This window comes from Cnephaeus nilssonii (genome assembly GCF_951640355.1).
Source record: "Cnephaeus nilssonii genome assembly, chromosome: 6".
In the NCBI taxonomy this organism is placed as follows: domain Eukaryota; kingdom Metazoa; phylum Chordata; class Mammalia; order Chiroptera; family Vespertilionidae; genus Cnephaeus; species Cnephaeus nilssonii.
In genome coordinates this window covers 103038582-103278619 of record NC_137077.1, presented here as the reverse complement: position 1 = coordinate 103278619, position 240038 = coordinate 103038582, and the positions used below count along the sequence as shown (strand labels likewise).

The window sequence follows — 240038 nt, the reverse complement described above, 5'->3', positions numbered from 1 at the left end:
GTGTTGGAACGTTCAAGCAGAGAAACTTTGAAATATAATATTTTATTGGCCAGATTAAAAGGAATTAATTCTACCAAATCTTTAATGTTACAACTGGTTTAAATTTTAATAATCTTTAGATTAAATATATTTAACAGCTTTTCCAAATGTAATATTTCAAGAATTTAACTGAAAGGCAGTTTTGTGGGATCTCAAGGGCCCTGAGGTAACACAAAAATCAGTCTCTCTCTCTCAAAAAGAAATATTTTTGAACTAAATTAGACAGATACAATATACTTGAAATTACATAAGGAAAAATATAACAGTTTTTACTAGACACGTTTTAATTTACCTGCTCTTAGTTTTATCACAGAAGGTCCAGTTATATTTTCTTGAAAAAGTACACTTTAAATGTGTTCATAAATGTTAATCTAAGAAATTCTGGCTGTTTACTTTTTGGTAACATTAAAGGATTGAGGTTTCTAAGAATGAGGAATTACTGAGTAAAAGGTCTGAGGCATGGTTATGCTTTTTTAAAAAATATATATATTTTATTGATTTTTTACAGAGAGGAAGGGAGAGAGATAGTCAGAAACATCGATGAGAGAGAAACATCGATGAGAGAGAAACATCCATCAGCTGCCTCCTGCACACCCCCCACTGGGGATGTGCCCGCAACCAAGGTACATGCCCTTGACCGGAATCGAACCTGGGACTTTTCAGTCCGCAGGGCGACACTCTATCCACTGAGCCAAACCGGCCCCGGCTTGTTATGCATTTTTTAAAGGACATAGAAAAGAAGGTTTGAAGACTAATTTAAAAGTGTGAAATTTATAAAGGTTATGTATGTAATAAAAAGGACAGAATAATGTTTCAGTATCAGGCAGGAAAAAAACAGTCAGTACAGGAGCAGGCATAGCTCAGGAAAAACTGAACTCCCAGAAGCCAGGTAGTGGAGAGGTAGAGCTGGAGCCCACAGCCACTCTGGTGATTTAGAGCTGGTTACTAGACAGATTAAAGACTCAGCTCCCCGAGAGCCAGGTGAAGGAAAGGGTTTGGGGGCTGGATGCCCTAGACTCCTGCAGCCACTGGAAGAAACAGCAGCAGCAGCAGCGAGAAAAGTGTGGAATCCCAGACAGTAACCTGACACCTGAGCTGCTGCCCAATGAATTATAAGTATTTTACAATGCACATTTGGCTTACTAGTTAATAAGTTAAAACTGCAAAAAAATTAATAAAAATAAAAAATTATAGGAACTCAGAACAACTCAGAGCAGCTGTGCCCTTGCTGCTCTGACACTTGGCTTTGCTGGCAGGACCTAGAAGATGTGCGGGTCCCAGCAGGAGCCAGCGCTCCCAACACTAGGTGTCCGGACAGGGCTTTAGGGGTAAGTGCCCAGCGGGGAGATGGTGTTGACTCCTCACCCCTTGAGGACTTGGAACCAGATCCCCAAAGAGCAGCCGGGAGCAGGAGGCTTGGGAGAGACCTTCTCCAGAGAAGCAAGAGCAGGCAAAAGAAGGTAGAGGGGCCAAATATCTAAGCTGCAGCCAGGCAATCCAGAGATCCCTCAGCCCAGCAGAAACTTTTGCCTAGAGTGAGAGCGGGTAGATAAGGGGGGGTGAGGAGAGCAAGTGGGAGGGGAGGTCAGATACCCAGAGCCAAGCAGCAGCAACAGTGACAAGGGAGGAACAGCAGACATTTACCTGACACTGGAGCTGCCCAGCTGCCATCCAGTGAGTAATGAGTGTTTTACAACAAGCAATACAAGACTGAGGCCTTTGGCTTGTTGGCTGCAGCAGTTAAACCAGAAGCCAGTGACTGCTTCTAGCCTCCCGGCAGCCCCAGGAATAGAGCAGCAGGCCCGGGATCTGTGAAAGCAGCAGACAGAGCTAGTGAAAGCTCCCTGTTTGCAAATGTGCTGAAAGGGTTCTGGACTACAAGAACAACTGCCAGTACCTGCCGCTGCTGGGAGCGGAGGGGCTGAGAACCCCTTCCAGTGCGTGGGGGAAGGTAAGGGCCTGATGCCCAGGTTGCAATATGCAGAGTTGTTTCTAGTTGCAGCCCTGGCTGTTTTGGGCTGGCAGCTTAGAGCCAAAGGACAGCAAGAGACAGTTGGCAGCCTGTGCACGGCCTTGCAGGCCTGTGTGACCATGCCCATATCAGGGGTAGCAAAAACCTCAACTTTAGAAAAGCAAGGAAGGCCTGTTAGAACAGAGGAAAGTGCTGAGTACCAGTCCTCAAAAGCAATCCTGTAACATATAAGGCCCCGTAAAGGAATAAAAACTCACGTAGAGGAGCTGCTCCCTTAGTCCGTTCTGAGAGGGCGTGTCACCCCCACCCCCCCATCAGAGACCACATATGGTTTAAGGACAAGTCAAATAGAGGGAACCCCACTACAGGGACAGCTGTAACTGTCTATCTGAATATAGACACATTTTAAATTTCTTCTTGTCATTTAAAAATAGTTTCCGTTTTAATACATTTGAAAAAATATTACTCTAAAGAGTCCATAAAAAGGACTGGCAAGGAAAATTTTAAAAAAAATCTTAAAGCAGGTCAGTATATTTTTCTCCTCATATAATTCCTCTGAAATTTGGCAATACTTAATAACAAATCATGGCAATACATTTATTTGCATAAATTCAATAAGACTGGTTTCCAATAGTGGTTTTATTGACCAAAAACTTTGACTGGAGTGTCATGTTTTAAAAGCCTTGCCTGAACTCTAAGAGTGCCACGAAGAAAGCCTGTTATCCTGCTTGGGAGCCCTAAAAATAGCTGGCGCTGGAGCGTCAGGCCCATACCCTACCATTGCTGGTGGTTGGTCAGAGTAGAAGGGTAGCAATAAGGGAACCTCTGCATCCCTGTGGGACCCCCACACCCTCTAGGCTGCAAGGAGTAGGAGGGGCCTTGAAGCCTAGGGCATGGGCCCGGGTGAAGTCACTATAGGAAAGAAATTCACCTAACTCAGTGATACTACAGGCAGGCCTGACAGCAGCTGGATGGCTTGGCTTCCCGGCCCTACGGGGCACATTAAAATTCAATCATGAAATTCTGGCAAAGGTAGTCAGCTACCATTCTTGTTGTGTTTATGCAAACAATCAGGCCAAATTGAATACAATAGATAAATGAGTTTTTATTTGGCTCTTTTAATAAGCATAAGGGTAATTTTAAGGAGAAAAATTCTATTTCAATAAAGGTTATTAAAACTGAAATGTTTTCTTTCCCTTCCACCGGACCATTTGTTATAACTCTTGCTATTCTAATTGCTCAATAATACTAAATTTTATAATATAGTTTGTCTCCACCAGGTCACAAGCCCACCTCCTTCTGTGCCCAGGCCTCATAGTCCCTCTGACAGACAGCAATGATCTCCTGGCTCTGAAAGAAAATTCCATCCCCCTTCAGCATGGAAGTAGTCAGAGGAGCCCACCAATGTCCATTTTCCCTGAAAAAAATTCAGAGCCAGGATCCTTGAGGTAATATATTAGGCAATTAGACAGACATGAGCAGAGTAAGGACAATGGGCCAACTGGCACTACCAGATATAACTAAATCTTTCCACCGCTACGTATATGATAAAAGGGGCTTAGACCGAACCATCTGGTCTCAGACACTCACTGCAGGATGTCAGCACAAAAGGCCAAATTAATTGCCCTTATTTAGGCTCTCCAGTAGAAAAAAGACAAATCAGTAACAATTTATACTGATAGCAGGTACGCTTTTGCAACAGCTCATGTACACAGTGCTATTTACAAGGAACAGGGACTTTGACTTCAGCCGGGAAGGACATTAAAAATAAAGAAAAGATTTTGGCTCTACTAGAAGCCATCTGGCTACCCAAAATAGTGGCATTGGTCCACTATAAAGGACACCAGAAAGGGGGCTCCCCAGAAGCAAGAGGGAACCAAACCACAGACAAAGCAGCTTGGGAGGCTGCCCTAAAAACCAGTGGGGCCTCTACAGATTCTAGTGACTCTTCCAGACCCTGACCTACCCACCTCACCAGCTTACACGGAACCATGCTAAGCTTACAGAGCTTCTAAAACATAAGTACTATATATCCAATCTGGAAAAGCTGAAACCCATAACCAATCTTTACTCAAGTCCTTACAGGCTTTACAGTCTACCCAAAGAGCAGTCCAGAAGCACATCTGAGATGCTCTGCCTGTACCAACTTCTGATCCAGTTCATCACTTTCACCCTGGTAACTCTGTTTGGGTAAAGAAATTTACCACCCAAAGATTGACTCCTACCTAAAAGGGACCACACACCATCATCTTGACCACCCACACGGCAGTCAAGGTCAACGGGATCCCAACGTGGCTTCATCACACCTGGCTTAAGGCAGCACCAGCAGAATAGAGAATCCAGGACTTTTCATCAGACCCACTAAAGCTGAGACTCTCTCACATGTACTCCTGATCCTCATTCTGGGCCCCTGCCTTATAAACTGGTTTATTAACTTTATTCAACAGATAATTTATTCCATCAAACTTATGGTCCTCAGGAGCTGGTATGACCTCCTACCCAACAGTGACCCACAAGAGTCAATGATTTGACTCATTTACATAAAACCAGTGGGGAATGAAGCATGGTGGTCCCTCCTTTGGAAAACTGCTGTTTGAAACTGCTGTTTGAACTACTCTGTTATTCTTAGACAGTCTCTTATTCTGTAAGTCAACTATGTTATTTTTAGACAGTCTCTTATTCTGTAAAATATAACTGTTTTTTTAGCTTGAATAATAGAAAAGATAAACTTAATTGTCTGACCTTGCAAGCTAGCCATCTAACATAAGGGGCTGATATGCTGATACTAATGCCAGGTGTCTGTATAGATATGATATGAACTCAAGGTTACAGGTGTCTGTATAGATATGATGTGTACTCAAGGTTACAAGTTGTCTGTATAGACATGACAGGTGTTTGTTAGATATGATATATACTCAAGGTTACAAATTGTCTGTAAAAATAACCTACAGAAGGACCTGAAAAGATATAAAAAGAAAATGCTTCCTCCTTTGGGTGTTCAGAATTTGACAGAGGTAATCTGCTCTGAACCTGCACGCAATAAAGATGACTTTTTAAAAAAATATATATTTTATTGATTTTTTACAGAGAGGAAGGGAGAGGGATAGAGAGCTAGAAACATCGATGAGAGAGAAACATCGACCAGCTGCCTCCTGCACACCCCCTACTGGGGATGTGCCTGCAACCAATGTACATGCCCTTGACCGGAATTGAACCTGGTACCCTTCAGTCCGCAGACCGACGCTCTATCCACTGAGCCAAACCAGTTTTGGCATAAAGATGACTTCTAACTAATTGGCTCATTAAGGCGTCTTGTCCAGCTCACTGATTTGTGATACAAGAATGCAAATTAAGAAAATTAGGGAACAAGTAGACAAAGGCTGCACGGGACAGATGATGCATTAAGTTATATTTGATGGAAATTTCATGTCTGCAAAAGCTGGTATGCAGCCGAAACCGGTTTGGCTCAGTGGATAGAGTGTCGGTCTGTGGACTGAAAGGTCCCAGGTTCGATTCCGGTCAGGGCATGTACATTGGTTGCGGGCACATCCCCGGTAGGGGGTGTGCAAGAGGCAGCTGGTCGATGTTTCTCTCTCATCGATGTTTCTAGCTCTCTGTCCCTCTCCTTCCCTCTCTGTAAAAAATCAATAAAATATATGCAAATTGACACCAATGCCACCCCCAATGCCATAGAGAAAATGACACAAAAAGACAAGATGCAAGGAGAAAAATTAAAAGAATCCTGCAAATCATTGGTGATAGTGAAGCGGAATTTTGGGACTGGAACAAATGGTGTTCCCCTGGGCAGAATGGTTCCTGGGCTCTTTGTCCGTTGGAGTCGAAGAATGAATCCATGGATGGAAGGTGGTATAGCAAAGGTGGAAATTTTATTGAAGAACAAGTGTAGACTCCCACGTGGGGAAGGGGAAAGAATTTCACAGCACAGACTCCCACGTGGGGAGGGGGAAAGAGTCCCACCAACTTCCTGTTTCCACAGTTTATAAAGGCTGCAGAGGCTTCAGTTCCTGTGTCCTGATATCCCCTCTGATTGGTCAATAGTCCCTTTTGAATTGGTTACTATAGTAATTCCAGAGGCCCTTCTCCCTCATTGTCCTCTTATCTCTTCTGGGCTTTCTTCTTCCTTCTTTATTTTGTAAATATAGACCTTTTGGCTACTCCCAGTTCCCTTGTCTTATGTAAATATAACTGTTGCCATGCCTTTATGTTATGGAAATGTACCTTCTCCCAGTCTGTAGCCCTGTGTTTTTTCCATGGACCCCAATTCTAAAAATTCCCTAAACCTGCCCATATTCCCCTAAAATTCCTATTTTAATAGCACAACAGTTCATTTAAGATAAAAGCATGTGGCTGTGGGAGACCCAGGGAGGGCCTCCTGGGACCCTCCTCCTTCCTGCTGCTGCTGTTCCTGCTGGTGACACACAGCCCCCCCAATACCTGCCTCTCCACCGGCATCCTCCGCCTCCTCTGCGCCTCTTCAGCTTGGAGCCTCTGCGGGCGCAGGGCCCTGCGTGTGCCCAGGATTGCGGACCGCATTTCCGCCACCATCCACTGCATGAGGTCCCCAAGAACACGCTGGCGGCAGGCAGATAAGAATGGAGCAACAGACATGGAGCTGGACATGGAGTTTACCTCTGATGGGATTCCATCTTAAAGCATGATAACACAGTAGATAGGACGACAGATGGCACTGGTATAACATGTGATTTGACATTTGAACAAATTAGGAAGCTTAATCCTGCAGCAAATCACAAATTAAGGAATGATTTCCCCAATGAAAAAATCCCTACCTTGAGAGAAGGAGTTGTAGAATCCCTAAACCAAAACTTCACAATCTTCTTTGATGTCAAGGGCCATGCAAATAAGTCTATTGATGCTATATATATATATATATATATATATATATATATATATATATTATATATATGAAGTTTCCTCAATTATATAATACTAGTATGGTCTGCTCTTTCTTGCCAGAAGTTATCTATAAGATGAGACAAACAGATCAGAATGTAGTAACAGCTTTAACTCACAGACCTTTGAACCTTAGCCATACGGGAGATGGGAAACCACACTATGATAACATCTGAAAACAGTCCACATTTGTGGTCTTAGACATTTTCCTCAACTGGAGCATGCATAATATCTTGTGGTACCTGTGTGGAATTTCAGCTTTCCTCATACAAAAGGATTTTATATCCCCAAACTACTTAAAGAAGTGGTCAGCTAAAGGTATTAAGGTCATTGGTTGGGCTGTTAATACTTCTGATGAAAAAAGTTACTATGAATCCTATCTTGGTTCCAGCTATATCACCAACAGCATGTTGGAAGACTGCCCACCTCACTACTAGACGTTTCCCCCACGAGGAAACTATGGGTACAGAGATTGACTGCTGGCCTCATGCAGGGATACTGAGAAACCCTTTGTGCTAGCCCAAGCCACAGGTGGATCAGGTGGCTCACAGAAGCAATAGTCGATAATTGCATTTTTACCTCGGACCAAAGCAAAACCTGGTGTTACCACCATGCTCCATGGAATGCCTGAGTTCAACACCATTGCTCTTGAAAATCGGGGTCTGCAAAAAAAGGCACAATAGCTCCTGCCCAGACCTAGATGAAGCATACATTGATCCAGTGAGGGTAAGCACAGATTGAGCTGTGCAATGTGGGGGTACAAATGCAAATACATGGGATATGCATGATCACTAAAACTTGACATTTTAAAATTTGACACACTTGCAATTTACTTATTTAAAATATTTGTATTTGGCTACATTATCAGTGTACTGTAAGTCGTCAAACTTGTGACCATACTAATAATAAAATCATTAAAAGGAAAAAAGAACTAAATGCTGCACCAATACTCCACAAGATGGCGGTCTTCCTTTTTCTAAGACCTTTCATCTTCCTTGAGCACCACCCATGATCTTCAACAGAAAAAAAAAAAAAAAAAAGCAAATATACAGAAAATTGCAAAACATTTCAAAAATGACTTCCTTGTTGAGGTGGGAGACTGGCCTGACATCCTGAACTACTCATCAGGTCTTAGGAAAGTGAACACAGAGAGTTAGCACATTTACTACTAACGTGTGCAGCTTGTGGTTGGCTACATGCAGTGAGAAAGGAAGTGAGTTTTTGCACTCTCCAGGCAGCACGTTGTAATTGGGGTGGTTATACTTCAAGCAGCCTCACTATCAAACTATCAAAACACTAGAGGCCCTGTGCATGAAATACATGCACTTGGAGGGGGGGGTCCCTCAGCCCAGCCTGCGTCCTCTTCCAGTCCAGGAGCCCTCAGGGGATGTCCGACTGACAGCCAAGGGGATTGGTCCTAAACTGTCAGTCAGACATTCTTAGCACTGCCGCGGAGGTGGGACAGGCTCCCACCACCACCTCTGCGCTCACCAGCTGTGAGCCCGGCTTCTGGCTGAGAGGCCCTCCCCATGTGGGAGCGCACTGACCACCAGGGGGGCAACTCCTGCATTGAGCGTCTGCCCCCTGGTAATCAATGTGCATCATAGCAACCCATCGTTCCACCATTCGGCCAATTTGCATATTAGCCTTTTATTATATAGGATTATATAGGACTAGAGGCCCAATGCATGAAAATCCGTGCAAGAGTAGACCTTTCTTCCCCCGGCTGCCGGCACTGGCTTCCTTCTGGCACCTGGGACACAGGCTTCCCTCCTCCAGCCACTGGCAGGCACCCAGGACCTGGGCTGGCTTCCCTCCGGCCCTGGCTTTGTCAGGAAGAATATCCGGGATGACATCTGGAAGACGTCCAGTCAAATTAGCATATTACCCATTTATTATTATAGACTAGAGGCCTTGGGCATGGAATTCATGTATGGGGGCGGGGGAGGTCCCTCAGCCCGGCCTGCACCCTCTCCAATCCAGGACTCCTCGGGAGATGTTCAACTGCAGTTGGACATCCCTCTTGCAATCTGGGACTGCTGGCTCCTAACCGCTCACCTGCCTGCCTGCCAGATGCCCCTAACTGTTCCCCTGCCTGCCTAATCACCCCTAACTGCCGTCCCCAGCCGGCCTGGTTGCCCCTAACCACCTCTGCCTGCCTGCCTGATTGCCCCTAACCTCTTTGTCTGCCTGCCTGATAGCCCCTAACCACCTCTACCTGCCAGCCTGATTGCCCCTAACTGCTCCCCTGCCAGCCTGATCACCTCTAACCACCTCTGCCTGCCGGCCTAGTCACCCCTAACTGCCCTCCCCTGCCAGCCTGGTCACTGCTAGCCGCCTCTGCTTCGGCCCCCACCACTGTGGCTTTGTCCAGAATAACGTCAGGATGGATGTCTGGTCTAATTAGCATATTACCTTTTTATTAGTATAGATGTCTTATTCTGTGCACTCTGCTAGGTGCTTGTCTTCCTTCTCTGATAGTCTTCCTTCCAAGAGGATAAAACAGGAGGAAAGCCCTGGCCGGTTTGGCTCAGTGGATAGAGTATCCACTGAAGGATCTCAGGTTCAATTCTAATTCAGGGCATGTACCTCAGTTGCAAGCTGTAGGCTTAATCCCCGGCCCTGGTCAGGGGCACATGGGGGAAGGAACCAATCCATGTGTCTCTCTAATGTTTCTCTCTCTCTGTCTCTCCCCCTCCCTTCCACTCTCTCTAAAAATCAATGGAAAAATATCTTCGGGTAAGAATCAACAACAACAAAAACAAAAGGCGGAAATATCCTATATAATAAAAACCTAATATGCAAATCGATCCACCAGCAGAACAACCAGCTGCTATGATGCACTGACTACCAGGGGGCAGATGCTCAACACAGGAGCTGCCCCCAGCCCGTAGGCCCTAGCCCGGCCAAGGCGGGTGCCAGCGGGGGTCCCCTGATCCCCCCACCGGTTGACCTGCAGAGGGAGGTGACTGCTGATAGCAGCGGGGGGGTGGGAGGGGGTGTCCGGTGAGTGGGCGGTGCCAGGCCGGCCAAGGTGGGTGCCAGCAGGAACCCCTCCAATCACCCTGTCGGTCACCCCACAGATTGTCCCTGATCGCTGACCAGTCCCGTGCATGAATTTCATGCACCGGGCCTCTAGTTTTACTATAAAATGTGTAACACTGGATTTTACATAATATTTAGACATTCAATATTGGGGGGGAAAGTATGAATTAATAACTCCTTTATGGTATGCAGAATGTTATATAAGCTCTCCCCACCTACAAAATTCTACAGTACAAAGAGACTTAAAGGAATGTCCATTGCAGCATCATTTCAAATAATAAAAATTTAGAACTAACTTGAATGTCCCGTGGAAATGGATAAGTATATTGTGCTATGGTTGTACAATGACATGCTAGGCAGCTGTTAAAATGATGAATAAAGCAAATCAAATTCCATGATGTTGCTGGTTGCCAAGCTATTATCTCTCAGTCCCACTCCCTTCCATACATATCTGCTTTATGATACCAGGACATGACCCACCCATCTTCCCTTTGCTGCCAGGCTCTGCCAGGGAGGAGGAGCAGAGGTCATGTGTCCTATGTCCCCAGAGCCTCCCTCCCAGCGGTTGGTACCAATCTCCCCTTTCATTGTTGTTAATGTTTTGGCACTGCCAGAACCAACTCACTGTATCCTCCTACAAGACCAGCGCCAGCCAGCAGGCGCCCCCCCTCCATGAGCAGGACAGGGCCTTTCCTCCGAGCTTCTGGATTCTGATACCCACAGCCTCTCCTTGTCCACTGGCAGCAGGGGCGCCTCTTCCAGCAGGGACTTTATCTGCACTTCCTCGTGTCCCCCTTGCTCTTTTAGCTCTCTAATACCTATTTAACCAATTTCTTACATTAAACTTTTTTGGTGAAATACTTAATGTAGACCCTGACTGATATAATGACCATATGCCAGGATCTATAGATACACAATATAGATGGAGAGATGATAGATAGACAATAGACATATAAATAGATAGGTAGGTAGATAGATAGATACACATTTCAAGATTAAACACATACACATGTATATATGGGTGCATATCTTACCTTATAATAGACAAATATGCAAATTGACCGCACCTTGGCTACGCCCAAACCACGCCCACAAACCAAGCCACGCCTATCAACCACGCCCACCAGGAAACCGTTGCAGGGACGTTGGGGTGTGGCGGAGCCCAAGGCCGGGAAAGCCTCGGGTGGAGGCTTTCCCGGCCTTGGGCACCAGCGGGGAGCCTGCACGGATCGCAGGAAACCACTGGGGTCGGCTCCTGCAATCCTTAGCAGGGATGTTGGGTGCAGCCGAGCCCAAGGCCACCACCCGGGGCCAAGCCCCGACCCTGAAAGAAGGCAGAAGGCAGTGGCCACAGCCAAGGCCTGGGTCCCTGGTGCCAGCAGAAAACTGGTGCAGGCAGCCAAATGAATGAAGGTCTATTGCACGAATCTTCGTGCAAACGGGCTACTAGTATACATATAAGTACATATATGCACATTTATATATATACTAGAGGCCCAATGCACGAAATTCATGCAAGAGTAGGGCTTCCTTCCCCCAGCTGCCGGAACCAGCTTCCCTCTGGCACCCAGGACCCAGGTTTCCCTCATAGCCCTGGCTTCGTCCAGAAGGATGTCTGGTCTAATTAGCATATTATGCTTTTATTATTATAGATACTAGTGGCCCGGTGCATAAAATTTGTGCACAGGGGGGGTGGGTGTCCCTCAGCCTGGCCTGCACCCTCTCCAATCTGGGACCCCTCAGGGGAGGTCTGACTGCCAGTTTAGGCCCAATAAACCAGCAGTCAGACATCCCCCTCACAATCCGGGACTGCTGGCTCCTAACCACTCACCTACCTGCCTGCCTGATCACCCCTAACCACATCTTCGATGCCTGCCAGCTTGCGCGCCCCCAACTGCCGCCCCTGCCAGCCTTCTAGCCCCCAACTGCCCCCCCCCCCGCTGGCCTGCTCGCCCCCAACTGCTCTCCCCTCCTGGCCTGATCTCCCCTAACCGCCTCTGCCTCAGCTCCCACCACCATGGCTTTGTCTGGAAGAACATCCAAAAGGTCTCCTGGCCTAATTAGCATATTACCCTTTTATTAGTATAGATAGAGGCCTGGTGAATGGGTGGGGGCCTGCTGGTCTGCCCTGAAGGGGGTCCCAGATCAGGGTGAGGGTCCCCACTGGGGACAGTGCCGGCCTGGGCAAGGGGCTGAGAGCCGTTTTCAGGCTGGCCACACACCCTTCAGGGTGGGGGTTCCCGCTGGGGGTCATGGCCGGCCTGGGTGAGGTGCTGATGGCCGTTTGCAGGCTGGCCATGCCCCCATCGGGGTGGGGGAGTCCCTGCTGGGAGGCGTGGTCGGCCTGGGCGAGGGCTGATGGCCATTTGGGGGAGGTTTGCAGGCCGGCCAAGCCCCCAGCTTTGTCCGAAAGAACATCTGAAAGGTCTCCAGGTCTAATTAGCATATTACTCTTCTATTAGTATAGATATACCTATATATACAAACCTTGCATATAAAATTTCAGCTAATTCTCACAACAAATGCTATGTTATACAGAAGAAGACGCTGAGTGTCTGGGAGTTTAGACAATAAATTCCACAATAGTACAGTGATGAAGCTGAGATTTGACTTCAAATATCACTGGACAACACAATGTACATTTTTTTCAACTATGCCCAGTCAATTTATCCCTAATAGGGTTCTACATCACAGTTCAATCCCTAGGCTAGCCTACAACTGTTTTTTACTTCATAATATAAGTAAACTGTAACACTATTCTAACTCTACTAGAAAATATAACCACCTGATACAATACTGCTTCTGTGAAGTTATGGGGAGTTTGAGAAAACTGTAGAGAAGTATTATTGGTGGAAGTGGTGTATCCCTTCCCCCTCAGGTGTGAATTACAAGCAAGTATGTTTCCTAGGTCACCCAGACTTTACTGGGCATGTGTCTCTTCTCCCTCTGTCCAGTTCCTTTACTCCTTTCCAGTTATTTATAACTAGGTTCATTACAATTGTATCAAAAGCATGGGACATTCCTAATTCCAGGTTACTTGTCACTCGACTATTCAATTAATATGATTTAGTGCCTTTTATGTGCCTGCCAATGTGCTAGGCTCACAATGTTCAGCAAAGCTATAGTCGAGGGGAAGAGACTATCTTTAATTAAATAATCATGTGGAGGAGAGGTACCTGAGTGTTTTATGCAGGGATTTTATTTTATTTTTAAAAAAATATATTTTATTGTTTTTTACAGAGAGGAGGGAAAGGAATAGAGAGTTAGAAACATCGATGAGAGAGAAACATCGATCAGCTGCCTCCTGCACACCCCCCACTGGGTATGTGCCCGCAACCAAGGTACATGCCCTTGACCGGAATCGAACCCGGGACCCTTCAGTCCGCAGGCCGATGCTCCATCCACTGAGCCAAACCAGCTAGGGCTATGCAGGGATTTTAGACAGGCTGCATGACTACAGGCAGTTTCAAACACTGAAGCCCCCACCCCCAAAACACATACACTAACTCAAGTTTAATATCTGCCCCTCTCCTGTTTGGAATGGCATGTCCACTCTGCTTTTGTTGGCCAGAAACTTGTTAGTTCTCAGTCCAAAGTGATCAGAGGGAGACATTACAGCAACAGAGCAATTGTGTGATATTTCCTAAAAACCTGCTCTCCTCCAGAAACAAACAAATAAATAAAAACCTATTCTCTGGTCAGGAGTCAATCAGTGTTTCCATGGCAGCAGCCACGCCCAGACTTTGCCGGTAGCCTAAATGCAATCAGTAACACATGTCTGCACTGACCCATGGACAAGTGGGCAGGAAGCTTTCTGAGAGACAGACTTCCAGATGTGCAAACACAAACCTAACTAAACCAGAAACTCTGCTATAATCAGGGTCAGGAATCTGTCACCCTGCCACAACAGCTAAATATCTAAACTCCCATTTTAGCTTCATTGTATTAGTCAAGAAATAGTTCATTGGTCAACTATGCCGCAAAGGAAAGGAGAAAGGCCTTGCAGCAGCCACTGCCATTGATGGGCATTGAAATTAGTGGGAGAAACTTTATAGAGACAGGATATTTGCATAGCCGCAGAGTACCTACCCCCAAACACTAATTACTGTAGTGGTTCAAACAGATGTCCACAGTTCCTTGGCAACCCTCCCTCCAATTTAATTGAACTCTTCTCCCTATGTGTGTGGCTGGATTTGACGAGTGTTTTTCTTTCTTTCTTTTTTTTTTAATCCTCACATAGGATAATTTTATCATTGCTTTTTTTTTTTTAAGAGAGATTGAGTGGAAGGGAGGGAAGAGGAGAGAGAGAGAAAGAAACATCAATTTTAGAGACACAAATCAATTGGGTGCCTCCCACATGTGCCTCAACCAGGGCAGGGATCGAAACTGCAACCCAGGTACATGCCCTTGACCGGGAATTGAACCCTCAACCCTTTAGTATGCGGGCCAATGCTCTAACCCCTGACCCACGCTGGCCAGGGCTTGCCGACTGTTTTTCTAATGACTAATGTAGGGAAAGAGGGAAATGTGACTTCACAGTGGTGACAACCCTTTAACCAACTGATCAAGGCCAATACATCACCAGTAAGAAGGCATGTTGCATCATGTCTACCCTGGCAGGACGTGAGGAGGGGGGTCATCTCTGTGGTTTTCTTCTCCCAAATCTGTACCCCAGTCTACGTATAGGAAAACATTAGATAAATGCAAATTGAGGGACATTCCACAAAATACTTGGCCAGTGCTTTTATAAAGTATTTTCCCATGCAAAGCAAGGAAAGACTGAAAAACAGCCAGAGATTAGAGACGACTAAGAACATGTAACAAGTAAATGCCATGTGATATCCTGGGACAGAAAAGGACATTACTGGTAAATATCAATTTGCAGTTCAGTTAAAAGTATTGTGATGTTGCCGAAACCGGTTTGGCTCAGTGGATAGAGCGTCGGCCTGCAGACTCAAGGGTCCCAGGTTCGATTCCGGTCAAGGGCATGTACCTTGGTTGCGGGCACATCCCCAGTAGGGGGTGTGCAAGAGGCAGCTGATTGATGTTTCTCTCTCATCGATGTTTCTAACTCTCTATCCCTCTCTCTTCCTCTCTGTAAAAAATCAATAAAATATATTTTTTAAAAAAAGTATTGTGATGTTACAGAAGAAATGATGCTTACAGAAGACCAGAGAAAAACCAAGCAACACCCAGAGAAATGGAATTACACTGTTTATTACGCCAGCGGGCCCAGAGGGAGATGTCTCCCAAATTTCTGAGCAAAAACATGGAGGAAACTTTCCCTATTTATATCTTTCCACCCCCTTTGTCTCCTAAATAAGGGTTTTTCCGGGCCTTACGTCAATGACTAGCCCACAAGGTCAGACAGCCAAGTTTATCTTCCCTATTATTCAAGCAGCTAGAAAGCAAAGTTAATTTACAGAGTAAGGGGCCATCTAAAAATAACAGAGTTGACTCACAGAATAAGGGACCATCTAATAGCAGAGAATTTCAAACAGTAGTTTTACAAAAATAAGGGTTAGCCTTCTCAGTACCAATGTTAATTTCTTAGTTTGGATCAACATACCATAGTTACGTAAGATGTTGACATTAGGGGAAGTTGGGTGAAAGGACATAGGAAATCTCTGCACTATCTTAATAACCCTTCTGCAAATTTAAAATTATTTCAAAATAAAAAGATTTTAAAAGAAAAGGGAAAAAAGCCACCATAAACTGGAATCCATCTCTACTCATGCATATAGCATTTGTGCTGTTAAGTGATAGGGAATGTTACTTTTACAAGTAACATGTGGAGGAGAGGTCAGACATGTAAGATTTGGGTCTAATTCCTTTGCAGCCAGAACACACAGGGTTCAGAGAAGGCTCCCCTGAGGCAGAGATGACCCAGGTCTGAAGGAGAGGTGGAAAATACCAGGGGGAGGGGACACTGTGGACAAAGCAGCATTGCTAGGACCTGAGGAAGCCTGGGATGAGGTTCAAGAAGGGAAGCCATTGGGAGGGAGGTGTGAGTGAGGGGGGGCAAGCCTAGAGCACGTCTGAGGAGATGGGGTGAGGGGTTAGGCAGGCAACAAGGCTGCAGGGCCTTTGAAGCCTGTGGGCTACATTCAATCATTCAAGTGTGTCAAGCAGGTTTGATTTTCCAAAATCTCACTCTGACCTTGGTGTGGAATTGAACAGAACACCAAAAAGAACAAAAGTGACATCTGAATCAAGATTTTGTCTCTGTTGCCTCTGTTTCGAACAGAGCCTGGCACAAAGCAGGTAATCGGTAACTGTTTGCTGGAGGAGTAACTGAGGAAGAAAGGGATTTCTAGGACTGGGGGGAGGAACACTGTCAGTGTGGGGAGAGCAGGCAGGAGGCCTGTGAGGGAAGGAGGCACAGGACTCAGGACAGGTTAATGAAGTGAGGGACATAGGCCTCTAGCTTCTCCAAGCAGCTCCCCACTCAGCCTCTTTTCTTCACCATGCCCCAAATCTGCTCCCACTCCTCTTTCCTCTGAGCCCTTCATTAAAGAATGGATGGGCGTTAAAATTTGCAACTTTCCCTGGCTCATTTGTTCCTAAAGCAAGACAAAACCCTCTGAAGTTCTTGAAGATTATTTTTATTGTCAGTAGAAATGAAAAGCAGGATTTTATGTGTGTGTGGTGGGGGTGGGATGGGTTGTGCTTCAGCCTACCCCTGCCCACACTCTGGCATATTCAAAAGGCTGTGGTAAGATTCCTCCCCGCTGCAACAGAAAGCTTGTCTCTGCACTTAAAGAAAAAGTTTTTATTGATTTATTTTAATTTTTTTAGAGAGAGAGAGGAAGGGAGAGGTAGAGAGATAGAAACATCAATCTGCTGCTTCCTGCATGCCACCTACTGGGACAGGTGCCCTGACCAGGAATCGAACCAGCAACCTCTTGGTGCATGGGTCGATGCTCAACCACTGAGCCACAACGACAGGACATGTCTCTGCACTTTTAATAATGATATTTGTTTTTAATAATTCTTTATTGTGGAAAGTATTACATATGTCTTCTTTTCTCCCCCATTGTTAATTATGATATTAATTAACACCTGTTACTGTTTGCCAGACATTGTCCTCTTCTTAAAAATGATTATAAAAGTATCACCCTTTTGCAGAACTATGGAAAATACAACAGCAACCTCTGCTGTTAACATGTTGCTTCCAATTTCCCCCATGCACTTTATATGAAATTAAACATAACATTCTTCTGTTTATATGTATTTACTGTAATTACTGATCTAGCTAGTTGTTAACATTCTCATCTCTTGTGTGTTTCCAATCCTATTTTGTTGCTTTTTCCCTTTCATTTCCTATCGTCAATTGGACTGAAGAAGTTTGTTTGTTTTTTTTTAATATATTTTATTGATTTTTTACAGAGAGGAAGAGAGAGGGATAGAGAGTTAGAAACATCGATGAGAGAGAAACATCGATCAGCTGCCTCTTGCACACCCCCTACTGGGGATGTGCCCGCAACCAAGGTACATGCCCTTGACCGGAATCGAGCCTGGGACCCTTGAGTCTGCAGGCCGACGCTCTATCCACTGAGCCAAACCGGTTTCGGCAAGAAGTTTTATTTTCTTGACTGCTACATGGTTTCCATAAAACTTGTTTAATGATTTCATGGATGCCTCTAGTTGCTCTTATTTTTACCTCAGCTCTCAGTTCAGAACTATAACTTAAAATGGCATTTTAAAGTTTCTGGCTGGTGGTAACAGTGGGGACACCATAGATCTAGTCACTAGGCCAGAAGGCAGCTTAGTTCCAGGTCAGGGAACTTCTGTGTGTCTGCTAGTTTCTGTTAATTGCGACAATTCTGAGAGTTGATCAATACAATTTTTTAAAAATATGTTTTTATTGATTTGAGAGAGAGAGGAAGGGGGAGGGATAGAGAGAAACATCAATGATGAGAATCAATGATTGGCTGCCTGCTGCACACCCCTTCCTGGGGATCAAGCCTATAACCCAGGCATGTGCCCTGTCATAGAATCGACCTCTTAGTTCACAGGTTGAAGCTCAACCACTGAGCAACACCAGCTGGGTGGTCAATGCAATTTTTTTCTGTTTCATTTGTTGGGGGCTGGGTACGATGGAGGTTTGAGCCTGAATTTGTCTGTTGGTTTTCTATTTTTTTTATTTACAGTTACTACTGCTGTATTTTTGGAGCAGAGTGGGTGCATCAAAGTTGACTTGAAGTCCTATAGCTTCCTTATCACCTTATTCACTGCTAATTCCAGTTCGGGCCACCATCACAATAAAGTTCTGTTGTGTTAAGCCATAGTTTGTGGCACTTTGTTATGGGAGTCCTATGCTGGAAGCTATCCATTGTCAACACTATCATGAAAGTGCAACAAGAAACTCAGAAGGCTGATGAACCTTGAGCTTTGGCAGGGCCAAAGCTATATACCAATTGTTCTGTCGAGATAATGGTGGCTCAAGCAATTTCCAGACCTATTAGTCTCAAAGTAAATCTTTACTAATATTTACTGACCTTTAAGATAGTCTGTCTGCTACCAGATTGCCTGCCTAACTGAGGGCAAGATGTGTATTCTAAAATTGAATAAAAGCTAACAGGGCCAGGGCTTCAGGAAGCCTCTCCACTAGAGAAAGGTTTCTGCCTGGCCCCCATGCCTTCTAAATTCATATTTCTTGTCTAGTGTCTTCATTTGTGTGTGGCCCCTTTTCCAGATCCTGAATCCTCATTGCAAAAGGTTGCAGCATTCTGCCGTCCAATGTAGGGCAATTGGAGAAGATTCGCCTGAGTGAAAAACGAAGAAAAAAGGAAATTCACCAGAAAGGTTGGAGGTTCACCGAAAAGGTGGGGAAATTCACCACACACAAAGCTCTTGCCAGCTTCAGAGTCATGAACTGTAAGTGGGCGGGGACATCTTTTATTTCAGCCAGGCTATAATGGGGAAGAATTTGAGTAAAAGGCAAAAACATCATTGTAAATTTTTAGCTTGCATGCTCAAGGATAAAGGAATTAAGGTGTCAAAAGGTACTCTCTTAAATCAGGCTCAAGGAAAACGAGTGCCCTTGTCACCTTTAACTAGGTGGGCTCCTGTTCAAACTGCATTATGCCCAATTCGTATTGGGGATCAAAAGACTGTAATACATAAGGCCCTGGATCCTCCACCTCTAGTGTGGAAAGGCTCAACAGCTAGAGAAAATGGGGCTATCAGTCCTTTTACAAAAGGACTCCTTAATGACTTGTCTGAAAATTACCATATAACACCTTGGGACAGGCTGATTTTAGCTAAAGGAACTTTAGACACCAGTCAATGCTATGGAAAGCAGAATATAATAAAATCTGTGAACAACGGGCTGAGATCCAGGCTGCATTCTGGCTGTAAGTCCCAGGCAATATAAAACATCTAAAAAGCCCATGGAAAGAACTCTCATTTATTAAGTCTTGTCTATGTGTTATGGGTGCTTGTCTATTGATTGTTGTTTTATCTCTTTGTTGTTTGGTTTAATTTGCTTATTGTTAGTCTATTAAGCATGCCTTTAATTTAATTTGATAGAAAAGAAACAGTAGATGGCCAGGCCATTACTAAATTTCCCCAGAGCAAAACAGAATGTGAAAATGGGGAGAGAGACAATATGAGTGGTACACGTGGCTGATCACACAGGTTCTAAGAAATTCCCTAGACAAAGGGAGGTAACTAAAAAAGGCCCCAGCCCATTAATTACTAGGTCTTTTGGTGATCCTGTAAAATTGACACCCACTCCTGAGAGTGTTATTAAAAGTCTCATTTTCACCATGTTTTTATTTCCCAGTCCGTCATTTGAAATTTACACAGATGAGACATTTCTCACAATTTAGGGATGCATCTGGGATTTCTGTACCCGTGAAGAGAAACAGGCTAGCTTAAGAGAAGGTGCACCCCACCCAATTTTGGGTGGCCTCTTGGACTGAGCCCCATCTCTTCACAATGCTATGGAATAAACCCAAGACCATTTTTCTTTAAAAGATGGTGAAAATGACACAAGGAAAATATACAGGCTGTGTTTGGGCGATAGAATTAATGTTTCCATAATAATGGGTAATTCTTGAATAATAATGGACCGCATTCCAAAGTTGCCTCACAGGTCCCGGGGCATTCCTGTTTTAATAAAATAAAGATAAAAATAAAATAATACTTTAACATGAAAGTCACTGAAAGTTAGTAAGTTATCTCTGTTACAGAATTTGCCAAAGAAAATGCCTTGGATAATAAAAATTGGCTTTAAAATCTCAAAATTGATCAAAACATAAATAAATGTAACTAAAATGAAGAATTTGTAATAAAGCTTTTCAGTAGTAACTATATGCCCAGTGCACAAATTTGTGCATGAGGGGGCAGGTAGGGGGCCCCCCCCTCAGTCCAGCCAGGACTCCTCAGAGAATGTCTGATTGCCAGTTTGTGCCCACACTTTTAACAGATGACAGCTCCATTGTTGTTTCTTTCTTTTCATGCTTAAACCCATTGGAATTAATAGGTATTCAAAGTGTGTATACATTTTGGGGGAAACACCCTGTATATCTCTAGTCAGAGGTGAAAGGAACCAACATCGATTTGGAACCCCCAGACAGGGAACCTTGCTCACTCCCCACATGTCTCCCCACCTTTGCGGGCAGCGGGAGAATCAATGTTTTCTCTCATTAACTCGGAAAAGCACGTCCTGTCATCTGCTGCCTGGCAGGAGTTCTCTAGGCCCCAAGCGAGTGAGGCTCAGTCAGGGCAGCCTTCGCTCATGGGTGCCGGCACCCAATGTGCACATTCCTCCTCTGCAGTCGCCCCGACTATCCCACCGTTTCACTGAGAGGATGGAACTCCTCACCTCCTCTGGGTTCCCGATCTTGAACGCTGACCGAAGACACCTCAGTGAGGGCCACCCGCACCCACCAGGTGTGTCTGTCCGCACCTGCTCCCGCCTCAGCACCTGCATTAGCCCCACGGAGGTGATCTCGTCGCTGCATTGGCCTCCGCGGGAACAGGGCATCACCACTCTGCCCTCTCACTGTCATCTCACAGGCGCCCACCCTCAGCACCCAGAACACCCAGTCACTCTCCAAAGGATGTGACCGTGCCGGAGGGGACGTGCACACATCCTATGGGGGATGTAGGCATGCTGGGGTTGATGGAAGTGCGGCGGAGGGGCGGGGGAGAACTTGCGTGCACCATGGTCTGGGACTGTTGCAGGTGCGCGTGGGTGACAGCTCACTGGGGGATGTTCGCACGCCATGAGGGGAGGAGAGGATGCGCGCATCTGAAGACGTCAATCTGGCCCGCCACTGTAGCTGTCCCTGGAATCACGCACCTTCTGATCCAGGAGGCGGGACTTGCGCAGCCACTCCTTGGTGCTGGTGGTCCGCAGGCGCTACTTCAGTTCAGCCCGCAGGCTCCACTTGGCACACTCACGGCTGCCATCGCCGCCATGTGGGGAGTACAGGCCGCCCTCGCCCGGCCCGCCTCCCCCGCACAGAGGCTCTCCGCGGGCTGCCCACAGGCCTAGAATGGCCTGGGCGGGGAGGGACGCCTGTGTGCGCTGCCCACCGACCCAAAGTGCACTGCCCACCGGCTGCTCTGCACCTGCACACACTTCCCACCCACATTAGCCCACCTGCCTGGAGCGCACTGCCCAGGCGACGAAGGCAGGCATCCCTCCCCGCCCCCCACCAGCCTCTCCGTGCCTGCACACGCTGCCCACCGGCCCAGAGTGGGGTGCCTGGCTTTGTTACCTTGGGCAGTGCGCTCTGGGCGGGTGGGCAGGTGTCCCTCCCACCGTCTTCCCCGCACCTGTGTGTGCTGCCCACCGGCCCAGAGCAGGGTGCCTGGCTTCCTTGCCTTGGGCAGCGCACACCAGGCAGGTGGGCAGCATAGTCCAGGCGGGTGGGCAGGCATCCTGCCCCGCCCATGGGCTGCTCCGCACCTCCGCGCGCTGCCCACTGGCCCGGAGCAGCCCGTGGGCAGGACGGGATACCTGGCTTCATCGCCTTGGGGCAGTGCGCTCCGGGCAGGTGGGCAGGCATCCCACCCTGCCCTTGGCTGCTCGGCACCTGCATGCGTGCGCACTGCCCACAGGCCCGCCATCTTTGTCAGGTTAATTTGCATACTCACTCCTGATTGGCTGTGGACGTTGTGGAGGTACGGTCAATTTACATGTTTCTCTATTATTAGCATAGATTATAAATATATTAATAATGAAAGTCCAGTCATTCAAGAGGAGACTGACTACTCTCTCTGTTAGAGAAAAGAGCCAGTCAAGTTTCTCGCAGCAGTAACCTTGGATGTTATCTCTAAGGAAGAATTTGGCAGTCAAGAGGCTAGGCCAGGCCTACTCTCTCCTCCCCCTGCCTTTTTGCCAGCCTCATATATAGTTTTCCAAAGTCTTTGGTAACTTAAAACTTTAGAACATTACTGAATTAAATAAAAATTATTAAATATCTAGGTATTTTTAAATGACAAAATACTGAAATATTAATCTGTTTAACTCATATGAAAAATCTAGAGGATATATTTGAATCTATTAATTGAATATGTCTTGTATTTTATTTAAAATATAAATATATTACTAATCTGAAAAATACTAAGTATTTAACTTGCCACATAAAATTTGAGGCTTCTAAGAGTTTAAAGTTCAAATTAAGTTGGAAGAAATTATATGGTTGTAATAACAAAATGCATAAAGTCTAGAAATTCATTTTTGAGAAAAATAATTCTTGTATTTTCTCTGGAGAAATCAGTAGTTCAAAATATATTGTAGTCCTTATGTGTATTACATGTGGTAAAATTTCAACCTAGGATATAATATTTTATTAGCCTAATTAAAAAAGAATTAATTCTATGATCTGAACCAAATTTTAAATATTAAAACCAGTTTAAATTTAATTAATATCTTTTAGAATAATTACAAAAAGTGTATAATATAATCTTTGGGTTATGTATATTTGATCGTCCTTCCATGCTAAATTTCAGGACTTTAAACCGAGAGATATCTTTGGGACATTTCAAAGGCCCTGGAATGATTCAAGGATTTATTCTCTCTTCTTAAAAGAAATATTTTTGAACTAAATTAGGCTGATCTAATATACTTGAAATCACATGGAAAGCTTTATCAAATAAAAATTAATAACTGTGTTCTAGTTATATACTTACTAGAGGCCTGGTGCATGAAATTCATGCACTGGGGAGGGGTGTCCCTCAGCCCAGCATGCACCCTCTCCAATCTGGGACCCCATCCCTCTCACAATCTGGGACTGCTGGCTCCCAACCGCTCACCTGACTGTCTGCCTGATCACCCCTAACCTCTCCCCTGCCAGCCTGATCAATGCCTAACTGCTCCCCTGCTGGCCCAATCGCCCCAACTGCCCTCCCCTGCCAGCCCGATCGCCCCAACTGCCCTCCCTTGCTGGCCTGGTTCCCCCCAACTGCCCTCCCTTGCAGACCTGGTCCCCCCCAACTGCCCTCCCCTGAAGACCTGGTCACCCCCAACTGCCCTCCCCTGATAGCCTGGTCATCCCCACTGCCTTCCCCTGCTGGCCTGATCGCCCACAACTACACTCCTCTGCCGGTCATCTTGTGGTGGCCATCTTGTGACGACATAGGCATGGCCATCTTGTGACCACATGGGGCGGCCATCTTGTGACCACATGGGCGTGACCATCTTGTGACCACATGGGCATGGGCATCTTGTGACCATATGGGCACGGCCATCTTGTGACCACATGGAGGCAGCCATCTTGTGACCACATGAGGGTGGCCATCTTGTGTGAGGGCATGATGGTCAATTTGCATATTACCTCTCTATTATATAGGATATTTTAAATGTTATAAAGTTTCAATCTCTAAGCTTGGCAGGAAAAGGTTGCTGAATACTTCATTAGCTTTTCACAATATAGTCAAGGTTTCATATAAACTCATTTATATGAGAAGCCAATATTTTATGACCAATTGATTCTAGTAAAGTCCAAAGTAAAAATTGCATATATATGCATATGAGCACTAGCCAAAAAGAATGCTGTTTAAAAGTAAATTTTAAGCTTAATAAAAATGAGAAATTTTAAGATCTTTCGCTACTATTTACAAAGCAAACTAAAAGTTATTAATCAAGCATTAAATCTCACCATTAATGAGACACCATAAGTAAAAAGAGAGTTAATTTTACTTGAAATGTATGCATTGCAGTATTGGCCAGCATAACTCTCTCCTACTGGGTTTTTCTGGAAAGCAACCAAGTTTGTTGCTCTGTTTAAAAGAAAGAAAAAGTTTTTAAAGGAAACTCCCTAAATGTGGTTTAAAAATTACTCTGGGAGGAAATACAGAGGGAAACGCCTTTCAAATATTTAGGAACTATAATTAAAAGGCCTTAAAATGGTATTAGGCCTTAAAAAGTGGAAATACAGAAAGGATTGCCTTAGGACCTTAAGTGACTTTTTAGAAATTATTAAAAGACATTAATTAGTTAAGACCTTATCTAAAAATCTCTATGGAAGAAATCGAGACAGGCAATTATAGAACACCAACATCAGCAGGTAAAATCCCAACTTGAAAAACGAAAAGGGGGAATAGTGGAGAAATCTCCTGTAAGTAAACTACATCAAGCCTTAATTACTTTAATTTTTTTTCACTTGTAATGCTGATGGCAAGACACCCATGGAATTACACTGATGTCAGAATAAGCCAAAGGAAAATGGTCTGGTTAAATGGAAAGATACTGAGTCTGGTTTATGGAAAGGCCTCGACCCCTTATTAACCCTTTGCTCTCGCTTGCTTTTTTCTCGATTCCTTTATTCTACTCGGGATTTAATTTTTTAAATACCCCAGATTTTACAAAGCACGGCAGTAGAATAAAAAACTGGAGTTTCTTTTCATACAAACTTATTTATTTGGATTTTTTTATATTTCAAATTATTGATACATTCAAAGAGTATAAAAAGAGCTGCTACCGATGCTAACCGTGTCGAGTCACACTCGACATCTGAGTGCAAAAGGTTAACATTTGGTAGAGGATATGCTTTTGTATTTCCAGAAAACTTCTCCAAGCCCATGTAGATTACTGCAAGAAATATTAAACTTCAACATGGATCTGAGGGAGAAACTGACTAGATTAATGACCTTGCACCTGGAACCACACCCTGTACCTGCAGCTGCAGACAATCGACTACCCCAGCCACAGATAGCGGCAGCTCCAAGCAACACGTTGAAGATAAGGAATGGGAGGAGAATGAGATGGACAACAAACAGTCCGGAAATGACCTGGGGGATGGTGAAGAAAGCTGAGCAAATTTGTGAGGAGACCAAAACCCCAAGAATGCCTGAGAATGTTTTTCTTGCCATGCTAGCAATCATCTGTTGTGCAGTAATACTACCAGGGGCAAATGGGGAAGTATATTGGACTTATGTTCCTGACCCTTTATGGGTAAGAACCCTTACTTGAGCTGATCCCCCGCCTAGTGTAGTCACCAATAATACCAAGCACCTTGGTCATCCAGGAGGACTACAGGTGGGACAAAGAAGTATATGGGCAAAGTATAATTACACGGGTGGCACAATGCAGCTTTCCTTTTGTATGACACAGAATCCAACTACTGCTCCATTGTGTGTGGAATTAAAGAGAGGTTTCTGGCTAGCATGGACACCAAAGGAGGGGGAAGCAAAAGCCCAAATACATCTACTATCACCACTTGCTACTGGGACAGGTACAGAAAATGTAACAGTACTAAGACATCGCCCACTAAGCCATTATGTAAAAAGTTTTATGAATGGCACCCCACCGAGGAAGAAATTAATTGGCAAGACTGTTATAGTGACCACCCCACCAGCAGAAAACTTAATAACAGTTTTTCCTTTGTGGATTGGAGCCCCTACGAGACTGCGTATAGTAACAATCACACCCCAAAATGGAAGGGGACAACATCCTATCTATATGTTCAAGCTAATCACGCTATCTTATGGTATGGAGGAGGATTTGTTGGATCTCAATTACAACATGATAATTGGCCCCTACAAAATACGCAATGGAAATTAGCTGCTGCACTTACACCTATAAAATGGTATAGTTTTAATATATATTTATTGATTTTAGAGAGGAAGGGAGAGGGATAGAGAGATGGAAACATCAGTGATGAGAAAGAATCATTGACCGGCTGCCTCCTGCACGCCCTGCACTGGGGATCAAGCGCACAACCTAGGCATGTGCCCCTTAGCTGGAATCGAATCTGGGACCCTTCAGTCCGCAGGGCAACTCTCTTATCCACTGAGACAAACCAGCTAGGGCAAAATGGTATAGTTTTAACTATAGCTTAGATAATTCCATTCGTACCTTATGGGGAACTCCCAATAAGACAGTATTTGCCACCACTTGTGTATTTGGTCTTTTTGTACTCCTCAGGCCTCATCCAGATGCACCTTAATGCAACAAGCCATCTGTATGAAGTGTCATGCACAGGCTGCACATTATCCCATTATATTAATTCTATATTCCAAAAAGATCCCCTTATGATTTTTATATAGTATTTTTTATTATTATTTAAAGTATTACAAATAGTAGTACATATGTCTCCTTTTTGCCCCCATTGACCTTCCCCCAGCTTCCCCTAACCCCCAGCACTTGCCCACACCCCCTGCCCCCAGTGTCTTGTGTCCATTGGTTATGCTTATATGCATGCATACAAGTCCTTTGGTTGATCTCTTTCCCCCCACCTCCAAGACTCCCCAGCCTTCCCGCTGTAATTTGATACTCTGTTCAATGCTTCTCTGCCTCTGTATCTATCTTTTTGTTCATCAGGTTATAATGTTCTTTATTATCCATAAATGAGTGAGATCGTGTGGTATTTTTCTTTCACTGACTGGCTTATTTCACTTAACATAATGCTCTCCAGTTCCATCCATGCTGCTGCAAATGGTAAGAATTCCTTCTTTTTTATAGCAGCATAGTATTCCATTGTGTAGATGTACCATAGTTTTCTAATCCACTCATCTGCTCATGTGCATTTAGGCTGTTTCCAAATCTAAGCTATTGTAAATTGTGCTGCTATGAACATGGGGTGCATATATCCTTTCTAATTGGTGTTTGTGTTTTCTTGGGATATATTCCTAGAAGTGGTATTACTGGGTCAAATGGCAGTTCCATTTTAAAATTTTTGATGAAATGCCATTCTGTTTTTCACAATGGCTGCACCAGTCTGCATTCCCACCAGCAGTGAAGAAGGGTTCCTTTTTCTCTGCATCCTCTCCAGCACTTGTCATTTGTTGATTTGTTGATGATAGCCATTCTGACAGGTGTGAGGTGGTACCTCATTGTTGTTTTGATTTGCATCTCTCAGATAATTAGTGACTTTGAGCATGATTTCATGTGTCTCTTGGCTTTCTAAATGTCCTCTTTCAAAAAGTATCTATTTAGATCCTTTGCCCATTTTTTGATTGAGTTGTTTACCTTACTTTTGTTAAGTTGTATGAGTTCCCTGTAAATTTTGGAGATTAAACCTTTATCGGAGATAACATGGCAAATATGTTCTCCCATGCAGTGGGCTTTCTTGTTGTTTTCTTGGTTTCTTTTGCTGTGCATAAGCTGTTTATTTATTTATTTATTTATTTATTTATTTATTTATTTTATTGATTTTTTACAGAGAGGAAGAGAGAGGGATAGAGAGCTAGAAACATCGATGAGAGAGAAACATCGATCAGCTGCCTCTTGCACAACCCCTACTGGGGATGTGCCCGCAACCAAGGTACATGCCCCTGACCGGAATCGAACCTGGGACCCTTGAGTTCGAAGGCCAACGCTCTATCCACTGAGCCAAACCGGTTTCGGCATAAGCTGTTTATTTTGATGTAATCCCATTTGTTCATTTTCTCCTTAGTCTCTCTTGCCCTAGGATCTGTGTCTGTAAAGATAGTACTACAACATATGTCTGCAATTTTCCTGCCTATGAAGTCTTGTAGGATTTTTATGGTTTCCCATCTTACATTCAAGTCCTTTAACCATTTTGAGTTTGTTTTTGTGTATGGTGTAAGTTGGTGATCTAGTTTCATTTTTTTGCATATATCTCACCAAATTTCCAGCACCATTTATTAAAGAGACTGTTTTGACTCCATTGTATGCTCTTGTCTCCGTTGTCAAATATTAATTGAGCCTAATGGCTTGGGTCAATTTTTGGGTCCTCTATTCTGTTCCCTTAGTCTATATGTCTATTCTTATGCCAGTACCAGGCAGTTTTGAGAACCGTGGCTTGGTAATACAGTTTGATGTCTGGTATTGTGATCCCTTCCAGTTTGTTCTTCTTTTTCGGGATAGCTGTGGCTATTTGGGGTCTTTTTTAATTCCAGATGAATTTTTGGAGAGTTTGTTCTATATCTTTGAAATATGCCATTGGTATTTTAATAGGTATTGCATTGAATCTATAGATTGCTTTAGGTAGTATGGACATTTTAATGATGTTGATTCTACCAATCCATGAACATAGTATGTTCTTCCATTTGTTTATTTCTTCCTCTATCTCTTTTATCAATGTCCTGTAGTTTTCTGAGTACAGGTCTTTTACGTCCTTAGTTAAGTTTATTCTTAGGTATGTTAATTTTTTTTGGTGCAATAGTAAATTGGATTTTTTTTTCCATTTCTCTTTCTGGAAGTTCATTATTGGTGTATAAAAAGGCCATAGATTTCTGGGTGTTAATTTTGTATCCTGCTACATTGCCAAATTCATTTATTAGGTCTAGTAGTTTTTTGATGTAGTCTTTGGGGTTTTCTATGTATAGTATCATGTCATTTACAAATGAGGACAGTTTTACTTCTTCTTTTCCAATTTGGATGCCTTTTATTTCTACTTCTTATCTAATCACTATGGCTAGTAGTTCTAGTACTATGTCAAACAGGAGTGGTGAAAGTGGGCATCCCTGTCTTGTTCCTGTTTTTAGGGGAAATAGGTTTAGTTTTTTTCCCATTGAGTATGATGTTGGCTGTAGGTTTGTCATATGGGGCTTTTATTATGTTGAGGTATGATCCTTCTATTCCCACTTTGCTGAGTTTTTATCAAGAAAGGGTGTTGGATATTGTCAAATGCTTTTTCTGCATCGATTGATATGATTATGTGATTTTTGTCTCTCAGTTTGTTTATGTGATGTATCACATTTATTGATTTTTGGATATTGTACCAATCTTGCATCTCCGGTATAAATCCCACTTCGTCATGGTGTATGATCTTTTTAATGTATTGCTGAATCCAATTTATTAGAATTTTGTTGATGATTTTAGCATCTATGTTCATCAAGGATATTGTCCTGTAGTTCTCTTTTTTTGTGGTGTCTTTATCTTGTTTTGGGATTAGGGCAATGCTGGCTTCATAGAAAGAGCTTAGAAGTGTGCCTTCCTCTTGAATTTTTTGGAATAGTCTGAGGAAGATAGGTTTTAGTTCTTCTTTGAATGATTGATAGATCTCCCATGTATAGCCGTCCGGACCAGGGCTTTTGTTTGCGGTAAGATTTTTGATCGCTGTTTCAATTTCTTTAGTAGTTATCAGCCTATTCAGGTTTTTTTATTCTTCTTGGTTGAGTTTTGAGAACTTGTATTTTTCTAGGAATATGTCCATTCCATCTAGGTTGTCCATTTTGTTGTAATAGAGTTGTTCATAGTATTTTTTCATAATCATTTGTGTTTCTGAGGGATCGGTTGTTACTTCACCTCTTTCATTTCTGATTTTGTTTATTTGGGTCCTCTCTCTTTGCTTCTTGGTGAGCCTGGCTAGAGGTTCATCAATCTTGTTTATGCTTTCAAAGAACCAACTCTTGGTTTGGTTGATCTTATGTATTATTTTTTGGTCTCTATTTCATTTATCTCCACTCTGATCTTCATTGTTTCCTTCCATCTGCTTACGCTGGGCTTTTCTTTTTGCTCTCTTTCTAACTCTTTGAGTTGTAGGGTTAGGTCAGTGTTCGGCAAACTCATTAGTCAACAGAGCCAAATATCAATAGTACAACGAATGAAATTTCTTTTGAGAGCCAAAAACCGACCTCTGCGCATGGGCCAAGAAGTTTCAATAGCACTGTACGTGTGCGCCCGCACGTGGTATATTGTGGAAGAGCCACACTCAAGGGGCCAAACAGCTGCATGTGGCTCACAAGCCGCAGTTTGCCGACCACTGGGTTAGGTAATTTATTACCATTGTTTCTTCTTTTTTGCTGTACGCTTGTAGAGCTGTGAACTTCCCTCTCAAGACTGCTTTCACTGTATCCCAAGATTTTGGATTGTTGTGTTTTCATTGTCGTTTGTTACTATGATGCTTTTTATTTCTTCTTTGATCTATCGGGTAACCCATTAATTGTTTAATAGCATGCTATTTAGTCTCTAGGTGTTTGATTTTTTTATTGTTTTTATTGTAGTTGATTTCTAGTTTTATGCCATTGTGATCTGAGAAGATGCTTGATATGATTTCTATATTGAATAGAATAGACTTTGCCTGTGACCCAATATATGGTCTATCTTTGAAATTGACCCACGTGCACTTGAGAAGAATGTATATTCTTTGGCTTTGAGGTGAAATGTTCTGAAGCTCTCAATTAATTCCATCTGATCTAGTGAGTCATTTAGGATTGATGTTTCTTGCTGATTTTTTGTTTAGAGTATTTGTCCAATGGTGATAGTGGGGTATTAAAGTCCGCTACTATGACTGTATTGCTGTCAATCTCTCCCTTGATATCCTCCAGACGTTTTTTTGTTTGTTTGTTTTTTTTAATGTATTTGGGTCCTCCTGTATTGGATGCGTATATGTTTACCACACTTACATCTCGCGTTGGATTGTTCCCTTTAGTATTATGAAGTGGCCTTCCTTATCTCGTTATTTCCTTTACTTTGAGGTCTAATTTGTCAGATATAAGTATTGCTACCCCAGCTTTTTTTTTTTTTTTTCATTTCCATTTGCCTGAAAAACCTTTACCATCCCTTCACCATCAGTCTGTGTGAGTCCTTTTTTCTGAGGTGGGTTTCCTGTAGACAGCAGATATATGGGTCATGTTTTCTTATCCACTCAGCTACCTTATGTCTTTTAATTGGGGCATTTAATACATTTATATTTAAAGTTATTATTACTAGGTACTTGTTTGTCACAATTTTTTTTTATCTCTGTGTTCCTTCTTCCCTTCTTATTTCTTCTTTTTACAGCAGACCCTTTAGCATTTCTTGCATTGCTGGTTTGGTGGTCATAAACTCCCTTAGTCCCTTTTTGTCTGTGATGCTCCTGATTTCCCACTCAATTTTGATTGATAGCCTTGCTGGGTACAGTATTCTTAGATTCAGACCCTTCCTTTGCATGACTTTGTATATTTCATTCCATTCCCTTCTGGCCTGTTGTGTTTCTGTTGACTAATCAGTCGCTAGTCTGATGGGGGATCCTTTGTAGGTAACTTTATGTCTCTCTCTGGCTGCTTTTAATATTCTTACTTTGTCATTAGTGTTTGCCAATTTAATTGTAATGTGCCTTGGCATCGGTCTTTTGGGATTCATTTTGCTTGGGACTCTGTGAGCTTCTTGGACTTGTGTGGGTTTTTTCTTCCCTATATCAGGGAAATTTTCTGTCATTATTTCTTCAAACAGGTTTTCTATTCCTTGCTCAGTTTCCTCTCCTTCTGGCACACCCCTATTATGCAGATGTTGTTTCCTTTCCTGTTGTCCCAAAGTTCCCTTAGGCTCTCCTCCTGTTTTTTTACTAGAAGCTGCTCTGCTTGGGTATTTTTTTCTACCTTGTCTTCTAGCTCACTGATGCGGTCCTCTGCTTCTTCTAGTCTACGATTGATGCTTTCTATTGAGTTCTTTATAGAAGCGATGTCATTTTTTCATTTCTTCTTGGTTCTTCATTTCCTCTTGGTTCTTACACATATTGTTGAATTTGTCTTCTATTCTTTTAAGCGACTTTATGACCATTTCTCTGAATTCTTTCTCTGACAGGTTGCTTGTCTCCATTTCGTTTACTTCCTTTTCTGGTGATGCCTCGTTTTCTTTCATATGCCAGCTGGTTCTTTATTTCCCCATGATCTCTCTTCTCCGGTTATCTGGTTTTGTAGTTCTCTCTCTCCTGTGTTGATTTAAAGGATCCACATACAAGGCACTGAACACCAATGTATTCACGATACTAATAACCCCAAATAAAGGTGGACACCAGAGAAAAGAGAATTAGGGCATATGAATAAAAAAAAGGAGTGAAAAAGTGATATTGAGAAAATGAAAAGAAAAAAAAGAGAGAAAAGACAGAGAATAAAAAAGAGGAGGCGGGGACTACTTATATGGGGAGAAAACTCCAATAGAACAACCACGAATCCCAAATAATGCAAACAACAAACACCCAGAGATGAATGCAAACTACAAACAACAACTAATAACAAGTGAGGAGAGGAAAAACAGAAACAAAAAACAAACAAAAACAAAAATAAGACTAACAATCTCAACAATAAGGACAATAATAATCAATCTAATCAACAATCAAGCAAACAACAACAATAGGACAGAGAGGCAGCAAGACAAAACAAAATAAAACAAAAAAAACTAGAACAAAAAACCAAAATAAAACAAAAAACAATAATAACAACAAATAAACAAACAAACCAAGGGCAGAGAGGAAAAAAATTTGGTTTATGAATGAAGAGAAGAGATAGGTGTGTATGGACTTAGAGTAGGGTATTGGGAATTAGATATATAAATAGGGTGAATTTTTAACAGGGCGTAAAAAGAAGGAATAGGGAAAATCTAAAGCAGGAATAGGGTAAGAGAAACAGGACAACAAAAGGGGAAAAGTAAGGAAGAGAGTGTTGCCATAAAGGTAAAGTTGAGATAGAGTAAAATGATGCTAAAGAAAAAATTAAAATAAAATGTAGAACACTAATCCCAAAATAAATTAAAATAAAGATAAAATGACACCTTTTTTTTTAAAAAAAAAAAGGTAAAATAGTAGTAGTAATAATACTGATTACAAATAAAAATATAATAATTAAAAAGGTAAAATCAAGTGAGGAAAAAAAATTTTAGTTTCTTATGTAAAAGATGAAAAAATAAAAATGTGCAGTAATGAAGGTCATTCACTTCCTCTACTATTCTGTTTGGTATGCCTGTTTACTGTGAGGTAGTCAGGACAGTATTGAAGTTCCCTGCATTCCACTGCTCCTCTGTGTTGTAAACCACAGTCCTGATTTTCCAGCAGGCAATATTTCTTTGTTTCTTAGACTCCTTTATTTGTGTTTACACAAGAGTCAATTTGTGATTCAACCCCTAGGTGGCAGTGTTTCTGGATTGACCTCCGATGTTATATGTTCTCTCTAGCCAGTATTTCTATTTTGTTTTCCCTGTCACACTTAATACCGGTTTGGGAGTATGGACTGCCCCAGAGCTGGTTCTCTGATCATTACTCCCCACTCTGATCCCCAGGTTCCACAAAAACAACTTTCCCCTGCAGTCTCTGAGAGTTTCCCCAATTGGGTGATCTATGTACTGGGCTTAGTAATCAAAAGCAAGGTTTTAAAGAGAAAAAAAGAACCAGAGTAAGTGCGCAAACTTGTGACTTTTACCCTCTGGCACTGCGCAACTCTTTGAATGGCGCGCAACTCTTTGAATGTTTCTGTGTGCGTGTCTTTTTTTTTTCCCCTGGCACTAAGAAGCTGGCACACTGTTAAAATTTTAGGCTGCCTTTTTGCGCCCATTCCAGCTTTGGGTTGGTTTTCAGAGTTCCCCTCTGTTAGCAGTCCTGTGGATCCCCTTCCACATTTGCAGATCCCGCTAGCCCCAAGGGCTGCGGATTTTGTGGGGCACAGACTTCCCCAGAACCTCTAGCTCCTGTTGTGCGCGTTTCTCTCTCTTGCCTGGATCGCAGACCTCACCTTTTCCCAGGCGAAATCTGACCTTTCTGTGAGAAAGTGCAGAGCTCCTCCAAGTCCATGTATTCACGCTGCTTGAGGTCCAGTGTTCCTGGGTTCGAGGCTGTTCCCTGGGTGGTGTTGTTGTAGATTCCCAGGATTTTTAGGCTTCCGATAACAGCCACTCTCCCCTTCAATATGGCGCGGTCTTCACGTCAGATCCGGTTGCTGTGGGAGAGATTTCAGCAGCAGTGAAAGCTGCCGGTCAGGAGAACCTGGTCCGGCAATCCCCAACAGTCTCTTCCCTCATGATTTTAAAACACCCTGCTTTCGCTTGGGTTCCTACTAACCCAACCAAGCTTTGGGAATCTCATCAAACCTACCTGCTGAAAATCTTAAAACGACAAAAAAGATTTCTTGGAATGTTAACTGCAGGACTCTTTGCTCTCGTAATGTTACTTACTTCTGTGGGAATTGCTGCTTCATCCATGGTACAAACTGTTCAAACTTCTCAGTTTGTACAAGTTAAGGAAAATGTAGCTAAGACCTTGTCTATACAAAAAAAGAATTGACAGCCAGTTTAAGATAGAATTATTGGCACTAAAGTCTACAGTTTCGTGGATGAGTGATAAAATCCACAGCTTAGAACAAAGAATATCCTTACAGTGTCATTATAAATTTTCCCAGATTTTTGTTACCCCATTCCCTATAATAGTACCTTATACCCTTGGGAACCAATAAAAATAAATCACCTTCTTGGTGCTTGGGTAAAGTACACAACCCTTGATATTTTAGAATTACAACAGCTATTGTACAATTATCCCAGGCAAACTTACAAACTAATTCCTTAGATGCCTGGCAGCAATTTAAAAAGGACATGAAAGAATTTAATCCCTTTCCCTGCATCTCCTTACATTTGCCTCTTAGCATAACCACTATTGCCTGTCTCATTCTTGTTCTTATATGTTTAATTCTAGTCTGCAGATGTGGAATGAAGAGTCTTAGAAGGATTCAAGCTTTACAGACGACATACACTTTTCAAGATTTATTAAGAAAACTAAAAGGGGGAGATGCTGGAAGTTATCCATTGTCAACAAGGATGAAAGTACAACAAGGAACTAGGAAGGCTGATGAACCTTGGCAGAGCCAAAGCTATGCACCAATTGTTCTGTTGAGATAATGGTGGCTCAAGCAATTTCCTGACCTAATAGTCTCAAAGTAAATCTTTACTAATATTTACTGACCTTTAAGATAGTCCGTCTGCTACCAAATTGCCTGCCTAACTGAGGGCAAGATGTGTATTCTAAAATTGAATAAAAGCTAACAGGACTAGGGCTTCGGGAAGCCTCTCCACTAGAGAAAGGTTTCTGCCTGGCCCCCATGCCTTCTAAATTCATATTTCTTGTCTAGTGTCTTCATTTGTGCATGGCCCCTTTTCCAGATCCTGAATCCTCACTCCAAAAGTTTGTGGCAGCCCTAGGAAATAATAGATGTGCTGCAAGCAAAATGGCATAACAGAAAGAAATCATTGCCAGCTGATGTGATCAAGTAAGACTTCTAGCCTGGCCAGTGATGCTCAGTGGTTGAGTGTCAACCCATGAACCGGGAAGTCGAGGTTTAATTCCCATACAGGACATATGCCTGGTTTGTGGGCTTGATCCCCAGTAAGAGGTGTGCAGAAAGCAGGCAATCAATCAATGATTCTCTCTCATTGCTGATGTTTCTATCCCTCTCTCCCTCTCCACTCCTCTCTCTGAAATTAATAAAATCTTTTTTTTAAAAGACCTCTAGAGGACATGGAATTTGTGCTGAGCTGTAGAGATGGCAGGAGGGGGAAAGCCTTTAAGTTATGGTCTTCTGTGTCAACAATCCAAATTTCATTTAAAATCCTAACCCTCTTAAGCAGGATCTCTTGAAAATAAGCTGAATTTGATTCACTTTAATGCCTTAAAGCTTCAGTCAACTTTGACAACAACATGACTTTCAAGGTATAAAATCTGGGAGAAAATATTTTACACACCCATTAGTATTTATAGCACTAGAAATATTATTTGCTTTTATAAATTTATATCACATGATAAAAAGGGAGAAGTATGCTTCATGAAAACCTTGTAACCCACCCTTGTATTCTTTTAATATTGTTTCTGTTAAAGGTGTTTTTCTTTTTTTAAGTGTTTTTATAAAAGATGAATTGTTAAAAAGAAAAATAAAAAAAAAGAAATAAAAGATGAATTGTTAACTAACATATAACCGATGGATAAGCTGCACATTTGTGGAAGAGTTCCAGGAACTAGCAGTTGGGGAAGGAGGCTGATCCCAGCAACCAGATATTCTGGCTCCAGCAGAATTGCTGATTCTCAAGTGCGGGGGCCTGAATGCGGCAGGGGCCAGACATGGCGGGGATCTCCCTTTTCCGCATCCAGCACGGAAAGAGAGATGAACGAACCGGTTCTAAGTGGAGGCGGCCAGGGATTGAGAAATAATAGAAAGAAAGAGAGCAAGACGCAGAAATAGATTTATAAAGCTGGAAGCTGGGTGGAACGCCATTCTCTCTGGTGGAGAGGCAGGATGACGACGACTCACGCAGCAGGTTTATTTTTATAGGGTCAAAGGAGCTTATTTGCATTCTTAAGTAGGCCCTAGCATTCCTAGATTTACATATCTAGTCCCGCCCTTGCCGACACCTGGGCTTGATATGAAGGCCAAGCTGATTACACTTTCCGCCATCTTGGGGAAATGTGTATCCTAGACACGGCTCTGCCAGTCGTCTCCGACTCAGCTGGCAACAATGAAAAGAAATGCCCATGTGCCTTCCCAGGCGGCCCTCTACACTCAAGCATAAAAACCCGACCTTTGCTGCCCTGACTGGGTGGCTCAGTTGATTGGAGTGTAGTCCCATGCACTGAGAGGGTGCCAATTGGATTTCTGATCAGGGCACATACCTAGGTTTTGGGATCGATCCTTCAGTCGGGGTGCATATGGGAGGTGGCCCATTGATGTTTCTCTCATATTGATGTTTCTCCTCCTCTCTCTCCTTTCCTCCCTCTCTAAAAGCAATTTTAAAACAATATCTTCAGGTGAGGATTAAAAAAGAAAGTTGAGCCCTAACTGGTATGGATAAGTTGGTCTTATAGTTTGATTCCCAGTCAGGGCACATGCCAGGTTGCAGTTTCATCCCCTGTCAGGGTGCATTCATGAGGCAACTGATGGATGTTTCTTTCTCTCCCTCTCCCTTCCTCTCTCTCTAAAATAAATAAAAACATTTTTTTAAAGTTTAAAAAAAATAAACCAGACCTATGCTTGACCAATTTCAAGATAATCATTGGCATGGACTATGCTGTCTTACACCTAGAGAACTTTCAAACACCCTCCTCCCCCGTTTCTTTGTTCTGCTTTCCCTCTCCTTCCTCCTAATAAAAACCCCTGCCTTCGTGAGATGTTAAGATGGGCTTTGGGATGCGAATCCTCCACTTTCTCAGTTTGCTGGCATTTGAATAAACCACTTTCTTTCTTACCAGCACCTGTCTCATGAGTTTGGCTTTCCTTGTGGAGGGCAGCTGAAACCTGTGCTCAGTGAGTTTTACTGAGCAGCAGCTAACTAAAATCTTAGTCTAACCCAGTTGACTTGATAGTAGAGGAAATGCAGTTTGGAATCACTTGTATTCTGTCTTCACAGTGCTGCATTACTCCAGTTGTAAAAAAGTCTCAAAATGTCCGTAGTTCCTTGGGGGTCAGGAAGAGAGGCTGTTGCTCCCTATCTCACAACTCAGTCTTCAGTTTGTGTTTCAAATCAAACTGACAGATGCTCTAGGGCTCCCATCCTAAATCACAGGAATCTACCAAGTCCATCTTCCAAAAAGGGAGGGTTAGACCTGAAACGCGGAGCAGTTATTTTCAAAGTTCACGGTTCTTAATCAGAGCTCCTCCAGGGAGGAGCCTTACAGCAACCTACGTCCTCCCGCACCTGGTGGGCACGGTCTGGTTCTACCTGAAAATGGGCTCCAGGAGAGCAGTTTGCACACAAAGAACATCCGGCAGCTCAGCTCGCCGGCCGGGACGTGCTTTCGAGTCAGCACTTCCCCAGGCAGTTTCCTCCCTCCTTCCCTTCCAGAGCCTCCTCCGCCCGCCCGCCAGCCAGCCCCGCCCCGCCCCCAGGGCGGAGTCACGTCGAGGCCCCGCCCCCTCCCCAGGGCGGCGTCACGCCGAGGCCCCGCCCCCTGGGCGGGCCCTTCTGTGGGCCCCAATAGACCCGCCCAGGGTGAGGCGACGCCGGCCTTAGGGGCGGGGCCGCGCGCCTCCCGGCCGCCGTGCTGCCGCCGCCCCGAAAATGGCGCCGGGCCGCTTCTGGCGCTGCTGCCTCCGCGGCGCAGGCTGGGTGCCAGTGCTGTTCATCACTTTCGTGGTGGCGTGGTCCTACTACGCGTATGTGGTGGAGCTGTGCCTGTGTGAGTCCCGGGCGGGCGGGCGGGCGGGCGGGGCGCGGCCCTCGGCGGCGCCGTGGGGCGGCCGCCCGCTCCGAAGGGTTCCCGCAGGAGCCGTGCGGAAGTGTGTGGCCCTCGGCGTCTGTGACGCTCGCCGTGAGGAGCCGGGCCGGGGCGGGGGCCGCGGGGGCCGCGGGGCGGCGGCCGGCGGGCGGGGCCGCGGGGTCGCTCCGCCGAGGACAGCTGCCGCGGACGGGACGGGCGGCCGCCTCAGCCCCGCGCTGCCCGCCGCAGGGAAGTTCGTTTCCGGTCAGCCAGTGCTCGCACCCGAGCCCGCCCTTAGACAAAGCGGGAGGGACGGCGATCTTTTCCGCTGCCGGTCCTAACGGAGTTCCTGGGTGCTCATCCTCAGATGTTGGGACCTCCTCCTCTGGTCCTTCCCCGTTTCCCTCGTTAGTGCTCACCGGTTCCCGGGGAAAGGGAGGGAGCGTCCCAGCCCACCTCAAAGGTTAGGAGGCTGGTTTGGTCAGGGTGCTCCTGAGATGGAAGGAATTGGCTGTCAGTCACAGCATCGCTCTGGGAGCCGGTTTGATCGGTCCGTCCTGACGGAGTAGGCTGGGGGCGCCTGCTTCCGATGGCCCTGGCCTGTCTGCCTGCCTGTCTGCCTGCCTGCCTGTCTGTCTGTCTGCCTGTCTGTCTGTCTGTCTGCCTGCCTGTCTGTCTGTCTGCCTGTCTGTCTGTCTGTCTGCCTGCCTGTCTGCCTGTCTGCCTGCCTGTCTGCCTGTCTGCCTGCCTGTCTGCCCGCTGCCGTTCTCCGTTCTCCGTGAAAACGCAGCCGCGCCCCGTGTGGAGTCTGTCAGGGCCGCCCCTGCTGCCCTGGTCTCGGCGCCCACGCGGAGCCCGCTGTCCCAGGGCCGCCGGTTTATGCTTAGAGAGGGAGGGACCTTCGGTGCGAACGGAGAGCTGTCCGCCCGCCGCCCCGGAGGCTGGCCCGGGGCTTCCCCGGCTGCGGCTGCGGGTTTGCACAGCTCACCCAGGTCTGCACGTGGAAGAGTGCTTTGCCTCGGGATGCTTGAACATAGGTTTTTAAATGAAAATACCCACCTTTAAGAAAATTATTTTGTACTCTGGAATATTTATTTCCGAGGAAAATAGAACCAGAATAACTTAGTTGTGGAATACATTTCCAAATAATAATCTGCTGGATATTATTCAGTCTCGTCTTTTTGGATACCAGAATGTTTGCCAACAGTGATTTTTGAATCAATTGAGATTGGCTAGAGTTAGGCATTTTTTGAGGCTACTTCCAGTAGGTGATAGTGGTTATAGGGTTCTCATCAGCTCATGACGATACTTTATCTTATTTACTCTGAAGTGGGCATTTATTACAAAAGTTGTGCCTGCCTTATTTAATTCTGTCAGAAGATTGTCCCCGCCCTATTTTAATCCCATAGTGGTGTTGAAGTAAAGCCTGTGACAGAACACTAAAAATGTGCATTTATGTTGAAATTGCACATTTAATTATCAAAAGATGACATCAAACATAAAGAAAGGAAAATGAACATGAATTAAGAAGTGCTGTGTGCACTAATGGGGACAGAGGGGGGCATTTCATCATTCTTCCCTCAATGTGCCACAGATGTAAGAAAGGAGACTGAGCAAATAGGCTCGTTGGTTAGGTCACACAATTGTTGAGTGGGTATTAGAATGTGCCACATCTTTCTATTATACATGTAAGTTTTGGTGAGCCATGAGCGTATTTTAAAATACTGATGGTGAGAGGTCTTACATAGTGCCTGTATTTAATACTTTAAGTTTTCTGAGTCAGAGGAGGGAGAATTTGGGAGGTCTGCTGGACTTGAGCATAAAAACTCATTCAGTCTCATATTCAAACTCTTCTTTAAATTATTCATGTATATTTGTTTTCATAAGCACAGACCTTCCCACTGAAATACATTAATATATAACTTATTTTTCTCATTAATATATAACTTTAAATTGAGAGAAGTGTCTTAATGTGCTGTTTTCATAATTTTTATAAAATTTTCTTAGCTTCTGGTATTCTTTATCAAACTATATGGGAAAGGATGGTAATAATTATCTTTACATGTGTTAATTTATTTAATGCTCATAATAATCTCCATAAAGTAGGCCCTGGCCGGGTAGCTCAGTTGGTTGGAGCATCCCTGATGCACCAAAGTTATGGGTTCAGTCTCCAGTCAGGGTACATACAAAAGTCAGCTAGTGAATGCATAAATGAGTGGAACAACAAATCTGTGTCCCCCGCCCCCCTCTTTCTCTCTCTCTCTTTCTCTCTCCCTCTCTCCCCCTTCCTCTCTCTCTAAAATCAATAAAAATAAACTAACTACTATGCAAGACTTGTTTATCCAGACCTGGACACTCAAGGCACATTTCAGTATTATTTATGATCCATTTGTATAAGGCAGTGATTTTCAACCAGTGTGGCAAGGCACACTGGTGTGCTGCAAGAATTTTTAAAACATACAGTACCTGGCCCTAGCTGGTTTGGCTCCGTGGATAGAGCATTGGCCTGGGGACTGAAGGGTCCCAGGTTCGATTCCTGTCAAGGGCACATGCCCGGGTTGCGGGCTTGGTCCCCCCTAGGGGTTGTGCAGAAGGCAGCCCACCAATGATTCTCATCATTGATGTTACTCTCTCTCTGTCTCTCTCTCCCCTCACCCCCCTCTTCCTCTCTGAAACCAATAAAAATAATACAGTACCTATTTAGTCAGGAGCACTGACCTCTTTTCTCTTAGATTGTCAAATTAAAAAAAAATGACAACAGCCAACACAATAATAGCCATCTGATGCCCTGGCCTGTGTCGTTCAGTGGCTAGAGTGTCAGTCCTTGGACTGAAGGGTTGAGGGTTCAGTTCCCAGTTAAGGGCACATACCTGGGTGTGGGTTTGTTCCCCAGCCCTGCTCGGGCACATGCAGGAGGCAACCTGTCTCTCCTACTCCTTTCCATTCTCTCTAAAAATCAGTGGAAAAATATCCTTGGGTAAGGATTAACAAAATTATAAATATATTTAGTATTGTTGTGTCCTCTTGATGAATTGACCTTTTATCATGGTGAAATCACCTTCTTACTCCTGGTGATATTGTTTACTTTGAAATATACTTTGGCAAATATTAACATGTCCACTAATTTTTCTTTGAATTAGTGTTAGCATGGTATGTCTTTCTCCTTCCTTTTACTTTAACCTGTTTATATTTATATACTTAAAATGTATTTTTTTGCCAGGCCGGTGTTGCTCAGTGGTTGAGCATCGACAGACTTATGAACCAGGAGGTCACAGTTCGATTCTCCATCAGGGCATATGCCTGGGTTGCAGGCTCACCCCAGGGGGGCGTGCAGGAGGCAGCCGATCAATGATTCTCTCTCATCATTGATGTTTCTATCTTTCTCTCTGAAATCTATAAAATATATACTTTAAAAAATGCATTTTTTGTAAACAGCATATAGTAGGTCTTGTCTTTTTTGTTGTTGTTTGTTTTTGTTAATCCTCACTCGAGAATATCTTTTACATTGATATCTAGAGAGACTGGAAAGGGGAGAGACAGAGAGAGAGAGAAAAAAAATTGATGTGAGAGAGACACATTGATTGGTTGCCTCCCACACATGCCTTGACCGGAATCAAACCCTCGACCCTTCAGTCCATGGGCCAATGCTCTAACCAGTGATCCAAACCAGCTAGGGCAGGTCTGTGGTTTTTTTTTAATCCAATCTGAAAATCTCTGCCTTTTAAAAAAACTGACATGTAGCATTATATTTGTTTCAGGTCTACATATGTATCTATATTGAAAAATGATCACCACAATAAATGTAGTTAACATTCATCACCAGAAAGTTACAATTTTTTTTCCTTGTGATGAGAACTTTTAAGATTTATATTCTTAGCAAGTTTCAAATATGCAATACAGTATCATTAACTACTAGAGGCCCGGTGCACGAAATTTGTGCATGAGGGGCTCCGGGGGCGGGGTGTCCTCAGCCCGTTCTGTGCCCTCTCCAATACGGGACCCCTTGGGGGATGTCCGACTGCCTCTAGCAATCTGGGACAGCTGGCTCCTAACCGCTCGCCTGCCTCCCTGCCTGCCTGCCTGATCGCTCCTAACTACCTCTGCCTGCCTGATCGCCCCTAACTGCTCCCCTACCGGCCTGATCACCCCTAACTGCTCCCCTACTGGTCTGATTGCCCCTAACTGCTCCCCTGCTGGCCTGATCGCCCCTAACTGCCTCTGCCTCGCCCCACACCCGGGACTCAGGATTCCCTCCTCCAGCCGGTTGCAGGCACCCAGGATCTGAGGTTCCCTCCCTCTGGCGGGCCACAGGCACCCAGGACCCGGGCCGGCTTCACCCGGGCTGGCTGTAGCCACCAGGGACTGTGGGCAGGTGGCTTTGCCCGGGCCGTGGCCACAGCTGCAGGTGCCCAGAACTATGGGGCAGGCAGCTTGTCCCTCTCCTGGGCTGCAGCCGCAGGCTCTAGCATCTGGGACTGCAGGGCGGGTGGCTTGTCCCTCTCCCGGGCTGCAGCCTGGCTGGTCCCCATTCCTGGCTCATGAGCTCATTTGTGCCTGGCTGTTCCCCATTCCTCTCTCCCCAGTGTTGAGTGTCTGAGCATTTCTGGCACGAGGGCGTGAGGGCATGATGACCATTTGTATATTAGCTTTTTATTATATAGGACTAGAGGCCCGGTGCATGAAATTTGTGCAAGGGGGGTTGTCCCTCAGTCCAGCCTGCAACTTTTCTGATCTGGGACCCCTCGAGGGATGTCCAACTGCCTGTTTAGGCCCGATCCCTCTCACAATCCAGGACTCCTGGCTCCCAACCACTCGCCTGCCTGCCTGCCTGATTGCCCACTAACTAATTCTGCCTGCCAGCCTGATTACCCCCTAACCACACCCCTGCCAGCCTGATCGATGCCTAACTGCTCCCCTGCAGGCCTGGTCGCCCCTAACTCTCATCCTCTGCAGGCCTGGTCACCCCCAACTGCCCTCCCCTGCTGGCCTGGTCATCCCTAAATTGCCTCCCTTGCCAGCCTGGTCGCCCCAAACTGCCCTCCCCTGCAGGCCTGGCCCCCCCAACCCCCTGACTGCCCTCCCCTGCAGGCCTGGTTCCCCCACCCCCCAACTGCCCTCCCCTGAAGGCCTGGTCCCCACCAACTTCTCTCCCCTGAGGCTTGGTCACCCCCAACTGCCCTCCCCTGTTGGCCTGGTTGCCCCCAACTGCTCTCCCTTGCTGGCCTGGTTGCCCCCATCTGCCCTTCCCTGCCGGCCTGGTCCCCCTCAACTGCCCTCCCCTGCTGGCCTGGTCTTCCCCAACTGCCCTCCCCAGCCAGCCTGGTTGCCCCCAACTGCCCTCCCCTGCAGGCCTGATCTCCCCAACTACATTCTCCTGCAGGTCTGGTCTCCCCTCCCAACTGCCCTCCCCTGCAGATCTGGTCCCCCCCCCCCCCAACTGCCCTCCCCTGCAGACCTCGTCCCCCCCAACTGCCCTCCCTTGCAGGCCAGGTCACCCCCAACTGCCCTCCTCTGCTGGCCCGTTCACCCCTAACTGCCCTCCCTTGCAGGCCTGGTCCCTCCCAACTGCCCTCCCCTGCTGGCCTGATTGCCCACAACTGTCCTCCCCTGCCGGCCATCTTGTGGTGGCCATCTTTGACCACATGGGGGTGGCCATCTTGTGTGTTGGAGTGACAGTCAATTTGCATATTACCCGTTTATTAGATAGGCTAGTCACCATGCTGTACAATCTCTGCTTTTTTAACTGAGGTGTTTTGACTATTTACATTTAATGTGATTATTGATATGGTTAAGTTTAAGTCTTCTCATTTGTTATTTTTTAATCGGTCCTATCTGTTCTTCCTTCTGCCTTGTTTTGAATTAATTAATCAACTTTTAAATGATTTAAAATTTCTGAATTATTCTTATGATTTTCTCTTCTTTGTTGGCTTATTAGCTGTAACTCTGTTATTTTAGTGATTGCTTTAAATTAAGATTTATAGCTTACATCTTTTAACTTAGCATATCTTCAAGTGATATACAACTTCACATACTTTTACCTTATAAAAGCATTCCTTCATTTCTTCCCTCCAAACCTTTATGCTATTGTTGTCGGACATTTTATGTTGCAAAACTCACACTATAGCCCTAGCCGGTTTGGCTCAGTGGATAGAGTGTCAGCCTGCAGACTGAAAGGTCCCAGGTTCGATTCCAGTCAAGGGCACATGCCCAGGTTGCGGGCTCCATCCCCAGTGGGGGTCGTGTGGGAGGTAGTCAATCAATGATTTTCTCTCATCATTGATGTTTCTATATCTCTCTCCCCCTCTCCCTTCCTCTCTGAAATCAATAAAAATATATTTAAAAAGAAAAACAAACTCACACTATATTGCTATTATTTTGTTTAAACAGCTTATCCTATGTAATAAAAGAGTAATATGCAAATTAACCATCACTCCACTACACTACAGGCCACACCCACCAGTCACGCCCACCAGCCAATCAGAGCGAGTATGCAAATTAACCCCAACCAAGGTGGCTGCGGCTACAGAGAGCAAGAGGGAGGCTTGGGTTTCCCTGGCAATGGAGGAAGCCAAGCTTTCCACACAGCCTGGCGGGCCCAGGCCTCCATTCAAGGGTACAAAGTTTCAATTATAGAAGGTAAATAAATTCCAACAGAAATGGCGGCAGCCACTGAGCTGGAAGAGCAGGAGGCTAGGGTTGCCTCGGGCGATGGAGGAAGCCAAGCTTCTGCAGCCCTGGCCAGCCCAGACCTCCGCTTAAGGCTACAAAGTTTCAATTATAGAAGATACATAAATTCTGACAGAAATGGCTGCCGCCACGGAGTGAGCAAGATGCATGGCTCTGCTCCAGACTACAAAGTTTCGATTGTAGAAGATAAATAAATTCCAGATACCAGGGCCTCCGCTTGGGTCGCTGGGGGGCGTGGCTGGCCTGCAAACCACCACAGGCCCCTAGCTCAGGCCACCCCACGCCCCAAGGGAACCCCCAGCCTGATCCGGGACACCCTTCAGGGCAAACCAGCTGGCCCCCACCCATGCACCAGGCCTCTATCCTATCTAATAAAAGAGTAATATGCAGATTGACCACCATTCCAACACACAAGATGGCTGCCCCCATGTGGTCAAAGATCCTGCCCCCAGGTGGACACAGATGGCCACCACAAGATGGCCAGCAGTTGAGAGGGACCAGGCCTGCAAGGGAGGGCAGTTGGGGGCGATCAACCCTTCAGGGGAGGGCAGTTAGGGTTGACCAGGCTGGCAGAGGAGGGAAGTTGGGGCAAACAGGCTGGCAGGGGAGCAGTTAGACATCAATCAGGCTGGCAGGCAGAAGCAAAGGCAGGCAGGTGAGCTGTTGGGAGCCAGCAGTCCTGGATTGTGAGAGATGTCCAACTGCCCGTTTAGACCCACCGGGATCGGGTCTAAACGGGCAGTCGGACATCCCTCGAGGGGTCCCAGATTGGAGAGGGTGCAGGCTGGGCTGAGGGACACCCCCCCCCCCGCCCCCGTGCATGAATTTCGTGCACAGGGCCTCTAGTTATTTTTTTAAAGATTTAAATAAGAAGAAAACAAATGTTATATATTTACCCATGTAGTTACCATTTTTAGTGCTCTTCCTTATTTATTTATTTATTTATTTATTTAGTATAAATTAGAGAGAGAAGAAACATCAGTTTGTTATTCCAGTTATTTATGTATTCATTGGTTGATTCTTGTATGTGCCCTGACTGGAAATTGAACCCGCAGCCTTGGCATATTGGAACGACACTCTAACAAACTAAGCTACCCAGCCAGGGCTCTTCTTTCTTTCTCATTTTCTCTGTCTCTCTGTCTCTGTCTGCCTCTCTCTCTCTCTTTTTAAAATCCTCACCTGAGGATATTTTTCCCCATTGGGTTTTAGAGAGAGAAGAAGGGAGGGAGGGAGGAGGAAAGGGAGAGAGAAACATTAATGTGAGAGAAACACATCGATAGATTGCCTCCTACACTTGCCCCAACCAGGGCAGGGCTTGAACCCGCAACCTAAGTACGTGCCCTTGACTGGGATTCAAACCCAAGACCCTTCAGTGGGCAGGCCAGTTGTACACACCAGCCAGGGCCAGCCTAGGACCTTTCTGATGGTGACATTGCTAAAGCACTGGTAGCAGTATAAAAATGGTAAACCCCTAAAACAGGGATTTTGGGGATAAGGGAACAGATTTACTTTTGGTCCAGTAATCCCACTATTAGGAATCTACACTGAAAATAAACTTCCATAAATGACACATGCATAAAATTATTTATTGCCACATCATTTGTAGCAGCAGAAGATTGGAGACAACCCACATGTCTATCAATAGAGGTCTGATCATATTACTGGAACTCCCATACAATGGAGTACTATGCAGTGCTTTACAAACAAGCCATGATTGTGTCCATGTACTCATGTATAGTGATGAAAAAAAAAAGTGTGGAAAGGTTTATAAGTGGAGAAATTGGAAATATAGGGTGGATAAAAGTAGGTTTACAGTTGTGAGTATAGGAAACAAAGAGCTTATACTTGTATTATTATTTATTAATGTATTATTTTCCATATAAACAACTGTATAAACTTCTTTTTACTCCACCCTGTATGTACTTACTTGCTTATTTTGCTAAAAGAAATATTAGAAGGATAAAACAGACATTAATAAAAATGATTACTTGGGATGAGGAATAAAAAACAGGCCTTTCTGAGTACCTCTTTATAGAGTTTTGACTTTTAAACCATTGATACTTTATTCAAATTGAAAAAAATAAAATTAAAGAGGGGAATAAAAGCAAACAGTTAATTTGAAATCATGAAATAAATCAACTTAATTTTTAAATTATTTTTCTTTTGTTTTTTCTTTTTTTAAATGAACTTAATTTTATGTAAAGTTGATACTATAACTACCCACAGAAAATAATTATTTTCAAATAACTTTTGAGCATAGTACTCTTTAGTGGGATATAGTTTAAAGCCAACCCAAATAAATTTAAAAGTTGTAAAGAAATCTTAAACTAGTATGCAGTTTTTAAACTATTTTATGTATATTTTAGGAAAAAACAAGTAAATTAATTAGGAACTAAGATTTTCATTGTAAAAGCAAAGAGCTATAAATATGATACCAAATAAATTATTTTTAAAACTCTATAGAGATACATCACAGACTAAATAACTCTGAGTGCCATAGAAGAGAGTCCTATTCATTCTATAGGTAGCATTAAGGAAAGAGCTAAAGATACTTCACAACTATAAACATGGATACACTTAAAATGAACAAAGGTCTGGAAAAAATGTGTAATGTGATTTCAGTGTTAATGATAAATAATTTGAATTTTATTTTATTTTTTTAATATATTTTATTGATTTTTTACAGAGAGGAAGAGAGAGGGATAGAGAGTTAGAAACATCGATGAGAGAGAAACATCGATCAGCTGCCTCTTGCGCACCCCCTACTGGGGATGTGTCCGCAACCAAGGTACATGCCCTTGACCGGAATCGAACCTGGGACCCTTGAGTCTGCAGGCCAACGCTCTATCCACTGAGCCAAACCGGTTTCGGCAATAATTTGAATTTTACCATGTTAGTGTTTTTAGGACTTTTTGAGTGTTCAGTTCTAAAGTTGCATTAGTTTATAACTAAACTTTATTTTTATGAAAATGATATTAAGATGAATAGTCAACTGGTGATAAAATTTATGTACAAAATGTTGTAAAGTATATTTATTCACTGTTTTTTCTTTTATTCTAGTTACTCTTTCTGGAAATGGAGAAAATGGTAAGACACTTTTAGTCTCAGTTTAAGTAGACTACTTATGGTATCATAATTGCAACCTACCTACTTTTTATTTAGTGATGACTATTTGTGCTTTTATTTTCAGAAATACAATATATATATTTTGTCTTTCTGAAAATAAAAGGGGTATGAGAGCTATATAAATTAACTAAAGTCAAACAAAGTTAAGTCAGGGGCCTGACAGCACGTAGACAGCACCCCTACTGAGCTCCAGCATGCTTTTCCAAAGAAAAAAAAACAAGTAAAGGAATTATATTGACTCCACTGGGTAGAACATGGGGTTCAACCTAGAGGGAACAGAAATGATACAAAGTAACTAAAATGAGATGTAATACTGGGTTTATTTCTATATATTTAATATATTCTTCTTTGCACTATTTGTAAGTTGTTATTTTGTAAGGCACCTAGTACCCAAACTTCTTTGATATACATATACATATATATATATATATATGTGTGTGTATATATATATATATATATATATATGTGTGTGTGTGTATATATATATATATATATATATATATATACACACACACACATCCTACATAATAAAATGGTAATATGTAAATTACCATCACTCCGCTACGCCCACGATTGGGCCAGCAGGAGGCGCAGGGGACGGGACTCAGGGTGGCCGGGGTAGCTGATTGGGCCAGCAGGACGCTGAGCTCGCGGCGCCACTGGCGCCGCGAGCTCAGCGTCTGTGTCATGGCTGCGCCGGAGGCTTTCGGAAGGCCTGGGGCACCAGCGGACAGACAGCCAGCTGGTGCACCAGGTGCATGATTAAATCATGCACTGGGCCTCTAGTATATATATATATACACACACACATATATATATATATTTCTGCCTTGTATAGTCTTCAGAATTCTGTAGTAATAGTTTAGATATTTAATATCAATTTTAGCTAGGGTGGAGGAAGGGATTTTATTTTCTTTTGTTTATGCATTTGTTAAAAATAGCACTGACAATTAGTTAAATAGGCAGACTGTAAAAATGAAGATTGCTAGTTCATTTTGAAAGGGAGTTAAAGTTTTTATAATGACGAGTCAATGACAATATTTTGAGAAAAATATTTGCTCAAAATTAACGAGATAAAATAAAATTTTCTACCTAATGAGATCAAATTTCAAAAATAAAATTTGATTTGAGATATGGAAATCCAGAGGATATCTAGAACAGTTGCATAGCTAGAAATTAATATTTATCCTTATTACTAGAAATAATTAGGCATTCGTTATGTAAATCTCAAGTTGCCTTTGCATCTGGTTTCTCAGTAACAGAACAAACTCAATTTTAGTAGGCATGCTTTTCTTCCTTTAAATCAGTACTGCTTTCCATATGTTGAATATGCACATACAGAAAGCAGAGAATTTCTGAGATTCTTACAACAGAATTTTTAACTTGTATCATTATTTCTCATTATTTCTCGGGGCTATTTTCCCCATGTCTTCCAAAGAGTGTTTTGATGAAGTTGTTTTTTTTTTTTGTTTGCTTATTGGTCTTTAATTCAGTTATAGGTGATATTTGAATCAGATATTTTGATTTATAGGTTCAGTTTTTCTTTCAGCTTTGATTTAATTTGCTTAGTTAACTTTTACTGTATATATTTCTTCCAGCATATATATGACCAGAAGTTTGTTATTAGCAATCAAATTGATTCAAACTTATTTAAAAGCAATATTTTCTATTCTTTACATCATATTTTTAAAAATATATTTTTATTGATTTCAGAGAGGAAGGGAGAGGGAGAGAGAGAAACATCAGTGATGAGAGAGAATCATCTATCGGCTGCCTCCTAAACTCCCCCTACTGGGGATCGAGCCCACACCCAGTTATGTGCCCTGACTGGGAATCGAATAATGACCTCCTGGATCATAGGTTAATGCTCAACCACTGAGCTACACTAGCCAGGCTACATCATAATTTTGATGCTGGAGGGGCAAGTCCCTAGTGGCAACTCAAACCCTGAGCCAAGAGGGATTTGGGCTTGGAGCAGAAAAGAATTCAAGATTAGCCCTAGCCAGCTTGGCTCAGTGGATAGAGTGTCAGCCTATTTTTTTTTTTTTATTGATTTTTTTTTAAAGAGAGGAAGGGAGAGGGATAGAGAGTTAGAAACATCGATGAGAGAGAAACATCGATCAGCCGCCTCCTGCACACCCCCTACTGGGGATGTGCCCGCAACCAAGGTACATGCCCTTGACCGGAATCGAACCTGGGACCCTTCAGTCCTCAGGCCGATGCTCTATCCACTGAGCCAAACCGGTTTCGGCGAGTGTCAGCCTATTGACTGAAGGGTCCCAGGTTTGATTCTGGCCAAGGGTACATGCCTGGGTTGTGGGCTTGATCCCCAGTGGGGGCCGTGCAGGAGGCAGCCTATCAATGATTCTCTCTCATCATTGATGTTTCTATCTCTCTCTCCTCACTTCCTCTCTGAAATCAATAAATATATTATAAAAAAAAAGAAAAGAATAAAGAAAAAGAATTCAAGATTAGAGCCAGAGAAGAGGTTAAAGTGGAAAAGCATGTTTTATTGAGCAGAGGGGACAAGTAAGAAAAGCCACTCCACTGGACTCTCCTCACCAAAAAGGAAGATAGACCTCCAACCATCTTTAGAGGTTGACTTATATCTCTTTGTAGTTTCTATGGAAAATTGCTGGTATGGGGAAATAGAGAGTGGGAAAAGGTTGAGATTAACTCTAACCTTTACAAGGTATATTTTTGTGGCATTGTGTTTTCCCTTTATGGTATGAGTAAATGATAAGGTATGGGTGAGTAGCTGTTAATCAATCTTCGCAGGAATTTTCTTTGTCCAGAGGCTCTTCATGATCTGCTTGCATCTCCAGTCAGCTGTTTCATGTCAGACAGCATGTAGCAGGCCCCTGACTTAACTTTGTTTGACTTTAGTTAATTTATATAGCTCTCATACCCCTTTCCTATATCAACTTGATAGTAATAATCTGTTAAGTACTTACTATATTCCGGGCATCATGTTGAGAGATTTATTTTACCTGTTTTGTAACTGAGGGTTACAATTTTTAAAAGCAAAAGCCATTTTCATTTTCTTATGGAGAGCTGAAATATTCTAAAATGTGTTAAATGTTTTTTAACATATTTCTGGAGTATATTGTTTTATATTCTGGCCTTAGTGTAAATAACTAAATGACCAAGTTTAAAGTAATTCTAGGTTACCATTTATTTCAAAGCTATATGATATTATGTAGATGAGGATTAACAGACTTGATTGAATATCAGGCCAGGCAAAAGTAAGTGAAGTGAGCTAAGAAGTTGACAGTTGGTATAACAGTAGGAGACTGAGCTCCAGCATGCTTTTCCAAAGAAAAAAAAAACAAGTAAAGGAATTATATTGACTCCACTGGGTAGAACATGGGGTTCAACCTAGTGGGAACAGAGATGATACAAAGTACCGATTTTGAGAATACAGGATTTTCAATAAGGATGACAATCAGTTTTAATGGAAGTGAAAATAAGGCAAATTTGAACATAGAAGGAGGTTGTAGTTAGGATTTTATCTTGGCATCAAATATTGGCTTGAAGCAGGCTGTGACCACCGTATGTTGCTAGAGGTAGACTGGTCTAGGAATAGATTCTTGCTAAGTTGCAGGAAATGAGTTTCGGTGCCTCGTGTGTAGGATATTTGAGCAATAATGACAAGATTTAGTGAAGGGTGGGCTGGGCATAGATGCTCCCGAAGGGCTGCAGCACTACTTCATCCTCCGCCAGATGGCTCAGCCCCGTCTTGCTGTGGAAGAATCCAGCCTTTGAGGCTGCTTGTTCCCACCAAGCCGAGGAGGAGGGCCAGGACCCAGAGCTGCCCTGCCATTAGCCCAGCATCCAGACTCCAGTACCGTCTCTGTTCCCCTCAGGCCTGCAGTTGCGTTTTGGACCACCTGGCTGCTGAAGAGAGAGAGCATGAGGCAGATTTGGACCTTTGTTAATCTTTGATACATTTCCTTGGGTTTGGGAAGGAGTAAGCTTTCTTCCAAGTTACCTAATCTCTTTCCTAGGTCTTCCTGGCTCTATGCTAGTGCCCCTCCCCTTTTGTAGGTTTTTTCCCTCCCCTTTATGGTTGCCAGTTTTGCTCCTACTGCACAGGCACTCATAGTAAAAGGACCTCCCCCTGCACCATCGTGGCTTTCACTGCTTGGGTCTCAACAGAGGATTTCCCCCTTACTGTTTAACACCCCCTCCCCGCAGCCCAATCCATGCAAAAAACTGACAGGGGACCCCAGGAGACTGGAAAACTGGTCTTTCCCGCCTGCTCCAGAATTAGTAGTAACATTCCTTTGGAAGAGGATGTGGCTGTCCCCTGGAGTTTCTGTGAAGCTGTAGCTTCCTGACTTAATCAGGTTTAGCCAGTTTTGCTCCCTTCCTTTTTTTGTTAATACCCTAACTAGCTACCTACCCTAACACTTAGATAATGGTTCAAGAAGTGGAAGAAAGTATAACTTTAGGTATGACGTAGTGAAAAGAACCTTGGATTTTTATCAAGAAGATATGGGTGTGAATTCTGGGTTTCTCATTTAGTAGTTAAGTGAAATTGGGCATGATATTAAATTCCCTGAGCCTCAATTTTTACATTTGTAAACTGAAAGAATACCTTACCAGACTGTTGTGAGGATTAGAAATAATAGATACCTTATCTTAATCTTTCAGTGGACAGAAGTGGTGATTTGAATAACTATAGTCAGATATGGTTCTGTTAATGTAAGGAACAGTCAAATCTGTAAAGAACTTTTGAGTCCTACAAACTGTGGACAATTTCTAGGAATCAGAATCTCAACAGATTGAGCTAATGCTTGGGAGAATGGCAGTTTTACACCTTGTTTTATACATTACAATCAAAGGAGGAGACATAAGTGGGTTACATGAAATCCATTGGTGATAGATTAGGGAGGTGGGAGAAAGCAAGGGGAGGGGAGAAGCTCTGGGATTGGGTAAAAAGTAAAATGATAGACCCGTGCTTCTTTTACATAGGTGAGTACAGGATAGTTAACAGTCAACAATTAACACAATAACAATGACGGAATTTGTGGTCTTTGTGAAGGGTTTGGAAAAAGGGAAGTTAAAAATTACCCTGAAATTCCAAGGGTATGTTATCATAGATGCAAAAAGACAATAGGCTCAGTTAAGATCAAAGTTGATCTTTATCAGGGAAGATACTGACTTAGGGCAAGACCACCCCACTATAAACTGCTTTTTTTTTTTTAAAAAAAAATTGATTTCAGAGAGGAATGGGAGAGGAAGAGAGAGATAGAAACATCAATGATAAGAGAGAATCATTGATTGGCTGCCTCCTGCACGCCCCACACAGGGGATCGAGCCTGCAACCTGGGCATGTGCCTTGACTGGGAATCAACCACTGAGCCACGCCGGTTGGGCTAAACTGCTTTTTAATTTTAAAAGTTTTAATTTCATACCACCCTTTTGTGGTTACTTTAGGGTCTGAGTTTGCAAGGCTGCCATGTAGGCCTTCCCTGAGTTAGGTTAGCATGTGGCCCCTTTTCGTCCACAGTTCCATACTAGGAAATCCGAGTGTTAGAATGCATTTATTAGTCATGTAGATGGAGTTACTTCCCAGGAATTTCACTACCAAGGAATGGTGGTGGGAGACTGAGCAACATATTACATTGCCCACTGAGATGGGTTGGAAGCAAGAGAAACTGGAATAGTTAGACCAATTGGCATTTGCATTAATCCAAGTGAAATAAGCAACAATTTATGAACTGTAGCACGAAGTGAAAATAATGAGAAATTTACTTTGAAAGAGATTTTAGGAGCTGGAACTTGAAGTACTCTTACTGATTAGCTGTATGATTGAGTAGTCATTAAGCCCTGGCTTCATGTGTACTTCCTTCCTTTCCCTTGGACCAGGCATGGACCAGGATAATTGCAAAAGAAAATGCAATTTTTTATTGTTATTTTATTTTAAAAGAAACTTTGTTAAAACCAAAAACATAAGGAAAAATAACCTCAGACCAAAGGAAGAACAGGATTTATTATGTGCCAGGCATTGTCATGTTTTGCATTTATTATATTAGCTCATCAATATTAAGCAACTAACTTTAATGAATCAAGTGGTTTATTGCAGTCTGAGCAAATTATTTGGGGGTAGAGTATGAGGGGGTAATGAATTCGTAAGGTAATAGAGAAGGTTTTTGTGGAAGAAGTAATATTTGATCTAAAATTTAAAATGAGTAGAACTTCAAACTTTAAAAAACATATTTCTATTGATTTTAGAGAGAGAGGAAGGGAGAGGGACAGAGAGATAAAAACATCCATGAGAGAGAAACACTGATTGGCTGCCTCCTGCACATCCTCTACTGGGGATTGAACCCAAAACCCAGGCATGTGCCCTGACCAGGAATCGAACCAGTGACCACTTGGTTCATGGGTCCACGTTCCACCAGTGAGTCACACAGGTTGGGCATGCTTATGTTTTTTAGTGGGTTTGTGATGTTGAATTCTAAACTTAGAATTTAAGTACCTGGTAGATAGTTCTTGCTTCTTGTGGAAATCATTCTCACTTCTTCCAAATAGAAAAACTACAGAACCCAATAAAAAGCTTTAAGTTATATCAGTGAGTTAATATTTGGAGATAAAGATGTTGTAGTCTGACACTAATTTACTTGGGAAAGAGTTATGACAGAAATCCAAAGTGGCTGAAATTTTTGGTTACCCTGCATTGAAAGGAGAGTGAAATTTAGGATATCTTTCTGAACAATCCAAGAATTGAATTTTTCTAATGTACTGATTATTTGCTGTGATATGAACGTCCTTTATTTTCAGTTCAAATTTAATGTTCATAGTAATGGAACATTTATTTAATATTCATAGTAATGGATTTAATGTTCATAGTAATGGAATCTGGTTTAAGTCATTGAAAATCTAACTTTTAGGAAGAGCTTGTTGAAATGCAACCAGTGAAAAGAGGTGTTTCAACTTATATCTTCAGCAATTCAATAAAATCAAATGTAATCTCAGACTAATATTACAGAAACTATAAACCATGCTGTTAACCCTTAAATACAGAATGCTCCTTCATATCTGTAATATTACATCATGCAGATAAAGGACTTTGTATATTTTATATCTTTAGTGTGTTTTTATTATTTTTTATTAGGTTAAACCTCCTGACCCTAAATATTGTGTTTTAATGTAATGTTTTTTCCTGTTTTCACCAGGATTCAATGAAATATTATTTGTTTTTATTTACCAGGAAAGGCCGTTGTTTACCTTGTGGCTTTTCATCTGTTCTTTGTTATGTTTGTATGGTCCTATTGGATGACAATTTTCACCTCTCCCGCTTCCCCCTCCAAAGAGGTAAATTTAATGTTGGTAAATTGCCAAATGCTGTAACTATGGAATTATTTCCCTTGTGTTACCTTTGTTAAAGCTTTAGTATATCATGCATTTGTTCTTTTTCCATTCATGGAACCTGCTTGGTAATTCTGCATTGTGGATGAGTCATCAGCCTATTCTCAGATACAACTCTACTGACATAGCATAGTTAAAGATTAAAGATGTGTTAAAGTTTAGCTGTACTAATATTCTTCTGCCATGTTATATTTTCTTAAAGACATATTATGTTACTGGAGTAAAAAAATCTTAAGGGACAGAATGAAGTTAGAAAAGTAGGTTTTATTTTTAGAAATATTTTAACATTTATATTTCTCAGATCCGAATGAGTATGCTACAACTGAAGAGTGATTTGATTGTGGGAACAAATTGTCTAGGTCAGTGGTCGGCAAACTCATTAGTCAACAGAGCCAAATATCAACAGTACAACGATTGAAATTTCTTTTGAGAGCCAAATTTTTTAAACTTAAACTTCTTCTAATGCCACTTCTTCAAAATAGACTCACCCAGGCCGTGGTATTTTGTGGAAGAGCCACACTCAAGAGGTCAAAGAGCCGCATGTGGCTCGCGAGCCACAGTTTGCCGACCACGGGTCTAGGGTATTGCTGTTACACCTTAATTTGGCTAGTGTTTCTTCTAGTTGAAGGTCCTACCTGGAAAATAATGTGAGTGAACGTTTACATAGAGTAAGTTTCAAGACCAGTGTGTCTCTCTTGCCTTGACATCGCCTGAATTCACCTTTACCTGTAATTTAATATAGCTAGATGTTTAATAATATATTCCCTAGTGTTAGGATCATCTGAGTTTAGTTTTTCTGCTGTAATATATTACTTAATGAATCTTAGCCTTAGTTTCTCATTGGAAAATGACGTTAATAATAGTGCCTGTCTCTGTAGGATATTTTTGTGAGATTCACTCATGTAAAGCTTTTTTTTTTTTCATGTAAAGCTTTTGATATAGTACCTGCCACATGATTAGCACTCAGATATTAGCTGATGATGATAATGGAATTATTTCTCTTCATAATTCATTAAATTTATAGACCAGATGTTTAAAATTATCAACTTCTGTTTAACTTTTTATAAAATAACATACACTAGTATGCAGAAAAATATACATACCATAAGTGCACACTTAACGAATTTTCACAAACTGAACACACTTGTGTGACCACCACCCAGGTAAGAAGCAGAACATTACCAGCTTCCCGTAGCTTCATGCTCCCTTCCACTGACCCACTTCATGGGAAGCCACTTTAGTAGCACTGATTAGTTTTGCCTAGTATTTCACATAGATGGGGTCATATAGGACATATACTTGTGTGTGTGGATTCTTCCATTAACATCCTATTTGTGAGATTTGTTTGTACTGTTGTGTACAATTGTGGGAAATTCATTCTCATTAGTCAGTATTTAGTTGTGGTCTATAACACAATTTATATACTTAGTCTGCTGTTGATGGGCACAGACATTTGGGTAGCTTCCAGTTTAAGGTTGTTACAAATAGTGCTGCTGTGAACATTCTAGTGCATGGACAAATGCATATATATACACACATACATATGTGCATACATATATAGTTCTTTTGGGTAGATGCGTAGGAGTAGAATTGCTGGATCATAAGTTGTCAGGGCCAGCCTGACGGTTGAACCAGGCTGAGGTACGGAGGTGGGAATTGAGAAAAAGAAAGACAGGAAAGCGGGATCGGGAGGTCTGCGAGCCATCAACGGACTGCAGCAGCAGCTGTACTATTAACTGCGTAATGCCTTTTATACACAAATACTTGAATAGGAGGTCTGTCAAGAGGAATGTACTCTTTGTTCCTCTTAATCTTTTGCACTCGGATGTCGAGTGTGACTCGACATGGTTAGCATCGGTAGCAGTTCGTATGTCGAATGTTTCAAAAAATATCACAACATGAAAAATTATAGAGATTAAAATTACTCTTTGAATGTATCAATAATTTGTTTTTTTTGAATGTATCAATAATTTGAAATATAAAAAAATTCAAATAAATAAGTTTGTATGAAAAGAAACTCCAGTTTTTTATTCTACTGTCGTGCTTTGTAAAATCTGGAGTATTTAAAAAATTAAATCCCGAGTAGAATAAAGGAATCGAGAAAAAAGCAAGCTAGTGCAAAGGGTTAATCTCTAAGGGAGAGATAGAGTAGAAAGGCAAATTCTCGGTACAGCAAATCTCAGTAAATCGTTACAGACTTCTTGGTAAGCCATGAAAGGTTGCTCTCATTCTACAATAGTTGCTCTCATTCTACTGATAATCGCCATCCAAACAAGTCTGGGAAAACTGTGTGGGTAGGGGACTGAGCCTTGCCAGTCCCTTCGGGTGCAAGGACCGTGTCAGCTTACACCCGGTCTCCAACAATAAGTTATATATACTTCATAATCTATACTAATAAAAGGGTATATGCTAATTAGACAAGGTTGAACGGATATCTTCCGGACGTCCGACTTCCTTCTGGACAAAGCCACGGTGGCGGGGGTCGAGGCAGAGGCGGTTAGGAGCGATCAGGCCAGCAGGGGAGCAAGCAGTTAGGGGTGATCAGGCTGGCAGGGGAGGGCATTTGGGGCCATCAGGCCGGAAGGGGAGGGCATTTGGGGGCGATCAGGCCAGCAGAGGAGGGCAGTTGTGGGCAATCAGGCTGGTAGGGGATTGGTTAGGTGGTGATCAGGCCAGCAGGGGAGCGGTTAGGGGGCGATCAGGCAGGCAGGCAGGCGAGCGGTTAGGAGCCAGCAGCCCCGGATTGTGAGAGGGTTGTCCGACTGCTGGTTTAAACCGGATTGGAGAGGGTACAGGCCATGCTGAGGGACACCCCCGTTCCTGCCCCCCCTTCACAAATTTCGTGCACCGGGCCTCTAGTTAGTAGATAATGCCAATTTTTTTTTTGCCCATTTTCTTATTGTGTGCTCTTATTTTAAGGGGTATTATAAAACATTAGTAAAACAGTATTTCTTCAAGTACATTCTTCAGACATTTGATAATAGTCGACCCTTAAATTTATGCCATCCATATCTAAATCTCTAAGTTGAAAAGAACCTGATTTTATTTAATCAATCACTTGTTGTGATGGCTGTTGAAACATAGCATGCATGAGAGTTTAGTTCTCATTATGGGAAATAAAAAATAGAATAAGAAAATGCAATTGGTAATACTTTTAAGAAGTAGTATATATGGAGGTTAAGAACTCAGACTAGCTCAGACTGCCCAGGTTCAACTCTTATCTCTGCCACTGAGCAGTTGTGTGATGGCAGAGACTTTGCTTAGCTGTCTGTAGCTCAGACCTCTCCCCTGTAAAATGAGGATGACAGTACTACATACCTATGGGATTGCTTTAAGGGTTGAATCAAGTAATATATGTGATTAATAAATGTATAGTAATATATAATTAATACTATAAAGTGCTTCCAAGAATGCCTAGGACACAATAAGTGTCATCTAAATGCCATTATCTTCTTTTCTAGTGGTTGTTTTTGGCACCCATTTAGCCTTCTGGCCAGGGCTTAAGTTTTCATATCCACTGCTTCTCTATTTCTACAAGTTTAGCTGCCTGTCCAATTATGTGTCCAGTGGCCCTGCTTCGCACATCCTACCTTCCTTGTCATGACTCTATTACCTAGTATCATAATTGCGTGTTTTATTTGTTTGTATTACCTTATGGGTGCAATGTGCCAAAAACAAACAAACAAAACAAAACAACAGAAAAGAAGATAATGGCATTTAGATGGCACTTATTGTGTCCTAAGCATTCTTTGAAGCACTTTATAGTATTAATTATATATTACTATACATTTATTAATCACATATATTAACTTTTAGCTTTTTGAGGACGGGGTCATTTCCCCACTTTTTACCACATAGTGTGTGTTAATTAATTACTGAATGATTAAATTACTAAATCATTAAGGGCCAGCTAAGCTAAGCTGCCTTGACAACCAGAGACAGGAACTTAAGATTCTCTTTCTAAATAAGAGTAGTATGCTGACAGATGCTCTTTATAAGTAATTACCAAGCTGTGAGATAGGGCTAATGTAACTGTGTTCAAAGTGTTCTTTAAGCTCAGAGGTTAGAGCAACAATTGGAGATCAAAATCTAGAGAAATTGATTGGGTCTAAAAAAGCAAAAATACATTTTTAGGAAAGCTAAGTTAGAAGTATGGGTATTTTAGTCAGCAAGTACTTACTGAGTATTTACTGTTTGTAAGACTGGTAGGCAATGGGAATAAAAAAAGACAGATAGGGGCTTTACAGTTAAAGGGAATGACAGATGATAAGTGAACAAATAATTATAAATTGTGATAAATTTTTAAAAAGGAATATGATGAGGTAGAGCATAACAGTAAAAGCTATTAGAAAAAAAGCTATTTTAGATAGTATGGTCAAAGAAGTCTTTTCTGAAGAAGTGCCATTTAAGTAGAGACCTTTATGAGTATCTCTTTCACTAAAGTGTAAGGTTCTTGAAGGAAGAATCTTTGTTTTTTAAAAAATATTTTTTATTGACTTCAGAGAGGAAGGGAGAGGGAAGGAGAGAGAGAAACATCAATGATGAGAGAGAATCATTGATCGGCTACGTCCTGCATGCCCCACACTGGGGATTGAGCCTGCAACCCGGGCATGTGCCCTGACCAGGAATCCAATCATGACCTCCTGGTTCATAGGTTGATGATCAACTGCTGAGCCACTTCAGCCAAGCAAGAATCTTTGTTGTTTATTGCGTTGCAGGTTCAATCCCTGGCCCTGGTCAGAGTGCTTGCGGGAAGCAACCAATCAGTGTCTCTCCCACATTGATGTTTCTCTCTCCCTCCCTCCTTCCTTCCCTCCCTCCCTTTCCCTCTAAAAATCAATGGAAAAAATATCCTCAGGTGAGGATTAACAACAACAAAAAGAGCTGGTAGGCATCTTCTATCTCTAAGTGTCATCATTCTAAAAAGAAAATATCTTTCCATCACTTCTCTGGCATCACTTCCGAGTCTGTCATTCAGCTACAGAATGAAGTTCCTGCTTATTTGCATGGTATACAATATGCTTCATAAACTAAAATCTTACCAACTTCATCTCCATTACTTCTTCCTGGAACTCTGTACTCAAGTAATATATTACCCTGAACACACTGTTGTCACATCTTTGTGCTTCTATACCTTGTTCTTTTTGCCAGGATTCTCTTTCTCTGTCTTCCTGAAAGATTCCTGTTAATCTTTCAAAACCCAGGTTAGACCAGGTTAGATACCACTTCTTCCAGGAAACTTTGACAGCTCCCATCCCCAAAGGAGCTTTTAGCTTACCTTGTAAAGTTAATGTATTTGTTATGCTGATTTGTAATTTGCAGTTATCTGTTTACATGGCTAACATTCTTTCTTTTTTTTTAACATTTAATCATTTAAATTTATTTTTTGTTTGTTTTTGTTAATCCTCACCCAAGGATATTTTCCCATTAATTTTTTAGAGAGAATGGAAGAGAGAGGGAAAGACAGAAACATTGATGTGAGAGAAACACATCAATTGGTTGCCTACTGCAGGAGCCCTGATCAGGGGAGGAGCCTGCAACCATGGTACATGCCCTTGACGGGAATCAAACCCAGGACCCTTTGATCCACAGGCTGATGCTCTATCCACTGAGCCAAACCCGCTAGGGCTACATGGCTAACATTTCTACTAGACTTGCCCTAGTGGGTTTGGCTCAGTGGATAGAGTGTTGGCCTGTGGACTGAAGGGTCCCAGATTCGATTCTGGTCAAGGGAACATGCCCCGGTTGTGGGCTCGATTCCCAGTAGGGGGCATGCAGGAGGCAGCCAATCAATGATTCTCATCATTGATGTTTCTATCTCTCCCTCTCCCTCTCTGAAATCAATAAAAATATATTTTAAAAAAACAAACATTTTTACTAGACTTTATGAGTGTACTTTTGAAGGCAAGGTGTGTAATTTTAGACTTTGGACCCTTAATAACTGGACAGTGCCAAGCTCTTTCTTGGTATTTAATGTATATTTAAATTAAAACTGAACACTGAACCTTAAATTATATTTCATAGTTTGAATTATGTTCAGTAGTTTTTAATGGAAAATAGACTTCTAGTAATAATTTCAACACACTAATTCATTTTAAATTTTGTTTTATTCAATTCCTCATCTAAAATTTGGGCATCTCTTGAGATTTTCATTTGGTGTTAGGTTTTCATAATTTATAACCTTAGTTCTTAAGGAAAAATAATAATGTTAAGGCCTGGAATACTACGATAGGCTACAAATAGGACAGCCCAGGGAAATTGGTTCAGATTTCACAAGGAAACTAAAATTTGGTTAAAACATCTCCTATCCAGATATATATTGAAGGTCATGTTACCAGCATTGGAGTTTTTGGGTTCCCCAAGATAGAAATCAAGAACTCCAGAGAAACTTCCAGACAGGTTTTTTAAAAATAGCTTTTTATTTTTAGGTTATAATTGATGTACAATAGCGTATTAGTTTAAGGCAAGCATTTCTCGCAGCCTGTATGCCTCATTTATTTGGCCGTGTTAGCCTTTGAGTTTGACATGCTTGGTTTAAGGTGTACAGCCCAGTGATTAGACATTTATATAACTTATAAAGTGGTCACCCTAATAAATCTAGTTACTCACCTGGCACCATACATAGTTATTACAGTTTTATTTACTATACTAGAGGCCTGGTGCACAAAAACGTGCATGGGTAGGGTCCCTAGGCCTGGCCGGTGATCAGGGCCAATCTGTGGGGCAACTGGCAGGACGATTGGGCCCCCCACTCACACCCACCTTAGCCTGGTGCCGCCCACTCACTGGCCCCGCCCCCCCCACTGCATCCGGTCACCATCTGTGGGGCAACTGGTGGGGCAATCAGGGCCCCCGCTTGCAGCTGCCTTGGCCTGGCACTACCTGCTCGCCGGCCCTGCCCCCTGCCGCCACCGCTGGTCGCTGTCTGGGGCGACCGGTGGGGTGATCGGGGGTCCCTGCTCACACCGCCTTGGCCTGGCGCTACCTGCTTGCCTGCTCCACCATCCCTCCATGGTCCCGCTCTCATCAGGGCCCATCAGGGCCAGCAGCGCCTCCATTGCCACCTGCTGCCAGTGCTGCTTTGCTGATGCCCATCATGTTCTGCGCCTCGTCCTGGTGGTCAGAGCACATCTAACTCCCGGTCGGTTGAACTCCCGCCCATGGGGACAATTTGCATAGTAGGCTTTTATTATATAGGATTCCCTATGCTGTACTTTACATCCCTGTGACTATTCTATAACTATCATTTTGTACTTCTTAATCCTTTACCTTTTTTACCAATTCCCTCAATCCTCCTCCCAACTGGCAGCCATCAAAATATTCTCTGTATGTGTGACTTCGTTTCTGTTCTTCTTGTTTATTTAACTTGTTTTTTAGATTCCACATGTAAGAGAAATCATGGCATTTGTCTTTCTCTGTCTGACTTATTTCACTCAGCACAGTTTCCTTTAGGGCCATCCATGTTGTTGTAGATGACTGGATTTCATTCTTTATTATGGCTGAGTCATATTCCATTGTATATATGCATCACTTTTTATTCATTTATCTATTTTTTATGTTTTTATTGATTTAAGAGAGAGGAAGGAAGAGGGAGAGATAGAAATAATAATGAGAATCATTAGTTGGTTACAACATACATGCCCCCTACTGAGGATTGAGCCCCCAACTCAGGAATAGAATCATGTGCCCTGACCAGGAATAGAACCACGACTTCTTGATTCATGGGTCAACCCTCAACCACTGAGTCACACCAGCAGGGCTCCATTCATCTATTGATGGACACTTAGGTTGCTTCCATACCTTGGATATTGTAAATAATGTTGCAATGAACATATGGATGGATAGGGAGGGAGGGAGGGAGGGAGGGAGGGAGAGAGAGAGAGAGAGAGAGAGAGAGAGAGAGAGAGAGAGAGAGAAACACCTATCAGTTGCCTCCAATATGCACCCCAGCTGGGGATTGAACCCGAAACCTGGGCATGTGCCCCGACCTGCAAAGGAATCGGTAACCTTTCAATGCACAAGATGACGCTCAACCAACTGAGCCACATCGGCCAGGGCTCTGTTGCTTCCTGTATGTGCCCTGATTGGAGATCGAACCCACAACCAGTGGCATAAGGGACGATGCTCTAGCCAACTGAGCCGCCGGTCCAGGGCCAAATTGATTGATTTTGTACGTTTCATGGAAAGGACTCATCCAGATTCACCTCATTTGAAACACACATACTACGGGGCACCCCCCCCGGCCCCCCCCCCCAAAAAAAAGAAAACAAAACATATGGATGTACAATATATGTTCTTGTTTTTTAATCCTCACCTGAGGACATGCTTAAAGAGAGAAAGGGGAAGGGAGAAAGAGAGAGAGAAGAGGGTGGGGGTGTGAGAGAAACATCTATCAGTTGTGTTACGCACATACCCCACCCAGTGATTGAACTCACTACCCAGGTATGTGCCCTGACTGGGAATCAACCATCAACCTCTCCGTTCACAGGACAGCACTCAACCAACTGAGTCACTCTGGCCGGGCTATATATGTATTTTTTATTTAGTTTTTGGATAAATACCTAGAAGTGGAATTTCTGGGTCCTTTCTTTTTTTAATTTAATTTAATTTTTTTAAATTTATTTTTTTATTGTTTAAAGTATTACATATAGTAGTACATATATCTCCTTTTTTTTTCCCCATTGACCTTCCCCCAGCCTCCCCTACCCCCTCTCACATGTCCTCATCCCACCCACCGACCCCCCAGTGTCTTGTGTCCATTGGTTGTGCTTATATGCATGCATATAAGTCCTTTGGTTGATCTCTTTCTCCCCATTCCCAACATGCCACAGTCTTCCCGCTGTAATTTGACCGTCTGTTTGATGCTTTACTGCCTCTGAATCTATGTTTTTGTTCATCAGGTTACAATGTTCTTTATTTTCCATAAATGATGAGATCATGTAGTATTTTTCTTTCACTGCCTGGCTTATTTCACTTAACATAATGCTCTCCAGATCCATCCATGCTGCTGCAAATGGTAAGAATTGCTTCTTTTTTATAGTAGCGTAGTATTCCATTGTGTAGATGTACCATAGTTTTCTAATCCACTCATCTGCAGATGGGCATTTAGGCTGTTTCCAAATCTTAGCTATGGTGAATTGTGCTGCTATGAACATAGGAGTGCATATATCGTTTCTGATTGGTGTTTGTGTTTTCTTGGGATATATTCCTAGAAGTGGGATTACTGGGTCAAATGGGAGTTCCATTTTTTGGTCTTTTGAGGAAACTCCATAGTGTTCTCCACAGTGGCTGCACCAGTCAGCATTCCCACCAGCAGTGCACAAGGGTTCCTTTTTCTCCCCATCCTCAACAGCACTTGTTGCATCCTTGCCAGCACTTGTCGTTTGTCAATTTGTTGATAGCCATTCTGACAGGTGTGAGATGGTACCGTTTTAATTTGCATCTCTTGGATAATTAGTGACTTTGAGCATGTTTTCATATGTCTCTTGGCCTTCCTTCTGTCTTTCAAAAAGTTTCTATTTAGGTCCGTTGCCCATTTTTTTATTGGATCATTTATCTTCCTTTTGTTAAGTTGTATGAGTTCCCTGTAAATGTTGGAGATTAAACCTTTATCAGTGATAACATTTGCAAATATGTTCTCCCATACAGTGGGCTTCCTTGTTGTTTTGTTGATGGTTTCTTTTGTTGTACAAAAGCTTTTTATTTTAATGTATTCCCATTTGTTTATTTTTTCCCTAGTTTCCATTTTCCTAGGAGCGGTATCGGTGAAGAAATTGCTTCGGCATATGTCTGAGATTTTGCTGCCTGTGGATTCCTCTAGTATTTTTATGGTTTCCCGTCTTATGTTTAAGTCCTTTATCCACTTTGAGTTTATTTTTGTGTGTAGTGTAACTTGGTGGTCTAGTTTCATTTTTTGGCGTGTATCTGTCCAATTTTCCCAACACCCTTTATTGAAGAGACTGTCTTGACTCCATTGTATGTTCATGACTCCTTTGTCAAATATTAATTGAGCATAGTGGTTTGCGTCGATATCTGGGTTCTCTATTCTATTCCATTTGTCTATATGTCTGTTCTTGTGCCAGTACCAGGCTGTTTTGAGAACAGTGGCTTTGTAATACAGCTTGAAATCTGATATTGAGATCCCACCTACTTTGTACTTCTTTCTCAGATGGCTGTGGCTATTCGGGGCCTTTTTTTATTCCAGATGAATTTTTGGAGAGTTCTTTCTAGGTCTGTGAAATATACTGTTGGTATTTTAATGGGGAGTGCATTGAATCTATAGATTGCTTTGGGTAGTATGGACATTTTAGTGATGTCGATTCTATCAATCCATGAATATGGTATGTTCTTCCATCTGTTTATGTCTTCCTCTATCTCTTTTTTCAGTGTCCTGTAGTTTTCCAAATATAGGTCTTTTACCTCCTTAGTTAAGTTTATTCCTAGACTACAACAAGACTGTGCAGCCCATAAAGGGGTGCACCAAGAGTGTCCACCTGAGGTAACTGGGAAGGCTGAGCCACTGGGCCCAAAGGACACCTCACACACAAAGCCACTCCATCAACTCAGGGAAGCAGCTGAAATGGGGAGACAAAGAGGTAGATCACAAATGAAAGAAATGGAGGAAAGCAGAAGACTGGACATAGAGTTCAAAACCACATTTATAAGGTTAATCAAGAATCTGATAAAAACCTCTGAGGAACTTAGTGAGACCTTTAAAGATCTTAATGAGAATTCCAAAAAAATGGAAAAGGACCAGTCAGAAATTAAGCATACACTGTCTGAAATAAAGAATATACAGAAATTCAACAGTAGATCAAAGGACCTCAAGAATCAAACCAAAGATTTGAAACATGAGGAAACAAAAAACACCCAACCAGAAAAACAAAAAGAAAAAAGAATCCAAAAATATGAAGATAGTGTAAGGAGCCTATGGGACAACTTTAAGCATACCAATATCCAAATTATTGGGGTGCCAAAAGAAGAGAGAGAGCAAAATATTGAAAACTGATTAGAAGAAATAATGACAGAAGACTTTCCCTACCTGGTGAAAGAAATAGACTTACAAGTCCAGGAAGGGCACAGAACCCCAAACAAAAGGAATCCAAAGAGGACCACACCAAGACACATCATAATTAAAATGCCAAGGGCAAAAGACAAAGAGAGAATCTTGAAAGCTGCAAGAGAAAAACAGTTAGTTACCTACAAGGGAGTACCCATATGACTGTCAGCTGATTTCTCAACAGAAACTATGCAGGCCAGAAGGGAGTGGCAAGAAATATTCAAAGTGATGAACAGCAAGAACCTACAACCAAGATTACTCTACCCAGCAAAGCTATCATTCAGAATTGAAGGTCAGATAAAGAGCTTCACAGACAAGAAGAAGCTAAAGGAGTTCATCACCACCAAACCAGTATTACATGAAATGCTGAAGGGTATTCTTTAAGAAGAGGAAGAAGAAAAAGGTAAAGATAAAAATTATGAACAACAAATACATGTCTATGAACAAGTGAATCTAAAAAATCAAGTGAATAAAAAATCTGATGAATAGAATAAACTGGTGCATATAATAGAATCAGGGGCATAGAAGGGGAGTGGACTGACAATTCTCAGGGGAAAGGGGGTGTAAGGGGTGCGGGAAGAGATTGGCCAAAAATCTTACACCTATGGATGAAGACAGTGGTGGGTGGTAAGAGCATGTGGTGGGGTGGGGAATCATGTGGAGGGGAGCTATGGGGGGGAAAAGAGGAACATATGTAATAATCTGAACAATAAAGATTTTTTTAAAAAAGTTTATTCCTAGGTATCTTAATTTTTTTGGTGTGATGGTAAATGGGATTGCTTTTTTAGTCTCTCTTTCTGTAAATTCACTATTGGTGTATAGAAATGCCATAGATTTCTTGGCGTTAATTTTGTATCCTGCTACATTGCCAAATTCATTTATTCATCAATTGATATGACTGATTTTTATCTCTCAATTTGTTTATGTGATATATCACGTTTATTGATTTGCGGATATTGTACCATCCTTGCATCCCTGGGATAAATCCTACTTAGTCATGGTGTATGACCTTTCTGATACACTGCTGGATCCAATTTGCTAGAATTTTGTTGAGGATTTTGGCATCTATGTTCATGATGGATATTGGCCTGTAATTCTCTTTCATTGTGTTGTCTTTCTCTGGTTTTGGTATTAGGGTGATGCTGGCTTCATAGAATGAGCTTGGAAGTATTCTTTCCTCTTGAATTTTTTGGAATAGTCTGAGTAGAATAGGTTTTAGTTCTTCCTTGAATGTTTGGTAAAACTCCCCTGTGAAGCCGTCTGGCCCTCGGCTTTTATTTGCTGGAAGCGTTTTGATGACTTCTTGAATTTCTTCCATAGTTATTGGCCTATTGAGATATTTAGATTCTTCCTGATTGAGTTTTGGAAGGTTGTATTTTTCTAGGAATATGTCCATTTCCTCCAGGTTGTCCAATTTGTTGGAATAGAGTTGTTCATAGTATTTTTTAACAATCCTTTGTATTTCAGTGGGGCCTGTTGTTATTTCTCCTCTTTCATTTCTGATTGTGTTTATTTGGGTCCTCTCTCTTTGCTTCTTGGTGAGCCTGGGTAGAGGTTCATCAATCTTGTTTATCCTTTCAGAGAACCAGCTCTTGGTTTTGTTGATCTTTTGTATTGTTTTTTGGGTCTCTATGTCGTTTATCTCTGCTCTGATCTTTTTTGTTTGTTTGTTTGCTGCAAAAAGCTTTATTGTTTCATTTGGTCCAATGCATGGGAGAGGGCTCCAGGGTGGTTAAATGAATGGCTAGTAGTTTCGGGAAGAGGCTTAGGTAAAAGCCAGAGACACCAGGGGGATGCAGGGGGGGTGGCCTCTGAAAGGTTTCTGGGCTCCAAAGGCTCCTAGTCGTGCTTGAGGGTGAGCCTTTGGAAGAGATACTCGCCCAGCCCAGACTGGGGGCCGGCCAGCCTGCGGATGTTCGTCAGGTGGTCGCCCATCTTCTTGATCAGTTTCACCTCCTCATCCAGGAAGTGGTTCTCCAGGAAGTCGCAGACATGAGGGTCTGCACAGGCAGAAGCCAGGGCATACAGCTCCAAAAGGGCCTGGTTCAGGCTCTTCTCCAAGGCCAGGGAGGGTTCCATGGCGTTCTGCGTTTTGGCCCAGTCATCCTGGGAAGGTTTCTACATATCCTGGAAGAGAATGCAGCTGCCTCGCTTATTTTGCAACTTTAAGAAATGCTCTGCGCCCTCGTGCCTCTTCTCCACCAACTCACGGAAGAAGTGTCCCACACCCTCCAGAGCCATATCGTCATGGTTGAAATAGTAGCCCAGAGCGAGGTAGGTGTAGGAGGCCCACAGATGCAGGTTGGCCAGGCGATTGACTTCAGCTTCCACCTTGGTGGAATAATTCTGACGAATTTGGGAGGTCATGGTTGTTCAGCAATGAGGAGTTATGGTAGAAAAAAAAACAAACGGTGTGTTGGCTGGTCCCGGAGGTGGTTCTGAAGGTGGCGACTGGATGAGACACAGGAGAGTGGCCAGAGGCTGGAAGAACGGGCGTCCCTGGGTCTGTTCCGTCCAAACACTGTTGAAGCAAGAGACAGATCCGGGACCTCCGAGTGCGCTCTCCGCTCTGATCTTTATTATTTTCTTCCTTCTGCTTACACTGGGCTTTTCTTGTTGCTCTCTTTCTAACTCTTTGAGTTGTTGGGTTAGGTAATTTATTACCATTATTTCTTTTTTTTTTTTTTTTTTGCTGTATGCTTGTAGAGCTATGAACTTCCCTCTTGATACTGCTTTTGCTGTGTCCCATAGATTTTGGATTGTTGCATTTTCATTGTCATTTGTTGCCATGATGTTTTTTATTTCTTCTTTGATCTCTCTGGTAACCCAGTCATAATTTAATAGCATGCTATTTAGTCTCCATGTGTTTGAATTTTTTGGATTGTTTCTATTGTAGTTGATTTCCGGTTTTATGCCATTGTGATCTGAGAAGATGCTTGATATGATTTCTATCTTCTTGAATTTGAAGAGACTTTGCCTGTGACCCAATATATGGTCTATCTTTGAAAATGACCCACGTGCACTTGAGAAGAATGTATATTCTGAAGCTTCAGGATGAAATGTTCTGAAGATCTCAATGAATTCTATCTGCTCTAGTGAGTCATTTAGGATTGATGTTTCTTTGCTGATTTTTTGTTTAGAGGATTTGTCCAATGGTGTTAGTGGGCTATTAAAATCTTCTCCTATGATTGTATTGATGTCAATCTCTCCCTTGATATCCTCCAGGAGTTTTTTTTTTATGTATTTGTTGCTCCTGTATTGGGTGTGTATATGTTTACCAGAGTTATTTCTTCTTGTTGGATTGCTCCCTTTAGTATTATGAAGTGGCCTTCCTTATATCTTTTTATGTCCTTCACTTTGAGATCTAATTTGTCAGATATAAGTATTGCTACCCCCGCTTTATTTTCATTTCCATTCGCCTGAAATACCTTTTTCCATCCCTTCACCCTCAGTCTGTGTGCATCTTTTTTCTGAGGTGGGTTTCCTGTAGACAGTAGATATATGGGTCATGTTTTCTTATCAAATCAGTTACCCTATGTCTTTTGATTGGGGCATTTAATCCATTTGCATTTAAAGTTATTATTGGTAGGTACTTGTTTGTTGCCATTTTTATTCTTTACCCCTGTGTTCCTTCTTTGCTTCCTATTTCTTCTTTTTACAGCAGACCCTTTAGCATTTCTTGCATTGCTGATTTGGTGGTAATAAACTCCCTTAGTCCTTTTTTGTCTGTGAAGCTCCTGATTTCCCCCTCAATTTTGATTGATAGCCTTGCTGGGTACAGTATTCTTGGACTCAGACCCTTCCTTTGCATGACTTTGTATATTTCATTCCATTCCCTTCTGGCCTGATGTGTTTCTGTTGACTAATCAGTCGCTAGTCTGATGGGGGATCCTTTGTAGGTAACTTTTTGTCTCTCTCTGGCTGCTTTTAAGATTCTTAGTTGTCGTTGGTGTTTGCCAATTTAATTATAATGCGCTTTGGCGTCAGTCTTTTGGGGTTCATTTTGTTTGGGACTCTGTGAACTTCTTGGATTTTTGTGAGTTTTTTTCTTCCCTATGTCAGGGAAGTTTTCTGTCATTATTTCTTCAAACAGGTTTTCTATTCCTTGCTCAGTTTCCTCTCCTTCTGGCACCCCTATTATGCGGATGTTGTTTCCTTTCATGTTGTCCCAAAGTTCCCTTAGGCTCTCCTCCTGCTTTTTAATTTTTTTTTCTAGAAGCTGCTCTACTTGGGTATTTTTTCCTACCTTGTCTTCTAGCTCACTGATGCGGTCCTCTTCTTCTTCTAGTCTACTGTTGATGCTTTGTATTAATTCTTTATAGCAGCAATGTCATTTTTCATTTCTTCTTGGTTCTTCTTCATTTCCTCTTGGTTCTTACACATATTTTCGAATTTGTCTTCCATTCTTTTCATCCACCTTATGACCATTTCTCTGAATTCTTTCTCTGACAGATTACTTGCCTCCATTTCGTTTACTTCCTTTTCTGGTGATACCAGGTTTTCTTTCATATGTGGGCTGTTTCTTTGTCTCCCCATTATCTCTCTTCTCTGGGTGTCTGGTTTCGTAGTTCTTTTTTTCCTGCATTGATTTAAAGGCACAAAATACAACACAACAAGGCACAGCGCACAAGGCACTGAACACAAATGTATTCACGATATTAATAACCCCAAAGAAAGGTGATCACCAGAGAAAGGCATATTAGAGGATAAGAAAGACAGAAGAGGAAAAAAAATGAGTGCAAAAAATAAAATTGGGAAAAGGAAAAAGAAAAGAAAGAGAATAAGAAAGAAGATTGGAAAAAACTATTTATATGGGAAGAAAACTCCAATAGAACAGCCACTAATCCCAACAAATACCAGCAACAAATACCTAGAGATCAATGCAAACTACAAACAACAACTAATAACAAGCGAGGCGAGGGAAAACAGAAGCAAAAAACCAACAAAAACAAAAGAAAAAGCTAAACAATCTCACAAACAAGAACAAAAAACATATAATCAACAATCAAGCAAACTACAACAAAAGGACAGAGAGAAAAATTTTTTTTGGATAGAGAAGAGAAAGGTGTGTATGGACTTGGAGCAGTGGATTGGAAATTAGATATATAAGTAGGGTGAAGTTTTAACAGGGTGTAAAAAGAAGGAATAGACGAAATCTATAGCAGTAATAGGATAAGAGAAACAGGACAGGAGGGGAAAAGTGAGGAAGAGGGTGTTTCCATAAAGGTAAAGTTGAGACAGAGTAAAATGATGCTAAAGGAAAGATGAAAATAGAACGTAGAACACTAATCCCAAAGTAAAATAAAGAGAAAATAATATGACATTTTTTTAAAAAAAGGTAAAATAGTAGTAGTAATAATATTAATTGAAAATAAAAATGTAATAATTAAAAAGGTAAAATCAAGTGAGGAAAAAAAAAATTTAGTTTCTTAAGTAAAAGATGAAAAAAATGTGCAGTAGTGAAGGTCATTCACTTCCTCTACTGTTCTGTTTGGCACGCCTGTTTCCTAGTCAGGACAGTATTGAAGTTCCCTGCGTTCCACTGCTCCTCAGTATTGTAGGCCACAGTCCTGATTTTCAAGCAGGCAGTATGTCTTTATTTCTTATACACCTTTATTTGTGTTTACACAAGAGTCAATTTGTGATTCAACCTCTGGGTGGCAGATTTTCTGGATTGACCTCCGGGTTTATAGGTCATCTCTAGCTAGTGTTTAGATTTTGTTTTCCCCGTGGTACTTAATACCAGTTTGGGGGAAAGGGTCGCCTCAGAGCTGGTTCTCTGATCGCCACTCCCCACTCTGATCCCCAGGTTCCACAAAAACAACTTTCCCCTGCAGTCTCTTAGAGTGTCCCCAATTGGGTGATCCTACGTATTGGGCTTAGTAATCAAAAGCAAGGATTCAAACTGGAAGAGAGAGAGAGAGAGAGAGAGAGAGAGAGAGAGAGAGAGAGAGAGAGAGAGAGAAAAGAGCCAAAGCAAGCACGCACACCCCGGCGCTGCGCGCAAGTCTGCGCAGTCTCTTTTCCCCTTGGGTCCAAGCAGCCGGCACCCCGCCAAAATTTCTAGGCTGTCCTTCTGCGCCCAGTTCAGCTATGGGTTGCTATTTAGAGTTCCCTTCCATTAGCAGCTCTGTGGACCCCCTTCCACATTCGCGGATCACGCCAGCCCCAACAGCCGCGGATTTTTCTGGTCGCAGACTTCCCCAGGGCCTCCAGCTCCCGCAGTGAGTGTTTCTCTCTCCTGCCCGGACCACAGACCTCACCTTATTCCAGGCGAAATCTGACCTTTCGTGAGGGGGTGAGAGCTCCTCTGAATCCGTGTGCTTGCGCCACTTGGGAACCAGTGTTCTCGGGTTCGCAGCTGTTTGCTGGGTGCCGTAGTTGTAGATTTTCAGGCTTCCGATAACATCCACTTTCCCCTTCAAGATGGCGAGGTCTCAGCCGAAACCGGTTTGGCTCAGTGGATAGAGCATCGGCCTTCGGACTGAAAGGTCCCAGGTTCGATTCCGGTCAAGGGCATGTACCTTGGTTGCGGGCACATCCCCAGTAGGGGTTGTGCAAGAGGCAGCTGATCGATGTTTCTCTATCATCGATGTTTCTAACTCTCTATCCCTCTCTCTTCCTCTCTGTGAAAAATCAATAAAATATATTTTTAAAAAAAAAAAGATGGCGAGGTCTCCGTGTCAGAGCTTGTCGCTCCGGGAGGGAACCCAGCAGCAGTGGGGGCTGCCCGGTCAGGGGAACCCCATCCGGCCGTCCCCCACAGTCTCTTGGAGTATAGCTGTCCCTCAACTCACCAACAAACACTCCCCATGCGACCACACACTCTCCCTTTGTTTTCTGACTCACACACTATCTTGCAGTCTGCCTCCCAGTCGGCAGCCATCTTCTTCCTCCGCTGGGTCCTTTCTTGCCTCTAGTTATAGCCTTTGTTTTAATGTCTGTTTTGTTGCCATGGATGAGTGGATCAGTTAGGTGGAGCATCTTTCCATGCACCAAAAGGTTGCAGGTTAGCGGCAGTCGGACATCCCCTGTGGGGTCCCAGATTGGAGAAGGTGCAGGCCGGGCTGAGGGACACCCCTCCCATGCATGAATTTCATGCATTGGGCCTCTAGTCTATATATATAAAAGCCTAAGTGACTGTTACAACTGGTCAGCCTGTCACTATGATGCACACTGACCACCAGGGGGCAGACGCTCAATGCAGGAGCTGCCCCTTGGTGGTCAGTGCATTCCCACAGCCAACCTCCCGTGGCCGGCCAACCTCCCGCGGTTCCCCCCTTACTCCTGCTTCCCACCAGCAGGCCCTGATCGGCCCAGCCCCGATCGGGACTGGGCGAGATGGCTCCAATTGGCCCTGATCACTGGCCAGATCTAGGGACCCCAACCGTGCATAAATTCGTGCACCAGGCCTCTAGTGTAAATATAAAAGGTTAAAATTCCAGTCATGATTCCTTAGGCCTTTCAAGCAAAACCATGTACATAAGTAAAAATTGAGTAAGAGTATTGTTAAAATATAAAACATGTTTAAGAGCAAGTCTCAAGTCATTTTAAGTTTTAAAAGACTTCTGTGAAATAAAGACTGATAGAAATGTAAAGTTCCTCGTTACATGGAATAGAAGCATAAAACTGGGGTTCTTTGCAATCATGCTAAGTGAAATAAGACTTCTGGGATGACATTAGAAGAGCAACTGAAGTCCTTTTTTAGGGAAAATGCTATTTAAGAGATGAACTACAGGCTGATTACACCATGGGAACAAAAATTAAGGAAATGAAAACTAGAAACCACTACATAAAGGAGTCCTTGCTTGAGAAAAAGAGACTATGCTTATTTTAGTCTTCATTTTTCCAAAAATTAAAAATCTATTGATACTAACTTTTAAACACCAAAATTTTTACTGCTACCTATTTCATTACCCTTTTGCTGGAGGAATTAAATTTTCTCTGTAAAGAAACAAAGATGCAAAAATATTTAGTTGGATCTTCTTTGCCATCATTAAGTAGAGCAAATATTTTTTAATATACCAAAAGTATATAGTTTTACCATGGACTATGCAACTCTTACTCTTTGAGATAGTATGGAGGGACCTGGAGAATATTATGCTAAGGGAAATAAAAATAAGCCAGTCAGAGAAAGACAAGTATCACATGATCTCTCTCATGTGGAATCTAATGAACAAAATAAACTGTTGAACAAAATAGATCCAGAGGCATAGAAGCATGGAACAGACTGTCGAATCTCAGAGGGAAGGTGGGGGTGGGTGGGTGGGTGGGTGGGTGGGAGGGTGGGAAGAGATCAACCAAAGAGCTTTATGAATATATGCATAACCCATGGATATAGACAATAGGGTGGTGGAGGCTCGGGGCAAGGGGCAGGGACAGGCTATAAAGGGTCAGTAGTGGAAAAATAAGGGGTCAGTAGTAGAAAAAGGGGACATATGTAATACTTTCAACAATAAAGACTAAAAAAACACCAAAGGGACAAGGAAAAAAAGCATGTAGTTTTGTTAAAATATAATTGATTTAGCTTCTTAAATTTGGAGACAAATTTTGCCTTCATAGAAGAAAATTTTTTTGTGTTTTTTGTTGTTGTAGTTCTGAATAAAACTTTGTGTGTTTTTTTTCTGAGCACGATAGTTAATATTTTGGGGATTAACAAGAAGTAATAGTTTTTTCTACTTTTATAGTTCTACTTGTCCAATTCTGAAAGGGAACATTATGAAAAAGAATTCAGCCAAGAACGACAACAAGAAATTTTGAGAAGAACAGCGAAGGACTTACCTATCTACACCACGTCAGGCTCAAGGAGTAAGTAAAACAAATTTTAAGCTTTTCTACTCAAAGAATTTTTAAAAATATGGTCATACCTGCCAAGATTTATTTGCATGATTTGACTATTAAATGGATATTGCAATTCCTCAAATAACATAGGCAGAAATAAGATTTTTCTAATGTTCTGTGTCTTCTGTGATATTTTAGATATAGATATGTACATATATTGATACAGATTTTTTTAAGAGGTTCCCTTTAATATGAATCTCTTTTTCTCTACATCTTTTTTTTCCAACTTCACCTTTATGGCTAAAAGTTTCAATTACGATTCTTAGTAAACTATCATTTGGAAATTCTGGTTTGAATTTGAATATTATGTGCCATCTCTGAGTAATTAAAAAAAAATCAAGAACATGCTAAATTAGAGTAGAAAGAAGTAAAAGCTAATATTCAGAGAGCCAGAATATGAACTCAGGTTTGTGTGATCCCAAAGCTGTTGGTATTTCCACTGTCCCAATGCCTCCATTGAGAGATATCTGACTGCAGTAGCAACTTCCTTTTCTCAGAGACAGAACCTTATGATGGGGTGAAACTATGAGTGGCCAAACTGATTATTTAAATATAGTAAATTGTTTTAAATTATGTATCATGTAACTCATGAATTCATTAAATACTAGATAATAGTAATAGCTAACAATTATTCTGTTCTAAGTGCTTTGCACTATAAACTCATTTAAACTTCACAACAATCCTGTGAAGGTGATACTGTTGTCTCTACAGATTAGGAAACTGAGACACAATGAGCTTAAATATCTTTTTCAAGGTCAGACAGATATATGTAAAAAAAATGGGTTTAAATTAAAGTGCTCTGGCTTCAGAACTCACCATGCTTCTCCACTTCAGTGGGAAACAAAAGGCTTTTCCTGTGGATAGTTATGTACACATTGAGAGTTCAGAAAGTATAAAGTTTGCACAAGATTTTTGGAGGGGATGTTTGACCAAGTTTTTCGTTTTTTGATGCATTTAACCCTTTGCACTTGCTTGCTTTTTTCTTGAGCTGCTACCGATGCTAACCGTGTCGAGTCACACTCGACATCCGAGTGCAAAAGATTAATGCTATCCTTCTTACATAATCCTAACATATAAAAACCCTGAGTCCATCACATCCACAACGACTGGAGGCTCGACCTAAAGCCTGGACTGCGCGTGCAGCAGGCTCTGGTGGGTGGGGACTTGTGGCAGTGGAGATGGGGACGGGGAAGGTGGGGCCGGCATTCACACTCACTCACAACCGCACACATGCACAGACACACACAGTGCCCACCAGCTCACAGCCTTTTCTCCCTTTCTTTCCCTCCCTCCCAGCTCGCTCTCGCTCTCGGAGACTCTCAGAATGAGGAAACAAAACAGATTGGGCCTGAAGAGGCCTGGATGGAAGGGAGGGCCAACAGAGGGTGGGGTGGCCCCCACTGGCCCTGCCCTCTCCCAGCCTGGAAAGAGGAAGAGGGACACAGGGAGGCAGGGAGGCCTGGAGGACTCCTGAAAAAAACAAAGAGAGACAGGACCGGGCAAGATCAGGCCAGCAAAGGGAGGGCAGTTGGGAGCAACCAGGCTGGCAGGGGAGGGCAGTTGGGGACAAGATCAGGCTGGCAGAGGAGGGCAGTTGGAGGTGAGATCAGGCTGGCAGGGGAGGGCAGTTAGGGGTGATCAGGCAGGCAGAGACAGTTGGGGGCGAGATCAGGCTGGCAGGGAAGAGCAGTTGGGGGCGAGATTAGGCCGGCAGGGGAGGGCAGTTAGGGGCGATCAGGCAGGCAGGCAGGTGAGCATTTAGGAGCCAGCAGTCCCAGATTGCGAGAGGGATGACTGACTGCCGGTTTAGGCCCGATCCCAGGGATCAGGCCTAAACCGCAGTCGGACATCCCCCAAGGAGTCCCCGATTGGAGAGGATGCAGGCTGGGCTCAGGGGACCCACCCCCCATGCACGAATTTCATGCACCAGGCCACTAGTTTAGTATATTACCATATGGAATGAAAACATGGATTTCAGATCAAACCTCAACTTTTCTATTACTAGTACAATGAAAATTAGTTAAACTTTCTAAGCCCTAGTTTCCTCATTTTAAAATGAGGATAATATCTACATCTCTGGGTTAGTGGAAGTATTAAATGAGATACATAGATGAGATACACACTTAGTATAGATCTTTGTACATAATGAATTTTCAATATATGATAGCTAATTTAAAATAATCCTTTGTTAAAAAATATTTTTATTGATTTTTAGAGAGAGAGAAAGGAAAAGAGAGAGAGAGAAACATCGATCAACTGACTCCCACACATCCCCTACCAGGGATCGAGCCCTAAACCCAGGCATGTGTGCTTACCAGGGATAGAACCTTATGGTGCACGGACATTGCCCAATAAACTGAGCCACATCAGCCAGGGCAATCCTTTCTCATATTTAATTATGAAAGGTCTGATTAACAATAATTCTTAGTAGTTAATAATTCTCTACAGATTAGATGTATTTAACCTAAAGTCCAAGATTTCAGAGAATTTAGGAATCCCTGAGGTTTTATACAAAATTTCAAGTAGCCTATTCATAACAAGATCATCTGATTTTCAGAGCAAAAGAGTTAAGAGCCATGATGTAAAGAGTTAAGAGCCATGATGTAAAATCTTGACTCTTTTTAAGAAAATATATTTTTATTGGTTTTTAGAGTGGAAGGGAGAGGGAGAAGGAGAGAGAGAGAGAGAGAAACATCGGTTTGAGAATGGAACATTGTCCCTGCTGAGGATTAAGCCCACAGCTCGTGCATACGCACTGAGCAGCAATGGAACTGGCAGCCTTTTGGTGCACTGAACAGTGCCCAGCCACCTGAGCCCCACCAGCCAGGGCTAAAATCTTTACGCTTAAAAAAGCTTTACTGCTTTTCATTATATAAAATGGCTGTCCTCTAATCTGAACAGTAGCCTTCATCTATTAAATACTACATCAGGATCAGGTCAAGAACTTTATTAGTGATTGTTTAATCCTCAGAACAGTTCTGAGATGGGTGCTGCACTTGTCCCCATTTTAGAGATGTGAGGCACAGTGAGAGATACCCAGCGTCCTAAGTGGCCAGGCCTGGGACATGTGCCTTATCTTCTGACTGTTGGCAGGTCCTGCTCTGGGGAACCATTTTATACTGCATTTCTACTGCTTAGAATCCCAAATATTGGGGCTTTTTCTTTTTCTTGCTATAGAAGCAATGCCTATTCATCTTTAAAGAACAGAGTTACAGAATACATGTTACAGAAAGTCATCCTTCCATAGACCAGAGATCATTTAAAGTATGGAGCTGCCTTCACAGAGGGGAGTTAGGGTGCTGGGCACCAGAGTGGGGTCTTCTCACTGAATTCCTTGGTGCTTTTTCAAGCTGTGTGGATATATTATTATCTATTCAGGAAACAAAACCTGTCTTTCTAAACCTTCTCACCTCCAGTCTCAATCCACCCAGCAGTTATCTCTAGCTTTGTTCCACACTGTTTCCCTGTGTGAACTCTGCTAACACAGAGGTAGGGTTGTCCTTCCCCACCTTTTTTTTTTCTTTTGGTTGTTACCTCTGCCTGGAATGATTGTTTTTCTCCCTTTAAGTCCAGTTTAAAGTTTTAATTCACTGTCCACCTCTCTGCAACTTTTTTCACTTTAACAAGAAGTGATTTATTGAGTCTTCTCAGAACATCTCAAATTTTTACCTTGTAGACTATAAGTCAAAGGCTTTAGTCATTGATGTCCCTCTTACCTTTCTGACGTTAAGCCTCTGGCAGCCAATAGTTCTCCCGTGGTCTCTAACACAGTGTCTCAATAAACAGGCATCAGGAGATGTCTGTATAGTGACTCTATTTCTGGGTGTTCTCTTTCATGGCTATTTGTACTTTATTTATTTATTCATTTATGTATTTATTTTTGTGCACTTTTTAATCTCCCTGGTTTTCTCTCCACTAATTTTTCTCATCATAGAATTTTACTTTATATTTTATTTAAAATAATATTTTTATTATAGTGATAACTGCTTTATTGAGAATTTGCTATGTTCTAGAAGGTTTCATTTTAATCTGTAAACTAGTTCATTATACTTGATATTATTTACATTTACAGAAGAGGCTCTTAGAATGTAAGTTACTGGCCCAAGGTCACCAGCTAGTCAGTGGGCAAACTAGTATCAAAACTGATGACAGTTATTAGTTGTCCATTTCCCCAGAGTTATTTATTTAAGAAATGAAAGCAAATTTTATAGTCAAATTAACTAAACTTGTATATCCTTCAACACCTTTTAATTCTTAAATGTAGCCATCAGATATTGTGAAAGATGTCAGTTGATTAAACCTGACCGGGCGCATCACTGTTCAGCATGTGACATGTAAGTGTTACCCCTCATTTGCTTTCCTTTAACCCCAACATTGGAAATTGGTGACAGGAGAACAGAAGGGAAAGGAACATTTTATATGCTTTATACTTAGCAAAAACACTTCATCGTCTCCCATTATTTGCTACATATGTGGGCTAACATTAATATTTCCATAAGCTAGAATATACTTTGGCGTAATCTTTAATAGTTCCTGTACTGGTTGATGGAATTTTCTTTCTTTTTTTTTAATCCTCACCCGAGGATATATGTTATTAGAGAGAGGAAGGGAAAGAGAGGGAGAAACATGGATTGGTTGCCTCCCGTACGAGCCCCAACTGGGGATTAAACCCACACAACCTAGGTATGTGTCCTGACCGGGAATCGAACCCATAAACTTTTGGTGTGTGGGACGACTTTTCAACCAACTGAGCCACCCAGCTAGGGCTGATGGAGTTTTCTTTAAATATATTTTTTATGTTTATGCTTAAGATAATATTGATGAACAAGTAAGTAATAACCCCCTTAAGAATAACTATTTCCTGGCCCTAGCTGGTTTGGCTCAATGGATAGAGCGTCAGCCTGTGGACTGAAGGGAACCAGGTTCAATTCGGCCAAGGCCCATGCCTGGGTTGCAGGCTCGATTCCCCAGGAAGGGGCATGCAGGAGGCAGCCGATCAATGATTCTCTCTCATCATTGATGTTTCTATCTCTCTCTCCCTCTCCCTTCCTCTCTAAAATCAATAAAATATATTTAAAAAAAAAATAAAATTAAAAAGGAAAAGAAAAACCCACTACCATCAGAGGGCAGTATTTGTTTTTTTTTTTAAAAAAAAAGAATAACTATTTCCTGGATTAAAATGTCAATTTTTTTTGTTTTTTATTATAAATATTGATATTAAAACCTAACAAGCCACACACAAAAAAATACTTCTTTAATTTTCATCTGTAACATTGTTCCCAGAAAAAACTTAAAAGATTTTATTCCTGTGAACTTGTGAGAAGGTAATGTGTTGGAAGGAAAGATCCCCAGTTTGGGAATCCCAGTTAATTCTTGAACTTGAGTTAGACAAGCTATTTAACCTTCTGGGTTTTACTTTATCATTTATTATGTTAATGGAGATGATCTGTGGTCTGATTTTATAAATATACAAGAGGCCCGGTGCATGGATTTGTGCACCAGTGGGGTCCCTTGGCCTGGCCTGCGGACATCCCCTGAGGGGTCCCAGATTGCAACCCCACTGGTGCACAATCGGGGCCGGGGAGGGCTACGGGAGGGCTCCAGGGCATGTCCGGCCCATCTCGCCCAGTCCTGATTGCTTGGACCCCAGCAGCAAGCTAACCTACCGGTTGGAGTGTCTGCCCCCTGGTGATCAGTGTGCATCATAGCTGTCGGTGAAACGGTCAAATGGTCACTTAGGCTTTTATATATATAGATAGATTACACATAATGGCGAGGAGGCAAACTTTGGGATTTTTTTTTTCTGATTATAAAAATACTAGAGGCCTGGTGCACAAGTTCATGCACGGGTGGGGTCCCTCGGCCTGGTTGGCGATCAGGACTCAGGGCCACAGGAGGTTGGCTGGGGGGAGGGGCTGTAGGAGGTTCTGATCGAGGCCATCAGGGGCCAGCTGGCTGTGGGGAGGGACTGCAGGAGGTTGGCCAGCTGCGGGAGGTTGGCTGTAAGAGCACACTGACCACCAGGGGGCAGCTCCTGTGTTGAGTGTCTGCCCCCTGGTGGTCAGTGCATGTCATAGCGACTGGTCAACCGGTCGTTTGGTCGCTTAGGCTTTTAGATAGATAGATAGATAGATAGATAGATAGATAGATAGATAGTAATGCTTATCTATGGATAGAATTTTATAAAATACTAGATGCCCTGTGCACGAAATTCGTGCATGGGTAGGGTCCCTAGGCCTGGCTGGCGATCAGGGCCAATCTGTGGGGCAACTGGTGGGGCAAGGGGGGCCCCTGCTGACACCCGCCTTGGCTGGCCTGGGGCTGCCTGCTCGCCGGCCCTGGCCCCCGCTGCTGCCAGTCAGTGCCTGCAGGCTGGGGGCAGCTCCTGTGTTGAGTGTCTGCCCCCCGGTGGTCAGTGCACATCATAGTGGCCAGTCATTCGACCGTTCAGTCGATTTGCATATTAGGCTTTTCTTATATAAAATGTGGAAAAAATAACCACATATAAGACCATCAGTGTTAATATTTTAACATAGTTGCTTCTAAAGTTTTCTTTTTATGACTTGTACATGTTTAAAGTAGGGATTGTCTGTATTTCATTTCATTTCCCTTAGCTGATTTATGAGCTGGACTAGCTTATGTACCAAGTGCTCCATATCTGTGTGTTAAAATGTCTCTTAATGTGGTCCAAGGCAAAAATCTATTACCTTTTACCTATGAAGGTATTGGTGGAAATATCAGAAAATTTCTCTAATCTAATGCTTACTTGGTTGGTTTTTCTAAGATGTATTTATAAAGAGAAAAATTTAAGGGAAAAAATTACCAACAATGAGAATTATGTTTATTTGTTTTTTAGATGTATTCTAAAGATGGATCATCACTGTCCTTGGTATGTATAAACATAGAGGAAGTAACATATAAGGGTGGAGAGGGGGGAAGGAGAGAAAATTTTCAGGATCAACTTAATTACTTATATACAATAAGATTGATCTACTTATATACATGTTTATATTAAAAGTTTTCCTTTAGAAATATATTCTGGTATTATTAATCCAAATAATTATATATTAAGAATTAATATTAAATTTCCAAGTTCCTTATAGAATTTATTAAAAACACACATTCACAATTAAGACATTGCTCCCTATTTTCCAAATGACCCATTTCCTAATAATAATGATTAAGTTTTTTTGAAATGTCTTATTTATTATTATGGTTAAAAAACAACAACATAGCCCTAACTAGTTTGGCTCAGCTGATAGAGCGTCAGCCTGTGGACTGAAGGGTCCTAGGTTTGATTCCGGTCAAGGGCATATATCTTGGTTGCAGGCACATCCACAGTATGGGGTGTGCAGGAGGCAGCTGATCAATGTTTCTTTCTCATCAATGTTTCTAACTCTCTATCCCTCTCCCTTCCTCTCTGTAAAAAATCAATAAAATATATTAAAAACAATAACAACAACATACAGTTTATCATCTTAACCATTTCTAAGTTCATTTTAGTAGTGTAAAGTATGTTCACATTGTCCAACCCGTCTTCAGAACTTTTTCATCTTGCAAAACTGAAACTCTGTACCCATTAATCAGCTTCTCATTTCCCCTCCCTCAGCCCCTGGCAAACATTCTAGTTTTTGTTTCTGTGAGTTTATAATTTGTCTTATTTTTACAGTGTGACCTTCTTTATTCTTCTAGGGTGAATAACTGTGTGGGATTTTCTAATTACAAATTCTTCCTGCTGTTTTTATTGTATTCCCTATTATATTGCCTGTTTGTGGCTACAACAGTTTTGCAGTACTTTATAAAATTTTGGACGGTAAGTCTTTTTCTATCCTAAAACATGTTTAAGACTTTTTAAAATGCTCTATTCATAAATAATTTATTCTTTATTACAAGTAGATATACTTTATTTTAATTTTACTAGTTAAAATTTATAATGGATCAGAGGGCAAGCAGAGTAATATTTTCCTACATATATACATATTTATTTTAAGTAAATGAATATTAAACAGGATGTAGTGAGCTTCTTTTTAGTGATCCAAACTGTTTTCAGCCACACTCTTAATAGTGGACATAACAATTTTAGGGAAATAATTGCTTTTATTTGAGTTGATGAGACTTACTGCAATTTTATAGTAATAAAACTGATATTCTCAAGCCTAGATAATCACTAATCTCTTTCTTATCTGTATAGACATTAATCCTTTTTCTATCATGAGTTTTGAATGTTTTTTCCACATTTTCATTTTATATCTTACTAGAGGCCCGGTGCACGGATTTGTGCACATTGAAAGGAAGTTAATTAGAAGAAATATTTTAGAGGTCGGGGAGGGAGAATGGGAGGGCTCCAGGGCATGTCCAGCCCATCTTGCCCAGTCCTGATCAGCCAGACCCCAGCAGCAAGCTAACCTACCTATCAAAGTGTCAGCCCCCTGGTGGTCAGTGCATGTCAAGCAACTAGTGTAACAGTCAAATGGTCGGACACTTAGAATATTAGGCTTTTATGTATATAGATAACCCTGTTTTATTTTTATCAAATCAAAGTTTTACATTTTAAAGCAGTACTTTTTTAATGACTTCTGATTTTAAGGGTTTTTCTTTGTGTGTTTTTTTTTTAATTTAAAAGCAGTACTTTGTATTTATGATTCCTGGCTTTAGTTTGTTTGCTATAAATTTCTTCTGGAATTTTTATTGTTTGTGTTTTCACATTTAGTCCTTTGATTTTGAAAGGGGGGGTGTTGTGGTTAAAAAGTACTTTTGGCCCTGGCCTGTGTTACTCAGTGGTTAGAATGTTGGCCCACGCATCAAAGGGTATGGGTTTGATTCCCGGTCAAGGGTATGTATCTGAGTTGCAGGTTCAATCCCCAACCCCTGTCGGGGTGCTTACAGGAGCCAACCAGTCAGTGTATCTTACATTGATGTTTCTCTCTCCCCCTCTCTTTCCCCTCCCTCCCTTCCACTCTCTGCAAAACAATGGAAAAAATATCCTCAAGTGAGGATTTTAAAAAAAAGTACCGTATTTTCCGGCGTATAAGACTACTTTTTAACCCAGGAAAATCTTCTATACGCCCAGTCATCTTATATGCCGGAAAATACGGTACTTTTGGAATTTATTCTTTCTAAAAACCCTCTGAAGGTGTTTTAAAATATAGGTTTTGTTATTATTCAGGTATGTTGAAGCCAACAGATAAGGAAGTAATTACCATTGAAAGGATAGTTTGTCGCTTACAGTTCCCAAGGGACAAGGCATGCCATACCATGCTACTCCACACAGAGCCACACAGGAAGCACTGGGGTCGTGCAGTAAGCAGAAGGGGCAAGCCCAGAGCCTTTATTGTGGTTTCTGCAGGAAAGGTAGGGCATTGGAGGGGACAGGGATTTATAATTGGCCAGTTTGAATAATTCAGTACTCTCTGGGCATACAGGCTGTTCCTGGTTATCTGATATTTAACTCTTACACTCTAGGAAGGGAATATTGCCTCCTAGCGTGTAAGAGTCAGGCAGAGGGGGTGCTTTGGAATTTGGGCTCTGAATTGGTTAGTTTGTACATGAGAGATACATTTCTTGCTATCTCTTAAGAATTGATAGCCCTGGGAGTGGCAGTCTCTTCCCAGTCAGCAAAGCCCCAGATATTAGAGCATCAAGAACATAGAAAATAAGAAAGTATACTTAATGCAGAGGAGCTATTATTATTATTCCAGTTTTCAGAGTGGGAAAGGAGGCTAGAGAAGTTAGATAACTACCCAAGGTCACATATTTAATAGTATTGGAAGCCAGAATTTTAACTGACATTTGTCTATTTCAACATACAGATACTTACCACTATGACTTGCTATTCATAATCATAGTTGGGAAGAACATAATTAAAGCCTCACGTCATAAAATGTGCCACGCCAGCACAGCCAAGGGTTCGGCAAGCCTGAGGGAGGGCGGCGACGGATGTAGAAAAGACATGCAAAGAGAATAAGCTGGGTCTAGGTGGGTCTTCCTGGGCCTGGCTGAGGCCACAGAACAGATCCAGACGCAAGTTGATGCTTTATTTTATAGTCAGAGGTAAACAAGGTAGTGGTCACCACAGTTACAATGTTCTTATGAGTTTCACTTGTTTTGGCAGCACTTGCTGCACCTCCCACAGCCCATTAGCTACCCAGGAAAGATCTAGGGAGTGTCACAAGGTCAAGCTTAACCTTTTGCACTCGGATGTCGAGTGTGACTCAACATGGTTAGCATCGGTAGCAGGAATCGAGAAAAAAGCAAGTGAGTGCAAAGGGTTAATTATGCTAAGAGGGCTGTGCCCTCTAAGCTGGGACTGGTTTGTGGTTTTGCCAACAGGTCAGTTGGAGGGTTAACCCTATAACCGCTCCCTACAATAAAAGTTATTTTTTTCATGAAATACTTAATATATTTTGGAAGGATTTTGTTTAAAACACCATTAGATGTTTAAAATTTGGGTATTTAAAACCAGGGGATGCTGACATTGCCTTTGAGCATGTTAGAAAAAAGCACCCCATATCTATGTGGTCTTAGCTTAATGAATTTGGGCCCCTATTGTTTCCCTACCTTGGTATCTTTGTTCAGTTTACAACCTACTTAATCATACTCAATGGCCCTTTTACAGGAAAAGGATTCACTGCCAGATGAATGAATTCCAAATTATAGAAATTCACATTTCTTTATCAGAAACTTCAGCACTGGCATGTAATGGTTTATTAATTAAGGAATATTAACTTTTTTTAGATTAATCATGTTAAGAAAGTCTAGTAAACTTAAATCTACCGTTTTCTTCATTTGTTCAACAAATATTTACTTACCACCTATACTAGTATTGTGCCAGGCAGTATTCTAGGCACTTGGGATATATCAGTGAACAAAACAAAGAGTAATGTCTTTGGAAGAAAGAATCAAATAATAAACATAATAAATAAGTAAATTGTATATTAGAAAGTAAATGCTGTTAAGAAAATAAAACTAGGGTAAGGGATTTGGCAAGTGTATGAGAGTGGGTAGGGTAGGTGTAGTTCGAAGCATTAAAGAGAGTGATCAGGTAAACCTCAGTAAGAAGTTTTGAGGAAAGACTTTAAGTTAGTGGATATCTGAGAGAAGAACATTTATGCACACAACACAGAAGCACCTATATAAAGCAAATATTATATTAACGGATTTAAAAGGAGATATAGCCTGGCTGGTGTTGTGCGGTGGTTGAGTGTTGACCTATGAACCAGAAGGTCACAATGCCATTCCCGGTCAGGGCACTTGCCCGTGTTGCAGGCTCAATCCCCAGTAGGGGGCTTGCAGGAGGCAGCCAATTGATGATTTTCTCTCATCATTGATATTTCTATCTTGTCTCTCCCTCTCCTTTCCTCTCTCTGAAATAAATAAAAAAGTATTTTTTAAAAAATTAGATATAGACAGCAATACAACGATAGTAGGGGACTTTAATACCACACTTTAATCAGTGGATAGATCATCCAAACAAAAAATTAATAAAGAAACATCTACCTCACCTTAGCTGGTTTGGCTCAGTGGATACAGCATCAGCCTCCGGACTGAAGGGTCCTGGGTTTGATTCCAATCAAGGGTTGCAGGCTCGATCCCCAGTAGGGGGCATGCAGAAGGCAGCCGATCAAAGATTCTCATCATTGATGTTTCCCTCTCTCCCTCTCCCAAATCATTAAAAATATATTAAAAATAAACAAGTAAAAAAAAAAGTTAAAAAAACACACACATCTACCTCAAATGACACATTAGTCCATGTGTACTCAACAAACATGTAGTGAACACTCCATAAAAAAAACCGCAGAATATACATTCTTCTTAAGCACACATGGAACATTCTCATCGCAGGATAGGTCTTTTTTAGTAAAAAAAAAAAAACAAAACAAGTCTTAAGAAATTTAAGAAGATTGAAATCATACAAAGCATCTTTTCCAACCACAATAGTATAAAACTAGAAGTCATTTACAAGAAGACAACTGGGAAATTAACAAGTAAGTGTACATTAAATGGTACTGAACAACCAGTGGATCAAAGAACATATCAAAAAATATCTTGGGACAAATGAAAATGGAAGTAAAACACACCAAAACTTATAGAATGCAGCAAAAGCAGTTCAAAGAGGGAAGTTCATAGTGATAAGCACCTATGTTAAGAATTAAGAAAGATCTCAATGCAACTTCAAACCTCAAGAACTAGGAAACGAAGAACAAATGAAGTCCAAAGTCAGCAGGAAGAAGAAAATAACAAAAATCAGATTGGGGTTCATTCAGAATTCAGCTACCAGGAAATTAAAAATGGTGGTGGAGTAAGCTGATGCTACACAGACAGGTTCACAGGACCAATGAGGTATTACCTCACACCTGTCAGAACAGCTACCATTCACAAATGACAAGCACTGATGAGGATGTAGAGAAAAGGGAACCCTAGTACACTGCTGGTGGGAATGCAGACTGGTGCAGCCATTATGGAAAACAGTATAGAGTTTTCTCAAAAAATTAAATATGGAACTGCCATTTGACCCAGTGATCCCACTTCTAGGAATATATCCTAAGAAACCAGAAACCAATCAGAAAGAATGTATGCACCCCTATGTTCATAGCAGCACAATTTACAATAGCTAAGATCTGGAAATAACCCCAGTGCCCATTAGTAGATGAGTGGGAAAAGAAGCTGTGGTACATTTACACCATGGAATACTACGCAGCAGTAAAAATAGAAGGATGTCTTACCCTTTGAGACAGCATGGAGGGACCTTGAGAGTGTTATGCTAAGTGAAGTGAGCCAGTCAGAGAAAGATAAGTATCACATGATCTCACTCATGTGGAATCTAATTAACAAACTCATGAATGGAGTGGTTCTAGAGATATGGAACAGAGTGGGGAATCTCAGAGGGAAGGCAGATGAGGGTGAGTGGATGGGTGGGAGGTGATCAACAAAAGAACTTGTATGCATATGTGCATAACATTGTCATAGACAGGGTAGCGAAGGCAGGGGGTGGGGGCGGGTTGGAAGGGGTCAATGGGAGTAAAAAGGGGTAATACTTTAAACAATAAACATTAAAAAATTCAACTAACATCTACAGATTTAAAAAAATAGATCAGAAATCAGTGAAATAGACTTAAAAAGAAAATAGAAAAGATTAGTGAAAATCAGAGCTGGTTTTTGTAAAGAGAAACAAAAATAAACCGTTACTTAAACTCACCAAGAATAAGAGAACTCAAATAAAATAAAAAATGAAAGAGGAGACATTACAACTGAATCCACAGAAATACAGAGGAATATAAGAAACTATTATGAACAATTATATGCTAAGTATTAGACAACCTAGAAGAAATGGATAAATTCTTAGAACCATACAACCTTCCAACATTGAATTATGATGAAATAGAAAATCTGCACAGACTGATTACTAGTAAGGAGATTGAATCGGTCATCAAAAGCACCCCTCTCCCCCCCTCCCCCCAAGAAAAGTTCAGGACTAGATGGCTTCACTGATAAATTTCACCAAATATTTAAAGAACTAACTCCTGCCTTAAACTTTTCCAATAAATGGAAGAAGAGGGAATAGTTCCAAACTCACTTTCTGAGGCCAGCGCTACCCTGACAGAAACCAGACAAGGTCACTACAAGAAAAAATTACATGCTAAAATCCTTGGTGAACATAGATACAAAAATCCTTCAACAGAATTCAGTAATGCTTTAAAAGAATTGAAGCAGCAGCCCTGTAGGTTGCTTGGTGGAAAAAAAAAAATCATACACCATGATCAAGTGGGATTTATTGCAGGGATGCTTCACCATCTACAAATTTTTAATGAAGGATAAAAATCATGTTCATCTCAATAGATGCAGAAAAAGGAATTTGTTAAAATTCAACTCTGTATATAAAACTCAACAAAGTGGGTATAGAGGGAACATATCACACCACAATAAAGGTGATATATATATATATCAAGTGCACAGCTAATATCAACTGTGAAGAGATGAGAGCTGTTCCTCTTAAGATAATGAACAAGACAAGTATGCTCACTCATTTATTCAACATAATATTGGAAGTCCTAGCCAGAGCTATTGGGCAAGATAAAGAAATAAAGACATTGCCTGGCCAGTGTGGCTCGGTGGTTCAGCATTGACCTATGAACTGGGAGGTCATGGTTCCATTCTCCATCAGGGCTCATGCCCGGGTTGCGGGCTCGATCCCCAGTGAGGTTTGAGTGGGAGGCAGCCACTCACTGATATTTCTACTCTCTCCCTCTCCTTTCCTCTCTGAAATAAAAAAATATACTTTTTTAAAAGTTACAAAACTACTTTAAAAAAAAAGAAATCAAGACATTGATATTGGAAAGGAAGAAGTAAAACTGTATTTGTAAATGACATGATATTATTTATATAAAACCCTAAAGATTCCATCAAAAAACTTAGAATTAATAAATTCAGTAAAGTTTTATGATATAAAAATCAATACAGAAAAATCAGTTGCATTTTGCTACACTAATAATCAGAAAGAGAAAACAACCCCATTTACAATCAAACCACAAAGAATAAAATACCGAGGAATAAATTTAAGGAGGTGAAAGACCTGTTACACTGAAGACAGACATTGATGATAGCATTTAAAGAAGACACAAATAAATGGAAAAATAGTCTATGTCCACAGATAGGAAGAATTAATATTGTTAAAAGGTTCAGACTACCTAGAAGTGGTCATTGCGGGAAAAAGGGGACATATGTAATACTTTCAACAATAGAGATTTTTAAATGTTTAGACTACCAAAAATAGTTTATAAATTCAATTTCTATCAAAATTTCAATGGCATTTTCCACAGAAATAAACAGTCCTAAAATTTGATTGGCAGATAAAGGGGGTAGGGGAGGTAGAAGAGGGTAAAGGGGAGATAATGGTGATGGAAGGAAATTTGACTTAGGGTGGTAAACACACAATACAATATACAGATGATATGTTGTAGAATTGCGCACTTGAAAGCTATATAATTTTATTAAGCAATGTGACCTCAATGAGTTCAATAAAAAAAGAAAACTACCATATGATCGAACAATTCCGCTTCTGGAAATATAGTCAAAAGAAACAAAAATAATTATCTCAGAGATATCTGTAAGTCCATGTTCATAGCAGCATTATTTACAGTAGAGAAGACATGGAAACAACCTAAGTGTCCATCAACAGATGAATGGATAAAGAAGATGTATCTATATACAGTGGGATATTATTCAGCCATAAAAAAGAAGGACATTCTGCCACTTGAGACAACATGGATAGAACTTGAAGGCATTTTTATAAATGTAATTAGTCAAAGATAAATAATGTATGATCTCACCTATATGTAAACATAAAAAACACACCAGCTCATAGATGTAGAGATTGGTGGTTGACAGAAGTGAGGGGTGGGGAATGGGTGAAGTGAGTGGACATAGTAAAAATAAAATAGACCCTGGAGATGTAACGTTCACTATAGTGACTACAGTTAATAAGGATATTTGGAAGTTGCTAACAGTAGATCTTAAAAGTTCTCATCACAAGAAAAAAAATTGTAACCATGGGAGGTGATGGATGTTAACTAGACTTATTGTAGTGATATTTCACAGTACATACAAATATCAAATCATTATGTTGTGCACCTGACACTAATAAAATGTTATGTCGGTTATATCTCAACTAAGGAAAAGAAAAGTGATCAGGATAGACCTAAGTAAGACATAATATTTGAGCAAAGACTTAAAGACAGTTTGGGGATATCTGCGAGTACAGCATTTCAAACAGAGGAAAATATCTGAAATTAGGAGTGTCCCAGCCATGTTTGAGCAGGAGAAAGGAATCTAGTGTGGCCGAGGGGGTGAACAAGAGTGAGATTAGTGGGAAGTCCCTGATATGGGCCCAAAAAATAAAGAGCTTTGGGAAGTGTTGTAAGGACCATGGCTTCTACTCAGTGAAATGGGAATAGCCGTGATGTGAAGGATCACTGATTGCTGTGCTGACACTAAAACAGAGAGGGGCAAGCGACAGCCGCTTAAAAGGCTATTGCAGTAACAATGAAGGGGATAAGAAATTGTCCCATCTGGATCTAGAAACTGCTAATTATAAGTGTTTTTTTAAAAAAGCTACTTGCTAAATTTTTTAATATGTTTTTATTGATTTCAGAGAGAGGAAGGGAGAGGGAAAGAGAGATAGAAAGATTAATGATGAGAGAACCATTGATCAGCTGCCTCTGCAATGCTCCACACTGGGGATTGAGCCCAAAACCTCAAACTGTGACCTCCTGTTTCATAGGTCGACACTCAACCGCTGAGTCACACCGGCTGGCCTATTTGTTAAAATTTTTTAATTTTATTATATCTCAGATACAAATCTGTTTTAAACACAATGGAAAAGTGTGTATTTAAAATGTACCTGAAATGTGCTTGAAGGGCTAAATGTTCTTGTCTGTTTTGTGTTTTTTGAGAAAATGTTGTCAATGATTTTTTAGAGAGCAACATCTTAGTGTTCCTTCAAAACAAAAATATAACAGTAGTATTCAGGAAAATGTTGTTTAAAAATTGGTTTCTTAATACATTGTCTCTATTTGTACAAGCTTTGCCACAGGAAATCTACACAGAGTTGTCCAAAGGTAAAACACGTTACTGCCATGACATTTTTGTCATCTCCTTTATGATGTTTGTAATGAATATATACATAAATAAATAATATTTATTTGCTTCACAAGAAGGGAAATAGGAGAATCACTTGATTTTTTAAAAATTTTTTATTGATTGATTTTAAAGAGTGGAAGGGGAGAGAGACATCAATTTGTTGTTCCACTTATTTAGGTATTCATTGGTTGCTTCTTGTATGTGCCTGACCAGGGATCAAACCTGCAACCTTGGCATATCGAGATGGATGCTCTAACCAACTGAGCTACCCAGCCAGGGCCACTAGATGTTTTAAAGGTATTGTGATTGCCCTAGCCGGTGTGGCTCAGTTGGTTGGATTGTCGCCCGTACACCAAAAAGTGGCAGGTTCGATTCTCCGTCAGGGCACATACCCAGATTGCAGGTTCTATCTCTGGTTGGAGCATGTGTAAGAGGCAATTGATCAATGTTTCATTCTCTTTCTCTCACTTCCTCTCTCTAAAATTAATAAAAATACAAGGTATTGTGGTTACTGTTGAAGAGAAGATGAACAATAGAGTTATGTAATGCTGAAGACCTTTCGTTTAGCCTGTAAACAGTGTTTAAGTCAAGTAACACCACCTTGTGTTGTAGTAGCTTTCATGATTACACAGTTTTAAAAGATTCCTCCTCATCCTATCAATAGATACTAATTTCTTCTAAGTTAAGACTTTGCTTCTGTTAAAATGAACATAGCTGCCCTAACTGGTTTGGCTCAGTGGCTAGAGCATCGGCCTGTGGCAAGGGTCACAGGCTCGATTCCGGTCAAGGGTATGTACCTTGGTTGCGGGCACATACCCAGTAGGGAGTGTGTAGGAGGCAGCTGATCGATGTTTCTCTCTCATCGATGTTTCTAACTCTCTATCCCTCTCCCTTCCTCTCTGTAAAAAATCAATAAAATATATTAAAAAAACAACTCTTAGCTTTAAAAAATTTTAAAAAATAAAAAACAAATAAAATGAGCATAGCCATAAGAATGGGTAACCAACAAACTGTTTTCTTTCGCTCATAATTTGTGTTAAATTTAAATTCATTTACCAAAATTGCTAACTACCAAAAAAGGCTCTGTAGGAATGGAGCAAGGATTAAAAAGATAGCAATGGAAACAGCTGAGAGGATGGGCACATTTGTAGTGGTGTTCCAAGAATAGAGATTAGAAAAGTACAAAAATAAATATATCATAATTAATTTCTGGGAAGCATTATATATGATTAAAATTAGCAGATAATTTAGCATTGATGTGAAAACTGTCCGACATCCTGGATGTTGGGGGAAAGGTTTTCCCTTATGCAGAAAGCACAAAATAAAAGCATTGGGTAAAGAATCCATCTTTTTATTTATTACTGAAAGTATTGCTATTTTATTTAATGTTTAAAAGCAATTTTGTAAATAGCTCTGATTTTATGTAAGCAAGCTTCTTTGATAATACCAATTTTCTGCTTTCAAAAACATTTTTGGACATATCTAATTTATTTTGTTACTCTTCATATCTGGCAAATCTTTATTGTAAAACCACATAATAAGAGTACATCCTAGAAGTTGACTATCTTCAAAATTAATACTTCTTTTCTCTTTTCTCAGAATGAACTCACAGATACACGTGCCAAATTCCATGTACTTTTTCTTTTCTTTGTGTCTACAATGTTCTTCATCAGCGTCTTATCACTTTTCAGCTATCACTGCTGGCTAGTAGGAAAAAATAGAACAACAATAGGTAAGTAGGTCAAAATAAATCATAATGATTTAGGGAAATGACCATAAGTGAATATGAAATCTAGAGAAGGACAATAGATGATAAAGAAGTGTAAAATAATTATACATGAAAACTCACCGTGACTGGACAGGAACCATGGGTATATGTAAATGTAAAGTTTCATTCTTTTAAAGAAGGTTGAAGAAGTTAGATTGACTTTTATATATTTTTTCAGTAGCTCATCCTAATATATAAAAACCCTGGGTCCGTCACAACCGGAGGCTCGACCAACCGGAGGTCAGTCCTGCAGTCAGCACTGGGTTGCCGTGGCGACCCAGCACTGACTACTACAGCTGCAGGCACGGTGACCCAGCACGGACTGCTTGAGAGGGCTGCGAATCAGGCCCAGAGAGAGGCCTGAAGAGAGAAGCAGGGTCTGATCCATAGCCTCTGTGGCAGCTGTTGATCAGCGCTTGCTTCTCTCTTTCTCCAGGCCTGGCCAGCCGCTGGGACTCCATTTCTCTCCAGGCCTCTACTGGGGCCCTGATCAGCCCCGCCTTTCTGATCAGGCCCGCCTTTCTGATTAGGCCCTGTTGATAGGCCCAGAGACGCTCACTGGCATAGAAACCGACCAGTCAGAACCAAATCTGGGTGTATTGTGAGGAGCCAATGGCTGCCTAGGGGGCGGAGCTTTTGATGCTGACTGGCATAGAAACTGAACAATCAGAACCAAATCTGGGTCAACTATGAGGAGCCAATGGCTGCCTAGGAGGTGGAGCTTTTGATGTTGACTGGCATAGAAACAGACCAATCAGAAGCAAATTTGCTGGGGGAGGAGGGCAGTTGGGGGCGAGATCAGACCGGCAGAGGAGGGCGGTTAGGAGTGATCAGGCAGGCAGAGGCAGTTGGGGACGAGATCAGACCGGCAGGGGAGGGCAATTGGGGGGGACTAGGCCTGCAGGGGAGGGCAGTTGGGAGGGACCAGGCTTGCAGGGGAGGACAGTTGGGGGCCATCAGGCCAGCAGGGGAGGGCAGTTGGGGGCAATCAGGCCAGCAGGGGAGCAATCAGGTGTTAAACAGGCCAACAGGGGAGAGGTTAGGGGGTGATCAGGCTGGCAGGCAGAAGCAGTTAGGGGCAATCAGGCAGGCAGGCAGGCGAGCGGTTAGTAGCCAGCAGTCCCAGATTGGAGAGGGTGCAGGCTGGGCTGAGGGACACTCCCCCACCACCACCACCCCCATTGCACGAATTTCATGCACCGGGCCTCTAGTTGTATGTAAAAGTAGAGAACAAGCCATATTTTATAAATGTTAATACAAGCTACTTCCTGGGAGATTAACCCTTTGCACTCGCTTGCTTTTTTCTCGAGCTGCTACCGATGCTAACCGTGTCGAGTCACACTCGACATCCGAGTGCAAAAGGTTAAAAATGGTGGTGGAGTAAGTGGATACTACACTAACATGTTCCCAGGACCAAACTGGAATTACAACTAAAATACAAAGAAAAAAAAATTCTGAATAATCAACTAAAGACTTGCTTGAGAGAACCCTGATAACCAAGGATGAAAACTGGGAGACCACATAGAGACTGGTAGGAAGTACAGAGGTGCAAAAAGGCTGGCTGGGCTCCCACAGATAGCAGCTGAAGTTCTGGAGAGATATCTCAGCTATGGGTGGTTGCCACTGAGAAATCTGGGGTCTAAACCCCAAGCTGGGTCCCACAGCAGAGAGCAACAGAACTGAGAAAAGTGCCCACATAACATCTGGCTGTGAAAAACAGATGTGCTTGTCTGCCAGGGAAAGACAGCTGGAAATGCAAGCACCCTCTCAAAAGACCAACGCACAAAATTTCGTGTGCAGCCACTCACCTTGGGCTCCAACACAGGGAGGGCAGAGTGGACTGGAGCTGTGTGACCAGAAGCCAGGGTTGGTGGTTCTGGACTTAGAGCTCAGAAGGCAGATACCCCGGTTTCCTGTTCTGAGTCATTTCCTCACCCTGTGGAGGTCATCTTTGTCAGGCAGACTTTGGCTATCCAGGCAATTTTTGTCTAGGAGAGAAGACAGTTGACCCACCCTAGTGAAAAGCCCCTTGCCCACCGTGTGGAGTTTCTGCGGCCCATTAAGAGACAGAATAACAATTAGCCTCCAGGTAGAAGCAATTGTCTACCTGTTGGCAAACCTTGCGCTGCACCTGTGTATGATTGATTATCTGAGGGCTACTCAAGAGTAAATCCAGTCAGTCTGCAGAGAGTGGCAGAGTGCCACTCTCTGGAGGCCTTGAGTCTTTGCCCGATCTAATTAATCAGAAACAGCATTTGACACTGCCCTGCAGTTGAGATTGGGCAGCGTAGCAGACCTACCTAGTACATAGTCACAAACCCAAACAGGCAGCCAAAATGAGAAACACCCCCCAAATGAAAGAACAAGAGATTTCTCCAAAGAAGAGCTAAATAAATTGGAGATAAGAAATTTATCTGATATAGAGTTCAGATGCTCAACAGCATGAGAAAAGATATATTAACTACAAAGAATGACAGAATTAATAAAGAACATTGGAAGGAATACACAACAGAATAGGGGAAGCAGAACACTGGATCAGTGAATTAATAGATAGGGTAGAAAAAAATCACATAATCAGAGAACCAAAAAGAAAAAACAATTACAAAACTGGAGGACAACTTAAGGGAGCTGTGGGACAACATGAAATTTAATATTAGCATAATAGGTGTGCCAGAAGAAGAGAGTGAGCAAGGCATAGAAAATGTGCTTGAAGAAATAAGGGCAGAAAACTTCCCTAACCTGGTGAAGGAAAAAGTTACTCAAGTTCAGGAGGCACGGAGAGTTCCAAAGAAGAACTCAAACAGGCCCACATCCAGATACATCATAATTAAAATTCAAAAAAAAAAAAAAGAGAGAGAGACAATCTTAGAGGCAACAAGAGAAAAGAAATTTGTTGCCTACAAAGGAGCTCCCATAAGGCTGTCAGATAATTTTTCAGAAATTCTACAGGCTAGAATGGAGAGGCATGAAGTATTCAAGGTAATAATAAGCAAGGATCTGAAACAATTAAGATTGCTATATTCAGCAAGGCTATCATTCAAAATAGTTAGTGAAATAAAGAGATTCCATGACAAAAAAAAAAAAAAAAGGCTAAAGGAGTTTATCACTACCAACCCAGCATTGCAAGAAATGCTAAAGGGACTGTTATAATGAGCAGAAATAGATGGGAAAGAGAAACCTAGGTATACATAATTAAAATGGCAATAAATAAGTACCTGTCAATAATATCCTTAAATGTAAATGAATTAAATGCTCCAATCAAAAGACATAAGGGTACTGAATGGATAAAAAACATGACCCAATTATATGCTACCTAGAAGAGACCCACCTCAGAACAAAAGATACAAACTGAGAGTAAAGGGATAAAAAAAATTTTTAATGCAAATGGAAACAAAAATAATACCTGGGGTAAAAATACTCATACCTGACAAAATAGACTTCAAATTGAAGGCCATCACAAGAGACAATAAAGGTCACTACATAATATTAAAGATAATGATCCAACAACAGGATATAACCCTGGTAAACATATATACACCCAATATAGGAGCACCTAAACATATCCTATCTAATAAAAGAGTAATATGCAAATTAACCATCACTCTGCTACACCACAAGCCACGCCCACAACCAAGATGGCTACGGCCACAGAGAACAGGAGGGAAGCTTGGGTTTCCCTGGCAATGGAGGAAGCCAAGCTTTCTGCTTGCCCTTGCCAGCCTAGGCCTCCACTCAAGGCTACAAAGTTTCAATGATAGAAGATACATAAATCCAAACAGAAATGGCGGCAGCCACGGAGCTGGAAAGAGCAGGAGGCTAGGGTTGCCCCCGGCAATGGAGGAAGCCAAGCTTTCCACACACCTTGGCCGGCCCAGGCCTCCGCTTAAGTCTACAAAGTTTCAATTATAGAAGATACATAAATCCCAACAGAAATGGCTACCGCCACAGAGTGAGCAGAATGCTTGACTCCGCTCCAGGCTACAAAGTTTCAATTGTAGAAGATAAATAAACCCCAGATACCAGGGCCTCCAGCTTGAGTTGTCAGGGGGCGTGACCAGCCTGCAAACCACCACAGGCTCCTCGCCCAGGCCGCCCCACATCCCAAGGGAACCCCCACCCTGATCCGGGACACCCTTCAGGGCAAACCAGCCGGCCCCCACCTGTGCACCAGGCCTCTATCCTATCTAATAAAAGAGTAATATGCAGATTGACCATCACTCCAACACACAAGATGGCTGCCCCATGTGGTCAAAGATGGCTGCCCCGATGTGGACACAAGATGGCCACCACAAGATGGCCAGCAGGGGAGGGCAGTTAGGAGGGACCAGGCCTGCAAGGGAGGGCAGTTGTGGGCAATCAGGCCAGCAGGGGAGGGCAGTTGGGAGGGACCAGGCCTGCAAGGGAGGGCAGTTGGGGGTGATCAAGCCTGCAGGGGAGGGCAGTTAGGGGTGACCAAGCCGGTAGAGTAGGGAAGTTGGGGGCGACCAGGCCTGCAGGGAAGGGCAGTTGGGAGGGACCCAGGCCTGCAGGGGAGAGCAGTTGGGGGGGACCAGGCCTGCAGGGGAGAGCAGTTGGGGGGGACCAGGCCTGCAGGGGAGGATAGTTAGGGGTGACCTGGCCTGCAGGGGATGGCAGTTAGGGGCAAACAGGCTGGCAGGGGAGCAGTTAGACATCAATCAGGCTGGCAGGGGTGTGGTTAGGGGGTGATCAGGCTGGCAGGCAGGAGCGGTTAGGGGCAATCAGGAAGGCAGGCAGATGAGCAGTTAGGAGCCAGCAGTCCTGGATTGTGAGAGGGACTAAACGGGCAGTCGGACATCCCTCAAGGGGTCCCAGATTGGAGAGGGTGCAGGCTGGGCTGAGGGACACCCCCCCCCATGCACGAATTTCGTGCACCGGGCCTCTAGTATATATATAAAAGACTTCTAGAGGACTTTCATGGAGAGGTCAATCAACAGCAATACATTCATAGTAGGGGACTTTAACACTCCGCTTACTTCACTGGACAGCTCTTCCAGATAATAAAATTTACAATGAAACAGGGACTAAATGACACACTCAATCAGATGGATTTAATTGATATTTATAGAACATTTCATCCTAAAGCTACAGAATATACATTCTTCTCAAGTGCACATGGGTTATTCACAAAGATAGACCACATGTTAGGACACAAAACAAGTTTATACAAGTTCAGGAAGAATGAAATCATATCAAGCATATTCTCAGATCACAATGGGTTGAAATTAGAAATCAACTATAGTAACAACACTCAAACACCTAGAGGCTGAATAGCATGTTATTAAATAATGAATGGATTACCAATGAGATCAAGAATAAAATTAAAAACTTACTGGAAACCAATGAAAATGAACACACTACAGCCCACAATCTATGGGACACATTAAAAGCAGTCTTTAGAAGGAAGTTCATAGCACTACAGGCCTACCTCAAAAAACAAGAAAAATTAATAATAAATTATTTAACCCTAAAACTTAAAGAATTAGAAAGATTATAACAAGAAAAGCCCAGAGTAAGTAGAAGGAAGGAAATAATAAAGATCAGAGCAGAAATAAAGGACATAAGAAACTAAAATAAAAGCAATATAAAAAGTCATTGAGCCCCAGCCGACTTGGCTCAGTGGATAGAGCCTCAGCCTCGGACTGAAGGGTTCCCAGTTCTCATCTTGATGTTTTGATCTCTCTCTCCTTCTCCTTTCCTCTCTGAAATCAATAAAGAAATATATATATATTTTTTAAAAGTCAGTGAAAGCAAGAGCTGGTTCTTTGAAAGTATAAAAAAGATCGATGAACCATTAACCAGATTTATCAAGAAACAAAGAGAGAGGAACCAAATAAATGAAATCAAAAGGAAAGTGGAGAAGTAACCACTGACAGCACAGAAATACAAAGATGGTAAGAATATACTATGAACAACTAAATGCCAACAAGCTGGAAAACGTGGATGAAATGGACAAATTCCTAGAGAAATACAGTCTCCCAAAACTGAATCAGAAAACCTGAATAGGCCAATAACAACTGAGAAATAGAAGCAATAATAATAATAATAATAACTCCCAGCAAACAAGAGCCCTGGTCCAGATGACTTCACAGGGGAATTTTACTAAACATTCAAAGAAGAACTAACACCTATACACAAACTATTCCCAAAGTCCAAGTGGAAGGTACACTTCCAAGCTTTTTTATTGAGGCCAGCATTATCCTATTCCAAAACCAGATAAAGACACTACAGAGAAAAAGGATTACAGGCCAGTACCTCTGACAAACACAGATGCTAAAATCCTCAACAAAATATTAGCAAATCAGATCCAGCAATATATTAAAGAGGTCATGCACCATGACTACTTGGGATTTATGCCAGGACATATATAGAACTGGTACAATATTTGCAAATCAATAAACATGATAAATCACATAAACAAACGGAAAATCAAGAATTACATTATTATATCCATAGATGTAGAAATGGCATTTGACAAAATCCAAAAACTATTTTTGATAAAATCATATCGCAACATATTAAATGCCATATATGACAAATCTACAGCCATCAACATACTCAATGGGCAAAAACTGAAACCATTTCCCCTAAGAACAGGAACAAGACAGGAATGTCCACTTTCACCATTTTTATTCAACATAGTACTGTTAAGTCCTAGATACAGTGATTAGACAAGAAGAAATGAAAGGCATCCCAATTGGAAATGAGGAATTAAAACTCTCATTATTTTCTGATGACATGATTTGTACATGGAAAACCCTAAAGACCACCAAAAAACTACTAGATTTAATAAATGAATTTGGCAATGGAGCAGGATACAAAATCAATACCCAAAAATGGATGTCTTTTTTATATACCAATAATGAATTCTCAGAAACAGAAACTAAATAAACAATCCCATTTACCATTGCAACAAAAATATTAAGGTACTTAGGAATAAACTTAACGAAGGAAGTAAAAGACTTGTACTCGGAAAACTACAGGACATTGAAAGAAGAGATAGAGGAAGGTAAAAACAAGTGAAAGAATAAACCATGTTCATGGATTGGTAAAATTAACATCATTAAAATATCCATACTACCCAAAGCAATCTACACATTCAGTACAAACCCTATTAAAATACTAATAGCAGCCCTAGCCGATTTGGCTCAGCGGATAGAGTGTCGTCCTGTGAACTGAAAGGTCCCAGGTTCGATTCCAGTCAAGGGCACATGCCCAGGTTGTGGGCTCGATCACTAGTGTGGTCTTGCAAGAGGCATCCAATCCATGATTCTCTCTTATCATGGATGTTTCTTTCTCTCTCTTCCTCTTCCTTCCTCTGTGAAATCAATAAAATTATATTTAATAAATAAATAAATAAAAATAAAATACTAACAGCATATTTCACAGATCTAAAACAAATACTCCATAAGTTTATATGGAACCAAAAAAGACCCCTAATAGCCATAGCAATCTTGAGAAAGAAAAACAGAGTTGGATTAATCACAATACCAGATATCATGTTATACTACAAAGCCACTGTAGTCAAAACAGACTGATACTGGCACAAGAACAGGCATATAGATCAATGGAACAGAACAGAGACCCCAGAAATCGATCCAAGCCATTACACTCAATTAATATTTGACAAAGGAGGCACGATTATACAGTGGAGTCAAGATAGTCTCTTTAATAAATGGTGTTGGGGAATTTGAACAGATACATGGCATGAAAATGAAAATAGACCACCATACACAAGAATAAACTCAAAATGGATAAAAGACTTAAATGTTAGCCAGGAAACCATAAAAATCCTAGAAGACACCATACGCAGCAAAATCTCAGACATATCTCATAGCCTTATGTTTACAGATACATCTCCTAGGGCCAAGGAAACTAAAGAGAAAATAAACAAATGGGATGGCACCAAAATAAATAACTTCTGCATAGCAAAATAAGTTATCAACAAAACCAAAAGGGAACCCACTGTATGAGAGAACATATTTGGCAATGATACATCTGATGTAGGGTTAATATCCAAAATATATAAGGAACTCATACAACTTAACAGAAGGAAGACAAATAATCCAATTTAAAAAAATGGGCAAAGGACCTAAATAGACACTTCTCCAAGCGGACATACAGATGGGCATGAGACATATGAAAAAATGCTCAAATTCATTGATCATCAGAGAGGCAAATTAAAATGTCAATAAGGTATCACCTCACACCTGTCAGAATGGCTACCATCAACAAATGAGAAGTGCTGGTGAGGATGTGGGGAAAAGGGAACCCTAGTACACTGCTGGTGGGAATGCAGATTGGTGCAGCCACTGTGGAAAACAGTATGGAGTTTCCTCAAAAAATTAAATAAGGAACTGCCATTTGAGCCAATGATCCCACTTCTAGGAATAGATCCTAAGAAACCCTAAACACCAATTAGAAAGAATGTATGCACCCCTATGTCCATAGCAGCACAATTTAAAATAGCTAAGATCTGCAAACAGCCTAAGTGCCCATCAGTACTATATGAGTGGATAAAAAAGCAGTGGTATATTTATACCATGGAATACTATGCAGCATTAAAAAAGAAGGATCTGTTACCCTTTGAGACAGCATAGAGGGACCTGGAGAGTATTATGCTAAGAGAAATAAGCCAATCAGAGAACAACAAGTATTACATGATCTTAGTTATATGTGGAATCTAGTGAACAAAATAAACTGATAAAGTAGATTCAGAGATATAGAAGCATAGAACAAAATTTGGAATCTCAGAGGGAAGGCGGGGGAGGGTGAGGGGGTGGGTAGTGATCAACCAAAGAATTTGTATGCATGTATGCATAACCCATGGACACTGACAACAGGGTGATGAAGGCCTGGGGCAGGGGGTGGAGGTAGGCTAGAAGGGGTTAATGGAGGAAAAAGGGGGACATATATAATACTTGGAACAATAAAGATTTTTTTGAAGAAGCTGTTTCCTGCATTTACTCAGTGTCTTCAAAAATTAATCTATGAAAGGTGAGTAATAGATTGATATGTTAATGCGGTGGTTCATTCTGAGATTGGTAAAAAAAAAAATCCTTAATTACAGTTTATCGTTTAGCTAAAGCATAAGTTCTTTGCTTTTTCCTCACCATGTTTCATGATTGAGGCTAAAGAATAGTGTTTTTGACATAATAAATTATTTCCATCTTTGTGTTAGTTGACAGTGAAACTTAATGTATTGTATCTCTAATATCAGCATTACTCATTTTTTAAACTGGAAATATAAGGGAAGAATTCAGTAAGGTATTCAAATAATTGGACAAACATTTTGAAAACAAGGTGGCGTGGCATTGCTCAAACTGAGCTATTGGCATGTAAGCAGCACCACTGTGCTATAATTGAAATATTTAATTATCAGCTAATGTACCAAGATACAAAATAATGATTTGTTGCAACATTTCATTAGCAAGTTAAAGCCTTCGCCTAGCCAGTTGCTCAGTGGTTGAGCATCAACCTATGAACCAGGAGGTCAGGGTTCAATTTCCAGTCAGGACACATGTCTGGGTTCAGGCTTGATCCCCAGTAGTGGGCGTGCAGGAGGCCACTGATTAATGATTCTCATCTTTGATGTTTCTCTCTCTCACTCTCTCTCTCTCTCTCTTTCCCTCCCCCTTCCCTGCTATCATGCCATGTGTCTGCTAAGTAAATTAGAAGGGGATAGATTTTAATAGAAAAAGATGAAGACATTTTAGGAAGCCTTTTAGATACTTTGATTTTTGGATCGTTTCAAACTTGTGTACAACTATGTCATGTAAGCCTTACATTGTAAGGAATGACGTGCTTCCAGAGTAAAGGATTTCTGTGCCATTCCTACCTCAACTCACTCTTCACTGTTGAGCACTTCAGTTCTGTCGTGCCTTCATCCATGTAAGTAAACTTCCTTTTATCCATTAATTAATTTTTTACCCTCTTCATAGAATTTCCTGCCATTTTCTTACCTTTAATGAGAAATGACAAAGTGCATCCTACATGCAGAGGCTAGCCACAACAACTAAGACCTTCCACAACTGCTAAAAACCTAGAGATTTTACATAGGAAAATAGATTTCTTCTTTCGAAACTGATAAATCTGATATTGTGGGCCTTTTTTCCCCATCCGGCATCATTTATTCACAGCTAAATAGTAGCTTTAAATGGGTTGCAAATAGTAATTTGCCACAGTTCCCATCCAGCCCAGGTCATTAATTTCCCACCAAACCAATGTGGATATTTGAGAGGCCAGTGATTTCTGGGAAACTTATTGTTCCCTTCAGTCTTTTTCAAACTTTTTGGCCAGTGACTACAGTAAGAAATGCATCATCTACACTAATAAAAGAGAAACATGCAAATTGACCATTACTCTGCTACACCCACCAGCCAATCAGGAGCAAATTAACCCAACAAAGCTGGCAGTGGCCATGGAGCTGGAGCAAGTAGGAGGCTTGGGTTGCCCCCGGTGATGGCCGGCCCTGGCCTCCATCAGCCCCTCCACTCAAGGCTACAAAGTTTCAATTATAGAAGATAAATAAATCCCAGATACCTGCTTCCAGCTGGCCCTGGCCTCCGCTCAAGGAGGCGCTAAAAAAAAAAGAAAGAAATGAGGGGCTGGGAGCTTGGGTCGCTGGGGGGTGTGGCCAGCCTGCAAATAGCCATCAGCCCCTCACCCAGGCTGGCCAGGCACCCCAGCGGGACCCCCCACCCTGAAGGGGCTGTGGTCAGCCTGCAAACAGCCATCAGCCCCTCACCCACACTGGCCAGGCACCCCAGAGGGGACCCCCACCCTGAAGGGGGTGTGGCTAGCCTGAAAACAGCCCTCAGCCCCTAACCCAGGCTGGCCACACCCCCATGGCCTGATCCCTGTAAACGGGCAGTCGAACATCCCTTGAGGGGTCCCAGATTGGAGAGGGTGCAGGCTGGGCTGAGGGACACACCCCCCATGCACAAATTTCGTGCACCTGGCATCTAGTTTTCTATAACCTAGTGTATGCACACATATGTATAAATTTATGTAAATAAGCAAAAATTTCACAAAATATTATTTAACTTTACTATGTGCAGTGATGCCAATATTTTCTGTTCTAGTTCCTTAAATAATTCTGTGGTTACAAACCAGTGAATTAATTTCACAGACTATTAAGGTATTTTAACTTGCACTTTGTAAAAAATTACCCTAGCACAGCATTCCCTTATAGCCTCACCCTCCACAACCCTGCCCCTAGATCTTAGCTGGTTCTCCACTGCTTCTTCCGAATTGTTGTCTTTCTGTCCTTTGAAGGTATCTTATTCTGTCCTTTGGAGTATCACCTCTACCCTTCTTCATAACTGTCATCTACATATCTTGAGATAATTCCCCCACATTAAGAGTTTCTGTAGTCAAAGTATAATCATCCCAAACAGGCAGGCTAGTCCCTTTGAATTTGATGGCCAGTAATTTCATAACTATACAGTGAACCTTTTCATTGCTTAGAACTGAAGAGCCCCTGAAATTTTCAACTTAAATTTCCATTCTCTAACCACAGTCTTTGTTCTTTTAGCTCTTTCTTTTATATACTTTTAATTCCTTTTGTAGATTACTGAGTCCTCTGTTTTCCAGCACTTTTCTTTCAAGTGCTTCTCTCCCTTCTGGTTTCATTTTCCAGTCTTTTCCATTCTAGATCCTATAGTAAATGATTTTAATAATTCTTGACTGCACATTCACTTTATACCTGCCCTTAGGCTTTCTCCCATAATGCATTTGCTAATCTGTGACCTGGGTTACTCCAGCTGGCCATTTTATCTACATGTGAATCAGGGTTGTAGAAAGCCGGTGAAGGCAATCTCACTTGCATAGAGATTGTTACAACTACAGATTTAAAGTCTCAACCCTCACTTAGGCCCTCACCTCTATTTGGGGGTAATGTAGTGTTTCTGATCAGGTTGATCACCTTATATTACCTACAACAGTTATTCCAGATTTTCACCATTCTCCCTAATTTTCTTACTCATCTTGTGAGCTCTTCATAGAAGAATTAGAAGTTGTCACAAGTAAATTCTTATCTTCTTATCTTTATAACCTCACACAAACATTTCTACTTTCAAACCCATCACAGTTACCCTTCTTCTAACTTCTGAGGATAAGATATGTCTTTTCTAGTATCTAAGGCTAATTTTTAGAACTCTTCTAGAACCAATCCCATTTCTTCTAAAATAGTCTTCCATCTATTTTTACATTACTTTTCTATATTACCAACCTTTCCCAATCAAACTCTCCCTGGCTTATCCTTAGCTTATAAAACATGCTGAAATGCAGTCTATTTTTAAATTTTAAAAAATACATTTATTTGGTGAAAATTAAGTATCTCTAACCCTCACTCTATATCACTTTACAACCAAGCTTAAAAGAATGGTCTTGAGCCCTGGCTGGTTTGGCTCAGTTGATTGAACATTATCCCATGCACCAAGAAGTCGCAGGTTTGATTCCCTGTCAGAGCATATGCCTGGGTTAGGCAGCTGATCAGTGCTTCTCTCTCCCTCTCCCTTCCTCTCTCTCTAAAATCAATAAAAACATATATTTAAAAAAAATAGAATAGTCTTTAATAACCATCTGCTTCCTTATCTGTTATTCCTTGTTTAAGATCATTCTCAAGTATCACCTCCTCCATATTTAATCCTCCTCTACCACACCCTCAATACACACATATTTCTATCACATTGTAATTTTGTTAAACTTTGGGTTCTTAGATAAAAATTGTATCTAATTTATCTTTGAATCCCAAACACCTGGTAATGTACTATCAAGCATATAGTAGGAAATGTATAAATAATGAATGAGCGAAGTTGCAAGAGTAGGCATATTAAAAAAGAGAGAGCATTTTGAGATGTTGCTTCTTGGCATGTCACCAATTTGGTTTAAATAAACTCAAATAAATAAATATATTTTAAAAAGAAAAGTAAGATATATTAAACACATTTTAGCAGATTTTCAATAATAGATAATTATTTTGACATTTTTATAAGGGTGATGAAGTATTCAGAGGTGATATTTTCTTCTGAAATGCATTTTAGAAATTTATCTTTTTATTATAAATACATTATTTTAAATTCTATTTATAGCTGTTTATTAAGATTTTCTTTCTTAAATTTTATTGATTTTTAGAGAAAGGAAGGTTGAGAAAGAGAGAGAGAAACATTGATGTGAGAGAGAAACATTGATTGTTTGCCTCCTGCATATGCCTCTACCAGGGATTGAACCCACCATCTTTTGGTGCACAGGTCAATGCTCCAACTGGCTTAGCCACAACAGCCAAGGCTATGTTTATAGTTCTTGATATCAAAGATATAAAACAAGAAAATTGGTACTTTCATTCCTACTATAATTTTAAATAGATTAACTCATTTTTTTATGTATGTCTATAACAGAATCATTTAGTGCACCCACATTTTCATATGGACCTGATGGAAATGGTTTCTCTCTTGGATACAGTAAAAATTGGAGACAAGTCTTTGGCGATGAGAAGAAATACTGGCTACTTCCAATATTTTCAAGGTAATTTATAAAATGCAGGTCTCAGAAGTTATGAAAATTATAGTTAAATGTCTTAAGGTTCAGAGACTACAATATATAATTCTTAGCCTTAAGAATGAAAACCCAGAATAACTTGATTCTATAAAATATTTTCTTTTTCTTTTTTTTATTAGGGTAAAAGAGAGTTTGGGCATATATTTGAATGGAAAGTTGAAAAAGATGATTCATAAAAAATAAGAATTATTACCCTTTTTCCTTCAAAATGAAAATAAGTTGAAATTATATAAATAATGAATGAGAGAAGTTGCAAGAGTAAGAATATTAAAAAAGAGGGAGTATTTTGAGATCTTGCTTCCTCACATGTCCCCAGTTTGATTTCGCACCGCCCCAGCAGCTCCAGGCCTCTGGGCAGCATGGGAGGCTTCGGCCTGAGCAAAGGCGGTGCCAGCAGCCAGGGGAAGGAAGGCCCATTCTTGCACGAATCTTCGTGCATCGGGCCTCTAGTATTAAATAAATAAATAAGTAAACAAATAATTTTTAAAAAGAAAAGTAAGATATATTAAACATATTTTAGTAGATTTTCAGTAATATTAAATAATTACTTTGACATTTTTATAAGGGTGATGAAATATTCAGAGGTGATAATTTTAGCCATATCTTCAAAAATTCTATCACAGGTTATATATTCTGTTTTATCTTAAATCATAGAAGACCCAATACATAATGTAATTTTTACTCGAATGTAAATGAGAATATGTTTGAGATGTTATATAGTTTCCTTTTCTTCCAAATTCATAGCCATCCTAGGCTACCTATATATAAAAGTCATTATAGAAGAGGAAAAAATATTTGATATTCAAGTGATATATTTGTGAGTGTTGTGTTTTTATTTTCCTTAACTGTATTGCCTATTTTTGTGTGAAAATGACTTACTTTGTCTTCATTTTTTTAAAAAAAAAAATTGATTTTTTTTACAGAGAGGGAGAGGAATAGAGAGTTAGAAACATCAATGAGAGAGAAACATCGATCAGCTGCCTCTTGCACACCCCCTACTGGGGATGTTCCCGCAACCAAGGTACATGCCCTTGACCGGAAGTGAACCTGGGACCCTTGAGTCCACAGGCCGACACTCTATCCACTGAGCCAAACCAGTTAGGGCTTGTCTTCATTTTTGAAAGACATTTTTGCTTGGCATAGAATTCTACATGTTGCTTCATTGTCTTCTAGCTTGTGGTTTTTCTGATGAGAAATTTGCAGTCACTATTCTTTTTTTTTAATGAGTATGTAATGTGTCTTTTTTTTCTCCAGCTGCTTTTAAGATTTTCTATTTGTAAATAGTTTCATAAAATTGGATTTTGTTGTCCCTTGGTATAATTTTCTTTGTGTTCTTGGGCTTAGGATTGATTGAACTTCCCAGGTCTATGATTTTATAACTTTTATCAGATTTGGAAATATTTCAACTATTTTTTCTTCAACTATTTCTTCTGACATCCCCCTCTCCTCATTACTGCAGGGACTCCAATTACATTTATCCGCTCGAAGAAGTTCTTACCACAGCTTATTGATGCACTGTACATTTTTTGTGTGTAGTCTTTTTTCTGTGTATCATTGAGTAGATCTGATTGCTATATTTTCAAGAGCCAATCTCTTCTGTATACTTTATATTTTGTCTTCTGTATTGCAAGGTTTTTCCACTGTAGTTGGAACACAGACTTTTTTTTTAAGGTAATTTTTTCTAAACAGAAATTTCAATATTAAGGGTTTTGGTTTGTTTTCTTTTCTTTAAAAATGTGGCTCGATGGCCCTGGTTAGTTCATTGTCCCGATAAACCAATTTTGTGGGTTTGATCCCCAGTCAGGGCACATACAAGAGTCAACCAATGGCCCTAGCCAGTTTGGCTCAGTGGATAGAGCATTGGCCATGAACTAAAGGGTCCTGGGTTCAATTCCGGTCAAGGACACATACTTCGGATGCAGGCTTGATTCCCGGCCCTGGTTGGTCGGGTGTGGGAGGCAAACAATCGATGTGTCTCTCACATCGATGTTTCTCTCTTGGTGTCTCTCCCCCTCCTTTCCACTCTCTCTAAAAAAATCAATGGAAAAAATATTCTCAGGTAGAGGATCAACCAAAAAAAGAAGAAAAAAAAAGAGTCAACCAATGAATACATAAATAAGTGAAACAACAGATCAATGTTTCTCTATGTCTCAAAAAAAATTTTTTTTAATGTTCCATTATCTTCTGGCTTGGGAACAAAAAATGAGCCCCACTCTTATCTTTATTGCACTGTTTGTAAATTTCCCTCTGGCTACTTTGAAAATTTTATCTTTATCACTGGTTTTAGGCGGTGGGATGGTTTTCTTTGTGTTTATCCTCTCTGGAATTCATTAGGCCTTTTAAAAATATATTTTATTGATTTTTTTACTGAGAGGAAGGGAGAGGGATAGAGAGTTAGAAACATCAATGAGAGAGAAACATCGATCAGCTGCCTCCTGCACACCTCCTACTGGGGATGTGCCCACAACCAAGGATGATATCCTTGACCGGAATCAAACCTGGGACCTTTCAATCCGCAGGCTGACACTCTATCCACTGAGTCAAACCAGTTAGGGCCATTAGGCCTTTTAAATCTGACTTTACAGTATTCATCAAATTTGAATAATTTTCATCATATGTCTTCAGTTGATTTTGCCGCTTGCTCTACCTCTTCCCATGCCCTCTCCCACTACCTTTTCAGATACTGGTACTTGATAAATATACCTGCGTTAAATTGTTTGATTGTGACTCACGCCATTGCTCTTCTGCCCCTCTTTCCCTCCCCCCTCTTTTTTCTTTGCTTTAGTTTGAGTAGTTCCTATTCCTGTTTGTCAGTTCATGATCTTTTCTTCTGTAATGTTTACTCAACTGTTAAGTTAATCCAGTGAATTTTTCTTTCAGATATTATATTTTTCAGCTCTAGAAGTTCAATTTGGTTCTTTTTATTTCTTACATTTTCATTTCTCACTTTTCCTGTAGTTTGAAGTCTTTGTTTCGACTTCTTTTTTATTGACTGTTTTTTTTTTCTTGTGCATGCATTTTCTTGCTACTTTTCACGTTAGTAATTTTTTATTGGATGAGTGACATTTTGAATTCTGAGTGTTTAAATTTTGTCTCCATTTAAAGAATGTTGAGTTTTGTTGGCAGACAGCTTTTCCCCTGTTTTTTTCTTTTTGTAGGGAGTTATCATCAGTACAGTTTCTTGTGCTCCAGCTTCTGCATCTCTCCCTCTTCCTCAGCTCTGGTAGATTCCAGCTGCCCTAACTTTACAAATTCCTATCTGTCACTCAGGTCAGTGAGACCGCCTTGCTCTGTGTCCCCTCCTGGCCTGGCCAAGGCTGGAACTCACTCGGTCAGTTCTCTTCCTTCACAAAGCACAGTTCTATGATGTTTTGAAAGCGGTATTGTATATACTATTCAGTTTTCTGGTTGTTTAAGACTGAAAGATCAGATTTTGTAGTTAATCCATCTTGGCTGGAAGTGAAAGTTCTTGTGATACACAATTTTGATGTTTTCAGAATGTGAAAGTAAGCATAGCTGCATTTTTTAGATTATAAACGTTTTGAGGGCAGAGATTTCCTTCTCTCTCATTAACTGCCAGATCCTTAGCACTTAAAATAGTACCTGGAATATCATAGGCATTCAGTAAATATTTGTTTAATGAATGTTGTCAAATGACTATGTCTGAAATTTATATCTTGAATTTTAATTTGAGCTTTTATGATGTCTTAAATGATTTTGAAAATCAGGTCAGTTATCTAAATATTTGAATACTTGTGTTTGAAGTATCCTAATCTTCACAGGTATCATAATTTTAATAGTCATGGAAGATAATTTTTTTATTAAAGTATAGTTGGCATACAATATTATGGAATATACTCTTTTTAAATCCATGTAAGTTATAAAATAAAAAGGTTGCGTTTTTTTCTATGGAGGTTAATCACCCTCTTAATTAGAAATATTAGGAAATTTTCTTTGAAATGACAAGTTATTATTTCTTTATACTATGTCTCTGAAAAATGGGAGTTAAACTTGACAACATTGATTTAACTTAATATGATTTAAAATATTACTGATATTTTTTATTATGCAGTTTGGGTGATGGTTGCAGTTTTCCAACTCGCCTTGTGGGAATGGATCCAGAACAAGCTTCTGTTACAAACCAAAATGAATATGCCAGAAGGTGTGCTTCTTGTCTTTATGTTTTTCAGTATTCATTATAAAACAAAATAGATATATGTGTGATACAAACATATCTTATAGATAAATACAGTAGTAATTTAGTAAGCCAGCATACATAGCAAAAGAGAACATCTATTTAAATAATTTTTAATATATTTTAATTATTATTTTTTTAATCCTGAACTTATTATTGATTTTAGAGAAGAAGAAAGGAAAGTGAGAGAGAGATAAAAACTGTGTGAAAGAGAAACATCTATTGGTTGCCTGCTGTACATACCCCAACAGGGGATTGAACCCGAAACCTGAGTATGGGCTCTGACTGGGAATCAAACCCACAACCTTTCGATGTACAGGATGACACCACAACCAACTGAGCCACACAGACCAGGGCTAAATTTTAACTTTGGGTTAATAATATGTATTTCCTCATATATTATACTAGGGGCCCGGTGCACGAAATTCGTGCACTGGGGGTCAGGTGTCCCTCAGCCCAACCTGTCCCCTCTCACATACTGGGAGCCCTCAGGGGATGTCCTACTGACGGCTTAGGCCTGCGCCCCACGGGGAGCGAGCGTAAACCACAGTCTGGCCTCCCTTCGTGGGAGGCAACCGGGCTGGTCAGGGGAAGGCACCAGTCCCATCACCCCGCTGCTGCAACCACTGCCAGCCACCGCAGCTACCAAAGAGTTTTCATCAACACGGACTCCAGTCCCTTCACCAAGAAAAAATGACAACTTTCTTTAGGCATTTTCAAGATGTGTCTTTCATAGGATATGCATTTCTTTATTTATTTTTTATCCTCACCTGAGGATATGTTTCCATTGACTTTTAGAGAATGTGAAAGAGACAGAGAGAAACATCAAAGTGAGAGGAACATTTTGATTGGTTGCCTCCTGCATGAGCCCTGATCTGGGCCCTGGCCAGGGAGGAGCCTGCAACCTAGGTACATGCCCTTGATCAGAATCGAACCCAGACCCTGCTGTCTGCAGGCCAAGGCATTATCCACTGAGTCAAACCTGCTAGGACAGGATATGACATTTCTTAGCTCTCCAGCAGCGGACCTTCATTTTTGTCTCCAGAAGTGTGGTGGAAAAACCCTAGATCACCTTTTTGGATTCTTATTACCCAAGTTACTAAGAATATTACCAGTGGCATACAGGGAGCTTAGCCAATGAGCTGTCAGAAAAGGTGTTTCCTCTATAGTTCACACCAATTGAGGGCTGGGCCCTGCCCAGGCCTAAAGCCTCTGGCTGAAGTTTTAGGCTTGGACAGGCCCCTCCAGGTCCCTCTGATCACCGGCTTAGCCCCTGCCCAGGCCTGCCCAGACCGAAAGCCTCTTGGGCAGGAGCGGACCCCCAGCTCCCTGCAATCAATCGCAGGGGGTCTACTCCTGCCCAGGCCGAAAGCAGACCCCCAACTCCCTGCCCAAGCAATCGATCGCAGCGGGTCCGCTCTTGCACCAGGCCGAAGCAACCCCCAGCTCCCTGCGATCGATTGCAGGGGGTCTGCTCTGGCACCCAGCTCCCTGCAATCGATTGCAGGGGGTCCGCTTGTGCACCAGGCCAATCGATCGCAGGGGGTCCGCTCGTGCACCAGGCCAATCAATCGCAGGGGGTCCACTCCTGCACCAGGCCGAAGCAACCCCCAGCTCCCTGCGATCGATTGCAGGGGGTCTGCTCCGGCACCAGGCCAAAAGCCTCTGCCGGAGGCTTTCGGCCTTGGGCCAGAGCGGACCCCAGCTCCCTGCGATCCGTCGCAGGGGGTGCAGGGGGTCCGCTCAGGGCCTATGTATGCAAAATAACTGCCATCTTGGTTGGGTTAATTTGCATACTTGCCCTGATTGGCTGGTGGGTGTGGCTTGGGCGTCGCGAAGGTGCGGTCAATTTTATTAGATTGTTATATAATATATATGCTTAGATAATAAGCATATATACTTAATATGTTCAGGATAACAATACTTTTTATCATCCAAACCAGAATACTTTTCAAAGTAAGAAAGGGAATGCTTGCTCTTACTAGTTGAACCAGAATAATCACATAAAACTAGAAATGTCTGGGCAAACTAGGAAGCAAGCCTGCCCTAAATATGCTGCATTTTCCTAGAAACTAAGAGATTCTTTTGAGATTGGATTAAATTGGTGTATGTAAGTTTTTTTCTTCAAAGAAATTAGTCATTGCTCTAGTCACCATTTTATTATTATAAACAGATTTTAACTGTAGTGTGAAAATGAGATTGAGAATTCAAAAAATACAAATATAAAATTTCATTCATTTACTTATAGGATATTTTCTCAGTATTTGCATGGCAAGCAAACTGATCCATACATTCAGAGTAATTAATTTAAAATGAAATTTTAAAGAAGATAAAGATACTTCTGGCCCTGACCAGGTAGCTCAATTGTTTAGAGCATCATCATGATAGCCAAGGTTGTGGGTTTGATCTCTGGTCTGGGCACATACAAGAAGCAACCAATAAATGTATAAATAAGTGGAACAACAAATAGATATTTCTCTTTCCAAAATCCATTTTAAAAAGAGAGAGAGGGATATTCTGTCAAAGTGAAATAGTTGGAACTTACTACAGAAATTAATGGTGGAGGAGAAGAGATTATTGATTACAAGTTTGCATATTAATATCAAAAGCATGTAGGCCTTAGAACTTTAGGCCTTAGTTAAGACATTAGACCTCCAACATTTATTATGGGTCTAAAATCATTTAAACTGTCTGAGCCTCAGTTTCCAGCTCTATAGCTACCTCCAGTTTTTGCAAAGGTTGAAATAATGTATATACAGCACCTAGCACAGGTATCTGGCCCATAGTAGGTATATAACATATTAGTTCCCTTTTCCTTCTTCTTTTGTTTCTCCATTCCCTCTCTTCCTAATCTGTTAGCTAGAAAAATAAGTCTATGTTAAATCACTTAATCATTTTTTCCCCTTAGATCTAAACTGCAGAGATAGAAAGCAGAAAACTTGAGAGATGACAGGTAATTTTTTTGTCCTGGCCACATACCTGTCCTAATGCTACCTTATGGCTCTTGATTAACATATGTTAAAAATGTTTCAGGCTGGCCTCTGAAGCTTTTTTCTTTTGCCTAATTGTTTTCATTGGCAGTTGGAGTACAGATTCTTGGGTCTAGAGAACCATTTAATGAGGGGGTGGGCATATTTTTCTTTTGAAGATAGAGTTGTTGTTTTTTTCAGAGTGCTGAGATCTTATGATTTGGCCTCATATGTTTAGGAGAAGGAATACTAATTTGCTGCTAATTAATTATTATTATTTTTAAATTTTTTATTAATTTCAGAGAGGAAGGAAGAGGGAGAGATAGAAATGTCAATGATGAGAAAGAATCATTGATCAGCTGCCTCTTGTACGCCCCCTCCCCCCGCCCCCCACCGGAGACCGAGTCCTCAACCTGGGCACATGCTCTGACCAGGAATTGAACTGTGACCTCCTGGTTCATAGGTCGATGCACAGCCAGCCACTCAGTCACACTAGCCAGGCTAATTTAGTATTCTTAATTGAGCATTAAACTATTTACTAAATTGTTTGCTCTTCTTTTCAGTATTGGCTCAAATCAACCTTTTCCTATCAAACCACTTAGTGAATCAAAAAATCGATTGCTGGACAGTGAATCTCAATGGATAGAGAATGGATCTGAAGAAGGTACTGTTGGATCAGGTAATACTTGTCATCTGAAAAAATCACTTCATCTAGTTAAAATAAATTCACCAGATTGAATTAATGTATAAAAATCTTAAAATACTAAAATATATGAAACTTTTAAATAACACATCTCACACACACACAGACACACACGGGGTGTTAGTGTTTATTGGTAGATTTTATGGAGAAGGGGGTTCAGTGAGGAAGTGTAGTGGCTGCTGCTGTGTCTTGTTCTGTTCACAGATAGGTTGTTGTTGGGTTTTTGTTTCCCAGCCATGTATTTCTTTAACTCAGGCATAGAAAGTTCATTTGGCATAATTCTGAATAAATCTTAAACAAGGTGAGTTTTGGTCAAGATGGCAGCATAGGTAAATGCGGTACTCAGAATCTCCCACAACCACATCAAAATTACAATTAAAATACAAAACAATCATCATTCAGAGCGCCTGAAATCTAGCTGAACAGAAGTCCTACAACTAGGGATATATTAGAAGAAGCCACATCCAGACTGGTAGGAAAGGTGGGGTTGTGGAATGGGCTGGTCGGCTGGTCCCATACTCACGGATGGCGGTTAAAAGTTGGAAGAGGTATCTCAGCTGCAGAGGTCCCCCCTAAGGAGTGATGGTCCCAGCCCCACATCAAAACCCCCAGCCCAGGGTTCCAGTGCCAAGAGGAGCAGTCCCCATAACTTTCCTATCTGTGAAAGCCAGCAGGAATTGTGGCTTAGTGAGGCTGAGGGCTCCTGGTATCCAGATGTTCCTCTGAAAGGATTTAGTCAGACTCACTTTCTCTGAGCCCCAGTGTTGGAGCAGCAACTCAAAAGATGCCATATGGGGACATACAGGGAGGAACTGAATCGTCTGACTGCAGGGTAAGTTTTAGCGGCGCAACTTTCTCCCAGACAGAAGTGCCAGCAGAGGTCATTGTTCGTTTTCTAAGCCCTCCTCCCACAAAACCCCCAGGTGGACACCGTATCTGAGTCCCATCAACACTAGCTAACACTGTTGGCCTCACCCTGGTGATTTGCTAAGACCCCCAATTTCACCTTCCCATTTGCAGGCCCACCCAAGCCCTTTCCAGTGGCTTTTCCATATTCTGGCTTATGCTTTGGACATTTCTAAAATCTCTCAAATAAGCAGCAGCTGGCCTCTGTTTACCTCATACTTCTTGTTAAGTAGCTCCAGGCCTGGTACTAGTGATAGCTAGCCTTGGTTTGCAGTTTGGCCTCTCCTCTAGACACCTCCAAATAAGCACAAGTAGCAGTCAACTACAGATTGTTCTGTAGCTCATGCTGGGTGGCCCTTGGCAAGGCACAGGCGGTGGCTGACCTTGCACCTCTTGGGAGGCCCCAGAGCTAGTGCACTCAGTGGACAGCACCAGACCACCCCAAATTTCATCCCAACCACCTCTACAAGCGACACACTCAAGGGCTAGAGGTAGCAGGCACCAAAGCCCCACTGAAGCAAGTCCTGCTCTACGGGATTGGCCCCTGCACAACAACTTCTCCACTGTAGTCAAAACATGTCCTCTCAGCTGGTCTTTGCAGCTGATCGGCCTAAGGGTCAATCCCTACCAGTGATTTGCCAAAAACAATCAAAACTCAATTACAACAGGACAGTGCACAGAGCCCACAGAGTGCATTTGGAGTGCCCAGCTCAAGTGACTGGAGAGGCTGCTCCGCTGGGCCCTATAGGACACCTACTACACGAGGCCACTCTACAAAGTCCAGAGACATAGCAGCTCTACAAAAAACATAGAAACAAACACAGGGGAGCAGCCAAAATGAGGAGACAAAGAAACATGTCCCAAATGAAAGAACAGGAAAAATCTCCAGAAAAAAAACTAAATGAAATGAAAGCAGTCTACCAGATAAGAGTTCAAAACAATGATTTTAAGTGTGCTCAAGGAACTTAGCAAGAACTTCAGTAGCATGAAAAGGGACATGGAAATTATAAAAAAGGAAACAGTCAGAAATGAAGAATACAATAACTGAAATGAAGAAAAAATTACAGGGAATCAACAGTAGAGTAGATGAAGCAGAGGATCAGATCATCAATTTGGAAGATAAGGAAGCAGAAAATATGCATTTAGAACTGCAAAAGGGAAGAAGAACCCAAAAATAAGGTAGTGTAAGGACCCTCTGGGTCAACTTCAAGCGTACCAACAGTTCATCATGGTGGTGCCAGAAGAAGAGAGAGAGCAAGGAATTAAAAATTTGTTTGAAAAAGTAATGATGGAAAACTTTTCTAACCTGGTGAAGGAAATAGACTTACAAGTCCAGGAAGCACAGAAAGTCCCAAACAAGATAAACCCAAAGGGGCCCACACAAAGACATTATAATTAAAATGCCAAAGATTAAAGACAAAGAGAATTCTAAAAGCAGCAGGAGACAAGCTGTTAGTTATCTACAAGGGAACTCCCTTATTACTGTCATCTGATTTCTCAACAGAAACTTTGCAGGCCAGAAGAGATTGGCACAAAATATTCAAAGTGATGAAAAGCAAGGATCTACAACTAAGATTACTCGACCCAGCAAAGCTATCATTTAGAATAGAACAGATAAAGAGCTTCCCAGACAAGAACAATCTAAAGGAGTTCATTACCACCAAAGCAGTATTACAAGAAACATTAAAGAGTCTTCTTTAAGAAGAAGAAAGAAGAAAAGAAAAACATCAAAAATATAAAAAATAAAATGGCAGTAAATACATATCTGTCAACAATTACTTTAAAATGCAAATGGGCCCTAGCCAGTTTGGCTCAGTGGCTAGAGCTTTGGCCTGTGGGCTCAAGGGTCCTGGGTTCGATTCTGGTCAAGGGCACATGCCCAGGTTGCAGGCTTTATCCCCAGGAGGGGAAGTGCAGGAGGTAGCCAATCAATGATTCTCATCACTGATGTTTCTATCTCTCTCTCCCTCTCCCTTTCTGAAATCATTAAAAATATTTTTTAAAAAAATGCAAGTGGAATAGCCCAGCCCGAGTAGCTCAGTGGTTGAACATTGGCCTATGAACCAGAAGGTCATGGTTCAATTCTCAGTCAAGGCACATGCCCAGGCTCAATATAGGCTCAATACCCAGTAGGGGGTGTACAGGAGGCAGCAGATCAATGATTCTCTCTCTGATCATTGATGTTTCTATTTCTCTCACTTCCTCTCTGATATCAATAAAAAATATATTTTAAAAATGCAATGGATTAAATGCTCCAATCAAAAGATATACAGTGACTGAATGGATAATAAAATAAGACCCTTACTTATGCTGTCTGCAAGAGACTCACTTCAGATCATAAGGCACACACAGTCTGAAAGTAAAGGTATGAAAAAATATATTTCATGACAATGGAAACAAAACAAAATAAAGAAGCTATGGGCCCTAGCCGGTTTGGCTCAGTGGATAGAGCATTGGCCTGTGGACTGAAAGTTCCCAGGTTCGATTCCGGTCAAGGTCACCTGCCCAGGTAACAGGCTCGATCCCCAGTAGGGGGCGTGTAGGAGGCAGCTGATCAGTGATTCTCTCTGATTATTGATGTTTCTCTTTCTCCCTCTCCCTTCCTCTCTGAAGTCAATAAAAACATATTTAAAAATAAATAATTAAAAAGCATAAAACTAGACTTTCAGCTCTTAGCACTGCTTCTGGGTTATACAAGAAGACAAATGGTTGGCACTATATACCTATTTAGTGCTTATATAAGAGTTGCTTTTACTTTAATCATCAATTTTGTTATTTAGCCAGCAACTCAACTCATTTTTTTATCAGGTCATATATAATTATGTGCTTACAGGGATAAATAACCTTGTTACAGTGGCAATAGACAAAAAAGGTGACTTGCCCACTATTGAAGAAATTGGATCCAGAGAAGAGTGACTAACACTAAACGCTGAAAAAATGTTATTTACTTTGTAAAAAAGCAGTTTACTCTGTAGGCAAGTACATGGATGAGCTATTCTTGACTGTGTGTCCAGAAACAGGAGCCACAGAAGACAGCCCAGGTGGATCAGCAGTCTGAGCAGTGAGGGTAATTGCTAACCTAAAGTTGAACTGCAGGGATGTAGTGAAGTCTCTCCTGACACTAAAGTTAAGGATACAGCTGCTTCAGTCATTCAGGAGCTGAGCTCAGTGCTTAGTAGCATCTTGTGAAGGTGTTCAATTTTTAACAAACTTAAAGTGTTTTAGTTACCTACTGCTCCATAATGAATGCCCACAAATCTAGCAGCTTCAGACAACACACATTCATTACCATAGTTCCTATTGTCATGAGCTCATTTTTTTAAAAGCGTCATCTGCAGTCTTAAGGAAGCCTTTGCTTCCTTGCAGGCATTTGTCATGAGCAATGAGCATTCAGTTCAGTACCAAGGACCTAGAGCCTGAGACCCAGACAGAATCAGAACACAGGCACTCTGGCCAGGCTCCTGGAAGGTGGAGCAGGCTGCACTCGGAAGATGAGCAGCAGGAGCACTTGTCGGTGCCACCGAGAACTGGGGCACAGCAGCTGGGCCTCAGTCCTGGCTTTACTTCTTCTTACTGTAGGCAGACTAGTAGCTGCTGTCTGTGATGATTGAGAATCCCCAGCTGAAGTTCCTAGAACTATTGCTGTGAGTCTTCCCTACATCCTTTCAACAGTCTTAGAAAGGTGTGGATAAGATGACTCTTCAGATTATGTCCAAGTTAACAGTAAGGGAGAACCCTGAGAGTCTGCCTGTTTTAAAATGCTTTCTTGATGCTTCAGAGGAAGAAAGTCAGTGATATCCTTTATTTACTGCTTACAAAAATCATTATTACAGTATAGCAGTATTAAAATATTTATTTCCTATCTTGTTATATTAGTAGTAGCTTTATATCTTAGCCCACAGAACCGTTTAATAAATCTTGTTTTCAGAAATATAAAATCAAGTTTTAACCAATAACTCAATTATTTCTGCTTTTATAGGTTTATAAAAACATGGACTGATATTTTCAGTAAATATTTGCAAGAAAATTATCAATGGGATGAAATAATTGAAGTATAACAGAAGATATATTTTTTCAAAAAAGGAAGCCTTTGTACAGATCCCTGGATCCACAGAAGCACTACTGCAGAGCAGGAAGATGCCTTAATCTTAAGTCCAGCATTGACTTACAGCTGCCAAAGTGACTTGATTTTACTTTGCAAATAACTCTTATTGTTATGAAATGCTATAATATGTCAGACCATATGTTAACATGGCATATGTATCTTTTTTTGATACCTGAGTTACATTATCAGAGTTATTTCTTGGTGTCTATGTGAATTTTCACTCCAGAAACGGAGGCTAAAAAATTCTCTTAAGTGAAGTACATCTAGGGCAGCATGGTGGCTGAAACTGAATAATAATATCCAAATTACTGTTGCTTGTACTATGTAGGGAAAAGGAAATAACTGCTTTTTAAAGATTGGGTGTTTGATCATTTATAAATACTGTTTTATACTTTTCAACATTTTTAATAAAGATTTTTTATTGTTGGCTATACAATAACACACAGAAGGATTAAAATATCTAAATATAATGATTTACAACATGAAGCACATTTGTATAATTTATTGAAGGCTTAGTTCTAAGCATTAATACAACAATGTTGTATAGTGTTGTGCCCAAGGCTTAAAGGAAACTTGGTAGTATAAAAAATATTTTTGTTTCTCTCTGATTTACAATTACTTTTTAAAAAATTTTTATTAGTATACATGCAGAAAAACACAAAGGAACTCAGAAATATTGGACAAAGGCAGGCCCACAACCCTGGCCCTGACCAGGAATCAAACCGTGACCTCCTGGTTCGTAGGTTGACACTCAACCACTGATCCACACCAGTCAGGCAACCTGAGTAGTCATTTAAAACTTCCATTCTCTGAAAGGTGGATTCCACTCTTAAATCCAAAATACCAAATCTGACTGAACAGCAACATCTTTCTACCTAGACACATACCCTCTTTTCCTTTTGAAATCCAGTCTAAGGGGCAAGAAATGTTGCATCTATACATATAAAACCCTAAGCGACTAGTTGACTGTTTGACCGGTTGCTATGACACCCACTGACCACCAGGGGGGCAGATGCTCAATGCAGGAGCTGCCCACTAGTGGTCAGTGCGCTCCCACAGTGGGAGTGCCGCTCAGCTGACGGAGCCAGACTCATGGCAGGTGCAGTGGGGCCCCGATGAGCAGGAGCAGCACAGACCCTGGCCCAGGTCGGGCTCCTCCCTGGCCGCCTGCTGTTTTGCGCACTACTACATCCCTCGGGATGTCAGACTGCGGGTTCAGCACAAAACCAGCAGTCTGGCATCCCCCAAGGGGTCCTGGATTGCGAGCGGGCGCAGGCCAGGCTGAGGGACCCCTCCGCCTCTAGTTAAAGAAAAATTCAATATCTTACAAAGGAGAAACAATGTAAAAATGTCAGTCCTTATTTATATTGTTCAGTCAAATACTATACACACACAAACCAAAATAATTGGATAGAGATAAATTTTTAAAATATATTTTTATTGATTTTAGAGAGGGAGAAAGAGATAGAAACATCAGTGATGAGAGAGAATCATTGATTGGCTGCCTCCTGAACCCCACACTTGGGATGGAGCCCACAACCGAGGCATGTGCCCTGACCAAGAATCAAACTGTGACCTAGTTCATAGGTTGACGCTCAACCACTGAGCCACGCCAGCAGAGCTAAATGTTAACCAGCATCTATAGTTATCTAGGTTTATAGTTTTCTGTAACATAGGATTGAGAAGAGGGGGTGTTACCAATGACTTGGACTGGATGACCTCTAACATTCTTTGATTTCTGATTTTGCAAATCACCTTACTTTTCATTCATCCAACAAATACTTCTGGAGTACCTTCTATACGTCAAACAATATACTAGGGATAGCTCTATACTTTCCTAATGTCATATACATTTTTTTTCCATATAAGCTTTATAGTAAACTATTCCAGGTTTATAATTTCTAGGATTTGCCTAATTCCATTGACTAATAGTAATATTAGATTTTAAAAGGAAGTTTCCACTTTGAACTGAAGGAATATGGTAGCTTTAAAAATATAATACGGATTCTTCCACTTTTATTTCAATTCTGTAGTCTTGATAATCTTGATGTTTCTCTCTCATCGATGTTTCTAGCTCTCTATTTCTCTTCCTTCCTCTCTGTAAAAAATCAATAAAATATATTTAAAATAAAAATAAAATAAAAAACTCTTAAGTATGAGAGTTAAATGAGTGATACCAGTTACCAACCAAAATCATCATTTTGGCAATTTGCATATAGTAAAGAAATAGTCAATGTTTTAAACATAATACTTTCAGAAATGATCTGGCACTGTTTATGAGTATTTCTACATCTAGATCAGGATTGCATGCACCTGATTAACAAGTGAGGAAACAATTTACCCCCTTAGTGTATTCAGGCACTTTTGTGGTGGTGTAATCTTTCTTTTAAGTTCTGTTATTCAATATCATCTTTAATAGTGTAGTAAACACCTTTTCAGAAATTTTCAGTTAAAGCCTTTTAATTACCTTTGGTTTAATTCATGGCCAACATTTTACCACATTCTGAATAATATTTGGCTGAGTTTATTCATACACATTCACTACTCTTCAGCAAGGGCCTGCTGGTGTAGTGTGGGAATCAGGGACCAGCTGCCTCTCTGGTTTTTCAGCTGGTGCTGGTTAGTGCTGTCACTCTTTGGGGAGAAAGGTCAAAATGAAGCCCTGTGAAAATTTATTAGTACTGTCTCTGGTCCTTCAAACACTTGAACAAATGTGATGACGTTTAAGGATATTAAGTTGAATTTCAGGTATTGCCATTGCCATTAAAAAAAAAAAAGTAGACAAGAGACTTGATTTTACCTGGTACAAACTTACATTCAGTCCCTGAGGTATCTGACCAGTATCACTTTGCCAAACCAAAGAGCAGCTGCAGTAAAGTAGTTATTAAACAGGGACACGTTTACAGAGTTTAGTTTCATCTTTACATATGGGTGATTTTTAAAAAATATATTTTATTGATTTTTTTTTACAGAGAGGAAGGGAGAGGGATAGAGAGTTAGAAACATCGATGAGAGAGAAACATCGATCAGCTGCCCCCTGCACACTCCCCGCTGGGCATGCACCCGCAACCAAGGCGCATGCCCCTGACCGGAACTGAACACGGGACCTCTGAGTCCACAGGCCAACGCTCCATCCACTGAACCAAACTGGCCAGGGCCATATGGGTGATTTTTAAAATCTTTTTACATATTTAATGGTTCTGATTCAATGTGTCATAAGTTAATTTGACTAAGATTAGTTTAAATCAAATATGCAATGTTTATTTGAATTTTATTTCTATTAGAATACAGATTTTTACTTTGTTTACAGAGTATTTAATTTCAAGATTATCAGACATGTCAGATTTCCATTCAGTAAACTTTAAAGCAAAAAAATGTATATTAAGGGCTTGGTGTTAGGATTTGCATATTTGGGGCACAAATAGTGACAAATATGTTTAGCTTATGTTTTGTTCTAGGAATAGCACTGTTACCAATGGAAAATACTTTTAATCTGTTATTAAGAAATTAATTATATTTTTGCATTTCAGCCAACATAAAGACCAGATGTAATAATATGTAAGATACAGGTAATAATAAGTCAATAGGGGTTTCATATAATTATTACTATATTTTATAATTTAAATTTAAAGTGCAATATAGATTCAGAAAGGTCCATATTTTCCTAACAAGTTCACTTTGTATTATTTTGTTGGTTTGCATAAGGAAGCAAGGATTTGTATTTATATTAAAAGCTTGAGAAAGCTATTAGTCAAGTTTATTATATTTGTACATGATTGCAGATGAGTCTATGCCCATTTAAAAGAAAAGATGGACACTATTTTAAAGTGATCTTTCATGTTTTCATTTAAACAGATTTGAAATACAGTTCCCTTTGGTTGTCTTTACCTACTGAGTCCCATAAGTCTTGTATTTGTTTTTCATAAATATAACCCTGGACCATGACTTAATGTTAATTTCTTGCTTTGTCTTTTGGATAGCCTAACTACATTAACATGAAGGCTGAACGTTTTAAACTTTTTTCAAAAATCATAACTTACTTTATTAAATAAAGTTCTGTATTTGAACAGTTTGTTGTTATTATAAAGTGGTGTTTGCCAAATGAAAGAATAACTATTATTTTGGTCATAAATCTGGTAAAATAATGTTTAGTTAGAGAAAGAAATTTGGCTAATAATTTGGAGTAACTATATCTAAGACATTTAATATTTGAATGTAACAATATTGTAGTTTACCTAGGTCAGAGGTATAGATTGCTTTATTCAAAAAGTTTTTAACTTCGTTTTTACTGAACATAATTTTCAATTCAGAAGTAACTTTTGGATCATAAGTACTTGTGAAACACTTAGAAGTTTTTGAATTGTGGTTTTCAAAATGCTGAATAATAAATTTTATTTTATGTAGAATTCTTTTGTGGCATATGTGTTCCAATTTTCCTCCAAAAGGACAGGTTAATAGTTGAGGCTGCTGAAGGAAGCAAGAAGAATCTGAGACAGGAGTAAAACCTCTGTATCAGATGGGTTTTATTCCCAGTCAAGGGCATATACCTGGATTGCAGGTTCCATCCCAGCCCGGGTTGGGGTCTGTGCAGGAGACAACAAATCAATGTGTCTGTCTCATGTCGATGTTTTTCTTTCTCCCCTCCATCCATCCCTTCCACTCTCTTTAAAAATCAATGGAAGCCCTGGCTGGTTTGGCTCAGTGAATAGAGCAATGGCCTGTGGACTGAAGGGTCCTGGGTTCGATTCCAGTCAAGGGCACATGCCTGGGTTAAATACTTGATCCCTAGGAGGAGGCGTGCAGGAGGCAGCCGATCAATGATTCTCTCTCATCATTGATGTTTCTATCTCTCTTTCCTTCTCCCTTTCTGAAATCAATAAAAATATATTTAAAAAATAAAAAAATAAAAAGCAATGGAAAAAGTATCCTCGGGTGAGGATTAATGAAAATTTAAAAATAGGATTGATTGGTTACAGCATGGATAAAGATGCTCAGCTTCATTATTTTGCCTAAGATAGGCAATCACCAGTGTTGCTGAGGATATGAGCAAAGAAGTACTTTTGGTGGGGGGTATAAAATGGCTTAACTGTAAAAAAAAAAAAAAAAAAAGTAATGTGACAATATGTGTCCAAGTTTCACCACATAATCTACTGACAACCCCACTTTTAAAAATTCATATAGAGATGTGTATAATGTGTGAGATAATAGAAAATATATGGCCGAAACCGGTTTGGCTCGGTGGATAGAGCGTCGGTCTGCGGACTGAAAGGTCCCAGGTTCGATTCCGGTCAAGGGCATGTACATTGGTTGCGGGCACATCCCCGGTAGGGGGTGTGCAGGAGGCAGCTGGTCGATGTTTCTCTCTCATCGATGTTTCTAGCTCTCTATCCCTCTCCCTTCCTCTCTCTAAGAAAAATCAATAAAATATATTTAAATAAATAAATAAAAGAAAATATATGTATTGGTCCCTGCCCCCAGTTCCTGGCACAGCTCCTAAAACCCTTGTAATTTTCTAAGAGCACTAGAAGCTTCTTTTGTTCCAATGAGGTGACTGAGTGGACTCCTGGATGGGGACTGGTCATCAGAAAGACTAGAAAAAGCTTGGAATTTTCAGACCTATTCCTCATCCTCCAGAGAGGGAAGTGGGGCTGGAAATGGAGTCACTTGCCCATGCGAGGAAGCTTCCGTAAAATCCCAATCATAGAAGGTTTGGAGAACTTCCAGGCTGGCACCCTAACTCCATGGGGATTAAATCTGTGCTTGGGACCCTCCCAGACCTCACCCTATGCATCTCTTCATCTGGCAGTTCATCTGTGTCCTTTATCATATCCTTTAATAAACTGCTGAAGTGTTTCCCCGAGTTCTGTGAGCTGCTGGAGCAAATCGATCCAAACTGGGGAGGGTGTTATGGAAACTTTTTATTGTATCAAGATGAACAGCAGTTGTGGGTAATTTGGGGACTTAATATTTGCAAGGGGCAACTAAAGCAGGGTGGGGAACAGTTTTGTGGGACTGAGTCTATGTCCAGGTAGATAGTGTCAGAATTCTTTGCAGCTGATGTTGCAAAGAATTGCTTGGTCGTGGGGGGGAGAGGGGGGGAACCTCCATATTTGGTGATCTTAAGTGTTTCGTGTGTAGTAAAGGAGAAACACTGGAGAGAAACACAGAATTAGGTTCTTCCCTACGTAGAAAGAAAAAAATCTTTCCTACACATGAGGCTAGTATTTGAGAGGTTTTTTTAAAAGCAGTAAATATTGATGGACATTGGCACCTTGGCCAGTGTGGCTCAATGGTTGGAGCTTCAGCCCACATACAAAAGGATTTCGGGTTTGATTCCTGGTCAAGAGTACATACCTCGGTTGGGAGTTCACTCCCCACCCCCAGTAGGAACATGTGTGGGAGGCAACCAATTGATGTCTCTCATATCAGTTTTGCTCTCTCTCCCCCTCCCTCCCTCTTCCACTCTGAAAAGCAATGTAAAAAAATATCCTTGGGGAGGATTAACAACAAAGGAAATTGGCTAAATTGTTACTGTGTTGATACAATGAAGCCACTTACAGATTCTATATTTTTATATTCATAAAATTGAAGTAACTCCCTGGAAAGATCTTAGACATTAAGTGAGCCCTAGCCGGTTTGGCTCAGTGGTTATAGTGTTGGTCCCTCAGACTGAAGGGTTGAGGGTTCAATTCTTATCAAGGGCATGTCCTTGGTTGCAGGCTCCCTGGCCCCCATCAATGGATGTCTCTCTCACATTGATGTTTCTGTCTCTCCCCTTCCCTTCCTCTCTCTAAAAATCAATGGAAAAAATATTATTGGATGAGGATTAACAATAAAAAAAAAAAAAAAAACAGGTGAAAAAAATGGCAGAAATCTATATACATAGTATGATCCCACTGAGTTTTAAAAGTTCATGGTCCATGTTGTGTACCTGTGTGGACTCATGTTTAGTTTGTTTCCAGAGTTGGGGGCGGGGAGGGGGGGGCAGAAGGCAGTGAAATATTTCTCTTCTGTGCATTTTGGAAAATTTCCTATTAAACACACAAGGATTTCTGGATTATACAGCAATCCAAATCCAAGTCACTGTCATTACTGGGAGGGTAATTTTGGAGTTCCTTAAATGTGTCCTCACAGGTAAAACTGTCCCAAATGATAGTGTTGGGGGACTCCTTCCATGCTGTCCTGCACCTGTCACGTGTCAGACAACCTCCAGATTCTTGACTCATGCAGGAAAATTTCAAGACAGAATCCAGGTAAGTTTATTAAAGCTTGAGCCAGAGAGGCAAAGGAAAGGCCCCCTGGAGGCAGGACCAGGGGTGTCTGCAACAGCTGCTGCTGCCCATTGCCCCCCGGGTCTCATCCAGAACCTTAGGACAGAAGATGCAAAGCATATGCCTGAAGAAAGGGGGCACCGGCATGCTCAGAGCACACACCAGTTCTTTGTCCTGAGGGTTTTATCTGTTTCTGTGGGTGGGAATTTCAGGGGAGGCTCCAAGGCAGTATCTCAACAATATTCACCAGACTTCTGAATGTGTCCTTTGGTAACTGATATGTTAAATAAGAGTATAAGGAAGTTTGGGGTCATTTTCTGGTTAGTTTCACTAATATCTTGGATTAGTCTGGCTCTAATTGTGTTTTTTTGTTATCTCCCTAAGTTGATTTAAGCCACCTGCTCTGTGTTGTGGCAGAATGCACGGGAGAAGGATCGGCCAGCGCTCTGAGGGAGGAAAGTTTAACCTTTATTTCACAGATGTGCTAGTCCAGGGGAATTCCGGATCCAAGAGGGGAGGCTCTGACCTATCTATCTCCTCCTGTGGTGGGCCCCTCAGAGTCCCCGCAGCTCCGCCCAAGTCAGTCAGCGTGGGTAAGGAAGACTACAGTTTTAACCAGACACTGAACTAGGTTCAAAGCCCCCCATTTTCCTTTTCATTATCTTTGGTTAGGGAAAATAGAATCTCTGATCAGCAGTTCCAAGTCTGTTCAGCCATTTGTCTGTTTCTCCATTCCACTTACCTGGGAATTTGCCTAGTTTCTTACTAACCTGCCTCAGTAGGATTACTGTATCTGGTGACACGTGTAAAGTGCTTGACTATTTTTATCCAGAAAAAGGTTATTTGAAAGAAAAGATCCACAACCGATTAACTGTACAATGTTAATTTTATCCCGATAAAGTGTTGTTTTTTTCCGATAAAGTTTTTAAAAACACACTTTCATGCAACAGTTCTGATAAAAACCGTTTTACTTCATTTAAATGTCTGCTGTTGGTAGAAGAAAAAAAAAAAAGACATTTCTAGGAATATATTTGACTGACAAAGCTTGTTTTCATTTACGTTTAGGCAACCCATTGGGTGTCACAGACTTCAAACGATTAGCTTGCAGTTCCATCGCAGTTCATCCAAAATGCATCCCCGTCACTGGAACCCTGGTGCCGGAACAGAAACATGGCAGGGAAAAGCTGGGGCTCGGAGGCCTGCTGTTCTGAACGCTCTGCTCGCGACTCTGGTCCAAAGGCCGTTTTTTCAAATTGAACTTATTGGGTGACGTTGGTTAATAAAATTACACAGGTTTCAGGTGTACAGTGTATTGTGTTGACCGCGCCAAGTTTTCCCGGCTCCCGTGAGGCGGCGGCGGCGGTTAGGCCCACTTCTTGGTGACATCGAGGTGGCTGAGCTGGTCCACGAGCCGCCGGTGCGGCGGGAACTTGGCCTCCTTGGCCGCCTTGAGGGCCTGGAAGGCGGCCGCCCGGCGGGCCGCGGCGTGCCCGAACTCCTGCGCGGCGCTAAGGTAGGGAGAGCTCAGCCAGTAGTGGTTCTCCGCCTCCGTCTCCAGGCGGCGGACAGTGTTCTGCTTCGCCTGCAACGACACGGCGCGCGGCCGCCGATGCTTCCCGATCCACTGCCGGCCGGGGATGCGATTGCGGCGCAGGAGCGCGGTCAGGAACATGGCGCCTGTGGCGAACACAGACGGGAACGGACTGGCCACGCGCCCGGCGCCAGGGGAGCCAGCTCTCCGGGGACGGGATCGCCCACCCAGGGTCCCGGTGGCCACGAAAGCCAGGCACTCACCAGTCCAACGCCTCGGGAGCCCGCGCCCCTCCGCACGCCGACGGACGCTCCGCCGGAAGTGCGAGAGCTCCGCCCGGGGTGGGCTTCCTCCGCGGGAGCTGGCTCCCGCGAGACTTCGGCTCCCGCGAGAGAGGACTAGTGGGCGAGCGGCGGGACCAACGAAACTTCCGGCGCCGGGAATTCAAACGAGTGGCGGGCCTGCGGCGCTGTGTGGTCCCCATGGACCCGATCCGGAGCTTCTGTGCAAAGCTGCGGTCTCTGGCGGTCACCTTGGACGGCGAGACGGCGCGGCTGCAGCGGGCGCTGGAGAGGGAAGACGGCGGTGAGTGGGCGGGTGGGCGGCGTCGAAACGGGCACTTCCGGGTGGGCCGTTAGTCCGCCGTGGGAGGGCCGCTGGGTACGACTGCGGGCGGCGCCGTGAGTGCCTCCGGAGAGGTCCCCGGGGCCGCCTCCCTGATTGTCCCTTCGCCCCGGGGATGGGTGACCCCAGCGCCCTCCGGGAAAGCGAAGCCGCGCCGAGGCTGAGTAGCCGGGAGAAGGCGTAGTGCGAGTACACCTAAAAGGCCACCTTGGGCTCGGCCCGCGTCCTGACTTGGGTTGGAACGCTTGCTAGTCGTTGGGAACCTGTGCTCGCCGACACCGGATGGGAGCGCAGGCAGCGCCCTGTGCCGCCAGCTGTCCCGCTCCGCCCCCGTGTACTGGTGTAGTGACTTGTATAGCGACGGTCCACTGGGCGGCTGCTTCTCCCAACAAACCATGTTGCCAACACAAACACCAGGACTCAGAACTGCTCTTTTTTTTTGGTAAGTAAAGCAAAATTCTTCACCACGGACCTTTGTATTAGAAAATTTTTTAAAGTTGAAAGAGTAGTTCAGATTTAATAAATGTCATAATTTTAACGTGACTTAAAATATTGCATCCTGTTAGAGTCCTTTTACTTCAGTGATTCTGTTAACGGTTATCCAGCCACTTAAAAATGTTTATTCTTGTGACTGTAAAAACTATCTGTGTGTGTGCATCGCAAAATTTTGAGATTTGGAAAAATAGAAGAAATAAATATATGGTCCTGTAACTGCACCATCAGAGGACACCACTCAATGTTTTAGTAGCTTTTCTATGGTTCTTATTTTTAGAATCCCTTTATTTTTCTTGGATTTTGTTTCCATAGTTGAGATAAGGCTATAAGACAGGAAATTATACTAGCATTTTGAAATTATTTTTTTAAATGTTTTATTGATTTTTTACAGAGAGGAAGGGAGAGGGATAGAGAGCTAGAAACATCGATGAGAGAGAAACATCGATCAGCTGCCTCCTGCACACCCCCCACTGGGGATGTGCCCGCAAGCAAGGTACATGCCCTTGACCGGAATCGAACCTGGGACCTTTCAGTCCGCAGGCCGACGCTCTGTCCACTGAGCCAAACCGGTTTCAGCTTGAAATTATTTTTTAAGTTATTATTTTAAAAAGTTATTGATTGATTTTAGAGAGAGGAAGGGAGAGAGAGAAACATGATTTGTTGTTCCACTGATTTATGCATTCATTGGTTGATTCTTGTATATGCCCTGACTGGATTGCACCACAATCTTGGCATATTGGGAGGACGCCCTAACCGACCAATTTACCCGGCCAGGGCCGCGTTTTAAATTTCTTGATATGCAGGGCAGGTGTGGTTCAGTGGTTGAGCTTCGACCTATGAACCAAGAGATCACTGGTTCGATTCCTGGTCAGGGCACATGCCCAGATTGCATGCTGGATTCCCCAGTGGGGGGCATGTGGAAGGTAGCTGATCAATGATTCTCTCACATCATTGATGTTTCTATCTCTCCTCCCTTCCTCTCTGAAATCAATAAAAATATTTTTAAAAGTTATTTAAAAGTACATACATATATTTTAAAAGTTCTTGATATGCAGCTGAATTGCTTTCCACAAACCTTTTGCAAATTTACCTTCTTACCAACATATTACCATTCTGCCTTTTCTTTTGGTTTTACAAGAAAAAGTTGGAATAATTTTTTTAATCCAGGCCCATATATATTACGGAAAATATAGAATAGTGAATATTAGGAAAATGGTCACAAAAAATTTTTACCTTTTATTATCACTGTGATATCATTAAATTGGTTGACTTTTAAACATTTTTATTGAGATGTAATTAAAATACCACAAAATTGGGCATTAAAGGATACAATTCAATGGCCTTTTAGTATATTCACAGAGTTGTAAAGTTTAGGTTTTCATCACCCCCTAAAGGAACCCATGTGATTGTTAGCAGCTCACAATCCCACCTCCATCTACCATACTAGCCTTATGCAAACACTATCTTCTTTTTTTATAGATATGCCTATTCTGGACATTTTATATAAATGGAATCATACATATGTGTGGCTGACTTATTTCACATAGCATCCATGACAGTGTGTATCAGCAATTTGTTTTATATTCATGTGCAAGTTTTCATTTGAATATAATGTTTTCAGTTCTCTTGGGTATATACTTGGAAGAGAATTGTTTCCCAAAGTAGATGTACCATTTGTATAGTTCCACCAGCAATGAATGGGGATTGCAATTTATTCACATCCTCATCAACATTTGTTATTACCTGTCTTTTTTATTGTAGACATCCTAGTGTGTATAAAGTAGAAAATCATTGTGGTGTAGATTTGCATTTCCCTAATGAAAATTGGTTGACTTTTTTTTTTTTATTGACTTTTTACAGAGAGGAAGGGAGAGGGGGAGAGAGTTAGAAACATTGATGAGAGAGAAACATCAATCAGCTGCCTCCTGCACACCCCCTACTGGGGATGTGCCCACAACCAAGGTACATGCCCTTGACCGGAATCGAACCTGGGACCCTTTGAGTCTGCAGGCCGACGCTCTATCCACTAAGCCAAACCGGTTAGGGTGACTTTTTTTAAAATGTGTTTTTATTGATTTTAGAGAGAAAAAAGGAGAGGGGTAGAGATAGAAATATGATCGGCTGCCTCCTGCACGCCCCCTACTGGGGATCTAGCCAGAAATTGGGGCATGTGCCCTGACCGGGAATTGGGAATCCAACCAGTGGCCTCTTGGTTCATGGGTCAGTGATCAACCACTAAGCCACATGGGTCTGGCAGAAAACGGGTTGACTTTTAACAGGTAGAAGGAGATCTTCAAAGGAGACATGTTTTAGGAAAGAGAAATACAATTCTTTTGTTGTTGTTGTTGTTGTTAAGCCTCACCTGAAGATATTTTTCCATTGATTTTTAGAGAGAGTGGAAGGGAGTGGGAGAGACACACAGAGAGAAACATCTATGTGAGAGAGACACATTGATTGGTGTTCCCTGCTCACACTCCAACCAGGGCCAGGGATCGAGCCTTCAACCCAGGTTCGTGCCCTTGACCCAAATCGATCCCTGGACCCATCAGTCCATGAACTGACACTGTACACTGAGCCAAACCAGCTAAGGCAAGAAACATAATTCTTTAAAAAACTACCTTTATTTTATATATATGACCATCTGATTAATAAGAAAGGTGACAGTAGAGTGGGTAAAGGATTTTTTTTTTTTCAGTAAATGGTGCCAGGTCAATTGTATACTCAGGGGAAAAAAAAATGGATCTTCATCCTTACCTCATTCCATGCAGAAAAATCAATTCCAGATGGATTTTATCTCTGAATACAAAGGAAAGCAATAAAGCTTTTAGAAGAAAATATAAGTGTTATTAGTAAAGAAGATTTTTAAAATACGAATCAAAAATTGCTTGCCATATAGAAAAAAATTGCTCAGTAGGACCATGTTCTCACATCTTATCCCTCCCTCCCTTCCTGAACTGAGTGTTGATTATGTGGGTCTTTATTTTGAAAATTCATCAAGCTATATACTTAGGATTTTTGTACTTTTCTGTGTGTATGTTATCCTATATAATAAAAGCCTAATATGCAAATTGACTGAATGGCAGAACGACCGGTAGCTATGATGTGCACTGACCACCAGGGGGCAGACGCTCAACGCTGGAGCTGCCCCCAGCCCGCAGGCCCTAGGCCAGCCAAGGTGGGTGCTAGCGGGGGGGCCTCTCATTCGCCCCGTAAGAGGGATGTGACTGGTGGCAACAGGGCGATCAGGGGTGGGGCCAGCCAGCGGAGCAGGCCAACGGCATTCCTCAGTCACCCCATCGGTCGCCCCACAGATCGGCCCTGATTGCTGGCCAGGCCTAGGGACCCTACCAGTGCATGAATTTTTTACACCGGGACTCTAGTAGTTTAATACTAATTTTAAAGAAAGGCTTTAACACTTTTCTTTGTGATTAGCAGGATATAAATTATAAATCAATATCTACAAGAATTTTGCAATTCAAAAAATAAACTGAATTATATTTTCTGTTTTCCCTCCTTTTTCCTTTCAATACTCATATTGAAGACTTTGAAGGTTATGCAGTAAGAATTTTACATGACCTTAATTCAGAAGTTTGGACTCTAAAGGTATCACTCATACAATATTTATCATTTAAAAAATATAAATAAATTTAGTCAAAAGTTAGAGAAACTATAATGTACTTTCTTTCCTCCTAAAAGGGTAATGTCAATATTCTTCTTGATAAAGCAAGTTTGGAAAGTCAAGAAAGCATTGGTTTCATAAAGGCAGCAAAAGTACTGATGAAAAAAACCTCAGCAGATATTATAAAAATAAGAGAGTTTTTCCAGAAATATGGATATAATCCACGGGCCAAGAAAAATTCAGGTATGAATAACTTGTATTTTATAGGGTTTGTTTAGTATCCAAGAGAAAGTGCAGCCCTAGCCGGTTTGGCTCGGTGGATAGAGCATTAGCCTGTGGACTGAAGGGTCCCAGGTTGGATTCCGGTCAAGGGCACATGCCTGGGTTGTGGGCTCAATCCCCAGTGGGGGGCGTGCAGGAGGCAGCCAATCAATGATTCTCTCTCATCATTGATGTTTCTGTCTCTCCCTCTTCCTTCCTCTATGAAATCAGTCTACACTGATAAAAGAGAAATATGCAAATAGACCATACCTTTGCGACGCTGACCGGCCAATCAGGAGTGAGTATGTAAATTAACCCAACAAAGATGGTAGGTTAATTTGCATACACAGGCCCTGAGCGGCCAGGGGCCGCCATGGCGATGACGCAGGTGTTCCGCACCACCCCAGCCTCTCTGGGCCTCTGGGCAGTGTGGGAAGGTGGAAAGATGACTCCAGGTGGAGCGAAGGCGGAAAGGCGGCCCGGCCTGAGCGAAGGCGGTGCCGGCAGCCAGGGGAAGGAAGGCCCATTCTTGCACGAATCTTGGTGTTTCGGGCCTCTAGTAAAAATATATTTTTTTTAAAAAGAGAAAGGGCAGCATGATTTAGTAATACTATTTTGGTTTTGCCGTGGTTTCTAGTTCTTGCTCTGCCATTATATGACCATCATTTTGTCATTTATTCAATAACCACTGTGTGTTGTCCTTTCTAAATGCTAGACAAGAACTAACACAGTGTTAGATGAAAGAACAGATATGTTGATGTTACTTCAGCATAGTTGGTTTCTAGTCAGCTCTGCTAATAAATGAGACTGACTTTTGGGCATATCCATTTCCCCCCCCCTTTTTTTTTTTTAAATCTCAAGTTCCTCTACTGTAGAATGAGAGATTTTTGCCTATGTAAAATGACAAAGTCCTTTTCAGTTTTAAAATTCTAATAAAGAGTAGTATAACATAGTGGTTTTAAATTCAGAGCCAAACTATCTGAGTTCAAATCTCTGATTCCACCACTTACCAGATGCATTGTCTTTGACCAGTTCCTCAACCTCTTACCTCAGTTTCTCATTTGTAAAATGGAGATGTTTAATAGTCTCTACCTCTCAGGTTGTATTAGGATTAAACAAGATAAAGTTTACTTAGAACAGTATCTGGCGTGTTAATTGCCAGGTGTTAACTGTTGTTATTGTTGTGCCCATACGTTTATTTGACCAATTTGAGCTTCAGTGTCCTCATTTCCATATGAGAGTGATCTTTGTACATAAATTAATTAAGTTCAATAAATATGTACTGAAGATTTTTATGAAAGGTATATTAAACAGTCCACAAGGTGTAAAAGAAACAATTCAGTTGACTTTGGTGTGTACAAGCCATGGATTCAAATACTAACTCCACCATCTACGCACACTACTATATCTGTGACTGGACAATTTTTTCAAATTGCTTTTCCCTCACTTGTGAAATGGGGATGATCATGGTAATGATTTTATTTTATTAATCTCATCACTGACTGCCTTACGATAAGTGCAACAAGAGGTTTTTGGTAGTCATAACATTTCTCAGAATTAATAGGAAAGCACAATGTCAAAACAGAACTCAGTGAATCAGCAGCTAGCTCTTCCACGGCCAAAAGCCATGAAATCAAAGTTTATCATAACTATTTTTAGATGGTGCACCCTGCAGATTTAATGTGTCCTGGTTTATGTACAGAAATAGTACCCTATCCTGGTTTATTTCCAGTTGCTGATCAAAACAATGAATATTATATCTTCAAAAACAAGTGTGCACCTCTACTCCCTCTTCTGTTGATCTCTTGGCTGATCAAGTAAATGTATAGCCTAAATTTATCCCTTTCCTCTTCCTTTGGACCCAGGCGATTCTGACAAGGATCTCCACCAGTATCTGATAGATCCTATTTGAACTATAGACCTTCCTTTAAAAGATGGAGTAAACAGCCCGGCAGGGTTGGCTCAGTGGTTGAGCGTTGACCTATGAGCCAATCAGACCATGGTTTGATTCCCGGTTGGGGCAAATGCCCAGGTTGCAGGCTCGATTCCCGGTATGGGGCGTGCAGGAGGCAGCCAGTCGATGATTCTCTTTCATCATTGATTCTCATTCATCTCCCTCTTCCTTCCTCTCTGAAATCAATAAAAATATATTAAAAAAAAAAAGATGGAGTGAACAAAAACTAAAAAAGGACTTGGGCCCTAGCCAGTTTGGCTCAGTGGATAAGAGTGTCAGTCTGTGGACTGAAGGGTCCCAGGTTCCATTCTGGCCAACGCAGGTACCTCAGTTGCAGGCTTGATCATTTGGGAAGCAACCAAGGATGTGTCTCTTTCACATCGATGTTTCTCTCTCTCTGTCTCTCCCCCTCCCTTCCACTCTTTCTCTAAAAATTAATGGAAAAATATCCTCAGGTGAGGATTAGCAACAAAGAAGGACTTGGCACTGAAGGTGCCGTCCTGTATCTTTTAACTCCAACTTAGTTCCACATGAAATTCATTCACCAGTAGTGTACCCAGGAAATAACAAAGGACTATAGGGGAAAGTATAGTTGTTAGTCAATTATTTAACCTGACATGCACAGTGTAGTGGTTAAATGTTAAGGTGTAGAGCTAGACATAACCCTATTAAAGGTTGAGGAACTGCCTATCTTTCTAATGCTGTCCTGTTATTTCTCTCACTAGGCTTTTTAAAAATAAATTTTTTTTTTATTGCTTTCAGAGAGGGGGAGAGAGATAGAAACACCAATGATGAGAGAGAATCAATGATCGACTGCCTCCTGCATGCGCCCCACTGGGGATAGAGCCCGCAACCCGGGCATGTGCCCTGACCGGTAATGGAACCATGACCTCCTGGTTCATAGGTTGATGCTCAACCATTGAGCCACCTCGGCTGAGCTCTCACTAGGCTTTTGATACTTGTGTTTCAGACTGACAGGATAAAAGTTTATTTTTGTATAACAGTCTTTCCTTTTTATGCATCTGTAAGTTAAATATTTAAATTAATATTTTTATATTTTTTTGTTGAATCTAGATTGTAGTTAATTCTACACTGTAATTACTGTCATTAAATGATAAAATAGTTTCAGAATATATTAACTGATAATATACATTAACTGGGGATGTGAGGAAATTGGACTTATATTTGTGGTTATTGATTTTTCATCTTTTAACACTTTAGTTTACTTCCTTTCTCTAATATGTCATCAAAATGGGATGGGATATGGGTGGACAAGAGGTGCATATCAGAAATTTACTAAAGGTACAACTAGAATAAAACCTTAGAGACTGAGGACAGAATCAGGACTTTTACTGATGAGGGACATTTCAAATGAAACTGTTTTATGTGGTTTTAGTACTTGAGATTTCCTGATTTGATGTTTGAATACAATATGACCTTTTCTCCCAGTGGATGAGCAAGAAGCCATTGACTCTAAACCAGAGTCCACTAGAGATGAAAACCTTCAAAAGGATGATATGTCTAATCCTGTTGTTCCAAGCATCTCTGTTTCTGAGAAGATTCCATGTAGTCCACAACTTTCAGATTTTGGACTTGAGCGGTACCTGATTTCGCAAATTCCACCAAACCCTCCACAGGCAGTAAACAATCATAAGAAAGAGCCAGACACGTTAACTCCATCTTCCAAACAGTCACCAGTTAAAGTACTAAAAACTCCAAAATGTGCACTAAATATGGATGATTTTGAATGTGTGACTCCTAAATTAGAGCACTTCGGTATCTCTGAATATACTGTGTGTTTGAATGAAGATTACACAATGGGACTTAAAAATGTGAAGAGTAAAAGGTAAGCAACTTTCTGTTTTTCTTTTTTTAATATATTTTTATTGATTTTTTTTACAGAGAGTAAGGGAGAGGGATATAGTGTTAGAAACATCGATGAGAGAGAAACATTGATCAGCTACCTCCTGCATACCCCCTACTGGGGATGTGCCCACAACCAAGGTACATGCCCTTGACCGGAATCGATTCCGGGACCTTTGAGTCCACAGGCCGACGCTCTATCCACTGAGCCACGCCGGTTAGGGCAAGCACTTTGTTAAAAGGTACAGCTTATCTAACTTCCTATATCTTTTGTATTTATTGATTTTTTTTTTCCTAGAAGAAGTATGATGTTTCAGACACTTCTTTTTTTTTTTTTTTAATATATTTTATTGATTTTTTACAGAGAGGGAGAGAGAGGGATAGACAGTTAGAAACATCGATGAGAGAGAAACATCGATCAGCTGCCTCTTGCACACCCCCTATTGGGGATGTGCCCGCAACCAAGGTACATGCCCTTTGACCGGAATCGAACCTGGGACCCTTGAGTCCGCAGGCCGACACTCTATCCACTGAGCCACGCCGGTTAGGGCAAGCACTTTGTTAAAAGGTACAGCTTATCTAACTTCCTATATCTTTTGTATTTATTGATTTTTTTTTTCCTAGAAGTATGATGTTTCAGACACTTCTTATTTCAAACTTCCCTGACTCATCAGCTCTGCAGTAAAGTGTGAGCTGTTGATTTTTTCAGGTTAGATGCTGTAAAAGGAGTGACACTGGCCTGAAAAAAACAAGTGTTTGGTAAGATAAAGAATAAAATTAAAGGATTGCCCTGGCTGGTGTGTTCAGTGGTTAGACCCAAAGGATCTCGGGTTCAATTACCTGGGTTGCAGGTTCCATCCCTGGCTGGGTTGGGGCGTGTATGGGAGGCAACCAATCAGTGTCTTTCACATCGATGTTTGCCCTTCCTCCCTCCCGCTCTAAAAATCACTGGAAAAAATACCCTTGAGCGAGGATTAACAAAAAGTGTGTGTGTGTAAGTAAAGCTACAGTAAGTAAAACAGTATAAAACTGTCACAGAATGGACCTATAACTGGAACAAAATTGCCCAGAAACAGATTAATTTATAAAATGAGTTGAACTTATGGCTTTCCTGTAAGTCAGAGATTCTTAATCTACTTCTAAGTCAAAACTGTCAGTACAGAATGGTTCTTAAGCTTTTTGGGCCATGTTTCCACTTGTTTCCTTCTTCTTGATTTCAGAGAGAGGAAGGGAAAGGGAGGGACAGCAACATCATTGATGAGAGAGAGTCAGTGATCAGCTGTCTCCTACACCCCCCCCTCCCCCCAACTGGGGATTGAGCCATAAGCCTGGCCTGTGTTCTGGGAATCAAATCTCAACCTCCTGGTTCATGGGTTGACGCTCACCACTGGGCTATACTTTTTTTTTAATGTATTTTTATTTATTTTAGAGAGGAAGGGAGAGGAATAGAGAAACATCAATGATGAGAAAAAAATCATGGATCAACTGCCTCCTGCACGCCCCCTACTGGGGATCAAGCCCACAACCCTGGCATGTGCCCTGAGAATCAAATCATTACCTCCTGGTTCATAGGTCGATGCTCAACCACAGCCATACCGGCCGTGGTTAGAAGATTAAATTTTCCCAGAGGTTTAATACTAACTTTTTTTTTTTACCTTATAATTTCCCTATTAATCATAGCAGTGAGGAAGCTGTAGAAACACAACTAGTGTCCAGTGATAGCACCACTGCTGGCCTCGTGAACCAGCAATTGGGAAAAAATGGTAAGTGTGAAATCAAGTTACTTCCCAGCTGTGCTCTTTCCAGATAGAGGATCTTTGTACAAAAATGATGCACCACATACATATTCCAATAGCCTTCTGCATCTTCTCAGTTAGTGACATGAGTTCTGTTAAGTACCACCATTCATTCCATTCACGTTCAGCATGATTTCATATGAGAGAAAGATAAAATTTTCTTTCTTTTTATACTCTTCCTGGTTATATTCAGTACTTGTCAGTTTGTTTGTTTTTAACATTTTAACTTAAAGCATATAAATATACATTCACCAATTTTTTATATAGAGCCAATAGCACCCTTTTTAAATTTAGCCTCAGCCTGTTGATTAGAGTTCTACATTATCTTTCTTATATAAACCACACCCAGAGTACATCAGTTACCATTCAAATTTTTTTTAAAGAGTACAAGAACTTATAGAAAATTTTCATGTAATTTTCTCATATTTGTCCCAGCAAACACTGGTTTTCATGAAAATATAAAATAAAAAAATTCTAGAGTTTTATGATTTCTTTGAATAATTATTTATAGTTGTCTGATCTATATCAAATTTATTGGCAAATCTTTTAAAGTAACTTGTCTTTAGTAAATCTTTACAAAGTTTTAGACATTATTTTCAGAAATATTCTGTTTAGTAATTTCACTGACTTGTTAGTAGCAAGTACCTCTGGCATAAACAGGTGTAACAAAATGCAACTCATTCATAGTAAGCTTAGAGCTCAACTTATAAGAAAAAAAACATGACTATATTAAAGAGTAGCCTATTTTTTAAAAAAGGAGAGAAATTGGACCACTACTTTCAATCATACTCAAAAATCACTTCCCAGTGGATCTTAATAAGGGAGACTATCTTTTATGACTTCCTGACTGAATCCTTCAGTGGGCCATCAGCAGTATCTTTTATGGAAGGAATCAAAAGCTTCTGTTTACCCATTAGTAATTTGGTTAAGTGAAGGCTTATTAAGAGAGTTTATGTTGTATTTTTGTTTGACCCTATTTCTATGCCACAAAAGCTATTAAAATTTTTATAGTCTGTACTTATTAAAATTTAGTAATTTCTTTACCATTTTTTTGTGTTTGCCATTGCTTCTTATAGTTCACTCATTCCTTCTGGGTTTAGTTCTCTGGGTAAAGTACTGCCTTTAGCAGTTCTTTCAGAGATGGTCTACTGTGTGAAGTATCCTCTAGTTTTATATGTCTGAAAACATTTTTTTCACTCATTTTTAAAAAAATATTTTATTGAATTTTTACAGAGAGGAAGGGAGAGGGATAGAGAGTTAGAAACATCGATCAGCTGCCTCCTGCACACCCCCTACTGGGGATGTGCCAGCAACCAAGGTACATGCCCTTGACCGGAATCGAACCTGGGACCCTTCAGTCCGCAGGCCGACGCTCTAGCCACTGAACCAAACCGGTCAGGGCTTCACTCATTTTTTAAAATATGTTTTTATTGATTTGAGAGAGAGAGGAAGGAAGAGGGAGATAAAAACATCAATGAGAGAGAAACATCAATATCAACCAACGGTCTTCTGGATGACCCCCATGGGGATAGAGCCTGAGACCAGGACATGTGCCCTGACCGGGAATTGAACGAGTGACCTCTTGGTGCATGGGTCGACACTAAGCCACTAAGCCACACTAGCTGGGCTTTCACTCATTCTTTTTTTTTTTTTTAATATATTTTATTGATTTTTTACAGAGAGGAAGGGAGAGGGATAGAGAGCTAGAAACATCGATGAGAGAGAAACATCGACCAGCTGCCTCCTGCACACCCCCTACCGGGGATGTGCCTGCAACCAATGTACATGCCCTTGACCGGAATCGAACCTGGGACCCCTCAGTCCGCAGACCGACGCTCTATCTACTGAGCCAAACTGGTTTCAGCACTCATTCTTGAATGTTAATTTAACTCGATATAGGTGACTAGATTGACAGGTGTCTTTCTTCAGTATTTTAAAGAAATTATTCCTTTGTGACCTGGTATCTATTGCTGATGAGCAGAGGGCTATTGGTCTGGTTAGCTTTACTTTATAGGAAAATCTCTTCTTTTTGGTAGTCTATAAGATTTTTATCTTTATCTTTGATATTCTTCATTTCTCTATAATATGTTTGTTTTCATGTATTATGTTTAGAATTTGGGATGATTTTTTAAACTAAGGACTCATCTAAGTCTGGAAAATACTCTGTCTGACATTATCTTTAATACTACTACTTTCCCCTAATTCCTCAATTTTTCTCTCCTGAAATTCCTGTAAGATATATATTGAAACTTACCCTTTAGCCTCCCAGTTTAACTTCCATTTGATAGCTTTCTCCCCTTTCTCTTTGTTACTTTGGGCTTTAGACATCCTTCCAATTGCTGTTTCTCTCTTACACTGAGTCTAATTTGTTATGTTAATCCATCACTTGAATTTTTACTCCAATTACTACATTTTGTTTTATAAGTTTTTTCTATTTTTCCTTCTGTATTGCTCTCTTGCCTTATGATCTCTATGCCTCCGTTTACCTCTTTTAACATTTTAAACACATGTATCTGAAAGGCTCTTTAAGGTATTCATTCTCTTGTTTTTCACTTTGATTGTCTTTCTTGGGGCTTGTTCCCTCGCATTTCTTTAATTTTTAACTCATCTTTAAATGGAGGTTTCCAGTGGTAGTTCTCTGTGCCCTGTGGAGCTGTTTAATGCTTACCCCAGCCAGGGCTCCATGGGTTGCCCATTGCAAACAGATTTGTTGTTGTTGTTGTTATTGTTTTAAATATATTTTTGTTGGTTTCAGAGAGGAAGGGAGAGGGAGAGATAGAAACATCAATGATGAGAGAGAATCATTGACTGGCTGCCTCCTGCACGACCCCTACTGGGGATCAAGCTCGCAACCCCAGGCATGTGCCCTTGACCAGAATCGAATCTGGACCTTTCACTCCGCAGGCCGATGCTCTATCAACTGAGCCAAACTGGCTAGGGCTGCAGACAGGTTTTAGGTTAGCTGCCTTATCTTAAAACCCCAGGTGTATAGGTGTATACTGAAAATATCAAATTAAATAAATGTTAGTATCTTGCTATATTTGCTTCAAATTTTTTTAAATTAAAGTTATATACCTAAAGTGCCCTGGCCAGTTTGGCTCAGTTGGTTGAGCCATCCTATGCATCAAAAGGTTGCCGGTTAGATTTTCAATCAGGCCACATGCCTGGGTTGCAGATTCGATCCCCAGTAGTGCAGGAGGCAGCTAATCGATGTTTTGTTTTCACATCCATTTCTCTACCCCTCTCCCTTCCTCTCTAAAAATCAATTTTAAAAATCTTTTTTTAAAAAAAGTTATACCTAAAACTAAATCCCTAGCCCCACTCAATTATTCTCCTTCCTTTCCTCCCCAAAAATAATGATCAATAAAGCATAATTGTGTTTTAAAATTTCACATAAGTTACAACATATAATTTGTATTCTTTTGCCATTTGCTTTTTTCACTTCACAGTATGTTTTTAGTAGTATATTAATCTATGTAAATCCAGTTCATCCATTTTAAAAAATATATTTTTATTGATTTCTGAGAGGAAAGAGGGAGAGAGAGATAGAAACATCGATGAGATAGAATCATTGCTCGGCTGCCTCCTGCCCGCAACCCAGGTATGTGCCCTTGACCAGAATCGAACCCGGGACACTTCAGTCTGCAGGTCAATGCTCTATCCACTGAGCCAAACCGACTAGGGCAGTTCATCCATTTTAATTGTTCAGTAGTGTTCCACTGTATGAATAAGCTATTTTATTGACAGTTGAGTTGTTTTTATTTTTTATTATTACAGGCAGTACTATAATGAAAATTATGCCTATGCACATGTGTTTCTCACTCTAGTAGTAGAATTTCTAGGTGAAGGGATGCACACCTTCACTTACTCTAAGATGCTAAATTGTCCCAAAGGTGGCTTTTAGGTCCCCGAGCAGTGTTTGGGTTAATGTTTCTCCTTCTTTTCCAGCACTTAAAGATATTTAGACCTTATCAGATTTTGCCAGTCTGATGATCACTTTTCTAACATGTTCACAGTTTCTCTTTGGTATTTTTTAAAGATTGCTTTCATGATACTATGTATTATAGATATCAAATATATGTATATGCATAGTTCTGTTCCTAATATCTTGGACAGCAAGCGACTTCCTGGCCTTCTTCCTCCTTTTTATTTTTCAGAAATTTTATTTTCTCCATAAAGATCTTAAACAGTTGTTAATAGGTTTATATATAGGTATCTTGCTCTAATCTTGTTGCTATAGTGAAAAATATCTTTCTTCAAATTATATTTTTGTTTCTTGCTTTTATGCTAGAATTACCGTACTTTCCGGCGTATAAGACGACTGGGCGTATAAGATTTTCCTGGGTTAAAAAGTCATTTTATACGCCGGAAAATATGGTATGTTGGACTATATTGATGGGATTAGATATAATGGATTAGATATATTGGACTACCGTATTTTCCGGCGTATAAGATGACTTTTTAACCCAGGAAAATCTTATACGCCCAGTCATCTTATACGCCAGAAAATATGGTATTCATTTTTGCATATAGCATTTGTGCCTTGCTGAACTTCTATTAGTAATAGTGATAACTAGATATGTGATATGAGTTTTGATTTTTTCCTGTCCAACTAAGCAGATGTTAGTTATAATTTATTAAAAATAATAATCACAAATTATATTGAAAGGATTATAACTTAAAAGTTGAAATCTGTATTTCAACTTTACTTTCAAGTACTTATTTTCACGTGATTGTATGTGTCTTCTAGATGATGAATATACAAAGTCTCCCTTGGCACCTACATTCTGTACTCCTGGTTTGAAAATTCCTTCTACAAAGAACAGAACAGCTTTGGTAAATTTTCATAAAATTGAAAGCTCTAATTTTGTTCTTAATGACTCAGATACACAACTATTTCTAGACTCAAACAGTCTGTTTAAAAGGTTAGATAGAATAATGCAGACTTTAGTTGTATACTTATCATATACTTCTGGAGGGTAATTTAGCAGCATATATTAAGAGCTTTAAATTTTTTTATACCTTTTAAACATGTCAGAATTTATTATATGGCTCAGTGGGACAGATTTGTTATAGCAAATTATTATTAGAGCAAAGCATGGAAACAATTTAATGTCAAATGGTAGAAGAGAAGCAAGATACATTAAGGTATGTCAGTAAGGTCCAGTGTTAACATAACTATCATGTTTTTTAAAAACATATAAGAACATATAAAAACAATGTGTGCAAGTATTTAATGATATGGAAAGTGACATGTATGTATATGTACATATACACATGCATACAGTTATCCTCTCTTACCCGTGGTTTTGCTTTCTGTGATTTCAGTTACTTGTGGTTAACTGCAATCTGAAAATATTAAATGGAAATTTCCCGAAATAAACAAGTCATGAGTTTTCAATTATGCTCCTTTGAGTAGAGTTATAAAATCTCTCACCCTCCTGCTCCATATGAGATATAAATCATCCCTTTGTCTGGCATGTCCACACTGTAGATACTACCCTCCTGTTAGTTACTTAGTGCCCATCTCAGTTATCAGATCAACTATCAAGGTATCACAATGCTTGTGTTCAAGTCACATAACTTTTATTACAGTATATTGTTATAATTGCTCTTTTTTATTATTAGTTATTGATCTCTTACTGTACCTGTTTTATAAATTAAACTTTATTATAGGTATGTATGTATAGGAATAAACATAGTACATGTACGGTTCAGTACTATCTAGGGTTTTAGACATCCACTGGGGGTGTTGGAACGTATCTCCTGTGGATAAGGTTGGGACTACTACATTTTAAGGAAAAAGAATGAATATAAACACACCAAAATGTGGTTATTTAATGACAACCCATATGGGAGAGCAGCCTGTCCAATAAAACGTTCTACAGCGATGGAAATGGACTGTATTCTGTGCCGTTCGGTATGGTAGCTGCTAGTCACGGCCAGCTACTGAGCACATAAAATGTGGCAATGCATCTGTGGAACGAATTTTCAGTTTTTAAATTTTTGCTAATTAAGTTTCAACAACCCCAGATGGTTGTGGCTTCTGTGTTGGACACTGTAGCTGTAGAGAAACAAAATGCTGGGTTTCCCTCAAATATTGCTTCCTTTTGGGGGTGAGGGCCTGTGGTAATTTGCCCATTCCTCGTGCTGTGACTCTCATCTAGCCCAGTTAGTTGCCTGAGACTGGGGAGGGGTGAATCATCTAAATCTGGGATTCAGTCCATTTTTCATATTAAGCTGTAGCTCATCCTTTATTGATAATGAAGGTGGTACTTTGTCCGCCATATGCTATTTCTTTGTTTTCTTGATTTTATTTAATACTTGATTGGGAAGCCTATTTAAGGACCCCATCAGAACTAACAATTGACTGACAATTTTTATTTTCCATTTTATACCACCATAATTTAATGATTTATTTTTATTCATTAGGTATCCACAGATTATCCATTATCAAAAACAAATAGTTCATCAAATGATTTGGAAATGAAATGCTGTACATCGTTAGTTTTAAATTCGGACAAGTGCTTTGAGAACTGTGCCGCTCCCTCTTCCCCTGTGATTTCTTCTTATGAGAATCTGCTCAGAACTCCTACACCTCCGAAAGTAACTACAATTCCAGAAGACATTCTCCAGGTTATTTTCCAGGCTGTTTTTTTTTCTTTCTTTTTTTCTGATACATTTTTTTCAAAGTTAGATATTTATGTAATCTCTGATGTAAACTATTTATCATTGGGCTATGTGCTGGTTTGGGTATTGAGAACATCTAAATTCTGGGCTGCTATATCTTTCCTGACACTACTTGGTTAAGGTTCTTCTGGGATGAGCAGAAGCTAGTGACATCATCATACTTTTATGCCCTCGGGGCATTTTCTCTTTAACCTCAAGTTCAGAAATGTATTCTTGTAATGTATTCTGATGGTTCACCTGTGATGGTCATGGTGACCACTGTTCCCATGGGAGGTGTTGCTGCCCACGTAAGGAATGTCATTTATCCTACAGTTCTTGAGAGACAGGTATCATGAATAACTTGAGACTGATTTAGAATCTCTAATTCTTTACTACAACATCATTTACTACTAGTCAGCTACTGATTGATAGCAACTGCCAAATCTAAATAACCACCAGTCTGGTTCTTCCAGTACCCCTCACCCCCCCCCCCCACCCCACCCCGCCAAAGGAGTTGTGGTGTTTGGCAATGGTTAGTCGGAACCTTCCTAGCTTATGGAGAGCTATGAGAAAGATAAAACTACTTGGGAAAATACCTAAATGCCATTGGAACAGACACCCTAAGATAAAAGTAAAGGGTTCATTAACCACCTTTCTCTGGCTTTTGTTTTTTTCTTCTGGGCATCATCATAAATTGAATGAGAAGGAGCAGTTTCTGTCTATAAGCATTATATAGAGTCCACTTCCCTTTTTATTTCTATGTTAAAAGAGGGAAACCTTGTATTTAATGTGTCACTTCTTTATGAAAACAATCATAGTTGATATTTCAATTTCTTTTTATAACCTATATAACTAATGATTTTTTGAGCATTTATTTTGCCTCTTTCCTATATTTTTTTTTTCCTAGCATCTTTGCAAAGGCTTAATTTGTTCACAGGGACACATTGCTGCTTGTTTCCATTATCCTTAGTGTACATTTTAGAAGGCTTTAGAAATCAAGCCTCCACACCCAAGTTAAATTTCTAATATTACCATCATTTCTGTGATGTTAAAACATCCGTATGTGCTGCTAAAAAATTCTTACTGTTTCAAACAACCCATACCCTCTAATTTTCCTTGGGTTTTCTTGAATGTTTTATAACACCTTCCAAATTTATGTTGTTCATATGACTTAATAAAAAGGAATTTGCTTGTTTTTAGGTTTTATCAAAATACAACCCAAACCTAGCTACTACTCCAGTAGCAGTTAAGGCATGCCACCCAGCAAAGCATTCTTTACTAGATGTGAAGGACGGAACATCTGAGATGTTGGCAACAAGAAAACTGGTGAAAGTGAGTATGTTACCATTCCAAAAAAAGTACATGTGTCAGTTGAGGAGAACATTTGAAAATTAACACTTAAATGGTAGGAACAAAATTTTAATTGACATTTGGCAGCTTGAGTTTACAGCTTATGTCTTTCTCAATATAGAATTTGTCATCCCTATATCTGACTCCCAACAATAGCAAGTTTGATAATATCATTGGGAATGTATTCCCAACTATTTTATATATAAAGTGTAAAAATATATAACCACAATGTTGTGTCATTTGTTTTGTTGATTGCTATTAATTATACCTAGATGATATTTATTTGTAATTTGTAATTTGATGATATCTTTTTGCAGAAATCCTAGTGGATCCATCCATCAATTAATAGAAACTGAACAGGATGAGATGAAATCAGAGCAGGACTTACTTTGTTTTCACATTCCCATTTCTTCCTCCCTTTCTAAAAATCAATCCATATCAAAGATGAGTTTGGATACTGGTATCATAATTTGCTTTTTAAGTTTTGATTTACTTTTTTTTAACATATTGATTTTTTACAGAGAGGAAGGGAGAGGGATAGAGTGTTAGAAACATTGGTGAGAGAGAAACATCGATCAGCTGCCTCCTGCGCACTCCCTACTGGGGATGTACCCACAACCAAGGCACATGCCCTTAGACCGGAATCGAACCTGGGACCCCTCAGTCTGCAGGCTGACGCTCTATCCACTGAGCCAAACCGGTTACAGCAGTTTTGATTTACTTTAACCTCAATCTGTTGACATGCAACTCACTTATTGTTTTTAAATATCATTACTATTTCACTGATCTCAAATTTACCCTATGTAATCTAACCATGGATTAAGTAATTACTAGGAAGCAGGATCAATAACTTTTAAAATTTAAGTCTTCCTATTTGCTATTCCAATAAGGCCATGTCCAGCCCTAGCCGGTTTGGATCAGTGGATAGAGCATCAGCCCACAGACTGAAGGGTCAGGGGTTCAATTCTGGTCAAGGGCACATACCTCAGTTACATGCTCCATCTCCAGCCCTGGTCAGGGCATGTGCGGGAGGCAACCAATCAATGTTTCTCTCACATCCATGTTTCTCTGTCTCTGTTTCTCCCTTCTCTAAAAAGAAAAAAAGACCATCTCCAGTCTTCTCTGATCTGGGTAGTTCTTGCTGTCTGCAAGAGTGGGCTTCTGAACTCTAACTCTGCCCTTCTCCTGTCTCCTCCCGAGTCTCATACCTTTTATTTCAACATTGCTCTTTTAAAACACAGCTTACAAATGACAGCTCAATTTAGGAAAAGGAGAATTTACACACCAGGACATCTGCACTGTAGTAGGTCTCAGATGGAATCACCTGTTGTCATTTGGAGTTTTTTTTCCTTCCAACTTTTTGCTTAGTGTCCATTTCATCCTCTCATCCAACACATGGCTGTGGACCTCTCCAAGTTTCTCTTCAGTGGCTACCCACCAACCCTGAGGCCTTTCTGGAAGATTCTGATGACTCTTCCTGGGCCAGGTGTGCTTCTCTGGAATGTCAGCTGTGACCACAGTAACAAGGAGACTGAATGTGTCGTGAGCTGATAGCTTCCCACTGCCCTGTCCATAAGGCCCAAGATCCTTCCCATTTAAGTATAACTGAACAATAATCTAATTAAGTCCATAAAACACTTTGGCAAACACTTCACATGGCCAATGGGAAAACAAGGACCTAGTGTATTAAGAATTTGGGAATGAATATCTGACAAGTATAACAAGGTGCTTCAGTGTCTTAGCATGGGGAACTGGACGTGGCAGAGTGCCCTCTTCTGTGACTGCCTCGAAAGTCAAATGTAAAGACTTGCTTTCTTAATTTTGTCAGAAAATAGTCATTAAAACAAAACTTGATTTATTCTGTGTTCTAGGAATTACTGTGTAGTTGTAATTTTTGTTAAATATGTAAAATTATTTTCAAGATACTTAGTTCAAGGTAAAGCTCTAGTCACCTTACATATGATGATGACTTCCCAAATTTCTACTAACCTTTCATTAACTATTTACCACATCTGCATGGACAGAAATGCACAGCATGAGTGGATTGCTAAGGGAGGGAGGTATCCAGAGTACTAAGACTGAATCTTGGACTTTTACATAGAAGAGGTATCCAGAGTACTATGACTGAATCTTGGACTTTTACATAGAAGAGGTATCCAGAGTACTAAGACTGAATCTTGGACTTTTACATAGAAGAGGTATCCAGAGTACTATGACTGAATCTTGGACTTTTAGAGGGTGAGAAGAGGTAGATCAATCTAGGGAAGAAGATTGAGAAGAATGCATTAAGTAGGAAGGATTTCAGGGAGAGTGAGTGATCCTGTCAGTATTGCTGAGAGTCCTATATAATAAAAGGGTAATATGCTAATTGACCATAAGGGCGGAATGATCAGAACGACTGCTCAACCAGTCAGAGGTGCACTGACTATCTCTTGGTCCCTTTCCCAGCTGGCAGGCTCAGATTGCCCAGTGGCGAATGGGGATCTGGGGGTGGGTCGCGGGGGATGTGGGTGGTGCCAGGCCAAGTCCCCTGCCCCACCAGTAACCCCACACACACGGGGCAACCGACAGCGGGAACGGGGCCAGCGAGTGGGTATAACGGCCAACCTCTCAGTTCCTCCCCCCGGCCAGCAGGCTCTGATCACCTGATGGCGAATGGGGAACGGGGCGGGTGGTAGCGAGGGGGCAGGGCCGGCTGTGGGCAGCCCAGGAAGATGGCCCTGATCACAGGTCAGGCCTAGGGACTGTACCCATACATGAATTTCGTGCACCAGGCCTCTAGTCTACACTAATAAAAGAAAAACATGCAAATTGACCATCACTCCGCTATACCCACCAGCCAATCAGAGCGAGTATGCAAATTAACCCAACAGATGGCGGCCAACACAGAGCTGGAGCAAACAGGAGGCTTAGGTTGCCCCTGGTGATGGAGGATGCCAAGCTTCCTGGCCGGCCCTGGCCTCTGCTCAAGGCTACAAAGTTTCAATTGTACAAGATAAATAAATCCCAGATACCTGCTTCCAGCCAGCCCTGGCCTATGCTGGGGTTACCTGGGGGTGTGGCTGGCCTGCAAATCACCACAGGCCCCTCGCCCAGGCTGCCCCAAGCCCCAAGGTAACCCCACCCTGATCCGGGACACCCTTCAGGGCAAACCAGCTGGCCCCCACCCATGCACCAGGCCTCTATCCTGATAAGAGTAATATGCAAATTGACTGTCATGCCAACACAAGATGGCCAGCAGGGGAGGGCAGTTGGGGGGTACCAGGCCTGCAAGGGAGGGCAGTTTTGGGCAACCGGGCCTGCAGGGAAGGACAGTTGGGGGGGGACCAGGCCTGCAGGGGAGGGCAGTTGTGGGCAATCGGGCTGGCAGGGGAGCAGTTAGGCATCAATCAGGCTGGCAGGCAGAAGCAGTTAGGGGCAATCAGGAAGGCAGGCAGGTTAGCAGTTGGGAGCCAGCAGTCCTGGATTGTGAGAGAAATGTCTGACTGCTCTCTTAGGCCCGATCCCAGTCGGGCCTGAGTGGGCAGTCGTGCATCCCTGGAGGGGTCCCAGATTGGAGAGGGTGCAGGCTGGGCTGAGGGACACACACCCCTGTGCACGAATTTTGTGCACCGGGCCTCTAGTATAAGTATAAAAGAGACAAAATTTGACTGTTGGACTTGGTAGTAAAATGGATGACATTGTCAGAACTGATTAATTTTTGATGGCGTGCTGGGACTGATAACTGTAAACACACTAGGCATGGTCCTAAATATTTATTAACCTATTTAATTCTTAGATTAATTCTTTGAAATAGGTATTTTCCAGATGAGGAAATGGTGGCTTTTCCATGTCCCATTCATTGTCCACCCCAAATCTTATTGATGGCCTCCAACATCTCTGGGAGGTGTCCCCTCTTTATCCTGAATTTGGCCAAAATTAGTACACAAGTGTCCCATGAGTGGTACAAGCGCTGTTGTTCCCCACTTGTACGCCTTTGTTCATGTTACACCCTGTAACAGGAGTATAAACCCAACCCTTTAGGAGTTAGACAAGTTCAAGTGCCATCTTCAGTAGCAACTTCTCATAAACTTTTTACCATGTGTTTACACCTTTCATTATGAGACTGAGACTATGAGGAAGGATCTGTATCTTGTCATATTTATGTTTCTCCAAGCCCACAGAACCTGGTACATAATAGACACTCAGTTTATATATAATTCCCTGGCAAAGTACTGGGAAGTGTAAGAGATACCACAAATTCTGATAGTTTCCAATAATTACATATTTTTAAAATGCCTTAGGTTTACTTCGTTCATAATTTAAATTGCTTTAATTTCATCATATCTTATTTGAAATTTTCTTAAGAAATGGTTATGACTGGGCTGGCCAGCTTGGGTAGGGTAGGAAATTCTGAAGGCACATCGAGAGGCCTACAAATGCCTTTTCTTCTTTTTAAATAGATATTGAACATTCACTATCTACCAGGCACTCCTAAGCACCATTTCATTGGCTCCTCCCAACGTGAGGTGGGTAATACACCTTTACACAATAAATGTTCGTAACACTCCCAGACTTACGGTTTTTGCTTATTAAAAAAATTTTAAGGCCAAATGTTGGTCTTAAAATTCCCTTTTACGTTTTAGCTTATTCCTCTGAGATTATGGGCAGGGGAGAATCCATGACACTCTTCATAGAATAGCTGCCCAGCCCTTACTGGTTCGGCTCAGTGGATAGAGCTTCGACCTGTGGACTGAAGGGTCCCAGGTTCGATTCCGATCAAGGGCACATGCCTGGGTTGCAGGCTCAATCCCAAGCCCTGGTTGGGGCACATGTGGGCGCCAAGCAATCAGTGTGTCACACATTGAAGTTTCTCCCCTCTCCCGTTCTAAAAATCAATAGAAAAATATCCTCAGGTGAGGATTAAAAAAACACAAAACATACAAAAATATCTGCCTGCCTGGCAGGTGTGGCTCAGTGGTTGAGTGTTGACCTATGAACCAGGAGATCACAGTTTGATTCCCAGCCAGGGCACATGCCGGGGTTGTGGGCTCAATCCCGTGTGGGATGGGCAGAAGGCAGCCGATCAATGATTCTCATCAATGTTTCTCTCCATTCCTCTCTGAAATCAGTAAAATAAAGTAAAAAAGAATAGCTGCCTAGTCATGATTAATCCTAACAGAATCAACATTCTTCCTTCGAGCTTGTTCATGCAGACTCCAAGAAATTACTTATTTCTAAGCAATAAATACGGTAACACAGACCTCATACGGCTCCTCAAACTGTGAGCCATGACCATATTTAACCTTTTGCACTCGGATGTCGAGTGTGACTCGACACGGTTAGCATTAGAATAAAGGAATCGAGAAAAAAGCGAGTGCAAAGGGTCGAGAGAGGTGTTCTGGTTTGTATAAAAACTGAAACAACTCTAGGTCCCTTGACCGAAATTTAGAATGCAAAGGATCACTTCCCTACAGGAGCAGTACCACTGTAGTGTGAGTGGATGTAAGACTGCAGTGAGTTGAGAATCAAAGAAACTATGAAAGAACACTATTTTTTGGAAACGTAGTTTCAACTAATGTATTATTGGTTACATAGGTTTATATGCCTCCCTTGTGACCTGTTAAAGCAGGTCTTAATTTCATCTAGAGGTGGAAACTAGTCATTGTAGCTCAATGAAGGTAAATGAGACAATGCACAGTAAGTTCCTTAGCACAGAATCTGGCACAGCTAAGCACTGTGATAAGCTTAGTTTTAGGGTGTTGCCTTCAGTTTCACAAAGACAGTTTTTTTAAATTTGGGTTTAAGTACAGAGATAGTCTGGGTTCATTGAATTTACTCTGGGTATAAAAGTCCCAGTTACATTTTGCAAAATTTGAATAAATACTTAATGTCTAGACTCCCTAAGGAGGATCTGGTTAATAACTGAAAATACCAAATTCATGTACCCACTGAGAAAACTGAGCTGGTATTATAGACAACTAGAGGAATAGGGTCCCTAGGTCTGGCCAGCAATCAAGGCCTATCTGTGGGGCGGTTGGGGACCTTGCTTGCACTTGCCTTGGCTGGTCACCACCTGCTCACCTGCTCCACCATCCCATCAGGGCCAGCAGCATCTCGTCACCAACGGCTGCCATATTCTGCACCACCCCCTGGTGGTCAGCACATGTTTAACTTCCACCCATGGGGGCAATTTCCATATTAGCCTTTCATTATATACGATGGTTGTTAATCTCACACTCTTCCTAGTTTACAAGTTAAACTTTATCACAGGTATGAATGTATAGGAAGACAGTATACACAGGGTTCAGTACTATCTGGTATTTTAGGTATCCACTGGGAGTCTTAGAAGGTGTCCCTGACAGAGAAGGGGAGGTGACTGTCAGTTGTAAGCATTTAGCAGGGTGTGTGAATATCCCAACTTGACCTCATCCCCTGGCACTTCTCACTTGGCCTGGATTCCTCTTCCACTTTGGGATTTTCTCCAGGATAAGGGTGGAAGGTTTACCTTAAGTTCTAACCCTGCTTCCTGTCCTCTCCAGCTTTAAAACAAAAAGCCCTCACGGTGGCACCCATTCTCTTCTCTAGCTTTTTGAAGTTTTATTTTGATTGTACCATGACTCAGGCAGGTCGATTTCTTCAATCACAAGGTTCTTCAAGTTGCATCAGCTCAAGCTTCCAAAATGCCTCTACTGCCATGCTCAGGCACAGAGATGCTTTTTCTAACTCCACACCCTGTCTAGGCCACAAACTCATGCTATCTATAATAAAAGTATAATGTGCTAATTAGACCAGACGTCCTTCCAGACGAAACGGGGGCTGCGAGGGAAGTCCAGGTCCCGAGTGCTTGCCAGAAGCCAGAGGGAGGCTTGGGTCCAGGGTGCCAGAGGGAAGCCACTGCAGGCAGCTGGGGGAAGGCCTACTCTTACATGAATTTCATGTATCAGGCCTCTAGTTTAATTAATATAATCCTATGGTTTTCTTGTTCTGCCCCACTTGGCATTAAGCTCACTATCCTCCACTACTCAACACAAACCCCAAATACTCAAACACAGTTCCCATGCCTCCAGTAATTTTCACACTCAGGTTGATTGCACATGTGTATTTAACAACAGTTTTACATAGAATGCTAAGAGCACTTCATATTTTACAGAAGTATTTGAAACATGGACTTTCTATTACTATTCATACCATAGCACAGCCAAACCTAACTCGTAAATAAATGCATTACAATTTGTTTAGACTTTAAAGGCTTAATGGCAATAAAAAGAGGAAAAAGTATAAACTTGTTTTACATAACTGAATGAAAAATAAACTCAAGAAATAGTCAATAAAATTTAATATGGCCTCATGCGCCCTGAAGGAGGTGGTGCCCGATTTGGAGGGGTGATCGCTATGTCCAGATAATCTCCTATCTGAAACTTCTGGGACTGCAGGGTCATGGAATCATCAGTCCCCTTCCTCCCGGACATGGTGCTGCCAATCTCCTTCACCCTGCAGGAAGGAAACCAACTGTTAATGTTGCACAAATCGTGCAGCTCCATACATACTACACAGTGAACATGGAACTGGATCTGCCCCATTATCTTACAGCACAATAGACCAGATATTAAGATAATACAAACCTAGAAGAAACTAAGATGGCGGCATAGGTAAACACCTACACTGCTGCCTCGCACAACAATTTCAAAACTACAACTAAAAGACAAAACGGACATCATGCAGAACCACAGGAAGGCTGGCTGAGTGGAAATTCTACAACTAGAAGGAAGGAGAAAAGCACACTGAGACTCAGAGGAGCTGCAGAAGGCCGAGGTACAGAGGCGCGCGTGCGGAGAGGGCTGGCAACTGAGTACGCGGCTGGCTTTCTCAAGTGGGAGGGAGACAAAAGCTCCCAACTGCTCTGAACTCCAGTTCCGGGCAAGACTCTGGGGACCCAGACTTATTCGGGGAGAAACTGGACTGTCTGGCAGCAGGCGAAACTCAAAGGCGGCTTTCTCTCAAAGGTGCTTGCAGCGATTACCGTGGGACACTAAGACCCAGGGGCCTCATAGGGCAGGGCTGACAGGAAGCCACTGCTGTCTGCTCCGCCCTGAGACTCTGCCCCATCCAAGCTGAGCACAGAGGCTTTTGCAAGTCTTGTCTCATAATGGTGTCTCCAGCACAGAAGTTCTTCCAGCGTAGACACAGCTGATCCTCACAGCCAATTGGCCTGGAGGTCAATTCCTCCCAGTGATACCAACAACAATCAAGGCTTAACTACAACAACACTGTGCACACAGCCCACAAAGGGGTGCACCAAGAGTGTCCACCTCAGGTAACTGGGGAGGCTGAGCCACTGGGCCCTATAGGACACCTAGCACACAAAGCCACTCTATCAACTCAGGGAAGCAGCAAAAATGCGGAGACAAAGAAACAGGTCACAAATGAAAGAAATGGAGGAAAGCAAACGACTGGATATAGAGTTCAAAACCATGGTTATAAAGTTTTTCAAGGATTTTCTAGAAAAGGCCGATAAATTTAGTGAGACCCTCAAGGATATGAAAAAGGACCAACTAGAAATTAAGCATGCACTGACTGAAATTAAAAATAATATACAGAGATCCAACAGCAGACTAGAGGATCGCAAGAATCAAGTCAAAGATTTGAAATATGAAGAAGTAAAAAACACCCAACCGGAAAAGCAAAAAAAAAAAAAAATCCAAAAATATGAAGATAGTGGAAGAAGCCTCTGGGACTACTTGAAGCGTACCAACATCCGAATTATGGGGGTGCCAGAAGAAGAGAGAGAGCAAGATACTAAAAACCTATTTGAAGAAATAATGACAGAAAACTTCCCCCACCTGGTGAAAGAAATAGACTTACAAGTCCAGGAAGCGCACAGAACCCCAAACAAAAGGAATCCAAAGAGGATCACACCAAGACACATCATAATTAAAATGCCAAGAGCAAAAGACAAGGAGAGAATATTAAAAGCAGCAAGAGAAAAACAGTTAGTTACCTACAAGGGAGCACCCATATGATTGTCAGCTGATTTCTCAACAGAAACTATGCAGGCCAGCTGGGAGTGGCAAGAAATATTCAAAGTGATGAATAACAAGAACCTACAACCAAGATTACCCAGCAAAACTATCATTCAGAATTGAAGGTCAGATAAAGAGCTTCACAGATGATAAAAAGCTAAAGGAGTTCATCAACACCAAACCAGTATTATATGAAATGCTGAAAGGTATTCTTTAAGAAGAGGAAGAAGAAGAAAAAGGAAAAGATAAAAATTATGAACAACAAATACATATCTATCAACAAGTGAATCTAAAAATCAAGTGAATAAAAATCTGAAGAACAGAATAAACTGGTGAATATAAAAGAATCAGGGGCATAGAAAGGGAGTGGACCGACAATTCTCGGGGGGGGGGGGGAAAGGGGTGTGGGGGGTGCGGGAAGAGACTGGACAAAAATCGTTCACCTATGGATGAGGACAGTGGGGGGGAGGTAAGGGCAGAGGGTGGGGTGGGAACGGGTGGAGGGGAGCTATGGGGGGGAAAAAAAGAGGAACAACTGTAATATGAACAATAAAGATTTATTTAAAAAAATAAATTTACATCCCAGCTTCAAAAAAAATAATAATAATACAAATCTATATTCCTCCCACTAATGAGGTTCACTAAAGAGGTTACCCCCATCAGTTAAAACATATCAAAACGAAAAAGACATTATAGGAGCTAAAAATAAAGTTACCTACCGATAACCAGGTCTTTTAATATCGGTAAAAACAATTGCAAAGTTGAAGTGTGTGCCCTTCTTTCTAGCTTCTGGGTAGACTTCTTTTACTAAACTAGTCAGTTCTTTCAAGGTTGCATCCATCCTGAATTTTTTTAAAAAGACATTATATTTCATTAATCAGCAATAATATAACAAGGATATAGACATACAAAGATTTAATTTTGTCTGAATTGCGATTTATGTCAGAAACTGTCATGGTTTTATACTTCAGTTAATTTTAAAACATATAATACTATCTGTCCCCCAAATATTCCCCTTACCGGCCTAAATACTTGAAATTTTGATGAATTAAAGTCAGACTGTTATTGCTAAGAGAGACTTCAAAATTATATATGCTATCTTTTGTTCCTACGTAAGATCTTTTTGGCCTAGTGATTTACCCCTTTAACGGTAATTAGTCCAAATTAATACAAACACTTAAAATAATTGTTTCATTCTTCCCAGGACACATACTTTCCCACATTTAGCATCTCTGGAATTAGAATGCACATTGGATTGAATGTGACAGGAAAGCATTTTCATGAAGATGTGCAGTGTTTTTCCTAGAAAGAATCTTATGGTGAGTTTTACAATAGATAGAGCCCAGAAATAGATGGAACAGGAAAATTCTGACAAAGCACAGGCTCCTTTCACAATGTATATTCTTGTCCTGCACATATTTATCTGAAACGCAGAACTTATTGTCTTTTGAGTTAATGTGGCATAATCTGGAAATCTTTTAAAAGATAAGCAACGATAAGATAAACAGTAATAAATCAATATAAATTTTTATATTGTTTTCTTTCATGACAACTGGGAAAATGAAATGGATGACCTGGAACTTGGAACTGATAAAGAATAAGAAATCTAGCCCTAGCTGGTCTGGCTCATTGACAGAGCATTGATCGGCCTGAGGAATGAAAGGTCCCGGGTTTGATTCCAGTCAAGGGCACATGCTTGGGGTGCAGGCTCGATCCCCAGTAGGGGGCGTGCAGGAGGCACATACACTAAAAGACAAGCAAGATTCTCATCATTGATGTTACTTTCTCTCCCTCTCCCTTCCTCTCTGAGATCAATAAAATATATATTTTTAAAAAAGAAATCTAAAATACAACATCAAGCAGGGAGTCAAATGCTCAACAGGTCAGTTAGTTTTAACTTTGCACCTATTTACAAATCTCCACACTACATCATACTCAAATAAAACCATGGCTTTAACCACACAGATAGTGAAAACATCCAGGATGACTACATCATCGCCCACTCACTACTGTGGCTGAATCTTTCGTTTGCCCAGAACAGAACAAAACACAATTCCCCACAAAACATGTCCTTCCTCTCATATTACCATCAAAACTACCATCACCCACTTAGTTGCCCAGGTCATAAACCTAAGCACTAATTCTTCAAATCTCTATTCTACTGTTTACCTCCTAAATACAGGTCAAATCTATTTTTCTCGCCATTTCCACCATTACTGTTTTTATTTCAACCTTTCCTTATTTAACTCTATATGTTGACTTCTATTCATCTCTGTCTCCATTGTTTTTTTTTTTTAAGTTTTTCTTTTTGTATAAATATATGTCAAGCAAGCAACACCTGTTTCCAACTTTGGGGAGGAGTCCCATTTTGTAGAGGGCAGCAAAGAGTATATCAACATCCACCACCAGAAGCAGCAACCCAGGATATCACCCCACTTCATGGTTTGCAGGTTGCCAAGAAAAACATGAACAACACTTTATGTCCACTAAAACAGCAGTCGCCAACCGGTGGTCCATGGACCACTGGTAGTACGTGAGGTTCGAAAGGTTGGCAACCGCTACACTAAAAGACAAGCGAGATCCGCTTCAATAAGTGATGTATGCAGGTCCCCCACTACCAGCAGGTCTCACTCTGCAGTCAATGCAGGGAGGTGGTCTGTATGCATGCCTCTTGTGTTGCAGGTGGAAGATCCTGGATACAGCAGTGGGGTTGGGTAGGTGCCATATGATGCTTAAGCAGAACAAAGAACACACATCAAATCCAGAATAGGAAGAGACTCCCAAAGACATATGCCCAACACGGGCTTGTGAGGGTTCTTTTAACTCTTTGCAAGGAAATGCTGAGCCCAAAGCCACTTTTCTGCAGCCTCAGCACAGGGTGAAAAGCTGGGCAAGACTGCCTTTCCCAACTTGAAACATGTTATTTAAAGGGGGAAGGACGCTTGGGTGGCATGGCTCAACCTATGAACCAGGAGTTCAACAGTTCCATTCCCAGTCAGGACACATGCCCGGCTTGTGGACTCCACCCCCAGTGTGGCGTGTGCAGGAGGTAGCTGATCAATGATTCTCTCTCATCATTGACGTTTATCTCTCTCCCTTCCTCTCTGAAATCAATAAAAAACAAACAAATAAATGGGAAAAGAAAAGCCAAATGCAAGAATGCAATAAGTTATATGCCAAATCTCACCAACCTGAAATAGCCAGATTAACATCACTCTAAGCATTTTTTTATACATACACACAATGCTATATTATAATACTTGGTAATATTAAGTATTAATACTTGACTAATACAGGGCTCGTCAGATATTATACATATTTTTTAACAAATTAGGTATACTTTAACTTGAAATTAATAGAAGAAAAACTGAAGTCAAATTGAAGGAATTGTAAAACATCAGAGAAAGATTCTGTCTACTCTTCCTCTCATCTTGTACTTCTGCAGCTTATTTTTACTTTGTCAGAGTTCAAATTCTATTCTCCAACCCTAATTATTTTAACTTTGTCCCCAGTCATCTCCAATATTGGCATGAAGTCTGAAGCCAGAGTGTTTTTTTTAAAATGTCTTGGAGGTAACCCAATATTCTGATGCTGTTTATTGTAATCAATTACTCCCTGGTACATAATATACAGTGAGTGGCCAGATTATTATGATCTCTGAATGCATAACAATCTGGCCACTCAGTGTATATACTACCTAATAAAAGAGTAATATGCAAATTAACCATCACTCTGCTACACCCACCAGCCAATCAGGAGCGAGTATGCAAATTAACCCAACCAAGATGGCTGCAGCCAGAGAGAGAGCAGGAGGGAGGCTTTGGTTTCCCTGGCGATGGAGGAAGCCATGCTTTCCGCACAACCTGGCCGGCCCAGGCCTCCACTTCAGGCTACAAAGTTTCAATTATAGAACAAAAATAAATCCCAACAGAAATGGCTACCACCATGGAGCGAGCAGAAAGCTTGGCTCCGCTCCAGGCTACAAAGTTTCAATTGTATAAGATAAATAAATCCCAGATACCAGGGCCTCTGCTTGGGTTGCCGGGGGGCGTGGCCGGCCTGCAAACCACCACAGGGCCCTCGCCCCAAGGGAACCCCCACCCTGATCTGGGACACCCTTCAAGGCAAACCAGCTGGCCCCTACCCATGCACCAGGCCTCTATCCTATCTAATAAAAGAGTAATATGCAGATTGACCATCACTCCAACACACAAGATGGCTGCCCCTATGTGGTCAAAGATCCTGCCCCCATGTGGACACAAGATGGCCAGCAGGGGAGGGCAGTTTGGAGGGACCAGGCCTGCAAGGGAGGGCAGTTGTGGGTGACCAGGCCAGCAGGGGAGGGCAATTGGGAGGGACCAGGCCTGCAAGGGAGGGCAGTTAGGGGCGATCAAGCCTTCAGGGGAAGGCAGTTAGGGGTGACCAGGCCTGCAGAGGGAAATTGGGGGCAAACAGGCTGGCAGGGGAGCAGTTAGACATCAATCAGGCTGACAGGGGAGTGGTTAGGGGGTGATCAGGCTGGCAGGCAGAAGCGGTTAGGGGCAATCAGGAAGGCAGGCAGGCGAGCAGTTGGGAGCCAGCAGTCCTGGATTGTGAGAGGGATGTCCGACTGTCCACTGGGATCGGGCCTAAATGGGCAGTCGGACATCCCTCGAGGGGTCCCAGATTGGAGAGGGTGCAGGCTGGGCTGAGGGACACCCCCCCCCCCCGTGTGCACAAATTTCATGCACCGGGCCTCTAGTCCTATATAATAAAAGGCTAATATGTAAATTGTCCCCTCGACCAGGAGTTCAACTAGCAGGCAGGCCGGCCAACTGCCCATTTACCCTCCCGCTGGCCAGGTTGGCTGGACCCCACCCATGCACGAACTCATGCACCGGGCCTCTAAAATATACATACATATATATATATATATGTGTATATGTATATATATGTGTGTATACACACACACACACACACACACACACACACACACACACACGCACACAGAGTGGCCAGATTATTATATGTTCAGAGATCATAGTAATCTAGCCACTCGGTGTATATTTAAGTGTACCAGAAAGGATTCTGTCTTCTTTTCTAAAAACATCTTCCATATTGTCATCTTGCTCATAATGAACCTGGGGAATTCCGCTCACATCTTTTTTAAGTTCTGACAGTGTGAGTCCTACACAAGCTTCCTACCTGCTGAGGACTATCTTCCCAGACCAATAGGTGGAGGAGTGCCAAGTGCTGCTTTCTAACCACTAGTCTAAAGCTTGAGTACAAAACAAAACAACACAAAAAAGCAAGCATAGAAAAGGAGAAAAAAGACAGACACAAAAAATAATAGCCCTGACAGGTGGCTCAATCGTTAGTGTCAGTCTGCCCACCAAAGGGTCTCAAGTTCAATTCCCTGTCAAGGGCACATACCTGGTTTCCTAATTCAATCCCAGCACTGGTCAGGGCAAGTGCAGGAGGCACCAACTGCTGTGTCTCTCTCACATGGATGTTTCTCTCTCTCTCACATCGATGTTTCTGTCTCTCTCTCTCTCTCTTTCCCTTTTCCCTTCCTCCCTCTCCCTCTCTCTCTAAAATTCCTTGGGTGAGGATTAACAAATAGTAATTTTAAAACAACAAAATAAAGCTGAGTATAGGGGTGAAGAATGCAAGAGCCTCCTCAGGGCTGAAGTCTTTGCTGGTTATGTGTGAGGGTCACAGTCAATCTAGCGAACTGTAGCTCCCAGTTATTCAATCAAACACTAATTCAGCCAATGGATACAGACACTAGAGGGATGAGGTCATGTGCTGGGGGGTGAGAGTGGCTGGGGAGAGGTCAATGGGGGGAAAATAATCTTGTAATAGCTATGTACGGGTGGGGGGGGGGAGTACTTGAAATATCAGGGGGACCACTCTGTAAAGTATATGATTGTCTAACCACTATGTTGTACACCTGAAACTAATACAAAATAATATGGAATGTGAAAAAATAAAAACACCCCCCAAAATAAAAATAAAATCAATAAATAAAAATTACAAAAAAACCCAAACAAACCACTAATTCAGGTGTTGTGTAAGGTACAGACAGTCCCAAGGATACGGGATGTGATCACAAGGTTAAACAACCAATACTTTATAGTGTAGCTGTATTAAATGCATTTTCGATTTATATTTCCAACTATGATGGGAATGGATTTATTGGGACATTACAATAACCTCATGGTAGGTCAAGCAGCATCTGTATTTTGTATATGGGATTAAAGTCTATCCTCAGTTAGACTTTAAAGAGATTATTCCAGACAATAAGAGCACGCCTGATTCAATCAGTTAGGAGGGTCTTATGAGGCTTCAAACACAGCTTTCACTCATGTTTGAGAGTTCCAGCTTCCAGATAGCCTGCCCCACAGATTAGGACAGTGATGGGCCACCTTTTGAGCTTGGTGTGTCAAACTTCGCCAAAAAACTGAGCATAACTCAGGTAGTGTGTCACTTTGAGGAAAAAACATTATTTCGCGAATGTTTCATCCTCAGGAGCAGCAAATGTTTCATCCTCGGCATGCGGCCATCTCAGTGGCCGTGTGTCCTCAGAAATGGCTACATGTGTCAGTGCTGACACGCGTGTCATAGGTTCGCCATAAGCCGAGCATGTCAAGCTCAAAGGCTAACACAGGCCAAATAAACAAGGTTTAAGTTTATGTGGGCCACAAAAGATTCAATTTTCATAGAAATGTACGTTAATTTTGACTGAGACATGCTGAATACAAAGAGCTGAAATAAATGAGTAATCCTCTCTAATAAAAGAGTGATATGCAAATTAACCATCACTCCGCTACGTAAGCCACGCCCACCAGCCAATCAGGGTGAGCATGCAAATTAACCACAACCAAGATGGCTACCAGAGGGAGGCTTGGGTTTCCCTGGCAACAGAGGAAGCCAAGCTTTCCACATACTCTGGCGGGCAAATCCAAACAGAAATGGCGACAGCCACAGATCCAGCAGGAGGCTTGGCTCAGCTCCAGGCTACAAAGTTTCAATTGTAGAAGGTAAATAAATTCCAGATACCAGGGCCTCTGCTAGGGTCGCCAGGGGCGTGGCTGGCCTGCAAACCACCACAGGCCTCTCCACGCCCCAAGGGAACCCCACCCTGATCCAGGACACCCTTCAGGGCAAACCAGCTGGTCCCCCACCCTTGCACCAGGCCTCTATCCTATCTAATAAAAGAGTAATATGCAGATTGACCATCACTCCAACACACAAGATCAAGATAGCTGCCCCTATGTGGTCAAAGATCCTGCCCCCATGTGGACACAAGATGGCCACCACAAGATGGCCAGCAGGGGAGGGCAGTTGGGAGGGACCAGGCCTGCAAGGGAGAGCAGTTGGGGGCAATCAGGCCAGCAGGGGAGGGCAGTTAGGGGTGATGGGGCTAGCAGAGGAGAGCAGTTGGGGGTGACCATGCCTGCAGGGGAGGACAGTTGGGGGTGACCAGGCCGGCAGAGGATGGAAGTTGGGGGCAAACAGGCTGGCAGGGGAGCAGTTAGATATCAATAAGGCTGGCAGGCAGAAGCAGTTAGGGGCAATCAGGAAGGCAGGGAGGCGAGCAGTTGGGAGCCAGCAGTCCTGGATTGTCAGAGGGATTTCTGGTGGGATTGGGCCTAAACGGACAGTCAGACATCCCTTGAGGGGTCCCAGATTGGAGAGGGTGCAAGCTGGACTGAGGGACACCCCCATCCCCCGCCCCGTGCACGAATTTCAACATAAAATCATAGAACATTTTAATAAAAGTTAATTTTTTTCTTGAACATTAACTTACCAGACACTGAATAACTGCACAAATTAATAAGCATAATGCAAATAAACCCATTTTTCTTATTCTCCAAAAGTGAAATATTTCCTGTTGCACACACCAAACAAGTCAGTACAAGATTAATGATGTGGCAATCGGCTGCTAAAATATTCACTGCTACTATTAGTGTAGATAAATGGTGCGCCAGGGCTTAAGCTGTGTAAGGGAATTGAATGCAACACGATTATAGTAATCAGACATTATCGAATGTTATAACAGGATATTGTAAAAATTAAGTTATGCCCTAGCCCAGTGGTCAGCAAACTCATTAGTCAACAGAGCCAAATATCAACAGTACAACAATTGAAATTTCTTTTGAGAGCCAAATTTTTAAACTTAAACTTCTTCTAACGCCACTTCTTCAAAATAGACTCGCCCAGGCTGTGGTATTTTGTGGAAGAGCCACACTCAAGGGGCCAAAGAGCCACATGTGGCTCACGAGCCGCAGTGCCGCAGTTTGCCGACCATGGCCCTAGCAGATTTGGCTCAGTGGAAAAAGCCGTCAACCTGCAGACTGAAGGATCCCGGGTTCAATTCTGGACAAGGGCACATGCCCGGGTTATGGGCTCGATCCCCAGTAGGGGGCGTGCAGGAGGCAGCTGATCAATGATTCTCTCATCATTGATGTTTCTACCTCTCCCTCTCCCTTCCTCTCTGAAATCAATAAAAATATAAAATAAATTTTAAAAAATTAAGTTACAAATTTTTATTGAAATGTTTCTTACAAACCATTATATTGGCTGGGCCACAAAAATATTCATTGTGGGCCCCATGTGGCCCACAGGCCACGAGTTTGACATGCTTGGTTTGCAATAAATCTCTTAATATATAGCTTCTACTGGTTCTGTTTTTCTTGCTGAACCTGAAACAGTGACCTATGTAACTCACTTCCAATAACCTGTGGGATGACCTCCCAAGTACAAGAGATAGCACCTCTGTGGTGTCTGGCTTGTTCCCCCAACTCCACAGAGTGCCTTAGGTTCCTCTTGATCTCCACTCCCTTTTCCCTGATTTGTCTCAGGGCTGGCTGCCTGTATTACAGCTCTTTAGTCCTCTTCTACAAACCGGGAGTTCCCAAGCTTTGTTAACTAATCTCTCTCATTACTGCTTCTGGGTAGAGCTCTTTCAGAATGTCTTTAGGCACCATTTTGAGGCATAGGAGAAGTTGTCTTTCCTTGTTTGGTTACATTTTATGGACAGTTTAGGACAGAATTTTTTGTAAGCCTTTTTCTGGATTAGGAGTAGAGGGTCATTTTCACCCTTACATCTTATTTAATGGCAGCAGCTTTTCTATTCGGCATCAGATCAGCAATCCCTCGGGTTGTGCTGATTATTTTTGGACGCTCCGGTAGCTAAGATCCAACCTCAGGTGAAAGTGCTCTGTGAGGATACAGGCCCCCCGGCACGGCACTGCTCCCAGGGCCTGTTACCTCAGCATCAGTTACTCCGCCAGGAGCCCCTCACGGCCGCCTACCGCGTCTCCACAGCCTACAAACTATTTTCTGCCGAACAGCCACAACTCTGCCCAACGCAAAGCGCTCCGAGGCGGGGAACCCTCCCTCAGCGGCCAGACTCCTCACCGTGAGCGGCGCCCGCAGGCCCGGGTGGGGCGGCTTCCCCGCCGCGGAGTCCCCGCCCGCCCGCCGCCCGCGCCGGCTCACCAGGTGTAGATCTGCAGCTCGCTGGACGGCACGTTCCCGCGGGAAAACTCGTCCATGCGGTGGTGGCGCCCGTTGTTGGTGGTGAAGACGCGCAGCAGCAGCGGGCACGTCTGCGGGTGAGAGGAAAGGCCAGGGTGGAAGCACGCCGGCCAGCGCGGGCCCCTCTCTGCGTCCCGCCAGCCCTCCGCCACCTCATCCCGACCCCTCACCTTCTCCCGGTCGATCGGCTTCTCCGGCTCCTTCTTAATTTCCTCCTGGGTGACGCGCGACTCCACCGCCATCTTCCTCCAGTGGTCCCCGGGAAGCTCGCTCTGACCTCCGACCCCGGCAGCGAGCGTGCGCAGGAAGCGTCTCGCGAGAAGCTTGAGGCTTTATGGCGAACTGGGTGGGGAGGGGCGGGGCGTTCCTGGGCGCCGGCGCGCGGCGTGCGCACGCGCAAACCCGGCGGCCGCGCCTGCGCGTGGCGGAGTCCTTGACAAAGCTGACCTGGGCGTCCTCCCAGGGAGGACTGCGCAGTGAGCAAACTACTGGCTGCAGGAAACTACCGCTGTGGCAACAACAGGACTGCCACAAGCATAGTGGTGGTGTAGCAAGCCGAAGACAAAATAATATATACTATTTGAATCTATTTTTATAACATTCAAACGCAGGCACTACTATATTGCTCAGAATGTATTCCCAGGTGATAAAACGGAAAAAAGAAAAAAAAAGCAATGAAGTAATTACCACCGAAGTCAGAATGGTAATTACGTCTGAGAAAAAAAAAGCAGGGGGGGGGGGGGGACTGTGATCACAGGGGCAAAGGAGGTGCTTCTGTAGTGTTGGCAACATTCTCTTTCTTTCTTTCTTTCTTTCTTTCTTTCTTTCTTTCTTTCTTTCTTTCTTTCTTTCTTTCTTTCTTTCTTTCTTTCTTTCTTTCTTTCTTTCTTTTTTTTGTAATCCTCCCCTGAGGATATTTTTCCATTGATTTTAGAGAGAGTGGAAAAGGGAAGGAAAGACGGAAACGTGGATGTGAGAGAAACACACCCATTGGTTGCCTCCTGCATGAGCCCCACCTGGGAGGAGCCTGCAACCAAGGTACATGCCCTGGACTGCAATCGATTGGCCCACACATCGATGTTCTATCCACTGAGCCAAACCGGCTAGGGCTCTTTTATTAATCTTCGAGAGAGGGGGAAGGAGTAAGATATATATATAGAGAGAGAGAGAGAGAAAAACAAAAACATCAATGTATGAGAGAAACATTGACCGGTTGCCTACTGTCTGTGACCATAGGTACGATTTTTGGCTAATCTCTTCCAGCTCCCTTCCTTCTTCCCTCTGAGATTCGTCAGTCTATTCCATGCTTCCTTGCCTTTGATTCTATTTTATTCACCAGTTTATTTTGTTCATTAGATTTCTGATATTAGAAGATAAGACTTTTAAACAAAAACGGCAGAAACCAACTCACGAGGGGTAGGAAGGGTAGGGTAGTGAGAGGGGCTGGCCCTGCCCCAATGGGCTGCAGGCCAAGGGTGCAGAGGGATATTTTGGCTACTGGGGAAATGGGGGTTCTCACAAAAGGAGTGAGGCCTGGACCCCAGGCTGGGCTCCCCAGCCCAGAGCACCAGAGTGAGGAGGAACAGGCACTCACATAACATCCAGTAGTGAAAGGTGGTAGGACTCTGCCCACCAGGGAGACAAAGCCTGCCAGAGACAGACACTTTTTTGAAAAAAGGGCCAGACCAGCCCTAGCCAGTTTCGCTCAGTGGATAAAGCGTTGGCCTACAGACTAAAGGTTCCCTGGGTTCAATTCTGGTTAAGGGCATGTACTTTAGTAGTAGGCTCCTCCCCAGACCCAGCCCTGGTTGGGGTGAGTATAGGAGGCAACCAATTGATGTGTTTCTCTCACATAGATGTTTCTCTCTGTCTTTCCCTCTCTCTTGCATTCTCCCTAAAAATCAATGGGAAAATATCCTCAGGTGAGGATTAACAAAAAAATAAAAATAATAATAATGGCCACTTCCTCTAAAAGAAAAAAAAAAAAGGCCACATCAGAGCCCAGCCAGTGTGGCTCAGTGATTGAGTGTTGACCCATGAATGACTCACTGGTTCAATTCCGAGTCAGGACACATGCCTGGGTGGTGGGCTCAATCTCCAGTAGGAGTCTGTCTTGGCAGAGTTTAGGGGCCATTGGGATCTACCTTTGAATCCTATACTGTTGTTGTCTTTGGCTGATTGTTTTGTATGCCAGTTCCTGACTTCCGGATGCTCACCTTTGACTCTCCGCAACTGTTAGAAGCTTCAAGTGACCCACAGCTTGTGGCTACCTCTGCATGTGAGGAGCCAAACTGTGCTCCAGGACTGGCTTTTTAGCAGCATGGGGCCCAGTGATGGGTCAGTAAATATCCCAAGGCACCTTGAGATCCACCTCTATCCAACTCTGATTGCAAGCCAGGTACTAGTTAATAATGTACCAGTTAATAATGCAGATTTTTTCAATAGATGGAGTAACACATATGTTGATATATATGCGATTTGATATGTATGCTATTTTGTTGTATTGACAGCAAGCTTCAAAACTTCATATGTCAAATTTGCTGAAGGTATTAACATCATAGATATTTTTACGCTTAAAAATGTCGAAATTCGTGCCAAAAAAAGAGTATTTGCGGGAAGTTTTAATTCATTGCTTTATTTTGAAGAAAAAGTTATTGTATACATTAGGAAGCTTATGGGGAACATGCTCCATTTCAAGATATGTGTGAATGCTGGTTTAAACACTTTAAAAGTTATGATTTTTTCCTTTTTTTTATTGTTTAAAGTATTACATATAGTAGTACATATATCTCTTTTTTTTCCCATTGACCTTCCCCCAGCCTCCCCTACCCCTGTCACATGCCCTCATCCCCCCACCCCCGTCCCCAGTGTCTTGTGTCCATTGGTTGTGCTTATATGCATGCATACAAGGCCTTTGGTTGATCTCTTTCCCCCCCTTCCCAACACTCCCCAGCCTTCCTGCTGTAATTTGACAGATTATTCGATGCTTTACTGCCTCTGTATCTATCTTTTTGTTCATCAGGTTATAATGTTCTTTATTTTCCATAAATGAGTGAGATCATGTGGTATTTTTCTTTCATTGCCTGCCTTATTTCACTTAACATAATGCTCTCCAGGTCCATCCATGCAGATGCAAATGGTAAGAATTCCTTCTTTTTTATAGCAGCATAGTATTCCATTGTATAGATGTACCATAGTTTTCTAATCCACTCATCTGCTGATGGACATTTAGGCTGTTTCCAAATCTTAGCTATTGTAAATTGTGCTGCTATGAACATAGGGGTGCATATATCCTTTCTGATTGGTGTTTCTAGTTTCCTGGGACATATTCCTACAAGTGGGATTACTGGGTCAAATGGGAATTCCATTTTCAGTTTTTAAAGGAAACTCCATACTGTTCTCCACAGTGGCTGCACCAGTCTGCATTCCCACCAGCAGTGCACGAGGGTTCCTTTTTCTCCACATCTTTGCCAGCACTTGTCGTTTGTTGATTTGTTGATGATAGCCATTCTGACAGGTGTGAGATGGTACCGCATTGTCGTTTTGATTTGCATCTCTCGGATAATTAGTGACTTTGAACATGTTTTCATATGTCTCTTGACCTTCCTTCTATCTTCTTTCAAAAATATTCTATTTAGGTCTGTTGCCCATTTTTTAATTGGATCATTTATCTTCCTTTTATTACGTTGTATAAGTTCCCTATAGATATTGGAGATTAAACCTTTATCAGTGATAACATTGGCAAATATGTTCTCCCATACAGTGGGCTTTCTTGTTGTTTTGTTGATGGTTTCTTTTGCTGTGCAGAAGCTTTTTATTTTGATGTATTCCCATTTGTTTATTTTCTCCCTAGTTTCCATTGCCCTAGGAGCGGTATCGGTGAAGAAATTGCTTCAGCATATGTCTGAGATTTCTCTGCCTGTGGATTCCTCTAGTATTTTTATGGTTTCCTGTCTTATGTTTAAGTCCTTTATCTATTTTGAGTTTATTTTTGTGTATGGTGTAAGTGGGTGGACTAGTTTAATTTTTTTGCATGTATCTGTCCAATTTTCCCAACACCATTTATTGAAGAGACTGTCTTGACTCCATTGTATGTTCATGCCTCCTTTGTCAAATATTAATTGAACATAGTGGTTTGGGTCGATATTTGGGTTCTCTATTCTATTCCATTGGTCTATATGTCTGTTCTTGTGCCAGTACCAGGCTGTTTTGAGAACAGTGGCTTTGTAATACAGCTTGAAATCTGGTATTGAGATCCCACCTACTTTGTTCTTCTTTCTCAGGATTGCTGTGGCTATTTGGGGTCTTTTTTTATTCCAGATGAATTTTTGGAGAGTTCTTTCTAGGTCTGTGAAATATGTCGTTGGTATTTTAATGGGGAGTGCATTGAATCTATAGATTGCTTTGGGTAGTATGGACATTTTAATGATGTCGATTCTACCAATCCATAAACATGGTATGTACTTCCATCTGTTTATGTCTTCCTCTCTTTTTTCAGTGTCCTGTAGTTTTCTGCGTATAGGTCTTTTACCTACTAAGTTAAGTTTATTCCTAGGTATCTTAATTTTTTGGTGCGATGGTAAATGGGATTGCTTTTTAAGTCTCTCTTTCTGTAAGTTCACTATTGGTGTATAGAAATAGATTTCTTGGCGTTAATTTTGTATCCTGCTACTTTGCTGAATTCATTTATTAAGTCTAATAGTTTTTTGATGGAGTTTTTCAGGTTTTTTATGTACAATATCATGTCATCTGCAAATAAGGACAGCTTTACTTCTTCTTTTCCAATTTGGATGCCTTTTATTTCTTCTTCTTGTCTAATTGCAATGGCTAATACTTCCAGTACTATGTTGAACAGGAGTGGTGAGAGTGGGCATCCCTGTCTTGTTCCTGTTCTTACAGAACAGGAACATATATGGCTTTTATTATGTTGAGGTATGATCCTTCTATTCCCACCTTGCTGAGAGTTTTTATCAAGAAAGGGTGTTGGATTTTGTCAAATGCTTTTTCTGCATCAATTGATAAGGCTATGTGATTTTTATCTATCAATTTGTTTATGTGATGTATCACGTTTTTTGATTTGCGGATATTGTACCATCCTTGCATCCCTGAGATAAATCCTACTTAATTATGGTGTATGATCTTTCTGATGTACTGCTGGATACAATTTGCTAGAATTTTGTTGAGGATTTTGGCATCTATGTTCATGATGGATATTGGCCTGTAATTCTCTTTCATTGTGTTGTCTTTATCTGGTTTTGGTATTAGGGTGATGCTGGCTTCATAGAATGAGCTTGGAAGTGTTCCTTCCTCTTGAATTTTTTGGAATAGTCTGAGGAGGATAGGTTTTAGTTCTTCCTTGAATGTTTGGTAATACTCCCCTGTGAAGCCATCTGGCCCCGGGCTTTTGTTTGCTGGAAGCTTTTTGATGACTGCTTCAATTTCTTCCATAGTTATTGGCCTATTGAGATGTTTAGATTCTTCCTGATAGAGTTTTGGAAGGTTGTATTTTTCTAGGAATCTGTCCATTTCCTCCAGGTTGTCCAGTGTGTTGGAATAGAGTTGTTCATAGTATTTTTAAACAATCCTTTGTATTTCTGTGGGGTCTGTTGTTATTTCTCCTCTTTCATTTCTGATTTTGTTTATTTGGGTCCTCTCTCTTTGCATCTTGGTGAGCCTGGGTAGAGGTTCATCAATCTTGTTTATCCTTTCAAAGAACCAACTCTTGGTTTTGTTGATCTTTTGTTTTTTTTTTTTTTTTTGGTCTCTATGGTGTTTATCTCCGCTCTGATCTTTATTATTTCCTTCCTTCTGCTTACACTGGGCTTTTCTTGTTGCTCTCTTTCTAACTCTCTGAATTATAGGGTTAGGTAATTTCTTACTATTGTTTCTTGTTTTTTGCAATAGGCTTGTAGAGCTATGAACTTCCCTCTCAAGACTGCTTTCGCTGTGTCCCATAGATTTTGGATTGTTATGTTTTCATTGTCGTTTGTTGCCATGATGCTTTTATTTCTTCTTTGATCTCTCTGGTAACCCAGTCATTGTTTAATAGCATGCTATTTAGTCTCCAGGTGTTTGATTTTTTTGGATTGTTTTTACTGTAGTTGATTTCCAGTTTTATGCCACTGTGATCTGAGAAGATGCTTGATATGATTTCTATCTTCTTGAATTTGAAGAGACTTTGCCTGTGACCCAATATATGGTCTATCTTTGAAAATGACCCATGTGCACTTGAGAAGAATGTATATTCTGTGGCTTTGGCGTGAAATGTTCTGAAGATGTCACTTAATTGCATCTGGTCTAGTGAGTCATTTCGGATTGATGTTTCTTTGCTGATTTTTTGTTTAGAAGATTTGTCCAATGGTGATAGTGGGGTATTAAAGTCTCCTACTATGATTGTATTGCTGTCAGTCTCTTCCTTGATATCTTCCAGGAGTTTTTTTTTTATGTATTTAGGTGCTCCTGTATTGGGTGTGTATATGTTTACCAGAGTTATATCTTCTTGTTGGATTGCTCCCTTTAGTATTATGAAGTGGCCTTCCTTATCTCTTTCTATGTCCTTCACTTTCAGATCTAATTTGTCGGATATAAGTATTGCTACCCCCACTTTTTTTTCATTTCCATTCGCCTGAAAAACCTTTTCCCATCCCTTCACCCTCAGTCTGTGTGCGTCTTTTTTTCTGACGTGGGTTTCTTGTAGACAGCAGATATATGGGTTTTGTTTTCTTATCCAATCCGTTACCCTATGTCTTTTGATTGGGGCATTTAATCCATTTACATTTAAAGTTATTATTGATAGGTACTTGTTTGTCGCCATTTATCTTTTTTACCCCTGTGTTCCTTCTTCGCTTCCTATTTCTTTTTTTTACAGCAGACCCTTTAGCATTTCTTGCATTGCTGATTTGGTGGTAATAAACTCCCTTAGTCCTTTTTTGTCTGTGAAGCTCCTGATTTCCCCCTCAATTTTGATTGATAGCCTTGCTGGGTACAGTATTCTTGGATTCAGACCCTACCTTTGCATGACTTTGTATATTTCATTCCATTCCCTTCTGGCCTGATGTGTTTCTGTTGAGAAATCAGTTGCTAGGCTGATGAGGGATCCTTTGTAGGTAACTTTCTGTCACTCCCTGGCCACTTTTAAGATTCTTACTTTGTTGTTGGTGTTTGCCAATTTAATTATAATGTGCCTTGGCGTCGGTCTTTTGGGGTTCATTTTGTTTGGGACTCTGTGAGCTTCTTGGATTTGTGTGGGTTTTTTCTTCCCTATATCAGGGAAGTTTTCTGTCATTATTTCTTCAAACAGGTTTTCTATTCCTTGCTCAGTTTCCTCTCCTTCTGGCCCACCCCTATTATGCGGATGTTGTTTTGTTTTGTGTTGTCCCAAAGTTCCCTTAGGCTCTCCTCCTGCTTTTAAAAATTTTTTTTTCTAGAAGCTGCTCTACTTGGATATTTTTTTCCATCTTGTCTTCTAGCTCACTGATGCGGTCCTCTGCTTCTTCTAGTCTACTGTTGATGCTTTCTATTGAGTTCTTTACAGCAGCGATGTCATTTTTTATTTCCTCTTGATTCTTACACATATGTCGAATTTGTCTTCCATTCTTTTCATCCACCTTATGACCATTTCTCTGAATTCTTTCTCTGACAGGTTGTTTGCTTCCATTTCGTTTACTTCCTTTTCTGGTGATGCCTGCTTTTCTTTCATATGGGGCTGTTTCTTTTTCTCCCCATGATCTCTCTTCTCCGGGTGTCTGGTTATGTAGTTCTTTCTCTCCTGTGTTGATTTAAAGGCACAAAATACAACACAACAAGGTACAACGCACAAGGCACTGAACACAAATGTATTCACGATATTAATAACCCCAAATAAAGATGACCACCAGAGAAAGGTGAATTAGAGGATAGGAGAGAAAGAAGAAGGAGAAGAAGAAAAAAGGAGTGCAAAAATGAAATTGGGAAAGGAAAAAAAAGTAAGAAAGAAGCCCTAACCGGTTTGGCTCAGTGGATAGAGTGTCGGCCTGCGGACTGAAGGGTCCCAGGTTCGATTCCGGTCAAGGGCATGTACTTTGGTTGTGGGCACATCCCCAGTGGGAGGTGTGCAGGAGGCAGCTGATCGATGTTTCTCTCTCATCGATGTTTCTAACTCTCTATCCCTCTCTCTTCCTGTCTGTAAAAAAATCAATAAAATATATTTAAAAATAAAAAGTAAGAGAGAAAAGAAAGAGAATAAGGAAGAAGAGGGGGACAAACTATATATATGGGGAGAAAACTCCAATAGAACAGCCACTAATCCCAACAAATGTCAGCAACAATTACCTGGAGATGAATGCAAACTACAAACAACAACTAATATCAAGTGAGGTGAGGGAAAACAGAAGCAAAAAACAAACAATAGAAAAAGAAAAACATTCTCACAAACAAGCATAAAAAATCGATATAATCAACAATCAAGCAAACAACAACAAAAGGACAGAGAGAAAAAAATTTGGATAGTGAAGAAAGAGAAGAGAGAGGTGTGTATGGACTTGGAGCAGGGGATTGGAAATTAGATATATAAGTAGGGTGAAATTTTAACAGCGGGTAAAAAGAAGGAATAGGGAAAATCTAAAGCAGGAATAGGGTCAGAGAAACAGGACAACAAAAGGGGAAAAGTGAGGAAGAGAGTGTTGGCATAAAGGTAAAGTTGAGATAGAGTAAAATGATGCTAAAGGAAAGATGAAAATAGAATGTAGAACACTAATCCCAAAGTAAAATAAAGAGAAAATAAAATGACACTTTTTTTAAAAAAAAAAAGGTAAAATCGTAGTATTAATAATACTGATTGAAAATAAAAATGTAATCATTAAAAAGGTAAAATCAAGTGAGGAAAAAATAAAAAAATTTAGTTTCTTAAGTAAAAGATGAAAAAATAAAAATGTGCAGAAGTGAAGGTCATTCACTTCTCTCCTGTTCTGTTTGGCACGCCTGTTTCCTAGTCAGGACCGCATTGAAATTCTCTGCGTTCCACTGCTCCTCAGCGTTGTAAGCCAGTCCTGATTTTTAAGCAGGCAGTACGTCTTTTTTATATTCCTTTTTTTGTGTTTACACAAGAGTGAATTTGTGATTTAACCCCTGGGTGGCAGTGTTTCTGGATTGACCTCCGGATCTATAGGTCCTCTCTAGCTAGTGTATAGATTTTGTTTTCCCTGTGGCACTTAATACCGGTTTGGGGGGATGGGTTGCCCCAGAGCTGGTTCTCTGATGGTTATTCCCCGCTCTGATCCCCAGGTTCCACAAAAACAACTTTCCCCTGCAGTCTCTTAGAGTGTCCCCAATTGGATGATCCTATGTATTGGGCTTAGTAATCAGAAGCAAGGATTTAAGGAGGGGGGAAAAAAAATAGGAAAAGGCCGGAGTAAGTGTGCGAACTCCCCGGCTGTGCGCAAGTCTGTGCAGTCTTTTTTCCCCTTGGGTCTAAGCAGCCGGCACACTTTTAAAATTTTCAGGCTGTCCTTTTGCGCCCAGATCAAAATGGGTTGTTTTTTAGAGTTCCCTTCTGTTAGCAGCTCTGCGGACCCCCTTCCACATTCACGGATCACACCAGCCCAACGGCCACGGATTTTTCTAGGCGCCGACTTCCCCAGGGCCTCCAGCTTCCGCAGTGAGTGTTTCTCTCTCCTGCCGGGACCACAGACCTCACCTTCTCCCAGGCGAAATCTGACCTTTCGTGAGGGGGTGCAGAGCTCCTCTGAATCCGCGTGGTCGCGCCACTTGGGACCCGTGTTCTCCGGTTCGCAGCTGTTCGTGGGTGCCATAGATTCCCCGGGTTTTTCATATTTCCGAAAACATCCACTTTCCCCTTCAAGATGGCACGGTCTCCGCGTCCAAGCCGGTTGCTCCGGGAGGGAACCCAGCAGCAGTGGGGGCTGCCCGGTCAGGGGATCCCCGTCCGGCCGTCCCCCACAGTCTCTTGGAGTATAGCTGTCCCTCAACTCACCAACAAACACTCCCCGTGCGACCACACACTCTCCCTTTGTTCTCTCACTCACACACTATCTTGCAGTCTGCCTTCCCATCGGCAGCCGTCTTCCCTCCTCCAATGGTAAGTCGAAAAGTGATGATTTTGATGTGAAAGGCAAAGAACATCCAGGTCAACTGAAAAGGTTTGAAGACCAACAATTACAAGCATTATTGGATGACGACGTGTGTCAAACTCAAAAACAACTTGCAGAAAGATTAAACGTTGTTCAGCAAACAATTTCCAATTGTTCACAAGCAATGGGAAAGATTTTAAAGGAAGGAAAATGGGTGCCACATCAACTGAACCAAAGACAAATGGAACACCGAAAAGTTATCAGTAAAATGTTGCTTCAACGGCAGGAAAGAATTGTGACTGGAGATGAAAAGTGGATTTATTTTGGGAATCCCAAACGCACAAAATCATGGGTTGATCCAGGTCAACCATCAACATCGACTGCAAGGCCAAATCGCTTCGGAAAGAAGACAATGCTCTGCAATCAGAGAGGTGTGGTGTGTTATGAGCTAAAAGCAGGTGAGATCTGGGGCCAGGTGGGTCCGGTGGGTGGGTGGGTGTCTCCACAGTCAGGGCGTGCATCTCCCCTTCCTCTACCCCATCCCTCTCCCCTTCTCCCCTAACCTCCTACCCACCCAGACCGCCCCTCAGGGGGCCGCTCCCTCTGTCCTCCCTTCCCTCACCGTCCTCACCCGCCCTTGCTTCTCCTTCCCCTGCCCCGGCCGCCGCCCTGATCCTGCTGGAGGCGAACAACCGCATCCTCAGGGGACGCTCCCGCTCAAGTTGGAGAAGGCGGCCGCCGGAAACAAACCAGAAGCAGCAGAAGTAACATTTGCAGATTTTGATGGGGTCCTCTCTCATCTTTCAAATCCTAATGGAGACAAAACAACAGTTATGGTCAGTATTTCTTTGAAATTCTACAAGGACATTCAGGCACATGGTGCTGATGAGTTACTAAAGAGGGTGTGTGGGAGCTTCTGGGTAAATCCAGAGTCAGGATGCGATGTCTCTCTGCTATCCGACCCTGAACTCTGCCTGCACCCAAGGATTCTGTTGTGCATCAGGCTGGCATGTTGAAACGAAGTTGTTTTGCCTCCGTCTGTGAGAAATACTTCGGGTTCCGAGAAGAGGGCAAGGCAGGCGGGACAGGGCAGTTACCCGTTAGAGGGATGGTGAGACCAGGTGTGTTGCGTCTGAAAAGCACAGAGTCACGGGAGTCTTCAGCACAGTTTACGGATGACGACGGTGTGGTCATTGGAAAGGTGTTCGTGCAGGAGTCCGGAGAAGGACGCAGAGCCGGCCCCACGGCCCCACGGCCCCTTAGCCCCAGGGAACCTCCTCGGGGCTGAGAACCACCGAAGCTGCTGTGGGGACAGCATCGGCTGCCCACCTCCGTGCCGGTCCCTCGCCACACCAATGCAGCGCTCCAGACAGGCCACCAGCCTGACCCACATCACGTGCTCTACGGCCTGTATTCACACACGTATGCGGGCAAAAACACCCGCCTTCCTCGGGGTGCTGCACCGTGCACGCCCAGATGCCGAGAGGAAAGAAATGAAAACAATCACGGGGAAGGCGTTTTCATCCCGCTAACTCTTGGGAACAGGAAGAGGAAGCTGCTGGCAACTGGAGGCTGGAACACTTGCTGCTGGATAATCGTAGCTTTTAATGTTGCACCTCTTCAGGTTCTCAAGGCATTCTCCATTTAGGTTCCATTTTGTACACGTTGGGAAATAATCTGCAGAAACGAGCTGTGCTTGCAAGGACTTGATAGTTCCCAAGAATTAAAAAAAAAAAAAAATCCACTTGATCAACTTAATTCCTTTTCTTTATCTTCCCGCCCTCACTCCCCTTCCCTTCCACCCTCCTTCCAAGCTCTTTTGCTTTGCAATATATTACTGGTAATGAGTTGCAGGATAATGTAATCTTAACTTGTTTTTTCCTGAGTATTTGAGTTCAAAACTCCTGTATCTAAAGAAATACAGTTGGGGTCATATAATAATCTTTCTATCTTAAAAAAAATTAAAAATGAATAAAATAAATAAAACCAGGTGAAACCGTTAATACTGATCACTACCAACAACAAATAATCAATTTGAACCACGCTTTGATCATAAAATGACCAGAATGTGCCAGAAGACACGGAAAAGTAATTTTGCTTCATGATGACGCACCATCACACACTTCAAAACCAGTTAAAGACACGTTAAAAGATCTTGCCTGGGAAGTATGAACCCACCCGCTGTATTCACCAGACCTTGCTCCTTCAGATCACCACTTGTTCTGATCGATGGCACACTCACTTTGTGAGCAGCACTTCAAAACATACGAAGAAGTGGAGCCGAAACCGGTTTGGCTCAGGCGATAGAGCGTCAGCCTGCGGACTGAAAGGTCCCAGGTTCGATTCCGGTGAAGGGCATGTACCTTGGTTGCAGGCACATCCCGGGGAGGGGGGTGGGGCGTGCAGGAGGCGGCTGATTGATGTTTCTAACTCTCTATCTCTCTCCCTTCCTCTCTGTAAAAAATCAATAAAATATATTAAAAAAAGAAAAGAAGTGGAAAATTGGGCTCTGAATGGTTTGCCTCAAAACAAGAAAAGTTCTATTGGGATGGTAGCCAAAAATTACCTGAAAGATGGGGAAAATGTATAGCTAGTGATGGACATTACTTTGAATAAAGCACTTTCTATGTTTCTCTTGAAATTATTGTGTTTTCTTTGATTACAAAATCTCCCATTAATAACCGGTACACCTGGTATAAGACTTAGTGAAAAGGCTGTTTCTCAAAGGGCTTTGGTGGAATCAGGATGGTAGGACTTCTAGATTTTCCATGAGGGGCAGGTGCCATTCAGATTTCAGGGAAGATGGTGGGTGTATTCTCCGATTCCAGAGTCATACATATGAGTCTTTTCCAAAATAATTCTCTGACCTCAACAGGGTGGAGCCTAATGTCAGCAGGCTGGTGGGACCTGTTGGAATCTGGGAATTTCTATCAACTCTCTTGGGAAGGGGATGTGCTATCAGGTTCCCAGGAAGGTTGGGGAAATGGCTCGACTCCAAAGCCAGTCACTGATACCCCCTGAGACTGCCTACATCTGTAAGCTTGGCCTCTGCTGCTGCCTTCCCAACAGGGGTCGAGATGCATGGTGGAGACAGCCAGATTCCAAGGGGTAGGGAGACCTCTTGACACACCCTTTGGTTGAGAGCCTGAAGCTAATCAAGCCTGAATACAATCAGACTGCTGGCAGAGGCAGGTCTCTGGTGGCTTTGAGTCTATGCCTGATCCCCTCTGGGCCCAGGGCTAGGAAAAGCAGACCCTGGTGTGCATTCTGGTCCTTTCCAAAGAAAACCAGCCCAGGCAGAGGGAGCCACAAGCTGTGGATTTCTGATAGCTCCAAACAGGTACTTTGGGCCAGGCAGAAACAGCATCTGACATTGTCCTGCACTAGAGATTGGGAGTTGTGGCAGATCTACCTAATACATAGACATAAGCCCAAATAGGCAGCCAAAATGGGGAGACAAAAAACAACCCCAAAATGAAAGAACAAGAGAATTATCCAGAATAAGGGCTAAATTAAATGGAGATAAGAAATTTATCACATATACAGTTCAGAATAATGATGGTAAAGATGCTCAACAGCATGACAAAAGATATAGTAACTATGAAAAAAGACCAGTTGGAAATAAAGAATGACATAATACTAATAACACATTGGAAGGAATATACAGCAGATTAGGTTAAGCCAAGGATCAGATCAGTGAATTAGAAGATGGGATAGAAAAAAATCAGAGAACCAAAAAGAAAAAAAAACACAATTAAAAACCAGAAGGACAGCTAAAGGGAGCTGTGGAACAACTTGAAACGTAACAATCCTACCTAATAAAACAGTAATATGCAAATTGACCGCATCTTCACTACGCCCAAGCCACGCCCACCAGCCAATCAGAGCGAGTATGCAAATAAACCCGACCAAGATGGCGGTTAATTTGCATATATAGGCGCCCTGAGCTGACCCCCTGCGTTAGATTGCAAGGAGCTGGGGTCCGCTCTGGCACCAGACCGAAAGCCTCCGGCAGAGGCTTTTGGCCTGGAGCAGGAGCGGACACCCAGCTCCCCGCTTTAGATGGATGGTGGGCATGGCAGACACCCAGCTCCTCGCTCTGATTGGATGGTGGGCGTGGCAAACGGACCCCTTGCCATCGAAAGCGGGGAGCTGGGTGTCTGCTCCAGCTCCAGGCCAAAAATCTCCACCGGAGGCTTTTGGCCTGGTGCACGAGTGGACACCCAGGTCCCCTGCCATCGAAAGCGGGGAGCTGGGGGTCCACTCCTGCCCAAGAGGCTTTCGGTCTGGGCAGGCCTGGGCAGGGGCTAAGCCGGTGATCAGAGGGACCTGGAGGGGCCTGCCCAGGCCTAAAGCTCCAGCCAGAGGCTTTAGGCCTGGGCAGGGCCCAGCCCTCCATTGGTGTGAACTATAGAGGAAACACCTTTTCTGACTGCACATTGGCTAAGCTTCCTGTATGCCACTGGTAATATTCTTAGTAACTTGGGTAATAAGAATCCAAAAAGGTGATCTAGGGTTTTTCCACCACACTTCTGGAGAAAAAAATGAAGGTCCGCTGCTGGAAGGCTAAGAAATGTCATATCCTGCCCTAGCCGGTTTGGCTCAGTGGATAATGCCTCAGCCTGCAGACAGCAGGGTCTGGGTTTGATACTGATCAAAGGCATGTACCTAGGTTGCAGGCTCCTCCCTGGCTGAGGCCCAGATCAGGGCTCATGCAGGAGGCAACCAATCAAAGTGTTTCTCTCTGTCTTTCCCTTTCTCTTCCACATTCTCTAAAAGTCAACGGAAACATACCCTCAGGTGAGGATAAAAAATAAAGAAATCCATATCCTATGAAAGACACATGTTGAAAATACCTAAAGAAAGTTTTTATCATTTTTTCTTGGAGAAGGGACTGGAGTCCGTGTTGATGAAAACACCTTGGTGGCTGTGGTGACTGACAGTGGCTACAGCAGTGGGGTGATGGGGCTGGTGCCTTCCCCTGACCAGCCCGGTTGCCTCCCACAAAGGGAGGCCAGACTGTGGCTTAGGTACGCTCCCTGTGGGGTGCAGGCCTAAGCCATCAGTAGGACATCCCCTGAGGGCTCCCAGTATGTGAGAGGGGGCAGGTTGGGCTGAGGGACCCCCAACCCCCAGTGCACGAATTTCGTGCACCAGGTCCCTAGTATTCATATAATAGGTTTGCCACAAGGAGAAGAAAGTGAGCAAGAGATAGAGTATGTGTTTGAAGAATTAAGGGCAAAAACCTTCCCTAACCTGGTGAAGAAAAAAGTCACACTAGTCCAGGAAGCACAGAGAGAACCAAGCAAGAAGAACCCAAACAGGCCCATGCCCAGACACAGCATAATTAAAATGCCAAAAATTAAAGACAAAGAGAGTCTTAAAGGCAGCAAAAGAAAAACAATTTATTATCTCCAAGGAGTTCCCATAAGGCTGTCAGCTGATTTCTCATAAAAAACAAAAAAACAAAAAAAACTTTACAGGCAAGAAGGGAATAGCATGAAAAGCAAGGATTTGAAACCAAGATTACTAGACCCAGTAAGAGTATCATTCAAAATAAATGTTTAAATAGTTTCCCAGACACACACACACAAAAGGCTAAATAAGTTTATCTATCACCACCAAACCAGCACTGTAAAAAATGCTAAAGAGACTGCTGTAATGAGAAGAAGAAATAGAGAGAGAAACCTAGGCATACAGAATTAAAATGGCAATAAATAAGTACCTATCAATAATTTCCTTAAATATAAATGGATCAAATTTCCAATCAAAAGATGTAATGTAGCTGAATGGATAAAAAAAAAACATGACCCAACTATATGCTGTCTAGAAGAGACCCAGCTCAGAACAAAAGATACACAGATGATGGATGGAAAAATATTTTTACATGCAAATGAAAATTAAAAAAACAAAACAAAAAAACACACACACAAACAAACCTGGGGTAGCAATACTAATATCTGACAAAATAGACTTCAAAATGAAGTATTGTGCCCTAGCTGGTTTGGCTCAATGGATAGAGCATCAGCCTGCGGACTGAAAGGTCCCAGGTATGATTCCGGTCAAGGGCACATGCCTGGGTTGCAGGCTCAATCCTCAGTAGGGGGCGTGCAGGAGGCAGTCAATCAATGATTCTCTCTCATCATTGATGTTTCTATCTCTCCCTTTCCCTTCCTCTCTAAAATCAATAAAATATATTTTTTAAAAAGTGAAGTCTTGTGATGAAGGCCATCACAAGAGACAACAAAGATCACTACATAATACTAAAGGGATTACTCCAACAAGAGGATATAACCTGGTCAACATATATGCATCCGATATAGAGGTACCTAAATATATATAAAAAAACCCACAAACATCTAGAGGACTTTAAGGAAGAGATCAACAACAGTATAATCATAGTAGGGGATTTTAACACCCCATTGACTTCACTGCATAGATCTTCCAGACAAAAAAAATGAATAAGGAAACTGATTCTAAAGGAAACACTGGATCAGATGGATTTAATTGATATTTATGGAACATTTCACCCCAAAACTGCAGAGTATATATTCTTCTCAAGTGCTCATGGGTCATTCACAAAAATAGATGACTTGTTAGGACACAAAAAAAGTCTCTACAAGTTCAGGAAGACTAAAATCATATTAATAATCTTCTCAGATCACAATGGAATGAAATTAGAAATCAACTATAGTAAAAACACTCAAAAACAGCCAAACACATGGAGGCTGAATAGCATGTTATTAAACAATGGATGGGTTGCCAATGAGATCAAGAAAGAAATAAAAAACATCCTGGAAACAAATTAAAATGAACACATAGCAACTCAGTCTCTGGGACACAGTGAAAGCAGTCCTGAGAGGGAAGTTCATAGCACTACAGGCCTACCTCAAAAAACAAAACAAAAATTAATAATAAACTATTAACACTGAAACTTAAACAATTAGAAAGATTACAATAAGAAAAGCCCAGATTAAGTAGAAGGAAGGAAATAATAAAAATTAGAGCAGAAATAAATTACATAGACACTAAAAAAAACAAAAAAAAAACAAAACAAAAAGTCAATGAAACCAAGAGCTAGTTCCTTGAAAAGATAAACAAGACTTATGAACCTTTAGCCAGACTAATCAAGAAACAGAGAGGACCCAAATAAATAAAATCAGAAACAAAAGCAGAGAAGTGACCACAGCACAGAAATACAAAGGATTGTAAGAAAATACTGTGAACAACTATATGCAAACAAGGTGGATAACGTGGATGAAATGGACAAATTCCTGGAAAAATACAATCTCCCAAAACTGAATCAGGAAAAATCAGAAAACCTGAATAGGCCAATAACAATTGAGGAAATAGAAGCAGTAATACTGGTAAAAAGTAAAAATAAAAAACTCCCAGCAAACAAAAGCCCTGGTCCGGATGGCTTCACAGGGAAGTTTTACCAAACATTCAAAGAAGAACTAACACCTATACTCCTCAAACTATTCCACAAAATCCAAGAGGAAGGAAAACTTCCAAACTATTTTTATGAAGCCAGCATTACCCTAGTTCCAAAATCAGATAAAGACATTACAAAGACAGAGAACTACAGGCCAATATCCCTGATGAACACACCAGGTAGATGCTAAAATCCTCAACAAAATATTAGCAAATCGGATCCAGCAATATATTAAAAAGATTACACATCATGACCAAGTGAGATTTATTCCAGGGATGCAAGGCTGGTACAATATTTGCAAATAAATAAACGTGATACATCACATAAAAAAACTGAAAGACAAAAATCACATGATCATATCCATACATGCAGAAAAAGCCTTCAACAAAACCAAACACCCATTTTTGATCAAAACTCTCAGCAAAGTGGAAATAGAGGGAGCATATCTCAACATAATAAAGGCCATATATAACAAACCTACAATGAACATCATACTCAATGGGCAAAAAGTAAAACCAATCTCTCTAAGAACAGGAACAAGACAGAGATATCCACTTTCAACACTCTTTTTTTTTATTTTTTTATTTTATTGACTTTTTACAGAGAGGAAAGGAGAGGGACAGAGAGCTGTCGATGAGAGAGAAACATCGACCAGCTGCCTCTTGCACACCCCCTACCAGGGATGTGCCCACAACCAATGTACATGCCCTTGACCAGAATCGAACCCGGGACCCTTCAGTCCGCAGACCGACGCTCTATCCACTGAGCCAAACTGGTTTCGGCAGCTTTCAACACTCTTATTCAACATAGTACTGGAAGTGCTAGCCATGGCGATCAGACAGGAAGAAGAAATAAAAGGCACCCAAATTGAAAGGAGGAAGTAAGATTATCATAATTCACAGATGACATAACATTGTACATAGAAAACCCTAAAGACTCCACAAAAAAACCCTCTAGATTTCATAAATGAATTTGGCAATGTAGGAGGATACAAAATTAACACCCCAAAACTGATGGCATTTTTATACACCAATAATGAATTCTCAGAGAAACTAAACAAACAATGCCATTTACCATTGCAACAAAAAAAATCAAGATACTTAGGAATAAATCAAGGAGGTAAAAGACTTGTACTCGGGGACTACAGGACATTGAAAAGAAGAGATAGAGGAAGATATAAACAAGATATAAACAAGTTCATGGATTGGTAGAATTAGCATCATTAAAATGTTCATACTACCCAAAGCAATCTACAGATTCAAGTATATACAATGTTCATGGATTGGTAGAATTAACATCAATAAAATGTCTGTACTACCCAAAGCAATCTACAGATTCAATGCAATCCCTATTAAAATACCAACAGCATATTTCACAGATCTAGAACAAATACAACAATTTATAGGAAACCAAAAAAGACCCCAAATAGCTGCAGCAATCTTGAGAAAGAAAAACAAAGTTGGAGGAATCACAATACCAGATATCAAGTTATACTACAAAGCCACTGTAATCAAAACAGTCTGCTACTAGCACAAGAACAGGCATATAGATCAATGGAACAGAACAGAGACCTTGGAAATCAACCCAAGCCATTGCATTCAATTAATATTTGACAAAGGAGGTAAGAACATACAATAGAGTCAAGACAGTCTTTTTAATAAATGGTGTTGGGAAAATTAGGCAAATATGTGCCAAAAAAGTGAAACTAGACCACCAACTTACACCACACTCAGAATAAACTCAGAATGGATAAAAGACTTAAATATAGTGAAACCATAAAAATCCAAGAAGAAAGCATAGGCAGCAAAATCTCAGACATCCCTTGTAGCAATATGTTTATGGATACATCTCCTAGAACAAAGGAAACTAAGGAGAAAATAAACAAATGGGACTACATCAAAATAAAAAGCTTCTGCACAGCAAAAGAAATCAACAAAACGAAAAGAGAGCCCACTGTATGAGAGAACATATTTGGCAATGACACATCTGATAAAGGTTTACTATCCAAAATACATAATGAACTCATACAATTTAACAAAGGAAGACAGTCTAATTAAAAATAGGCAAATGACCTAAAGAGACCTTTCTGCAAAGCAGACATACAGATATGGCCAAGAGACATATGAAAAAATGCTCAAAGTCATTGATCATCAGAGAGATGCAAATTGGCATGACAATAAGGGATCACCTCACACCTGTCAGAACGACTACCATCAACAAATCAATAAATAACAAGTGCTGCCCTAGCTAGTTTGGCTCAGTAGATAGAGCGTCAGCCTGTGGATTGAAGGGTCCTGGGTTCAATTCTGGTCAAGGGCACATGCCCCGGTTGCGGGCTCGATCCACAGTGGGTGGCGTGCAGGAGGCAGCCGTCCCATGACTCTCTCATCATGGATGTTTCTATCACCTCTTTCTCTTCCTCTCTGAAATCAATAAAAACAAAACAAAAATGACAAGTGCTGGCAAGGATGTGGAGAAAAGGGAACCCTAGTGCACTGCTGGTGGGAATGCAGACTGGTGCAGCCATTACGTAAAACAGTATGGAGTTTCCTCAGAAAATTAAATTGGAACTGCCATTTGACCCAGTGATCCCACTTCTAGGAATATATCCTAAGAAACCAAAAACACTAATCAGAAATTTTAGTGCTCATAGCAACGCAATTTACAATAGCTAAGATCTGGAAACAGCCCAAGTGCTCATCAGTAGATGGGTGGATGAAAATGCTGTGGTACATTTATACCATTGTATACAGCAGTAAAAAGAAGGATCTCTAACCCTTTGAGACAGCATGGAGGGACCTGGAGAGTATTATGCTAAGCAAAATAAGCCAGTCAGAGAAAGACAAGTATCACATGATCTCACTCATATGTGGAATCTAATGAACAAAATTTTCTGATGAACAAAATAGAAGCATGGAACAGACTGTGGCATAACAGAGGGATGGCCAACGAGTTGGGTGGGTGGGAAGAGATCGACCAAAGAAATTGCATGCAGGCCCTTCCCCTCCCTCCCCACCCCCGACTCCCCCAGTCCCGGGATGGGGGTGGGGTGGGGTGGGGTGGGGGTGGGAGGGAAGGAGCAGAGCGGTGGGTGGGCGCCAGCGGAGCGTGGCGGGACCCACGACCCGGGGAGCCTAGAGCCGGCCCAATCCGGGAAGCTGGCTCCAGCCCAGAGTAAACTTCGTTGCTGGGCAGGGTGGGCAGGGACCCTGTCTGGAGCAGGGGGAGGGGGCAGACGGGATTGTCTCTTTGTCTTTAACCTTTGCCATTTTAATTATGATGTGTCTTTGTGTTGGTTTCTTTCATCTGTCTTGATTGGGACTCTCTGTGCTTCCTGACCTTTTGTGACTTTTTCCTTCATCTGGTTAGGGAAGTTTTCTATCATTATTTCTTCAATGGGGTTTTCTTTCCCTTGTTCACTTTCTTCTCCTTCTGATACTTCCTATGATGCCAATATTATTATGTTTCATGTTGTCCCAAAGTTCCCTTAAGTGTTTATTTTATTTCTTTTTGTTGCAATGATTAGGTGTTTTTTTCCCATTGCTTTTGTTTTGTTTTGTTTTGCTTCCATAACTCACTATTTTAAATAATGTTGCAATGAACATAAGGATATCTTTTTAAATGAGTGGTTTTGTTTTCTTTGTGTAAATACCCAGAAGAGGGATTACTGGGTCATATGATAGCGTTATTCATAATGTTTTGAGGACCTTCCGTAGTGTTTTCCTTAGTGGCTGTGCCCATTCAAATTTTAACCAACAGTGCATAGGGCTTATCTTTTTATCACATCCTCTCCGACACTTGTTATTTCATGTCTTTTTAAAAATACCCATTCTGACAGATGTGAGGTGATATCGCATTGTGGTTTTGATTTGCATTTCCCTTATATCTAGTAATGTTGACTATTTTTTCATGTATCTATTGGCCATCTGTATAATTTTTTTGGAATAGTATCTATTCAGATTGTCCATTTTTTAGTTTGTTTGGGTTATTGAGTTGTATGAGTTCTTTATGTATTTTGGATATTTTGGTCAAATGTTGGTGTTTTCTGAGTCCTTCTTGTCCCTGTTGTAACGCCCTTTTCTCAGATACTTCCACATCTCTTCCACGCTGCCATGTGCAAGACTGCATGAGGTTGTCATTAGGCCATTTTCTCAGGAGCCTTATCCAGCCAGGATACTATACAACTCTGGTGCCTTTAAGAGCTCAGGGCTCCTTGGGGTCCCTGATATCCTTCAGCTGTGGGATATCTCAGTCTTTTCCAAGCTGAGCCACGTTGGTTTTCAGAGAAACAATCAAACTATAACTCCATGGGTCTCATCTCCATCTCCCTCAAGTTATTCATCCTTCCCAGTGACCTTAAATCTCCTTTGGAACAATGTGCTCTTACATCATCATGAAGTTTTTCTGAATCAGTTACTTATGGTATAAACTTTGAGAATTTGGCATTCAAACTAGGTTTTAGTAACTCAAAAAGTATTTTTTCTCAAAGCTTCTGTTTCTGTCATGAGCATTAAAAGTCTATTAAATTTTTTTAAATTCTCACCTGAGGATATGTTTTTATTGATTTTAATAGGTTTTTAATTAATTTTTTAGAGAGAGAAGAAGGGAGAGGGATAGAGAGATGGAAACATCAATGAGAAACATGGATCGACTGCCTGCTGCATGCCTCTTACTGGGGATCGAGCCTGCAACCCGGGCATGTGCTCTGACCGGAAATCGAACTGTGACCTCCTGGTTCATAGGTTAATGCTCAACCACTGAGCCACATTGGCTTGGCTATAACTTATTTCTTACTCCGTGTTTTGGCTCTCCCAAAGGCAGTAAATGTGTCTCATGACCCAGGTTTAATGGTGGAAAAGATGTGGGATAAAAAAGAACTAAAATGAGTTTGTATGTAAAAATTCTATCCTGTACATACACACACAACAAACACACACATCTTTACAATAACATAGGGTTGTATTATAGCAATTCCATTTCTAGGAATTTAACCTACAGATATATTTTACAGCATTTTTAATAATAGCAAAAGCCAGAAATGAACCCACCTAAATGTCCATTAATAGGGACTGGTTAAAAATGTTAACTGCATGGGAAAGTGTCCATACATTGCTAAGTAAAAAGAGATAATTGCAACAGTAATGTCTAAACATGTATATGAGACCAGAAAATGCCTATGAAAAATACACAAGAAAGAGGAATTAAGAGAGGAGGAGAGTGCACTTTACTCTCCTCTGTATTATTTGAGTTTCTTCTTATAATGGACTTGTAAGAACTTTATAATATATTTAACTGAATTAAAGTTACATTTATGAGCTGCTTTTATCATGTACAACAGATTTGTAATAGGAGTGCAATATTCCATCCCCAGGATGTACCAAAAATATTAGCTTACCTGCATTTTGGTTGTCTAATTTTTTAAAAAATATTTAAAGCTATGTTAAATGATCAATGCTCTTTTTCCTACATAATACTTAAATACTGATTTTCTGAAAGTTTTTATCTGGAAAATTTTCAAATATATGCAAAAGTAGAGAGATAGTATCCAGGATCACATTGAGCCTCAACAGTGATCAAATGGGAGCATGTCTTGTTCGGTTTATGGCCCACCAAGTCTTCCATACCAGATGGGGTGTGTTTTTTTCTCATTAAACTTTGTTATTTTAATGGGTCTCAAAATTCTGTGGCAGATTTTTGGCATGTTGTTTTCATTAAAAAGTACTGATTTTAAAAACTAATAACTTAAGAGCTGCCATACACACAAAAGAACCAAATGGTCCACAAAACATTCTCATTTCCTTCTGAAGGTTTTACAATGCATGTAATCATTAACCAGGCTTTTACTATTAAACCTAAGTGGCCGATTGAGACACACAGTCCTGAGACCGTTCTTCCACCAAGACTGGGGCGGCAGGTGTTGGGAATAATACTCATTCAGCCTCTGAGCTTCCTGGGCAGCCTTGGTGACTGCCAGCTCCCGCTGCCTTCTTGTCACCTGCTTTGACGACACCAACAGCAGCTGTCTGTCTCAGGTCACGAACAGCGAAACGGCCCCGAGGAGGGCAGTCAGAGAAGCGCTAAACACACATGGGCTTGCCAGGAACCATATCAACTATGGCAGCATCACCAGATTTCAAACACTTAGGGTCATCTTCCAGCTTTCCCCCAGAACGACGATCAATCTTCTTCAGCTCAGCAAATCTGCAAGCAATATGAGCTGAGTGACAACCAGCACAGGTGCATACCCAGCACTGATCTGGCCTGGCTGTTCAGGACAATCACCTGAGCCATGAAGCCAGCTGCTCCCATTGGTGGGTCATTTTTGCTGTCACCAGCCACATTGCCACGGCGAACATCTTTGCCAGACACGTTCTTGACGTTGAAGCCCACATTGTCCCCAGGAAGAGCTTCACTCAAAGCTTCACGGTGCATTTCAACAGACTTCACTTCAGTTGTAACATTGACTGGAGCAAAGGTGACCACCTGCCGGGTTTGAGAACACCAGTCTCCACTCTGCCCACAGGGACAGTTCCAATACCACCAGTTTGGTAGACATCCTGGAGGGGCAGACGCAGGGGCTTGTCAGTTGGATGAGTAGGTGGCAGGATGCTATCCAGAGCTTCAAGCAGTGGTTCCACTGACATTGCCATCTTTACGGGTGACCTTCCATCCCTTGAACCAAGGCATATTAGCACTTGGCTCCGGCATGTGGTCACCATTCCAACCAGAAATTGGCACAAATGCTACTGTGTCAGGGTTGTAGCCAATTTTCTTAATGTAGGTGCTGACTTCTTTAACAATTTCCTCGTATCTTTTCTGGCTGTAGGGTGGCTCAGTGGAATCCATTTTGTTAACACCAACAATCAGCTGTCTCACACCCAGTGTGTAGGCCAGGAGGGCATGCTCACGGGTCCGTCCATTCTTGGAGATGCCTGCTTCAAATTCACCAACACCGGCAGCAACAATCAAGACGGCACAGCCAGCCTGAGATGTGCCTGTAATCATGTTTTTTATGAAGTCTCTGTGCCCTGGGGCATCAATGATGGTCACATAATACTTGCTGGTCTCGAATTTCCACAGGGAGATATCAGTGGTGATACCTGGCTCCCTTTCGGCTTTCAGTTTATCCAAGACCCAGGCATACTTGAAGGAGCCCTTCCCCATCTCAGCAGCCTCCTTCTCAAATTTCTCGATGGTTCTTTTGTTGATCCCACCACATTTGTAGATCAGATGGCCAGTAATGGTAGACTTGCCGGAATCTACGTGTCCAATGACGAAGGTGTTGATGTGAGTCTTTTCCTTTCCCATCTTGGGTTTGAGTTAATGGTGGTTTTCATGACATCTGTGTTCTGACAACAAACCCATTGCGAAAAAGCCATACCAGATGGTTTTGAAGCAAATCCCAGAAGTAACATCATTTAATCCATACATTTTTTTCAGTATTCCTAAAAGATTATTTTTTTTTAATATAACTACAACTCTGGCTGGGTAGCTCAGTTGATTCGAGTGTCGCCCTGATAAGCCAAGGTTGCTGACTTCCTCTCTCTCTCTCTCTCTCTCTCTCTCTCTCTCTCAAATCAATTTTAAAAATTTAAAATATAACAACAATATCATTATTACACTTTTTATTAATGTTTTTATTGATTTTTAGAGAGAAAGAGGAAAGTAGAGGGAGAGAGATAGAAACATCCATGATGAAAGAGAATCATCCAACAGCTGCCTCCTGCACGCCCCACATTGGAGATCAAGCCCACAACCCGGGCATGTTCCCTGACCAGGAATCAAACCTGGGGAGAAAATAAGGGGCCAAGGAAACTTGGTTCATGGGTTGAAGCTCAACCACTGAGCAACACCAGCCAAGCATACCTACATATTTTAAAACATTAATTTCTTAATATTATCAAATGGGTAATCAGTGTTCAAATTTCCAATTGTCTCATAAAACATTCTTTTGTGTGTGTGTGTGTGTGTGTGTGTGTGTGTGTGTGTGTTAATTCTCACCAGAGGATATTTTTTCCATTTATTTTTAAAGAGAATGGGAGGGAGGGGGAGAGAGACTGTTTGCCTCCTGCACTCGCCCTGACTTGGGCCAGGAATCAAACCTGCAACCAAGGTACATACCCTTGACCAGAAATTGAATAAGCGACCCTTTGGTCTGTAGGCCAATGCTTCAATCACTGAGCCAAACCATCCAGGGCTAAAACTTTTTTTGCTAATCAGGATCTAAAGGTCTCCTGGTTGGTATGCATTTTAACTTGGTGTGTGTTTTTTTATAGCAGTTTGATTGAAGTATAATTTATAAAACATAAAATTATCCAACTTTATTCTCTCTTTAAAATATATATACTTTTTTATTGATTTCAGAGAGGAAGGGAGAGGGAGAGAGAGAAAGAAACATCCATGTTGAGAAAGAATCATTGATTGGCTGCACACCCCCAACTGGAGATCCAGCCTGCAACCTGGGCATGTGCCCTGACCAGGAATTGAAACGTGACCTCCTAGTTCACAGGTCCACGATGAACCACTGAACCACACCAGCCGGACAACTTTCTTCTCTTTTAATCCATAAGCTTCCCTTCCATCTTTTTTTTTCTTTGCAATTTTTAAAACGTATGTTTTTGTTGATTTTTAGAAAGAGAAGAAGGGAGAGGGATAGAGAGGTAGAAACATCAATGATGAGAGAAAATCATCATTGATTGGCTGCCTCCTGCATGCTCCCTACTGGGGATCGGACCCACAACCTGGGCATGTACCCCTGACTGGGAATCAAACTGATGATCTCTTGGTTCCTGGGTCAATGCTCAACCGCTGAGCCACACTGGTCAGAGCCTGCAAGTTTTTTGGTGAATCAAGCAAGTTCTGTGTCCTATAGAGTTTCTTACCATCTGGACATTGTTAAGTGCAGCTCCATTTAACGTGTCATTTAGCAAGTTTCCTTGGCCCCTTACTTTTCCCCAGAAATTGGTTGTTAGATTTGGATACTGAATGAGATTTCAGTTTGAAATTTTGGGCAAGAATATGTGGGTAAAAAGGGGCCACGTGCTAACGCGACTAGCTCAGGGGAGGCCTGCACCGGCGGCCTTGCAGACTCAGAGACCTAAAGTAACCACAAAGGATGGTCTGAAATTAAAACTTTTAAACTAAAAGCAGTTTATGATGGGCAGTTATGTTCTAGGCCGGCATCTTCCCTGACAAAGGTCACTCTTCACCCTAACTGAGCCTATCTATTGTCTTTTTGCATCTATAATAACATATCTTTGGATGTCAAAGTCATTTTTATTTTTCAGACTCCTCAAAGTATAGGCACTGCTGTGGAGACTACAAATCCCCTCATTATTATTGAGTTAATGGTTGACTGTCAAACAGTATGTGTCTATCAGTTTACTTTTTATCCAATCCCAGATGTTTCCCCTCTTTGCTTTCTCCTGCTTCCCTAACCTATCACCAGTAGATTTCATGTAACCCACATATATCTCCTCTTTTGATTGTAATGTATAAAATAAGGTGTAGCCCTAGTTGGTTTGGCTCAATGGATAGAGTGTCGGCCTGTGGACCAAAGGGTCCTGGGTTCGATTCTGGTCAAGGGCACGTACCTCACTTGCAGGCGCCTCCCCGGCCAGGGCCTTGGTCAGGGCACATGCAGGAGGCAACCAATCGATATGTTTCTCTCACGTTGATATTTCTCTCTGACTTTCCCTCTCTCTTCCACTCTCGCTAAAAATCAATGGGAAAATATTCTCAAGTGAGGATTAAAAATATATATATAAATAAAATAAGGTACAAAACTGTCATTCTTTGCATTATCTCAATCCATTGAAATTTTGCTTCCTGGCAATTGTCGACAGTTTGACTCAATGAAACTCACAAAAATTCTTCACAGGTTTGAATTTTTCTTACATGATATTTACTTGGTGTAGTGCAGCAGATTTCCAAAGAAGCTTACCCAGGACTACCCTGTGGATCCAGACCCAGTGTTAGGATCCAGCAAAGGGCCCCTTGAGCCTGCTGGTTCCCCACCCTTTGGGTCAACTTGAGTGGGTTGTCTCTTGGATCCAGGACCTTTCCTGCTTGTGGTAGAGGGTCTGACTTTATTTGAGCTGCATTTTTAAATCCTCAATGTGGAACTAAGGTTAAGGGTTGACAGAACCCAGGCTAAGGTGAGAAAGGAGGAAAAATGGATGGCTGGTTTTTAACTCTGGCTTTTTTAATATATACTGGTATATACTGTATATTGATTTCAGAGAGGAAGGGAGAGAGAGAGAGAGAGAGAGAGAGAGAGAGAGAGAAAACATCAATGATGAGAGAAAATTATTGATTGGCTGCCTCCTGCACGCCCCACATTGGGGATCAAGCCCGCAACCTGAGCATGACCGGAAATTGAACTATGACCTCGAACCATGACCTCCTGGTTCATAGGTCGATGCTCAACCACTGAGCACACTAGCCAGGCTAACTCTGGCTTTTCAATTAGAGTTGCTTTCTGAGAGTCTGAGCAAAAAGCCTTTGTTGTATAAATATGAGATCTGAACTTATTCAGCTCCAAAGATACAGGGGCATGTCCTCCCTCCAGCCCGAAGACCGGTGTTCTCAGGCTGCTAAGAATCTTTGTGGAAGTGTCGGAGGTCATTGCTCACGACATGTAGGAGCCCCATAGGGAAATTTCAACTCAACTGCATTAAACTGACTGGCTCTTCTGGTGGAGTGTCCATAAGGTTTGGCCAGCCAGCACCCAGAGCCCCTCTGGTTGTTTTATTATTTATTTATTTATTTATTTATTTATTTATTTATTTATTTATATTGATTTCAGAGTGGAAGGGAGAGGGAGAGAGAGACAAAAACATCAGTGATAAGAGAAAATCATTGATCAGCTGCCACCTGCACAACTCACACTGGGAACTGAGCCAGAAACCCGAACATGTGCCCTAACCGGGAATCAAACCATGACCTCATGGTCATAGGTTGACGCTCAACCACTGAGCCATCCAGGCCGGGCCTTTTCAGTTGTTTTAGACAGCTGGGAGAGAAATCGAGGCATGTAAGAGGGTTGAATGTGACTTGAGGGGTGAGAGTCTCCTGGAGATCAACCCATAAGCAGCACACTTCAACCTACTACATAACACCCTTAGAAAATTTGCTCAGGCTCTGCAGGTATTAAAACAAAACAAAACAAAACACTAAAATTAACATGGGGCCCTGACCCGTTTGGCTCAGTGGATAGAGCGTCGGCCTGCGGACTGAAAGGTCCCAGGTTCGATTCCGGTCAAGGGCATGTACCTTGGTTGCAGGCACATCCCCAGTAGGAGGTGTGCAGGAGGCAGCTGATCAATGTTTCTCTCTCATCGATGTTTCTACCTCTCTATCCCTCTCCCTTCCTCTCTGTAAAAATAATCAATAAAATATATTTAATATATATATATATATATATATATATATATATATATATATATATATATTAGTAATAATAAAATTAACATGGGAATTTGTGTCTCCAAGGCTGGGAACTCCCAGACCCAAGCCCTCATTAATATTCCTGATAGGAAGCCTTTACTTATTCAGAAATGGGAAGATTTAACTAGAAAATATCAACTTAAAATGGCAAAATGCTGTCTGTGGGTGTCTAAGTTGATTTTTTGTATGCAAACATTAGAAAAATGTCTAAAATTAAACTAAATGAATGAATGGGAAGAATACCTTGATTTGAAAATTAGAAGCTTCTAAGGAGAGGCACAGGTAAATTCTTTTTAAAAAAATCTTACCTAATAATAGACAAACATGTAAATTGACCGTACCTCCGCTACACCCACAGCCAATTAGAGTGAGTATGCAAATTAACCCAACAAAGATGGCGGTTAATTTGCATACATAGGCGCCAGCCCCCTGAGTCCCAGGAACATCCTTGGCACCCAGGTCACTCCGAGGTAGGCCCCTTGTGGGCCCTGAGCAACCTGGGAAGGGCCTGAGCCAGGGGGTCCGTGGGCAGGGCCAAGCCTGCAATTGGAGCCGAGGGGGGCGGAGCTGGCGATCGGAGGGTGCTTTAGGCCTGGCCAGGGGTGGAGCCAGTAATCAGAGGGAGCTGGGAGTTCCCTACCCAGGCCTAAAGACTCTGGCCAAGGCTTTAGGCCTGGGCAAGGGCCAAGCTGGTGATTGGTGTGAACTACAGAGGAAATACCTTTTCTGACTGCTCATTGGCTAAGCTCCCTGTATGCCACTGGTAATATTCTTAGTAACTTGGGTAATAAGAATCCAAAAAGGTGATCTAGGGTTTTTCCACTACACTCTTGGAGAAAAAAACGAAGGTCCGCTGCTGGAGGGTTAAGAAATGTCATATCCTGCCCTAGCTAGTTTGGCTCAGTGGATAATGCCTCGGCCTGCCTACCACAGGGTCCGGGTTCGATTCTGATCAAGGGCATATACCTAGGTTGCAGGCTTCTCCTTGGCTAGGGCCTAGGTCAGGGCTCATGCAGGAGGCAACCAATCAAAGTGTCCCTCTCACTTTGATGTTTCTCTCTGTCTTTCCCTTTCTCTTCCACATTCTCTAAAAATCAATAGAAACATATCCTCAGGTGAGGATAAAAAAAAAAAAAAAAGAAATAAAGAAATGTCATATCCTATGAAAGACACATCTTGAAAATGCCTAAAGAAAGTTGTCATTTTTTCATGGTGAAGGGACTGGAGTCCATGTTGATAAACACCTTGGTGGCTGTGGTGACTGGCAGTGGCTGCAGCAGCGGGGTGATGGAGCTGGTGCCTTCCCCTGATCAGCCTGGTCACCTCCCACAAAGGGAGGCTAGACTGCGACTTAGGCCCACTAAGCTGTCAGTAGGACATCCCCTGAGGGCTCCCACAATGTTAGAGGGAACCCCCCCCCCAGTGCACAAATTTCGTGCACCGGGCCCCTAGTTAATAATAATAAAAAAATTTAACAGGGGTATCCACCCAGCTTCCCTTTTGTATGACACAAAATCAAAACACTGCCCCTTTGTGTGTACAATTAAAGAGAGGTTTCTGGCTTGTGTGGACACCAAAGAAAGGGTGTCACTACTATCACTACTTGCCCACTGGAGAGGTGCAGAAAATGTAACTAAGACCTTGTCAACACAAAAAGAAATGGACAGCCAGTTTGAAAGGGAATTGCCATGGCCTAGAGCAAAGAATATCCTTACATGATATTATCCTACAATGTCATTAAAATTCTTCCCAGATTTGGATTACCCCCATTACCTATAATAGTACCTCACACCCTTGGGGATCAATAAAAAACATCATCTTTATGGTGCTTGGAGACAAAGGTATCACATCTCTTGATATTTTAGAATTACAACAGCATAATACATAATTATCCCAAGCAAACTTACAAACTAATTCTTTGAATGTCTGGCAGCAATTTAAAAAGGACATGTAAGGATTTAATCCCTTCCATTGTGTAGATGGCCTCCTGGGAAGGCACCTGAGCATTCTATATTGGTCCCTCTTGCCATTTTGGCCAAGAGGGACCCTCTTCTCATAATTCAATTGCTCACAGCTGTTGCCTGAGCTCTCTGTTCATGTCGAGGTTGAAGTCTCATGATGACTGGTACCATGGATCTGCCTCTCGCCCAGTGGGGCAAGCTGGGCTTTTCCTGGAGAAGAAACCCGGGTTCCAAAAGATATGTGATCAGTGCTGGGGCCCCGCCAGCAGGCGAGGAGATCCCAAGGCAGGTGCTGGGCATGGAGGCCACGGGGGCATAGGCTACCAAGGAGACAGAACTGAACCTCACGTCACCCTGCTTGGCCCCGGAGGATGGCTGGTTAGCCAGAGACGGGTAAGATTCCTCAGGGAAGGAACAACCTAAGACAGGCACAGTCGCAGAGGGGCCATCATGAGAGAACTTGGGGGTCAACAGAGGTGGGGCACAGACCCTCACCCCCCTAACTTAGCAGGGGCCTGAACCCTCACCCCTTCTGAAGGAAGTCTCCTGCCCCCATGGCTGCTTAACTTCCCATGCCCAGCTCAAATCGGGACCCGGGTAACAGAGACTTGGCCGACAGCAGCTGCCCTCTCACTGCGACAAGAATTGTTTGAGTTGTCTTGTACCCAAGGTGTGAGGAAGTGGGTTTTTGACATCTAAATCCAGCCTACCACCAGGAATGCTCAGGGCCTACTCAAGAAGGCAAATAATCCTTTCCACTAATATTTACAGGGTATAATAAGATTGTTGTTAGAGTAATAAATTTGATAGTAAAATAGTAGTCAAGTTTTCAGGCTAATTAAATTGGCTAATTGAAACAAGTGAATATTCTAGAAAAATTAATAGTACTGGACAAAAAACAGTTCCTAAAGTGTTAACTAAAATTTTTATTGGTAGTTCATCTCATGATAAAATTGCATAACGTGTAATGAACCTAAAGCAGTCATATTATAGTGCAAAAAATAAAATTTAAAAGCTATCAAGACTACATTAAAAATTTTTCAAAAGCCTCCTAATATTTAAATCAAAAAAAGGGGGGATAGTAGAAGAATATCATGTAAGGAAAAATATCCTGTAAGTAAATTACATCTAGAAAATTTGTACTTTAGAAAATTAATTGTAATGCTAAAAGCAAGACACCCATGAAAAACACACATGGTGTCAAAACAAACCAGAGGAAAATCATTTGGGCAAAAAATGAAAAAGGATCGCAAGTCCAATTTATAGGAAATATTCCTTTATTAACTTTTGGTCGAGAATATGTTTGTATATTTTCAGAAAACAACTCCGAGACCATGTGGATTCCAGCAACAGAGAGGAATCGACAGGACTACTCCAGCCATGAAGACAGAGGAGAAGCAGTCCAGAGATGGAAGACGCTGATGTTGCCTTGCCATACTAGCAGTCAGCAGCTGTGTGTCACTGCAGGTTGCCCAGGACCAAACCAGAGAGGGTCGGACCTGCATTACCACCATTTGTCCACCATCCAGAACTGAAATATAATTGCTGACATGTGCACATAAGGAACTGGTGGACATTGAAATTGGGTCTCAAAAGAACTGTTGGCCCAGAAAGAAACTCACTACAGACTGATTCATTTGCCTGTCAGCATAACCATTACTGCTTGTCTCATTTTCGGTTCTTATAAGTGTATTTCTAGTAGCACATGATCTCACTCATCTAGGGGAAATGATGAACAACATAGACTGATGAACAAGAACAGACCCAGAAACAAGGAGGCATGGATCAGACTGTCGGGCCTCAGAGGGAGGGTAGGGGAGGGTGGGGATATAGGGGAGAGATCAACCAAAGGACTTGTGTGGATGCATATGAGCCTAACCAGTGGTTAAGGACAACAGGGGGGTGGGGGCATGCGTGGGGAGGGGTGTGGGATGGGAATGGGGAGATGAGGACAAATATGTGATCCCTTAATCAATAAAGAAATTTTAAAAAAATTTATCCCTAACTGGTTTGGCTCAGTGGATAGAGTGGACTGAAGGGTCCTGGGTTCGATTCCAGTCAAGGGCATATGCCCAGGTTGGGGGCAGCCGAGTCAATGATTCTCTCTCATCATTGATCTTTCTATCTCTCTTTCCCTCTCCCTTCCTCTCTGAAATCAGTAAAAATATATTTTAAAAATTTTAATAAGAAATTTTAGAGACTGTCTCTGAAATATTCTGAAGCTAATAAATGCCTATACCCCATTCTTTCCCCTTCTATATTTCCTCCCATATATCCTTTACTTTTTGAGTGAGCTTCCTTGTCCAGACTTTCCCTTTACCAGGTACACACTATTCTTCTTCTTTTTTAAAATTGATTTCAGAGTGGGAGGGAGAGGGAGAGAGAGAGATAGACACATTAATCAGGAGAGAAAATTATTGATCGGATGTCTCCTGCATGCACCATACTGAGGATCGAGCCCACAACCGGGCATGTGCCCTGAACAGGAATCAAACCATGACCTCCTGGTTCATAGGTTAACCAACACTCAACCACTGAGCCACGCTGGCCAGGCAGAGTAAAGCTTCTTTACAAATGACAGGAATATCTCATCAATGACTATTTTTAAATTAAAACCTGTTTCCTTCCAACTAGGGAATATGCTGGGAATGTTATGCTAATCAAATCTGTTCCAATTCACCTGATAGGATGAGGTGAGTGTTTTTTTGTATGTGTGGTTTTTTTTTTTTACATAATTAATGATGCTCACGTATGCTTTTTCCAGGAAATATGTACTTAGAAGTAAATAAATCAAATACTGAACCAAAGGGGGAAAATTATGATTTTAAAGGGATCTCCCAAGAGGAAACTAATCTTGAGACTGACTGAACATTTGCTAACCATCTTTTCTTCATTTTAACTTCCATGAGAGCCTGAGGGATGGCTTAACCACGGTATCCGCCCTACCCAGAATGACCCAAAATAACCCAGACACTTGCAGAGATGCCTCTAACTCTTGGCTTGTTACATACGTCTACCTGTAGATGGGGAACCAGGCCACAGTACCTTGAGATTCCCATTTTGGGGTACATACTTGCCAACTGGGAGAAATTTGACTCTGGGCCCCTCAAGAAAAAGGCTAATCTTCTTTTGTAACATGGCCTGGTCCCAATATAAAGTTGGCAATGAAGAGGTTTGGCTAGTTAATGGTACCGTCAATTTTTTGTAATTTTTTTTTTTATTTCAGAGAGGAAGAGAGAGACAGAAACATCAATGATGAGAGAGAACCATCCATCGGCTGCCTCCTGCACACCCCACACCAGAGATGGAGCCTACAACCCAGGCTTGTGCCCTGACCGGGAACAGAACTGTGACCCCCTGGTTCATAGGTTGGTGCTCAATCACTGAGCCATGCCAGCTGGGCCATGGCACCATTAATTTTAATACCATCTTGCAACTAGAATTTGTTTTACCATTTCCAATGGAAATGGATAGAGGTTCCATATATCTAAAAGCTTTTATGGCTCTCAGAGGTGACCCCAAGCTATGTGCTTTCTGTAAACTAGAAAAATGTACCCAAATGGGAAGAAACATTCCAAAAACTGGGTGAATGGATTTGTCAGTTCGTTGCTGCAGTATTTAAATATATAATAATAAAAGCCTAATATGCTAATTAGACCGGGCGTCCTTCTGGACGACTTTCTGGACGAAGCTGCGGTGGGGGTGGGGGAGCCGAGGCAGAGACAGCTGCCACTGCCACAGGGACCAACCCCCTTGCATGAATTTCATGCATTGGGCCTCTAGTACATACATACATACATACATACATACATACATACATACATACATAAATAGCTACAGGGCCAGAGGTGTGGCTCCAGAAACAACCCAAAACCCACCATATCTTTTTACCTTCCCCAAATCTCCCCTTTTCTTCTCAAGAGGTTTATAGATATTTGACTATGAAACCAAAGTCCCAGCACCTTTGAAATGCACATATCTGGATTTAACCAAGAGCTCTTGTCTGGGCCATTTTAAAAATACAAATCTCTGGAAGGTAAATCTAATCTAAATAGAAAACAAAAGAAATCCTCAGCCACCTAAGTAAATCATTTTAACTCATTTAAACTATTCTTTTCTAAATTAGTCAATTTTAATTAAAGTTATGATATCTTGATATTTTAAAATAACATGCAACACTGAAACATCGATTGCTGGACAAGTCTTAAGTCTGCCAGCTTTTGGTTTTTTATTACAGAAAGTCTGTAAAGTGGAATTGGAGCTGTTGATATAAGGTCTTGTGCTTTGTTGAAGGTGTGTTTCTTGAAAGTGAGTGTGTTTAAAATGTATTCATAAACGTCAATCTAAGGAATGTTGGTGGTTTATTTTTTGGGTATCATTGAAAGTTGGGGCTTCTAAGAGTTAAAAGTTCAAGATAAGTTGGAAGAAAGTATATGGTTGTGATAATAGAAGGCATGAAGTATGGAGAATCATTTTTGAGGGTAAAGGAAGAAAGTAAGTTGTTCTAAAGACAGTTATTTCTGAATGGGTAAAAAGGTTTATAAAAGTTGTAGAATGGTTTGTAAAAAGTTGTGAAGGCTACAAAAGCTACAAAAGTTAGTAATTCAAATTATGTGTATAGTCTGTATGTTATATGCGTTTTTCTGTGTATTATGTGGTGAATTGTCAGCCTCCAGATGGCATTACTAGGATATAATCTTTCACTGGCCTAAAAAGATTAAGTACTTATAAAAATTAAGCAGATTTCTGCAGTCTGAATAAAATATCCTAGATAATAAAATAGAAACATGTAAATTGACCATACCTCTGCTATGCTCATCAGCCAATCAGGAGTGAGTATGCAAATTAACCCAGCAAAGATGGTGAGTTAATTTGCATATACAGGCACTGGGCAGAGAGCAGAGCGGGAGAGCCAGTGGAGAGCGGAGAGTGAGAGCTGGTGGCTTGGAGAACTTGGCAGAGTGGGAGGCCGTGGGATGGAGACAGAGCAGGAAGGGAAAACCAAGAGCACGGGGAGAACCCGGAATGCTGGGAATCGTAGTTCTGGTGGCAGACGGATCTCCTAGACCCTAGAGCAGTGATGGGCAACCTTTTGAGCTTGGTGTGTCAAACTTCGCTAAAAAACTGAACATAACTTGGGTAGTGTGTCACTTTGAGGAAAAAACATTATTTTGCAAATGTTTCATCCTCAGGAGCAGCAAATGTTTCATCCTCGGCATGCAGCTGCCTCAGCGGCCGCGTGTCATCAGAAATGGCTACGCGTGTCAGTGCTGACACGCGTGTCATAGGTTCGCCATCACTGCCCTAGAGCAAAGTGAGCCTGGAGCAAGTTACTATTGCGGTGGGGGATGGAGGGAAAGCAAAGATGAGAGACATAAGTAAAATCAGAGTGTCTAGGAAAAATTAAAGGGAAGATATCCTAAAACTTTCAGGAAATCTCCACCAATGAAGCAAAGAAAAAACAATGCCTCTATTATTCTGTGAGCAACAAACCAAACTGGGTTGGGGACTCAGACAATTCACTCATATGATTGCAAAGACAGACAGAAACTCCCGGATTGGAGAGGGATCCCTGAGGGCTCCCAGATTGGAGAGGGTGCAGGTCGGGCTGAGGGACACACCCCCCGTGCACGAATCTTCCTGCACTGGGCTCCTAGTCTATACTAATAAAAGCCTAGTTGGCCCTTGCACCCTCGCGCCCTCGCTCTACACCCTCACGTCATCACAAGATGGCTGCCCCCATGCAGGGGTTCTTGTTCCAGCATTAAGAAGGGTTCATCAATCTGGAGAAGGCCATGTGTAACTGAAGTAAGAGTCCAGAGACGAAAGATAATTTTGAAAGGCATTGGGGGTCAGAGGAGCTTTAGCTAAAGGAGCTAAGTTCTTCTTGTCTCAGAACCCCTTGTTTTTTATTAACACAAATTGTCCTAAGGCAAGGTGGAGATATACACTTCAAAGGGGAGGGATTCGTACAGAAGCATTGTCAGATTGGGGAATAGCCTATGGCTGTTCAGGTGTTTGGCCAGTAGGAGGCAATAATATGTAGATTAAGATGCCCTGAGCTGTCTGGCAGCAAACAATCATCCTATTAAGGTTTAAGGGAAATGCCTTTAGCCAATCCAACAGGTGATAACATATGTGACTCAGCCCTTGTTGAGTCGCCAAGTTCCATCAACCTTTTGATGAAACTCTTGCAATTATGACATGCTGGAATTGGCTTCCGGCACCCCCACATCATCACAAGATGGCCACCACAAGATGACTGCCACAAGATGGCCACCCCCACGTCATCACAAGATGGCCACCACAAGTACAATTTACAAATATAATAAATAAAAAATTATGTATAGTATTATTTTATTCTTTGGCATATTTCTCATTTGAGTGAATTTTTTTTAGTAGATTGCTGTCGTTGTTTAAAAGGTCATGAATTTGCCCTAACGTAAGTCGTAAGTGTCACTTTCAAGGCCGGCGCTAGACTTTTTGCTGCCACTATAAAATATAAATAATACGAGTACTGTCTGCTAAATTCAAGAAAATTTATGTATTTATGAAATAAATAAATTACTTACCTAAATTATCTGAATAGCTGATTTGTAATGACATCACTTGTTTAACTAGCTTACTAGCATGCAGTACGATGTGTATCGTCTGAGAGACAGTTACAAAATGTTTTCGTCGTTGCCAATCCCAAAAATGCCATGTTCATTAAGTCCAAACAATGGTGGTCGAATTCTAACAACTGATCGACAATGCGAACTTTGATAAGCAGTTCTCGATAATCAGTTCTCAACAATTATTTGTTATTATTAAAGTTTAACATGATAAAATTAACAAAAATAATATAAAACTCATATCCTGGCTAAATAGCCACATGGCCGCCGAAAACCGTATATTCCCTTCCCGTTCTCCCGCCGTTCCCTAGCTTGTCGTGCATTCTTTCCAAAAATCGGGACTTTTTTAAAACGCCGCGGGACGCGGGACAAATTATTAAAAATCGGGACTGTCCCGCCAAAAGCGGGACGTCTGGTCACCTTAGGTTTGGGGCCTGGGGGCCCGGGACAGGCCTCCGGAAGGTGCACCCTGCTGATTTTAGCAGAATTGAACCCGGGGACTCCGGGTGCTCCTGTACCTCAGCCTAGGACCCAGCTGGCATCTGGAGAACGTGGACGGACACCTCTGGACCTGTCGACAGAAACGGTAAGGTAGGGGCCCACACAGTTAGGCCCGCTCTGAGAGAGTGGAAGGGGGAGCTTGATCACCTCCCTGGAAGTCATACGACTTTGTCAGGTAAACTAGTCAGGAATCGGGTGGACTGATTAAACTCTGAGGGAATGTCTGGTGAACGTGTGTGAGTGTGGAGGGAGAGGGCTTGTGCTCTCCTATCCATTGTGTGGCTCCACGACCTCGGTTACAGAGTCCAAGTGGGCCCTCACCTGCGGTCCCATGATTCGTCATAAGGCATAACGGTGATTCATCCCCACTCAGAGGTGACCAGGCCCGGGGTTTATACGGGTGCACCTTAGCTAAGATGAATCAAAGCTCCCGTGAGGGACGCAGCCAGGTGGGCATCTGAGTGGATCTGTGAAAACAGGTCACCCCCTCCCTTGTCTGTCTCTCACCACTGATCATCATGGGGTCAGGACAAAGTAAACCCATTGTCCTCAACTGCATGTTGAAAAATTTTAAAAAGGGTTTCACTGAGGAAGTTCTGTGAATTAGAATGGCTGGCCCTCAGAAGGCTCTTTAGATGAAGGACTGGTCAGGGTGGTCTGGAATGTAGTCAGGGGAGCCCCCGGACACCCAGATCAGTTTCCCTATATAGACAGCTGGTTAGAAATTGTTCACACCTTGCCGCCGTGGGTCCGGTTCTGCGTGTGTAAGGAGGGACAGAGTAAGGTTTTAGGAGCAGGAGAACAGAAGCAGGTCCCTCAGAAGGAAGCTCAGCCCCCTATTCTACAAGAATCCCCTGAGGAAGTCCCGCCAGTGTTACCGCCTCCATATGTGCCACAGGCAGCACCAAGTGCTCCCCCCGCTGGTCTGGAAGGTCCGGAAACTCTGGAAACACCACCCCTCTCCGTCTCTCCCCAACCGGACTCTCCAGAGCCGGTTGGGCGGTGCTTGCGTTCAGCCGATCAAGGGCCCAAACAACAGCCGGCACGTCAGATGCCTCTCAGGGAGATTCGGGGTGCCCCAGTACTTGGTGAAGATGGGACCTTACAGGAGGGAGGGCCGGTCTATTATTATCAGCCCTTTGCCTCAAGTGACATCCTGAATTGGAAACATCACACCCCAGCTTATTCTGAAAAACCTCAGGCCATGATAGACCTCCTAGAAACGATCTTCCAGACCCAGAAGCCCACCTGGGCGGACTGTAAGCAGCTCCTTTGCACGTTCTTTAACACTGAGGAGCGCATGAGAGTAGTAACAGAGGCTCGGAAGTGGCTCCAGACCCAGGGCCTGGCAGGGATATTAGATACAGACAGATGGGCCAGGGAGGCCTTCCCAGATGAGGAACCCGATTGGACCCCGAACTCAGAAAATGGAAGGGCCAGGCTAGAAAGATATCAGCTGGCTTTCCTCCAGGGGGTCAGGGCCGGAGCCAAGAAGCCCACCAACATGGCTAAAATCTCTGAGGTTTTCCAGAAGCCTGACGAAAGTCCAGCAGCTTTCTATGAGAGACTATGTGAGGCATACCGGATCTATACCCCCTTTAACCCCGAGGACCCAGAAAATCAAACTATGATAAATGCAGCTTTTGTAGGCCAAGCCCAGCCTGATATCAGGAGAAAATTAAAGAAGCTGGAAGGATTTTCAGGATAAAACGCTACTGACCTGCTAGAGATAGCAAACAAGGTTTTCATCAACCGAGACAGGGCGGCAAGAAAGGAGGAAGAAAAGAGAATACAAAGAAGGGCCAATGTAATAGCAGCGGCTTTTAGAGGTTCAGGCTCCCAGACAGATCAGAAAGGGAAGCAAGAATACAGATCAGGGGGAAGAGGAAGAGTGAGCCTGAGACGAGACCAGAGTGCCTATTGTAAGGAGACAGGACACTGGAAGAATGAATGTCCCAAACGGCAAAGTAAGAAAACAAGGCCCCCTTTTCCGCCCAGTCACTATCAACCAGAGCCACCTGTAGCAGATCTCATTGGGCTATCAATGGCTGATTCCAATTAGAACAGGCCGGGCTCTTTTCAGCTGGGCCTCCACGAGCCCATGGTCAGAATGAAAATTGGGGGCCGGACTGTGGACTTTATGGTTGATACGGGAGTGGAGCACTCAGTAGTCACTCAGAAAATAGCGCCTCTCTCGGGAAAGGAGGTCACCATTATTGGAGCTACTGGGGACCAGACCCGTAGACCATTCTGCCACCCTCGTTGATGCCAACTTGGCGGCCACCGAGTAATTCATGAATTCCTGTACTTGCCAGAGTGTCCAGTACCTCTGATGGGTAGAGACCTTTTGCCCAAAATGGGGGCAGAAATCACTTTTGCTCCAGATGGCTCAGCACAGCTTCGCCTAGGTGAGGAGACCTCCCCAATGATCCTGTCCCTAGCAGTGCGAAGGGAGGAAGAATGGAGACTTTATACCCCCCAGACAAAGGCCTCACCATTAGAACCTGAATTAGAGGAAGAATTCCCGCTGGTCTGGGCAGAAGGGAATCCTCCAGGCCTGGCTAAGACTACACCCCAGTACTAATCAACTTAAAGTCTGGGGCACAGCCTGTTAAAATCCACCAATATCGGATTCCAAGGGAAGCATGTCTAGGAATCCTGGTCCACTTAGACCGGCTGCTCCAGTGGGGACTTCTTAAACGATGCAGGTCTCCATGGAACACGCCTTTCTTGCCTGTCAAAGAGCCTGAGACTAATGATTACCACCCTGTGCAGGACCTGTGGGCTGTTAATGAGGCTGTTATAACCATGCATTCAGGGCTACCGAACCTCTACACACTTCTGAGACTCATTCCAGCAGAGGCGGAATGGTTTACATGTATAGATCTGAAAGATGCCTTTTTCACCCTTCAGCTGGCACCTTCCAGCCAGCCCCTGTTCGCATTTGAGTGGGAAAACCCAACTACGGGGGCCAAGGAGCAGTTCACCTGGACCAGACTGCCACAGGGTTCAAGAACTCCCCTACTCTCTTTAGTGGAGCACTAGCGTCTGATCTACGTTCCCAGGACAGGACTTGGGGTGTGTTCTACTCCAGTATGTAGATGACCTCCTATTGGCTAGCTCCACACGAGCTCAGTGCTGGGAAAGAACGCAAGTCCTTCTGAGACTCTTAACTGAAACAGGTTACAGGGTGTCCAAGAAAAAGGCACAGATTTGGCAGAAAGAAGTCAAATATCTAGGCTTCTGAATCACCCGAGGGAAACAAAGGATAGGGACCGAAAGAAAGCAGGCAGGCCCTAACCGGTTTGGCTCAGTGGATAGAGCGTCAGCCTGTGGACTCAAGGGTCCTAGGTTCGATTCTGGTCAAGGGCATGTACCTTGGTTTCGGGCACATCTCCAGTAGGGGGTGTGCAGGAGGCAGCTGATCGATGTTTCTCTCTCATTGATGTTTCTAACTCTCTCTCCATCTCCCTTCCTCTCTGTAAAATATCAATAAAATATATTTTAAATAAAAAAAAAGAAAAGAAAGAAAGCAGGCAGTATGTGCCATCCTAGTTCCTAGCACCCGGCGACAGATTCGGGAATTCCTGGGAGCAGCAAGGTTCTGTCAGATTTGGATCCCAGGGTTTTCAAACCTGGCCAAGCCTCTCTATGAATCTTTGAAAGGGGAAGATAAGGCACCCACTGACTGGGGTCCCGAGCAGGAAAATGCCTTGATCACTATTAAAGCAAAGCTCACCGAGGTCCCAGCACTAGGGCTACCTGATGTGACTTGGGACTTTAACCTCTTCATTCATGAGAACAGCGGGGTAGCCTTAGGAGTTCTAACCCAGGAGTTGGGACCTTGGCAAAGACCAGTAGCCTTTCTCTCCAAGCAGATTGACAGGTTGCCTCTGGGTGGCCCCCATGTCTCAGAGCCCTTGAAGCCACAGCATTATTAGTCAAAGAAGCGGGTAAGCTTACCCTGGAACAAAACTTAAATGTAAAAGTACCTCATTCTGTTGTTACCCCAATGGAAGCTAGGGGGCAGCACTGGCTGACTCATGCTCAGATGCCCAGTATCAGGGGCTCCTATGTGAAAATCCACAGGTACGACTAGAAGCTGTGAGAACTCTTAATCCTGCCACCTTTCTACCCGATGCTGAGGGAGCCCTGGAGCATGATTGCCTAGAAGTCCTGGAGGAGGTTTACTCCAGCTGACCAGCTCTGACAGACAGGCCCCTACAGAATCCGGACTTACTATTGTTCACAGACAGCAGTAGCTTCTTAGATGAAGGAAAAAAACGAGCTGGATATGCAGTGGTTATCAAACTTTGAGACAATTGAGGCAAAGGTCAGCGCAAATGGCAGAACTTTGGGCCCTAGCCAGAGCCCTAGAGCTCAGTAAGGATAAGCGCGCCAACATCTACACTGACTCACGCTATGCCTTCGCTACCCTGCATGCCCATGGGGCCATATACAAGGAAAGGGGGCTCCTGATGGCCAGAGGAAAAGGAATAAAAAATCAGAATGAGATTTTAAAGTTACTAGAAGCAGTCTGGGAGCCCAAGGAAATAGCCGTCATCCATTGCAAAGGTCACCAGAAAGGGAAAGACTCAGTGTCAGAAGGACACCAACCAAGCTGGCTGCCAAAGAACAAGCAGCACCATCATGGATCATGTTGGCCCCTGAATTACCTGAACCTCCGAAATACACTCCTCAGGAGGAGGAATGGGCCCAACGAGAAGGGGGCAAGAGAACAAAGGAAGGCTGGTGGATACTCCCAGAACATAGGGTCTGTGTCCCAGAACAGTTAGCCCATAAGGTAGTCCTCCAGCAGCATGAACTCACTCATTTAGGAAAGGCTGCTCTAGAAGCTTTGTTAGGCAGGTACTACCTGAGTACCCGTCTTCCCTCCTTGTGTGCCTCAGTCTCTCAGCGTTGCCTCCTCTGTGCTCAGAACAATGCCAAACAGGGTCCTGTGGGACCAATAGGAGTTCGGCGCTGTGGGCAAGCTCCTTTTGAAGACTTAGAAGTAGATTTTAAGGAAATAGGGCCTAGCAGAGGAAATAAATACCTGCTAGCCTTTATTTGCACCTTTTCAGGATGGGTCGAGGCATATCCCGCTCGCACAGAAAAGGCAAGAGAAGTCACTAAGGCATTGCTGGAGGACAGAATTTCGTGGTACGGAATGCCTCTGACCATAGGGTTCAATAATGGCCCAGCCTTTGTAGCAGAAGTAGTACAACAGGTAGCTAAGGCTTTAGGAATTAAATGGAACCTACATACAGCCTACAGGCCTCAGAGTTCAGGGAAAGTGGAGTGCATGAACCAGACTCTAAAGCAGACTATGGCTAAGCTATGCCAAGAGAAAACCTTACCCTGGACAGATATCTTGCCTCTTGTACTCCTGCGGGTACGCTGTGCCCCAAGGGCCAGGGTAGGTTTCTCTCCCTTTGAAATTCTATATGGCAGACCCCCTCCCTTAATTCGGCCAAAGGGAGATTTTGGGGAAATAGGGAACTTAGAAATCCAGAAGCAACTACAAGGACTTGGAAAAACTGTCTTTGAGGTCCACAGATGGGTTACTGACCGACTACCCATCTCTCTAGGAACAGCCGTACATCCTTATAAGCCTGGAGACCAGGTTTGGGTAAAGGATTAGAAAAAAGAACTCCTCAAGCCTACCTGGAAGGGACCCTATCCAGTCATATTAACCACACCCACAGCTCTCAAAGTTGCAGGATTGAGCGCCTGGATCCACCACTCGCGTGTGAAAGCAGCTCATCAGCCAAGCAGTGATCAGTCCGAGTGGAAGGTGACCCCAGATCTTGAAAATCCCCTCTGGCTGCGCCTCAGCAAGGAAACGAAGGCCTCATCAAGAATTTCTGGACCACTCCTTGTCATGCCATCCTTGGCTACATTTGCCTTTCAGGAATAGTTATAATACTACTCTTCATTCTAGCAGTTCACTGCTGTGGACCCCCACTGAACAGGAACAGAGGGAAAAACATACTTCCCTTAATCATAGCCTGTATGTTCCCACTCTCCCTTGCAACTACATATCCATCCTGCCCCTGCTTAACCAGGACCCAGTATGACACTATTGTCTTTCCTCTTTAAAAAAAATAAAAAAAATATATATATATATATATTATTATTATTATTATTGATTTTTTACAGAGAGAAAGGGAGAGGGATACAGAGTTAGAAACATCGATCAGCTGCCTCCTGCACACCTCCCAGAGGGGATGTGCCCGCAACCAAGATACATGCCCTTGACTGGAATCGAACCCGGCACCTTTCAGTCCGCAGGTCGATGTTCTATCCACTGAGCCAAACCAGTTAGAGCGTAAGTCTTTCCTCTTATCAGGGGAGCTAGGGCTACACTGGAATAAAGCTCTGTGCATGGAAAAGACAGGTCTACTGGACAGGTAAGCTCCGCAACCATTGTCAGGGATCCTCAAGCAGTGCATACGTCTGTTGGGCCCGTAGGGGGGACCAAAGTTTTGTTGACCGAGCCCGAGCCAGGGAAGCCATCGGACTAGAAACAATCAAGCAACAACAGGAAGCATCCAAGGTACCGACCAGTACCCAGACTAAGAACTCGGCCACAGAGGCAATATGACTTGGACCCCCGATTCTATCAGCTCCTCGATTCAACCCACCACCTCCTCAATATTACCAACCCTAATTTGGCTAGAGATTGCTGATATGTCTTCCCCCAGGACCACTCCTCTTAATGGCTACCCCGGTAAACATAGCTAAACCAGGGAACGTAGCGGAAGAAATAATAGGACCGGTCATGGCCAATGTGCAGCTAACTAATGTTGCTCCTATTTGTTTCAGCAGTACCCAGGGCCAACATCCAACAGGTCACCTCCCAGATGATCTATGCAACTCCACTCTCAAGGCTGAAAACACCACCAACCCCTGGTGCCCCCTGCAGGAACATTCTACATGTGAGGGACCACTGCTTACCCCTGCCTGCCTGCAAACTGGACGGGAGTGTGCACTCCTGCCTATCTAACCCCAGATATGTCTAATACCAACAACCAACCACTTGAAGCCCCCCTTAAAGCAGTAAGAAGATATAAGAGGGCTCTGCAAGTGATTCCCCTTCTAATAGCGCTCGGAATTGCAGGTAGCATAGGAGCCAGGGTAGGGGGAATAGCTCACTCTGTCTCCTCTTATCAAGTTTTGACCCAAGAATTTTCAGATGACATAGAGAGAGTAGCTGAGATGCTAATTGCCTTGCAGGATCAAGTTGACTCCTTAGCCACAGAAGTACTACAGAATAGAAGAGGATCACATGTACTAGCAGCAGAGAATGATGGAATCTGCCTCTTCTTAGGAGAAGATTGCTGCTTTAACGCCAACCAGTCAGGCATTGTCAGGGATAAGGCTAAGGATCTAATCCAGGGGTCCTCAAACTTTTTAAACAGGGGGCCAGTTGTCCCTCAGACCGTTGGAGGGCCGGACTATAGTTTAAAAAAAACTATGAACAAATTCCTATGCACACTGCACATATCTTATTTTGAAGTAAAAAAACAAAATGGCAAAAACACCCACATGTGGCCCTTGGGCCGTAATTTGAGGACACCTGAATCTAACGAGCAACAAAAAGTAGACAAGAGCTATCTGAGTCCTAGGCTGCTTTGGGGGGGCGGGGTCTGGAAATGGCTTCTCCCATTGACAGGACCACTGTTAATGCTATTCATAGCTGTAACGTTAGGACCATGTCTTCTAAATTTCTTTTCTTTTCTTTCTTTTTTTTTTTTTTAAGATATTTTTATTGATTCCAGAGAGGAAGGGAGAGAGAGACAGAAACATCAATGATGAGAGAGAATCATAGATCAGCTGCCTCCTGCACGCCCCACACTGGGGATGGAGCCCTCAACCTGGGCATGTGCCCTGACCAGGAATTGAACTCCTGACCTCCTGGTTCATAGGTCGATGCTCAACCACTGAGCCACGCTGGCTGGGCTCGTCTAAATTTCTTAACTCACTTTATCTCATCTCGCCTAGATGCCTTTAAACTTCAAATGGTCCTACAAACCAGAAGAATTCCCTACAAACCCCTCCGAGAGGAAGAAACGGGATGCTAACCCCTTGGTCATCATCCCTTATCAGCAGGAAGCAGTTAGAAGTGGTTGTGGCCCCTGTTCATCATAACATCTTGTAGTCGTAATCGTTGTACCACAAGGCTAAGAAAGCTTGTGGGACAAGAGGGGGGGATGAGAGGAATAAAGGGTAATTCTTTCTATAACAATGCTAGGAGGCTCTGCCCTCCAAACTGGGACTTGTTTGTGACCCTGCCACAGGTCAGTCTGAGGCTTAACCCCATAGCTGCTCCCTACAGCTAAGATGCTTTGTATAATTAATGTACTAAGTAAGACTCGATAATGATCACGGTTTTGGAGTTTAAAAACTATCGGGCCCTAGCTGGTTTGGCTCAGTGGATAGAGTGTCAGCCTGCAGACAGAAGGCTCCCAGATTTGATTCTGGTGAAGGGCAGGTACCTTGGTTGCAGGCTCCTCCCCGGCCTGAGACCTAGACAGGGCTAATGCAGGAGGCAACCAATCTATGTGTTTCTCTCACGTCAATATTTCTCTCTGTCTCTCCCTCTGTCTTCCACTCTCTCTAAAAAGCAATGGAAACATATCCTTGGATGGGGATTTAAAAAAAGAGAGAAGCTTTTTATAAGTATAACCTATGGACACAGAAAGCAGGGGGGTGAGGGCATGAGCTGGAAGGTGGAAACGGCCAGGGAGAGGTCAATGGGGGAAAAGGAGACATATGTAATACTTTAAACAATAAAGAATTTAAATTAAAAAAAGAACTATTGGTTCCTCCACTCAGGAACGCTGTGATAGGGGAGGTCATCATTTTTCAGGAAAACCAAGGTGCTGGCTTCCCTTTTTGTGACAATGCCGAGGAGAGGTAAATAGGGCTGAATCTGGCTTCAAAATACCTCCCCACACTTCCTAGCAGCAGAAGGGTTATTTGAGCCAGTGCATAAAAATACAATTGATTTTGTGTTGCTCTTGTATCCTTTTATTTTGCTTATCAAACTTATGTCTCAGAGTTTTGAGCATATGTATATTTTTTAGGTTTTCTATGTATAAGATCATGCCATCCACAAGTAGAGATAATTTTACTTCTTCCTTTCTAATCTAGTGCCCTTTATTGTTTGTTTGTTTATAAGTGTCTTTATCTTTTGGAGTTCAATACTGAAATATTTATAGAAAAAATGATATCTGGGATTTGCTTCAGAATAATATGGGCATGGAGGGCAAGGGTTGTGGATAAAACAACACAGGCCACAAGTTTAAGGCGAGTGATGGGTACATGGATGTCCATTATACTAATCTTTTTACTTTTGTAAACGTTTTAAAATTTCCATAATAAGAACCAAAATGCCTGTGCTTGGAGCCATCACAGACATTTAGACTCAGAATCTTTGGGATAAGTGAGTAAGGAATGTACTTTTTTTTTTTTTTTAATATATCTTTATTTCATAGAGGAAGGGAGAGGGAAATAGAGCTAGAAACATCAATGATGAGAGGAAATCATTGATTGGCTGCCTCCTGCACATCCCCCACTGGGGATAAAGCCCGCAACCCCGGCATGTGCCCTTGGCTGGAATTGAACCCGGGACCCTTCAGTCCGTAGGCCGACGCTCTATCCACTGAGCCAAACCAGCTAGGGCAGGAATGTACTTTTTTAACAAGTTCCCTGGACTGTTCATACAGACACTGTTTGAGGGTTTCTGCTCCAATCTGTGAATCACAAATAAACAAAGCTTTCGTCATCTTAGCCTGGGGGTCCCCTCCAGGTTTCCACCATCCTGGTGCTTTGCCAAATGTAGGTCTGTATTTGAGAAACCATGATGAAGGGTGCCCTGTCATCTTCACAAAATCTAACATTCTCAAGCAACCAAAATATACACTGTGCTAAGTGAAATTTGAGAATGTCAAATTTCATTAATTTACCATTCAGCTAGACCACTTTCACAAAGAAAGGCTGTGAGGACAAGCATACATGGAATATTAAATTTTAAAATTAATATTCTTCTAGGCTATACCTTTTGTCTTGTCACTGTCAAGTACCACCAGTTTAAGAATAAATTATCCTCAAACCAAATGTCAATTAACTGCAAGTGCTCCTGAGTCCACACATATTCCTGAACCCTGCTCACTGCACCCATTGTGGGAGTACTCACTCCTTCTTCCTGCTCAACTAGGCCAACTGTAGGGTCCAGTCCCTCTGCCAGGGACTGGACCTCCTTGGAGACGGGGTAGTGGACGGAGAAGATAATTGAGAAGCTGTGGGCATATAAGAGAGTCTTTATTGCAGCCCAAGTAGCCATTGCTACTAAGGAGCCATTAGACAAAGCAGTCCTTGCTAATATTATAGCAAACACAGGAGCCATCCTAGCAAAAACTGCCAGCATGGACTGGTCAGTAACACATCTTCCCCACAACACAGCCCTGTACTGGCTGCTCAGTGGTAACTTATATGCAAGCACAAACAAGCTTAAACAAAAGAGGCTTTGTGCCAAATACAGAAAGCCACACCTATGCAGTGAATAGCTTGCTGTGTATCTTCTTTTGCACCTGCTTATAGCAAATTAGCCTTGAACACCCTGAGTAAGATTCCCACACTCAGAGTGGCCTTGAACATTGGTGCACTCTAGACAGCCACACAAATCATTTATCTGTTTTTCACATGAGAATGACTTAGCAGTTCAATAGAAGCAGTTAGGGATTTTTGGTTTTTTAGAATACAATAAAAATTTAATTCTGCTTTCTAGATTTTAAGGGTGAAATTATAGTTGTCTGAACCTAATTTTGGGGTGTTATTTAAAAATCGTGTTTTCAAGCCCACAGACCTGTGTTTAAACCAAACAGGATCCCCCCCAGGGCTGTCCCCGCTGTGCCTCACTTACACTTTCCACAGCCGCCTTCATTTGAACTCCCAAATCCAACTGAGCCCTGAATCTGTTTGGTCCCTCTGAGCACGCAAACCCTGGCTTTGCAGTGTGTAACTTTGAACTTCTTGTTGTCATGTTGCTCCACAAAAAAACATCCTGTCGGTATTTTCTTCTGTGTTGGGGTCTCTCCACCGTCTTTTTGTTCGTTCTCTCCTCAGTCTTCCGCAGGTGTGCTCCCTCAGTCCTGTCCAACCTCGCTGAGTGTTAACCACGGTGGGTCCCGGGCGTTTTAGAGACTATGGTGACTGTGCTCTTCCACACAGACAGTTGCCTTGCCACCCAGGCCTGCCCGGATCTGTGCTTCAAATGGTAAACGTGTTTCCAGTTGCACAGACAAGGACTTGTTTTTTACACAGATGAAACCCCAGACATCAGGGTTTTGCAAGTTGTGCTTTTTTAAATGAAACTTAAATGGAATGACTTCACTGCAAATGAACATCCAGCCCTGCCTGGAAATTTCAGGGCTGAGCCCCTCACCCTCACCCACTGGCATCGGATATATCCTTCGTCTATCCTTGCTTGGCCTCTTGGACACTTGAGACAATGCCCAATCGAGAGGAGAATGGTTTCCTGGAAGTGAGAGAGCAGATTCCTGGGAGCATTCCTCATGGCATGAGGAGTGGCTTCTCTCAGGAAGACATTGAAATCACATGGCCATCTCTTCACTCCTAGTCTTTTTTTCCTGACATTCTGAAGGCTGTACGTGACAAATTCCTCTGGGTGTTTGAACTGACCAAACAGGGTGTTGCCTCACAGGACAGGCTGTGGGAACTGCCCGTCTGAGTGACTCTCACTCTTGATTCCAGATGGGGGTGAGGCCATCATGTGTGTATCTGTATGTGTTCATGCGTCTATTTGTGTGCATGCATGTGTTTGTATGTGTTTGCGTGCAAGTGTTTGCATGTGTGTGCACATGTGTATATGTGTGTGTTGTTTGTGCATGTGCTTTCTTGAAAAAAGAGAGGGCTTAACTTTGAGCAATTCAACTAATTATGCAATGAATGTAAAAATAAACCTTCAAAAAGTGGTGAAGTGGTAACATAATACTATGGATGTTAAGTTCAAAGTCGTCTTCTGTATTATTGCCAGTATAATCTGTAAATCCTATGTTTCTTCTCTTTATATAATAGCATTAAAGGAAAACTAGGATTATCCCTGAACCTGAATTTCAGAGGACCTCTACAATACATGACTCTACCCTTGCCAAACAAAATATTTGTCAGGCCTTCAAGTGGCTCAGCATTAATCCACAGCTGGCTGTTATAATGTTGGGAATTCCATTCAAATTCCCCAAATTATTTTCAGTGTTTTCAGCATGTACAATTTAATATATCTAAATACTTTTCTAAAAAAATATGGAATGCTTCATGAATTTGCGTGTCATCCTTGTGCAGGGGTCATGCTAATCTCTGTATCGTTCCAATTTTTTTAGCTAAATACTTTTATAAAAAGCAATTCAATATTCATGGGATACTGGTCATAACTATAACTTACTTAGGAACCATCATAAATGCATTTTTAAAATTTTCTGTTCACTATTCCTAAGAATGCACAGCTATGGTGGTGTTACCATCTGTAGAAATCTATTTCTCCCCCTAAATTTGACATTCATAATTTGATTCACTAGACTGAGAACTCAGACAGATGACTGGCTTTATCCTCCCTTCTAGGATGTTTAGTTCACTCTTTGGATATTTGGTAAGCCCAGCTCTTCAAAATGTCTCCTTGAATAAATGTTTTTTTATTCAACAAACACCTACCACATGCCAGAAACTTTACATACATGGTCTCATTTGATCCTCATGACACTACAGGACATATATGAATCCCTGCTTTATTAATGGGGATACCAGGACTCTGAACAGTTTTAAGAAACTTGGCCATGATCTCACAATTAATCAGATATGTTGGCTCCAAAGACTACCTCACGACCAGGGGTCATCTGTTGGCTGTCTAGGAGCAGGGAAGGCTTCATGGAGGTGGTGGCAGATGAGGAACTGTTTTAAGATCAGAGCAATATGAGCTTTCAGAGCAATGAGTGGGGGAAAACATTAAGTATCAAAATCTTATGAGAAAATAAATAGAAATACAATACACATACAGCATTCCTGGGCACCTGAAATCATAATGTTAGAAAGCAGTCAAGGTGAGAGGAGAAAATAGCAGAAGAATAGGCAGTCCTATGGGGCACCTTGGCCCAGGGCCAGGCTGGAAATACAACTAAATTGAAGAACATTCACCTGGAATTACCACTGTGGTCCAGCTGAGGAGATGACTTACAATAAGGAAGAACAGAAAACACCTGGAGACCAGTAGGAAGGGCGAGGTCGAGAGAGCAGGGAAGCCCAGAGAGGAGGGAGACCTGTTCTGGGAGCACAGGCAGGGCTCCACACACCTGTGGGGGCTTTGGTACACCCCAATTGGTGGTGCTAACTGGCCTGCAACAGTGTGACCCGTGGTGCCCCGTATCTTCCAAGCAGCTGCGAAAGGTAGCAAGCAGCAGAATTGACTGGGCAGACCAGAGCCAGTAGGAGAGAGATCCAGAGTTTTGATTGCCTTTTTTTTTTTCTTTTAATCTCTAAACCGAGAGCACAGGAGTTCTCATTTGAAGCATTGGCACAGGGAGGGAGGCATGGACTTGGGATGCCTGAGGACAGATTGGGGTGGGAAGCAGGGCAGGGAGACTTGGAAAAACAATAGCCAGGAATTCTACATTGGGTCATTCATACTCTTCTGAACAGCCATTTTTCCTGGGAGGAGCTACCTGCTCCCAACACCCAGAGGGCAGACAAAGGGGAAAAGAACCCACCCCAGGGAATATAGCTCGCAGCACCCTACATTTTTAGCTTTACTGAAAAAATGTAGGTAAGAAAAATCTCAAGGAGCCCCCCAATGACTGAATTAAAGGAGGGGCCATCTGCCCCACTATTCTAGGAAACACACTGATAAAAACTCAGGGGTCCCAGCTGACCCCATTGTTTTCCATACAAGGATTTCTGTCCAACCAAGGGCAGAGTAATATTTTGGGCCACTCTTGGAGCAGTTGCTCTGGGACTGGAAAAAAAACCCATCGTATTCCCTGAAAGCGAAACAGCACCAACCCCACCTAAAGCCCTGTCAGAAACAGGCTCTTGACTGATTAAGATTGACAGCTGGCAGCCAGGCAAAGGTGGGGAGAGGTGGGGCACAAGGAACCAGGGGAAGTGCTCTGAACCAGCTGTGGGCCACAGGCAGCTAACAAACCTGCTCTGGAGGGAAGATTGACCCCTCCTGCCTGGAGCCACGGCCTGTGGGGACAGAACAAGCAGGAGCCCAGTGGGTCTCTTGGAGCTTCAAGCAGGTTTCTAAAAGCCAAAAGACAGTGCCTGGCAGTGGTTAGCACCTGAGTACCTCACAGGAAGCCCAGACTTGGCAGACAGAAGAGAAGAGTGGGGTCCTAAACCCGCTCCCATGGGGCATTAAAACTCCACTGAAATGAACACTTCACTCTTTTTTTTGCACCTTTTTCTTCCTCTCTTCTCTTTTTTACTCCAGTTTCTCTTCTTTCTCCTTTTTAGTATTTCTCTTTCCTTTTTCTTTCCCTTTTTTAAAAATCAATCTGCTTTATTTGTTATTATTTTAGCCTCTGTTGATTTGTTCATATATCTAATTTTCCTCTTCCCTGCTCCTACTCAATTTCCCTTTCTCTTTTCTTCTTTTTCACTACTCAATTTTTAAACATATTTTCTCTCTTCTCTCTTTCTCTTTTTTTTCTTCTCTTAATTTCTTAACTTGTTTCACTTTCTAAATTAGGCCTACCTGCTCTAACCTCTATTCTCCTTTTAAATTTTTTTCTTGTCTTCTCATTTCTTTTCTCCCTCCTTTATTCTAAACCATGATTCTTCCCCTATTCCTCTAATTCTTTATTCTTATTTCCTTTAGTTAAGCTCTGAATCTACAGCTTCTGCAACACCCCCACCTCCCTTTTCTAGGTGTTTTTTGTTTGTTTGTTTGTTTGTTTGTTTGTGATTTTTGGTTTGTTTGTATGTTTTGTTGTATTTTCTCCAAATATTTTTTATTTCTTTTTTTCTATCATTCTTGCCCTCTTTCCTAATTCTCTTTTCTCTGGTGGTAACTTTTGTTGGGGGTACAGGGTCTTGTGTGAATTCTTGTTCTATCCATCTGTGTTGTGTTTCGTTCGTCTTGTTGTATTTTGTGCTGTTCTGTCAGCACTTCCACACTGGCTGGCATGACGTGGTCGGGAGTGAGCCACATAATCAGACACCCAGAGAGGAGACTCCATCCACGAATGGGACAATAACATTCAAGACCCTACCACAACAGGAGAACCCAAATATCACAAGTAGGGGGCCTTCCTTGAACACCTAGCCCAGGAGACCTGAGAGACTGCACCACTGGGTCCCACAAAACATCCAGTACATAATACCAATCCAAAAAATCTGGGTGGCATAGCAGTTTGATCTAAAACATAGAAACAATTACAAAGGAACAGCAATATGGGGAGACAAAGAAACAACCCCCAAATGAAAGAAAAGAAAGAATCACCAGAAAAGGAACTAAATGAAATGCGGACAAGTAATTTGTCAGAGAAACAATTCAAAGTAATGGTTACAAGGATGCTCAAACATCTGAATGAGAATTACAAGCAACTCAAAGAGAATTATAAGGAGCTGAATGAGAAATACACCAATATGAATAAAAATCAAGAGGAAATGAAGAATGACATAGCTGCAATAAAGAATGACATAGCTGCAATAATGACATAGCTGCAATAAATAACATAGCTGCAATAAAGAAGGTTTCAACAGTAGACTAGAAGAAGCTGAGGACAGAATCAGCAAGTTAGAAGACAAGGTAGAAAAAACACCCAAGCAGAGCAGCAACTGGGTAAAAAATTAAACAGCAGGAGGAGAGCCTAAGGGAGCTTTAGGACAACATGAAATGAAACAACATACACATAATAGGGGTGCCAGAAGAAGAGGAAGCTGAGCAAGGAATAGAAAACCTGTTTGGAGAAATAATGACAGAAATCTTCCCTGGCTTAGGGAAGAAAAAAGTCACACAAGTCCAGGAAGCACAGAGAGTCACACTCAAGATGAACCTAAAAATACCTACACCAAGACACATCACAATTAAATTGGCAAAAGTAAAAGCCAAAGAAAGAATCTTAAATACTGCAAGAGAGAGACAGTAAGTTACCCACAAGGGATCTCTCATTAGATTGTCAACTGATTTCTCAACAGAACCACATCAGACCAGAAGGGAATGGCATGAAGTATACAAAACGATGAAAAACTGAATACAAGAATACTCTATCCAGCAAGGCTTTCATTCAAAATTGAAGGTGCAATCAGGAGCTTTGCAGACCAAAAAAAAAAAAAAAAAGGCTAAGGGAGTTTATTACTACCAAACCAGCAATGCAAAAAATATCCTAAAGGGACTGTTGTAAAAAGAAGAAATAGAAAGGGAAGAAGGGACAGAGGCATAAAGAACAAAATGCCAAAAAGTAAGTACCTATCAATAATAACCTTAAATGTGAATGGATTAAATGCTCCAATCAAAAGACATAGGGTAGCTGGATGGATAAGAAAACATGACCTATATTCATGCAGGCTATAAGAGACCCACCCCAGAACAAAGAACTCACACAGACTGAAAGTGAAGGGATGGGAAAAAAGTTTTCAAGCAAATAGAAATGAAAAAAGAAGCTGGAGTAGCAATATTTATATCTGACAAAATAGACCTCAAAGTGAAGGCTATAACAAGAGATAAAGAAGGTCACTTCATAATTCTAAAGGGATTGATACAACAAGAGGCTATAATTCTGATAAACATATGTGCACCCAATACAGGGGCATCCTAATGTAAAAAAGGGCCTGGAGGATATCAAGGAAGAGATCAACAGCAATACAATCATAGTAGGGGACTTTTATACCCCATTGACATCACTGGATAAATATTCTAGACAAAAAAAATGAACAAGGAAAGAGCAATCCTAAATGACACACTAGATCAGATGGAACTAATTGATATCTTCAGAACATTTCACCCTAAAGCAATGGAATATACATTCTTCTCAAGTGCACATGGGTCATTCACAAAGATAGACCACATGTTAGGACACAAGCTATGTCTCTACAAATTCAAGAAGGCTGAAATCATATGAAGCACCTTCTCAGATCACAATGGCATGATATTAGAAATCAGCTACAATGAAAATGCTCAAAAACAAAAGCAAACAAACAACAACATGGAGGCTAAATAGCATACTATTAAACAATGAATGGGTTACCAAAAAGATCAAAGAAGAAATAAAAAAACATTCTGGAAACAAATGAAAATGAACACACAACAATCCCAAATCTCTGGGACACAGTGAAAACAGTCCTGAGAGGGAACTTCATAGCACTACAGACCTACCTAAACAAAACAAAACAAAACAAAACAAAAACAACAAGAAAAACTGGTAATAAATTATTTAACACTACAACTTAAAGAATTAGAAAGAAAGCAACAGGAAAACCCAGAGTAAGTAGAAGGATTGAAATATTAAAGATCTGAGCAGAAATAAATGGCACAGGGACAAAAACAAACAAAAACACATAACAAAACAAAAGATCAATAAAACCAAGAGCTGGTTCTTTGAATGGATAAACAAGATTGATGACCCTCTAGCCAGGCTCACCAAGAAGCAAAGAGAGAGGACCCAAATAAACAAAATCAGAAACGAAAGAGGTGAAGTAACAACCGACTCCACAGAAATACAAAGGATCATAAAAAAATAATAATATGAACAACTTTATTCCAACAAATGGGACAACCTGGATGAAATGGACATATTTCTAGAAAAATACAAGCTCCCAAAACTCAATCAGGAAGAATCAGAAAACCTGAATAGGCCAATAACTAGTGATGAAATAGGAGCAGTAGTCAAGAAACTCCCAGCAAACAAAAGCCTTGGTCCGGACGGTTTCACAGGGGAGTTTTACCAAATATTCAAAGAAGAATTAACACCTGTCCTCCTCAAACTATTCAAAAAATTCGAGAGGAAGTAACACTTCCAAGCTCTTTCTATGAGGCTAGAATTACCCTAATTCCAAAGATAGACCACATGTTAGGACACAAGATAAAGACACTACAAAGGCAGAGAACTACAGCCCAATATCTCTGATGAACATAGATCCTAAAATCCTCAACAAAATTTTAGCAAATCAGATCCAGCAATACATTTAAAAAACCATACACTGTGACCAAGTGGGATTTATTCCAGGGATGCAAGGCTGGTACAACATTTGAAAATCAATAAGTGTGATACAGCCCATAAACAGATTGGAAGACAGAAATCACATGATCATGTCAATTGATGCAGAAAAAGCATTCAACAAAATCCAACCATCTCTTTTGATAAAAACTCTTAGCAAAGTGGGAATAGAGGAATCATACCTCAACATAATAAAAATCATATATGACCAACCTACAGCTAACATTATTCTCAATGGGCAAAAACTGAAACCATTTCCCCTAAGAACAGGAACAAGACACGGATGCCGTCTTTCAGCACTCTTGTTCAACGTAGTACTGGAAGTGCTAGCCACAGCAATTAGACAAGAAGAAATAAAAGGCATCCAAATTGGAAAGGAGGAAGTAAAACTCTCCTTATTCACAGATGACAGGTTACTATACATAGAAAACCCTAAAGACTCCATTTAAAAAAACTACTAGATTTAATAAATGAATTTGGAAACATAGCAGGATACAAAATTAACACCCAAAAGTCCATGGCATTTTTATACAGCAAGAACGAACTCTCAGAAAGAGAAACTAAAAAAAAATAAATCCCATTTACCATTGCAACAAAAAAATTAAGATACTTGGGAATAAACTTAACTAAGGAGGTAAAAAAACAACAACAAACAAACAAAACCCTGTACTAGGAAAACCACAAGACGTTGAAAAAAAGAGATAAAGATATAAACAAGTGGGAGAATATACCATGTTCATGGATTGGTAGAATTAACATCATTAAATGTCCATACTACCCAAAGCAATCTACAGATTCAATGCAATCCCTATTAAAATGCCAAGGGCATATTTCACAGACCTATAACAAACTCTCTAATAATTTATATGGAACCAAAAAAGACCCTGAATAGCCACAGCAATCTTGAGAAAGAAGAACAGAGTTGGAGGAATCACAACACCAGATATCAAGTTATACTACAAAGCCACTGTAAACAAAACAGCGTGGTACTGGCACAAGAACAGGCACATAGACCAATGGAACAGAACAGAGAACCCAGAAATCAACCCAACCCACTATGCTCAATTAATATTTGACAAAGGAGGCAAGAACATACAATGCAGCATAGAGAGTCTCTTCAATAAATGGTGTTGGGAAAATCGAACAGGTACATGCAAAAAATTAAACTAGACCATTAACTTACACCATACACAAGAATAAACTCAAAATAGGTAAAAGACTTAAATGTAAGACGTTATAGAAGAAACAATAAGCAGCAAAATCTCAGATATCTCTCATAGCAATATGTTTACAGATACATCTCCTAGGACAAAGGATACTAAGGAGAAGATAAACAAATGGGGCTACATTAAAATAAAAAGCTTCTGCACAGCAAAAGAAACCATCAACAAAATACCAAGAGGAGAAACCAAGATGGCGGCATAGGTAAACAGCTGAACTTGCTGCCTTGCACAACCACTTCAAAACTAAAAGACAAAATGGACAACATCCAGAACCACAGGAAGGCTGGCTAAGTGGAAATTCTATAACTAGAAGGGAAGAGAAAAGCACACTGAGACTCAGAGGAGCTGCGGAAGTAAAGACAGAGGTACAGAGGCGCATGCGTGGAGAAGGCTGGCAACTGAGTACGCGGCTGGCTTTTTCAATCCACAGGGAGACACAAGCTCCCGAATGCTCTAAACTCCAGTTCCGGGCGAGACTCTGGGGACCCAGACTCATACAGCGAGAAACTGGACTGTCTGGCAGCGGGTGGAACTCGAGGGCAGCTTTCTCTCAGAGGTGCTTGCAGCAACTACCAAGGGACACTGAGACCCGGGGGCCTCTTAGGGCAGGGCTGACGGGAAGCCATTGCTGTTTGCTCTGCCCTGAGACTCCGCTCCATCCAAGATGTGTGCAGAGGCTTTTGCATATGAATGACCTGGTCCTTTGAAATCTAAACTTACCTAACAAACTGTAGCTGAGTCAGAAAGACCCAGAACATCCAAAAGAAGGCCCAAGGCCCTACAGCAGCTTGCATTGCTTCACAGCTGGGCCTCATCTGGGAACCTCCAAAACCCAAACAAAGAAGAGGAATCTGCAGATCTCTCCATAGCTCCTGCTGGGTGGCCTCAGGCAGAGGCTAAATTAGCACCTCCTTGGAGATCCAAGAGCCAGTGTACCCAGGGGTGAGAGTGGGACCATCCAGATTACAACTCCTCAGATCCATAAGGAACACACTCAGGGGGCAGACTCAGTGAGCACCAAAGCCCCACTGAAGCAAGTCTTGCCCCATAAGGGTGTCTCCAGCACAGAAGTTCTCCCATCATAGACACAGCTAATCCTCACAGCCAATTGGCCTGGAGGTCAATTCCTCCCAGTGATACCAACAATAATCAAGGCTTAGCTACAACAAGACTGTGCACATAGCCCACAAAGGGGTGCACCAAGAGTGTCCACCTCAGGTAACTGGGGAAGCTGACCCACTGGGCCCTATAGGACACCTAGCACACAAAGCCGCTCTATCAACTCAGGGAAACAGCCAAAATGTGGAGACAAAGAAACATATCACAAATGAAAGAAATGGAGGAAAGAAAACTACTGGATATAGAGTTCAAAACCACGGTTATAAGGTTTTTCAAGAATTTTCTAGAAAAGGCCGATAAATTTAGCAAGACCTTCGAGGATATGAAAAAGGACCAACTAGAAATTAAGCATACACTGACTGAAATAAAAAATATTATACAGAGACCCAACAGCAGACTAGAGGAGCACAAGAATCAAGTCAAAGATTTGAAATACAAAGAAGCAAAAAACACCCAAACAGAAAAGCAAAAGGAAAAAAGAATACAAAAATATGAAGATAGTGTAAGGAGCCTCTGGGACAACTTCAAGCATACCAACATCCGAATTATGGGGGTGCCAGAAGAAGAGAGAGAGCAAGATACTGAAAACCTATTTGAAAAAATAATGACAGAAAACTTCCCCCACCTGGTGAAAGAAATAGACTTACAAGTCCAGGAAGCGCAGAGAACCCCAAACAAAAGGAATCTAAAGAGGACCACACCAAGACACATCATAATTAAAATGCCAAGAGCAAAAGACAAGGAGAGAATATTAAAAGCAGCAAGAGAAAAACAGTTAGTTACCTACAAGGGAGTACCCATACAATTGTCAGCTGATTTCTCAACAGAAACTATGCAGGCCAGCTGGGAGTGGCAAGAAATATTCAAAGTGATGAATAACAAGAACCTGCAACCAACATTACTCTACCCAGCAAAGCTCTCATTCAGAATTGAAGGTCAGATAAAGAGCTTCACAGACAAGAAAAAGCTAAAGGAGTTCATCACCGCCAAACCAGTATTATATGAAATGCTGAAAGGTATTCTTTAAGAAGAGGAAGAAGAAAAAGGTAAAGATAAAAATTATGAACAACAAATACATATCTATCAACAAGTGGATCTAAAAATCAAATGAAGAAAAAATCTGATGAACAGAATAATCTGGTGAATATAATAGAATCAGGGGCATAGAAAGGGAATGGACTGACAATCCTCAGGGGGAAAGGGGTGTGGGGTGTGCGGGAAGAGACTGGACAAAAATCATACATCTATGGATGAGGACAGTGGGGGGGGGGGTAAGGGCATGGGGTGGGGTGGGAACCAGGTGGAGGGGAGCTATGGGGGGGGGGGAAAGAGGAACAACTGTAATAATCTGAACAATAAATATTTTTAAAAATAAATAAATAAAAATAACAAGAGAGCCCACTACATGGAAGAACATATTTAGCAATGATACATCAGATAAGGGGTTAATCTCCAAAATGTATAGGGCACTCATACAACTTAAGATAAACAATCCAATAAAAAAAATGGGCAGAGGACCTAACTAGACACTTCTCCAAAGTGGAAATACAGATGGGCAAGAGACATCATATTGCTCAAAGTTGCTAATCATCAGAGAGATGCAAATCAAAATGACAATGAGTATCACCTAACACCTGTCAGAACAGCTATCATCAACAAATCAACAAATGACAAGTGCTGGAGAGGATGAGGGGAAAACGGAACCCCAGTACACTACTGGTGGGAATGCAGACTGCTGCAGCCACTATAGAAAACAGTATGTTGTTTCCTCAAAAAATTAAAAATGAAACTCAGTGATCCCACTTCTAGGAATATATTCCTAGAAACCCAAACACCAATCAGAACGAATGTATGTACCCCTATGTTCATAGCAGTGCAATTACAATAGCTATGATTTGGAAACAGCCTAAGTGCCCATCAGCAGATGAGTGGATAAAAAAGCGGTGGTATGTTTACACAATGGAATACTATGCAGCAGTAAAAAAGAATGAACTCTTTCCATTTGCAACAGCATGGATGGAACTGGAGAGTATTATCCTAAGTGAAATAAGCCAATCAGAGAAAGTAAGTGTCAAATGATTTCACTCATATGTGGAATCTAATGAACAAAATAAACTGATGAACAAAAATTGGCCCAGAGACATAGAAGCATGAACAGTCAGACCTCAGAGGGAAGACAGGGGAGGGTGGGTGGGAAGAGACCAACCAATGAACTTGTATCCATATACGCATAATCCTTGGACACAGACAATGGGATGTTGGGCCCCTGAGAGAGGGGATGGGAGTGGGATGGAAGAGGCCAATGGGGTAAGAGGGGCACTTATGTAATACTTTCAAGAACAGAGATAAAAGTAAATAAATAAATAAATAAATAAGAAAAAAAAGGCAGCTAATTTCAATCATTTTATCACATCTTGTGATCACTTTCTTTTTTATTGATTTTACAGAAAGAAAGAGAGAGAAATGGATTTGTTGTTCCATTTATTTATGCATTCTTTTGTTGATTCTTGAATGTGCTGTGACTGAGGATAGAACCCACAACCTTGGTGTATCTGGATAATGCTCTAGTCACTTTCTATGTGCCAATCCCTGTTATAAATGTTGAGGATGGAACCAGGACTAAAATAAACCCTATCATAGCACTATTGACAACAGTGAGGTAAGGCTTATCCTTTCTTCCCACTGTTACTTATTAATTCACTCATACCTCCCTCTCTTGGAACCTCAGAAGAGTCTCCAAGCGACAAGACTCAAGCCTGGGGGCAGGGTCTGTCCGGTGGAGGACCCTGGACAGTAGACCTGTGTGAGGGCATCAGTGCCAATGGAGAGTCTGTCTGAGCCTGGGTCCTGGCTCAGGTGGTGTGGAGGCACTGGCTGGCAGGCAGAGGTCCAGGAAGGTTATTGGGAAGTAGCCCACTTACATCTGCGTGGCTTCGGGGCTATTAGTCAGAGTCTTGGTTCAGAGTCTGGCTGTGGTCCTGGCCTCAAACCTTCCTCACCTGCATCTGCCTGCACTGGTGTGCTCACTTCACTGGGTGCAAGCCAGTCTCCATGCTGTCTGCCTGTGGAGAGCGCGCTCCCGAGAAGGGGCTCACACAGGCCGGCGTGCAGGAAGGCTCAATCCCAGGCAGAGGAGTGGGCCTGGGAGCAAGAGGGTATCAGAGAGGATGGTGAAAGCTCCCAGGTAAGTGTTGGGGGCCTTCTGAAGAGAAAAATGGTAAGGTGCTTGGTGTTATTGGACCCAGAGGTGAACAGGAACTGGGTTTTCACTGACTGGGGCTCCATTTTTCTCCCTTTAAGCCAGACTGGCCTCCACACATCAGCCTCCTAAGTCAGTGGGAGTTGTCAACCAGCAAGTCAGCCTGAATTTGGTTTCCAGGTTTGTGTTGTTTCACCGGCAAAGTGTTTTCACAAAATTTGACTTTTCGAACTTTTAGGCAAGGTATGCTTTCCTCCCCAAGCCCTGATGACCTTTACTTCTTACACAGGTCCAAATACAGTTTCATCTTATTCACCTGGTTGGTCCTTATAGGTATTTGCACATCTGGGCTTTATGATAATATTGGGGAGGAGTTCCCCAAAACAGGAGTTGAAATCTCCCTCTTTCTAGTCCTTATCTAACTCAATGCTCTGCTCTGTCTAGCTTAACAGCTCTTATCAATCCAGTTTTTCCACGCCTGGCTCAAGAGTGAGTGTTGGAGCCCTGGCTGGTGTGGTTCAGTTGGTTGGAGCATCATCCCATATACCAAAAGGTGGTGGGTTCGATTTCAAGTCAGAGCACATACCCAGATTGAGTGTTTGATACCCAGTCAGGGTGCTTGTGGGAGGTAACCGATCGATGTTTCTCTCTCACCTTGATGTTTCTCTCTCTCTCTCTCTCCCTTCCTTTCTCTAAAATAAAATAAAAATACAAAAATAAAAATTTAAACTCCACTTTAAAAAAAGAATGAGTGTTTGCAAATTTTTCCTTTAAAGAGCCAGAGAGCAAACATTTAGGCTTTATAGACCATGCAGATTGCATCTCAATCACTCAGCTCTGAGTAGGGCAAAAGCAGCCCTAGACACTGAGTCAGTGAAGGAGGGTGACTGTGTTTCAATAAAGTTTTATTCACAGACACTGGCATATAGATGCATATGGCTTTCATGAGTCATAAATTATTATTCTTTTACATATTTTCCCCAACTATTTAAAAATGTAGCCCAGCTGGTGTGGCTCAGTGCTTGAGCGTCAACCTGTGAACCAGGAGGCCACGGTTTGATTCCTGGTCAGGCATATGCTCTGGTTGTGGGCTCAATCCACAGTGTGGGGCATGCAGGAGGCAGCCAATCACTGATTCTCTCTCATCATTGCTGTTTCTATCTCTCTCTCCCTTTCCCTTCCTCTCTGAAATCAATAAAAATATATTAAAAAAATAAAAATGTAAACATCGTTGTAGTGCATGGACCTAATAAAAACAGGAGATGGACTAGATACGGCTCATGGGCCACAGTTTGCTGACCCCTTACTGTGGGCTGAGTTGTGTTCATATGTTAGAGTTTAACCTCCAGCACCTTGGAATGTGACCTGACTTGAAAATGGGGTCTCTGCAGAGGGAATCCAGTTGAAATGCGATCATTAGGGTGGGCCCTAACCCAATATAATTTTGTATCCTTATAGAAAGGGGGAGTTTGAACACAGACATGGACAGAGGAAGGTGGTGTGAAAAAAAAAAACAACACAAAAAACAGGAGAAGACAGCCACCAAAGAGTCAAGGACCACCTGAGGCTACCAGAATTAAGGAAAGAAGCCTGGAACGGAATCTCTCTCAGCTCCTTCGGAGGGAACGAACCCTGCTGACCTTGATCTTGGACTTTTACCCTCCAGAACTATGAGACAATAAACTTCTGTTTGTGATACTTTGTTAGGCAGCCTCAGCATACTAGCACCACCCTGCCATGACAAAGCTCTGTCAGCTCTCATCTCATGAGGCCTACTCACCCGACCGTTTATACTTCTGCTTCTGGTCCTTTCCCACCAGCCCCACCATCCACTTTCCACTCAGTGGCCAGAGTGGTCTTTTTAGAATAAGAGCCCTCCTCAGTGATTTCCCATTACGCTTAGTAATAAACCCCACCACTCCTCCCCTCGAGCCTGCCTGCCACTGTATCACCCAGGGCTGCACTGTGACTATTGCCTTCAGGGGCCCTTCCTCCATAAAAATTAACATATTTATGACCGTGTATGAAGGCAATTATAATGCAGGTTGGATTAATTATTATATATTCATTGTTATTACATTCACTTTTTTCTCCTTCTTTAAAAAAAAAGTTAAAATTACTCTGTTTTTGTGGGCCCTGGGCCTAATGGAGAGGTTGCCTGTCAGTCCCCTGTCTCAAGGTGAGGCTGGAAGGGGACAAGAGAAGGACTTAGGTCACTAACATCTGCTTCACCACTCCAGCAAAGCATAAACCCAGGTTAAAACAGGGCTGTTGATTCTGCAAAAGCAGTTTGAGGACAAGTCCACACCCCTCCTCTAACCCAATTATGGCCCTAAAATACTGCTAGCAGTGCCACTAAGAGGGTGGTTGTTTGATGAAAAAAAATGGGGTCCACCCAACAAGAGTAGTTGGGCTACAACCTTCACACAGCACTTGTAGCTTAGCACAGGCCCTGCTTATCCTACCCGATCTGCCACCCTCTCCTACCACTAGTTCACTTCCAATGCCCAAGAGCCCTCAGATGTCATTCTTTCAGAAGGCCAGCCCTGACTGCCTCCTGTGCCCAGTAGGGTAGAGGAATTAGATTATGTGGCACTTAATATTGTTTCTAATTACACATTTGTTTTTATGATGATACTAGGGGCCCAGTGCACGAATTCGTGCACCTTGAAAGGAACTGTGGGCCCTGAGGCTGCGGTGGGCACAGGGGTGGGTCTCGGCCCATCCTCCGTGCCCCTGCCCAGCCCCTCCCGCCACGGCCCCTGGTCCCTTGTCTGCCAGCAGCCCTGCTCCCGCCACCTTCCCTCTCATGCACTGATGGCGCTGGCCCTGCTCACACCTGCTGATGGCGTGGAGCAATTGGGGTCTGGGGCTGGCGCCAGCAGTGGGTGTGAGCAGGGCTGACGCTGTCAGTGAGTGCAAGTGGGTACTGCTGCTCCAATCGCCCCTCAGGAGCAGGGGGAGGTGGAGAAGCCCTCAGGGGCGATCGGGGCCAGCAGCCGCCACTTGCACCCACTGATGGTGCCAAGCAATTGGGGCTGGCACCTGGCGCCAGCAGTGGGTGCAAGTGGGAGCCGGTGCCAGCAGCAGATGCGAGCACTGGGTGGGACTGCAGTGCGCGGGAGCAAAGAATTTTCAGTAACCATCGGAGGCTCGCCCTGATGACAGCGACCAGTGCTCCACCTTGGTCTGGAGCCCCCACTCACCTGCTCCACCATCCCGCCACGGCTGACGCCCACCATGTTCCGCACTCTGCTGCCTGTTGCTGACACCCACCATGTTTCACGTGTGCCCCCTGGTGGTCAGTGCACATCATAGCGACTGGTTGTTTGGTTGTTCCACCATTCGGTCTATTTGCATATTAGCCTTTTATTATGTAGGACTAGAGACCCAGTGCACGAAATTTGTGTACTGGGGGTGGGGGTGTCTCTCAGCTCAGCCTGCACCCTCTCCAATCTGGGACCCCTTGGGGGACATCCCTCTCACAATCCGAGACTGCTGGCTCCTAACTACTCGCCTGCCTGCCTGCCTGATTACCCCTAACCACTTCTGCCTGCCAGCCTGATCGTCCCCAACAGCCTTCCCCTGCTGGCCCGGTTGCCCCAAACTGCCCAACTCCTGCTGGCCATCTTGTGGCAGCCATCTTGTGACGACATGGGGTGGCCATATTGTGATGAAATGGGAGGTGGCCATCTTTTGATGATGTGAGGGTGTCACGCAAGGGAGTGATGCCACCAAGGCTTTTATTATATAGGATGATTGATGTCACCTCCTCCAGGCTATAAGTTCTATGATGATGGGTCCTGTCTGAGTTTGTTCACCAGTACAATTCTAATGTCTAGCAACGTGTCTGGAATTCAATACACATGTGGTGAATGGATGAATGAAATATATTTATAATTCTTGCAATTCTACCTAAAGAGTTTCAGTCTTTTGAATATTAAAGGCTTTCCATCTCTTGGATTTCCTTTAAAATACAAATACACCATGATTATTAGTTAACAGAGAAAATGCAATCAGAATGGTGACACAGCATTATCTTCATGAGAATTAGGCCAGGATTTCAAAGGGTTTTCATAAACCCCCTTATTTTATTTTATTTATGTATTTATTTGTTATTAGAGGCCTGGTGCACGGATTCATGCACATTGAAAGGAAATTAATTAGAAGGTGGCCAGCGGGGTGGGACTGGATGAGACAGGCCAAACATGCCCTGGAGCCAACCTTCCACAGTCCCTCCCAGGCTGGCCGCATCTGGGGTGGCACCGGGGCTCGAAGGGCATCTGTGGAGTGAGCAGGGTCCCTCTGTCAGGTGGGGTCCCTCGGCCTGGCCTGCAGGGATCAGGCTGAAACTGGCAGTCCAATATCCTTTGAAGGGTCCCAGAGTGCAAGAGGGCACTCTGCAAAGTTGCTGTTGCTCAGCAGCTCCTGTGTTGAGCATCTGCCCTCTGGTGGTCATTGTGTGTCATAGCTACCGGCCGGTCGCTTAGGTTTTTATATATATAGATTTAGGTAAATCCTCACCTAAGGATATTTTCCCCCTCACAGCCTATTCTGTCTCCCAAGTGTTCCTTTAGAGAGAGTGGGAGGGAAGGGGAGAGACAGAGAGAGCAACATTGATGTGAGAGAGACACATCAGTCGGTTGTCTCCTGCACACACCCTGAGGGCCAAGGATTGAACCTGCAACCAAGATACATGTCCTTTACCAGAATTGAACCTGGGACCCTGCAGTCTGAGGGCCGACATTCTATCCATTGAGCCAAACCAGCTAGGGCAACACTCCTCTTATTTTTGGCCTCCTTATAGGGTCTTAATGGGTTTGAGATCCTATGTGATCCTATACTATTTTTATTATATTTAGTGATTAAAAATTAATCTGGGCAAGAAAACTGAGAAACCTGCCAAGAACAATTCTACAATCCTAGGGTGAGCACCACAATATGACAGCCCTGTTGCAGCAGCACCAATGCTCATTGATTATTTCACGCTGAGAGCTTGGCTCCCCCTCAGAGCCTATTCTGTCTCCCAAGTGTTCTTCCTCTGGGCTTCTGCTCAGATAGCATCGTTTTCCCATGTCCACTGCTACCATTCCAGCTCAAGCTGCATCGCCTTTCTCCTCAACTACTGCAATGTTTTGGTACTATTTTTCCCTCCTTCCTCTCAGCTCCCACTCATTCTCCACATAGCAGCCCAAGTGGTCTTTTTTGGGGGGGGGGGACGAGGAAGATGTTTTTATTTTATTTTATTTTTCACCCAGAAATTGACCCAAGTCAAGTGGTCTTTTGGAAACACATCAGATCATGTCATTCCTCTACTTATGCCCCTTTCTTGTATTTCCATTGTTCTGCGTAGAAAGACTAAAATAGTTATAGTAAATCAGGAAGCTCTAACCTCATCTTCTGTCTCTCATCTTCTTCGTTCCAATCACAAGGATCTCTTTTAGTGAAAAGGAAAATGAGCGGGGTGGAGAGGGGGGCTTCCAACCTAGTTCAGTATCTGGTTAAAACTGTAGTCTTACTTCTCCACTCTGACTGACTTGGGCGGAGCTGCAGGGACCTTCAGAGGCCCATGACAGGAGGAGATATATAGGTCAGAGCCTCCCCATGAGTTCAGTTCAGGATTTGGATCCGGAATTCCCCTGGACTAGCAGATCTGCGAAATGAAGGTTAAACTTTCCTCCCTCAGAGTGCTGGCTGATCCTTCTCCTGTGCATTCTGCCACAACATTAGTGTCTGAAATGCTGAGTTCAGTTCCTGTCCCCAAGGGCATTTGCACCTGTGCTCCTCACCCTTGGAGTACTCCCCTCTGTATCTTGTTAATTTCTTCTCATCTTTTGCATCTCAGCTAAGGGGTTTCCAGATTTCTTAGACCAGATTACATCCCCTCTATTATAAGCTTTCACAGAAAGTGCGTCTTATTAATTACAATCCAAAATTTCCAATGGTTTGCAACATTATTTGATTATCACTTACCTCTCCCACTAGCTCCATTTTCACTGTATTGTCCTGGTGTCTGGCACATCTGGGTGCCCAAGGTATTGAACAAATTAGGTACTGCTGGAGAGACTAATATGGCGGCATATTGTAAGTGCTCAATAAATATTTATTGAGTGAATATACGCATTCTATTTTAGACCATTTTGACTTCGAAAGGTTGTCAAGACAAAAAAGTAAAGATGTATAGCAAGTGGTTGGAGATGTGGAAATGAAATGCAGAATGGGATTTTGTGGCACAATTTATAACTTTCATTCCTCATGAATACACCAAAAATTCCTGTTTATGCAAAATGCCAGAGAGAAAGTGTAGGCTGACAAAAACTAACATAAGATTTTGTTTTTCTTTGACGTTGTCTTTCAGTGTAGACACAGCTCTGTCCCATTCTGTTGTTCTGTAAACACTGGCCACTGAGATGCTTCCCACAGGAATATAACCCTCATATCTCCTGTCTTTTTTTTCTTAATCCTCCAGTGAGGATATTTTTCCATTGATTTTTAGAGAGAGTGGAAGAGAGAGGGAAAGACAGAGAGAAACATTGATGTGAGAGAAACGCATTGAATGGTTGCCTTCCTGCACGTGACCCGAGGAGGAGCCTGCAATCCAGGTATGTGCCCTTGACCTGAATCAAACCCGGACCCTTCTGTCCACAGGCCGGCACTCTATCTACTGAGCCAAACCGGCCAGGGCTCTCCTGTCTTTACTTGAGCTTGGTTTAATTTTCTCTCACATCTGTGATATCTCTCAAATAATTTTTAGCTCTTTTCTTCTCCCAAGTATTAATTGGACAATACACAGTCCCAGAACTATGCCATTTGATCTCCCTTACTTCTGTTTACTCGTGTGCCTATTTCTCTAATTCCCTCTGCATGCTTTAAATACCAGGCTTACCCATGACTTGTTTCTGCCCTTTCCCCTTCCAAATATCTGTACCTCCAACTGTAGTTCTTCCTTAGCTCTGGGGCATTTTTCCAGTTCTAATCCCAAACCCAGAAACTCTTCTTGGCCTGTGGTTACTGGCGCTCAAATACAATCTGCATGACTGCTTTCTGACATTTATAGATTTCCCTTTGCTCTTTGAAATTTGGCAGCCTGTCTACCCCTGGCCTCCTTCCACTTCTACAGTGAAATCGCCTTGTCATAGTCCCATCACGGCTTTCCTTATCAAAACCCATTTATCAGGCAATTGAAGATAACACTCAGTTTCTCTTTTCAGATCTAGTTGATAAAGCAAAATACTTGGTCTGAAAAGCAACTGTGCAATAACAACCAAAACAACATTTAGTTATTATTTTAATTTAGTTTATTATTACTATTATTTTAAATCCTCACCGAGGATATTTTTTCCCATTGATCCTTAGTAGTCGTTAAATTTAAATTAAAAGTTAAAAATAGACCGTGAAAGTGTTTCTTTTACAATTACATAATTAAATATCTATTGTCAATTTAGATTACCTCAGACAGTTCTCTTTGGAAATTTTCATTTTATTATAGAAATTAATTTTGTTGAGACAAGAGTTTGAGTCTTACACTCTTTGTTCTTGCTAAAGCAAGTATTACCAGTGTTAACTGCAAAAGATTAGGTTAAAATTTTGTTTTTGGCCCTAACCGGTTTGGCTCAGTGGATAGAGCATTGGCCTGCGGACTAAAGGTCCCAGGTTCAATTCTGGTCAAGGGCTTATACCTTGGTTGCGGGCACATCCCCAGTAGGGAGTGTGCAGGAGGCAGTTGATCGATGTTTCTCTCTCATCGATGTTTCTAACTCTCTATCCCTCTCCCTTCCTCTCTGTAAAAAATCAATAAAATATGTTTAAAAAGAAAAATATTTTGTTTTAGTTTTTTTAGTACCATTTATTTTTAAAGAAAGAATTTCTTTTCTTTTTTTAAAATCTTTACTGTTGAGAGTATTATAGATGTTCTCCTTTTTTCTCCCTATTGCCCGCCTCCACCAGGTTCCCACCCCACCTCAGGCCTTCATCACCCTACAGTTTTTGTCCATAGGTAAGATTTTTGCTTAATCTCTTCCAACCTCACTCCCCACTTCCCTCTGAGATTCGTCAGTCTGTTCCATGCCTCTAATTCTATTTTATTCACCAGTTTATTTTATTAGATTTCTTCTTTGTTTATTTTGACTTTTAGATTAAATTGTTGATAGATATGTATTTGTTACCATTTTATTGTTCATATTTTTTTAAAATATATTTTATTGATTTTTTACAGAGAGGAAGGGAGAGGGATAGAGAGTTAGAAACATCGATCAGCTGCCTCTTGCACACCTCCAACTGGGGATGTGCCCGCAACCACGGTACATGCCCTTGACCAGAATCGAACCTGGGACCTTTCAGTCCGAAGGCCGATGCCTTATTCACTGAGCCAAACAGGTTAGGGCTATTGTTCATATTTTTTATTTCTTCTTCTTTTCTCCTTCTTCTTCCCTCCTCCTCGTCCTCCTCCTCCTCCTTCTTCTTCTTTGAATATTCTTCAACATTTAATGAAATACTGGTTTGGTGGTGAAACATCGATCAGCTGCCTCCTGCACACCTCCTACTGGGGAGGTGTGCAGCCGAAGCTGCCCTGTGTTGTTAGAGTTTTTTAGCATTTTCTTGTTTGTGAAGCTCTTTCTTATTTCTGACCCTCAATTATAAATGAGAGCTTTGCTGGGTAGAATAATCCTGGTTGTAGGTTCTTGCTATTCATCACTTTGAATATTTCTTGCTACTCCCTTCTGGCCTGCAAAGTTTCTATTGAGAAATCAGCTGACAGTTGTTGGGGTGCTCCCTTGTAGGTAACTAACTACTTTTACTTACTGTGATTCTCTCTTTATCTTTAACCCTTGGCATTTTAATTATGATGTATCTTGGTGTGGGCCTCTTTGGGTTCCTCTTGTTTGGGACTCTGTGCTTCCTGGACTTGTAAGTCTATTTCTTTCACCAGGTAGGGGAAGTTTTCTGTCATTATTTCTTCAAATAGGTTTTCAATATCTTTCTGTCTCTCTTCTCCTTCTGGCACCCCCATAATGTGAATGTTGGTGTGCTTGAAGTTGTCCCAAAGGCTCCTTAGACTATCTTCATATTTTTGGATTCTTTTTTCTTTTTGCTCTTCTGATTGGGTGTTTTTTGCTTCCTCATATTTCAAATCATTGATTTGATACTCGGAATCTTCTATTCTACTGTTGAATCCCTGTAACTTCTTCTTTATTTCAGTTAGTGTATGCTTAATTTCGGACTGGTCCTTTTTCATGTCTTTGACATTCTCACTAAGACTCTTGAAAGTCTCATGAAGATCCTTGAGAAACCTTATAACCATCGTTTTGAACTCTATTCATTCGTTTGCTTGCTTCCATTTCTTTCGTTTGTGACATGTTTCTTTGTCTCTGCATTTTGGCTGCTTCTCTGGTTTTGTTTCTATCTATTAAGTAGAACTGCCATGTCTCCTAGAATCAGTAGAGTGGCCTTGTGCAGTAGGTGTTCTCTAGGGCCCAGTGGCTCAGCTCCCCCAATCATCTGAGCTGGGCATTCTAGGTGCATTCCTGTGTGGGCTGTGTGCCCAGGGGAGGCCCAGTTGTGAAGCAAGGGGGACTGGTGCTAGTGCTGAGTCTTGGGCCTTTTATTAGTAGATTTGGGGCACCCTGACACCAGCTGCAGCTTGCTTGAGAGATTTTAGCGAAGTCTGAAGCCTGAGCCAGGACAGGTCATTCATGTGAAAAAGCTGCTGCAAATAGCTTGGGTAAGGCTGAAAACTGGATGGGGTAGGATCTTAGGGAATCCATAGGGTGGAGCAAATTGTGTGCTCTAGGCTGATGGAGACTCAGATATGGCTGCCAGTCAACCCTGCACAACAGGAACAATGACCCCTGTGAGCACCCACATCTGGGACAAAGCTACCCCTGAGTTCCTGCTCTTATGCCAGACAATCCAATTCCTCCCTGTATGTCTGGGTCCCCTAATGCTGTTTGGTGCTGGGAGTCCAAGTAAGTTAGTGCTCTGGCCCTTTAAATGGAACACCTGGGTCTCCAGCAGCCTCCATGTCACTCAACCACAATCCCCGCTGGTTTTTACAGCTCATAGTTGTAGGGACTTCTCTTCCCAAGTCTGGAACCCTGGGCTGGGGATCTGGTGTGGGGCTCAGACTCCTGGCTCCTCACAGGCAGCACCACAGAGACATCTCCCTCCTGATTAAAGAAACAGCACAACATGGGTGTCGGACCAACCCATTTGGTGCCTCCACCCCTCCTACCAGTCTCTAGGTGTTTTCTCTTTACTTCTCTGGTTGTAGGACTTACATTCAGGAAGCTTTCAAGCCGTTCTAAATGATGGCTATTCTGTATTTTAGTTGTAATTTTGAAGTGGTTGTGGGAGGCAGTATGTACTGGCATTTACCTATACCACCCTAGATTAAAATTTTGAATGGAAGGTTTTGGTGAAATTTTTCTTTCAATTACAGACAAAATTTCTTTCAATTCTGCTCATGTCTACAAATGAAATAGAAATTGCAGCCGAACATGAATGTAATAAAAAATAAGTAAATAGTAGGTGTTGCTATCATAGTTCACTCAGCACAAAAATAAGCTAACAGAGTATGAGGTAAGAAAATAAAATTTGTTTTTATCAATTTGTCTCTTAATAACATAAAGTGACAACATAAAATCCTTTAAATGCAGAATTCGATTTTTATCTTGGCAGGTTCTCTTTGACATCTGAGAACAAATCTTGTTCAATTATTGAGCAATTCTGACTTATGCAATGACATACTTCATTGCTCATCTCAGCAGCAGGTTGGCAATTCGGAGAACGAAGCTGCCCTGTGTTGTTAGAGTGGCTGGAAAGGCAGGTCCACAGAAACAGGCAAGGTGGCCACCCCAGAATCCTTGCTGGGCCTGGGCCTTCCCCTAAATACGCACTAGAGGTTTTTTATCGTGTTTGTGTTGTTAATCCTCATCAGAGAATATTTTTTCCATTGATTTTTAGAGAGTGGAATGGAAATGGGGGGTGGGGAGGGAGAGGGAGAGAGAGAGGGAAACACCAATGTGAGAAAGACACGTGGATTGGTTGCTGCCCACATGCTCCCTGACCAGGGCCTGGGATGGGACCTGCAATCCAGGTACGTGCCCTTGACCAGGAATCGAACCTGAGATTCTTCAGTGCACAGGCCAGTGCTCTAACCACTGAGCAATGGCAGCCAGGGCTGCACTAGAGGTTTTTAACACATTTTCCAGGAGGTTCTGTTTTTCAAATGGCTAAAAGTAAAGGAATTAGAAATAAATTAAAATAAAATAAAATAAAATAAAAGTTTACCCTCTCATGATTTTAATGCTGGAAAATAGACACATAAGAATTGAAATTTAATACTGGGGATTTCCGCCCCCTGCTATCAAAATTGTTTTCATTATTAAAAAAAATAAGTGTTTGTACACTTAAAAATGAAGGTGGAAATTTTTTTTATATATATATTTTATTGATTTCTTACAGAGAGGAAAGGAAAGGGATAGAGAGTCAGAAACATCGATGGGAGAGAAACATCAATCAGCTGCCTCCTGCACACCTCCTACTGGGGATGTGCCCGCAACCAAGGTACATGCCCTTGACCGGAATCAAACCTGGGACCCTTCAGTCCGCAGGTTGACGCTCTATCCACAGAGGGATAGAGGTGGAAATTAGGGCTGAAGGTGGAAATTTTATGTATATTTTCTAAATATATATATTTTTTAATTTTAGAGGGAAGAAACAAGAGAGAGAGAGAAAAACATTGATGTGATGAGAGAAATATTGATCAGTTACCTCCCCCACTTGCCCGACCAGGGATCGAACATGTGCCCTGATTGGGAAGCGAACCTGCCACCTTTTTTTTTTTTTTTTTAATATATTTTTATTGATCTCAGAGAGGAAGAGAGAGTTAAAAACATCAATGATGAGAGAGAATCATTGACTAGCTGCATCCTGCATGCCCCACACTGGTGATCAAACCCAAAACCTGGGCATATGCCATGACAGGGAATTGAACCATGACCTCCTGGTTCATAGGTCGATGCTCAACAAGTGAGCCACACCG

At 42.1% G+C, this 240038-nt stretch overlaps 4 protein-coding genes and 4 pseudogenes across 15 annotated transcripts; 4 read left to right on the top strand and 4 right to left on the bottom strand.

The window, feature by feature from the left end:
- The first annotated feature begins 6373 nt into the window (after nt 1-6373).
- LOC307102424 (glycerophosphodiester phosphodiesterase 1-like) lies at nt 6374-7380 on the top strand (annotated as a pseudogene). Its single transcript has one exon. The product of its transcript is annotated as a glycerophosphodiester phosphodiesterase 1-like (transcript).
- A 30726-nt stretch (nt 7381-38106) lies between these two features.
- ZDHHC20 (zDHHC palmitoyltransferase 20) lies at nt 38107-124638 on the top strand. 2 transcript variants are annotated; one of them, XM_079774107.1, is made up of 12 exons: nt 38107-38262; nt 48031-48057; nt 55316-55419; nt 75220-75340; nt 79638-79707; nt 82230-82262; nt 83066-83186; nt 93608-93740; nt 107195-107321; nt 111427-111516; nt 115082-115182; nt 120107-124638. In XM_079774107.1, the coding sequence occupies exons 1-12, from the start codon at nt 38145-38147 to the stop codon at nt 120112-120114; spliced, it is 1053 nt and encodes a 350-aa protein (XP_079630233.1). In that variant the 5' UTR covers nt 38107-38144; the 3' UTR covers nt 120115-124638. The 2 variants fall into 2 exon arrangements, with proteins under 2 accessions (XP_079630233.1, XP_079630232.1); XM_079774106.1 differs by having other exon boundaries at nt 115082-115197.
- Nucleotides 68060-70244, bottom strand: LOC307101292 (ferritin light chain-like; annotated as a pseudogene). The gene has a single exon. The product of its transcript is annotated as a ferritin light chain-like (transcript).
- A 3732-nt stretch (nt 124639-128370) lies between the features above and the next one.
- Nucleotides 128371-129410, bottom strand: MRPL57 (mitochondrial ribosomal protein L57). Its single transcript, XM_079774116.1, has 2 exons — nt 129298-129410; nt 128371-129180 (listed from the first exon to the last, which is right to left on the bottom strand). The coding sequence occupies exon 2, from the start codon at nt 129173-129175 to the stop codon at nt 128867-128869; it is 309 nt and encodes a 102-aa protein (XP_079630242.1). The 5' UTR covers nt 129176-129180; nt 129298-129410; the 3' UTR covers nt 128371-128866.
- SKA3 (spindle and kinetochore associated complex subunit 3) lies at nt 129387-160974 on the top strand. Of its 7 annotated transcripts, none has more exons than XM_079774098.1 (10): nt 129633-130100; nt 133695-133756; nt 133850-134015; nt 137437-137833; nt 139531-139613; nt 144397-144482; nt 146079-146282; nt 147516-147647; nt 152108-152173; nt 155238-157376. In XM_079774098.1, the coding sequence occupies exons 1-10, from the start codon at nt 129941-129943 to the stop codon at nt 155271-155273; spliced, it is 1392 nt and encodes a 463-aa protein (XP_079630224.1). In that variant the 5' UTR covers nt 129633-129940; the 3' UTR covers nt 155274-157376. The 7 variants fall into 7 exon arrangements, 6 of the variants coding, with proteins under 6 accessions (XP_079630229.1, XP_079630227.1, XP_079630226.1 ...); XR_013813658.1 differs by lacking the exon at nt 155238-157376 and adding an exon at nt 147983-149771 and having other exon boundaries at nt 129638-130100; nt 149864-154597; XM_079774103.1 differs by lacking the exons at nt 129633-130100; nt 152108-152173; nt 155238-157376 and adding exons at nt 129387-129619; nt 157872-160974 and having other exon boundaries at nt 139534-139613.
- SAP18 (Sin3A associated protein 18) lies at nt 154967-166484 on the bottom strand. The gene is made up of 4 exons (XM_079774115.1): nt 166363-166484; nt 166154-166263; nt 157387-157509; nt 154967-155138 (listed from the first exon to the last, which is right to left on the bottom strand). Exons 1-4 carry the CDS (start codon nt 166432-166434, stop codon nt 154982-154984), a joined length of 462 nt encoding a protein of 153 aa, XP_079630241.1. The 5' UTR covers nt 166435-166484; the 3' UTR covers nt 154967-154981.
- A 2028-nt stretch (nt 166485-168512) lies between these two features.
- On the top strand, nt 168513-178285 carry LOC307101145 (actin-related protein 2/3 complex subunit 2-like; annotated as a pseudogene). The gene is made up of 2 exons: nt 168513-168529; nt 176838-178285. The product of its transcript is annotated as an actin-related protein 2/3 complex subunit 2-like (transcript).
- An 11200-nt stretch (nt 178286-189485) lies between these two features.
- Nucleotides 189486-191042, bottom strand: LOC307101144 (elongation factor 1-alpha 1-like; annotated as a pseudogene). Its single transcript has one exon. The product of its transcript is annotated as an elongation factor 1-alpha 1-like (transcript).
- Between the last annotated feature and the right edge of the window lie 48996 nt (nt 191043-240038).

What these genes read in the sequence shown, in the direction of transcription:
- ZDHHC20 (XM_079774106.1), top strand. Translation starts at nt 38,145, where the DNA reads ATGGCGCCGGGCCGCTTCTGGCGCTGCTGCCTCCGCGGCGCAGGCTGG. An exon ending in ACTTTATAAAATTTTGGACG is followed by an intron (nt 83,187 to 93,607) that starts GTAAGTCTTTTT and finishes CTCTTTTCTCAG; the next exon opens with AATGAACTCACAGATACACG. An exon ending in CAAAATGAATATGCCAGAAG is followed by an intron (nt 111,517 to 115,081) that starts GTGTGCTTCTTG and finishes TCTTCTTTTCAG; the next exon opens with TATTGGCTCAAATCAACCTT.
- MRPL57 (XM_079774116.1), bottom strand. Translation starts at nt 129,175, where the DNA reads ATGTTCCTGACCGCGCTCCTGCGCCGCAATCGCATCCCCGGCCGGCAG.
- SKA3 (XM_079774098.1), top strand. Translation starts at nt 129,941, where the DNA reads ATGGGAGCGCAGGCAGCGCCCTGTGCCGCCAGCTGTCCCGCTCCGCCC. An exon ending in CAACAAGAAAACTGGTGAAA is followed by an intron (nt 147,648 to 152,107) that starts GTGAGTATGTTA and finishes CTTTTTAAATAG; the next exon opens with ATATTGAACATTCACTATCT. An exon ending in TTGGCTCCTCCCAACGTGAG is followed by an intron (nt 152,174 to 155,237) that starts GTGGGTAATACA and finishes ATTATCTTACAG; the next exon opens with CACAATAGACCAGATATTAA.
- SAP18 (XM_079774115.1), bottom strand. Translation starts at nt 166,434, where the DNA reads ATGGCGGTGGAGTCGCGCGTCACCCAGGAGGAAATTAAGAAGGAGCCG. An exon ending in AGCCGATCGACCGGGAGAAG is followed by an intron (nt 166,264 to 166,362) that starts GTGAGGGGTCGG and finishes TCTCACCCGCAG; the next exon opens with ACGTGCCCGCTGCTGCTGCG. An exon ending in ATTAAAAGACCTGGTTATCG is followed by an intron (nt 155,139 to 157,386) that starts GTAGGTAACTTT and finishes TCCTTCCTGCAG; the next exon opens with GGTGAAGGAGATTGGCAGCA.